Source organism: Strix aluco, chromosome 8 (genome assembly GCF_031877795.1).
Source record: "Strix aluco isolate bStrAlu1 chromosome 8, bStrAlu1.hap1, whole genome shotgun sequence".
NCBI lineage: Eukaryota > Metazoa > Chordata > Aves > Strigiformes > Strigidae > Strix > Strix aluco.
The window spans coordinates 30136414-30380206 of record NC_133938.1 but is presented as its reverse complement, the minus strand read 5'-3'; the positions used below and the strand labels follow the sequence as shown (position 1 = coordinate 30380206).

The 243793-nt window shown below is 52.6% G+C and overlaps 2 protein-coding genes across 9 annotated transcripts; both read left to right on the top strand.

Moving 5' to 3' along the window:
- Positions 1-22256: 22256 nt before the first annotated feature.
- CACNA1E (calcium voltage-gated channel subunit alpha1 E) lies at positions 22257-136328 on the top strand. The gene is made up of 49 exons (XM_074832939.1): positions 22257-22322; positions 38990-39256; positions 47840-47945; positions 48392-48531; positions 59386-59489; positions 60310-60462; positions 60773-60954; positions 75782-75885; positions 89740-89855; positions 90874-90927; positions 91286-91420; positions 91666-91875; positions 93148-93260; positions 93520-93632; positions 93743-93874; positions 94212-94284; positions 94690-94807; positions 95134-95201; positions 96622-96719; positions 99770-99826; positions 101033-101641; positions 101739-102013; positions 102629-102788; positions 103333-103462; positions 104006-104065; positions 104408-104514; positions 108496-108507; positions 110523-110619; positions 111780-111940; positions 112382-112519; positions 113099-113300; positions 113499-113663; positions 114094-114204; positions 115230-115313; positions 115399-115524; positions 115722-115787; positions 117742-117833; positions 118283-118448; positions 118572-118699; positions 126541-126637; positions 128393-128498; positions 129640-129747; positions 130292-130392; positions 130688-130794; positions 131440-131548; positions 132889-133017; positions 134517-134697; positions 134807-135000; positions 135569-136328. The coding sequence occupies exons 1-49, from the start codon at positions 22285-22287 to the stop codon at positions 136106-136108; spliced, it is 6942 nt and encodes a 2313-aa protein (XP_074689040.1). The 5' UTR covers positions 22257-22284; the 3' UTR covers positions 136109-136328.
- Positions 136329-169638: 33310 nt separating this feature from the next.
- On the top strand, positions 169639-186635 carry LOC141926698 (uncharacterized). Of its 8 annotated transcripts, XR_012624178.1 has the most exons (4): positions 169639-169738; positions 172885-173025; positions 178836-178996; positions 186546-186635. XR_012624178.1 is itself a non-coding variant. In XM_074832932.1 (3 exons), the coding sequence occupies exon 3, from the start codon at positions 178948-178950 to the stop codon at positions 180112-180114; it is 1167 nt and encodes a 388-aa protein (XP_074689033.1). In that variant the 5' UTR covers positions 169639-169738; positions 172885-173025; positions 178836-178947; the 3' UTR covers positions 180115-180792. The 8 variants fall into 8 exon arrangements, 7 of the variants coding, with proteins under 7 accessions (XP_074689033.1, XP_074689036.1, XP_074689038.1 ...); XM_074832932.1 differs by lacking the exon at positions 186546-186635 and having other exon boundaries at positions 178836-180792; XM_074832935.1 differs by lacking the exon at positions 186546-186635 and having other exon boundaries at positions 169667-169738; positions 172889-173025; positions 178836-180792.
- Positions 186636-243793: the final 57158 nt, after the last annotated feature.

The window sequence follows — 243793 nt, the reverse complement described above, 5'->3', positions numbered from 1 at the left end:
ACTGCTGCCACTGGGCTCCTTGCTCACAGTGACCCAAGAAAACTTCCACGAGTGGCACCCTGGTGATGGACGCTGGAGTTTCTGCTAACTTTCTGCATCCCGTGGTTGGGTTGATACAAGGATGCCACCGAGGATGCTCATGGCTGGAATGGATGGGTGGACGCTGGGGTGATGCTCTTCTGCTTTGGTGCTAAAGGGGCTTTGCTAGACTGGGGTGAGTCTGGCCGTGTGCTGAGCCATCCCTCAGCTCTTTCCTCAGGGCAGGGCACACTTTGGGCCAGTTTTCCCAAGGCTGTTCCACTTTCCACCTCCATCTCTCTGGGGACCACACGTGGAGATCTGGAGCCCCATGCAGTTGGCCTGCTCTTCCCTCTCCCCCAGCCCACTGGGGTGCAGCGGGACCATCTGAGCCCCAGTGTGAGCAGCTGGTGCTGAGCAAGAGCTGTCAGGAAAAAAGCCAGATCCCCCCCATGGCTTCGGCTGCTCCTCTCCCCGGTGCTGCTGGCTGGCAGATGGTTGTGGCCAGCAGCTCGGCTGGTGGCTGGGATGCTCTTTGCTCCCCTGCCAGAGGCTGGGGCTGTGTCTCCGCTGCCCCCCCCCCCGGGGCCGGAGGTGACTGTTTTAACAGAGGGAAGATGCTTGTTAATTAACCTCCCCAGGGATCACTGTCTGTCACCTTCCTGGCTTTGCTGAAGAGAGCCCAAAGCAGGGGGGCTGGAGGAGGCCCGGGCAGGGAACAGGGGCAATCCTGCATCCCTCACCCCCAGGTACAGGCTCACTAGGAATTCATGGAGCATCCCTGTGTCCCCACTCAAGCAGTGCAACTGGAGGGGGTGCAGGATGTTAAATAAATGCAGTGCCTTGCACCTCTGCAGAGCTCCAGGGAAGGCACAGGCAAGGAGCGGATCAGACGGGCTTCCCAGGTGCCTTCCAGGTCCCAGCCTGCCCCTCTGCTATCTCCAGCATCTTTTCCATGCTGCTTTGCTTTATCACTGCCTGTTGCTTTTGCAAAAGCTCTTCCTGCCCCTCCTTCCTGGTGCCGGTTCCCCACCAGCACGTCCCCTCCTTCCTTCCTGCTCCCCGCGGCTGAAATGAAGTGCTGGAGTATTTCAGGGATGTCAAAACATACCATTAGTCACAGCTGTGAGGCCTCGTGCCTGGGGAGAGGCTGCTGAGCTCTCTGTCAGGCTGAGAAATGAGCAGGTTGAGCGGGAGCTGGGGGCTTGCAGGGCAAAGGCTCGGCAGCAGCCCGGTGAAGGCTTTGGGCTTTCTCCCTTTCTGATATCTCTGGCATCATCCTGACTTTGCTTGAGCAGTGGGTTGGATCAGAGGTTCCCTGGCATCAATTATTCCCCAATTCTCCTGTGATGTTGAGATGTGGCATCTGCAAAATGAGGGGCTAGGTTCCCCCCCTGCTTTGCAGGGGGGGTTCTCCCCAAAAATACCATGCCAAGGGTACCCTCCAACCGTGCTCAGCTCCTGTGCTAGTGATCAGCTCAGAAGGGATGTTTTCCTCCTTTTCAGCCCAGAGGAGTGTTATCTTTAGCACTTTCTATGCTGGGTTACATGTCCCCTGCCTCAGAGGCCACCTCTTGTGGATTTAAATCAAATATTGGGTTTCCCAGGCAGTTGTTTAAACGAGGCAGCACGGGCACCGAAACACTCGCTCCCCATGGAGGCGCAGAGCCCTGCTCGCCATGCACAAGCATCTGTGCTTCCCAGCCTGGCTCAGATTTGTTGTTCTTCTATTTCTTTAGTACCAAAATACTCCATTTCCTTTCATTTAACAAGGAGGGAATGGGGGATCCTGTTAAAAACACACCGAGCTCCCGGTGTAAAACACCTGTCTGATGGAACGGGCGAGATGCTGCAGCCTGATTTCTGTTCCCTCCGGCACTGCTCCCCTCTCCCTGAAGCGGCGGAAAGCTCAAAGTTGTCAAGCTCCCTGTGGATGGGGTTGAATTCATGTCCTTCAGCAATTCTCTGAGGACTGCTGACTATAAATAAGCACGAAACCAGCCGGAAAGGTTCCTTAAAGCACGGAGGTGTAGGCAGGCCTGGGCGATGATGAGCCGTACCCCTGTGAGCGCATCCCTGGAGAGGGCCAATTAAGCTCTGGCTAATATTTTTATGAAGCTTTTCTGGTTCAGCAAAGCATTTGTATTTCCCCTGTCTTGTTTTTCCAAGCTGCAGGTGGAAGGTGGGCTTTAGCACCTTGTTACCCTGGGTGTGGAGAGGGGTCCATTTTCTTCCTGCCCTCCAACTGGGACCAGTGTAAGTGCTTTTAGGAAACTGGTCCATGCTGGGCAGTTTGTTTGATGTTGACCCATCCTTGAGGCATGATGCTTGATTGTTAGGGCTGAGTGCTGGAGGGTGAAGGGCTCTGTACAACCTAGCACTGTTAGCAAAGAGCCCTGAAGAGCGTGCCTGCTCCCTGAAACCAGGGCAGCGTGCAGGCAGGCTGCCTGTGCCGCCCTGCCCGCCGTGGGGTGCGAGTCTCGCCGGGAGCAGGGGTTCGTGTGGCAGTGGGCACAGCTCCAGAGAGAAACCCCAGCTCCGGTCTGCGCTCAGGGCATGGATCCAATCCCGGTGGCGGGTGGGAAAAATGCAAGCCTCTCCCCTCCAGCCCTACGGCATCTGCTCTGCGAAGCTGGCGTGCATTCACTGAAGCTTCCCAAGCAGGGCTGGGAAATAAGAGCCAGTTTAAAATGAATTAAATTGGGTCCTTCAAGGAAAGGAGCACCTTTTCTGCATGTTTCTGAGCCCTGTGGTGGGCCAGGGTGGCTACTTCCAAGTTGGCTGTGTGGTGAGTTTTATTTGAAATCTTGTGTGCTGACTTTGCTGGAGAAAATCAGGCTGTAACTAATGGGAGTCGCTCAAGATGGTGGCTAATTACCATGATTAACTGAGCAACAGTTTGGGTGACTCTTCCTCCTGCTCTACGCTCTGCCAATTGTCTCAGTCCCTGGGCTGCAGCAGCTGGGGCTGGATGACACCCCAGTTACCCAGGGATGTGGGAAGGAGGGTGGGAGATGCTGCACAGCCCCCGGCAGTGGGGTGATCTGCCCAGCCATCGCTGCTGCTCTGCTTTCTGTATAAACAGGGGTTTTGCTCTCTGGAGGCAGCTGGTGAGGGCATGTCGGTGCTGTGGGTACAGCTGGAGCTGGGACTCCTCCTGGGAGTGATACAGGGTGAGAAACTCCATCTTAAAAGTGTGAGTTGAGGTATGAGGGACATGCTGGGAAACAGGGTCCAGCCCTTGAGTTTTTCCCTATCCCCTCCTCCTCTGTGGGATTTTTTTTCCTCTTCTTGGGTCCCCCCTTCATTTCTGCCACATCAGACAATGGCTTTGGCTGTTTGATCAGCAGCTTACTAAGCAACCTTAAAAAAAAACCTGTTTACAAAACACATCTCCGCTGATGCTAAGTGAGTCTGGTTCTGTGGGCTGCCGCTCGCCGGCTCCGCTCAAAATGTGTCACTTGCACCGATGGTTATTTTTAGAGCTGAGGTTTGCAAAATGCAAAGGCTGGGCAGGTTTTTCCAGGGTGCCAGATTCCTGGGAGGAGGAAGCAGAGACCAGGGTGATCTCTCACTCTGTGCCGGTGTGTGGCGGCTGCTGCTTTCGCCAGCATCCTCTGGCGAGATGATGCTCATGTGGCTTTTCCTGTATACGTGGGGATTTATAAATCCTTTATGTGCCTCTTTCCTGGTCCTCCCTGCTTTGTGTTCAGCGATACTGCTGCCTCCCTACTCCATCTTTGGCCGCTGGTGCTTCCCTGGAGGCTGCTCCAGGTCCCTGGTCTCTCTGCCAGGGCTGGCTGCTGTGCAGTCCTGCCTGTCCTGCTGGCCCCTCTCCTTGCCTGCACCTCCCACCATGTGTCTTGCACCCTATAACCTAACCCCAGCCTATTGCCTGGCTTCTCTTAAACCCTCTCTTGCTCTCTTTCTCAGCTCACTGCAGCTGAGTGCTGAGCTCTGGGGGCCGCTTTCCCTTCCAGCCTGGCCTGTCCCAGAGCTGTCACCTCTGGGACTGTCCCAGGGCCATCCCATCTGTAGCTCCTGGGGTGGGAGCTGGCATGGGGAGTGGGGCTGGGCCCCCCTCCAGCATCAACAGCGCTGCTGGCTCTTGGAGCACTTTGTGATCAGAAGGCTGTGTCAGGGGGGACAAGGGATGCCCTTGAATGCCTTCTTGTGTGCTGGGGTGGTGCTGAGCAAGGAGAGGAAGAAAAGAGCTCCTCATGGTGCAGGTTGGTGGCAGATGCCCATGGACCAGCGCCTTGCGATCTGGTGGCCACACAAAGGGGTTTCCCTGGCCTCAGAGACAGCAGTTTGGTTGAAGTTGAAATGCTTCTGTGGAGTGAAGTTGGCAATTCATGAGAACAAGTAAAAGGGGTGAGGAAGCTTTGAAAACACCTGAATTCGATCTTGCATGTTGGAATAGGAAGTTGAAGATTTGAAAGCCATTTTTTAAATCTGGTGGTATTTTTCTTCTGGTGGATGTGATATAAAAAGCAAAATTGAAATGAAGCGTGTCTGCTGTGTTGGAGTAGACAGTTTCCACCAGCTACAAATGACTTTTTTTTTCTTTCCCCCTTCTCTTGGCACTTTTTTCCCCCAGCAACTTCTGGAACTGACGCTTTCTTTGCTCAGCAGGTCTCTCCCGCTCGGTGCACGGCTCCTCCCCTGCACCCTAGGCTGGCAGCACCTGCATGTATTATTAAATGTCTGGGAAGGGAGAATTTCTCACTCTGCTGCAGGATTTTACCCTTCTCCCAATGAGTTATGGCAATGCACAAATATGAGCCTTAGTCCTTGCTCTTGTGGTAGGACCTTTAGAGAGGTGTTGCTCTTCTCCCAGCACCGCATGGCTGGGTTACAGCTGGACATGGAGCTGGGCAGTGGGGATGCTGCAGCTTGCTCTGCTTTCCTTTCCAGTGCCTGTTTCCAGCCAACTGCCAAAACTTACTCAGTTGTTCTCATGTCTCACTCAACTTACTTGTGACTGTCGTGACTTTGTTTTAGTCACTTTTATCTGTTTTGCTCATGCAGAAAGCTGTTAGTGTTGCTGGGAGGGTTTATTAGCCTCAAAGCTGTCACCTGTTTCCTACTTGTTATTCCAGGTAGTTAATTTTCTTTCTGCTCCTCGAGAGCTGGAGCTTGTTTTTCCCGTGATTCCCTCTGGAGGAAGGTGGCTTTCCAGACTTTGCCCTGGAGAGGGCTGCTGGGGTGATGGAGAGGGCTTTGGTGTGCCCGAGGATGGGGTTGCGGCTCAGAGCCTGTATCAGACCTGCCACTATCCATCGTTGGGATTTCCGGGTGACTTGAGCTTGCTTGGAGCAAAGGCTGCAATCTGAATTAATGTTTTAATTATCTCAGCCTCTTCTCCAAAGGCTGCTCTCTTTGTTTTTAATTTTGGAAAGCTCTCCAATGTGATCTCTCTCTTCTCCTGCTCCCATCAATCTGTACCGTGCAGCTCACCCCAGGAAGCGAGCCGAAGGCGTGGATGCTTTCCCTGGCATGAAACATGAACTGCTGCCGGAGGCTGCGGAGCATCTCCTGGAGAGCAGGCGGGCAGCTCGGGCACCGATCCCCCCCGGGGCTCCTGCCACAGCCTCCGCATGCCAAAACAGGCGAGTTTCTCGGCCTAGGCTTTCAGAAGAGGCATTGGGTGATGAGATGGGGAGCTCTTGTGTTGTGGATCTCCTAAAGCAGCTTCTTCCAGGGGTGCAGGTGGTGGAGGAGAGCGTGGTGCTTTGACCTGAGCATCTTGAAGGTCTCACCAGCTGCTTTTGTAAAGGTGGACTAGATCTGTAACCTCAAGGGGTGTGCATGCTGTTGGGGGGCTCCGTGCCCCGGGGAACGGCATGCAGGGTGCAGAGGATGGGGGCAATTTCCAGGGCTGATGAATGCAGTCACTTATGTGCCAAAGTGAGGAGGGCAGTCAGTTCTCAGCAGCTCTGTGCTCCTCCTGCAGGGGCAATGGGCATGGACAGGGCTCTGGGGCACTGCTGCTTGTTTCTCTGTGCCTGAAAGAGGGAGGGAAAGGAAAGCATGTGTGCGCACACATGTGTGTGATACTCCAGCCTTGTCATCTTCGGAGGAGTGTCCTACCTGCAGTGCCAGCGCAGGAGAGCTGGGGTGAGGCGATGAGAAGAAAGGCTGAAGATGCTCTGTTGGATCAAATATGTATTTTATTAATAAAAGGCTTACACTGTGATTGGAGCGCCCTGCAGCAGGAGCATTGTCATGACAGTGAGGATTTAAATGCTTTAAAAAAAAATCAAGTTGGACAGATCTGAGAGAGCAACTTACGGTGTTTTCATTTCACTCTGTTATTCATCTGTTCCCCTAATAATTCAGTTTTTTCTTTATATTAGAGGAGACCAGACTTGGCAAATAAGTGAAATGTGGCTCTTGGAGCTACAGAGGCTTGACAGTTCTCCCTTCCAGGTGATATTGGATTCTTGCTATTAGAAAACATGAATACCCTGCACCAGGAATTGATCACCCCAGCTCACGCTCTTGTAGCACATCAATATTAATGTTGCTTTATGGCACTGCATTGGGAAATGCTTACATCTGCCTGGGTGAAGCTGCTTTGCTGTGGTGCTCTAACTCGCACTGGGTGGGAAGGACCCTTGATTCAGAAGCGCAAATGGAGGTCTCATCTGGAGGGTGATATTTGGGTGTGTAAAATGAGGATTGAGGGAGACCTTTGAATGTGGACTTTCCCGTTCCCTCCCTCAACATGGGACTTCTCTAACTGAGGCTGGACCAGGCGGACATAGTCAACAGAAGTAGGCGCAGCCTGTGTGATGCTGGCATCTTCGTGCATGTCCTGAACCGCTGCCATTAAATCACGGGCTGCCACTGCTGTCTGTCACTGCGAGAAGACAAATCACCTCCCTCGGGCCATGCATGGTTCCCAGCACAATATATAAAAGCTGTCTCAAGGAGTGTTTAGTGTGTTTCCAAAGGGCTGGGGGGTATGGTTGCCTTTTCAGGTCTCCTTGTGTGCTGGTTGTATTAAATGTCTCTGTTTGGATTTTAGCCTCTTCTCCCCTTTTTTTTTGGGTGTCTCTACTTCTGTGGATTCAAGGGTTGAATGCTGCAGGCTCTGGGCTGCTGTATCCTGCTGTTTCTTCCAGCCTGGGGGATGCAAACATTGCATTGGGATATAGAAACATGTAAAAATTTTGATTTGTGATTTAAAAAATGAGCTGAAAACCAGCACTTCTTGTATTCATGTTTTCAGGTGTGTCTCTGTTTTCTGGAACTTTGGGGCCAAAGAGAGAGAGGAGGGAGGACTGGAATGGAATCCTGATCAGGTTCTGCTTGGCCTGGGGAGCTGTGTATTCTGGTGGCCTCTCAGTGATGCTTGGTGTGGTTGAAGATGCTGTTGCCTCCATTTCATCTTCTTGATGCCAAACTACTTCACTTCTTCCCATCTCTTCTCCAAAGTCATGGTTTTTTCCAGATCATATTTGTTTTCTGGACTATCTTCAGTAAATCAACATCCTTCTTGGTGTGTGGTTTTTTGGGTTTCTTTGTTTGTGGCTTTTTTTTCCCCCTGAGGCCTCAGTGGCTGGGGTTGCTTTGGGGATTGTCAGACACCGCTGCTAATCTAGTGCTGAGCCAGGATTGCATCTCTATAGCGGGTGCGTGGGGCTGAGCCAGCCCTTCCTCTTGAGTGAGCTGAATTTTCCCTCATTTCCTGCCTCCAGGCCCCAGGGTTTTCAGAAATAACCAAAATATCGTTAGCTTTGCAGGATCCCTTGGGCACACGGTGGTGGATTGGGATGGCAGCCTGTCCTCATAGGCTCCATAGGGGGATGTGGGGGCTGAGCTTTGGTTGGAGCATCCCTATGCCAGGGCTGGACCAGCTCAGATGCTGCAGCTGGGGTGGAGTGGGGCGGTGGGTGGCACCACCATGACCCTCTTCCAGCCCAGGATGGTGCGTGCTGGCAGGGTGGGTGAGACGCATGGAGAAACCCTGCGAGGAAGTGGGGGGAGAGCTCGCTCCAGCCAAAACGCTGCGGCTTGGCCGCCCACTCATGCCTGCCTGTGCTGCTGGGGGCCGTCTTCCTCCCCAGCCGCTGGCGTTAGTCACCTCGGGGAAGTGCGCTGGGGCCAAGGTGATGACGCCCGTGAGAGCTGGGAGAGTCACAGGTAGAGACTATTTTTAACAAGGATCGCTTTGGATCCAGAGGGGATTCATCAGTCCTGGCGTGGTGGCTGGCGCAGGGTCCCAGGACACCACGATGGCCGGGTGAGCCATGGCGGGAGATGCAGGAGATGTGGGTGGTGCAGCACGAGGTGAGCACCCGTGGGCTTTCCCCTCCTGCATCTGGGAGTGTGCCGGGGCCATGCTGCTGCCACGGGGCCAGCTGGGGTGAGAGGCTTGCTGCCTGAGGCTCTCCTGGATGGAAAACTTATGGCTGGGTTGGAGCGGGCCCTGGGGTGCTGAGGAGCATCAGTAGTTCTGTTCAGGTTTGGCTGGTGGGTTGAGCCCCTTGTTCATCACCAGGCCCCTCTGCGAGCGGGCACTTGGCACTGGAGCAGGTCTGAGCCCTGTGCATCACCCTGGGGGGATGCGGTGGTCGCTGGGGTGAAGCACAGGAACAAGGGTGGGTAAAATTGGGCCAGGTTCTGTTGGGTTTAGGATGACCCCTTGTCCCTTCTGCTGGCCCTGGATAAGTCCTTTTTGGTGGCAGCACGGCGACTGCACTCTTGCTCGGGCAGCGTGGGGTCGGCCTGTGTTTCCGTGCCCTGCTACAGACCTGAGGGCGAAGGTGTGGGTTTTACTTCTTAGATAACAAGCTGCTGAAGTGGATGCTGAATATGAAAGCAGCAGTGATGGACCGCGGTTAGTGTTGTCCTTTTTGAAAGGAAACACAATAGCAATCTGTCGTGGAAGGTTTTTTTTATCTTTCGTCCTTTTGACTTAATAATTCGGCATTCACAGCGTGGGGAGTTTCTGGGAGATGGTACAAGGCTGCTTCTACTACATTTTTTTTTCCCTTGTTACAGTAGCTTTAGAAATTCATCATCACTGCTCTGGTTTTGGGCTTTTTTTTTCACTGGCATATGGAAGTAGCAGGCTTGGAATAAATGCGATCCGTTAGCCGTTTCAAGCAGGCTGTACGTACACGGTGCTCCACGTCTCACAGCAGACTGGGATTTTTAGAAATGCTCTCTATTGGTCTCCTGTGGGCTGTGGAGAGCACCCAGGCCTCTTTAGAGGATGCATTGCTTGGTGTGTAGCATCCTTGGCCAAACCCTACTTGGGGGGTTAGGCTATGCAGTGGGGTCAATACCGATAGCGCTGCTTCCTGGGCTCCAGATGTGCTTGGGCCACATCTGGACCAAGCAGTGCACCATAGCTATGCATTTAATGCTGTGGTCCTCATCCCAATCACTCACTTTGATTTTCAAATGGGATGGGAAAGCCCGTAGGCGAAAGGAACTTGACCCAAAGATATTGATTTGACTCCTGGCTGTTTGCTGGGGTGACATGGGAGACCCCCAGCTCTTGGAGGTGGGTGAACACCTGAGCTTGCTCTTGGATCCACACCAGGTTATCAGTGATTCAGCACTTTAGCTGGAGATCTGAGGTGGCTGGAAAGGGCCTAAAACCACTGTAGATTGTTCTTGCCTCTGAGAAGTTTCTCCAGGGGAGTCACTTGAGTGCTGAGGCTGTGTTGAGTCTTGTGTTTAGAAATCCCTTGGTGGCTTCACGTGATCCGCGGCCCCGTGCCTCCCTGGCACCGCAGGGATGCTGACTGCTTGGAAAGGTCTTTGTGGGCGGCTTGACTATTTCTCTGTGCACTTGCTGGTGTTAACTGCGGAATTTCTGAGGCCTGGTTTTCTGTGCAAAACAAAAATGAGTGTGGTGGAAATGAACCGCAAGCATGAGTGGGGAGGGGTGTGGGTTCCCTAGCAGCCTGACCTGCAGCTGGTGGTGGGTGACGCAGGGTGTCTCAGGAGGCTCGGGATGGGTGAATCCTGGGAGGGCTGCATATGTGTATCCCCAGTGAGCAGCTCATCTCGCGCAGAGTGAGAAGTGGTCTGTGTGTGCAAGGCTGGTGATGGATGGGGAGATGTCCTGAGGGTTTGCGGGATGCACATGGGAGGCGGCTCATACATGGGGTGACTGCTCTGGTCTGTACTTGGCCGGCAAAGGGAATAGCCCATGTGTAGGAGTAGTTTTGGCTTGAAGGTGCTCAGTGCTTTGCCTCAAGGGTGTTTTTGGAGGAGAGATGGGGCAGGTTTATGTCTTGGTGTCCAACTGGTTCTTCCTCAATGAGGAGTTGTGTCCAAGAACGGGAGGGGCAGGGGAAGAGGGAACAGCAAAGGGCTGGGCACAGCTGTGATGCTACAGTTGTTTCACTTGAAGGTTTTAGGCAAATAAAATGACCAGTACAGACCAGTTGCCTTTGCCGATTTTCCTGGACCCCAGTGCACATTATGAGCTGAGCATCACTTGCAGACGGTGATGGTTCTGGGTAGCTGTGGGGCAGAGCCTGTGAGCAGCTCTTGGAGCTGGGCAAGGCCAGAAGCTTGGTCCTGGCAGCTGCTGCTTTAGGGGAAGTCTGAGTCTTGCTGGAGAGCCCCAGTGCCGGCTGCGGTCATGACCCCTGTGGAGGCGACACTCTCTGAGACTAGGAATTCCATCTGGATCCTCACAGGCTTTAAGTATCTTCTGTTTTCAGCTGAGAACTGTAACAAATAGCTGGCCCTGTTTGTAGGGGCTGTCTGGCCCATTGCAGTCAGAGGGAAGGGTGTAAAATCCAAGCAAGCACGAACGTTATATTCCCAGATGGTGATTCTGCACTAGTGTGTAGCATTGTGGGGTTTTAACACAGCCCTAGACAGATCAACAGGCACTGGAGGAAGGCTGGAGCCCTCACAAGCAGTTCTGTTGGTGTCTAACGCACATACAAGGTTTAAACCAAAAAAATGATCTGGTTTAAACCCCAGATGTTGTATGGGCAGTCGTGTATCAGCTCCAGCCTGGGAAGAGTGGATGTGTCAGTGTGGTACCCTCCTGGGAGGGATAAATTCTGGTCACTGCCACTTGGAGGGATCAAGGTGGGGGGCTGGGGACGGTGAAGAATGATTTCTTGGATCTCCCCAGCTTGTTTGAACATCTTGCTGGTGCTCTGAAGGCTGCCGGCAGACGGTGGATGGCTGGCATGGGAAAATCAATGGCATTAAACTATTTAGGAAGGAGCGAGTGGGCAAGAGGAGAGAGGGGGAGTGATGCTGCCAGAAATAGCATTGCCCATTTCCGAGTTGCTGAGGCTCTGAGAGCAAATGGTCTTTGCTGGTGTCCAGCGTGAGTATGTCGTGGGGTGCTGGTGATGGGGCAGTGCTGAATTACATGGCAGCACCAGACAGCTGTGCTGTGCCAGAGGAGGAACCCCGGGTGGCTGCAGGCTGAGTGACATACGCCGGCAGTCTCGCACTGCCGGTCCTCAGCCATCCTTGAGATGTCTAAAAAATACAGATGGCAGTTTCCTAGTGTAAAGAGCTGCGTGCCACTCGCGGAAGAGCCTCATCTGCCTTCCTGGAGACAGAGAGGGACAGGCTGGGGGGCTACGGATTAGCAGCCGCTTGCGTGCTGTTGCAGCGTGATTGCTGATGTTTGCAAATACAGTGAAGTCCAAGCTCCAAGCACACACGCTGCTGTAAAAGGGCCAATTTCATGATAGAGTTATGAGCTAATTCAGCCGTCGGGCATCATTTCAGTAGAGAGAAGGGGCTGACAAGCGAAGCAGTCATCTTGGGTCAGAGCAAAGCTCCTTCTAGCTCCACGCCTGGGCTGTCTGCTCAGCCAGGACTGAGGAGGATGCTGGACTGGTACATGTCTTACGAAATATAAGGCATAGGATAAGAAATAGGATGTATGTTGCTCTTTGCCTGCTGGATCTTCTCAGGCTCTGGCTGTTGGCAGCACAGAGCTTGGTGATTGCAGCTAGGCTGTTCCTGGCTGTGCCTGCCCTCCTCTCTTCCATGAATTAGTCTCATCCTTATTTTGAGCTCATATGCGCCGCACTTAGGTGTCCCCCAAAGCAGCTATCTGGCAGGAAGATTGCTTTGGTATAAATTATTCCGAGTAACGTGCTTCAGAGGGATGGAACGGCAGCGATGAAATAATGCCACAAATAGAGGAGAAGGGGAGGCAATTGCGGTATTAACAACTCGATGCCAGCAGTTGTCGCAACCTGGTAAAAGAAGGGAGAGTGGAGCTGGATAAGGCTCTCATCAAAAGAAGAAACATTTCAAGGAGGAGAGGGAGCCCGACAATAAGGTGGTGGCTTTGATCCCAAAGGGAGGTGCTGGAATTGCTGGTGCTAACGGAGTGAGGCAGGCAGTGGGTGATAAGCACGGTTGCTGCTGGCGTTTGGAGGGGGAGTTGGCACCAGGAGTGGGGGGCAAAGCTGCATTGCTGGAGGAAGGGGAGGCTGCCAGTGGTGGTGGGGGTGCAGCTGGGTGTATCCAAAAAAGCAGCACCTAAAAATGCCGTGTTCTGTGCCTGTCCTCTTGCCTGGATGATTTCCATAAGTGCTAACCTTTCACTTGGCACCTCAGCAAAGCGGCTGGGCTCGTGCTCAGGCTGACTTAGCCCACGGCTCTCCATGGGGGCCAGGAGCACAGCTGCCTTTAGGAGCCATCAGGAAACACCCAGGCTTTTCCAAGGGGTTTGATGGTGTCCCCTGAGGAGGAGAAGGGACCCCTGGGACTTCCTGTGTTCGTGTGCATTGGGTGGGAGGTGAGAACTGGGTGGTTGCTGAGCCAGGTTATTAGTCCTGGTGGAAAAAACAGGATTGCTGAAATGTTCTTTTTAGCTCCCCATAAATATTTATTTGTTTTTCACCCTTCTCCCATACTGTAGGAGACTGGGGAGAAACTGGGCTCAGGGGATGAGCTCTGGGTGTGTCTGGCAGCTTGGAGTGGCTGATGGCGGCAGGGACAGGTGAGGATGAGGAAGGACAGGGGCTGGTCCAGACTTTTGTCCCTGAGCAGCTGAGTGTCCTGGGATATGCTCTCTTACCCAGCATGGAAACTGGTTGCTTGCTAAAGGGTCCTCAAGGCCTGATCTGTGCATCTCATGTTGACAGGCAAGAAATACCTTTTTATAGTCCGCTTATCCTGACCCAGCTCAAGCCAGGGTAAGGTAAAATGCAAATCCCCTCCATTCTCTGCAGTGTGCAAGGTAAACAGGGAAGGGTTATAGAAGGCCTGGGTGAAGGAGCAAAAGGAAAACCTGCTTTTCCTCCTCTGAGGTTGAATCGGGAAGGTCCTGCTCTGACTACGCAGCGATTTGGGTCTCTGCTCTGTCCTTGTGCTTGTGGCTGGAGCTGCCGGTGAGGACCTCGTAGCAGAAGATGCATAGCACACGTTCTTCTCCTAGTCTTCAGCATGGCAGGACAGACTTATTCTCTATCCCCTTCCCTTCTTCACCGTGCAATTTGTGCAAGAGACTGGATTTTTTTTTTTGCACAAACAATAAGACCTTTTCAGTGAGTCTTTGTACATAATGAGAATGAAAGTCAAAGAAGAATAAAGCCTGCCGTCGCTCACCTTTAAAGCATCCCTTTGTTTTAACCTCTCAGGGGTGCTGTGACTCCTTGTGCCAGGAACTTGATGTTTGCATGATCGTATAATTGCCTTTGCGGGACTATTAAGTAATGACACACATTGTGGTTTCTGAGTCACCCTGGTGAAGGCACCACTGGAAGTGAGAACTTTTTCTCCCTGGCTTTGCCAGGTTAAACAAGAATTTTGTTGTTATTTTCATTAAGTTTCCAGGCTGGAGGAAAGAAGGGCAGTCTGAAAGATCTGTCACTGAGCACGGTGGGGGTGAAATGCAAAGAGGGAGCCCAGAAGGCCTGGCCTGGGAGCTGGCCATGGGATGCTGTCCTCCTGAGATGCTGTAATTCGAGCTGTGTGTGTGTCCTTCCTGCCCTATCCCAGCAGGCAGTTCCTGGCTAAGCCAGACATTTTTGGAGAAGCTGTAAGCTGTAGCATGAAGCCAGAATCAGGGCATGTGCTGGCAATGCCTGGGATGCATCAGGTGCTGTTTGGACCCACGACCACCCTCTGGGGAGTCCAGCCTGAGCAGCTCCCAGGTCTCATTGTCCTTCTTGGGACTGCATGTGTCCAGCCTGCTTCGGCACAGGGGAATAAACTTTTCCTGGGGCAGTGCTCAGGAGGCCCGGATGCTTCATGGCTCCCCATTTTTCCTTCTGTATTTACGTCAAATCCTCTTTGCATCCGTGGTTTCAAGCTGACCTGGGTTTCTGATCTCCTACATCAAAGACAATGCTCTGTTATCAGCCCCTTCCCATGTGCTGCCTCACTTCAGGTGCTCCAGAGCGAGGAGCAAGGGTTGGGCTGTCTTCTGCCAGCAGTGTTTCCCAGAGACCAGTCTATTTATTTTTTTGAAGCCTTTTCTTTCTGTTGCACAGCAACTTCTAAAACACCCTGGCTTGCGCTGGCAGCTCTTGCTCCTCTCTACCTTGGCAATTCTTGTAGCTGTTTTTGGCCTGAGAGTGGTGGAGGCTGATGCTGAACCTTGATGTCATTTGGGGTCACTTGTCCTCTTTGAAATGAGCTAACTGGGGCTGAGTTACCAGGCTCAGCAGCACTGCTTCCCACATCCCCGGGTGCAGGAGCAGCCGAGGTGTGACATGCAGAACCAGCTCTGCTGCTGCGTGCTAATTAAAGCATAAATTGAGGCTGTCCTTGGGGATGGCGGTGCTCTGTCTGTGACTACCTGCATGCATTTGGCTTGCCAAATATCCAGGGAATGGTAGGCTGGGAGGTGGAGACGCTGCTCTCCCGGTGCCCGTGGCTGGGTGAGGAGACTGTTTCGAGGCCCGTGAGCTCACGGCTGTTTCCATACGTACACTTTATGTTGGCGTTGGCTGTCTGCCTGGCACTGCAGGAATGACAGGCAGCCCAGGAGGATCATTGTGCCTTTCTGAGGAAAACCTCCTCACGGTGGAAGCTGGAGGGAGGAGGGCAGCATGGCCCCGAAGGGGTGAGAGCCTGCGCTCTTCTGCAGGAGCAGAGTTATATTCCTGGAGGGTGGCCCGGTGATTACAGCTGGAAATTATCTTGAAGTCCTGTCTCTGCCCTTCTTTGGAAAGGAAACTCCTAAGGGCACGCTCTCTGGCTACGTGTATGTATAGCTCCAAGCACTTCTGGTTTCTAGACGCTGCTGTTACACAGATCACAGCTTGCTTTCCCATCCCCAATTATTTCTATTGCTAGGCTTGGTCCTGTGCTGTTTGCAGAGCGGTGGTGACACGCCAGGTGAGCCCGAGTCCAGCACTTGCTTGCCCGCCGGAACAATACCTCTCCCCTTGGCCCTGCTGGTGGGAAGACACTGTACAAGGAAGGGAAACACTGAGCTATGTCAGACATTGTCCCGTGTTCCCCATCTCTGCCTGTGGCCGATGGGGTGCGTGCTCTCAAGGTCTGCCTGTGTGTGTGTTCTTTACCTTTGGCGGAGGGGAACTGGGATGCTGGTGGGGGTCAGCACGGATGTGAGGCTGGTATCTGGGGTAGCAGGTCGCAGACGGGATGGGTTTGTGATGAGGAGTACTTTGCCTCAAGATGCAGAAACCTCTGCCTGTCTGGCACCAAGGGGTGCAGGAAGGGGTGAAGAGATGAGATGGTCTCAAAGGTGATGCTGGAAGAAAACTGGGCATTGGGTTGTTTGTCAGATGGGCATTTCAAGCACCGGGATACCTTGTTGTTCATGCCTGCTGCTACCCCAGCATTGAAATCCCTGTGTTAGGCCAGCCAGAGCCCCATCTCTCATGCCTGCCCCTGGCCATGCCCTGAAAGCATCCCTGGGGCTGGGGCTTGCTGCCTGCAGCCAGCCCTGGGCCCAGGGGTCCCACTCCTCTGGCAGTCTCTGGCTCTCCTGCGTCTCTGTGCCAGAGATGGAGGGCTGATTTCTTTGACGTACATTTATATAAATAATAGTGGGGTTGTTTAACAGTTACTCTTAAAGGAGAGATGAGATAATTTCATGTTTTGATATTCTTAAAGCTGATTCCTCTGGGAGCAGTGCTCTGCGGGAGGGCTGTCGTACCCAGGGCTGTGCTACCCCGCTGCTGGCACGGGCAGAGCCCTCGCACCCATCATGGCCTCGCTGGCCTTTGAGGTGCCTCCTAGTTGGGACGGGGTCCAAGCAGCAGCCTGGGCCCATCCAGGCTCAGTGCGACTCTTCCTAGGAAGTGGGCTCTGCTGCTGGAGCATCGTGCCAGCCATGAAAACCCTGGGATGGCAGAACAAAAGCTGTTTCCTAGATGAAAGATGGTCTGATGTCTGATGCTGGAGCATCTCCTGGCCTGAAGCAGCCCCTGGGTATTCGGAGCTGTGCTCTTTCTTCTATCTGATCTTTGCAGTCATTCCAGGGGTCTTTGTTGTAGTGTCTTGGTGCTGGGAAGGCCCCAAAAATAGTTTATTATATGTGAATGGGTGAAGAGAAATGAATGTTTCTTGAGAAACGAGCCAAGCAGCCCTGCTTTGATTGCACTGTCTCTCTGCCCCAAACATGCTGGTGTGTGTGGTGCTGCCTTCCTCTGGCTCTCCTATACCAGGACGTTTGACCCAGCCCTTTCACCTGCACCTTCTGCTGAGCATAGGAATAGGTCTGTGCAAGGAGCTTTTGCCTGTAAATGTCTCTGTTTTCTTTTCTTTCTTCCCCACCTTGCTTAAGTCTCTCTGTTACTGGTGTCGTACAAAGCTCCCAAACATGGGATGCAGCGCTGGGTCTTGCTGGGTACCAGGCGTGTACCAGGGATTCTGGGAGCAGCTCTTCCCAGCAGAGCCGCTGCAAACGTGGCAGGGGCTATGGGAGGGGGGTTTAATCCAACAAACTTTTCCCAGGAACAAACGCCTCGACTAAAAATAGCTCACCCTCGCCAGCTGGTTCCCACAGCCACCGTGCCACACCGACCCCGCCGCCGCATTCGGTGCAAGACGGAGGAGCTAGAGGACCCGGGGGGTTCTGGAGCCGGCCCGAGTGGGGCTCGCCCACCACGGCATCCGTGCTGCTGCGAGGGAAAGTGCATGTGGTGGGAGAGGAAAAGGCCACGAGGATGAATCAGTCGCTCTCGCAGCCCATCTGTCTCTGTTTGGAGGGGTCCCACGCTGAATTTCTTCCTAGCGCTCTGAGGTTTAGTGCTTGGCTTAGCCACACTGCATGAGCTCTCCTTCTTCCCTTGAGCAGGGACTAATAATTAGCAGCTCAGGGTAAGCACGGCTTCAGCAGAGAGAAGCAGATGGCATTTGATTGTCCTGAAAACCAAGTGGCCTCCATGGCCCAGGAGTGGCAGGTTAGCGAGCCAGAGGGAAGGGGCAGCAGGAGATGGATTTAGAGCATCCCTATGCCCCAGGAAGGATGGAGCAGGACTGAAATGTCTGAGCATGTGAGTTCCCAGGGAGATCAGCCAAGCTCAGGGAAGAGACATCACCTGCAGGCTGGTGAAGCAGAGAAACCCAGCCTGGCTTGGGGTGTCCCCAGGATGCTTGGGGGCAGCATCCTAGATGCTCTCCTTTATATATACATCTTCCGGAGGGGTTTGCTCTTGTCCGTGTTGTGCTGAATGAGAGAGGAGGGACAGTCTCACCCAGGGCTTGTGGCTGCAGGAGCTCAGCACTGCGGTGCTGGACCCTTGTGCTGCCTGGGGAAGATCAGCCCCCAGGGGCCAGCACAGCATTAAGCCTTTCTGCTTTAATTCTGGCGGTTTTGGTGAAGGTTATTCAGCTAATGGCAGCAAAGAGCTCACCCAGTGCCTTAAGTGCTGAGTGTAGTTATTATGGTAATACATAGTTACTTGGCTAAAGACTTGATTGCTGCCATTGTAACACAAACATATGCAGAGAAAACCCCTAAAAGGAATTTCCTCTTTGTAGGTCAGTGGTGCTGCTGGGAACCTGTTTCTTACTGCAGACCTTTATTAGTTAATCAGCTGCTAGAAGGGGAAAAAAAAGTATGGTGTGAGAGGCCAGGGTCCCTTGGCTGTGACGTGTGGTTTGGATTGAGATAACAGGGTTGAGGCACTAGGCAGCATGTGGTTGTCTCTCGAGGATGCTGCAGAGGACCCATGTATGTCTCTTCTTCCATCACTTGTCCTCTGGTGCAGAGGCCTTAAAAAGGCTGTTCTCAGTGGTTTGTGGGGAGGGGTGCTGCCTGCGTGGATGTACAGGCCAAGGGGCGAGAGATGCTCACTGCGCTGCCCCTGTTTGGCTGTGGCGATCCCAGCGCGGGAGGGGATGGATGGATGCTGGGCGTGATCTCTTTAATGAGATCCTCATTAGATGGGTGAGCTCTGGCTGTGTATTGTCACAGCTGGGTGGTCTGTGTCCTCAGATGTCCCCCGGGTTGTGCTGGGAGCATCGTGCTGCTCCCAGCCACTGTGCAGGTGAAAGCTTAAGCACCTGTGCTTTCACAGCTGAATATCTACACTCTGATTCAGTTTGGCTGCTCCCAGTGCCCTGTGGCCATGGTTTTATCTAGATGACTTCTCTGCTTCAGGAGCAAACAGTAAATTTCCTGATTCTTACTACTGTTAGACTGAAATTTAGGAGATAAGAGCCTCTAGAAACTTCATTTTTGGTATTGAAAGCCTGTTATGTGTCACAACAGCAGCTGTTCCTTGGCTCTCCTGTACTAAATGCAGCCAAACGCACCGTTTCTGTGCAGTCACGTCCTCTGCTTTTGGTACAGTCGGGTGACTGGGGGCTGGGGGGGCTCCCTGGAGCCACGTTATGGCTCTGTGCTGTGCTCTTGCCACATCCTGGCTGTGCCACTGGGCATATGGACAGCGAGCATCAGCTGGAGTCACCCGTGGGAAATCACGTGCAGTCCCACGGGGAAGTCGGGCAGGTGGATACACTGTTCTCTTTTGCTTTTTAATTATTAATTATCATTAACAGAGTTGCAAAGCCATCTTCTGGCCAGCTGTTAGCAGGGAGCTGTGCAGCAAACCTGGGTTTATTCCCATGCACAGGCTGATTGGCAGCTGGAAGGCTTCGCACCTAAGTCGTATGTTATTAAACAAAGCTGGTGTGGAGGTAGGGCTGCTGGCTGGCTCCGTGATCCCAGCTCTGGCCATGGCCTGTTCCTGGCACATACTGAGCTGCGGGTTTCCACCAACAGAATCAGAAAATAACTCTGTGTTTTCAAAACCGGCCACGTCTTCGCTTGCCAGAGGTTTCCCTTTTGTGGGAGGCAGGGCTGGCATTTAATTCGGCTTCTGCTGTTTACATGAACAAATGTGGTGTTTTTCCCACTAATTCAGATTTTGTGTAAAAATAAAGTGGGTTTGTTTTCGGTGTAAGTGGGGGACCAAAGGCTAGAAGATGGGCAGATGCCCTGATGTCAGATGCTTTGTACGCAGCGCGTGGCATCCTGCGAGCACCCTCGTTAGTGCGTAGCCTCATCAGCTTTCCTTAACAAAATGTTCTGGCATCCTCCCTTCTCTGCTTGTCACTTCTCCGGAGGGAACGTGGCTTGTTCTACTGGCAGCGTGAGCCCTGTTTGCTTAGGCGGAGGCAGAGCTAATTATTTCTATTTATTTCCTCAAACTTTTCAGTGTCTCATTTGAGGTCTCTGCTTGAGCTTTTTCACTTGTCTCCAAGCCTGGGAGTCACCGGTGTCCCTGGAACAAGCCTGGAGAGAGATGTGTTGGTAGGCATCAGGAGAGCTGGTGTCCGTGTGGATGCTGGACCTGCCCTCGGATGCATCCTCGTTTGTTCTGAGCTAATTGTCCCTGTGACTCTGCAGCCATGGCATGGCTGAAACCTCTAGTGCTTGTGCTTGGTATGCAAGAAAGCCTCCTGTTCTCTCCAAGGGAATGCTCAGGGAAGGAACTGGGCTGCAGAATGGTTGTTTTGAAACAAACAAACAAAAAAAAACACAAAAAAATGAAAATATGAAACAAAAAAAGCCCCCAAACCCTAAAGAAAGCTTGGTGTTACTGGATGAGGTGTTAAACTTCAGCAGGGGGAGGTTGAAAACAAGCAAAGCAATATGTGAAGGAAAGGCATATGTTAGAAAAATGAGAAATTGTAAAGGTACCCAGGACTAGATTAAAGTATGGAGTTAATGCCTTTAAAACAATAAGTTGCATGGGTAAGCAAAGTAGTGAAGAATCTGTTTATAGCTTTCAGTGGGAGCAGCCAAGCTCTTCTTATCAATACGCTAATTAATTTGCTGAGGCTCTTACTGGCAGTTGCCTTTTTCTTTCTGGAGAGCTTGCCAAGGGGTGAATATTCCTTGGGCCAGGCAGGCTTAAATTTGGGGGCAACTTTTGACACTTGAGACTTGCAGTGAGCACCACAGACCTGAAGGAGATGGGATGCTCCCTTGGCTGGGCCGAGCACCCCTTCCCGTGCAGTATGGGGATGTCAGGCTTATTTTGGCTAGCATGGGGGCCCACGCTCTGTTTTGTCTCCTCAGTTACTCTTGGATTTTTTTCTATATTTACTTTCTTTTTGCTTCTGGTGTGGTGATTTCCCAGCCTTTCTCCTGACCGCTGTTCTTGCCTCCCTGTTTGCTGTGGAGGAGGAGTTCAGGTGTTTCCAAACAACACCCTGGGAAGGGGTTAAGATGGCTGGTGTGCTCAATTTGCTGCCTTATTGCCATATTTTGGGGGACTTAAATCCTCCTTTCCCTTGCTATGTTGTTTCCCTCCATGTCAGGGATGTAGTTAGGAAGGGGGTGATAACCCTGATGTGAAGTGAGTGCTGCCTTGCTCTTTTCTCTTGTCCTCTCTTTCACCTCCATCGTGGGCAAGTGCTGGGGGGTGGAATTTCAGGGACTGCTGGAGCAAAGCCCTTCCTGCATCAATAACGTGTGAACGGAGCTTCTCCAACACGAGAATAAAGCGTTTCACCATGACAAGGCTTCGGATGTATTCTCAGACACAAGCATCCCCTGTCTATAGGGCATAATGTATTTTGCTTAACCAAGGAGCGTTGCTCGGCACCGTGTTTCTGGCAGCGTTCCCGCGCCTTTCGCTCCGACGTGCAGCTCCCGAGTTGAAGCTGTGCTGATACTTCCACATCCAACCTCCTAAGCTGCTGCCTGTCTCTGCCAGGCTGCCTGGCTGTCATCCCATGAGCAGCGAGCCAGAGGGGGGACATGGATGCTCTGGCTGGGGATGCTCCAGTGCTGTGCCCACCCCGGGAGGCAGTGTGCGAGGGCACTGCGGCATCTGCCGGCATGCATGCCGCTTGCATGGCCCCTGCCTGCGCAGGCAGCCCTTGGCATTGCCCAGCTTTTTGGGGAGTGCATGGATGCCTGCTGGGCTGGATGGGGAGAGCAGTGCTGGGGGGTTACTGGGTTGTGCTCCCAGCTGAGCTGTGCTATGCCAGCCCCTCTTATTCCTCCCCACCCCCTGCAAAAAAACCCCACCAAAACCCAAACAATTAGAGCAGAGAAAAAAACCAAAATCGGTGCAGGGGTAGCTTGATCGAGGTCTCCCCAATCTCCTCTTTTCCTGTCTGTGGAACAGCGTGGGGGCTTATGTTATGATCTGGCTGTTGGGAGCTGTGCTGCTCCAGCGACCCCAGGGAGGGCTGGCTGTGGGGTCAGAGAGCTGCAGGTTCAAGAGGTGCAGGGGTCCCCAGATTGGGAAGGAGGAGGGAAGCAGTAAGGCAGGAGGTGCTACCCCTTCCCCTAGCCCTGGGGGTCTAGTGTTGCAAGCCCTATGCCTGGTTTGAGAGGGTCTAACCCAGCACACCCAGGAGAAATGGGATGTTCAGTTTGTGTGGGAGGAAGGGAGGGAACTGGGGGGCAAATGAAGCAAAGCCCTGAGCCACCCCTCTCTGTCTTCTGCCCCTTCAGAGTGATGAGCTACAACAGCACCAAAGATGCTGGGATTCAGCACGTGCTCTGTCAGCACCCCGGCACCGGGCAGGGGGGCTGAGCTGGACAATGCCTCCCCCCGCTACATCCTGGCCCTGCCTGAGGAGGAGACGTGGCGCAAGCACCGGCTCGGCCTGATGCAAACCACCCAGTCCTGCAACCTGCTGGAGCCCGAGAGCCTGGCCGAGGCCCTGGTCTCGCGCGCCGCCAGCTTCGATGCCCTCTACGAGCCCCGGTCCCGGGATGGCGATGCCGGCACGGAGATGGGCAGCACCTTCGACCTGGGGCTTGGCCAGTACGTTCCTGTGAGCCCGGATGTTATCAAGCGCCGGCGGGGCGGGCTGATCGAGCAGAGGGACATTATCAAGGCGCACGAGGCGCACAAGATGCAGAGCACGCCGCAGGCGCGGAGGAAGGAGTGGGAGTAAGTACCGGAGAGCCCCCAGCCCAGGTGGGCAGCCGGGGGGAGCGGGAGCGTTCCCCATCCTCTGTGGGGCTTGGGGAGGGGAGGGGCTGTGGGGTGTCGTGTTGGCATCACCCCTGTGGAGCAGCCAACACCAGCTGTGCTCAATCTCCTGGCACTCCTGAGCTGGGCTGCTTTTCCCCATCACCTTTGTTTTCCAGGGAGGATTATCAAAGGCAGGGAACAACTTGGGGGGCTTGGGTTGCTCTGTCAGCTGGACCATGGCATTTTTCTGCTGGGGTGAGTTTGCAGGGTGTGTGTGAGAGGTGGAGAGAGATAACAGTGTGCCACATACGGGAGGAGAGCGTTTGTGAGCCCAAGCGGTCCGAGATGCCTCTCTTAGCTCTGAGCTGGAGGTGGCATCTGGTGGGAACGGTGCAAAGGGGCCTCTGTGGATGGGGGGTGTTCCTCAAGCTGTGGGATGTAGAGGAAGCTTGGAAGTTGTCCATCTTAAAAGTCTTCAAGACAGTTCCCTTGGCCGAAGTGGGGCTTTTGGATGCATTTGGGGTCATTGCATTCTGCTTTTCCTGTGTCTTGAGCCCTGCTGTGAGGGGACTTGTATTTAATCCTAAAAAGTGACCGAGTCCCTCTGAATCAGAGTAAGCTGGAGACATTAACGAACTCAGGAAAACAGAAGTGCTTGGCAGAGCTAGAACCCACTCTTCTTCCTTATTTCCCTTTAAGTAACTTTTTCCCATAGTTTGCCTTGGTGTTGTGTGAAAACCCCATCTCCAAGCCCTGGATTATTCTCCCTGACCTGGCATTCACTGCACAACCAAGGCTGCAGCCATGCGCTTCAACCCTGCGTTTAAATTACAAGGTTCCCCCCCTCGTGTCTACTCAGCAAAATTGCTTTGGATAAGATGCTGCAGAACATCCTGCTCTAATATCGCTGGTCAGGAGCAGCTCCCTGCCTCCGAGACTTTATCTGGGGGATAATCAATGTGTTATAAAACACCTGAAGGAGGTGGGAGCCCCTGTATTAATTAGATGTGGCATGTTGCTTTGGTGAGATCCAGGTCAGTGCTCTGCTCGTTTGAAGCTGGTAGGATTTTTTTGGGATGCTTTGCATGATAAAACTGCTTGTGATAACACTGAGGCTGCTCCTGCTTTCTTTTTTTTTTTTTTTGGAGGGTAGCCCATCAGCGAGGCGGGCTCTCCCTGGCCCTTTCAGCTCCATGCTCATCCCTTTGTGCCCAGGGATCCTCCTGGCCGGTGACTCAGGAAGCCCTATATAGGGGAAATAAATTGACATATGGGCTCAGCAACTGCTCGGTGCCTTGTTATCTTTCGTGACCCACCGGGGATGCCAGATGAATAAATCATGGCCGGGCAGGAAGCAGAGGGATGGCCTCGTTAATTGTCGGCTGGCGGAGCGAGTTCCTAGACCGGCTGCTCGCTAATTAACTGCCTGGATGACTACAGCTCTATTTTGTGGCAGGGAGATGAAGCCGGAGCTCTTCCCGCTCGTACCGTGCAGGATGTGCCCCTTTCACCGCCCTCGGCTGCTCCATCTAGCAGTAACTCAAACACAAAGACTAATATTTTTGTCTTTAATGCAATGGGAATATGCAGATGGTCGTGCCGGCTGCTGCCATCCCAACCTGTTTAATCAGGTGTTTCACCAGGCTGGTAGGGTCCAGTCTGCATTTCCCAGCTCCTAGATGCTTGGTTTTGGCATTTCAGTCCGCTTTATCATGGTTCTGGGGGTGTGCATGGGAAGTCACGTCTAAGGCAGGCATCCCTGAGATTTGGGATGGGCTGCCCTCCCTTTGCCAGCCCAGGCTTGTCGCTGTTGGGGTCTGGCCATGGGGTGCTCTCCTTGCAGATGCCCAGGCCCACAGCCTGGTAGCCATGCCACAGAAGGTGGAGATGCTGGTGCTTTGCAGAAGCCCCTGGTGCCGGGGGGATGCTGGGCTCTGGCACTGATGGCAGCCCTCTGGCTTCACAGACCTTGTGTCCCACCAAGGACCAGAGAGCCCTGACTCCTTCCCGGGGAGTCAGTGATCTTGGCATGGCAGGCTGAGCCCCAGAGGGCTGGATCCATGCCTCTCCTGGAGTTAAGTGCTCTGATACCCCGTGAGCCTGCAAAAACGACATGCCAGAGGCTCCTGCTTTAACATCAGACTCATAAAACAGTGATGTTTCCTCAAAAACTTTGCCAAAGTCCAGGCTGGTGTGCAGAACCGGTAACTGTAGTACCATGGATGCTCTCTGGGACTAGGCAGTTAGCATGTGGGGGAGAAAAAGCAAATTAATTTCCTTATCTGTAATGTTATTAGTAATAATGCAATTTCCCTGTGATTTAATTTTCGGAAGGGCCCATCTCGCATGCTTTGAATTGCCCTAGGGGCTGTCTCCTGGCCACTCTGGCTCTATCTGTCCCTGTGAGCAGTGGGGATGGTTATTTTCCCACAGCCCCAGTGTGGTGGTGGGTATTAGATGGAACATGAGGAACCAGGAAAATGTGTTTTCTGCTCAGCTTTGAGCTGTGGCAGACGCAGGGGATGGCTGGCTTGCCTGTGGGGTCAGGGCAGGCCCACAATAACTGCATTTTTTTTTCCTCCTTGTTGTCAAATCTTGATGAGTTAAGCCAGGGTGATTCAGAGAGGTCTGCACCTCCTTCACAAGGCTCTTTGGGATTTTTTGGTTAAACGCTGTGCCTTGCATGAGTTAACTCTGACACGTGTTTCTGACATGAGCATCTGCCACCTTGTTCAGTGCTCTGGGAGCAACTGGGTGGCTGCTGGAGGTCCCCTCCAGTTCCTGTTTGCCAGCCATGGCTGGGTGGCATGGGGTGGGCATGGGAAGCGAGTGCCACGTGTGCCTCTCCTCTGCCACATGAGAGACCTCTGCTCCTCTGGAGCAGCTTCATCTTTGCAGGCGCAGCCTTCCTGGTGTGCAGCCAGATGTTTGTGTGCAGTGGCTCTTGTGCTGGGTTGCAGTGAGGGAAGAGAAGTGAAGGGTTTTTCTTACTCACCAGTGTTAGCATTGGCAGGTCTAACCCTCAGCAAGCCTCTGTCTCTGCTGCCTTTTGCCAGTGAAAAAAAACCCACAAGTGAGATGTGCTTTCCTCTTAATAAGATGGAATAAGAATGGGAGGGGAAAAATGTTATTTTTCCCTGAGGTTTTTCATGGGGAAACTGAGGCAGAGAGTAGAAAACACTATCTGCTAAGTCCATGTGGGGCAGTGGCTCTGCAGGAGGCTTAACTTTATGAAGGGTGCATGCACCAGCCCACCTTGTTCTTGACTAAGGGACTTAAGGCCAAGGCAGACACCAAAACCTGTTTTTGAGTCCCGACCCTCCATCCTGCTGTTGACCCCGACCCCACCACGTGAAGGTATACAGAGATACCTGCTGCACTTCAAGGCTTGGTGTGCTGTTGCTGCTGCACAGAGTCGTGGTTGATGCACTGGTGTCTTTGCCATGTGTGTGGTGGCATCGTTTGGACTAGTCTGGCTGAGAGAGAGCTCGGAAAAAATCTCCTTGCCAAAAGAAGCAAACGGGGAACCTCCTGTGGCTTCTCCAGGCTGAGCAGCCGCTTCCTTAGCTGATGGTAAGGACAGGCAGAGCCACCCAGGGAACACCCCAGAAAAGCCTCAAGCTGAGTTTGCAGCAGGCAGGACTCAAACCTGCCTTGCATGGGTTAAAACCACATGTGCGTGGATATTTGAGTTTAGTTTGTGCAATCTGGGGAATGCAAGCTGTGCCCTCATTTTGGAATAACTACAGCAAGGATGCATGGAAGAGCCTGATTCCCAGATGTTGGGCAGGGAGTGTGGGAGCAGAGGAGACCAGAGGGAAAGCAGCTGGGTCTTGGTCCAGTTTGGAGGTGATAGTGTGGAGGTGGGATGCTGTAATTCAGCATTGGGGGACCTGGGTGATGGGTGGCAGGTTTCAGGGTCCTGTGCAAAGCAATGCCCTCTGCCCACAGTACAGGAGAGGGCTCCTAAAGGATAGGGTCATTAAAAGCCATCTCCTGTCTTGTAGCATCTTAGAGTTGATGGCTTTGCTCGGAGCTTGTGGGGTCTCCCTTGCTATGGTACGATCCACAGTGAGATCCCTGTAGCCCATGTGGGAGCTTGTGGTCTGTGGATCAGCAGGGCAGGAGAGCTTGCTGCTGCTCGCTCAGATCCATACCTGCAACGCAGACTGTGGGGAGCTGTTGGGCTGGAGCGTAACGTTACTGCAGCTCTGCCTTCGTGTGGTTTTATTGGAAGAAGTAAGAGAACAGAAGAAACTGTGAAAATGCGCAGGGTGTTGCTAACAGATCTCAGGGGCTCTTTACGACTTGGCAGTCTCTATCCAGTTATGTGCACGCTCTGCATCCCAGATTACAAATGAAGATTACTTTTTTAAATCCTCTTTTTTTTTTTCCTTGGTGCTCAATGACACAAAGGGCCCCCTTGGTGTGCACTGGGCTGCCAGCTCCATTGCTGCTTCCCAGCATATTCCCCAGTGTGTCGCACTGTCTGGGTTTAACTGGCTGCAGTGATGGAGAGGGCAGGAGCACACACAGGATGGCACTGCCGCTTGCTCCTCCTGCTGCTGAGGCTGCCTGGGAAGTGCCCCTGGGCTGGGGCTGCTTTGGCAGCAGCATGGCCCTGGCTGGATGTGCGCCCATTGCCCTGGCCCTCCTCAGATCTTCAGGGAAGGGACAAGCCCCAGGATGGCTCTGAGTTGCTGTCACAGATGCTGGTGGCTTCTGTGGCAGTTTTGGGAGAGGTGTTGGATGTAGTGGGTGATGCTGCTGTGCTGTAAGCAGCAGTCCTGCTCTGTGCAGCAGCTCCTGCCCACCTGAGTGGGCTCCGTGGGGGACTGGTCAGTGCTGTCCTGCCCCAGCATGGGGCTGGAGGAGGGTGCAGGCTCTTGGCTGCAGCACTGATGCTGGGGAGGGAGGGATCTATGAAATGGCAGCCCTTGCTCCCCCACAGGTGCTGCCAGAGAGGGAGAAGGTGCCCCAGCATCCCCTCCTGGTCTTGGCTCTGGCACCAGTGTCCAGGGCCCATCACCCCTCCTCATGCCTCCCTCCCATACCCTGCCCTGAGAGGTAGATGACTTTCCTCCTCCAGCCCTTCTGCAGCATCGGTTGCTGTCAGAGGCAGCTTAGCCACGTCCTTCTCCACCGTGGGCTTCTGTTCAGATGTCTGGTGCTGTGTGTCCAGGGGCCTGGCGGAGCTGGGCAGGAGGGTCAGGACAGCGCAGGCAGCTGGCGGTAGCTGTGGGGGCTCTGCAGGTGAAAGCCCCGAGGTGTTGGTGACAGGCGAAGCCAGGCTGCTTTACCTGGGAGCATCCTTCATGGAGATACATGCATGTCTCCTATGCAGGTCTGCTGCAACCCAGGGCAAAGCAATTAACCTCTCCGAGAGCCTAATGAGTGTGTCTCAGTTAAGACGACTCTCCCTGCTTATGTTTTACCCTGCAAGAGTAGCAATGCAGGTGGTGGAAAAAAAGGCTGTGGATGCGCTAAACCTGGGGGCAGTGAAATATGGCTTTTATTGTGGTAACTTGGCCTTGAGCAGCAGAGAAGCATCTTTCCCAGAGGTATCTGCCCTGGATGTCCCTGCACTCTTTCCACTTTCCTTAGTGCAGACTAAGGTTTTGATGTATGGGGAGGAGATTGTTTTCTGACCTGGTATGAACTCGAGTTCTGCTGAATGTCCTGGCAACAGCATGGAAATAGCAGCATCTTTCCCTGAACTGCCTCAAATCTGGGTTTCTGGCACACCCTGGAGGAAGAATTCCCTTTCTGAGTTAATTCAGATGACTTTACAAAGCCTCCTAAGGTCTGCCAGTGAGGGGTGGGCAGTTACGGTTGGTCCCAGCCTTTCCGCATGGCTGAGGCCGCTATTCCAGGGAGCTGGGCTCGTTAGGAGCTGGTTGCTGAACATGGAGGATGGTTCCCGGTGGATGCCTCTACTCAGGAGCTGCTGCCTCGTGTTTTGTCACTGCATCCTGGCACGCCTCGTTCTTGCTTCCCTTGCTGGAGTCTCAGCTGCAGCTGTGAGTGTTGGAAAGCTTCGTTTAGCACACCTCTGGGCTGCGCTGAAGCCATGCATCGTGCTGGGGCTGTTTGTGCTTCCCAGGAACCAGCCTTTGGATAGAGCTTCCCCCATGGCCTGGGGCTGGCTCAGAAGCACACAGTTGCTGGGAGGCAGTGAGGTGGGAAAGAACCTCAAGCAGGGTCACCTAGAGCAGGCTGCCGAGGACCATGTCCAGGTTGATTTTAAGTATCTCCAAGGATGGAGACTCTACAACGCCTCTGGGCAGCCTTTCCCAAGTACTCAGTTCCCTGCAGAGTCAAAAAGTTTATTCCTATGTATAGAGTTTCTTTTATTACAGTTTGTGCCCATTGCCTCTTGTCCAGTCACTGGGCGCTGCAGAGAAGAGCCTGGCTCTGCCTTTACTCCCCATCACCAGGTATTCATATGCATTGTTAAGATCTGCTCGGAGTCTTTTCCAACCAGGCTGAGCAGCCCCAGCTCTCCCAGCCTCTCTTTGTAGGGAAGATGCTCTACTCCTTTAGTCACCGTTGCTGGATTTGCTCCAGTAAGTCTCCTGTCGTGAGGGCCCAGCACTCTGGATGTCTCGCCAGCGCTGAGCAGAGGGGAAGGCTCACCTCCTTGACCTAATGCAACCCGGGAGGCTGTTGGTCTTTGCAAGAGCACACTGCTGGCTCACGGGCGGCTTGGTGAGCCCTGGGACCCCAGCGCTTTCCAGCCAGCATGTACGGGGTTGTTCCTCCCCCAGTGCAGGACTTGGCATTTCCCTGGGCTGAACTTCATGCTGTTCCTTTGCCAGTTTCTCCAGGCTGTCAAAGTCCCTCTGGATGGCAGCACAACCCTCTGCTTTATCAGTCCTTGTTTTATATCATCTCCCTGCACTGAGCTCTGCAAGCGTGGTTCGGTGCAGTATGCATGCAATGAAACTTCTGGTATTCAATCCTTGTTTGCACCCTTGTCCTTTCCCTTCCCTGGAATAATTCAACCTGTTCCCCTCTCCCAGGCAGCCCTCAGCTGTCCCTCTGTAATTCTGATGGGAGGCTGCCTGCTGGCTGGGAGATCTGTGGGAGAGGTGCTTTCCAGCCTCTCAAGCATATATGGTTCACATTATTTTCTGCTCACAATTTCTAAGGTGTCGTACAACCTGCCCCCTCATACTATTTGTCTTTAAGATATAATAGGGTAATAAGATAATTCAGAGTGGAAGGGACCTCAGGAGGTATCTAGTCCAATCAGACTATAACTTATTTTTCATTTAGTTCTGTTTTACTTTTTAAAACATAGATTACGTCTCTAGGCACTCCCAAAATGGCATTTTCTTAATTTTAGACTCCATAGTCTTCAAATTTAGGAAAGGTTTTTGAAAGTTTGGTGAAAACTCAGCTGTGAGAATTAGTGCACAACCTATCCCCAGAGAGACTTATTCCTTGCAGACTTATCTGTACTGTAGAAATGACACTTCCACCTAACTGTGCATGAACGAGTGCCATTGATGGTGAAGTTTCTAGCCTGTGTATGTGTAAGACATGATTTCAGTTCAGCTGCCTCTGAAGGGTTACAGCCTTTTTTTCTGCACTTGCCAGTCAGTCCTTCCTAGTTCAAAAGGTGTTGGCTGCATTTGTGCATGGCAAACATTAATCCCTGGCTTGGAATACTTGTGCTATGTGAGAGCTGAAAAAAAATCCATGCAAAAAGTTTGGGAGGTCCCTGAAGTTGTACTAAAGCAGCTTTCAGATGTGGCCCTTGATTTCCCAAGGTGGCCTTTGAAACATCAAGAGATGTTTCTTAGAAAAGCAGAGAAGAGAGATCTGTTTCTTGTCTCCACTTACCTTTCGCATGCTTGGTGGGAAATTCTGCTCGATCCTTCAGCTCGGGGTTACAGGTGCGTGGGTCACCCAAAACACGTTGCTGTTTCTGTTGCTTGGCTGGTTTGGGGCTGGTGCTATGCACACCAGCAAGGCTCTCGCTCTTCAACTGGGAAGAACCTGCTGGTGCTCATCCCCAGCCGTGGGGCACCACGGTGCTGAAGGAGTTCAGCATGGCATCGTCCTTCCCAAAACACACCTGAAAGAGCCGGTGTTGTGTCTCGTCTTTCACAGATGATGCTAACCAGGTGTGTGAGGGTTGTTTGATGTGAAGCAGCTTTCCTGTGAGCTTGGATTGCACCACCGTGGTGGATGATGCCATAACGAAACATGTCGTCTTCGAGCTCTGATATAAACCACGAGTCCTCTTTTTGTCCTCAGAGAAGCTTCACAGGGGTCACTTTTTTCCCTGCTGCAGCTCACATGCTGTAACTGTCTTCTCTGTGCATTTGCTCGAGTGGAAATAAGCCTAAAAAATTCTTCAATGAACTTTTTCCCATTGAGGAATCGCACAAGACATGCTCAGCCGTGCTTTCCCAGGGATGGGCGAGGGTGTTTGCCTTCACAGAGGCTGTCGAGCTGATGACTGCCTGTCGCCGCAGCAAGGGGGACGGTTTTTTCGCACCTCCCAGCACTGAGTAGCTTTCGGAGAGAGGTTTTGCTCTTTGGCCTTTTCTCTTTCACAGGTTTGGAAGATGGAAGCAGCATCTCCTTCCTGGCTGTGTGCCAGGGATGGGGCTTCTCTGGCTGTCTTGAGCATCAGCTGCTCAGCGTAAGTTCAGACTTGCCGGAAAAATTTTTCAACAGCTCCATCTTCTCCTGGCTCTTGTCCTGACAATGTAATTTTTTTGAAGACACCCTGTTTGCTAGCAGGTTGCTTCTGAGAAAGCTGAGCCTGTGTGTTTGGCTTCATTAGACTGGGAATGTAGCTGGTGGGTTTCTAGTCCAGCTTTCTTTATATTGCTGGAGGTATTTGCAGTCCAAAGGCAGGAGGCTCCTCCTCCATCATCCCGCTCACCAGTACTGTGGTTTCTGTATTTGTCTGACTTCAGCCTTGCAGGGCAGGCAGAGGATCAGAGAAAGCACAGAATGGTCCTCGGGCATGGACCTGCCTTTTGTGGGGGCGGAGATCTAAGGGAGGAGAAAATCTCCCACTGGCTTTGGCAGAAGCTAACACTGCTGCGCCAAAGGGGTCGTGAGGATGCTGATGGAGAAAGTTAAGGGATTTCTTTTGCTTTGGGTAGTGTAGAGGTTGAAAAAAATGCTTTTAAAAATCCCTGTTCAACCCTTTGGCAGGCTAGAAGTAAGCTTTCTCCTGACGACTGTCTATAGCTGGCCCTGGGGATGCCTTTTCTGAGCTTAGTCTCCCTGTTCCCATGCATGCATAAAGCTTGGCAGCTTGGTGTTTGGCTGTGGTAGGATTTGCCCCCTCGAGCCCTGGGCTTGCAGGGCTTTGGTGGCAAGAAGAGGAATATCCCCTGGTCTGTGCTTCTTCCCCTCCTCCTGTCCTTGATCTCCTTTTATCCATGCTGCCCAGCCCTGATCCTTTCAGCAATCACTCTCAAATGCCCAGTCTCCCTAATTTCCCCCCCCCCCCCCCCTCGTTGAATCCCCTTGACTCAGCCTCTCTGGAAGTGCAATGCCCGAAACTGGACCCAGCTGAGGTGGAGGAGGGTTGAGAGGTTATATCTCACCTGCTGCCAGCTTGGCTAGCGTGGGGCTGGGATGCTCTGCAGCTTGGCCGAAGGGAGAGGTGGTGCAGAGGGATCTGGGATTTGGAAGCGGGGAGGGAAATTCACTTTAATTTGATGGAAAAGCATGGAAAAGCAGATAGCTTTCTCTGGGAGGTGGGATTGCTGTGCGCCTGCCTGGAGCAGCCAGGATGCGGCTGCAAATGCTAATTAGTGCCTGACTTGCAAGACTAAATAAAGCAGCAGGGCACTCCAGGCAATTTATTAATGGGTGATTATTTCAGGCCTCTTCAGCTGAGCCTCCCAGCCTAAGGCAGTTAGCCCAAGGAGTGCCGTGGTTGTTGGGAACACTCAGTATGGGATGTTTCCGTAGGAAATAGGAGAGCCCATAGCAGCAGGCTGGAGGATACTTCCCTCCTGCACCGCACTGCGTGGTGCAAAGTGATTCTGTCCCTTAGCTGCGATGGTTTGGTGGGGACGGGGTCTCACCAGCCTCTGCCTGAACTGTCAGCAAACCCCTTGTGCTTGTTTGGTGCCGTACGCAGCTGCAGAGGTGGCTGTTGGTTTGGGTTTGGGCTTTTTGGAGAGTATGAAGACCTGAGCAGCCCGTGGGGAGGTGGGTAACAGCAAGGCACCTCAGCTTTGTGGTGATGGAGGGAGACCAAGCACCAAAACCAGCTCCTGTGAGTTTTGTAGGGCTGGATGCACAGCCTGACTACGTCCCCATAAATGCACAGGACTGGAGGTTTCTTGGCTGTCCTTTAAACATGTCCCCACTCTTTCAGCCTGCAATCATTTCAGTGCTGAATCCCCCTTTGATTCAAGACTCAGCATCCTTCTGTTTTATTGTTAGCTCTGGTGTATGAGCTGCTCCAATCCCACAGCGTCACAGAGTGGGGGAACAGCCAACTTCAAGGCTCTCTGGTGCATTTGGGCACTTTTGGTGGCTTCAGGAGGTATGTGAGGAGTTTAACTTGAGGTGCTTGTGATGCCAGGGCACTGAGCAGGACCTGCTGCTGGGCCGCAGCGCCGGCATCTCGGCATGCCTGGCTTGTGCTGAGGAGTGCTCAGGGAGAGCACAAGAAGCAGATTATATACACAGCACCTGACCCCTGTTGTGACATCCAGACTGACTTGCAGAGACACCTTTAGTATGACTCTCCTTTGCTCGTGCAGATGGATGTCACAACAGATCAGCCACTGGGAAGCACCTGCACGCACACAACGAGGGGAAGAGGAAAAGGGATGGAGGATCATGGGTTTTCTTCCAGGCTCTGCTCAGAGCTCCCCAAAAAAATGTGGCTAATGCATGCAATCAGCTCTGCCATCTCACCCCTGGAGAAGCTGGGGACTGGTGAGTCCTGCTGGGGCGTGGTGGGAAGTTGTGGGTTTGGGAACCCTGAGTGGGACCAGGTGAGTACTTACACCCATGTTTGTGTGGCATTTAGCTGAGAACTGGCAGGTGTGTTAAAAAATGGGGCCAAAGATGCTCTGGGCTGGATTCCCTTAGGCAAACACTTGCAGAGAGGTTAGGAAAAGGGACCTCTGGGGTGGGAGTGCAAGGCGTGCTGCATCTTGCTGCTTTGGAAGGGGCTGCAGGAGGGGAAGGCTGGATGAGAGCATCTACGATGCTGCTCCTTCTGCACCTCCATCACTTGCAATCCCACTTGTGAGAACTTGGCAGGGTGGGGGATATAGCAACCAAAATCCCCATTTCCAGAAGGTTATTCCTCCATCCCAGGAAAGAGGTCTCTACAAGATTGCTATCTCATTGATTTTAAAGATGCCAAGACTGGGTGTTGGACTTATGGGTCTTGGTAACTAAAACCAGCAGTATTTGTGAATATGGGTATGTTTTATGGCAGCGCACAGCAAATGACACTTTCAACTTAAAGCAGTTAAAAGCTTTTTCTGCTGCTGTGTGACACCTGGTGTGGCTGTTCAGCCGAATGACCGGGAGGAGTTTGGTGGAGCAGTGGCTGTTGCTTGAATCTGGATGCATAGTTTATAGCTTGGTGTGAAATTTGCTGGCTTTCGCTAGCCTTCCAGCCGCCTAATTTTTCAGTGAATAAATTACTGTGCTGACCCTGAGAAATCAGCCCTTTGGGGCTGCGTTGGGAATGTGTCCAGGCAGTTTTGCAAGAAGATGCTGCTCATCTCTGTTGTTAGTGCTGGGGAAGGCACGTCCTGGTGAGGCAGGCAGCTCATGGGGAGCACCATGATTCAGGCAAGGCTGTTATTGAAAAGAGTGAGCAGACAGCAGAGAGGAAACACCGTGGCTTGGGTGAGTGTTGCCTTGCTGCAAGGCAGTTGCAGAGTCTCTGCAGTGTAGCTGAGGCCATTGTGCCTGGCCCAGGGCTTTGCTGGCAGGAGAGATGCCAACAGGGATGTTGTGGCCTGTGCCACAGCTGTGCACATCTGTGCAGATGAGCATCAGGCAGAGGCTGGTGTGGTACCCTCCTCCAGAGATGCCGTCCTGGAGCTGCCTGGACCTTCTCCACCTGCATCCCGGGTGTCCATGGGTGAGCTGCACTAGCCCGGGGACTCTGCCTCCCTGCTGTGGGGGTGCTCGGCTTGGCAGGGCTTCCCCTTTGCAAATGAGGAAAACACCTCTTCTTAATCCAGCAGGTAATGAATTTGTTCCTGGAAAAAAAACTTCCATTCCTGCATGATTATAAACATGCTACTGAGTCACAGCTACCCAGTCCCAATTTGAAATTTGGCCAGAGCACCGTAGATGACTCTCATTTGATCCCATTTTTATTTTTCCTCTCATCATAGCTTCAGACTTATTTAAAAAATAAAATCAAATCAGGGTGCCAAAAGCCACTTTCTAATATGAGTGCAGCCCATCAGATCTCCTGGGAATATCAGTCATGGAAAGTCTGTCCCCTCTCCAGACCCTGCCTGGACTGCGTTAGGGATCTGTCCCGGAGATGAGGAGAAGCTCCCGGCTTTCTGAGCAGCCCGGGGTCGGCAGAGGATGCTTTTAACAATATTGCCTGTACCCAGCAGTGCATAGGTGGATTTTGGGTTGCCTGAGGTGAGCCGGAGGCTGCTCCAGCGCCCGGAGACCTGCGCGAAGGGTGCAATAACTGCACGGGGCGGGGGACTGGGAGGCAAAGGCGGGTCAGGGGGGCTCGGCTGGGCTTGGATTGCCCCCGACTGCAGCGAGGGGAAGAAGCAAAGCGGAGCCCCGCTGCTGCCGGAGGCTGGGATGGGCGGCGGGGGGGTGCAGGGAGGGGGCAGCGGCCGCTAGATGGCAATGCCGGAGCGGCGGCGGCCCCGCCGCATCCCTGCGGCGGGGGGTGATGGGGGGGCTTGGCCCTCCCCTGGGCTACCCCTTCCCAGCGCCTCCGGTGATGCCCCGCCGTGCAGGGGTGGTGGCATGGCTGGGAGGGTGGGGAGACAAAAAAAAAGGCAAGGAGGAGGCTTGGATGACAGTACCAGCGTGAGGAGGGGGGTTAGCCTGTCTCTGAAAGCCAGTGCATCCCAAGTGCCTTCCTGTCCCGGCATCTGCTGTTGCACTGTCTTCTTGGATTTCCTTCATTCACAAAAAATACCCAAACAACCCCACATAGCTGGCTCTGGATCTCTGTGCCATGTTGAATCATGCGGGCATCAGCCGCGCTTCTCCCTGACTCACCGATCCCAGCGTGCTGGGGTGAGGGTCAAGACGAGAACGGCAATAAACATCCTTGGAAACCAAGCCTGCATCTCTTGGCATAGCCAGGGACTTTTTTTTTTTTTGCTTTCAATCTTCTCTTAAGGAGCTGCTTTCTCATAAATATCCCATCCTTTAGCACCGTCTGAGCAGGAGAGAGGCTCCCAGCGGGGTCATCCTGTGCTCTGCTCTGCAGCAGCGAATGTAGAGTAGAGCCGAGAGCGAACCCCTGGGGGCAGGGGACAGCCCGCTGTCCCAGCAGAAGTGTCCAGGTAAGGTGTGCACCCCTGCTTTCGAGGGGACAGGAGGAAGGATGCCTGCCTTCTCCTCGGCCTCTCGCAGTGCTCGGGAGCCTCTGAGCCGGGTAGGGGATGCAGGGGGAGCGCTGGGGCCAGCCTTCCCCATCCTCCTCAGCCTCTGGGTACCAGCCAGAGCCTGAGTATTTAGGCTGGGTGGAGGCTTGTCTGCAGGCTCAGGGAGATGGAAGAGGGCTGGGGGGTTCAGGGGGGGAGCCGAGGCAGGAGCTCTGCGGGGCTGAGGATCTGCTCCTGGCAATCGGCCCAGCCTTGGGCTTAATTAACAGCAGCTTAAAGGGTTGAAAGGTGGGAAGAGTGGCATTGCTCCTGATGCTGCGCTGGCGGTAGGGAGGAGGAGGAGGAGGCAAAGGGGATGAGCCACAAATCATAATTGATTCGTTTAGGGCAGCATCTTGCCTGGAATGAATCGAAGGGACTGTAATTAGTTGGTAGCTGGCGTGGCCTCCTCGCTGCCTGTTGTTAGTGACATGAAAGCCCAGGGTCACTCTGGCTTGCGCTGGGACTGGCCGGTGGCCTGGGCAGCATTTCGGGAGGAATATGCCCACCCCTGCTCCACTTGGTGCTGCAGTGTGGTGGTGACATAGCTGGGGGGTGTGCTGAAACCCCCCAATTACACCCACCTCTGTTTTATAAGGCCAGTTGGAGGAGCAAAGTCAAGTAGGGATGCAGGAGATGGGCATCGTGGTGAGCTGGGGGGCTCTTGGTGTCTGGTTGAGGTTGAGGGAATAATACCACAGCCTTTTTTGCAAACAGTCCTCTGTTATCTTGCTGAGGAGGATCTGATCCTTCCTCTTGCTCACCCAGTCAGCCCAAGGGCTCCTGGTAATTCATCCATGAGAGTCTGGACCAAAAAGCGAGCCCTGTGGCTGTTCGGTCTCAGTAGTGTCTGCAGGGTGGGGAAGTCTCTGGTGAGGTGCTACCAGGCTGCACTGAGGGATCAGCCCTTGCCCAAATGAGTTAACAATTTATGTGATCAAGGGCTTGATATTTTTTTTTAAATCTCTCTTTTTTTTTTTTTTCAGCTGTCCCAAGTATCCCTGACTGCCCCACAGCAGATGTGGGGGACAGGGCAGCACCTTCTGTGTTTGCAGAGCAGGTTGCTGGTGGTGAGGTGGATGGGGAAAGAGCATCACGGGAACAAGGGGTGTCTTGTGATGCTGGCTGGAGCTGTGGGTGCCTTTCCTATGGGAAGGGTAGGTAGCGAGTGCTGAAGGCCCTGGGGAGACCTTTGGATGCAGGGATGAATGGGAAGGGTGGGGGATCCTGTGTGTGAACAGCTTGCAGGGTGTGCTGAGCAGTGAGGCTGGTGCCCTGCCCACTGGGTAAGGAGGACATCGGGGACATCCCTGGGGAGCTGCGAGTCCCCTGTGTGTGCCAGGAAGGCAGGGTGGGTTCCCCAAAGGTGGGTGGGCAGGCAGCCCCCCGCAGCAGGCACAGCCCAGCCCAAGGGACCCTGAGCATTCCTGGGTGACCTTGGCACCCACATGGCTGCAGAGGTGAGGGTGTAGCACCGGCAAGTCTCCAGTCCTCTGCCTGCAGTGGGATGACTGGGGGGAGCAGGGTCGGATCCCGGAGTGGCCCTGGGGCCAGCTCCCCCCACCCACCTCCCCGTGGCAGCTGCTGCAGGGACACATCCAGACCGGGTTGTTTACACCTCTCTGATGAGCTGCTTCATCTTCTGGCCAACATGAAATGTCAAAAAGAAAATACTGAGGCAGGGGGGTGCTAAGGAGGCTGATCTGTATGCGAGTGAGCAGGAGGGCTCTCCCCGGGCAGCCGCTGGCATCGCGGCAGCTCCGGCAGGGAGCTGGGAGCCTCGAAGTTTCCCAGGGATGGGGGGACGGTGCATGTGGCCGGAGAGATGCTCGGTGCGGGCTGAGATGGGGTGAGCCTCCTGCCTCCCCTGCAGGCAGGGGGGAGGCAGAGCACCCCTTTGTCCCCCCCCCCCCAGCCCCCCAATTTAGCCACTCACCTAGGAGCACCCATGTGCTGGAAAGCCCTCTGCAGCCGGGGCAGGGGGGGGTTTCTTGCAGGGTGGGAGCTCCCCAATTGCCTTTGTTCCCTTCAGACCCTCCCCTCGCCTCTGATATTTTTTTTTTTTTTTTTCCTCCTTTGCGGCAGCTCCCGTGCTTGCCAACAGAATGCACTGGATGGAGCGAGGGAGCGAGCCGGGCGTGCGTGCGTGTGTGCGCGCTTGTGTGCGCGTGTGTTGCCACTGACTTCATTAAAGCAAGCTGTCCCCGAGCTGCAGAGGCGCGGCAGCCTTTTAATTTCGTGGCCCGGCTCCTGCGGGAAGCTGGCGTCGCCTCGCGTGCTCCTGCCCTGGCAGCGAAAGGCTGAGCATCCCTGCCACCGCAGGTGCCTGCCTGGGGGGCTCTGCCCGCCATCCCTGCCCGCTGCCCCGGGGAGCCAGCGGATGGGTGGCCGGGCTCCCGCAGGCTGCTGAAGATGGAGTCCGGAGGAGGGAGTTGGACACTTGGCTCCAACTAGGCTGGACCACGCTGCAACCTGTTCCCCCGGCCTCCCCTCCGCTGCTGCGCTGGGTGCTGTACCAAATTGCGTCTTCCTTTGCGACGGGGCGGATGGAAGGACTTGGATCCCAGCCCTTTCCCTGCCTGATCTCTGCCGGCAGGCAGTCCCTGGGCTCGACGTGCTGGGGGGTTAAAAGAGGCTGGTTTGGGCTTGCAGGCAGATCGAGCGGTGGGAAGGATGTGGCTGGGTTTAACCCCTTGCTTCGTGGCGGAAGGTGCTTAGGGACCGAGCTTCTGCGGCCTCCGCCGAGCACGGGGGACGGCTCCCTGCTGCCCGTGTGGCTGTCGTGGGGGGGCCTGGAGGCAGCCAGCTGCCCACCATGCCGTGCCGGAGGCTGAGCCGGTGCCGCGCGTTGCCACCTCTCCTTCTCCACGCGGGTCCCTGCTCCCGCGGAGGGCTGGAGGAGAGACGGAACTGAGCATCACCCGGAGAGGAGGAGGGGGCTGTGGTTGGGACTGCGCCCTGCAACCCCCCTCCCTCTTCTCACCCCCCTACTCCCCCTTCCTCCGCTGCCTTGGCGGAGCTGCTTTGGCTCACCTGTGTGTTTTCTTCCAGGATGGCTCGCTTTGGGGAGGCGGTGGCCGGCAGGCTGGGTTCTGGAGATGGGGGCTCCGACCAGAACCGGAGTCGGCAAGGACCTCCTGCCCCTGCGGGAGGGACCCCGGGAGCCTTCAAGCAAACCAAAGCGCAGAGAGCCCGGACTATGGCTCTGTACAACCCCATCCCCGTCCGGCAGAACTGCTTCACCGTCAACAGATCGCTCTTCCTCTTTGGGGAAGAGAACATAGTCAGGAAATATGCTAAGAAGCTTATTGACTGGCCATATCCTTTCTGCGCCCCCTGCGAGCCCCCCCCTTGCTCCCTGGATTTGCCTTGGTGGCCACCCAGGACACGAGCATGTGGCACTAACCGGCAGGTAAGCGCCTGCCTTCTGCTCTCCTTCGGTGTGTGGAGAGGGGTGCCCCGTCCCCCGGGGATGCTCTCCTTGCCCTGTTGCTGCTTCCCCTCCCGTGCTCCGCTTGGTGCCTGGCGGGAAGCTGAGCCCCTTCTCTCTGTGAGGAGCCCTCCGGCCCCTCCTCGGGCTTGGATTTGGAAGCCCCCATGCTGGCAAGGAGGGGTTTAACCCTGCATGCTTCAGGATGCTCTGTGCGCGTGTGGCTGGGGGGGTCGTGGCATTTCCTCTGTGCCTCAGTGTTTTGCTGGAGTTTTGCCTCCCCACCCCACCTGGAGCTGCGCATCCCATTGGGGACAGACCCCCGGGAGGCCGCAAATCTCCGGTCCCTGCTGTGTGTAGGCTTTGTCCCTGCTTGTGTCTGCCCCTTTTGGTGCTGATCACGCCTGGCAGAGGCACAGCCATCCTTGCCCTGCAGCCCCCAGCACCCCCCCAGCAGCTCTGGGAACTGGCTGTCCCCTCCCTGCGGCAGAGGGAAAGATGCTGAAAACCTCTGGCTGTGGCCCACAGCCCCTTGCGGGGGGCTGGTGTAGGGGACCACCATGGTTTATCCCAGGGGTCCCCCCTCCTAGGGCTGGGTGGAGGGTGCAGGTGACCTCCTCACTCCTTACCACGTTCCTCCATCCTTTTGTACACCCCCCACGCGCTTCTCTCCCCTCCCACCCTCCCTGCAGGTGCCCCCAGGTGCCCTGGCTGGTGCCCAGCACCACACCACATAGCTCCCCATCAGCCTGGGCTCGGCACCCTGCTGCTCCCCAAAACCCCTCTTGGGCTTTGCCCCCATTGAGGAGCCGAGCCTGAAAACTTCAGTCTGGCCACGCTTTGGCTTTAGGACCCTCCCTGTGCCGTTTTCTGCAGTGGTGATTACATGCAGCTCTTGCCGCTGCTGCTTTCTCTTCCTGCAACTTGTTGGTTAACTTGCCGGCTCCGCCGACGGGCGCGGGAGAGCTTGCCCCGCTGCCAAGCAGCAATGCCTTGGTCTGGTGCAACAGGTACCTCAGGGAAACCCTCCAGTAAGATGCAGCGTGGGTCACCCACTCTGCTGAGCATCACTGGGGAAATAACCCCTTTGTAGCTCCAACGCATCAGGTCAAGCCTCTGCCAGGCAGGAGCTGGTTCTGTCTGGGGACCTGCAAAGCCCCCAGGCTTGGAGGTGGGTGACCTGGGGATGAAGGGGAAGCTCGGGGGTGGGGGGCTGAATTCCCTGTGGCATCCCTAAATCTGCCCCGGCTGGCAGCACTCTCTGGGTGGGCAGCTGCAGGAGCATTGGTGCGGTAGCGAGGATGGGAACGCGGCAGCTCAGCTCGGAGCCCTGCAGGGCAGCGGCCCGGCCGGCCTGTGGGCTTTTCCAGAATATGCCAAATTATTCATGTGCTTTTTCAGCGCGGTGTGGGAGGGCCCTCGCCCCTTCAGCTTTCATTTAAAGCAAGAAGGAGCTGGGGTGCTGCTGCTGGCCCAGCGCTCCCCGCGTGGGCCGGGGTCCCGTGCCGGCGTGATGTCTCATCTCCAGGCAGCCGCTGTCTCCTAGAGACTAGAGCTTCACCACCGCGCGGTAAAAACTCCCCAGCATTATTCTTTCCTGGAATTTGCAATGCATGAGGGAGATAGGCTCATTTTATATTTTTTTTTTTTCAGAAGTAAGTGACATATCCCTGTGTGAGTGCTGGGAACGGGCGTGCTCCAGGTGTGGGAGCTGAGCATCCCTGCATGTCCCCCGCCTGGCTGCCATCTCTTTCTAAGAAACTCATCCACCCTGGAGCTCCTCCCCACTGCTTGAGCTCTCCAGGGCTTGGGGATGGGCAAGGCTTTTTGGTGATGAGTTTGGTGAGGTTGGCCAGGCAAGTTGTTCCCATCCTTGTAGTTGTAGCCTGGCACACACAGATGGTGCCTTTTGGTAGGGCCAGGGAAAATGTGTGAGCATCTCAGCTGTCTGGCCCAGAGCCCGTGGCATCGCTCCTGGGCGAGGGTGGTTTGGGGAGGTGAACGTTGGATCTTGGCCACAGTCAATGAGAGCTGCTGGCCTTGGGAGGGAGGTGGCCAGTCCCAGTGCTGCGGGTCAGAACGGGCACGGCACTGAGGAAAGCCAAGGGGGCTGGGGTGGAGCGCGGGGAGGAGTGGAGAGTCTTCTTCATCCAGCTCCAGTTGACTAGGTAATAGGGCTAAAAATAACTGGTGATTCAGGCCTGTATATCTGCTGGGTAACTGTATAATTATAACCAGCAGCCTCTGCAGTTTGGCTTCCCAGTGTAAATAGGGATGATGCATGGAGGGGAAGAAGGAGAAATACGAGAAACTGGGATTGGGGTGCAGCTCTGTGGGGAGACAAGTCTTTGAGTTCCTTGCTGGAAAACGCAGTGCCTTATTTCTACTGGAGCTGCTCTTTTTACTGGTTCTGCCCAAAAGGTGAGGTAGCTGTTCTTTTGGCTGTAGGAACATCTACTCTTCTTCAGAAACACAGCCTCATCCTGCCTCCTCTCCTCCAGCTGATGGCCAGGCCTTTAGCCTTGATTTCATTTGTTTGGCTGCCTGGAAAGCTGCAATTCAGTTAGCACATGAGATGGGCTGCAGCTCATCTATATCTGCTCCGTTCTTCATCCGCTTAATCACATTTGACCTGGATAAGATCCCTCTCCTGCCTCAGAAAGGCTAGATGACATTGTGTGGCTCTGTCTCTGTCCCCAAGGACAGCCTCCAGCCGCAAGCACACACCGGCCGCTCTGCCTGTCCCCCTGGTTTGGCAGGGGAGAGGGATGTCCATCAGTCCCCTGGGGACCTCGCTGTTCCCTGCAGTGAGGGCTTTCTCCTATCTCAGCCCGTTTGAGGACTAAATCTGGCATTGAGCTGGCCAAGAGCAACTGGGGTGTCTGCGAAGCCCCATGTGCATCCCCGGTCCAACGCGCCTGGGGATTTTGCTCTGTGGGTTGCACACCCGTGTGTGCCTGAATAGTTTTGCTCATGATGACTCCCGCTTTGACCTGGGCATCTCTGATGCTGCATGGGTGCTGCCCCTCGGGGACCCTGGCAGTGTTATGCTCCACCTGGGCAAGTATCTTCTGCACTTTGGCTTTTGCCCAGCTGAGATTTCAGCAGGTCTCGCCTCTCTGTGGGAAGAGCTGCACCATGTGGTGCCATCCTTGGGCAGCTCCTTCCTTGCGCTACCCAAGAACATCTTTTTTTTTTTTTTTTTTTTCTTCCAAGGCTGTTTTCTCTGCCCTTCATTCATCAGATTTTAAAATGTGGTTGTGGGTTTTTTTTTTTTTGGGAGGGGCGAGTAGGTGTAATGGCAGGTCCATCTTTTTGACAGCCGGGGAGAGCGAGGCTGCCTGTCAGATGGTGAATTTAAACAGAGGCAGCTGTTGTCATGGTGACGCCAAGTTGCATCCTGTTGCTGTGGCAACCAAAGTTAAAAAACTGATGTTAAGGCAGGAAAATCACATGATGTAGTTCTTTTTTGTTTAAAAAAAAAAAGGAGGAGGAGAGAGATTTGATTTTCCAGTTTTTTAAGCGCAGGGTGAGGTGGGGGAGAAGGAGACGCTTCTCCATGGAGCTGTTTGCACATGGCAGGCCGGCACCCCACATCCCCACGGGAGGGGCAGCAGTGCGGGCAGCTCTGCCCGGCTGGCTCCTGGCTGGCACTGCCTTCAGTTTAGCCCCTGATGGAGACCAGATCGCCATGTCTTGGAGTCATAACCTGCAACATCTGTGGCTGCAGAAAGCAAGTGGAGTCTTCCCAGTTGAGGCATGACCGTGCAGTGAGATTTAGGCAAGCTGAGCAGCTTGCCTGGGTGCTCTCTGTGAGCTGTGCAGAGACACAAGCATGACTCCAAGCTCATGGCTCGTTCTCCTGAGCCCGTTTTGCTGTGTGTAACGGGTACGCAGGAGCTGGCTCACATTCAAAGCGTGGTGGGAAGGATTTGGGGTCTGTCAGCACCTTGTCCCTCTGGACATCACCTTCTGTCAACCCCCGTAAAACACAGATGAGCCAGGAGCGCTGGGTGGCAGGATGCAGGGATGGGCACAGCCCCAAGGGGCCATGGAATTACAGCTGCTTGAGGGCACTGGATAGCCTTATCTGCTGAGGGAAGATCCCCTGTGTCCTCATGAACAAGCCAGAGAGGTGCTGTAGGGCTGGGGAACCCCAGAGTTGAATTAGGACCACTCATGGTCTTTGCTCCATTTGGCATTTTGGGTTTCTCTTGGAAAACAGGCTTGGAGAGGAGGTGCTTGCTTTCCTGCTCAGGTGCGGAGCTGAGATGAGGAGGGTTGGGACATCCTAGGGATGGAGATGTTGAAGAGGTAGGTCTGTCTTCCCATCATGCTATGTCTGTGTGGGGCAGGTGGTAGTGGTGGGGTTGGGACCAGCAAGATGTAGGAACTGAGGCTCTCTCTGGTTGACACCTGGGGAGCAGGGAAAGCCCCTCAGTTCAGCAGGTCCTGGGGGAAGCCTGAGGAGCAGTGGAAAATAGAGACTTCAGTTTCTAGGGAATGTTGGAGCTGGGTTGGGTGATTGTTTCAGCCCTTCTTGCTGTCCCTCTGAGGTAGGCTTCCTCAAGAGCCTTTTCAGAGATGCCCATGTGGCCTCACTCCTCTGGCTCTTCTGTTCCTCACCCACCTGCCTGCCCAGGAGTGGGGAGAAGGCACAGTCATCAAAATGGAGAGATGGAGGGGGGCTTTCCACAGCTCCCAGCCCCTGCCCACATCTGGGAAGGGATTTGTCTCACACCCTGCCTCCTGGAGAGGTTGCATCAATGTGCCATCAGCACCATAAATCCATCTTCAGGGCTTGGAGTTGAGGACACTCCCTGCACTAGCGATATAGACATTCTGGGTGGGCTGGTTTTGGCTCCTGGTTGGGGAGGGAGGTGAAGAGGGGGAGTCACAGCTGGAAGCAAGGATCCACCGGTGGCTGGACATCTTCCTGGTGCTCCCTGCCAGCTCCACCAAGGAGCTCTAGCTGCAGGCATAGGGTTAACCTTCAATGCCTGCTCCAGGTGAGCTGGGGCATGGATCGGGGTGGGGGGGAGTCCATATGGTCCTGCGGATGCCTTCCTCACCTCAAATGCAATGGGAGGAAGCATGGAGCTGCAGGTGTGGTGTGCACTGGGATCGGCCGAGTTGCTAAGGAAACAAGTCAACGGTGCAGGGGAGAGAGCGTTGGGTAAAGGAGATAAATCAATAAGAAAACCTATTTTTATCGGCTCCCTAATGATCTTCCAGGAGAAGCCAGACGAAGGAGGAGGAGAAGGCTGGAGGGAGACGGGCTTTCATTACCGGGCTTGGAGGGAGGCAAGTGCTACTCTGCGTTTTGGCTGGCTGGAAGGTTGTGTAATTAGACATCTAATGAGAGAGGAGACAAAGGAGTGATAGAGCATTGTCCAGCGGTCTCCAGCCCGGAGCTGGGAGGATGTTTGCTTGACATAAGTGAAGTATGTGCATAAAATTTCCCCTGGTTCAGCCAGATGTTCCTGCTGTCCCCTGGGGAGGGTTTTCTTAGCCTTGGCCTCTCAAAACCTGATACAGCTGGAGCCTCAGGGGCTTGTTTCCACAGGGTTGATGCCTTGTGGTTCTCACTGAGCTCCAGACATGATAAGCTAGGCTTGGGTCCTCAGAAAACTGGGCCAGCGGGGTTTGGAGAGTCACTTTTGGCAGCAACTTCATGTTTAGGTCTCCGCTTAGGGCAGCGATTGCCCTGTTTCCCTTAGACTCGATATCTGCTGACCCATGTGCCACACGCTCTCTGGAGGTAGAGTGGGGATGCAGTCCCTTACTGGGGCTGTGACAAATGTGCATTGTCCTTACACTGTTGAGCCAGATGTTGGAGCCACCAAGGAAATATAGGGGTGAGCTGGGCCATTAGAGGTGGTCCTGAGCCCCCCAGCTACTGCCAGGCAGGGCTCCCATGCTCCTGGCTTTGGGAAAAGTTGGGCTTTTCCCTCTGGGTGTTTCCCCTGTGGGACTGGCAGCTGCAGGAGGGAGAAGGTGGCAGTAGATGCCTGGTGTGGTGGGGAGGAGCAGGGGTTGCTCGGCGGGGTTAGCTGAGCTGGGGCGGACAGACAGACTCGCTGCGCCGTTCCCACACTTCTCATCTAGGCAAATGTGCCTAGCGCCTGGGGAGCTGGCTGCACCGCCCCACTAACACGCTGTTTTCTTTTAAGCCTGTGCTAATTGCTCGCAGACTTGCAGGAAAATGAAACAAAAAGACCCCAAATAGGCCGGTGGCTCAGGGCCAAGCACCACAGTCTGCCTATCAGCTGAGGTGTGCAGCCAGAGGTGGGAAGCAGGGAAAGTACGTGGCTTTTGCAGGAGGCATGCAATGAAATCTTCACTTGTATTAAGCCTTGGAGGAAAACTTTTGGGGTCTGGCCTCCCCACAAGCACAGGGAGCTGTTTGCGGTTCGTGCCCAGCTGGCACCAAGGTCCAAGCCCACAGTGAGCTCTGCAGCGGTCTCTCTTTTGGTTTGCCTTTAACTTAGCAACCATTAATTTTGCTGAGTGGCCTTTTAAATGCCTTGGCTGAATCTTTCCTGGCTCTTCTCCCTGCCGGACTAAATACATCCCAGCTCCTGTGGGCTCTCCTTGGCTGGCCCTCCTGGCCACCTCTCCCGGGAGCTGCTCTGATTCCCAGCCCCGCTCCCACCTTGCCCATGTGCTGCAGCGTGCACGGGGTCGCTGCTGCTGGGTTTGCTGCTGCTGGGCTCATTTCATGGTTTCCAGTTTCCCATGTTCGTGGCCAGCACGGGGATGTCTTCTCTTGCCCATGGGCTCAGGGCCACTGGTTTAAAGCATCTCGCTGTAGTCAGCAGCTTTGGCAGCCAAAAAGCAAAGTTGCAAAAGAGAAAATCATCCCTTTTCCTGGGGGCGTTTGACACCTCCTGGCCTGAGCATTTCGAACCTGAAGCTGCCAGGTCTGGAGAAGCCCAGTGTGATGGGGAAGGGCTCAGCTTGGGATGGCAGGAGTATGGATGATTTCTTTATGGGCAAATCACATCCCCTTTCCACAGATGAGAGCCTTGGGAAGGTGGCAGTCTCCTCCCGGGGTGGCTGCTGATGCTGGTGGTGATGGTAATATAGCTGTGGGGTTTTGACATGGAGGGAGGGGAGGAGGAGTGTGCTGCCTGCTGATGAATATCACCTCATTTTGTTATTGAGGACAACAGAGCTTTTATTGCAAAGATGTGGTAAAGATGGATGGGAAGTCAGAAAGATGTGGCTGTCCTGTCATTTGGAAGTGCTTTGTTTTTGGGGCTTGGCAGCAGGCCAGGCAGGAGGAGGGAGATCCATGCCCCCACCTCGCTCCCAGCAGCCCCTGTGAATCAAAAGGCAGGAGGGAGCTGAGTTTGGGGTGCTTTCCTGGGCATCAGCCTGCCCTTTCCTCTGCCTCCCCACTCACTCGAGTCCTCAGATGCCAGCATCTGCTGCCACTTGTCCTTGCGTGGGGCTGCTTCTGGAGAAAGGTGTGTAAGCCCTCGACGCAGTTGTAGGATTTAGGGTCCTCGTAAGGGTCCAATCAGATCCTGTAGATAAGGTGCTGCTACCCCTTGGGGTCTCGCTGAAGCGTGGCTGAGCCAGGATGTCTCCATAGGGAGTTTCCACCCTGTTTGAGCTGAAGCTCAGACCCAGGTGTCATCAGTGTCTTGAGCTGCAAGTGCTCAGCCTGTGCTCTGCAGCTCCCAGTGCTGCCTGGGCTTCCCCTGCCACCCGCAGGGTGCTTGGCAAGGGACCCTGGGTTCCTAGGGCATGTCCACCTTGCCAGCGTGGGGCACAGGGTGGGCTGAGTCAGGTCAGATCCTGAGGACCTGCTAGGGATGCCCTGTCCTCGGGCATCCTCCACCTGGGTCCCTCCCACGGGGATGCTGTAGGACCAGGGCTGCTGACAACCCGTGACACACCCTCTCTAAGCCCCATCTCTTGCTGCTTTGTGATGGAAGAGAGAAGGCAAGTAGCAGAGCCATGGCATGTAGGGGCATGCTAGCCCTGGCCACCAGCATGCCATGCCAGGGAGAGCCTCCCTGACCCTGCCAGGGACCATGCCAAACCCTTTTCTAGATGAAGCCTGGCCTGGTCAGAGCCTGACTGTCCACCTTCATACTTGTGTCCATCTTCTGGGCTCCCACCACAAGCAGCATGTCTCTCCCAAGAGAGTTCACAGCCCAGCAAAGGCCATGTCCCATGTTAATGTCCCATGAACTGGGGAAGGAGGTGATGAGGCTCAGCAGGTCTCTGGTGAGGAAGGTCTTGGGGGCTCTTGGTTCTCATCACCTGCCTCATTTCCAAACAGCACCAAGGTGGGCTTCACCCTCCTGCCTAGGAGCCATGGGAGGTGAAAGCTGGGCTCTGTGTGTGCGTGTTGCTGTGGGGAAAGCAGTGGTGGCAGCTGATGAGCAGGTGAAACGAGGGGTGGGCAGGGTTGGGGACATCATCCACCTCTTCTCTGCTCCTTAACTTCCCTCCACTCCCTTTGAGTACATGATCCTGGCGACCATCATTGCCAACTGCATCGTGCTGGCTCTCGAGCAGCACCTCCCCGAGGATGACAAGACGCCTATGTCACGGAGATTAGTAAGTATCCTGTGTCTGTCCCTCTCTGCCTTGTGTCGGGGGTTCTGGAGGGTGAGTAGGGGCATCAGCCAAGGGGAGCCACCACATCCTACCAGCCAATTTCTGGTTTCGGGGTGGTAGGGCATGAGGTTTCCTCTGGGACCAGCTCCTCCAGCCTTCCTGGGGCTGCTGTTACATACTCTCCCTCAGTGGAAAGGCTTCAGAAAGGTTTAAGCCCCTTAAAAAGTGGGGTAGGGAAGGGAGACTGGGTAACTTGAGTGGGTCATAGCCACACTCTTTTTATTTCCAAGGTTGATGCTGCCTGAGGAAGGGCTGGAAAGGCTCCCAGAGGAGAGGATGGGGCTGGGGAAGGTGGGATGGGATGTGAGTGGGGTCAGTGTGAAATGGCTGGTGCTGTGTTTGCCAAGTATCCCCCTCTCACTTTGTCATTGGTTCCCCTCTGGCAGGAAAAGACGGAGCCCTACTTCATCGGGATTTTCTGCTTCGAGGCTGGGATTAAGATCGTGGCTTTGGGGTTTGTTTTCCACAAGGGCTCATACCTGCGCAATGGCTGGAATGTCATGGACTTCATCGTGGTCCTCAGTGGGTGAGTTGGGTGGTGTGGGGCCATTGGTGGGGTTGGGCAGCCGGGCACGGGGGCTTGTCCTGGTGGGGACATGAGCTACAGGACATGGGGCAAGGACCTAGTTTGCTGTTGTCAGAGGTGTTCATCCCAGTGAGGGAGGGAGGATGGTTCTCTGAGCTAGAGGCTCCTGTGTTGGCTTTGCTGTGGGCAGCTGATGGTGGGACAAGGGTCCCTGCTGGGTGAGGAGGGCTGGCTCATGTCTAGCTTTTGTCGGCTAGTGGCCTGGCATCTGTCACCCATCTGGGCATGGGGTGAGGTGAAGATGAGGTAGGAGCATGGCCTTACAAGCCACTGGATGTGGTCTGGCAGAAGTTTTGGTCAAACCCTACATGGGAAGGGAGAGAATCTCTTCCTTTTGCTTTCCCAAGCACTTTCCAGCCTTGGCCCAGAGCTGGGGGTTTGGGAATGAGGTCTGGGTGGGGATGCGTTCCCAGGTGGTGCTTACTCAGCATCCCAGTGTGCAGCAGTGATGCTGGGGGTGGTGGCACTCGGAGTTTGACGGGTGCTGGTTGTGTCACTGGTGGTGTCACCTGCCAGGGACATGGCCCAGATTTGAGTTCTGCTTGTGGTGTGATGGGCTGTGCTGGTGACATAGAAATGAGCAGGGGCATTTGGGCTTGTGTTAGCCAACACTGGCAATCAGTTTGAACAGAAGCCCCTCAGGGTGACCCCACCCTGGGCCCCTCACTGTGTGGAGGGCAGGTGGGTGCCTGCAGCCACTGAGGGACCCCTGAGGAAGGGATGCCTAGATCGTGGCCATTTCTTTTTGCATGCTGATGGAAACACCACATTCAGAGGAGCTGGTTTGATGCATATAAACAGATGGTGTCTGTGAATCTCCTAGCTCTTCATGAACTCTGCTGGGTGTAGAGTAGCTGCAGAGCCAGCTGGGAAACTGGGGCATGGGAGCCGGGTGAGATACTTGGGGTCTCTGAGTTGCTTGCTGCACAGTCCTGTCTCTTGGCTTGCAGGGTGGTGGCACCATGTGGGACATGACACCTGTTTGGGTGTTCGGAGGAGCCTGGTGCTGCCAGGGATGTGGTGATGGGTGCTGCTTGTCCATGGTTGGAGAGGTGTGAATTGGGCCTGTGCTTGAAACAAGGCTCGAGGAGAACGTGGCCAGGAACTCTTTGACTCCCTTGATCCAACGCAGACCTGGATGGCCTCGCTGGGGAGTGGGACCATGTCTGCCTGTGAAGGCAGGGTGTCTTGGTGTGCTGGTGGTGGGGTGTTGCTTCGTGGTGGGCAGCAAACAGGCTGCCTGCGGGTGGTGCAGCCATCGTACAGGATGCTGCTGGCTCTTCTGCATCTGCATAGTGCCTCTCGAGGAGAGCTCCTGGCCAGGTGGGCTCGCTGCTATGGGGAGAGTGGCTGGGCACAGCTCCTGGGCTGGACAAAGGTGGTCACATCTTTGGGAACAGTGTGGGACATGTGTCACCCCTGGAAGCAACAAGGGGGGAATGTCTTGGCCTCACTGTGCAGCTGCGGTGCTGGGCTGAGTGTGCAGAAAGAGGCCAGGTGGCTGGGAAATGCCCATCGGCTGTCTCCTGGCCTGGGCATCCTTTGGGGCCTGGGCCAAGGGGAAGGACTGGGCTGGGAGGAGTTCGCTGCAGACCTCTCCCTGCCCTCCCCATGGCTCTGGGCAAGCTGACTGTAACCGAACCGGTGCTGAGTCAGCATTCAGCAATTACTCACTTGCAAAAGCCTTGCCAGCTCTCTCAGTGCCATGCCGGGCCCCGTGCCAGGGAATCAATTGTCCATGAAGGACTGTTAATGCCATGCCAGCCACCCTGCCAGGAGATGCCCAGGTCTCCCCAACACTGCTGGTTATGGGGCGCAGCCCTTTGGGGTCTGCTTCATCACATCACTGCCCTTGCACCCTGATCTTTGCTCCAGCAGGATGAAATCCTCTCTAAGAAATGCCTGGTTATGTGCCAGCTCTGCCCTAGCAGCGCTGGTGCCCACTGGCCTGGGCTCACCAGGCTTTCAGGGTGAATTCTGTTGTATGGTGGACGGCAGAGGCAACCCACAAATATTCATCCTGGACCAGTTTTGGGGAGGATCAGGTCACTGGGGGATCAGCTGGACCAGGTTATGGGCTCCTCTGTGCTGTTCAGGTCTTGCTTTTGCCATGCTGTGTCGACAGAGCTGCTGTTCTTCGGCACCATGGTTGCGCCTCCCTTGCAAGAAACTCTTGCCTGTTTGATCTGCGGAATTATTGGCAAATTTCTTCAGCAAATAATCCTTGGCTGGCAAATGACTTGCAAACAGCTTGTGGGAGAGGGTTTGCACTTGGCGGTTCATGCTGTGTCGGTTGCGTAAGGCGGGTGGTGAAGACTGCACGGAGGATGTATGCGGGTGACCGACGGATTCAGGCTCATCTTTGCGGACTAAAACTTTACACTTGATTAATATGTGAGTGTCTGGACACAGACTATCAAGCTTAGGAGAATTAATGGTCATTGGAATATTGTTGCAACTTAGCAAGAGGGAGTGTCTGTGGTGGAGGGGATGTTGTGAGCATCAGAGGTGTAGGGTAGTGCTCGCCTCAGGATGTGCTGACCGGTTTGGGATGCTGATGCACCCCATGATGATGGACCAGAGAGGATATCCATGTGAGCAGGACCACCCACCCCAGGATACATCCCTGATGGACCTAGAGAGACCCAGCATCATGCTTGCTGGGCCTTGTCCCTCCAAAGGTGACACAGGGTATTACTCTTCCTTTCTGGACTTATTTTTTGCCACATATCTGATGGGAGAGGTGTTCAATGCAAGTGGCATCATGGCCCCAGACACCGTGTTGGGGTTTCCGTGAGCAGTGGGATATCCTGAGCACCTTCTCCCTGGTGTAAATTATCCTAAAGAGGGGCTACTGCCGTGAGCGGCCTCCTAGGACCCTGTGCAGGAATGGATGACACTGACTTGGGTTCAATTGATGTTTGCTTCTTGTGTCAATAAATCCAGATTTTTTTCATCTCAGTGGAAATCGACGCCCACCTAAAACTCCCTGATGCTAAAGCTTCCACTGGGGAACTAATAGTCACATTTGTAAACCCGCTCTGTTTATAACCTGTGGTTTCCAAATCATCAGTGCTGCCTGAAAAAAACAGTCTGTTCTCCCCCAGCTAAAAATATTTTTATCAGAAAACGTGCATAAAATACCTTCATTTGTTCTGAGGCAGAGCCAGGGAGGGGAACATCTGTGTTTCCCCTGGGACTTGGGAACGTTCGCCTTGCCCATGCATTAACCAGAGCTGTCTGGGTGCTGAAGCTGGACTTGTGACCTGCTCGATGCAGCGTGTCCTGGACCAAAAAAGGGGAAAACTGATCAGAAATGGTCAGAAAGGGCAGTGGGAGCTTGGCAACCTCTTAATTGGTGGTCCTGAGAGGGTGAGGTTGAAGGAGCTTTAGCCATCAGAAACTGTAACATCAGCTCCCTGGGTGCCATGAACGTAACAAGTGGAGAACGAGGACCCTATACCACCATGCATTGTCCTACAGCATATTTGAAGGTGCTCATGGAAAAAGAAGGGTTAAACTCCCTCTGCAAATATCCAGGTGGGTGTGTGCTTCACACACTCCAATGCCTGAGCATCATAGCACTGTGTTGGGTTTTTTTATAGCAGTTGCAGCGGTAATACAATAACATGTTACGTGAGAGGTGAAGGGGTGGGGGAACACTTCTAACAATGAGAAAAAAATCAAAATGGAAATCAAAAGGCCCTTGTGAAGTTGAGCTGCTCAGGAGCCAGGGAAGCAGCCACTGTAAAACCAGCATAAATACACTGGGCTTACTAAAAGGAAGAGCTGGCGTCAGGGTTTTTCGGAGGGTTTAATAACAGCCGCTACACCTGGATGCCTTTTGTGAAGCCCTTAGGCACTGTGGTTTTCATTAAGGGATTTTGTGGGGTGGAGCGTGGCCAAGGGAAGGCAGGAATGAATGATTGCCAGCGGTTCCTGCAGTGCCCTTAGCAAACCCAGAGCTGACCGGACGGGCACAAGCCTGTGCCAGCAGAGGAAAGCCCAGCTCTCCAAGCTCGGACAGCTGGCCTGAAAAACAAAGTCCTCTCCCTGCAAAGGCAAGCGGCAGTCCTGATCCTGGCTTCTCCCTCTGACCTCCTGGTGAAATCCTGTGCACACCCATACCCTGATTTTTTGCTGTGGCTCAGATGAAGCAGGAAATCGTGGTTCCTAGGAGGCTGCTTCCCTCTGTGCTGTGGGGTTGCAACATGAACATGGGAATGAGGAGGGCAGGTTGGCTTGTTTCTCATTGTGGTGCTGCCTGGATTTTGGGATGACCGTCCTGGAAAGTGCCTGGTGGCCTTTTCACAATTCCCCTGAGCTCCCCCAGGGCAGAGGAGAGGATGCTTTGCCCTCTGGTATTTAGTGCACCTTGTGCAACCCAAGTTCTGCGAGCCTTAGGTGGTCTCTTTTGATCTTGGAGGTCCAGAGATGGAGCAGGGGGGTCCTTGAACAGGCACTGGCAGCAGCTCTGTGCAGGAATATTCATATGCTGCATCCCCTCATGGTTTGGGGTGCTGGTGCCCAGCAGTGTGCCTGGCACTCCATGCATGTGTGAGAGGACACACATGTACACGTGCACACTCAGACTTGGAACAGACTCTTTCCCCACCACTGACATCTGCGTTTTTCTAACCGAGGGAGTACAGCGCACCTCCAGGCAAGGAAGCCTGGGCGAGTGGGCAATGAACCTTGGAGAACAAGTGTTATATTAGAGCACAAAGGCAGCATCCCAACTTGATTATTCTGATGAAGCTGTTAGAAGAAGTGTTGTCCTATAGGATAAACCAGTAAAGTCGAAAAGCAGAGCAATGCTTTGATCACACCAGACAAGACTTTTTTTCCTCTTCCCTTCTTTTCCTCTCATGAATGGTGCCAGTCTCCAACCTGATGTCTGTCCCATTTCCCACCCCTTTCCCAGCTCTTCTCTTCCAGGACAATTAGTAAAGTGTTTGGTCTTTCGTTTGGATGAATAATTAATTCCACAGCTTTGTGAATGATTCATGTGCCATATGCCATGGCGACGGGATGTGCCTGACATTGGCACCTCGTACAAAGGCCAGTGCTGTTTCCCCGGCCTGGTGAGGGGATGGGGTGAGTGATGAGGGAGAAGGCTTTGTGCTGCAGGGGATGGGTGGTGGTGGGACCTGAGGGGACCCCCGGGCAGGCAGACCCCTGGCTCTGGGGGAGGCAGGCATCCCGCCTTCCCCTGGTGCAGGATCCGGCCCGCGTGCTGCTCACGCGCTTCACCCCGGCCTTCCCAGCTCCTCTTCCCGCTGCCGAGTGAGTCAGTCCCTCCTACGCCACTGCTGGTCCCCGAGGGCATCGCCTCCCCTCCCAGGCACCCCTCGAAGCCCCGACACCCTTTCAGAGCTCTCCCAGGCTGGGGTGAAGCCCTCATCCTCCCATGGGGGTTAAAGCCTTGGGCCAAGATGCAACCTCCCCATGTACCATTTCTTCGCACTTCTGTGGACTTTGCTCTGGGAGAGAAGGTGTGGGGTAAAAGCCTGGCTTGAGGGAAGGGGAAAGGGATTATTTTCCTCCACATCCTCATTTGGGGAGGTGGTATCACCCAGGCTTGAGTGAATAACCCTGGGGTTTTCAGACCTCTCCTTTCGCATGAGTTCAGACAGCTCCTGCCGTGGTACACAGTCACTATGCTGTATCTTTCTTTGTGGGCCAAACTCTCCAGTCTCCTGGCAATGACTTTAGGTTTCCACCAGGACCCATTTGTGCAGTTAGTTGCACCAACATCCCCCCCCCCCTGCCAAATCCTGCATCTGCTGAGAGGCAGATTCCTCTCGGGGAGGAAGGTGCAGGGTTTGGCCAGTTCTCAAGGTGCAGAGGGGATGCTCTCATATCCTAGCGGCATCTCCAGGAGGAGGTGGCCTTGGGAGATCATTTTGTTCCCCTGACTGAAGGCTGGTGAAGGCAGATTTTGTCACTCACCCTCATCACACCTTGCAGAGAATCATCAGTGCCCAGTTCAGGGCTCTCAAAGCTGCCACGAAAGACGGGATCAGCAGCTTTGCAGCAGTGCAATCCACTTATGTCATGGCCCCGAAACCTAGAAAGAGAAAGTGAAGATGATGGAGGCTTTGAGGTTGCTCTGAACTATGCTGTGGGCAGGATTTAGACCTGCTGTCCCTATCCTTTGGCATCTCCAAAGCAGGACCACTGTGCTCTGCTGGGGCATCCTCAGGGTGGACGACCCAATCCAGAGCAGGGTTTGGACTCAAGAGCCTGAGTACATCTGGCTATTTGTGATGCTCTCTGCAGTGACGGGAGGGATTGATTCACTAGAAGAAAAGGGCAAGAATGGGGTAAATTCTTCAGGTAACTTACTTTCCATGAGCCGTTTGACCAATGTATTAATTATGTAGTCTCCCTCATAGAGTCAGGTGGCAGTGCAAGCCTCCAGGGGCCCTTCTACTTAATTATAAATATTAATTTGCACGTCAGCCAGCCAGCCAGCACCCTCCCTGCCCCAGATTTTGAGCTGAGATTAGTCTGTCTCGGCCGAACCCTCCCTCCACTCAGCACACCCTGGAGCTGCCCTTTGCTGGGACGGCTTGTCTGCATGTGCCTCTGATGGAAATGTCAAGAGATGTTCAGTTTGGGGTGGGGGGGATAAATTGAGGGTTGAGCTGATCATTTAGGGGTTCAGCCTTTGCTTGTGGTCCCTGGTGAGAAGCCCTTTGCAGCGTGCCCTGAGCTGTGTGTGCTGTCCCCAAGGGCTGGGGCTCTAGAGCTGCTGGTGCTACTCCCAGTGGGATGATGGGGACAGGAGCAGGTGCGATGTGCAGCCCCTGGCACAGGCAACAGAGGCATGGTGGGTGCTGTAGTGTGTGATAGTGCCCCAGTTTGGTGCTGGTTCTGTGCTAGTAAAAGGGCTTTGTGTGGGGGCAGGGTCACTGAACATCGCTCGTGGTTTATTCTAAGTCCCAAAGAGCAGAGTCATTTTAAATATGTGTTTTGGTTTTTTTTTTTTTTTTTTTTTTTTTTGCTTCCCCCCTGGGAAAAGAAATGTATAGGTGCAGGTCTTCAGCTGGAGGCGAGGGCGTGTGCTGTGAGCTGGAGTGGTGCCCGAGGGCTGAGCATCGCTCTGCCGGCAGCCAGCCCCAAAGCCTGCAGGTGCGGCGGGCCCAGCGGGAGCTTGCCCTTTCCTCTGGAGCCTGTAAATAAATAAAATAAAATAATCATCCTGGTTGCAAACACTAAGCACTGCATTTTTTTTTTCTTCTCCAAAAGCATGTTTTTGTCTGCTAGTGATTGCTCACTATTCAATTATACTTTGGGGGATTAACATATATTTCCCATCCTGCCTCCTCTCTCATTTGCATTCTTCCAATAGCTCCTCTCTGCTCTTTTCTCCACCTTGAAGTCTCTCTTCCCCCTTTCCTCTGAAGAAGTAAAACTAACCCCTTTGCCTGGGTGACCTATAAAAACGCCTTCACTCTTTTTTTCTTCTTTTTTTCTCCGGTACATATGATGAAAAGCATGAGATCATTGGGATTTTTATAGCCCAATCTGGCAGCTTTTTCAAATAACTTGGATGGTGAGATGTAATTTTAGTTTGGGTCCTTGCCTAAAAATAAAGAATAATTATTAGCACGTCAGACGTGGATAGTGTAAGTGTTTGAAAAGGGTTTAAATTGTTCTACAGATACCGGAGCTGCCACCCTGTATCAGCACAAAGGTCTGTCACAGCCTCAGTCCCATCTTGGGGCCGTGCATCCTGAGTAGCTGTAAGAAACTTAATGTGTGTCAGTAAATAAATCAGAAATAGGTCTTGCTGGATGATATGGGTGGCTCTCTGCAAATGAAAAAAAAGGCAGGCTTAGAGGGTTAATAAGTAATTAACAGGTGAGATGCTGAAGTCCAAAGCAGGAAGGTGTGTTTTGAGTGTTGTATTTATTATTGGTGGTAAGGTGGTGGTGGTGTCTGTGCATACTAGTGAAGCCTGGCTATCAGGGAGAGGTGATGTCTGCTACTTAGAGCCATGGAAGGCCTTGGGAAAAGCAGACAGAAGCCAGGCTCATGTGCCTGGAAGTTCGCTTAGCTTTTTCCAGCATCCTCAACCTGTTTAAAAATGGCCCAGGGCTGCTGAGACCTTGCTTGGAGGCTCTGGGGTGCCTCGGGGCTCTGGGATGGATGAGTTTGGTGGGAGCAGCTCCAGCAGCATGTGCTCCCGGTGCATCCTACCTCAGCAGGAGCCACAGCTGTGCCCACAAAAGGATGCGCAGACACCTATTTCATAGCGGTGGGTCATCTTTGTTGTCGGCTGGGAGGCATGTCTGCGTTGCAACTGCCTCACTCTGGTGATCTGTCCAAACCTCCTTCTGAAAGAGCTCGTGATGTCCCTTGTCCCCCAGTGAGGACAGGAGCATGTCACCTAGCCACAGAGGAGTCCCATTCTTAGCAGCTAATTTAGAGCGCCGGGAAGTACTGCCCTGAAATCGCCTGAACCTTGCCTGAAGGCTCGGTGCGACGGCTCCTGAGCCCTTCAAACAAATCTGGGTTAGCGGAGGACTTTGCAGCCAGGGCGCTCTGCTCCCCTCCGCCGCGATGGGCAGCTGGTGATGGTCCTGCCCCAGGGAGGAGATGTGCAGTGGGGCTGGGACCGGTGACGGCTCCACCTCCGTCACTCCACCTGACTGCGTAGGACCGTGGCTTGTGCTGCTCTGTGGTGGTAGGAGAGTGCTGTCAATGCAACTCTGCTGCCAGGAGCCTTCCAGTTGGGCTTTTCACAGTGCTGGGCTTGCATTGGTGAGCCCTCAGGTGAAGGACTGGAGCCTGCATCCAGCCCAGGAACATCCCTGGCCCTCTGGAGATGCTGAGTCCCTGCTGGAGTTAGTGCAGGGGCTGCAAACCCCCTTTCCCCATCCCTTTGGGAGGCTGGTTGAACAGCAGGCATTGGGACGTGAGGAGCAAAAGCTGAAGGAGGGTCTCAGGATCTCCAGTGTGGCATAGGGTGCAGCTGGTTGAACAGCAGGCATTGGGACGTGAGGAGCAAAAGCTGAAGGAGGGTCTCAGGATCTCCAGTGTGGCATAGGGTGCAGCTGGTTGAACGGCAGGCATTGGGACGTGAGGAGCAAAAGCTGAAGGAGGGTCTCAGGATCTCCAGTGTGGCATAGGGTGCAGCATGTCCTCTATGCCAGTGTTTTGGGGAGTGCTGGGTTACTCTGCTCTCACTGGCAGGTTGCATGAAAGAGATGAAAGCGCCTGTGCTCTTCTCTCTCTCGTGTGCTACCAAGTGGCTATGCATTATCATATTTATTGATTTTGATCTTATAACCAATTTAGCAACGCAGCTCTCCCCAGCCTCTGGGTGCTCCTGACTTAATTAAGTCCCTTTTCTGCTTTCCCGTCAGCCCCGTGGGTAGCAGGGGGACGGGGTAAGGGGAAAGTGCCATCAAGGGTAAAAGATCCCCATATATATTGGGGATAAGCAGCCTGATACATGGGAATTTGTGGGTGATGCTAGGGTGATGCATCCCAGCTGCTGCTGGGGCCAGGCTTTGCAGCTGACCCCTTAACACTGGGGCAAAGAGGAAAAGGAGGCCAGAAGAGGAGTTGAAACAACCTGGTTTGCTGATGTGAGAGCATTTCTGCTGTTGGGGTATCCTAGGAAACCCAGCCGCCTTTCTGGAGGGGCAGGTTGGTACCTGCTGTACCTTGGGGAGAGGGGGAGAGAAAGAGTGCTAATTGCTCAGCGCGCCAGAGAGCTGCTCTGGCCTGTAATTAGATGAATTAGTGGAACAATGACCCAATTTCCCTCAGTTTTTGGATTGCTGCAAACAGCCCCGAGGTTGCTGCCTCCCTCTGTCCTGCTCTCCTCCCCATCTCCTCCTCTCCCTTCCCCTGCTCCTCCATTGCAGCCCTCCCTCCTCCTTCTCCTCTCCCAGTGCCTGGGGACTGAGCCCAGATGGGACAGGAGGCCACAAGCTCCAGCACCACTGTCTGTATTCCTGCAGCTCTGCCAGCATCCCTGAGCTGCACCATCGCCGTCCCCCTAGCAAGTACAGGGGCCCAGAGTATTTCCACTGCTGGACTTGGTGTGCACCAGCTCCCTTCTGCCCCAGTTTGTTTTCCAGAGATGGGCTTGCAAAAAATCTTTGTGTTTCAAAAGAAAACCCCTGGAGTCCTCCCTGTGCCTGCAGGTTGCCTTCCAAGGTCATCAAACTTTCATTACTATAGATTTTTGAATGTGTGTGAGGTTCTTGGCTCCTTCTCGGCAATCCCAGAGGTGGGGCTTCAAGAAAGCTCCATGTGTGGAAAAAAACACAGCAGCTGATGGCTGGAGGTGCTGCCAGGGGAGCATGGGTGACCATCAGGGGAGTGACCCCCATCTCTGGGGCACCGTCTCTGGTCCACGTACCACCTCCCTGGAAGGAAGGTTAAACACACACAACTGTGATGAACGCTGTGTCGGCAGCATTGAGACCCCAAAGTGTGATCACACAGCCAGGGTGATGGCCAGCACTGCGGTGTGGGGCTGTCCCCAGCCATCCTGGCATGTGGGGACATCATTGGGGGGCTGCCAGAGCTGGGTGACCCTTGGGTGGCTTTGGCTGACCGTAGTGGCCCGTGAACTTTGATACCAGCATCAAATGGACTTGCTGGCTTGTGGGGTTTTATGAGGTGTTGGCTCTCTGTACCTGCCCAGGGATATGGTCCTCCTTGTGACTTTCCCCATGGGGAACATGGACCATGGCTCATGGCTCTTGGCAGTGGGGTGGCCGAGAGCTCTGCCCAGGGTAACTCTGTTCTCTCCCTGTCTGCCCGCAGCATCCTCGCCACCGCTGGGACGCACTTCAACACCCATGTGGACCTGCGGACGCTGCGGGCCGTGCGCGTGCTCAGGCCTCTGAAGCTCGTCTCTGGCATTCCCAGTAAGTTGGATGCTCCTGGTCCTGCTCCTGGGGTGTCTGCACCTGTCCCTGATGTCCTTCAGAACAAGAGGAGCCCTCGTGCTGCCTCAGAGATGTAGAACACAATCAGGGAAGAGGGGGACGAACCTCCCCACGGAGTGAGGATTGTATGTGCCATCTTCCCAGCCACCCCTTGGGCAACCCCCAGGGGAGGATACTCTAGGATGGCGGCGTTTGGTGTCCCTGGATGACATTTCCCCTCACCCAGCCCACTCTGTGCTGGCACAAGGTTGGGCTCGGTGGCTCACTGGGGCCTGCCGGCAGCTCCACTTCCCTGGCCAGAAGGCAGTGGGTGGTTCCTTTCAGGACTGAGGTTTACTCAGGGGAGATTTTGGGGTTTTGCAAGATTTCATCTGCTGCCTCAGGGATAAATAAAGAAACCAGGCTGCTGCCACTGCTGGTTCTCCCGCCCCTCCTACCCTGGGCACTAACTGGGTGGTGTGCTGGGGGCAGTGTGGGGGGACAGAGCTGCATGAGCCACCTGGACTTGGTGGGACAAGGACAGGCAGGACATCAAAGAGGGGGCCAGATCCAGAAACCAGGCCTCCTGGAGCCTTGCTCTGCAGCCTGGCCCTCCCTGCTCCCCCTGGGATGGTGCTTTCTTCCATGGTCCTCAGCTGCCCGAAGGGATCCTCCGGGCTGTGCTGGCCTCCTGCATCTGTCTGATGACTGTCCATCCTCTCTGCTCACTGTCCTCCTCTTGCCAGAGGTGGGATGGATGTGCCCCAGGCAGGGTGTTCACATCACCATGCTAAGCTGTGCTCTTTCTTTCCCCTCCTAGGCCTACAGATTGTGCTGAAATCCATCATGAAGGCCATGGTGCCTCTCCTCCAGATTGGCTTGCTGCTCTTTTTCGCTATCCTCATGTTTGCCATCATCGGCCTGGAGTTTTACAGTGGGAAGCTGCACCGAGCCTGCTACACAAACAATTCAGGTGGGCAGAAGGGCTCTGCACCTGCACTGCATTCCACGGGTGGAAAACAGCCGGGGCAAGTGCATATAGCTATTGTGGGAAGCCCAGGGCTGAGAAGATCCTGCATTTTGCTTCATGCATGCAAGGCATCAGCCAGTTGCATTCAGGATGTCCCAGTTTCTTACGGGAGCAGTTTGCGTACAGCTAGGGCTAGTCCCAGTGGGGTTCCCTGCTCTGTCTCAAGCTCATCTGCGTTCAGACCCTTCCCCTTGCTTGTCCCCTGCCTCTCTCTTACCTCTGCCTCCTTTGGCTCTCTGCTGTGTGCTCGCAGGTGAACTAGAGGAGCTGGACCCCCCCCATCCATGCGGGGTGCAGGGTTGCCCCCCAGGCTATGAATGCCGGGAGTGGATTGGTCCCAACGATGGGATCACGCAGTTTGACAACATCCTCTTTGCTGTGTTGACCGTCTTCCAGTGCATCACCATGGAAGGGTGGACCACAGTCCTGTACAATGTGAGTAGTGTGCTCTGGGGTCTCTTTGGGCAGCTGGGCATGGGGATGGGGAGCCAGAGATGATATTTCTGTGTCCTGGAAACCTGTGAGATGCTGAGTTTCCTTTGTGATGGGGATGGGGTCAGTCCATCCTATTTTGGGTAGGAGCTGGAGAATAGAGAGGCATGTGTTACATGTAGAGCAAAGGCAGCTCTAAGGGTTTTGGCCCCCATCTCTGGGCTGGCTGTGTAACCTGTTGCAGAGAGCAAAACCTTTTGAGCACAGGCTGCAGCAAGCCTCCTGTGCGAGGGCTGTCCCTGGAGTGGGGGAGGTAGCCTTCCTTCCCTTCTCCTCCTCCTGTGCTCCCTGGGGCACCTCTGCAAGAGTGGATGCAGTTTCTGAGCACCACACATCTTCTCTCCCTGCGGACCAGGCGGTGGATGTGCCTGCATCCCTGCAGCGGCCTTGGGAAGCCCTGGAGCTGGGCTCAGGCCCCCTCCCCAGTGCAGGGACAGCATTTTGGTGTCCGATAGGGAGCTGGAACCTTTGGTGTTCATGCTGCAAACATCTGTTGGCATTGATGGAGCAAGGGAATGACTGGGTTGGGTTCCTGTGGTTTGCACTGGCTTGAGGTTGCTGATGCCCAAGCCCTTGGGGTGCCCAGGGAGCAACATGAGGGCAAAGCTGGAAGCAGGGGAAAAAAGCTACAGGTGCTCCCAAAGTGCAATATCTTTGTGGATGATTGGCCATATACATACATTTTAGTTTATGGGCTAGAAGCAACCATGCCAGTTCTATTCCCAGTCTAATTTCAGCATCAATTTTGGTGTTGCACCGGGAATGTTTTTATACCCTGGTTCCCATAATGCCTGGAGATCTGCAGAGTGGCATTGCTCTACAGGAGGCAAAGTGGATGGCTTGTGATGGGGAAACATGCTTTGGTAGTTACCTCATCACGAGCAGAAAGGCTGTTTTTTAACCCTAGGCGAAGGCACCATGCTGCCAGCTTGGTCCACCCCAGGGTCCTTCTGGGGTGCAGGATGGCGTGTGCAGATAGATGGACTGTGCAACCCAGACTGGGAGTGGAGAGGGGAGAGTTTATAGCAAGGGCTTGACCTTGCCATGAGGATTTGGTTTTCCTCTTCCTGAAGGAGATGGTGGTGTCTGGATCTTGCTGCTTTGGTGGGGGAATTAAGCAGGGTTGAAACCCTGCGTGTTCAGACTGAAAAAAACCCCATTTCTTGACTGTATCAATGGGTTTAGAGACTTAACTACAGCACCTATTACCCAGACATAATTAGTATATCAGGAAAGGTGAAATTCCTGCCTGGCGGTGTGGTTCCCCGGCCTTTAGCGTGGCTGGGCAGCTGATGCCTGCTCACACCGCCGTATGGCAGCCCGTGCATGCCCAGCTCTGCCCGTGCCTGGTGCCAGCACCTCGTTTCTTGTGTTAATGACTGGCTCTCTGCAAAAACCAGGGGCTGCTTCCATCGGCACTCCTCACGTCCCCTCCTCCCTGTCCTTCGGCACCTGCAGCAATTAGCAGCAGCGCTCCCCGTGCTAGAGCCCTGGTTGCAGTGTGTGAGAAGCCAGTGAGCTACACGGATGGGCAATTTATGGTCTGATTGACCTCAAGGGTTTGTACTGGCAGCTCATGAGAAAGTCTGGTCTCCTGCTGTTTGGGATGTCCTCACTGGGAAGGCCGGAGCTGGTCAGTTCGGTGTCTGGGATTTGCTGATACACCATCTGGATCTTACTGGAGGGTAAGGATGGGAGATGCCGCTGGGAGCGCCGAAAACCATGCTCTGCAGGACCTACCCTGTGGGATCCCCTGTTTACCACCATAGCTGCTAAATTAAGGGCTCTCTGGGACACTTGGGAGAGCCACAGCCCTGGTATCCAAATAATCTTCCCAGCACCAGTTGCAATGCCGGGCAGACACACTCTGTCATGGTGTCCCCAATGGCTGGGACCATAAGGTGCCTCCCTTTCCCGCTCCTCTGCAAAGAACCAGCTATTATTTACCTATAATGGAAAGGATTAGGGACCTTCCTTGGCTTTTAATTGAATGAGGGTTGGGCCCTTGGTAGTAAAACGCTGCTGACTCACTTTGGGAGGCGGCAAGGGACGGGCCCTGTTCCCAGCACTGTAGGGCTGTGCCTCCCGCCCTCCCTGGGGACAGGGACTGTCTCACAGAGTATTGCTAGGCTGCACAGGCTATGGGTGCTCAGTCTTTTTGCTGCTTGGAGGTGGAAAAATGGGCTTCTGCCTTTTTTTTTTGATAGAAAAATGAGACATATGCTTGGGGGGATGCGGTCCCTGGGGGATGCTGGAGGGCAGGAGTGGAAAACCACTGGGATGCTCTGCAGTCACCTTCATCACTCGGAGCAGCAAAGTAGAGCAGGCTCCCACTGCTAACCAGCATGGACCCTGTCCAGGGCATGACCCAGGTTTGGGGGATCGGTGGGGGTCTCTCTGCTTTCCCACCGGAGAAAAGAGATGGGAGGCTGTGCCCTTGCAGGTTAATGCCGCAGCCTTGCAGAGGAGAAGGAGATCACAGGAAAACCACTTTAGCAATCTCTCAAGGAAATTGCTTACCATAGAATTCCCACGTGTAACTGTATTGTGATTTTAAGATCCATTTTTCCACAATTTTACTGGCCTAGAAGCGTGGCTCCCAGAATTTGTAGATAGCATCACGAAAAGCTAATTGGCCCCTTGATACTTTCCACATGTGTTATTTCATAGGTGTGCTTGCCTTTTGCATTGTTTTCATCAGCCTTGCTTGTGTGAAATGCTGCCTTGCTAGGTATCAGTTAAAAAAAAAAAAAGCCATAAACTGTGGTGTGTTACAGTTTTCCAGCTCCTGTCCCTGGGAGGCTGAAGGAATTTCATTTCTTTTAGAGGGGAGTTTCAGCTTTGTGGCTCCTCTGGCTGTCTCTGCAGTCCAAAAGAGGGGCTAAGGAGCATTTTGCTTTTCTTCTTATTCTGGAGCAGATGCCCGTTCCCTGGGCTGGCTCGAGATCAAACCTGATTTCTATAGAGACCAGAGGGAAAAACAATGCTGGCAAAGAGGGTCACTGTCCTACTTCTCTGCCTCTGCAGGCGTGCTGGCATGGGACAGGGGCTGGGTTGCAGTTTTGTCATTAAACAGTCATGCTGGGATCTGGGAGGGGGTGGCAGGGCGGGTGAGTGGCTACTGGTGTGTGCCACGGGGCTGGCTGGCCACACCAGTGGTGCTGGTTAGCTTCGTATTCTCAGCCTGGCTCCCCTGGTCCCGGAGAGCAAACAGGAAAGGAGTTTGAAATTGCGGTTTCTCTTGAAACGCTGACTCGAGAGGCTGTATTTATTCCCTGAGATTGTTTATTTGCTTTCCCATTTGGAAGTGCTCAGCCACTGTGCTTGCAGGTAGCGAGGAGGAGCCTGGCTTGCCAGGAGCTGCCACTCTCCTCTTCCCCCCACGCTGCCAGGAGCTGAGATGGGAAGAAAAACACCCGTGGCAAGCACGTGCTGGGGCTGTGGGCTGGCCTGGTGGGCTCTGCAGGGAGAGGGGTCAGCCCTGCCTGTCCCAGCTGGGTCCCTTGCCCGAAGCATTGCTCTGTGGTCACCGGAGCTGCCGGAACCAGTAACACCAGCCATGCAGCATGGGAACTGCAGCCCTGAGTCGGGAATTGGTTAGCCCAGGACAAATGAAAGCACAAGCATACGGACAAAGCTGCTGTTTATAGCTGTGGGAGCGATGCGAAAGTGGACAGAAGCAGGCAGGGGAGCCAGGGCTGCCTGCTCCTCCTGCCGGCGTTGCTCACGGGGACAGGCTGCCACGAGGTTCAAGCGGTTGCTGAGGTTGTAGTTGCAAGAGGCCACAGGTACAAGCATGGGCACATGTCCAGCCGTGGCCCCGGGCACCCTCCGCTCACACCGGGGGAGGCTCTGAGTGCTTCACAAATGCAGCATGGCCAGCGCGGAGGACCAGAGCCTGCTGCGCAAAGAAAGCCTGTTTCCCTGCATGGATCTGGCCATCAGGTTGAATTCCTGATCCTAATGTTGTGGCTCCAGTAAATTCCTGAGAGTCGGAGAAACCTGCAGACAGGCAGGCGTGCCTGCACGGCCGTGATAACCAATCCATAGCCAGGGCATGCAAAGTGCCAGCTTGACTTTGCCCAGGTCCACGACTGTTAGCCACGATGGGTAAAAACATTTGCCCCTTAAGCACGCACGTTAAAGCAGCACTGGAAGAGCATCCACGCTGCTAATTAAAAATTCATGGCAAGGGCTAACAGGAGCTAGCCGGCCACAATTGCTTGCTATAAACCCCAAAAACCTCTTGTGGCACAAGGGATTAGGACTATAGGGAAGCAGGAGGGTAAAAAATTATGGGAAACCCTAGGAGATGCCAGGGCTGAGTGCTGGGAGCCTTCTGGGTGCTTTTGCAGCAGGAGGAGAGCATTTACTGGGGAAGGAGAATCAAGTCCTTGCCAGCTTCCAAAATACCTACCGAAATGCAGTGGTTGTGCACAGATCTGTGTGCCGTGGCCTCGGGAGGGATGGGCTGTGCAGGTCTTGTAGCCCTGTGCAAAGCTGAAGAGCTGCCTGCGAACAGCCGGGCGCTGGTTAGGTGCGAAGCGCGAGCTGTGCGTGCGGAGCCCAGCGGCAGAAACTGCAAGACTGGCAGCAAAACGTGAGCTGCTACAAGGAAGGGAGTTTGCATCAGGCGTGACTCAACCACCCCACGTGCTTCCAGCGCGCCCGAGGTGCCACGGCCAGGAGGGTGCAGGGAGAGGCCACCCCGCAGCAGCGCTGGAGCCCAGTGCCACCACTGTTTTTGGGATCTCCTCTAAATGCGGGGGCCAAAAGGGCCGAGATGAATCTCACCACGTGCACATGTTGGTGTCTTGTGCTGCTGAGCGTGGGGCTGGGTCTTGTGAAGTTGGCTTAGGCTGGTTTTGACTGTGAGGCACTAAACCTGAGATCTCCTGCCTGGTTTATCAAATGTGGTGAAACATCAGTCGTTTTTGGAATGGGGACTGTTCAGGCAGCCCTGATTTGGGGCACTGGGAAAGGGAGGTGTGTTAAATCACTGGCCATGCTGGAGCACATGGCTCAGAGACAGCTGCACGGCTCGGCTGTTCTGCTCCCTGCCACGTCCCCAGTTGCACTAGTTGAGTGGCCTTGGAGGGGCCCAGGCAGAATTGTTGCAAAGCAGTTATTTTTCCATGGGTGTGTGTACAAGATTGCTCATCACTTGTTGGCATAAATTCCTGGGGTGTCACAATCATTCCTTGGGATGCTCAGCACTCAGCTGCTCTCCCCGAAGCACCTGTGTGTGAACAGTGTGAGAGGGACCTGAGCAGAGTGCAGGTCTGGGTGCGTTTCTCCTCTTGCCTTTTGGAGAGCGAGGGCAGTGTCTGCCTTTATGTGGGGCAGCGGAGGGCCAGCAAAATTAATGGCTTGGCCAGAGAGGAGTTTACTCTGCATTGCTGAGGTTTGCTTAGACCTGGAGCTGAGCCAGGAAACCTCCCTGAGCCTTGGTGCTTCCAAGAGCTGCTGCAGCTCCTTTGCACATCAGTGCCTGTCCCCTGGGGTCCCTGCTCCGAAGGCAGAGCTTCAGTGGTGCTGGCCACGTGCTGAGGGTCATAAGGACTCTACAGCAAGGGCTGGTGGTGCAAAGACCCCCCCCTCCCCAAACAACAGCACCTGCCCTGACACCACGGTGATGAGTGGAGCAGTGGAGGAGCTCAGTACAGCAGAGGTCCCCGCAGTCGGGGGCTGAGCCTGCCCTGCTGCTCCTTCAGGTACTGGGGATGGTGAAGCTGGGAGTGTGATGGGTAATAGTGGCTCCCAGAAAGGAGTGGTGCTGGCTAGAGCTGGTATCTGGGGAGAGGAAGAAGAGGAGGAGGGAGAGACGCTGGACAGTGGAGGAGATGGGAGCGATGGTGAAAGGGGAAAACTACTTGGCTTTTTAGTCCTCTGTGCCCTGGGATGATGCCAGGCTCTCAACCTGGAGTGCTTGCAAAGGGAAAAGGAGTCCCTTCTTGTGTGTTTTAAATTAAAACACAACACACAAAAAATATCCTGTCAGGGAGGTATGAAAATTTAATCAACACCCAGTACTCTTAGCAGCTCGGTAGCAAGCACAGATCTTAATGCCTCTGCAGCTATTCTTGGTGGCTCCTGGCCGTGCGGGAGAAGCGGGGTGTGCTGTGTGCTGGCAGGGGGACGAGGGCTGCCAAAAAGTCCCCGGCACTCGTGGCACCGCAGGACAGAGCCTCTTCCTGCTTCTTCCTCTGAAATGTTAAACACTGAGTGTCTTAAATGTGATTAAGTCAGTGAGGACTTCAGAGAGGAGACTTCCAAGTTCCACCTCAAGGGTTTAAAACCTTCCTAACTTTTAAGGAAATGAGGTTTTTTTTCCCCAAATGGCTCCTGTTGGTGCCTGAGTTGGCAGCTCGTGTGCTGCCAGCCATGGATGCTGGAGCCCATCCTCAATGGGCACGTGTGTGGCAGCCAGTCTGCTTTACCCTCTTCTCCCTCTGAAACAAATGGCTCTTTCTCCACACTCAGCAAAGCCAGACCCTCACCAGCTTGCCAAATCTTCCTGCCTTTTTTTTTTCTTTTTTTTTTTTTTCCCTTTTCCCTCCGTGTGTGTGCTGAAATGACACAGCAAGAAACAAACTGTGTCTGCTGGATCCCTAGCTTTGCAGGCATGTTCTATCAAAAGCTCCCTGCCCACACCCTCTTCCCTGCCTGCGCGGGAAAGTCTCACTCCTAGACCGTCTGCCGGCAAGAGTAGGGGAGCCGAGGGGCACTGATGCTCAGGCACCAGTGCTCTGCCCAACAGCTCCAGGCTCAAGGACGGGAGGTGGTAGGGGCTCTTGGTGCTGCCTGGTGCCTCCTTGCTCATCTTTGTTAAGCCCAGGACCTGTAATGTCATTAGTGGGTTTGGTGCTGGAAATTGTGCCGGCGAGGCTTTGCAAATTTGTTTCCACATCTCTCTGTTGGTACATGTGCTGCTGTGCATCAGGGCTGGATTTTGGGTTTATTGGGGTGATTTGGGGTCCTCAAGTGAGGTTGCGTGTGGGTCTGTTGTCCCAGAGCATCACAGCTGGAGCCAGGGATGTTCCTGCATCTAGGAAATGTATCATAAGGCCCGAGCTGCCTCTCTGGGCTTGCAACATGCTTGAAACAAAGCAGGAATCCAGGCTGGCCATCACTAAGCCCCATTGAAAACCAGCCCTAGTGCTGATCCCATGAAAACCATGCCCCGCTGCAGCACGCAGGCTCTGGGTCTACCTGGAGAGGCAGCGGCGCTGGCACGTGTCCGAGCCCGATGCCGAGGACCTGCCCTGGGAACGCCAGCGCTGCCTTAACCAAGTGTTGGGTTTAAGGAAGGCAGCGGAGCTTTGCAAATACTCCATCAGGAAAAGTTCATCCTGCCTGTGTGGCAGTTAGGGGGGTGCTGCTATCCGGGGCTGGGGAAGGTGCAGGAGGGCTCTAGGCAGGGGGAAGGTGGGGGCTTGGGCGCAGAGGTAGGGACAGCCGAGGGGCGGTGGTCACAGTGAGGGGTGGCTGAGGAGAGAGAAGGAGGAGAAGGCACGTGTGGAGACAGGGTCTGCAGAGAGATGCTGGGACATCTGGGTGTGATTTCTTGGTGGATTAGATGACAACAGAGCAATAATTGGTCTCCACGCCTATTTGAAATGTTTTGAAAACACTTGATTTTTAGTAACGCTTCTAGCAATGCATTTTTTGCTTTCCATTTATAAAACAGAAAAATGAAAGATATTGGCTTTTTTCCTGTTTCCCCACTCCTTCCCCTTCCACACACATGCACAGACACAAGAATGCCCATGCGCTGCAGGCTTTGCTGAGCTTTGTGCACCCCTCTGCTAGGACTCCTGCCTGCCCCCGGCACCCCAGAGCACCCCGTGGCCAGCGAAAGGCAGCGCTGCAGGCAGGGCATTGGGCAGGAGCTGCTCACCCTGCCTGGAGACCCTGATACGTAGCTGTGGCAGGATGCATCCCGCCGTGGGCTAGCCCCAGCCCTGCAAAGGAAATGTACCAATTTCCTCATTAACCTGATTTGGAAAAGCAAAGCATTTTCATTCAGATCTTGTCCAGTGTGGGGTGGCTGATGGATACCAGGCAGGGCTGGCAGGGAGTGAAGCATGGCCCTGCATGCAGGAGATCAAATTACTGCTATTAAAGGGAAGAAGGAGATCTGTTACTGCGCTGGGGAGAGCAGCAGCGGGTGTCAAGGTCTTGAGGGAACTGATTAGGCCAGGGAATCTGCTGTAAGGTATTTTTTTTATTCCCCCCCCCCCCCCCTTTTTTTGCTGGGGTATGGAAATTCTGAAGGCCATTCCTGCTAGTCTGTGTGTGTTTCTCAGCTGGGTGTAGCTGTGGTTTGCAGGGAGGATCAGGTTGGGGGTCACAGAGGTGATGCTAGGGGTATGGCATCAGGGTCACAGTGGGTGTCACCACCAGGCAAATACCATCAGGTGTTGCTGAGCCAAGGATTTGGTCTACAAATCATGGAAGCTGTGGTGGTTTTGCACGTGCTGTTCCGCCAGGTCTGCTCTGCCCCCATGCAGGGCAGCGAGCTCCTGGGAAGTGCTGCGGAAGGCAGGCACAGTGCCCAGGGCAAAGCCTCCCGAGATCCTGCCTTTCCCCATCATCCCCAAACCCTCTCACTAGCATTGCAGCCAGGGGGACAAGCAGACCTCTCCTGCCCAGCTGCAGTGGTTGGGATGGTTTGGTCACTCCATCCCTGCCCATTAGAACCTGCCTGCAATGCAGGCAAAGCTGTGGGTCCCTGTGGGAGCTCTCCATAGGGTGGGAGATCCCTGTCAGAGGACCACAATGAGAACAGGATGGGGCCACCCGTGCTGCTGTCCTGTGGATTTCCCCCTGCCCTGTAGCACAGTGCTGCTGTATCCCCCAAGCACATCACGGCCAGTTGGTTACAGAAATGAATGTATATTACCCCAATCCAACTAGGTGCCCTTTTGGTCTGGATTCAAACAGAAACCACAGAAGCTTTCTCCTAATGCAGCTGGATTTTGTGAGGGGACCTGACAGCCTACAGGGCACCCGTGTGTGCTGTTGATGTTAGCCAAGCTGGATGTGGAGGTCTCCAGGACACATCTCTTGCTGGGAAGGGGCAGAAATCTCCCCTCCTCTCCAGGGAAAGCTTGAAGTGGGAGCCCGGCCCTGTTACTAGACGGTAGAGAAACAATGAGGATGGATTGCTGTGTGAATGAAGTCCAGCAGCTCTCTGTTGTCCTGCTGCTCCCCAAGTGAGTTGGGTGGTCGCAGCCTCAATCCCCAGTCCCCCTCCTTGAGCTGGTGGGTAATGAGTAGCCATTAAAGGCACCCTGCACAGGCAGAACATGCTCTCTGTTTATTTTTAGGTAGGAGAGACTGAATTTGTGGGTTTTTTTGGGCTTTTTTTTCCCACCTTCCCCTATAGCAAAGAAATCCTAAAGTTTCCCATGCGAGCGCAGCCCGAGGGAGGGTACGTGTGGGCTGCGAGCTTGTGCTTTGCATTCGACTTGGGTATATATTTAGATTTCTTTAGATTTCTGGCCCCCCGAGTGAGACCTGCTTTTGCAGCTCCCTGCGCCTTTTCCCGCCCTTTGAAAAAAAAAAAAAAAACCAACCAAAAAACCCAACATAAGTGCTGCCAGAAGAATAACCCTGTGCCAGCGGTTGAGAATTGGGAGCTGGTGGGGGCTCCTTTGCTGGGTGGGGACCCACCATGCCAGCTCTGTTACCCCACGAGGGTCCTGCTCCCACACCTGAGTGGTGTCATTTATAGACTCGGAGGCTTTGCTGGCAGCAGGGTCATGTCTGAGATGTGAGTGTGGTGGTTCAGCTCTGGCTGGGAGTCTCCACCGATGCCTTGGCATGAGAAACACCCTTGGGTGCATAGTTGCTTGGGGAAGCTGTGGCTTTTTACTCTTCACTGACAAGTTCATGTGTTGGTGTCTTGGGTATGCCTGGAGGCAGTACCAAATGTGTTTCTTGGTCTGATGGCCATGGGAGAGTTTGGATGGTGGTGGTTTAGGCTGGTGGGGTACATAACAAAAAGGTGGTTGTCTTAAAGGGAAAGGAAGAAGCAGCAAAGATCAGGTGTCAGGCAGCAAATCCGCTTCCTGTGAGTGACAGGACCTGGTCTGGTGCACAGGGAGCCAGAGGCAGGAGCCAGGAATTTCTTCATTAAAGGAGTTACAGTGTTTGTGTAATTTGGGGATTAAACTTTCTGTGTCTACCCTGACTTCTGCACATGATGACCTCCTGGTACCTTCAGCAAAGGGGAAAAAAACTATGGGAAGGCACAGTGGACCAAGGTGATGAACCACTGTCTACGGAGGGATATTAAGAACAAATGATGCCCCAAAGGGATGGGAAAAGGGGCTTCTCAGTCAAGACTACTACGTCTTGGTGCCAAAGAAGTTGGGAAGCGCTATAGGAGCCATCAAAAGTCACGTTGACACAGGCCTCACGAAGGACGCTGAAAGGGGCGGTGAGCGATTCCCCATCTCTGCAGATGGAAGCAAGGCACAGTAAAGCGACAGCTGGGGAGATTTGGGCATGGATGGCTATTTCACCCCAGCTTTTTGTCAACACAAAGACAGAGGCAACAAAAGGCTGGATAGTGGGAACAAGGACATGGCCACAAGCACAGCCGATGTGGAAGCCAAGTGCTGAGACCATCGTGCCCATCAGCCCAGCGCTCAGGATGGCTTCCCCCCCACTCCGTGCTCAGAGGGAGCTGGCACATGAAATGGCAGGTCTGGTAACAAGTATTTTTAACAACTCCATCGAGTTGGGGGAGGCACCATCTGACTGGAGAATAGCGAATGCGATGCCTATATTTAAAAGCGGGGGGAGGAGGGGAAAAAAAGTAAGGCAGGCAGGAATAGGACTGTAAGCCTGACCTCGATCGCATGCCATTTTGGAACAGATTTGGAAGGCAGAAGAGGGAAATGAATCATGAGTTTGCCAAAGGTAGGTCACTCCAGGCTAACCTGGCATCAGAGACCTGGAAATGTGTAGAGCTGCTCTTTGTAGTAAAGCTTTTGCTATGGGAAAGTGTTAATAAAACGGAGAAGAGAGGAAGGAGGAGAGGAGCTCTGTGAGGCTGGCAGGGAAGCGAGCAGCATCGGGATGGCGCTGGGTGGTGTTGAGGGGACATAGTGGCTGGTGGCGACCAGCGGGGCTCCTCGGGAATGAGTCACAGGTTTTCCTGCTTCCAGTGTCGGCTGGCATCCCAGCGCTGGGGGGACGGAGGCTGCCACCCTGGGCTGGAGGTGTTCGAGGGCTGGAGGAAGAGGTGTGGGATGCAGTGAGAAATGGAAAGCCATGTGCTTGTTGGGGAACAGCAAAGATATCTCCAAGGAGCCTAGGTCTTGCTGATTGGAAAGTAGCTGTGTGGAGGAGGAGGGGATGAGCGAGTGGCCGCAGGGTGACCGCAGGCCAGCAATGCCCTGGAGTAGGAGGGAGGTTTGCAGGCAGGATGCAAAAGTCTCGGTAGGATCATGCAGGGATGGAGTGGGACCCATCAGAATGGCTCACTTGGGTCTCCTGTGTCCAGGGAAGATGAACTGAGCCTGGACAGGAGCAGGGAAGGGGCTACTAGATAAAACAGAGAGGGAGAGCTAATTGTGTGAGAGACAACTGGAGGAACCTTGTTTTGGCTAGCAAAGCAGAGACTGGGGATGGTCATGATTGCTATCTATAAATATATCAGGATGGGAAATGGGAAGGAGAAGAACTATTTCAGCCAAAGGCCAACGCTGGCAAAAGAATGGAACGGTGTATAAAATAACCACAAATAAATTTAGGATGAAAATTAGAGCAGCCATTAAAGCATCTGCTTGAGGAACCTTCCAGTGGGAATAGTGAGTTTTAAGGTAGAGTTGACAAAATCTGGGGGAGATTGCGTCACAGAAGAGGGTCTGGACTCAGCAACTCTGCAAGACCCTGGCAGTCCACATCCTCCCTCCAGGCAAACCCACTGGCCTCCAGCTGGGGAGCATGGTGTGTGTCAGAGCACCAGGGCTGACAGGACACATGGCCAGGCATGGCGGTTCCTTTGGTTTCCTGGGCACATGGACTTCAGCTTTGGGAGTGGAGAGATGGGAATACACCCACTTCTGTGTGTGTATGCACACGTACTGTTCTGTGTGCTGATGTCCTGCTGCACTGGATGCTTTGTGGTCATGATCTCCACCACAGGCTAGAGAAGCAGGGGAAGATGCAGAGCCTGTGAAACGCCAAGCCCCTCATCTTTCCCAAACAAGCCCCCTTGTTCCCCCCGGCTAGGACCTCTGCAGCCTGGGTGCTGCAAAGGTACTGGAACAACTTTTCCGGCTCCTTGGGGAATAAAAGGACAAATTTTGGCAGTTGGAGCAGCCAAGCAGGTACCAGATGACAGGCTGAAAGCACTGCATCCTGGCTGGGCATCACCAGCTCTTGGTTTTGTAGGGAGCATTGGGATGTGCCCTGGAAAATTTTATCTTGGAGCTGGGCACCAGCTGGCACCAGTCAAGGGGACCCCTGTGGCTGCTTGGGGCACCACTGCTCCTGGGGCTGCTGGCATTGGCCTGGGTGTCTGGGACCACCCGAGTGGCCAGTGGTGTGTCCTTGGGTATGTGGGGTCTGTGACCACAGTTCCTCATCCCCTCCCCTGCCTCAGCAGTGCCCCTCCTGGAGCTGCTGGCTGCTAGCAGTGCTGGACATGTAACTCCCAAAAACCCCCTAAAATCTGTCTAATTTATCTCCACCCCCATGGAAGCTGGGTACCCAAATGCACGTAGAGGTCGGGATCGCAGACAGCCCATCCCATCAGGGTGCTGCCAAGCTCCTGCCTCAGGTTTCCTGACTGCAAGTGCCCAGTGCCACCAGATTTGACCGTGTCCACGAAACACTGTGGGAAGAGGTGGTCTGGGTGCTGCTGCTGATATTATTGGCTGGTAACCATGGGGAAATTGCTCTCTGCTCCATCATCTCATCCCTGTCTCCCCCTCCATCTCCTGCTGAGCATTGCGGGAGAGGATAAGGCCAAAGGAGGGGTGGCGATGGCCCAGCCCTGAGGGAAGATGTCTTGTTCACCTGTAGGAAAGGAGTTTATCTGGTTTGCATCCCCTGTGCCAAAGACCTTGGGGAAAGCCCGTGGGTTTTGGGCAGGAGCCAGTTTCAAAGGTGAGCAATCCTGGCACAGGTGGCAGGTACCCAGTGGCAACTTGTCAGGGAGCTGAAGCCCAGCCAAGCTTGGGCTGAGGGATGCACGATGCCTTGAAGACACTGTGGCAAATGGTGCTGTCAGAGCAGAGAGCGGTGGTCTGGGTGTCTCTGGAGGGCAGTGATGAATGCTGGCTGTATGGGATTCCCACGCATCATTCCCACCTCCGTGCACTCGCTTCTGTGGCCCCAAGGAAAGGGGCTGGTGGTCTACTGGGGGTCCTGAATGGTGTACACGACCTTGAGAAGACACATGTGGCTTCCCTGGTGCTGAAGGAGGAGGCCAGTGAGTCGTCTTTCCCCAGCCAAGGGGAAAGTCCTTATTGCTGCTGTGTGCCAGGCGGTCCTCAGCACTGGGGTCTCTGCCCACAACACCCACATCCCAGTGCTGTGGTCAGTGCCTGCAGCAGGATGTGCTGGTGTCACCCCTCCTGCCTTGGGCTCAGTGTCAGGGTGGTGGGGAAGCCCGGCTGAGGTTCCCGCTGGTGCCTTGGTCATCATCGGAGGAAGACTCCGGCGCAGTGGCTTTCTCTCCGCCCTCGGAGATGCGCTTCTCCCCTTGCAGAGCCTCATCTCGGCTCCTGCACTGGCTGACCGGGAGATGTGGTGCCAATGACTCAGACGAAGATGAGGGCTTAATTAGCACGGGGAGAGGGGGGAAGAGAGAGAAAAGAGAAAGAGTCTTTCATTGCAACAAGATTGATACCACCTCCCCCAGACAGTCACGTTCTGCCGCATCACCCTCCAGCCCGGCGTCATGTGCGCCGTGCCTGACACCAGAGGACAAATGGGGCCTGGGAAGTGGCTGCGAGGTACAGGGGGGCACTGCTTTATTAAAAGCCTCAGTGAATAAATGTCTGGAGGCACTGAGCAGGGCTTGCCAGCACCCTTTTTAGCTGTCAGGCTTTGCGCTGTCATTAGCTCCTTGGGGTTGGGGTAGTGTGCCTGGGGCAGGAGGGTGTTTGCAAGGTATTTAGCAATGCCATCAGCAAAACACCCATTTGAAGGCGTGGGGCTTGTCTGCACCAGCCCCTTTTCTGCTGTCCAAGGCTGCCTATTCTTTAGTTACCAGCTTCCCTGGCCCTCCGACACCTTATAAATCTTTCCCTCTTCACCTGTGTTGTGCTCGTCAGGCACTGCTGTCGCTGGGCTGTTTTGTCCTGTCTCGGTGGGATGTGCAGGGGAGCACTGAATCGAGCTGCTGGGGGAGGCATGTTTGGGGTGTCCCCCATGCCCCTGATTTCAGGCTGCAAGGCCCTGCACCTCTTGCTATACCACTGTCTTACAGCCCCTGTGTCCCTGGAGGGATGGTAGGAGGAGGCAGAGGAGAGCGGCCCTGCCCAATGAGGGCTGGAGGTGGTGGAAGAGAGTGTGGCTGGGGCAGGATGCTGAGAGGCATGGGGAGCTCCCCTGCAGGCATGCCTGCACAGGCAGCACCTGGTGCCCATCAAGGCTTGGCAGGCATGGCCATGTCACCCTGAGGAGCCTAGTGTGGTCAGCCTGGAGGGAGAATTGCCACCGTGCTGAAGCTAATGCACCATCCCTCTGCCTCAGGTGCTGGTGTTGAAGATAACATCACACGTGTTTTTTCTTTCCCCTCCAGACCAATGATGCCTTAGGAGCCACCTGGAACTGGCTGTACTTCATCCCCCTCATCATCATTGGATCCTTCTTTGTCCTCAACCTTGTCCTGGGAGTGCTGTCGGGGTAAGCAAGATGCTGTCCTTCCCCTTCGGGCCATGCCCATCACATGTCTCTGAGCCCCAAAGTTGGCCCCTGGTACTGCTGTGCCCCCCAGGACCCCAGTAGCTGGGTCCCCCTGTCCCCTCCAAGCCTGCCTGCCCCACAGCAAGGGATCGCTCCCCAGCTCTGTTTAGCTCCTTCGCTCCCTGAGAGGCTGGGAAAGGTGCAGCCTTGAAGATGCTTTCTTGTTTCTCATTGCTGAAGAGCTCATGGTTTTGGTCACCTGTGAGAAATCGTCAGTGTTGATCTTCTGGCTGCTTGGGACCTGCTGGAGGGGAGAGACATGGAGGGGCCTTATGGAAATGTGCTTGAGTCCAGGGTAGTTGGGTGTGCATTTTCTGGCTGATAGAATGTGGTGGGCATGGGTTGGGATGGGTTTTGGGCATGTGTGGGGGCAATGTGGGGCACCTCCATGCCATGCGGGCCGTGGCTGGGAGGATGTGCCTGACGCTGGTGGGGTATGAAGAGTGGTGAGGGTAGGGGTGCCTGGCATGCACGTGGACAAGCCTGGGATGTAGGGACAATGCGACTATCCCTGTTCTGCAATTCCCAGGGGAAAGGAGGTTTTAATCCAAGTCATTAAGCTGGGTTTGGAGAGAAAAAGGCTTCTTGTCTCCATGACAATGAACTGTGGTTGCATCAGACATCCTCAACCGCTGGCAGGGGCTGGTGCATGGGGAGAGCATGCCTTCTCCTGCACTGGGAGGGGGATGTTGGACTCCTTTGCCCTTGCTGCAGATGGCAGAGCCACCATGCCCTGTGCACTGCCGCAAGTAATTTTTTTCCTAATTACCCACCATGGCAAAAAAAAAGTGCCACCATAGCACTGGTTTGGCCAGCTGGATAGCCCTTAGGTTCAGGGATCAATGTGGAGACTCGCCCTGGCCACCTCTGTTGCTGTCCTAAGTGTCCCTGTGAGTTCAGGTGTGATGGTGGTTGTTTCAGGAATGTTTCTGGAATGCCAAGCTGGGCTTCAGGGTCTGTTGGTGGGTTGAATTTCCCCAGCTCTCAGTCTGGGCTCTGGTGACGGGCTGCAGGAAGGGCTTCATCCTGCCTTTCAGGGAGGGAGCTCTTACCGAAGATGAAGACATCCAAGCAGTGTTGGGTGGCTTTTGCATTTCTTACGCCACATCCAGCTTGGGGATTTGAGCAAAGTTCAACTGGGTGTCAGTGTCAAGCAGGAGCTTTCCTATAAAAGCCCAGAGAAGGGAAGTTAGGAAACTCAGGGCTAGACAGCTGGAAAAGCCCCTTATTGCAGTGTTGAATTGTTCCACATAGTGTGTTGTGTGGACACTGAGGCTTTTGGTGCTGGCATGATGGTGTGAGCAGCCTGGGAACACAGCAAAGTAGCACCGCTCTGGTCTGCAAGCCAGCCGCTGGCAGGAGAAGCACAGGGTGGCTAGTGGGATGTCTGGCCTGTGCCCTGGTCCATGCTCGGTGCTTGCCTGCACCGGGACTGTGCGAGGCAGCTGTTCCCACGCCTGCCGAATTGGATGCAGTTGTCTAGGGCTCTTCCCAGGCGCCGGCTGGCATTTCGACTGTTTGTTTATTGCTAATAGGGTTTGTATTGGGGAAGGATGCAAGTGGGTGGGTGGCCTAATTGGCAATGGAGATGCTCTTGTGGTGTGCCAGATACCTAGGGAAAAGCGCAACTGCTCAGCTTTCTGGAGGGCTGAGTGAGGTGAGCGGAGGCGGCAGGCTGGGCTCTGCCACGTGATGGCAAGGCCACTGCACATGCCCTCCTGCCTGGCCACAGCCACGGACATCCTCTGCGGCTCAGTGGATGTAGTACCTTGGCGGTGGTGAAGCATCCTCTTGCCAAAGCTGCTGCCAGATCCACAGAGGGGTGCGACACGAGACGGGAGAAGGTACTTCTGCAGGCAAACAATGTGCATCCTTGAGTGCAATAAGAAGGGCTTCGTTCCTTGCTTTGCTTGCTTTGTTTTTAACACTTCTCGCAACCCTCTTGTGCTGGAAGAGAGCACTTGGCTCTGCTGCGGGTGGGGAAGGGTGACCTTTCCATCCCCCAGCCTTTGAGCTGGATGAGCAGGCAGGGTCTGGCTGGATCTCCCTGCACACGCCGCGGCTGGGCTGAGCTGGGAGGAGAAGGTCACTTTGGGGATGAGCTCCATGGAAACACCTCCACGCAAAGGAAACCTTTCCCCAGTGTTACGGCACTGCTCTGGGGGAAGGCAGGCAGCCGTGCCCAGCTAGCTGAAATCACAGTTGCTCTGTTAACTTGGGACGCAGCAGTGAGTGGCGAGTCCTGGTAGCCTGCTTGCAGAAACCTGGACCCATATTGCTTGCAAACAGCACCATCTGTACCGGCGAATAATGAGGTCCACTTGGGATTTCCAGCCTTCTTCTTGAAGATCTCGCTCATGAGCTGCTGCAGAGCTGCCTCTCTGCCCTCACTTCGTCTCAGCAGCGGTTTTCTTTGAGGAAACAATCAAACACCCGAGGCAAGTCCTGAATGCAAAGAGGCTGCAGGAGGACATTTGTATGTTTAACTTGCCACCATCAGAAGTTTGCCGGAGCCCAGATTTAGCAATCTTCTGGTTGTGATGCGCATCTCTCCCAACAGTCAGTTCCCCAACTGTTAAGCTGAGGCATGACCTCCGTGATGTAAACAGCCTGGATCCATCTGCTCCTAAGCACAAAGTATGTGGGAGAGGAAAAGAAATGATTTCCATCATACTGAGGCTCCTCGATTTTTCTCTCTAAATACTAACACGCACACACGCACTGGAATTGCATGCAACACTATTAAGAGGAGATGGAGTCGCTCCAGGCAGGAAGGGCTTGGAGAGTCAGTTCTTCTGGGGCTTTGGCACTTATTACGGTGTCTATTAACTTTCCCCCCTCTATGGGTGCAATTATGGATCAATTAATTCTAACTGAAAGCAGGAAAGAAAAAAAAAAAATTGGCCCTGTTCCTCTTTGAGAGCAGGTATGAAGCCCAAGGAGATGTGACTGCTCAGCTTTTAAAGCTACACAAGCTACCGAAATAATCCTGGCAGAAGAGAGTCAGTGGGAGCGAGAGAGGGTGGAGCATCAGTTGAAATGCCCTGTTTTCTGCCACGTGGCAGCCGGTGGATTTGGGAGCTTGGGAAGATGCTGAGACTCATATCGAGTGTTGCCTGCTGCTGTCCTGTGGCCTGAGGTTAGTGTCACCCAGCACCCTGCTGTGGTGAGGCAGGGTGCACCTGCAGCTCTGCACCTCTTCCCAGGGAGAAGTGCTGTAGTGCAGAGAGGGAATGGCGTGCCGCAGCCATCTCTGCTGTGGGATGGGTAGGAGGTGTGGATGGGACCTCCTTCCACCCCTGGCCCCTTTTGTGCAGTGCCCTGCGGTCAGTTGGCTTTGGGTCAGGGGGATGGAAAAGTTGCACGTGCACCATACCGAAGATTTGCAAAGGGCTGGTCTCCCTTCTTTGTGAAACGGTGGGGTTTTTTTGTTCAGTTGTTTCTCACGTAAAACACTTTGGATCTGTGCATTCATGCTGCATCTCCAGAGCAGCAGAGACGGGGCAAGACCTGTGCTGGCCGGTCCCCGCTGCCTGTGGCATGCATGGTGCCGTGGTGGCAATGATGCTACCCCAGTAATGACCACAGCTCACCTGTTCTAGCCAATGCAGAGGTCCTGCTTGCCTTGCTCCTCCTGGCAAGAAGACAGCTTATGTCTAGCTTGTTGCTGGGAGCAAGAAGATGAAAGAATGAGGATAAAAAATAAGCTGTGCTTGGAGGTATAACATCGAGGACTCATGCAGAGTTTCTGATACCAGACAGGCTGTGTTTTGACTCTTTCCTCTCTCCTTTTCCTCAGTCCCTGCAGTAAACCCCTCCTTCATTCATTGCAGCATCTGTCATCCTGTTAGGGTAGACCTGTAGCCCTTGTGGACTCCTTTCCCCTATCTAGTCTCATACTTCCAGCCCCTTTCCAGGGTGACAAAGCTGCTAGAATCACTGGTATTTGTAGTCCGCAGCAATAGCTGAATGGGTGCAGAGTAGAAGGGGATGCTGCCTGACCTGGGAAGGCTGGGTCTGTGGGTCTGCTAAGGAGAAGACCTCTGGAAGCTGATGGCAGAGCAAGAAGTTGAACACCATGGCAAGAAAAATGAAATCCATCTGCCTTGTACCAAACAAGAGAGTAATTTAAATCCTCCTAATTGCTTCCACTCATCCTGGTGATGTTAAGTCTTTTCTCCCTTTAAGTCTTTTCTGCCCCCCACCCCCAGCTCTTGCACTAAGTCTTTGAAAGAAACGACTAATGTTATAATTAAAGGATCAATTTGGCAAGATTTCTTTGTCTTAAGATCTTCTTTCTTTCAGGTTGGGTTAGCGCTGCATTCCCAGTCTCCAGAGAGTTTTCTTCAGCTCCTTCAGGAGCCTTCTGTACCATCTCTGAAATCTTTTCACTTCACTTAATTTGAATTTTTTTCCCTTCCAATTTTGAGGCATAACAAATGATGAATAAAATTAAGTTTTATAGCAATTAATAAAAAGGGCGTTGAAGGAACAAGTGTACATTTTCAATGGAGGCAGGATTTTTTTTGCTGGCTCTACACAAAACCTGGGCCCCGTGCATTCAAGCTGGATCAGGTGGTTTGAAGCCAAAAATGCTGGGAAGAGGATTAATGTCTCGGAGGTAGGCGGTTTGTGAAGAGGAAAGCGGGGAGACACGTCACCACAATGCAGGAAGGCTTGTGGGGAGATCGTGAGGGATAGCAAGATGCCAACAAACATGCCCGAGAAATATTACATCGGAAGCGTGAAAGCGTGGAAGCATCTTTTTTTTTTTTTTCTTTAATGGTTGTAGCATCTCAGGGAGTGGCTCGGATGAGATGTAAAATGGCTGCGCCCATTGTGTGTTTGGGGATTCAGTAGCTGGAACTGCTTTTGAATGAAGCTGTGTGTGTAATGGGGAGGGGGTCTGCGATGCCTCCTGCCAGGTCCCCCAGCCCCATCATGGGATGCACTTTGGTTGGGCCACATTTGGGGAGAAATGGCCACGCTTGTCACTTTGTTCTGGGGGAGCTCTTGTGTCATTGACGTGGTATCTGAACATGAGTGAAGCAAAGGAGCCTTTGAGATCTTCATCTATATTCAGCAGCCAGGTGGGCATCCATATTCAATGAGTGCCTCTCTGCCTTGCTCTGCTGTACCACCTTTCTGCGGAGGGCCTCCAAGCCCTTTGCAAACAAGCTCCCTGACAAGAGACATGCATGTCTGGTGTGCTGTATCCTCCGGTGTTACAGGGAGTAACGACTCCTCTTACAGCCAGCCGGACAGGCTAAAAAAAATCCACAATAAAGAGACGACTCAGTGACTTTCCCATTTTATTTCTCTTTGCAAATTATTTGCCAGCATGTCTCAGCTGCTTCAGATTTGCTCTTATTTGTGCCTTCTTGCAAATATGCTCTGTGGACTGCCTGTTGTCTGCGGACTGTGGGTGAAAAGGCTTATTTTTGATCCTCTCGACAAAGCACTCGGCAGATAGTTCTTGCTTACAGATTGCTTTTGGAATTGTTTGTTCCAGAGCATCGTAATTTCCATCATCCTGGTTAATGACAGTGCAGCCACAGCTGAAGCTCTTTGACTTGGCGGATGGCTTTGGAGATGCCCAGTTTCTTCATGACCAACTCCATCCTTGCAAGGGGGTGCAGGGCACTCCTGTTGGGTGAAGTAGGCAGGATGCCCCAAATGAATTACATAGCATTATCAGTTCTTTGTACATCATAGATGGTTGTTTGTTTTGCAGTGGCAGAGTGACATCTCTAGCAGTTGCATTGTGGGTTTCACACTTGATGGTTGGTTCTGAATTCATTCTATTTGTGTGTTGAAGGCATCAATTAGAGTGCTTGGAAGTTCCTGGGAAGTTAATATGAAGAAATGTTGAAAATTGGTGAATTTTTTTTTCCATGCTGTAACTCACCTGCAGTACTGGCCGTACGCTTTTCATCTGCAGATGGCTGTCACTTGCGAAGGGGGACTATAAAACTGTTCTCTGCTTACAGAGGATAAAAACTAGAGCATAGGAGGGAAGGGGAGGAGTGACATTTTCCCAGCGCTGCATGAGCCAGTGGGAGTGATTGCGAACAAAGCCCGGGGCTCTTGAAGCAGTGAAGCTGCGCTGCTCATACCAGCCCTGCCTGATAAGAACGAAATAAAATCCAGAGCTTCCATCTCTGTTTCTTGCTGCTGGGGCTACCAGACCCTCCTCCACCTTTCTGTAGCTTTCTTGCAGCATGGGCTGACTTTGCTATTGCTGCCTTTGATGCAACATTGCAAACAGCAGACTTCTGAGCAGTGGGGACAGAGATGAAAAACTCAGCGTTGTTACCCTTGGAAGAGTGTTGAAACTGAGACTCTACAACTGGAATGTCGGTGGCTCTCTTTTCCTAGTTATATTTGTCCTCTTTGTCATTTATTTTTCTCTACTTCAGAACAATAAGCTCTCCAAACTGTTGGCTGCTCTGAGCCCAACCCAAGTATTGTGGAAAACCTATCTTTTTCTTTTAAAGGTCACAGCAGGGTTGAGCTGAACACAAAGCAAGCATTCACATGTGCTTTTCTCACTTTGATGATGGAGTACTTCTTGTTCTTGGAGAGCATACGTGAAGTGTGTGGAGAGGGGCTGATCCCACCCTGAAATGCAAAGGCTGGACTGGACACCTGCATCTCTGCTGGGCTCTGCTGGTGAGGGACAGGCTTTACAGCAAGGCACAGCTGATGCCCACGCATGTTCCCAACCGATAGGTGAACCTGCTCATTCTTGGATGAATGAGAGTCTGTTGACTGAAGCTAACTGTAGACAAGAAACAGGGATAACTGGAGAGAAGAGGGGAGGTATTTAAAGTCCTTGCTGTTCAGTGGGCTGTGTTCCCCATCAGCAAAGTCTGAGTTCTCATGTATTTCTCACTGCCTTGAGTCATTTCAGTGTCTCCATTGCTGCTCTGGCTCTCCATCAAATGCCAATTATTTGAATTCTTGAACTTCATCTTCAAAGTTGCCCCAAACCTGGGCTCGAGAGATCCCATAACACAGCTGGCCAATGGTGACCCTTTCCCTGCTGCTTTGGGCCCTAGGTGGAGCCACGATGGTCCATATCTCTCTGAGGGACCAGCTTATAAAAGGAGCTTTTTAGTGCTGGGAGTCTTGACTTTGCTTTGGGTGACTCCTCCTCTGGAGCCCATCTGTCCTCTCTCCACTTGTGGAGACAGTTTCCCGTTTAGACTGCCTTCTCCCTGTGTCTTTCATGTTGTCATTGCCTGTCCCTTCTGCCTCTGTTTCTGTTAACTCCTCTTAGCATGACTAGGTCTTTCTGAATTGTGCATGCTGCTTGGTATCAATCCTGTCTAATACAAGCCCCTTTAGGATGTGGTAGAAGTGACAGACATCAGTGAGTACCTATAATAAAACTAATGATAGAATACCAGGTTGGAAGGGACTTCAAGGATCATCTGGTCCAACCTTTCCTGGCAAAAGCCCAGTCTAGACAAGATGGCCCAGCACCCTGTCCAGCTGAATCTTAAGTGTCCAGTGGGGAATCCACCACTTCCCTGGGGAGATTATTTCAGTGGCTGATTGCTCTCACTGTGAAAAATTTTCCTCTTGTGTCCAATCAGATCTCCCCAGGAGTAACTTGTACCCACTACCCCTTGTCTTTTACATGTGACTCCTTGTAAAAATGGAGTCTCCATCCTCATTGTAGCCACCCTTTAAATACTGGAACATGGGGATAAGGTCTCCCCTAAGCCTTCTCTTCTCAAGGCTGAACCAACCCAGTTCTCTCAGCCTGTCCTCACAGGGCAGGCTGCCCAGTCCCTTGATCATCTCTGTGGCCCTTCTCTGGACCCTCTCCAGCCTGTCCACATCTTTTTTGTATAGCAGGGACCAAAACAGTATTCCAGGTGTGGCCTGGCAAGCACTGAGTAGAGAGTGGGATAACCACTTCTTTCTCTCTGCTGGTGATGCCCTTGCTGATGCAGCCCCAGCACGGCTTCCTTTACCACAGCCCCACACTGTTCACTCATGTTGAGCTGGTTGACCCTTTCCACAGAGCTACTCTCCAGCCAGGTAGATCCCAGCCTGTGCTGCACACCTGGGTTATGTTTTCTCAGGTGCAAGACCTTACACTTGTCCTTGTTGAACTTCATAAGGTTCTTGCTATCCCACTCTTCCAGCCTATCCAGACCTTCCTGCAGGGTGGCTCTCGCTTCCCGAGTGTCTACTTCCCCACTCAGCTTGGTATCACCAGCAAACTTCATTGGGGTACTCTTGATCCCATCATCCAGATCACTTATGAAGATATTAAACAGCATTGGGCCCAATATCGATCCCTGGGGGGCCCCACTTGTGACAGGTTGCCAGTTTGAAAAGGAGCTATTTCCCACCACCTTCTGGGTGTGGCCTGTCAGCCAGTTCCCCACCCACTTCACAGACCACTTGTCTAGACCGTAACACATCAGTTTCTCTAGGAGGAGGCTGTGGGAAACCGCATAGAAAGCCTTGGAGAAATCCAGGTAGACAATCACAATCTTTCTCCAAGGTAGAAGGTAGCCATCAGTATCTGCCCCTTCTTAAATGGGACAGTGATGTAATGGGTAATGTCAGGGCTGGTATCTCCCAGCTCCTTCTCATTTTACCATTTATTGTCACCAACAGCTTGTCAGCTTTTCATTCCCCAATTCGTGTGTCTGCCGGTGCTCTATAAATGTGCTCCCTTTTAGCATCGTCAGCTGTGCTCTACACTTCTTGCTGCAGCTTTGTCACAACGCGGTGAACACATAACTCTCACCGAAGTACACATGGGTGTTCAAAAGCTAACGCCACCACCAAAAGGGAATACAAGAAATAGGATGTTTCTGTTTTCCTTTTTTTGTATTCTCTCTTTTCACCAGGTAGTGCTTTGTGAGAAGACTTTCTCAAAACAATCCAGCTTCATTAAGGAATCATAGAATGGTTTGGGTTGGAAGGGACCTTTAAAGGTCATCTAGTCCAACCCCCCTGCAATGAGCAGGGACATCCTCAACTAGATGGGGTTGGTCAGAGCCCCATGCAGCCTGTACCTTGAATCTCCTCTGAGTTCTTTGGGCAATTCAAGTGAACTTAAATCAAACAAGTTACTCTTATCCAAAAAACTTGTTGCCTCCTTCAAAGCAGACCTATGAAGCACATCTTCCCACTGCAGAGGTTTTTGTACCTTTTGGACACCCTGGTCTAGCCTTTGCTGTCGGTTCAGTTCAATAATCCTGGTCTGCAATGTCAGTTCTGCTGTGCCTGCTTGCCACCGTCTGTTTAAGTTGAAGCACCAGGTTACAGACTGCACAGTTAGTTCAACACTCTTACTTTAGTTCCTTTACACCTCTTGGGTAAATACCATCTGATCCCCCTGGTTTGCAACTGTCTCATCCATGTTTTCCAAACCGTCTGTTGTCAGTTCTGTCCCATAACCTTCTCTGACACTCTCCTGGAGTTGAAGGTGGTTTTTCCTCAAATTGTGGTGCTCAAACCTGAAGCAGAGCCATGAGCTGAGACCTCACGAGTCCCGAGGAGAGCAGCAGTATTACCTGATGTCTTCCAGATGGTGTTTCTTGTTATACATCCCATTATATATGTTTTTTTCACAGCAGCATGGTACTGCTGCCTCATCCTCAGCGTGTAATCCAGTATTTCTCCTCTTCCCACCCCACCCTTTCTGCTGCCTTATAATGTTTTGAGACCTGTTTGGTAACTGGTTTGTTGGAAATGTCTTTATTGGTGGCAAAAGGTGATGAATTGATGGGTTTGAAGATGGTTGGCTTGTCCTATCAAGCCATGGAAGCTACAATATTGATGTGATCAGTGCTATGTACCCACTCTGGACTCAAAGAAGCTCCAAAAAGGAGAAGAGTGGGTTGCAGTATCTGTGATTTTATTTTTTTTTCTTAACTGGTTTTTGGTTGTTGGTTTTCTTGTGGTTGAGGTTTTTTGTTTGTTTTTTTTTCTTTTTCTATTTGCTTGGGGGCTTTTTCAAAAAAGGGGGCCCATTTTCAACCTGGATGCTTCCACATGGGTGGCATTCTCCCGTTAAAACCACATCTGAGCTTTCCAGTCTTTTGAGAAAAGCACACCGATGTAGTAAAAGCATCGCTGCCCTGGTGAGAGCAAGAGTGCGGGGACCCGGGGAGGAAGGTGGCCGAGTGCCGAGTGTCAGTGGTCCGACATAGCACTTAGGGATATGGTGTAGATGGGAACTGGCAGTGCTAGGTTGATGGTTGGACTAGATGGTCTTCAAGGTCCCTTCCAACCTAGATGATTCTGTGTGAGTGCAGTGGTGTCCCCCAGGGTCTCCTGCCGGGAGCAGAGATGCTCTCAGGCCCCATGAGGGGAATGCCAAAGCTGTAGAGAAGAATTTGCAGGCAGAGAAGGAGCAAACCATCTGTGCTCCAATCTCCCTGGCAGGCTGGGCACGGTGTGTGGATGGACGGTGGCCTTGCATGCAGGAGGCCAGATGGCACACTGCTTCCCAGCTCCCACTGCGACCTCCAGCGCTCACCTCCAGCGCTCGCTGCATGCCTTCGGCTTTATGAGGCTGAACGGGGAAGGGCTGCAATGACACAGGGTTGGCATGAGTGGAGCTTGGCTGTCGTGGGTGGATGTTTTCATGCTGGAGGCATCAGGATTTGGGCCAGGAGACCCAGGCGGACAAGCAGAGGTGTTGCCAGTGGGGACCATGCTATCTGCTTGGGGACCTCTGAGCCCTCTCACAGAGACCCCATGGGGCAGCACAGCCCTGGGTGGGCTCTTTGCAAGGCAAAATTGGGCCATCCCTGGCGATGTAACCCAAACACACTGGGGAGCAGAGCCCTTCAATGGGAGGCAGGCGCCTGGCTCTCTTGGCGATGCGATGCCGCCCTGCCTGTGACTTGGAGCCTTCCCAAGCGGCTGTCAGTCACCATTGCTGGCCCTGTTCTCACTCACATACAGTATTATCTCTACCCGCTGCTGCAAATTGGCTCTGAGCAATCCTTGATCTGTCAGCATCGCCTACCCACTCTCAGATGTCACCAGCCCCCGCTGCTGCCCTGCTCGGTAACGTGTCTCTCTGAAATGTAATAATTCATTAAGTTGAGCTTAACTTTTTTTTTTCCCCTCCCCTCTCTGCCACCCCTTCCTTCTTCTAATGGACAAAAGCAATTAAGCTCCATTAGGGATCAAGCATGTGGGAAGTGTCTCCCTCGGAGACGCTGCCACAGCTGCACGGACCTTGTCCCTGGATGCGTGTGGCACCAGCTTCTTGCAAATTAGCGTTCTGTGAGCAAATGGTTGGGTAGGGGGAAATGGTGCTCAATCAAGGGGCACTGGAAAAGATGCTCCCATCCCCTCCTCCAGGAAAAGGTGATTCGAGGCTCAGCTGGTCCTTCTGTCTGTGTTTCATTATGGACACATGATGATGGCTTCTCTTGACGTGCAGCAAAATGAGACACCGACCTCAGGAGAGAAAGAGCTGGAAGACAGAGGGATGGGCAAGCAGAAGGTGGCAGAGAGGGGCCAGATTCATAGCTGGTGTAAGGCAGGGGAAGCTTTCCAGGTGGTCCCGGTTCCAGAATATATCTGCAGGGTCCTGCTGGCAAAACTTCTGCAAAGGAACAGGCTGGCACAGGGTTATGGCCTGTGGGGCAGAGGTTCATCACATGGGAGAACCAGTGAACCAAAGCAGAGAGAGGCAACTTCCCTGCTAATTCTGGCTGCAAATGTCATCATCTCATTTCCTGACATCCCCGATTTGCTAACAAAGGCCAGTGAGGGATGATGGCACAGCCAAAATGGTCCTGCCCTTTCCTCCAGCTAGGGGCAAGGAGGGTTTTTGTATGACATGCCCAAAACTGAGAGCTCATTTTGCTGTTGGCTGTGGGAGGTCCTTCCTTCTCCCCCCTCTCCTCCCGCCCTCCTTCCCTCCACTTAGCCTGCTTTTCTCTTCCTTGCCTTTTGTTCTCTCCCCCTTCCCTGCCCTAGGAAGAAAGTCTCATTTCAGTCTGAAAGCCAGTGATGGAGAGGGAAAGTCATTTAATGCTTAATGCCAGAGCGGCAGGAAACTTCACCTTCCTGGGGTGGAATTAAAAATGCTTGAATTGTCTGGGGATCTTAAACAAGAGATGCAGGGAACATTCAGGGCTTTTCACACAAACACACACACACACACACACACACACACACACACACACGAAAGCCCACACAGCATTAAGGGTGTAATAGCTCGGCTTGGGTAATGCACTTGAACTCTCTCTGCAGCAGACAGACCAATTCTTTCAGTTCTTTTGAATATTAATATTTTTTTTTTGAGGCTGGAGATTGCTGCTAGTCTCAGGGGAGAGAGACATTTGTCTTGCAGAGAGAACGGTGCTTTTTGTTCTTTGCAATCATGCTTTCCTTGGAGCAGCCCGGGACCAGGAGGGGGCTGAGGGCACAGGCTGGGTTCCTCCATGCAGATGGGGCTCTGTGGCCACCGGGGCTTGGGGACGGGACAGGCAGCTGCAGCCAGCAGATTGCACCACCCTGATGTTGTTGCAAGGAAGGCAGGGTGTGCTGGGGGGATGTCTGCTGTGAGGGATGCTCCCTGTGTGCAAGTGTGGTCACCGATAGAGGCATAATGTGCAGGTCGAGATGCTTCAGGTATGTGGTGTGTGCAAGCACAGGCTCTGGGTCCTCTTAGAAGCAGGTCCAGTCGTGTCATCTTGCATATAACCCGTGGCATGGGTGGGAGGTTGCAGACGTTGCCACCCCTGCGTTTCCTGCCAAATATTTCCATTTCTCTGTTTGTGTGTGATGGCCTTTGCATACATGCTTAGGGCTTTGAGTGCTTCTTCATACAGGGTGGGTGAAAAACCTGCATGGGTCTTCTGTGTATGGCCACAGGTGTGTGTAAACCAGAAGGCAGACTATGCTTACCAGCATGGTCTTGTGTTTTAACTGCACATGAGAAGTGTATATAGTCCTAGCTGTATATGGGTGTCTTTGCAGAGCCCTGGTCTAGGCTACAGGTGAAATCATATGTCTTATGTACTAAGGAGTGTGTTTATGTTTGTGCTTAGGGGTGCACGTGAGCACATGGCTGCTAGTACATCTGTGCATCACGTGTGTTAGAGGCTGCATGAGCAGTGGGCACGGCGTTAGCTCTGGCCAGCGTTGCTCAGCATTTCACTTACCATTCCTTGCCTGTACAGAGCCTGTGCAGTGCTGCCTGCCCTTCTGCCCACTGCAGAGCTGCACCGAACTGTTGTCCTTCTCTGGGCTCGTCATCACACCTGGACAGTTTGTGTGAGACACTGAAGTCCAGAGAAGGACAACACGGGTGTCTCAAGTCCTGGGAAAATACTCCAAGGAGAAGCTGGCAAGGAAGAGGATTCAGAGGAGGAAGTAAAGGTGGGAGACAGAATCTGTCCTCCTCCATGCCCTTGCTGCCTTCCCACTGTGCCTGGTTTTTATTCCCTGAAAGGACACACAGAAGCTGAGCTGGTTCTGGAGTTGGGTAGCACTAGGAGCATCCTTCCCATACAGCAGTGGCTCCCAGCTGGGGCATGCAGGGCTGAGCAACCAAGCAGGGGGTTTGCTCCTGTGCATCCATGCCTTTCCTTCTGCAAAGAAGCCTCTCCTCCTCTCTGATCAGTCACCCATGCCCTGGCCATGCTTTGGGTGAGGAGGGCTGTACCTCTCTCCAACATGCACCAGCAACCCTTGGCTCATGCTCGCCCTTGGTACCGGCCTCCCCTTCCAGCCCCCTGTGTACCTCGCTGCCCCCTGGCTGCGCTCTCACCGCCCCCCTCTGCCCTTCCCCAGGGAGTTTGCCAAAGAGCGCGAGCGAGTGGAGAACCGCCGAGCCTTCATGAAGTTGCGGCGCCAGCAGCAGATCGAGCGGGAGCTCAACGGCTACCGGGCCTGGATAGACAAAGCGGGTAAAGGCTGGCGAGCCAGGGGCGGCTGCTGGGGGGATGGTGGGCACTGCAGGCTGCTGGTCGTGCAGAGTGGTGGGGGTGGGAAGGGATCCCTGAGCATCACCCAGTGCAACCCCAAAGTTGCACAGGTGCTCACATGGTGGCATTGGGTGCATGGGTAAGCTCAGCCTCAGATGGTGTGATGGTCCCGCCAGGCTGCAAGCAAGGACATCGCCAACAGCTGATGAAACCTCACATTCTGTGGCGTGAAACTGTCATATTTTGAACGTGAGGCATATTACATCTCCAGGGGAGGCTGTGAGCTTTGCTCTGCAATGGTTTCCTTTCTCTTGACATTTACTGGAGTCCCCTTCAGCAGTGGGCAGTGGGAAAGTAGAACAGTGAACGGTGACAGTGGTGTTCCAGCTAAACCTGCTCCTGGAGCAGTCTGAAGGGGATGCACCCACCAGTTCCCACCTCGGGACTCCTGGACCTGGACAAGGGCTGGGAGTGGTGGATATTTCCCGGCTTCCTGCTGTCACCCAGCCAGGCACAACAGCCTGTGGGTGCTGGTCCCCAAACTGCCACAACCCATGTCCTTGGTTGCCCCTCACGGGGATCAGGTCAGCACACTCAGCTCTGGGAAGGGAAGACTTACGCTTTCATCTAGTGTTCAGACTTGAAAAAGGATGGTTATCTTGAAATGAGCCGTGAGCCACAGACCTGAGCTTTGGTCCTGGGTTGGGATGTTGAGCCCTAGACCTGTCTATGATGTTCAAATTCTTTAGTGGGGTTAATTACAGTGGAGGAAGAAGGGTTGATTACAAGTAATTTTTCTTTCTAATGCAATGTGTGGTAGCTGCCACTTGCCACCCTCTAGAATTTGCTTTTGGACACTTAACCAATACTTGGCAAGAGTTTGCCACCTAGAGCAACCATCTCCAGGCTGGGCAGAGTGCTTAGGTACAAGGCAGTGAGGTCTGATGTGTTCAGCCAACGGTGTCTTGTCTCCTGATGCTGAACTGTGTGTTTTGCGTAGAGGAAGTCATGCTGGCTGAAGAGAACAAAAATGCTGGGACCTCAGCCTTAGAAGGTAAGACAAGCAATGCCCTGCCTAAAAATCTGCCTGCCCTTCCTTCTGCCTGCTTGTAGCTGGAGGATGAAACCCTCCAGCTGTGATGGGAGGCCTGGGGATGCCCCAGTGGGGTCTGCAGCCCAAGAGAGGGGTGTGGGGAGGTGGATTGACAGTATAACCCCGAGAGAACATGGAGGCCAGGAGGTGTCTGGTCCCACACAAGAGAGGACTCTGGACTAGGGTCATCTGGGTATCTCTGTCCTGTTACGAGACCTGAGTTAGCTAAGTACTGATCACCAGGTCCTGGTTCAATGAGCTGGCTACTGGCAGAGTTGGGCCACCGTGGCTCTAACAGCCATTCCTCTTCCCTTCCCAGTGCTCAGGCGAGCCACCATCAAAAGGAACCGGACGGATGCCATGAACCGTGACTCAAGTGATGAGCACTGTGTTGATATCTCCTCCGTGGGTGAGCGGAGGCTGGCGCAGAGAAGACCTCTTCATCCAACTTTGGGTCAGTGCAGTTTGGAGCTTGCTTCCCCAAAATCTGTGCCAGCTTATTGAGTTGCCAGGAGACCATCACACATCACTGCTAATTTGGCAGCAAAGGGGGAAAACCACCTGTTGCCCCCTGTGCCACATAAAAACTGTCTGGATAAGTCGTGTCCCATAAGACCAGTGTCTGTGAACCATCTGTCCTGTCTCATGTTGCAGGGAAGGCTGGAGCACCCACGCCTTCTCTCTCCTCTTTTCCCTTAGGTAACCCCTTGAGTCACTCTGGCCTCAAAGGTGCCAGAGTGGACGGTGCCTCCTACTTACGGCACAAGGAGCGACTCCTGCGCATCTCTGTTCGCCATATGGTGAAATCCCAAGTCTTCTACTGGATCGTCTTGAGCCTGGTGGCTCTCAACACTGCCTGCGTGGCCATCGTTCATCACAATCAACCAGCCTGGCTCACCCACTTCCTCTGTGAGTCCCTGGCCTTTGTGTAGGTGTGAGGACGCTGTGTGGTCAGGCAAAACCTCCTGCAACCTTCTTATCTCCAGCGGCTGGAGGTTGTAGTACACCTTCACTCCTTGCCCCAGGCCACGTGGGAATGAATCCCACCAGAGTCATGCTGCTATGGAGCTGGGTGGGGAATAACCTGAACTATGTTCACTGTTGATAACAAAAGACTGTGTACAGCCATTTAATTCAGCTTTGCCCTTGGCCCTGTGGCCACTGATGACTGTCTCAGCCCTGTGAGCAAACGTAGAGGAGTTTTACTGGCCTCATGATCTTCAGATGTGATGTGTTTGTCAAGAGAGAGAAACAGACTGCAGGTCTCAGTTGGGTTTATCCTAGAATTGTGAACAGTGGTGATGGAAAGCTTTCTGGAGATCCATCTTTGAATGCCTGCAAGCAATTGCTGGAAAGGCATGAGTTTGCAGGGATGGAGCTGGTCATGGGAGAACCCCCTGGTTAAAGTTTTGGTGCAGAGCATGGCATGGAGATCCCAAGCTTGAAACCAGTTACTGAAGCATCCCCCAGCCCACTGGCTGCCCATGGCAGCCGTGTGTTACCCCTGAGCTGCTGTAGTAGGGACAGTGCTGTTTTCTTAGCCGTGTTATTCTTACTCACCTTGAAAATGTCCCCATCAAGCACTGCCCGTGCCCAAATACACATTAGCATTCTCAGGCCTGCCGGGATCCCAGCACGCTGCAGTGTGGTATGGCAGCTGGTCATGGTGAGAAGCATCTTTTGGACAAGGTGAAGAGCCAGACTCTTGCTTGCTAATGTTCACGAAATAGCTGGAGAAGCTTTTCATGGACTCTTGGCTGTCTGGCTTGGTTACCCTGGCCGAGTTCCAGCCATGCAATGATTCGAATCCAGGTTGCTAATATCCCCCTACAGTGTAGCGTGGTTAATGTCTTTGCAGACACCTCAGCCACTGTTGAATAATGCTAAAGGGCAGCTCTGCTCCATGCTGACCATCTCTGGTCTTCTCAACCTCCTAGGACACTGGTGAACCTACCTTGAAAGATTAACTTGTCGGGTTGGTGCTCTGTTATATACAATTTAGGTCCTCGCAGACAAGCTTCCCTCATCCCATACCCTGGCCTGAGAGAGCTGTGGGAAGCAACGTGGTCCTCAACTTTTCCCATCTCTGTGATGTACTATGTGGACTATGAGTGGATGCATGGAGGATGCTCCTCACAGATCAGCGTCCCGAGGGTAGCACATCTGGGTTTTCTCTTTCAGACTATGCAGAGTTCCTGTTTCTTGGGCTCTTCCTCCTGGAGATGTCCTTAAAGATGTATGGGATGGGGCCACGTCTTTACTTCCATTCTTCCTTCAACTGCTTTGACTGTGGGGTAAGCAGCTCCAGCGATGCTGGGGTTAGGGGGAGATGTTTGGTAGGTGTCTGCAGCACAAGGCACCAAGAAGCAGAAGAACAGGATGACCCTAGCAGTGGGCAGGGGAACACTTTCTGCCGGGACAGCCTGCCCATGCCAGACCAAGACACCAGCTCTTGGGCAGGGTGGTGGGTGCCCTGTCTTCAGGCACACGAAGGTTTCCTGCAACGGCCTGTCCTGAGCCTGTCTTTGACTGATGGCTATGTCTGCTTCTCAGGTCACGGTGGGAAGCATCTTTGAAGTGGTTTGGGCTATCTTCAGGCCAGGAACCTCTTTTGGGATCAGTGTCCTACGAGCCCTTCGTCTCCTGCGAATATTTAAAATAACTAAGTATGTACCAACTGTCTGTGCCTGTCACCCTTTATCTTGGGCTGTGGCTGCAGGCCTCATCCAGTCTCTCCTGATCTGTTAGCATCACTGTGCACTGTCTCTGTTTCTAGGTACTGGGCATCCCTGAGGAATTTGGTGGTCTCGCTGATGAGCTCCATGAAGTCTATTATCAGCCTCCTCTTCCTCCTCTTCCTCTTCATTGTAGTCTTTGCTCTGCTGGGAATGCAGCTGTTTGGAGGCAGGTAGGTTGTTTTAAGTCTGGGGAAAAGGAATTTCTTGGTGTTAAAGCACTACTAGGTGCCTAGGAAGACTGTAGGCTCACCCCTCAGCCTCCTGCTAACAGTGGTACCTCTCCCATACAGAAGTTCCTACTTGGGCAGGTGCCTCTGGGGTGTGTGGGTCCTTCTGACCAGGACACCTTTTGGGTTCTGGCACCAAACGCTCAGGAGACCTTCCTTGAAGTAGGGGAAGGCACTCCTAAGTCTTCTTTCCCACACCTAAGCACAAGAGAGCACAGCAGTCAGGGGTTTGATGACCTTGATAGGCAGCCCATTTATGTCCTCCCGGTTCCACCTCCAGGTTTAACTTCAACGATGGGACGCCATCGGCCAACTTCGACACTTTCCCTGCAGCCATCATGACGGTGTTCCAGGTAGGAGCTGGGCTGCAAGGGGACACAACCAAATGGACCTGGGACTCTGCTCACTTCCCCCTGGCTGGAAGGAGCTCTTTAAACCAAATGAGTTCCCCTCCATCAGCCTTTAGGATATAACTCACTTCCTCCCTCTCCTCCCGTATAACAAAGTGGATGGCAAGAGATGGAAACTCTTCCACCCTCATTATGCAGGGTAGAAGAGTTTCAAAACTCTTCTGAGGAGAACTAAATCTTCAGCAGTGTCCAACATCATTTCCCTCAAGTGCTGCAGCTGTAGAGCTGGGTTATCCACAGCACAGGTTCTCTGTACTTGGCTCCTGTGCGTTGGTGGGATAGATCGAGGGGACTGCCCAGGTGCCGAGAAGGTGCAGGTGACAGAGCTGCTGTCTTGCTTTCCTGCAGATCCTGACAGGTGAGGACTGGAATGAGGTGATGTACAACGGCATCCGCTCCCAGGGAGGCGTTCGCTCAGGCATGTGGTCCTCCATCTATTTCATCGTCCTCACCTTATTTGGAAACTGTATCCACCTGGCTGCTGTGCTTTTAATGGAGACAGCCCTGTCTCATCACCCTCTCTGGGGGCATACCCCTCCCCAGCCACTGCTCCTTCCTCTTCTCCCAATTGAGGGAGTCCCATCACACGTGTGGCAGCCCTGGATATCCCAAACACAGCGAAGGAGCTTTCTGGAGATGCATTGAGGGCTGTATATATGGGATGGGTGAGGAGTTTGTCCCTTTGGCTGCTCCTTACTGAGCTGGTGAGGAGCTGTCAGGGCCACCCTCCCTTGGTGGCTGCAGATACCCATGTCCTTAACATGTGCCTTGTGCATCCTTAGCTGCTTGCAGATACTCTGCTGAATGTGTTCTTGGCCATTGCGGTGGACAACCTGGCCAATGCTCAGGAGCTCACCAAGGTATGTCCTGGTTGCTCCTCTTTCTTCTTTTGCTGATGTGGAGATAGTGAAGGATGGAGCCAGGAGGAAGGGCACTGGGAGCACTGCCTGTGACTGTCCTCATTCCAGAGCTGTGGCCATCTTGTCCCTTAGCTCAGCCTGCCTTGAAAAAGAGGTTGCGTCAAATTGCAAATGGGGGCTCTTCCTCCAGGAGGGTACTCAGGGTGCTCCCCTGAAACACAAACTGGTATCGCTGGGCAAAGCTGCTTAGACTTTGATTCAGAAAAGTGCTTAAATCTGTCGGTCTCATGTCTCTCCAGGAACACCCACACTTCACATCAAGTGTGGCTTAAGTGTTTCTCCATTTAAGCTCCCCGGTTTCGTTTGCCTCCAGTCAGATTGAGATAACCCTCATCTATCTGATGGGGTCTGATGCGGGGACAGTTATTTGCCCAAGCACTCTGGAGATGCAGAGTGGGAAGTGCTTTCCAGTGGTATCAGTATTTATTCCCCATCTGCCTACAGGGCAGCGGACGTGATTTAGGATGCAATTTAGGATGGTGCTTGAGAAGGTTATTGGGCTTAGCTTATTTTTAAGACCATGCTGGGAAATATTTTGGGAATGCTAAAATGTTGGGGCACCATCTGGGTAACGGTGAGTAGGCGGCAGCTGCAAGGGTCGTTGCTGCTCTTTGGAGGGGACCAGCGATCCCGCAGTGCCTGTTTTTTTGCAGAGCCAGTCCCTATTCCTCACATCCTCGGCAGTTACTGAGAGGCTTCCATGCTGGTGTAAATCTGACCTGTTAGCAGCAAATGAAATGGGGCATGGTGCTCATTTGCCTGAGGGCTGCACGGGGGTCCCTGTCCTCCGCGGCAGGTGCAGGTGACACTTCCAGAGGCTGCGGGCTGCCTCTGGGGTGAGAGGGGTGGGAGAGCCCTGCGGTGTACCACCAGCATCAATTAAGGGAGTGCTGAGTTTTTGAAAAAGCTGAATGCACACTAATGACTCCTAATGACATTTTTTGCTCCAGAGACACAACCATACTCATTAAAGCCATATGGTCTCTGCTGGGGTCATTCATGGATGCCTTGCCTCCCACTCCATTGGGGGATGCCTGTCTCACCCCTGTGGCTGTGAAGAAGGGAGGGCTGAGCTGGTCTATGCCGTCTGGGGCTGTTCTAGCGTGCACAGCCTGGCTCTTGCCTGGAGTGGGCTGAGTTCACTTATTTAAGTGGCGCTAACGCCTTCAGTAAGATCTGGCGTAGTTGCATCCCCATAGCACAAGGGAAATAAAGGCTGTCTCTGGAAATACAGGTCCCCCTTTCTCCCGCATGCCTTGGCATCTAAGGTAGCCCCGCGCATCCCTTGCTGCCTCCGATGGCTGCACCTTCCCTTGAAACCCCAGCATCCCACTAAGCAACTCTCCTCTTTCCTCTGCAGGATGAGCAGGAGGAAGAGGAGGCCTTTAACCAGAAGCACGCCCTTCAGAAAGCCAAAGAAGTCAGCCCTATGTCTGCCCCAAATATGCCTGCTATCGAGTGAGTGACCCCCTCACCCCTACCCCGGTGCCCACCCCCGCAAGACCAGCTGGGGTGGAAAGCTGAAGCAGAGCCTGGCACGGCTGGTTGTAGGGGCTGCCGCAAGAAAAAGGGGTCCCGGCATGAGGTGACTCCCTCTCGGAATGTCTTCCTGAGGATGGATGGAGATCTAGGAGCATTCTCCTCACGAGCAGCAGTGCCTTTGGAGAGGTGGTGGAGTGGGGACCAGGTCACCCCACAGGGTTGCCTACCCCTGTCCCAAGCAGTAGCCTCAGTGCTTGGGCATGGCAGGAATACGCTAAAAGAGGCTTTCTGCCCCAAATGTATGGCCCAAACACTCAGGACTACTGCTGGGGGTGAGGAAGGAAGCTGGGGAGGTGGAAGGTATCTCATTTTTCTCTTGAGGAGGGCTGATATTTGTTCCCGGGGAGAGTTTCTTCATGGCAGAGCTGTGCGATTGCAGCCAGGGCTGGGGGAGAAGGGAGCAGCAGTGTCACAAATCTCCCCCGGGCACCTTCCCTGGTAGCGAATGCACTTATGAGAGATGGAGCAGGTTTGCGAAACCATGTTTGATTGTACAGAAATTTGATTTGGGCAAGAAAAAAAAGCGCCAAACCACGTAAACCCCTGGCATGGTGTTAAGGAGCCTTGTCTCTGCATTTCAGCAGAAGAAAGTTCTGTTTTTTCCTTTCTAGATGCCTTTTTTCCCTTTATTTTGCAGTGTCATATGGTCTAAATCACATAAAACTTTCAAAGTCAACATTGGAACGAGGCGTTTTGATTTGTTTCCCAAAACAGTACATTTCAGTACGGCTGAAAGGATTTTTTTCTTTTTTTTTTTTTCCTTTTCTTTTTTTATAGAAACCCTTCCCAGGGAATTTTAGGTTTCGTTATGCTTTGAAACACAGCCAAGCTCGTACACAGTAGAATCTCTTGCAGATTTGCTGAGAGAAACCGCTGTCTTCAGGCGAGCACTGATTTGGGGGGTTTGGTGTCAGCGTTGGGAATGGTCCCCTCCCTGGCTTGGCAGTGGTGGGGTGTGATGGTCCCCCATCCTGCATGCATCACACGTGGTTTTAGGGGCAGCAGGAGCTGGGGGTACTTATAAGCCCTGCCTGGTCTGGCAGCTGCAGATATCACCCTGGTTTGGAGGTGATGGGATATTCATAATAAATCTGTGCCTGTCCAAGTACTGGGGGGGTTTATGGGAGAGATGGCAGAGTCTGTTGTCGTGACTGTCTCTGGCTACCAGTGGGAACGTGTTGGATAAAGCGAGGGAATAGAGGGATTTAGGCTGCAGAAGAGGTTGGAGAATGGATAGATAGGAGAGAGGAAGAGGGGGAGATTTACTACATTAGGGCACTGAAGGATTTGCCCATGCTGCACGTCCCTGCTAGAGTTTTCTAGCCATTGTCAGAAATAGCTGGTTAGGAAAACAGATCACTTCAACCTTTTGTTGTTGTTTTAGGGGCATTGAAATGGGACGTATTAATATTCACAGATCTTTTTTCCAGCTCCTCCCCCTCATCAGGATGGGTAGTGTCAGGGACAGGGAAGGGAGTGGGATGCCGTGGGGGTGGCCATCCTCCAGCATCAGGTCTGATGTGCTTTTGGTGGTGCTACACTGATGCCAGCAGCCAGGGCAGGACAGTGGGGACACGGCAGCAAGGGACAAGCCAGAGCAGAGCCGGTACCAAAGGGCTGTTGGAAACTCAGAACGGTGAAGCTGAGCCGGTCTCTGGGTGTGCGCAGACACAGATGGCTTCATTTCTATGTGGGTACCCAGCACAGGCAGGTTTGGTACATGCGTTCCTGCCTGCAGAGAGGTCCGGTGGCGCTCAGGGATGAGTGCTCCCACGTGGCCAGGCTGGCGTGGGCGGCTGCGGTGCCGATCGGAGTATTGTATTTGTACATGGGCGCCGTTGGTGCAGATGGCTCGGGGCTGTTTGACGAGTGGGTGGCCAGATGGACGCATGCGGATGCTGTCATGTGTTGGTGCCTAACGTGGTGCGTGGATGCGTTTGAAGGCTCGGCCACTTGCCGCAGGGACGGCGGCAGGCGCCTGCAACTCGCTCTCTGCCTTGACTGTGGCACTGGGCTCTTCCCGTGCATGTGGCCGTAAGGTGGCAATCGCCAGCGTGACTCACCCCGGGGCTGAGGGGGCTGAGGGTATCGTCGCACTCGCAGGACAGCAGCAAGGTGCACTCTGTCTCTCCTGCCTCAGCTCTGCATGCACATGGGCGCTTGGTCCCATGTGGTTGGAGTAGATTTGCTTGCATGCCCTGCACACACACGTGGCATTTGCAAAAAGCAAAACCTGTAAATCGCTGTATGCACATTTGAGTATGCTCACGGCTGTTTGCTTGGAGCTCTGTGAATCTGAATCTTTTCTGTGCTGATACAAAGGATAAAGCCTTGAATCTTCCCAGCTGCCTGAAGTCAGTGTGGGTGAAAGGCCCTGATAGTCCTGTTAAGTTCCTCTGTGTCGGGGCTGCTCAGGTGACAGGGGCTCTGTGGCATCTCAGCCCTGGGATTGTGCCTTGCTTCTCCTTGGGAGCTTCATGTTCCCCTCTGTGGTCTCAGGGTAGCCACAGCGATGGCTCTGAGCAGCTTGGAGCTGGCCTGACACATCACTTCCTCTTTTATGTAGCCACGTGTTACTCGGGAGAAGTGAATTTGGAGCAGTTTGAAAGAGCTCTTAAATATCCAGGGATGTACCGGGGCTTCTGAGGGGCTGCAGCCTGCACTGCTCTCCCTGTGCTGCTGCTGCACGGCTGGCTGGTGTGGGGAAGGCTCCATAGCCCCCACACAATGGATTGCAGCGCGTGAGTGTGAGTGCAGGCAGCCCTGCAGGCAACTCATTGCAGGTGTGCAAGCGTGTACATGCAGGGGAGTTCACTGCTGGCTGCTGCAATCCGGCATCCCAGCAGTCGGCAGCCAGTAGACAGAGGTGCTGGCGATCCGGGGCGGGGGGACACCGCTCTGCATTGCCCACACGAGTTCAAGGAGGGCTGAAGGGGGGATTGAACCCGTTTGTTTTTCCTCCCCAGAAGAGACAGGCGAAGGAGACACCACATGTCGATGTGGGAGCCACGCAGCAGCCACCTGTATGTGGGCCGCGGGGGCGCGTGTTGTCTGTGGCTCCTGTGCTTTCTGTGCGTCCATGGGGCTGGGGCGCACGCTGCTCCCCTCCGGCCTCCTCGGCAGGGGAGGGGTTGTGTGTGCGCGCCTGTATTCAGTGTGCTCCTTTGCACCCCTGTTTGTGTGCACGTGTGCGTGCCCTCGTGGATTTGTGCGTGCCTCACCTCCTCGTGTGCGTGCCGTGCAGTACGTGTGTTGGTGCGTGCCGCTCTCCGTGGATGAGCAGTGTCTGTACACGTGTGTGCTCATGGGTGTTTCCGTGTGCCTAGGTGTGTTGGGAAGGGCACATCTGTCTTCTCCAGGGTGTTGGTGTGCACGTTTACAGCACTGCAAAGGTTTCATGGCATAGCCCAGTCCTCCCTAGAGCACACCTGTGGGAATATATAGAGAAGCCCAGTGGAGCTCCTTCCCCTGCAGACAGCCGAAACTGCTGCTCCCCAAGCCTTGGGACAGGCTTCCTACCTGGGGTGTGCTGGGTGAGAGGCTGTCCCGGCAGAGCCTAGCTGAGCACAGGGAGGGAGAGGGCCTCCTGTGCCCGGTGATGTTCTCCATTGCAAATGTCTCAGAGGGCCGTCTCTCACTGAAAAAGCCAGGTCTTGTACCTGGCATCTTTCCCCCTCTTACTCACTGTCCCCATCCCATCAGGACTGCTACCCTTGCTGGCAAGCTGGCTCTCATGTCAGAGTCCCCTGCACCATCATTAGGGCAGCGCCACTCCGAAAAGGAGCCTGGCTCCGAGAAGCTGGTGATGCAGAGACATCCCCAGTGCAAGGAGGGATCCCCGGCTGCAGCGAGAAGGCATTGCCCATATTTAAGAAGGTGTCCCCAGGCAATCACACAAGAGGAAGGTGGCCACCGCCTGGCTGGGATAGGGCAATCCAGGGTGCTGGCTGCTCCCAGCAAACTGGGCATGCTGCCTGAAAGCTTCAGGGCAGCTATGAGGCTGCTGGGGCTGGTCCTCCATCAGCCTGATGCCTTCTGAAGGGGCAGAAGTACAATTTCAGTCCCCTTTCCAGCCCCTTGAGGGATGCTGGAGGGCTGGGGACAAAGCAGGAGCCCAGCCCGTAGCCCTGGGGATGGCATTCCCTTCTCCCTGGGATTCCCAAATTAAATCCAGGGTGGGTGCTTCACCAGGGGCAGCTGTCCTGACCCCTCACTGTCCCCCATTGCAGGAGGGAGCGTCGCCGGCGGCACCACATGTCGGTGTGGGAGCAGCGCACCAGCCAGCTGCGCCGGCACATGCAGATGTCCAGCCAGGAGGGCATCAACAAGGATGAGCCGCCCCTCATCAACCCCCATGCCAGCATCTTCCGCAGGAAGAAACCAGGGGACGGTGTTGCCCTGGAAAAATGTGCTGAGGAGCAGGGTGGCAAGGGTGAGCGGCTGCCGGCCGAGGGACCCGAGCAGCCAGCCTCGGGAGCCAACCCTGGCAGTGGTGAGGACAGGAGGAGCCCATCACCCCGGGCCAAGCGAGACAAGGAGCTGTGGCACCAGAAATCGTGCCATGGGAACTGTGAGCCAGGCGAGCAGGACGGGGCAGGAGGCGGCATCGAGGATAGGGCCAGGATGAGGCAGAGCCAGCGGCGCAGCCGGCACCGCAGAGCCCGGATGGAGGGGAAGGAGCCAGCTGGTGCCCTGGGAAGCCGCTCGGCCAGCCAGGAGATGGGTCTGGAGGAGGCCAGCACCACAGAGGGGACGCAAGATGGGGATCAGCGTGGGGATGCAGCTGCAGCGGAGGCCCTGATTCAGGGGGAGACGGAGACGAGCGGGGAGCCCATCAGGTTGGTACCCAGGGAGGGCATTTTGCAGTTCCCACAGGTCCTTGTCCTCTCCCCTTACCTTCTAAGCACTTCTTTTTCTCCCGCATCCTTCTTGCAGGACAAACGGGGTCCCTGCCAGTGATGCCGAGCTGGTTGGGACTGCTGAGGAGGGGAGCTCCCCGCAAGCAGCACCTGAGCCCCACCGGGGGAAGACAGGCAGCCTGACAGAACAGGACTGCAGCAGCCCGGACACCAGCGAGCAAGCGCTGCTGGAGGCTAGCCACACCGTCAGCCGGAGCGAGCCTGACCTCTCATCCATCACCCCCAACACCGAGAAGGCCACGGAGAGCACCACCATCATGATCGATGTCCACGACTCCGCTGTGGTACAGAGTGAGGACCCATCTCTCTTTCCTGAGCCCCTCTCCTGGTCCTCGGGGACCCTGGGGTGGGATGGAAAGCTGCATGCACGGCTTTTCCTATCTACATCCATCAACCAGGGGGGCTTTCGTTTCTGCTCCCTGCAGCACCTCCCTCCAGCACCCCAGTTTTGCAGGGGAGCATGAATGCAATGCTCATGTGCCACTGTCCCCCGGGGATCTTCTCCCTTTCTCACCTCCTTCCCACCCACCCCTTTGCCTGATCCCTCCTTCCCTCTTCCTCTCCACCCGGGCAAAACACTTGCATCCTCTGTTTTTCCTAACACATCCGCAGCCTCCACCCAGCTCGCTGCTGCTCAAACCCCTTAACAGCATCCTCACTGTCAAGGTGAGCCGCTTTAAACGGTGTTATTAATTAAACAGCACTGCGAAAGCTGGCCTTGATAAAACCCCTTTTGTCTGCTTCATCCTGGCAGCTTGTGTCTTTTCTTCCCTTCTGGTTCCTCTCCCCGTAATGGCACAGGGATGCAAAGCAGAAACCAGGGGGGTTGCACGTGCCTGGGTGGCAGGGACACCCCAGGGTGCTGTCTGCGTGCAAGGCTGGGCAAAGGCTCTTGCTTTCCTGCAGTTAGCAACAAGACAGATGGCGAAGCCAGCCCCTTAAAGGAGGCCGAGACCAAAGAGGATGAGGAGGAGATGGAGAAGAAGAAACGGAAGAAGGAGAAAAGCGAGACGGGCAAAGCAATGGTCCCACACAGCTCCATGTTCATCTTCAGCACCACCAACCCGTGAGGCCCTTTTTGGACCGTAGGAGCCCGGGGCTGGGGAGGGCTGCAAGGGGAGGAACCCCTAGACATTACTGAAAGCAGGGGATCCCCTTGGGAAGGGGGCTGAATATCTCCCAGACAGCCTGGATAACCAGCCTGGATAACACAGCATTTCCCAAGCCCTGGCAGTGCTCGCCCTCTGTGTCAGTCACGCTCATGGTTTTCTCTTCCGACTGCTGATTGCCAGTTGTGATTTTTATTCAATGCTTGTTACACTCTTCTGCGGTTTTCTGCTCCCCTGTAGCTCTTGCCCAGCTCCAGCAGCCTGGAAGAATAAGCACGCCAGTTTCTCAGGGACTCTCCCTGGCTGGCTGTGGAGTGTTTGGGGGGGTGGGACAGCTGAGAAAAGGTCTCAGCAAGCCCAAACCACCCTTGGGCTCCCTTGTTTTGCTCCTCAGACTTTGCTACCAATATTTCTGCTCTGGAAGCCAGTGATGCGGGGTGGGTTTTGCACGTGGTCCATGCCAGGGGCTCACAGATCGGGGTGTGGGCTGTCTCCCCGCAGGGTGCGGAGGGCTTGCCACTACATCGTGAACCTGCGCTACTTCGAGATGTGCATCCTCCTGGTGATCGCCGCCAGCAGCATCGCCCTCGCGGCAGAGGATCCCGTCCTCACCAACTCCGACCGCAACAAAGTGATTGCAAACCTTCCCTGCTCCCCCCATCCCGCAGCCAATGCAGGCAGAGGTCCTGTAGGATTTTAGCTTCCATGGTGGGGCACATGTGGGACACGATCAGGGCAGCTGGTGGCAACACCTACATCACGTCATGGGGTCTGACTTCTTCCCCATTACCTTCCTTTATAAACCCTGGAAACTGCTCTCAGCCTCCCACACGTGGGATTTAGAGCCTGGGGAGCAGACCAGGGTGCCTTGTCAATAGCTTAAACTGGGGAGAAGCTGGTGTGCACAGGGACTGGTATGGGGGAGCATGATTCCAGCTCGCAGCATGATTTCAGAGCTGCTTGTGCCATGCATGGGGAAGTGTTTCTCTCCTGCTTACGCCGGCTGAACTCTTAGGGAACAGGCTGGGTTTGGGGCAAGCAAACCCACCCTCTGTCTGTACCTCAGCCAAGTGAGTCCTGGTGCAGGGTAGTAACAAGGTCTGTTGTCTGCTCTCAAACAGTGAGGCCGTTTGCTAGGCAGCGGCTGCAGAGCACCCATGCCCTCTCTCTGCAGGTCCTGAGGTATTTCGACTATGTCTTCACCGGTGTCTTCACCTTCGAGATGGTTATTAAGGTAAGAGGCCTCGCGGGCTGGCTGTGCTGGGGTTGCTGTGTCCCGCGGTGTCTTGCAGTGGGTGAGAAATAGCTCAGTTTTTCAGTTCTCGTCCTAAATTTGGGTGATGGAGACTTTAAAGCCTGGTTCTTAGCGCTGGGAGTCGAGAGTGCTCAGCACTGCTTTTATCAGCCTCCAGGCTCCCAAAATATGATGCTCCTTGATATATAGCTGAGGCACAGGGACAGGTCTGCTGCTCCCCAGCGATGTCCCTGTCCCCAACACATCCCAACTGCAACTGCTTCCATGTGATGGCCGAGCTGCTCATTCCCTGCCTGTTTTTCTGATGTTTCCCCCCCACAGATGATCGATCAGGGCTTGATCCTGCAGGATGGCTCCTACTTCCGAGATCTCTGGAACATCCTGGATTTCATCGTGGTGGTGGGAGCGCTGGTGGCTTTCGCCTTGGCGTAAGTGGCCGTCGTCCTTGTCAGCTCTTTGCCTTCCCTTGGCTGGGGTGGGAGGAGGATGCAACTGTGTATGGCTACCAGACCCTGATTTTTTTTCTTTTATTTCTCTGCACCCTTCTACTCTGCTTCTGGGATGGCTCCTGGCAGCGGTGCGTGGCTGCTCCAGAGATGTATTTCTCCTTGTTTGTCAAATGCTGGTGAGCAAGCAGGCAAGGGGCAAGGCAAGGAAAGCTGGAGATGCTAGGAAGAGGTTGGTTGTGCAAATGGGCTTTGAAAGAGGGCAGAAGGGACTGTTAGAGAGGGAAAAAGACCTAAGGGTGTCAGAGCTGGAGTTATACACCTGCTGTGCATCCCGGGACTCACAGAGACAGCAAAGCAAAGGTGTAGCTGCTGTCTGAATGTGTTTGTGCTGGAAACGGTACCCCCAACCGGTGGCTTTTCCTCTGCTCCAAGGGGGAACATTGCCCCAGAGCCCTGCAGGGATGGGGGTGCGCCCGGTGGGGTTTGTGCACGCACCTTCTGCAGCATCACACCAAGGGCAGGGTGCTGTGTGCTTGCTCTGCAGTGTGTTCCTGCTGAACACTGCCATGCAGTGGGGCTCTGGTACTGAGCTTGTGGCACCTGCAGGTGGGTCCTCCTCTGCAGAGTGACTTGATGTCTGTGGTGCCTGTGCCATGGAGGAAAGAAGCATCCAGGGATGACTTTTGGGCTGCTCTGCCCTGGCTGGGGCAGGTGGTGCAGTTGTGAACGCAGGGAGGGATGCACTGGCACCCAGAGAGCAGGCAAGGGGCACACCCTGGTCTGTGGGGCTGTGGTGCCCTGTCAGTGCCCAAGGAGGGAGAGGAGAGGAGATGCTGTGGGTTTGGCACGCTGTTGTTCTCTGTTTGTACCTTTGACACTGTCGGCGGTGTTGTTAATGCTCATAAGAAGGGGGGGCCTGGCAGCCGCACAGACTGGAGCCCCATCCTTGTCCACAGCTCAGGTATCATGCAAGGCTTTTGGGGTGGCTGGGTCCGAGCCCCGAGGTTGCTCTGTGGATTACAGCCTGTAATCCATCCCTCCCATCTCACCTCAGGCTGGGCGGCAGCTCCTTCCCCTTGCTCTTGCCCACTTGCACCCTCTCTGGCTCATTGCTTTTGCCTTCCTCACTCTCCTCACCCCTCTCCTTGCCCGGTGCTTTCAGTCACTGCTCTCTCCTCAGGAAGAGCACAGGAAAATTCAGCTTGCTTGGCACAGGGATGAACATGCCCCTGGGCAGGGCGGGGGGCTGACCGAAGACCCCAGCATGGGGAAGGGGCGTGGGGCAGGTCTGCTGGCTGTGAGGACATTGCTCTGAGCTGCCGGGAGGCCACCCAGGCCACCACGAGGATGGCTCAAGCACCACTAGGGTCTGGATGATCCCCCCTCTGCCAAGGCAGCCCCTCAGAGCATGTCTGGGGGGGCTCAAGGGTATTGGCAGCCTGAAGATGCAGGGTGGTTTGAGGGGCTTTAGGAGGCAAGGGAGCATTTCCTTCCAAGGCATCTTTCATCAAGACTTTTTGATGTCTGAAGAAAAATAGGTTGATGGTTCAGCCTGCTCCTCGGTGGAGGGGTGTCCTCACCACGTGGGTGAAGAGGTGTCTCTTGCCCCCACCCCATAAAAGTGGCAGTTCCTGGGGTAGCCCGTGGTGCTGGCAGGGTCCCCACATGCCAGTGCCAAGCACATGGGGAAGCTGCCGTGTGCCGTCCAGAACTTGCTTGTCACCTGTCTGCCTCCACCCAGCCTCCCAAGGGAAGGACAGGTCCCTTTGGGCACGGGGCAGCTGAATTCTCAGGGGTGAGCACCCCCATCAGAACCTCCTCCCATGGAGAGAGCCTTTGCATGTCCACATACGTTTGTAGCAAGCATCGTCGCCTGCTCACTCTTGTAGCCGTAGCTCGGTAGATACCAAGTTGTTTGTGTTGTGGACAAGGGCTCTTTATAATGTAAACCTGCAGGATTCTCCCTCCCTGCCATGTCTGATGGTGGCTTCTGCTGGAGGAGATGATCTCATGGCTTCAGGGGTAAGGGAAACAAAGGAACTGCAGAGATTTCCAGTGGGTTTATACATTATAAAGCATAAGAACACCTGCCTCTCCCCTTGGCAGCCCATCACCGCCACGGCCCAAGGAGCTGCAGGATGTTCGCCAGCTATACATGTCCCAATCTGCCTCCCTCCCTCCCACCATCCTGGTCTCGAGAAGAAAACTCTGGCAGTGACATCTGAATCCCTATCCTTTTCTTCTCCCACCATGAGCTCTTTGACGTAGGGCCAGGAGGGACTTGTCCTCCCCCTCCCTCTCTTTGCCTCCACAGTGCTGGGTGGGCAAAGTGATGCCCATAGTGTGGCTGCAGTGATTATGTGGCTGAGAGTGGCTGGTGACTGGGTCCAGCACTTCCCAGTAGAAGAAGCGCTGGGACCCGCTGTACCGTTTGGGTTTTCTGCCCCTTTTGCCTCCCCTCTGCAGTTTGGTTTTCCTGCAGAGGTCCTAGGTAGCCGTGGATGCAGCAGGAGGTCTCTGAGCTAGTCCAGCATTGTCTACTGGCTGTCGGTGCCACATCAAAATCACCAATAAGCAAATGTCCACCCATAAAGCCATCTCTTTGTGTGCCGTCGTGGCTTGTCCAGTGCCCTTTCGGAGCCCATACATCCTGAGCAAGAGGCCGTCTCGGCTCATCTGTAGCTCTCCACGTGGAAAGCAAATACATCAATTCAAACACAGCCTAAATAAAAAACCCAATATAAAACCATAAATCTCCAAAGAGTTCAAATTAAATTAGCTGAAATAAGCAGAACCGTAACTAAAGACCCTACTCGCTTTTGCCTCCTGTGGCACCCGCCGAGGAAGAATTGTGCAGAGGAGCGGTGCTCACTTATGGCTTTGCAGAGCTGCTGAGAGGCCGTGATGCCTACACCTGTGGGCTTGCAGCAGCAGGAAAGGCTGAGCGGTGCAAAGGGTGGTGGAAAGGTTGAGTGGTCAGTGTGTAGCCCTCGTCGTCTTACCTGGTGAGCAAGGGCAGGAGTTTCTCCACCCAGAGATACCCAGCAACGGTGCCTCTTTCTTTACCGAGCAGCAAAGCACCTGTTAGCACCGGTGTCTGGAAGCAAGAGGGATCCCTACGTACTGCAAAATAACCTAGTGTGAGACTGGTCAGGACTGAGGTCTGATATCTCATTGCAGAAGTGCTGCAGAGCTAAACTATCACCTTTTCAACACACCTTCCACTTGTTTCACTAACGTGCAGCCAGGGCCTGGGGTTATTTTTACAGTTTTTAAGAAATGTTTTACTTGGTAGGCTTTGCCCCCAGTGCCAAGCACTCTGTGTGCACATGACAGAGACTTAGCTCAAGCAAAGATGGAGGTTTCGTTACAACTAGGGACCTCATAGACCACCTTGGCTTGTCTGAGCAGGTGTCCTGCTGGGTTGCAGGAGATCCTGCACTGTAACTCAGGCTTGTCATCAGTGGATTTCTTGATGGAGGCAATTTAGCAGAGTTAACCTGTTTGGATGGGAATTATTGTGGCCTTGCAGGTAGGTTCCCTTTGAGATACTTGCCTTTGGCTGGTTGGGGCTGAGCCTCGAGGTCCCTCCCCAACTCCTGGCCAAGGAGGACCATGCGCCTGCCTGCTGTTGACCACTGTCCCACTCTCCATGGGTTCTTCTTGCAGCAGAGGTTTCACTGCGCGTCTCTCTCTCAAAACCCCCATCAGGGAGGGCAGGGGCTCCTGGCTTGCTTGAATGAGTCCTCCGTGGAGATAAGGCCCCGTCCTGGAGGACACAACATGGGTCTACACGTTGTGCTTTTCAACCCAGGCGTGGGGCAGCAGAGAGCTGCCTGAGAGGCTGCAGTTGTCCCTGTGCAGCTGCCCCACCACTTTTCTTACCTTCTTCCTCTCTTCTCTCTTTTTCCCTCTCTCTGTTGGTGCTGTTTGGTGGCTGCCGGGCTGGATCACCGACAGGAATGCTTTGGGGTAACTACGCCGGTCGGGTTGCCGCGGGGTGCTGCCCTGGGGAGCGCGGGGGGATGGGTGCAGGCGAATGTCCATCTATCTGACGCCTGTGCTGACGCTTAGCTGCATTCCCAGAGACTGGAGTACGCTACTCTGCATGCAGCCCTGTGTTGCCCTGGCATGCATTAAAGGTGGTGTGCTCCGGGAAAGTGCAGGTGGGATTTTCTTTGCGAGCAATGCAATTCCTTACTTTCAGAGGAGGGTGCTTTCATTGCAGATTTCAGTCTCTGTGCAGTACCCAGAGGTGGTGTGAAGCACACCCAGGGGAGCAGGGCACAGGGAAAGCGGTGTCCGTCGCAGAGCTGACAGCTCTGTCATGGTGGGGGCTTTGCCTGCACTGAAGCACCACAGGGACTTCAGCCCTGACATCCTCCAAGGGTGTGGGATGTGGTTCATGCCGAACTCAGGGGGTTGGGAAGAGCTCTCAGCCTTGGCTGTAGACACAGCAAGGCCAGGCTTTCCTCCAGGCATTAGCCAGCCCTACATCCCATATCTGTGTTGGATCCCAAGCAAATCCTCAGGAGTCTCCTGAGGTCTGAAGAGGTCACTCCTCAGCAGATATAAATCACTGCTGTTGAGTTGTCCTTGGTGGCAGCTTGCACCAGCTCAGAGCTGCCCCCAGATCCTCACCCCAGCCCTGAGTCAGATGCACTGGGTGCTTACCCAGGCCATGACACTGAGCAAAGTTCAGAGTTGGGAGGTGCAAAGTGGGTCCCGGGGCTGTTTGTACAGTTGCTTCCCATGCATTTGTGGGGCTGTGCTCCTAGGGGTTTGTTTACAACACACCTTAGTGGGTGTGTTGTAGGACAAACCTTAGTGGGTTTGTTTATATCTCTTAACGATTATTGTGCTCCCTGTTGCATTAACTCTTGCAAAGGAGCTGTGTAATTTGGAGCGTCTGTTGTTGTAAGTCATTTCCTTGAGCTTTTTTGAGGGTGCCTGGTGGATAGAAACTGTGCCACCTTCACCAGGACCTCTTTGTTCCATCCTGGGATCCAGCCCACAGGTTTCAGTGAAAAGACAAGAAAAAAACCCTCATATTGTGGTTGGGATTAATCACCATATTCAAGAAATGAGGGTCTTGAGCAGTGTTAGTGCTGCTTTTCTAGATAATCCTAATAGTATGCTCTGCCTCCCTCAGCTGACTTGGGGTAAAGGCAAGCACAGTCCTGATCTGGAGAAGGAAGAGAGGTCTGAGATGTTGTGAGGTGGAAGGCCAGGCTGACCAGGTTGTGTAGCACTGATGGAATAATGCAGAGAGCCATAAGAGACAGCACTTGTGCAAAGAAACCAAGCACAGAGCAGGTGCTTCCCTAGGTGAATGAAAGGACTATGAATCTTGAGTTTAGACCAGGATGGAAAACCCTTGGTGAGAGACCTGCGTAGATCCCACTGAGTGCATCTCCCTCATTTTATTGTGAATTCCTTGCAGCCAGTAGCAGTGGAAGAAAACGATTTGCAATGGTGGGGGCCTTTTGCAAGCCCCATCTGCGAATGGCACATGCCTGCAGTAGGGAAGCAAACCTCCTGGCCCTCGAGCGGCATAGCCTGGGGACACAGGGGAGAGCAGTGTGCCACAGCACCCTTTAGGCAGCTGCCCTTGTTCCGGGAGATGCAGCCCTGGCATGTCGCTGTTTCCCACAATGAGGGGATTTGTTAAGGTTGCTGCTTCCCAGCGAAGGGGAAAGGTGCTAATCCCAAGGAGGAGATGATTGCTTTATTTTTCATCTCTGCCAGCTGTCAGTGCGTGTGTTGGAGGAGACTCATTTAGGCAAGCTGAGCGCTCAGCAGTCACACATTTCTGATTGCTGGCCCCCACAATGGCATGTGGCCCTCCCGTTTCTGTCCTCACACATGCTGGGGAGGGGGGGGGGTGTCAGCTGTTGAAAACCGCCTGAGCATCCAGCCTCAGGTCTGCAAGGTTATTGTCTCTCCGTTTCATTTTTGGGTGCGTGTGCCTCCCTCCGACGTGGTAGGACCAACAAGGGCCGGGATATCAAGACCATCAAGTCTCTCCGTGTGCTACGGGTCTTGAGACCGCTGAAAACCATCAAGCGACTGCCCAAGCTGAAGGTAATGATCCCCATCTCCTGCCTTACATCTGTCTTCTCTGGCATGGACCAGTGGGTGCAGGGACCACATGCATGGATTTGCTCATGAGCGATGAACAAGTAGTTTTCAAAGCAGTTGCTGTGTTTTAGGAGCTCTGTTTTCAAACACAACGCCCTTCAGGCTGCTTCATATCTAGCAGAGCAGTGAGTTATTAAAAGCAAGCCTGGATCTCTGCAAGGTGTCAGAGTTAGTTCCTCTGCCAGGGAAAGTGAGGCTGGAGTGGTCACGAGGCGGCAAAGCCCAGATGCTCTCCTGATAAAATAGGCTGCCCTGGCTTCGGGAGAGCTCAAATCTCTTTCCAAAGTTCATTATCTTTCCCACCAGAGCAGCCTGTAAACAACTCGGGATTTTGTGTGCTGTGCTGTCATGGTGTTGCACCAGAGGGGAATTTCCCATCTGAATAGAGGGATTATTTATGCAGCACAGGTAGGATCATGGATTTCCCTACCTTAGCTCTTGGGGTATAGAGCCAGAAAGGAGTAAGAGACAGAGGAAGCCCTGAGTTTTTCTCACAAGACAATATTTGGCTGATGGATAAGGCCCAGGGTGGCACGCTGGAGACATAAGTTTTGACCCCAACTGTTCTTCCCAGTCGGTGGATGGATTTAGCCCATGTCAGATCATTTCTGGACACCTCTATCTTCACCATGGAGCAGGGATAAGGACATTCCTCTCTTTCTTAAAGTGCTGTATGAACTAGGGCTGAAAGCACAGCCTGGGGAGGTGCTGCTATTGCATGCAGAGGTATTCGCTCTGCCTTGTTATTCAGGGTGATGTGAAACAAAGAAGTGTTTACTAATTGGTCTTGAGTGCTGCTAATTGCATCATCGGGGCTGTCTCCTGTCTGCTGTTCTGGTTGCAGAGAACATTGAAGGATATAAATATCCATCCCTGGTGCTGTCTCGGGAGCTGCTCGGTGTCCATGGGTGTGCTGAGGGGTACTCCAGATGTTAAACTCGCTCATAAAATAGCCCTTTGCCTGGGAGAAGTCCCTGATCTTTCCTCCTTTCCATCCCAGGAGTGGGAAATATCTTTCCCTATAGTAGTCCTGAGGAAGGTTTTTGTCCTGCCCTTTGCCAAGGTTGTCGGTTCCCCAAGGTGAGCTATGCCCTCTCCTGCAGGCCGTCTTCGACTGTGTGGTGACTTCCCTCAAGAACGTCTTCAACATCCTCATTGTCTACAAGCTTTTCATGTTCATCTTTGCTGTCATTGCCGTTCAGCTCTTCAAGGGAAAGTTTTTCTACTGCACTGACAGCTCTAAGGACACGGAGAAGGACTGCATGTAGGTGCCCTGTTCAGTAGGTCTGATGCTTCTGACACCTCTGGCAAAGGCAGGGTGCTGGGTAATGTCGTCTTTGGGTTCCCAGTTAAGTCCTTGGTCATGACTCGCTCTTGGCCATAGTCTCTTGGGGTGGACAGCATGGAGCCCTGTCTCCATTGCTGTGTCAGCGTTGTGCATCTTTGCATGGGATGTGGGATGCAGAGCCCTGTATTTTGCTCCTGTTTTCTTTCCTCCTTCTCTCTTCCCTTTTGCTTTCCCCATCTTTCCTTTCCCCCAGTTGTTATCCAGCCTCTCCCCATTTCTCCCTCCAGCCCTGCAGAAGGAGAGGTTGCATCCGTCCATCCCCCAACCCCATACACACACCGTCCCTGGGTTTAAAACCACTGTCTTATAGTCTGGCAGTGTAAAAAGCAAGATCACTGCTCTCTCCCAACCTTACAGAGGGAACTACGTGGACCATGAGAAAAACAAGATGGAGGTGAAGTGCCGGGAATGGAAACGCCATGAGTTTCACTATGACAATATCATTTGGGCTTTGCTCACCCTGTTCACAGTCTCCACTGGCGAGGGTTGGCCCCAGTGAGTATTCTGCTCCATCCACCCCTCTTGACTTAGGGTGGGCACGTCCCTGTAGGGGTGGTTGGGTTAGTAACTGGCTACAGCCAGGTGGAGCTGAAAGAGAAACTGCTGGACAGGGAGGAGGAGAGGAAGGATGAGAAATTATGTCAGGACAAAAGAACTTTAGCCCCCATATGAGGCTGGAACCATGGCTGGGGTTAGCTTCTTGCTTAGGGAATGAATGATGGATAATCCCTTCTCCTGTGTGGCCCTGAGGTATATCTTAGCTCAAGTTTAGAGATGACCATAAGACTGGCCCTTTCTTCATGCTCATGGGAGCTTGGGCAGTTTTTATCTATGTATGTGGATCACTGGAAAATCCATTTTCCATCAGGGGCACAGGCAAAGCACTGTAAAACAAGCTGTAGCCACTTAGAACGGTTGTCCTTGTAAAGCAGATTGACAGAGGTTTATCTTATCACTGTTACAACCATGGACAGACAGAGCTGGCTGTACAAAGTGGGTCCCGTGAAAGTGCCACGTGGTGGCAGTCCTGATGGGCATATCTCTGGTTGCTTTTCTTCACCTGTCTGCCCACAGGGTGCTGCAGCATTCGGTGGATGTGACGGAGGAGGACCGTGGGCCCAGCCGCAGCAACCGCATGGAGATGTCCATTTTTTATGTCGTCTATTTTGTGGTCTTTCCTTTCTTCTTTGTCAACATTTTTGTGGCTCTCATCATCATTACATTCCAAGAGCAAGGGGACAAAATGATGGAGGAGTGCAGTCTGGAGAAGAATGAGGTATGGTCTGGGGAGGGGCAAAGAGGGTGTTTGCATGGGTTTTCTGCCGTTTGGGAGCTTGGAGCTCCCTAGATGTTGAAAAGGTGTAAGAAACCTGTGAGACACCTTCCTGCCCAGCCCATGAAGGAAAGAAATGTAGCAGTCACCATCCCCCATGTTACCATTGACTGGGGTCTGACTCATGTTGCTTTGTTCCAGAGGGCCTGTATTGACTTTGCCATCAGTGCCAAGCCCCTCACACGGTACATGCCCCAGAACCGGCACACCTTTCAGTACCGAGTCTGGCACTTTGTGGTCTCCCCATCCTTCGAGTACACCATCATGGCCATGATAGCGTTGAACACTGTGGTGCTGATGATGAAGGTGAGCTGGTCAGAGTGAGCCTGTCCTGTTTGGAGCAGTGGGGAGAAGGAGGTTTGGTCAGGATGGAACCGGAGGGTATTTTGGTTGTTTCTAGGAGATGCTTTGAGACAGAGTCTGAGCATGTATTCCCTTGGCATAGTCACTTGAAACACTACATGCCCCAAACTGAAGGCGAGATCTTCCCTAAATGAGATGACCCAAGCAATCTGGACCTCTTAAGTACTATAGAAAGATCTGGATTTACTCTGTGCTTCCTTCTTAGAAGGAGTGGCAGCTGTCCTGGGAGAGGGGTGGAGAGGGGAAGGAGGAGATGGTCTTGAAGCACTCAGGGCAAGGAACATGGACCACTGCAGGTCTTCCCTGGGACAGTCATCAGCCAAGAGGCTGGCAGGCCCCCTCCTGGCTAGCAATGTCTCTCTCTTTCCATCAGTACTACTCTGCTCCATACACCTATGAGCTGGCCCTGAAGTACCTGAACATCGCATTCACCATGGTGTTCTCCTTGGAGTGCGTCCTCAAGATCATCGCTTTTGGCTTCCTGGTGAGTGGCTGCTCCTGTTCTTGATGAGGGTGTTAATTTGGACTTTGGCAGCACACAGATCACAGAGGGAAGGTGTTAATAGTGTGAGATTATTGCTATTTATTTTGGGTCCCAGCCTGAGAGTTGCTTTTAGGTTGGAATTGCTCCTCTGGTTCTCATTAAACTTCCCAAGGCTGGTGGGGGAAGCCGCACCACTGCTTTACTTCTTGCCTTGTTTCTGTGGTACTCTGGTGCCTGGACTGTGTATGTGCTGTGCAGCTGCTCTGCTAAAGCCAACTGCTGCTGCAGTCATGCTGATGGCTGCAGACCATTGTCCCCAGGAGCCATGAGATGCTGGTGCATTGCTGTCCTTGAGATGTATCAGTTGGACGACACCCCAGCTCAGACCTGACCGTCAGTGAGACCTCCCTGCCTAATTCACAGTGCTCAAGTTCCCAGCTTTTAAGATTTGATGCCACAGACTGCCTTTTCTTCAGCTACCCTTTGCTGCTTATGAGCAACTGTCAGATTTGCTTTTTTATAGTTTCTTTCCTGTTTCTAACCCACACTGGGAGATGAGATCCGCTAGCAGGAGGGTTTCTAGCCACCCTCCAGGCTCCCAGCAGTGCCAGCCATGGTCAAGTCCAATCTTGCACCAGCTGCTGCACTAACAGCAGGGGCTGAGGTGGGTCTGGGTGCCCACAAAGAGGAGGGCAAAGCAGCCTCATGGCTGTGAAGGTCGGCATGATGAGCTGGTGCAGCCTGATCAGAGCTGGATGTGGCCGTTTTTCCTGCTCCCATTCACTAGCGTGGCCTGTTGGATGTGTGAGTCATCTTCCCGGAGAAGCTGCTCGCTGCAGACACGCTCAGGTCTGTCAGCGACTCAGACGCAGGACGGTGCTCCAGACCATGGCTGCATACAAATGGACAGCAAGGTCTCTGCTGCCGCCGCCATTGTCCGTGAGCAGCTTTGGCCCGTGGCCCAGCGCCCTACAGATCTGCCACCCCCAAGCTCAAATCCATGTTCCCTCTCCTTCCTTTTGCAGAATTATTTCCGGGACACCTGGAACATCTTTGACTTCATCACAGTCATCGGCAGCATTACGGAGATCATCCTGACAGACACCAAGGTGAAGAAGGGGCTGGGAGCAGCAGGTTGTACTGCTGCAGGGTGGGGGGCTCCCGCCTCCCTCTCACCCTCTCATCTCCTCCCAGCTTGTGAACACCAGCAGCTTCAACATGAGCTTCTTGAAGCTCTTCCGGGCTGCTCGGCTCATCAAGCTGCTGCGCCAGGGTTACACCATCCGCATCCTGCTCTGGACATTCGTGCAGTCCTTCAAGGTAAGCTCCATGTGCCCTGGTCTCCTCCCAGGCCACAGTGCTGGGGTGCTGCTCCAAAATGCAGGCTTGTTCCCAAGGTCTTGCTGACTTGTTGGCTTGTAGAAGAGATGGATCGGCACAGCTTACCTGCTTGCTTTCTGTACTCTGCTGGAGCTGGACCTGTGCTAAATGAGATGACTCATCTGCTTCTCTTGCAGGCCCTCCCCTACGTCTGCCTCTTGATCGCCATGCTTTTCTTCATCTACGCGATCATTGGGATGCAGGTGAGCACAGACATCTCAGTGTGCATCCCTCTGGCACACATAGGCTGGACCAGCATGTCCTCAGCATTATGCACAGCAGCCAGCCTTGTGCCTGCCTGCCATTGCTTCACTTGGTCACAGTGTCCAGGAAGGTCCCAAGCAAGGAGCAGCTTGTTTGGGAGCTGCAGAGCCACATGTCCTGGGGGAGCTGCCACGGGCTTTTTCAGTCAAGCTCCTCAGCTGCCTTCCCAACTTACACCCTTGGAGTTGTGGCCTTGGGGGCTCAACTGGGCATCCCATGAGGCAGCTGCTTTAAAATCGCCATCCCTTCATTTAGAAATTCCACCCTATCTCCAACTCCCTAGCATCCCCAGAGATTGATTTCATGCCTGAGGGACCTGGTGAGCAGCCTTCTGCTTTTCCCATCCGAACGGCTGGATCATGGTGGTGATTCCTGCAGCCCACCATTCACCTTGGTCCTCCGTGGAGGGTTTATTTTGTAGCCACGGCGCTGATGGTCTGCTTGGACTCTTGTGCCTAGGGACGTGCAATGACCTATCAGGCAGTGGGAGGTCTTCAGAGCATGGGAAGATGTGATCTTTCCAGGCTCCAGCTGGTAAATAAGAAGCACATGAGCTAAAACCCTCATCTCCACACGTGCCATGGTGCTGGCTCAGTTCTGCGATGACTAAATCCCACGCTGAAGATCTGACAAAGCATCTTCGACAACGCTCGGGATCTGGAGCTGCCCGATGAGCGAGCTGCCGCAGTACCCAGGACAGGCAGATTTTGGGGAGGCAGTGGGTAGCGCAGTGGCCCCCGGCTCAGGCTGCTTGGCAGCGCTGGTGTTTAGTCTCTTCCACCCCCTCTCTCCCGCCCTGAGAGTCCCATGGCTGGCTTTGGCCTCTCTGTCCTACACATCTCGGCACCGGCTCCAGGTGTTCTCCGTGCTAAACAACCACCATCTGACTCAGCCCCCCTCCCTGCTGTGTGGTAGTATTTGATTTATTTTATTTTTTCTTTAACACCATTGTGAACAAATCCCCAAGCAGTAAAGTCTGTGGGCGTTATTTGAGCAAAATAGCTGGAGGCAGAAAATATTCTACAATTACACATTCCAAAAAACCTGTACAGGGAAAAAAATACTCTGCAGTTAGTGTATTTTTAGGTTCATGGAAAGTGGAATAAATATTTAACAGTAATAACAGCACATTTTTCCTATTTGAGGCACTTCACGAACATTCATTATGTCCTACCACAGCCTTGGCTGTGGGTCATTATTAGGGTATTGTCCATGTTTGGGGCTTTGTTGCCTCTTTTGGCCCTGGGGACAGTAGTCCCAGGTGTCTGTCTGTCCATGGTGGGTCAGCAGTTGGTCTGTCCCTCTCTCACTGAGCCCTTCCCCACCCTGTTTGCACTGCTGTGCCTGACTCAGCATCATGGACCGTTTTCCCATCAAGGAAAGAGCTCCCAGGAGTTTCCAGGACTGTGACCCAGCACCCACCCAGGGTGGTGTGACTCGTCCCTGTGCCTCCAGCGTGCTTGGGACTGCCAGGTGCTGTGTGGTACTTGGATGCTGCCCGTAGCACAGCAGAGGGGTGGATGTGGAGCGGTTGGACTCGGTTGATCCCAGGTCCTCTGTGCTCCTGTTTCCATGGCAGCTCGGCCTCTTGCAGCCTTTGCCGCCCACCACAAATCCCTGCCGAGGAGAGGAGAGTCTCCTTCCCTGATGGATGCTCAGTGCCAGCTCCTTGGCGTGCTGGCTGCATGCTGGGGTGATTTTCCTTGGGGGATTGCACAGAGAGGGTGGATGTCAGGTGCTTTGGGGGCTGGCTGCACTGAGAGTGGTGGACCTAGGGCCGGATCGGTCCCTGCAGCACAGGGGTGCGTGCCTGTGAGCCAAGGTGAACTTACAGCTGCTTCCCCAGCCACTGAGCTCTTGCCTGAATAACAGCCCTTTTTCTCCCTCCCGTAGGTTTTTGGCAATATCAAACTAGATGAGGAAAGCCACATTAATCGGCACAACAACTTCCGCAGCTTCCTGGGCTCCCTAATGCTCCTCTTCAGGTAAGCAACCATAGAAAACTCCTTTGGCAGCATTTCTGGGTACAGGCATGCCAGGAGCCAGGCTGGGCAGCTTCTCACCACAGGCTGTTCAGTGGAAGTCAGCTTTTGGTGGTAGAGAGGAGCTGGGCAACACATGGCCACAGGAGCTCAGGAACCCCTTTTTTCCCCCTACCCTGCCCCAAAAAGGATGCCTGTCTCCCAGCTTTTTGGATCGGCTGGCTAGGGGGAGTTGGCCCCATGTGCCAGGAGCTCTACCCTGGCATGGCTGCGCTCATGTGTGTCCAGCTCAGTCGCCATTGACCCAGCGCCTCACTCCTCTGCATGCTGGAGGTGTATTTAATTTGGGCAGGGGGTTGCACATCTTCTTGTGAGGTTTCTCCTGGGGGCATCCTGCCCTGGCTCCATCCTGTGCCACCATGAGCTGCTGAGCATGGCTGTGTTGGGCGCAGGAGTGCCACAGGTGAGGCATGGCAGGAGATCATGCTGTCCTGTCTGGAGGGCAAAGGCTGTGAGCCGGACACGACGGCGACATCTGGGCAGAACGAGAACGAGCGCTGTGGCACTGACCTGGCCTACGTTTACTTTGTCTCCTTCATCTTCTTCTGCTCTTTCCTGGTGAGTTCCTCCTTCCTGAGAGCCCTGGGGGTGCCTCTCATCAGGTCCCCAACTTGCACCCCCACCACAGGATCATCTCTGCCCCTACTTTCCTTTCTCTCTGCCTTTCTCCCTTTCACTTAGATGCTCAACCTGTTCGTGGCAGTCATCATGGACAATTTTGAATACCTGACTCGGGATTCCTCCATCCTGGGACCTCACCATCTAGATGAGTTTGTCCGGATCTGGGCAGAGTATGACAGAGCAGCGTGGTATGTAGCCAGCTCCTTCTCTCCTGAGCAACCTTTTCAAAGCTGGTTTTAAACAGGCGTTTCTGTGTTCTGCTATTGGAAACTGGCTGTGATGCCTGGGATGGTCAGGGAAGGGCTGCTCTCACTTGCAGGTGTTACAAGGGCAGCAGCCAATTCCTACAACACCTAGTGGCACAGGTGTCTTGGATGATGTTCACGGTTTGCTGTGGTGTTTGTCGTGAGCACTGGAGGTTCCTGCTCTTCCTTTCATCCCCGGCCAGCCGGCAGGTCCCTCTCGGCCTCCTTCCTTGACCCCATGTACCAGCTGGGTGCCTCTGCCCTGAGACCAGCTCCATCACCTGGTTCCAAGCACCTACAGCTCCCCATCAGAGCAGGGCTGAGCATGGCTTGCTCCCAGCAATGGGGAGATGCCGGGGGCCTACTGGGCTCCTGCCAAGTCACCTATGGGGGACCTTGATGGCTTTGGGCAATTGTGTTCTTATGCTGGCCAGCCTGCTCACCCCTCTAGAGACAGGAGGATTTTGTTTCCTGCATTCATGGCTTGGCTGATGAGGGCCCCAGTGAACAGGGCTCCTGTTTGCAGGCAGCAACCTGTTCCCAGCAATGGGATGGGTTCAGAGACCGTACATACTCTGGGTGGCTGGGCTTTGGCTCTGCTCCCGCTGCTGCTGCAGAGGAGCTGCTCTCCACTGCTCCTCCCAGGATGGTCTGGAGCATCCCTAGAGCAGTGTGGAGCCCTCAGCAGCTCTGGGAGACTGTCTGCCCTCTACTCAGCCCTGGCACTATGAGGGAGTCTTGTGTGGCCCCATCCTCCCTCCCCCAGCCCAACAACAGCCTCTTTGGAGCCATGACCTGCCACTGCTGTGCCAGGGAGTGTGGGTGATCTTAGCTCGAGAGCCCTTGGCAGCCACATGCGCTCCGTTTGGAGACTCTTCACCTCCACTGCTAAAGTTCTGCCCCTTGAGAGGCCAGCTGCATCGGGAGAAGTGTGGCCAGTATGTCAAGGGGGGTGGTTGTCCCCCTCTACTCCGCTCTTGTGAGACCCCACCTGCAGTCCTGTATCCAGCTCTGGGGCCCCCAACATCAGAAGGACATGGACCTGCTTGAGTGGGTCCAGAGGAGGCCACAAAGATGCCCAGGGGGCTGGAGCACCTCCCCTGTGAGGACAGGCTGAGAGAGTTGGGGGTGTTCAGCCTGGAGAAGAGAAGGCTCCGGGGAGACCTTATAGTGACCTTCCAGTACTTAAAGGGGGTACAGGAAATCTGGGAAGGGACTCTTGATCAGGGAGTGTAGGGATAGGATGAGGGGTAATGGTTTTAAACTGAAAGAGTGTGGATTTAGATTAAATATAAGGAAGAAATTCTTTACTGTGAGGGCAGTGAGACACTGGCACAGGTTGCCCAGAGAAGCTGTGTCTGCCCCCTCCCTGGAAGGGTTCAAGGCCAGGTTGGACGGGGCTTTGAGCAACCTGGGCTAGTGGAAGGTGTCCCTGCCCACAGCAGGGGGGGTGGAACTAAATGACCTTTAAGGTCCCTTCCACCCAAACCATTTTATGATTCTATGATCATCAGCTCCTGGCATAGCTTCCTCCACTGTTTTTGTCCAACCCTGTGCAACTCAGTGCTGGCCAGATTCCTCCCCATGGGCTCTCCTCCAGCATTCTTGCTGCTGTGCAAGGTCCCCATGGGCAGATGGGTTTGCTTGTTAGTGGGTGACTGTGCCTTGTGCAAGGGGCAGAGGTCAGTACAGGTGAGTAGATGTCCTGGCAGACTAGAGAAGGGAGAGGAGGTGAGAGCAGTGAAGCATCCAGCTGCTCGATGTAGGGCTTCTCACCCATGGCTTTTGGGAAGGATTTCTTCACACCAGGTGCTTCATTCACTCTCGCCTCCCATGTTGGTGGCCTGGGTCTCCAAGACAGTCACTGAAAAAGCATGCCTGAACTGTCCTATCAATGCCACGTACCCCTCTGATTTCTGAGAAAACCATGCTCTTTCATTGTGATATGTAGTCAGTGGTTAGGGGATGTGCACAGGAGCCGGTGGTGTTGGGCACATGGGGGCAGCCCTGGCCCTCATTGCTGGGTGAGGAACGGGTGAGTACATCTGAATTGGTCCCACAACCTGAGTTGGGCAGGGTTCTGCATCCTGAGACTGGGACCATCACGTGAAGGTCTTGCAGGGAAACCACCCAACACCAGGGGGGCTCAGGGATGGGTTTTGCCCAATTGATTGGGTTAGCTCTGGCCAGGGATGGGAGAAGAGCAAAGAGAAACCAGCGGCAAAGGTACTGGGTAGGAGGGTAACGCTGTTCTTTGCCTCCTTGCGTGGTTTCCCTCCAAGCTTGTCTAAGGATGCCCAGGAGGCTGCAGCATGCTGCACCTCAGCACTTCCACCCCACACGGTCCTGCTTCCCAAAGGGCTCTGGTCTGGAGCAGAGTGGGGACCTCAGCATCCGATGGCCCCTGCACCCTCTCCTGCCAGCTCTCCGCCTCGACTGCTTCATTATTTCAGCCAGTGCAGGAGGGATACGGGCTGTATCCTGTGGTCACTGCACCTGGGTCTGGGGAGATGTGCTTCTGTGGGCGAGAAAGGGTGTGTGTATGGGAGAGTTTGCTTCTAATAATGTGTACCCTTGACAGAGCGTGGCCTGGTGGTCGGAGCACAGGACTGGACCTCAAGAGACCTAGGTGCTAGTGCCACAGCCACCAGTTCACCAGCTGGTCACATTATCTCTCCCCATCTCAGGTTCCCCAGATATTGGAGATACAAATGACTCAGCTGCCAACCTCCCTGGGCCCTTGTGAGGACCAGAGAGTTGGCCATGTGAGGGCAGCCTCTCTGGTGGTGTGATGGAACACAACTCCATCAAAAGGGCTCGTGGTGGCTAGAACACAACCAAGCTGCAGGCTCACCCTGTCTAAAATCCCAGCCCTCTCCCACCAGGTGTAGACGGCCAGGGGCACGAAGAGGAAGGGTGATGGGGTGGTGTTCACCACCAAAACTGTCCTTCTCCAGGGTCAAGATGGGTCAGTGTGAGGAGGTATGAGCTGACTCATGGTGGAGAAGGCAGTAGCTGATGCTCATGGCTTTCCCCTCTCTGGGTCTGACAGAGCCAGACGGAGAAGAGCCGTGTACCCCCAGGGATCTTGCCCCACAGATGGCCCCATCATCCCCTGGTTAAGCTCTCCATCCTCCCCTCCACCCTTTCAGTGTCCTATTAACCCACCTGTGCTTCCTTTGCAGCGGCAGGATCTCGTATAAGGATATGTACAAATTAGTACGGGTGATCTCGCCTCCTCTGGGCCTAGGAGAGAACTGCCCCTACAGGGTGGCGTGCAAGGTTTGCCTCCCAGTCCTCCGCCACAACCTGGCCACGGGACGCACCATCCACCCCTTCTTCCCCCCTGCTCCACCACCACCGCGCCTCCCGAGGGAACCCTGACGTTGCTTTCCTTCGAGTTTAAAGAGGTCCGCGGCCTCCCAGAGCCAGCAGCTGTCCCCCTCGAGGGGAGGCATGAGTGGGGCCAGGGGGGCTCAGAGCCTCCCGGGGTGGGTTTCGACAAATTGCGTCCCCCAGCCGGCCCCCCACCCCCGGCTCTGTTGGTGCAGGGAGCCCCCGAAGGGTGCTGGGCCAAATGCCACCGTCCCTGCTTGGCTTCTCAAAGTGCCCTCACATAGGAGCAGAAGTTTTTTGGGGGGCTTAGATGTGGTTTGCTCCTCGGGAGGGAATGGGGGAACAAAGGCAGGAGGATGTTTGGGACTTTGCCATTGTTTTGGCGAGTGAGGACTGGGGGGAGGCCAGGGTGACCCTTCTCCCTGGGGGATGCCATGCTGTACCCAACAGACTCTTCCTCAAGTGTGGCACTTGGAGGACACACAACCATGTCTCTGGGGAGTGGGACTCTTGCTAGTCTTGCCCTTAGCTTGCCAGACCTGCTTGGGAGGTGGTGGCACCTGGACACATCTCTGGAGCTCAACAGCTCCTCCCTGTCTGCTTGAGCCAAGATCTCAGCTGCTGGTCATGAGCCCACAGCAGTGATTTGGCCTCCTTGCGTCTCTCAGACTTGCACTGTTTTTTTTAATTTTATTTTGGAGTGACAGTTGAGCAAAATCCTGCACCTGCTGCCTTCTCCAAAGTGCCACAACACCTTTGTTTGTGTCCATGGCATGAAAGGATGAACCACAGAGCTTGCTCTTTCCTCTGCATCCCTCACAGCATCTGAGGAGATGTACGAGTGAAGCTCAGATGCTCCCGGTTCTTGATCTTGGCTCTGCAGAGAAGAGGACTCCTTGGTGCGGCATGGTGTAGCCACCACATCCTTCTTGCCACATCAGAAATGCTTCTTCCAACCAGCATCCCTGGAACAGGTCTATCACCCTCCACAGCTGGTCATGGGGATGTTACACACATTTGAAATCTTGAAGTAGACCACCGGAAGTAGAGCAAGCAAGACAAGATCCAGATGCTTGTTCTTCTCATTTATAAAGAGATATTTAAGGGTAGGAGATTTCGTGCAAGAATCTCAGCTGGCTTGTCTGTTCAAGGAGGGGCTCCTTGCAGTCTTTTCTCTTCTCTTCTCTGTTGCATCCCTGGCAAAGGATGGTGACTAGAGGAATCTCTAGTCTTTCTCAATTGACATCAGGGCTTCACTGGCAAATGGTGCTCTCCTAAGCTGGATCACCTGGTGCTCAGAAGGGTACCTGTAATGCTTCCTGGGAAGAGGGATCCCTGCAGCAGTCTGGGCTTTCTGCTGACTCTGTGGGATGGACAGAGCAGCGAAGGTGGATAAACTCAAGGGAAGGTGGGGGCAGAGAGAGTGAGACCAACTTCTGATGTCATGTGAAGGAGACCACCCGCATCTCTTCCTTGTGTTACCTCAGTCTCCTCCTCCCTGTGCATGGGGTATTTCAAGGACATGAGAGATTTTCAGGGATTTCTACTGCCCTGGAACAATTCCCAAAAGACAACTGATGAAGAAAGAAAACCCATGTGGTCATTGCATCTTGCCACCATGGTCCAGATCCCAGAAGGCCAACCCAACTTGCTCACCTTTCAGTGGTGAGCCTGCCCTGCACATCACAGTGCACAGGTTCACCTTCCTGGAGCCCACATCCCTGTCCTGCCAGGCAATGTGACAACGATGACTTGCAGAAACAACCACCAATGTGTTTACGGAGTGGTGGACAGCCTGCTCTGGAAGAGATGGTTCTTGGGCAAGTTCAAGATGCAACATAGTGGTGCAGCATGGTACAGAAGCCCACCTGCTAGGCCATCTGGAGGTGGTCTAACTAAGGGACACTGATGCAGGAAGACTTCCTGTGGAAGTCCAGCAAGCTCTGTGGTTATGCTGGGGAGAGCAGGTCTTGTAACCACATCTTGCTGGGACTGTATCCTGGCAGCCTGCTCCACTCCCTGGGGCTATCTCTGCCTTTCTTCACCCCCTCTGCCTCTAGCAGTTATGCAAAAGGGAGCCAAAGCATCACTTTTGCCCCCTAAAAGTAGCCCTTGAGATGGTTGTGGGTCAGGTGAATGCTCCACAGACAGATTTCACTGTGGACAACACCTATTCCTGAATCTACTCTCACATCACTTGCTATTCTGGTGCTCTGTTCCTAACAGCCTTGTATGGCACAGTACTAATTTCCTAACCACAGGAGGACGGATGTCCCCCAGATTTCCTCCTCCATCACTCACAGTGTTCTCTCAGAGTACCAGGACCAAGCCATTAGTGCCTGGTGGTTTTACAGACCACCCTGTGCCATAGCCACAGGTCACATCTCTGTCCAGACACAGGACAGAGGATCATCTCTCCCATCAAGGATGCGCCTGTGCTTGGACCAGCTCTTAGAAGCCATCCTGTTCAGATGGATGTCATTCCATGTGCCTGCTTGTGCTTCGCTCCATGGGGATGTGGCTTCTGGGCACTGCTGCGCTGTTCAAAAAGCTTTAAGATCTCTGCTCTGAGAAGCAGCAAAGTGTGCAGCTTGTCTGTGAGAACAACACAGTTCTCATTTGGTCCTTCTTTGTTACTTCCCTCTCACGGGAATCCATTCATCCTTCATTGTGCGGAGAATCTCAGTATGAAAGACCGTGTCTGATGTGTGCTGGGCACGTTAAAATCCCTCCTGCCAGGAAGTGTGGGTGGAAGATCACTGTCTTGCTTCCTTTTTGCACAAAGCTCTTGAGCATGAAAATTTTGAAGTCACCCCTCCTTCAGACACCTTGAGTCAGTGCACATCAAGCTCTGCCAAGACATTGCTTACAGACTCCTGGACCTGGATATTTCCTCTTGATCATCCCACTTAATAGTCTCCAGTATTGTTATCAATCCTCTTTCCAACCAATTCAGGTGTGTCAGGTCTCAAAGGGGATGGCTTGCCCAGCCTGTTCTGTGCCTGCACCCCAAACAGCTCCTGTTGCAGGTCATCACCATCTCGAGTTCACATCTGAAATGTCAGGACTTACCTTGGTGGGGGCCTCTTTGGCCAGGGTCTGCTTCCAAACCAGTGGTACCCACTGAGAAGAGATCTTCTCCCCTTTCCATGCTGCTTTGAGCACATGGGTAGGGAAGAGGCTAAGATCCCACAGGCAGTGCTTAATTTTTCAGCAGTGCCCTCTCTCCCAGGCCACCCCGTCTGTGACAGGTTCCTCTCCAGCAGCATCCTCCCAGCCCAGCTGTAAGGGTTGATGCCTTTGCTCTTGTGAGGTTGCCCTTGCCCATTAACTACCCTGAACATTGCAGTGCAGGACAGAAGCTGGCACGAGGGCAAGAAGAGGTGGCCGAGCCCAGGATCCCTGGGAGATGTTCTTGAGCAGCCTCCTGGGTGTGCAGAGAGAGGTGGACACAGCCCAGATATCTCAGCCTGGCAGAGTGCTCAAGGCGTCATCGGGTGGCCTGTTTTTGTAGCGTTCCTCACTGCAGCAGTCCTAGGCAGGTCCTTACAGAGCAGAGGAGTGCAAGGTGGGGGTCCGTCCTAGCTGCCTCCCTTGGGAAACCCAAACGAACCCCAATGTTGGAAGGCCCAAACAGCTGCCTCTGCTGAGACTCTTTAAACTCCAACCTGGTGGAACTTGCAGCCGCATGTGGGAGAGAGCCAGGGCGGGAGCATGGCATGTACAACTTTTCCTCCCAGTTTTGTTTTTTCAGCCAATTTAGCATGCCTTTTGCACTGGTGCATGGTGGGAAAGTGGTCCATCCGCAGAGCCAGACGGAAGCAACTGGGCATCTTCCTTTGACAAGTGACCCTGGCCCACTGCCTTCTATGCAAGATGCTGCCTCCCAATTGCATAGACCTTATGAGCTGGGGATACACAGCCTTCCAGCTATGGGTTAGGTGGCAATGCAAAGCCATACCCAGGCCCCCCCCGGGAGGGAAGACGCTACGGAGGCCACAGAGCACTCTGGTACAAACCACCGTTATCTCAAATAACCCATGGCTTGAGTGCCGTGTATCTGATTTATACCACTCACACACAGCCCTGGAACCTGTGGGACAAGTTGGGGGCTGCTGGAGGGCTTTAGGAAAGGGGTTGAAACCAGAGAAGGAGTCCCAGACTGCTAGCGAGACAGGCGCTTGAGGCCAGCAGCAGAGAGGAGAGGGGTGAGTTGCTTTCTGCCAGCATTCCTGGGTCTGTGTGAGCAGTGCTATAAATCCACATCAGGACAGTCTCTCATGTATGATTTGCCTTGATTAACGGGTTTCCTGTTCTTTTCCTGTTTGTCCGTTTGTTTTTTCTCTTCTGTTTTCCTGTACTATTTTTGTTTGTATGTTTTTCTGCTCTCTGGGAATGCCTCCTCTCTCTCTGCATCTCCCTCCCTCCCCTTCCCCCTTCATGAGCAGTGGCCGAATCCATTACACTGAGATGTATGAAATGCTGACTCTTATGTCACCACCGCTAGGCCTCGGCAAGAGATGTCCTTCCAAAGTGGCCTATAAGGTAGATCAACCCTTCCTTCTATGGGGCTAGAGCCGAGCAGGAGCCGGGGCTCGAGGGAGCTGCGGGAGGTGGGGCTGGGGGGAGCTGGGGAGGCATTGGGGGCATCCAACATGTGTTTAGCTTGCTCCTGGGGAGCACAGTGTGCTCAGAAGAGTCCTGGCCACACTGGCTGGTCTCCACTGCCAACGCATGTGACGTTGCTGTGGCCACTCACAAGCCTGGGGAGCTCTGGGGTGGAAGACCCCAGTGGAAGAGGAAAGGCAGGATCAGCAATAGTGTGGAAGTGGGAGGGTTGGAGAAGATGAGGTGAGGAGCAACCACGTAGCACAGTTAGGAGAGTGAAATGTCCTTAGGAGCTCACTGACCCAAGCCTGTCCCCTGGGCTTGGAACCATCCTTGTCCTGGCCAGTGCAGAAACAGGGCTAAAGCCCGTGGAGGTGGGAAGCAGGTGGGCAGCAAGGACATATCCCGAAGGAGCAGCTCTGTGGTGCATGAGGAGCCAGGCGCATCAGTACGAGCTATCCCAAGGATGGCTTGTGCAAGGCAAAGCCAGGTGCCTTCAAAAGGCATCTCTGAGTTTTACCCCCTGGTTCCTTCTGGAGTGGTGGCCAGCAGCCAGTTCCCAGCACAGGCACAACGTGCTCCCAGCTGCGCAGGCATGGAGCAGGGTAGGGAGGGAGCAAGGATGTGGGGTGGGAGCTGTGTGGCTTTGCTGAGGGCAGCAGCTGCTGGGACAGGACCCGGCACTACAGATCAATGTGTTGCCCAAGTCTGGAGCAAACTGAAGCTTTTCTTGGCCATGGGCTGCTGCCTGCAGCCCTTTCAGCAGCGTTCAGGGCTAGTGAAGGGGGGATTTCTGCACACTTGCAAACGCGCTGCCACCCTCTCCAGCTCTCACATGTTTGTTCACACATGCATACATCCAACATCACACTTTTCTAGGAGAAAAAAGGAGGCTTGAAGGCAGGGAAAGGACATGAGAAGCCAGGTGGAAAAGAATGGGCAGGAAAGTGATGACCCAAGGTATTCACAAAGCAAAATATACTCTCTGGAAAGTGGATCTGGTCACTTCAGTTTGCACCCCGCCTGCCCAGGGTGGGGAAGGAGCATGGCGTGTCTAACCTGCCTTGGTTGCCCTTCTCTCTTTCCTTCTGCACTTTTTCTACCCCTCCTTCCCTTCCCCACCCTTGGATAATTTGGACCCTGTGCATGTGCTGGCAAACTTCATCTCTGAAAGACGCAAAAAGGGAGCGCCAGGATGTAGCATGCTAGAGGAATTCAGCTGATCTGAAGTCCCTGAAGGTTAGGGACCCTCCTCTCCCCTGCCCCAGGTGGGAAGGGTTGAGAGACGGAAAGCCAAACCACCCGGGAACGGAAACCTGAGCCCCCTCTCCCCTTCCCGAGCATTCCCCACGCTCACATCCCTGATGGATCAGGCGTGTCTTCCCAAAAGTGCCGGGAGGTGCCGTGGCAGCCCCGGTGCCATGGGGAGGGGGGCTCAGGGGCCGTTCCTGGGGCACAGGAGGAGCCCTGGAAGGCAGTGAGCCGGTGTCCTGGGGTGGAAGGAGCCGGGGGGGGTGGCGGGGTGATCCTTGCCCTTCTTTTTTGGCTGTGCTGTTTTGACACTCTTTGTTGCTTTTTATTTTTTGATTTTTTTTCCCTTTTGTTTAATGTTTAATTTCTTTTCCTCCAGCCTGGTCGATGTGTTTTTCGATATTGTTTTCCGTCCGCTGTTTTCTTCTCTCTCTTGCGCAGAGACTGGTGCTGATGAACATGCCCGTGGCTGAGGACATGACGGTCCATTTTACCTCCACCTTGATGGCGCTGATACGCACGGCCCTGGACATCAAAATTGCCAAAGGTAAGGTCGGTGGGGTAGAGAGGGGACAGAGCCAGGAGGGTTTCAGAGTGACCAGCACTCATCCTTTGGGCAGGCTGAGGACATTTCAGCCAAATTGGGGTTGACCACCCAAAGCCTGGCATGCGGATAGAAGTGATTACCTTGAACAGGCAAATTTCTGCTGCTCTCTATAAAAAAGTCTATCTCTTTAGGGAAGAGGTGGCCAGTTTTCCACTAGAAGCTGCTTCTAGAGAGCAGAAACAGCTTGATGTCTACTGTGTAAAGGGGGAGAGAATTCCCCTTCCTCCCCATGTACAAAACCAAACCAAGGAGGGAAAAGATCACATGTGCTTGGCTTCCTAAGGCTAGGGAACAGAAATCTTTCTCTCAGGGAAGATAAAATGTTCAGAGCAGGAAAACCTGCTTTGTTGTTGTTGCTGGAAATGCTCTGATTCATCAGATCAAAAGCTTTCTGCAGAAACATGCCATTTTCAATAAAATCTCCCCTGAGAACAGCTCAGCTATTGGAAGAAAACCCAACCCAGGGCAAGATATCAGCATAAGCCCAGGGCTGAGTCCTTGGGTTCAAGCCCCTCTAGATAAAGCAGAGATTTGAACCTGGGTCTCCTTCAGCTTGGCAGAGTTGTCCCAGGCTCGGGTGTCCCCAGTTGGTGCATGTTGACAGCTTCCTTTGAGCCAGGGTCTTCCTAAGCTCAGCAGATCCCTTCACCACTGGCCACAGAGCTCTACTCTCCTTGCACAGCATTGCCAAGTATTTAAGGATTTCAACCAAGTGGAGCTGCTCTTTCACCAGCACATGATCCGCTCACCAGAAAAGAGAAAGTGGGGCAGCAGCAGGTGTGTGTGGGCTGGAGTAGGATTGGAGCTGCAGAGACGGACCCAAGGCGAGCTTGAAGATGGCAGCTTTGAGTGGGAGGGCAGGGGATGGGGAGATGGAGGCACATATGGAAGGGATGGTAGGAAAGTTTCCCTGCGAGAGCAGGAGACCAGGACCGCTGATGCAAGATGGCCCTCCCAGCCCAGAGAGAGCTGATTGCTGCTTGTGAACCTCAATTTAGTATGGGAAAGGGGTGTTTTTAGTTGGAGCCTGGTGCCAGGTCTTGATGTACGTGGGCCATTTTTTTCCCTCCCCCTGTTCAAGGTGGTGCAGATTGGCAGCAGTTAGACTCTGAGCTTCAAAAGGAGATCCTGACCATTTGGCCTCACCTGTCCCAGAAGATGCTTGACCTGTTGGTACCCATGCCAAAAAGTGAGTCTCTGTGGGGGCTGTCATGGCTGCCAAGTTTCCATCATACCTGCAGCAGCTTCCTCCCAAAGGGAGGTGGGGACACGTCAGACCCGTCACCAGCTAGGGGAGAAGTGGGAAAAGGGTTTGTGTTGCTACAGGCTGGCTTCTGCCTTGCTCTGTCTGGGTGCTTGGGAATCCTCTCAAAAACTGTCCAGTTTGCAGTGATCTGCTCCTGCCAAACCCAGACTCTCCAGTAAATCATCTCTGGAGCATATAAGGGCAGGAGGCTGAGCATCGCTTGGTCCATTACTGATGGTGTGATGATGTGATGAAGATGTGTGGCTTGGTGTTTTATGATGATGCTTTCAAGTCACCTCCATCCATTTTATCTCCACATGGAGTGTCTGGGTGTTCATCTCTCTTTTGGAGTGGTGAGCAGACTTGGAGGGTCACCAGGATATCCCACAGCAGGGCTGTTGCCGAGATCTGCGCTGGTGCCTTCAGACCTGCTGTTTCTGTTAAGACAAAAGCATCCTCCACCTTCCTTCCCCTCTTATGCTCTCAGCCTCTGACCTGACTGTTGGCAAAATATATGCAGCCATGATGATCATGGATTACTACAAGCAGAGCAAAGCGAAGAAGCAGCGGCAGCAGCTGGAGGAGCAGGTGAGGCTTGGTGAGGGCATGGAGCGGGCAGGAGGGGAGTTCAGAGCACCCTCGGTGCTTCCTACCACGTCCTGACCAAATGTGCAGCCAGCTGCTTGGGATGCAGCTGAGGGATGAGGGTGGTGGTGCAGGTTGGGCTTTGGTGACTACAAGTCACACATACGTGCATCCTCAGCCCCCAACAGTGAACATGAGCATGCTGTCACCTTCCCAAGTGGTGGGGATTTGGTTGGTGAAGCACTGGATGTTCATCTGCATTTCCTACAGGCTCAGCTTCTTCCTTTCCTCAATACAGAAAAACGCCCCCATGTTTCAGCGCATGGAGCCGTCCTCCTTGCCGCAGGAAATCATCTCGAACGCAAAGGCTCTGCCTTACCTCCAGCAAGACACGCTCTCGGGCCTGTGAGTATTGCCCTGAGAAGAAGGGAGGTAGTCCTGTCACTTTTCTGTTCCTGCAGCCCTTGTTTTGTTCTCTGGAGCTGGCACTGGGATACACAGAGGGTTAAAGAGCTGGCGAGAGCAAGGGAAATGCAGTCCGGGGCAGAAAGCTCCCGGCACAAAGCTTTTGCAGGATTCCAGGTAGCTGGTGTTGCACCAGCATCACCAACAGCAGCGGAGGTGCCTAAGGGGGATGGCTGGGTATCTGCCTGGACACTCTTCTTGCAGGACCAAGACCACTAAGTGCAAGCTCTCCTACCTAGGAGGGTCTGGGATGGACCTGAACCTCGACAGCAGTTGAGCAGCAGGTCTCTGGGTGGTGCAGGGTCGGTGGGGGATCCCAGCACCCTGGCTGGTGGGAATGAGGTGGTGGGAGTTGCTGGTACTACACAGGATGTCCCCACTGCTGCCACAGGACCTGGGGCACTGGTGTCCTCTCCTGCCTGGGCACCGCTTCAGCTCTCCATTGAACGTGATGTTTGTCCTGGGGGTCTCGACAGCCTGGGCAGCAAGCACAGAGGGTCCCCAGCTCTGAGCCACTGGAGAGGTGATGCCCAGTGATGGCAGCACCCGGGTTGTGGCCTCCCTGAAGCTGGACTGTCTTTGCAGGAGCAGCCGAAGCGGGTTCCCCTCACTGAGTCCGCTCTCGCCACAGGAGATCTTCCAGCTGGCGTGCATGGATCCGGCCCACGGGCAGTTCCAGGAGCACCAGTCTCTGGTAAAGTCACGCACTGCCTGGCGGGTGCTCACTTGCAGTCCCAGCGAGGATGCTGGTGGGCACGGGGAGATGTGGGGCTGCCAGCATGGTGGAGAAACGCTGCTCCCTGCCCCTGTGGCAGCAAGCACAGTGGAGGGATGGCAGCTGCTGGGTCACGCATGGATCTAAAGCAGGGGACAAATGTCCCTGATTGTCCCCCAGCTGGGGCTCTGGCCCCTCGCCTCTGGGCACTGGGGACACAGCCATCCCTGGACCAGTCCTGGCCAGTGAGGCCAGGCAGTGGCAAATGCTTTTGGGGTGAGAGCTGTGACTGGGGTCCAATGTCCTGCAGTAAAATATCCTTCTCTTCACAGGCTGCTCTTTTTTCCACTGAGTGCTCATTTCAGTGGGTTACCCCGTGCTGAGTGATGGTATCTGATGTTTTCGGATTCATGTTCATTTTGTTGTCAGTGCTGGTGTCCCCAGTCCCAAACCGAGCTGTCAAACTGTCTCCAACTGGAGCATACCCCTCCGGCCTCACACACATGCCGGCCGGCAGCAGCGGTGTCTGTCTGTGTGTGTGTATATATATATATATACATATCTATATATATCTCTCCATGTCTGTGTGTGTGCATTCGCGCACCACCCCGACACTTGTTGGATGCAGTGTTGTACCACTGTGCATCTCCAGCCCGGTCCGTGTCCCCGGGGTCTGTAGTACTCTGTGTGAGCTGTGTACCGCGCAGGCGAGCGTCCCCTGTCCTGGCCACCCCGACCACGGCACCATCCTGCCAGCAGGGAGGTGGCAGATGAGACTCCCCCCTCCCCATAAAGTCACCTTCTAGCAGATCTTCGGGGTTACTCCCTGCCCATCTCCTTGTCACCACGTCCTGTACAAAACAGTCCCCTAAATTGGGAACTAACCACAGCACAAAGGTGCCATGGGTGGCATGATTTCTTTTAATGGGGATGTGGCCAGAAAGCCTTTACAGCAGGGTCAGACAGAAAATCCTGTACATTTGTCCTCTTCTGGCAAACGGAGGAGGAGTTAAAGCCCAGGCAGGCAGGGCATTACCAGATCCAGGCAGGATTTCCACTGCCACTGAAGAGGTGCAAGATAAATTGGCCATCAGGCAAGCCTGAAGCACCACATCTGGGCTTATCTGCTGCGGATTGTGAATTGGAGATTATTTTTCAGCGGTGACGTGATGGATGATATGTCTTAGACTCCCTTTTTGTCCCACTTAAATTCTGCCCCTGGTTGAGCGAGCAGGGCTGTCCCCTGCAAATGGGGCAGAAGCAGTGCGCTGCCCTGCTCCAAACCCATCCCAAGAGCTTGGCTGTGTGTTTATTTCCAGGAGCCAGAGGTTAGGGAGTTTCAAAGAGTGCAGCCCTCTAACCGTGGCAGCTACCTTCCCGTGGACACTCAGGACCACGCTGTCTCTGGGAGGGCCTCCTCCATGCCTCGTCTCACTGTGGATCCCCAGGTAAAACCAAGCAAAGCCCCCACGGGTGCCGGGTCCAAGCAAAACCTACCAGGTAACACTGGGGCTTCTTTCTGCATTGAGCAAGTCCCGCGGCTTCCCCAGCACCCTGATTTCGGAGCATGTCCCCATCTTTGGGGTGCTGCTCAAGTAGAAGAGCTACTGTTTCCCTACATGGGGGACACTGGCAGCAGAGAGTAGCCAGGGGAACCAATCTCCTGGCTCATGTGGGAGGTCCACAGTGGAGCAGGGCCACACTGGGAGGTTGCAGAGTCCCCATGCAGTGGGACAACCCTCCTTTCCTCCAGCCTGGGTGCCGGCTGAGGTTCGAGGAGTCCCAGCCCAACTGTCAGATGATCTTCCAGGTGATGAAATACCTTTTTCTTCCTTTCCCATTGTCCCAACGCACATGCTTCTCCGTCTGTCCAGGGCAACCCAGGCCACATCTCACCTCCTCGTTTGTCTGCCCGGTTTCTCTGTTGTTCTGTCTTGTACTCAGCCTCCACCGAGACACAGATGCTTTTATGGGGTTCAGTTTTGCTGTGAAGTCTCTGGGTCTGCTTTCTCACAGAGGTCCTGGTGTCAGTGCTGGTGTGACATGTCGTGGCACTTTGGTGGGGCATGAAGAGGAAGGGAGGCTTTGCTTTGGCTTTATTGACCATTGTGTGGTGGGGAAGATGATCAGGAGGAGGGGATGGGAGCAGAAAGAGTACGGTGTGAGGAGAGGAGACTGGGAGAATGGCCCAGGGCTGCAGAGGCAAAAATCTGCTAGAATAAAGCAAAGGAAAATGTAGAAGGAGGTGCTGTTTTCCACAAAACATGTGAGAACACAAGCTAGAAGGAGGGGAGAAAGTAGAAAGGAGAAGCACAGAAGGGAGAAAGGAAAGGAGAGGGATGATAAAACAACAGAGTGTGACTGGGGAGAGAGGGAATGAGTGCAGGGGAAGGGACATGGGGATAAAGGAGAACCAAGGAGGACCAGTGCTGCCACTGGAAAAGTGGAAAGTAAACGCCAGGAAATAAACACCAAGCGAGGGGCACTGGAGGATCCCCCCCTCTCAATGATTTCTTCTTCGATGTCTCTGTTTGCTCCACTCAGTTCTGTTTTCAAGGCCGGGAGGGATGCTGAGACAGCCTGGGGGACGGTGCTCTGGTACCCCCCACGTCTCCACGCCTGGGACAGGGTGCTGCTGCTCTTCCCCTGACATGCAGTGCCTTGGCTTCACTCTCAGTCACTGGTTTTGCTTGTGGAGCACTGTTTCCAGCTGGCTGGGACAGGGGAGCTCTAAAGCTAAATCCCACTTTCTTCCCACCCCTGATATGCAGAGATTACTTGGCGGGGCTGTGCTCAGGCTGGCTGCACCCCCCCCGCCTCCCCCGAATCTCCCCATCCTGGAGGTCGGTGTGCCAGTGATGGCGGTGAACCGGTAATTGCTCAACCGCCATCCCCCCAGCCCTGTCTGGTGCTAACCCCCTCCCCGGCTGGCCGGGGTTGCTTGCAGGTGGTGACGGACACCAGCTCGATGCGGCGATCATTTTCCACCATCCGGGACAAGCGCACCAACAGCTCCTGGCTGGATGAGTTCTCCATGGAGCGCAGCAGTGACAACACCTACAAGTCCCGCCGGCGCAGCTACCACTCCTCGCTCCAGCTCTCCGCCCGGCGCCTCAACGCCGACTCGGGTGAGCAGGGGCGGGTGGCCCCATCCCACACCAATGCCAAAAAAAACCCAGCTGAGTGTCCCCCGCTCCTGGGAAGAGGACAGCGGGGACTGATGGGTATGTCCTGCAGGCCACCGGTCCGACGGGCATCGCTCAGGCGGCAGGGAGCGGGGCCGATCCAAAGAGCGCAAGCACTTGTTGTCCCCCGATATCTCCCGCTGCAACTCAGAGGAGAGGAGTCCCCAGGCACACGATGAGTCACCAGAGCGGCGGCGCGAGTCCCGGTCACCCAGCGAGGGCAGGTCACAGACACCCAACAGGCAGGTGGGTGACAAAAACCCCTTCCTAAGCACAAAGGGGAAAAGCTGCTTGCCAAAAGAGGGCAAAACCCCAACTGCGAGAGCTCTGCACCCTCTCTCCTCCCAGTCATGGCATCTCCATGTCCCCTGTCAGCTGAGCAGTTTGGGGCTGCTCGGGCACCCTGGAGAGCATTTGGGGAGAGGGTTGGATCTCCGCACTGATCCTTTCACCACTGTGGCATCCGCTCCCTGCCAAGGTCGAGGTGTCCCAGCTGCACAAGCCTGGAAATGCCAGTGCTTGAGCGTTCTTGAAGCCCACGAAGATGCTGCCTGTAGAGACCAGCAGCCAGTGAGCCGTTAGCTCTTCCCACAGGGGGTTTGTGGGTGCTTTTTACTTTTGACCACCAAGAGCAGACACCATCCTTGTCCCTGGAGCAGACCCCGAGGCAGGGATGGGACAGGTGAGGGTGCAGCAGGGCCTCATCCAAGCTGGAGTATGGCCCAGGGAGACTTCAGGCTCAGGGTGGAGGGGAGTGGGTGCACAGCGCTGCCCATCGCCCTTGTATTCCCCAGCATGTCTTGGTGCATTGCAGGGAACAGGCTCCCTGAGCGAAAGCTCCATCCCCTCCATCTCGGACACCAGCACCCCCCGGCGAGGCCGCCGCCAGCTCCCGCCGGTGCCCCCCAAGCCGCGTCCCCTCCTCTCCTATGCCTCCATGCTGCGGCACGCCGGAGACGCCTCACCACCCCCGGAGGAGAGTGAGGGGGGGTCCCCGCTCCTCTCCTCCACCCTGGAGCCCAACGCCGCCGGCCTGACCGAGTCTTCCAGCTCCCCAGCGGGGAAGCAGAGCCGACAGTCCACCCCGCAACGTTACATCTCGGAGCCGTACCTGGCCCTGCACGACGACTCGCACGCCTCAGACTGCGGTGAGGAGGAAACGCTCACCTTCGAGGCGGCCGTCGCCACCAGCCTCGGCCGCTCCAACACCATCGGCTCGGCCCCGCCGCTGCGGCACAGCTGGCAGATGCCCAATGGGCACTACCGGCGGCGGAGGCGAGGGGCAGGGCAGGGCGTGATGTGCGGGGCCAGCATCGACGTGCTCAGTGACACCGAGGAAGACGACAAGTGCTAGAAGCTGCCTCCTCCCGCCCCGTCTCAGCTCCCCCCGCAGCCCCGCTGCCGCCCTGCCCCTCTCCAATGCATGCTCTTCGCCACGCCTGGGAATGAAACAAAACCAAAACCAAATGCAGGGGAAAAGGAGAAAACCAAACCGACCGGAACGGAGGGGAGAGAAAAAAAAAAAGAAAAAAAAGTCTTTGTGCAAAAAAAAAATTAAAATCTGTCGACTTTCATTTATTACTATCACTTTTTTTTTCTGCACAGAGAAGCATTTGATGGGCGGCGGAGCGGCCAGGCCGGGCGTGTGTGCTGCGGGGCAAGTGAGAGCCCCCCCGGCCGTGGCCCCACTCCCTGCCCAGAGCAGGACCCCCGGGAAGGCTCATCCCGATGGTTTTCCGCTCCCTGAGGCTGGAGAGTCCCAGAAAAGGGGTACCAGGGGCCCCCTTTGCTCTGTCGCTTGGGCTCGGTGCTGCTGTGGCTTTTAATTTCCCGAGGGTCTCATCCAGCCGGGAAAAGGGGCGAGGGGTTGGGGTGCACCAGGCAGACTGGAGCAGCTCTGCCTGCCAGGGCGGGGCAAACCCAAAGCCAACTGGTTTGTACTGGGGCAGGGCGGAGCAGGGCGGGAGGGCTCAGCGCTGCTGAATGTATCCTGTCTCCCACCGACATATATTTATTTATATACGGAGAACTCTAGGTGTGGCTGTGTGTGTATATACAGTATGTGTGTGTATATATATTTATATGCTGTATATATAAAGATATACACATACATGGATTTGTTTTAGTCATCTGACGATGCTGGGGAGCCCCTTGGGGTTTTTACTGCCCACACCCCGTTTGGCGGGGGCAGGACCAAACCTCGCCGGGGGGCTGCTGCACACCCGTCGCTGTAGCAGAGCATTGGGAACGTCACCCCACTCCCCTCGCCCCGTCCCAGACGTTTCCAACAGTGGGAATTGCCTTTTCTCCGTCAGAGGTGGCCGCGGTGAGGGGTCTTCGGGCAGCTCTGCTGCCAGCTGTGCCGTGTGGTGCCTGTGGGAGTGGGATGCCCAAGGGATGAGGATGGGGCTGTCCCTGGGGGTACAGCTCACTTGGCGCCAGTGGTGCCGAGGGGGTGATTGCAAACCTCTCAGAGGCCTCTTTGCTGTGTTTTCCCAGGAAAAGAAGATTCCTGTGTCCGCAGGGGAGAGAAGATGTTGTGCGTGTGTGACGGTACCCTAAGATATGTCCTCCCGGCAGAGGAGCCCAGCTTTGGCACCTCCCCTGCCTCAGTTTCCCCTGCAGCCGTGGCCCCTGCCTGCTCCTGGGGCCTGGCACCCCCTTCGGAGGGGGGCTGCCATGGGGGTGGCCAGGTTTGCAAACCCCACGGCCCCAGCGCGGGGGCAGGTGGGTGTCCGAGAGCCGGTGGGGCTTTGGGAGAGGAGTGTGGGCTGGGGGGTGAGCAGGGTGGCTCCTGTCTTCTGCAAATACTGAAAACGTGGGTCAGGGCCACCTTCCAGCGCCGGTCATTAATTAATCTGGTAATTATGTGCTGTCAGCTCTAATGATCCACGCACACCCTCGGCTGCGGGTGCGATGCTTTGCCTGCCAGCCTGGGGAGATGCTGGTGAACTTGTGGTGATGGGTGGCTCATCCTGGCGATCACCGGCGTGTTTCTGCTATGAGTTGTGTCTGTCGTCAGCTCGAGCGTGGTCCTGGGGAACCGGAGGGTGCTGTGCCTTTGGAGCTTCAGTGAAGGGCTTGCTCCATGGCTGGGGGGTCTGGTCTGTGTGGTTGGACCAGGCATGGCCATGTGTGTGGAGATGGGACATGGCCTTCAGCGCGCTGGGCTGGGCAGGAGGAGGTGGCGCAGCCCTCATCCTGCCCATGGCTTCACTCTGCTGAGGGTGGTTGTGGTCCGGGGTCCTTGGGGCTGTTCTCCAGCCCCTCTGGCTGGCTGAGCAGCAGCTCTGGCCAAGCTTTGCTTTGGTCCTGGATATCATGTCTTCTGCTGATGGAAAGATGCTATGGGCACAAACTGCCCTGTTCCTGCATGTGCAGATCAGCTCTTGCCCTGATCGCTTTGTGAGCTCCCCCAGAGGAGCTCTGCTTTGCAAGAAGCAAATTCCACCTTCTCCTGAGCTTGGTCATGGACCTATTTCTAATGGTCAAGCTGCCCTCTGTGCATCCAAAGAGCAGGTTTCGCTTATGGGCCCAAAACCTCCTATTGCCTTGATCAGTTCCCGCAGGTGGGTGGCACCTCTGCTGTCCCTCTTTGCCCTGCGCTTCCTGAACAGACGCTGCCAAAGGATGCAGGAATCCATCGCTCTGGCTCAGCTCCTGCATCCCCAGTCTCGGTGCCTGGGGGCAAGCCATGCCCCATGCAGCTATGGAGAAGGTCCCTGGTGTTGGCTGGTGGCATGGTCATCTCCTGTCCGCTTTTGGGCATCGCCTGTCCCCTTCCAGCCATCCGTGAGCAGTCCGTGGCTTCAGCCTGCAGCTGCTGGAGCATTGCTCCCTGCGCTGGAGTTTGGAGGAGCCAGGCCTGATGGGCAGCGTGGGATCGCGTGGGGGGTGGGGCCAGGGATGCAGTGGTGCTGGGGGCTGGAGGAGGCGATGCCGTACCTGCTCTAAATATAGGTGCTGGCATCGTCTACTTCTAAATGCAGAAAGGTGTCTGACAATACACCGGGCTCTGAGTAACAGCCCGCAGGGAGGGGAGGAGGCGGCTTTTTGTGTCTGTGCCTGTTGGGTGGGAGGGAGGGAGGGATGCTCTCCAAGGGGGGGCATGTTTCATGCGGATTTTAAGCTTTGGGTGTTTTTCTTTCCTCGGCCCCATTCTGGAGCCAGCGAGCGGTGTGCGGCAATGCTCTGCAGCCATGGTACGGGCTGGGGCAGAGTCCCTCGGGTTGCAGCTGTTCACGCAGTGGGCTGCAGCATCTGAACCTGAGCTTTTTGGCATGTAAGACCTGTGTTTTACTAACATACAGGAACTGTATGAAGGAAACCAGACCCCCTTTTTCCCTGGGGGGGGAAGCCAAAAATGGCCTTCTCCTGCAATAGCCACAGTCCTGCTCCCACAGTAGGAGGGCAGGCAGGGACCCACGGGGACAAGGTGGCACCTCCAAAGCATGTCTCTGAAACCAAAAACAACCCCCAAAAGAACCATGGAAAAGACTATACCGAGGGGGAAGGAAAAACAGCCCCAAGGCGCCGTTGTGGACTGCGTCTTGCTTTTCAAAGCACTGGACTCACTTTGCTGCTGTACGATCTCTCGTCCGTGGCTTTTTGAACATCTCCTTTGCCTCCCGGACACTGGGGATCTGCCACTGCGCTTGCTGTGAGTGGCTGCTGGCCATGCTTGGCCATGGGAGGGAGGATGAGAAAGGGTGAGATGAGTTTCAACCTCTGCCTGCATGGGACAAGCCGCAGCCCAGGCAGGAATTCACCAGTAGTATGCAACTGGTTCCCAGTTAGGTGGTGGGACTGGGCTCGAAGCCCTGTAAAGCTTCTGGGGGGACAGCAGAGGGTGTGCAGGGAGATGAGGCAGCCCTGGAGCATGGAGCCCCGCTGTCCCCTCTGGGCTGGCTGTCCCAGCCCCATCCTCCTGTCCCCCCCACCGTGAGGCCTCAGAGGGCAGAGCCGGTCCCCACCCCGGGTGTGAGTTGTGAGTCTGGCAGCTCCTGGGGCCAAGGGCGAGTGGGTGGGAGATGCTCTGCCTTCATCCCCCAGGCACTGGGGCAGGATGTTGTAACATAACATACTTGTTCGGACCCAAACGGGGAACCGAACAGACTGACAGCGATGTACAACTTCAATGTTTTTTGTCAAAAGGAAAGAAAAATAAAACCTTGTTGTAAAGAATCACCATGGATCCCGTCTCGTTGGCACCCCCCTATGCTGGTGGGGCCACGGGGACCCTGGGTGAGATGCTAGACTCCCACAAAAGGTCCTTGTGGCAGTGAGGGGGTGGCACACAGCCTGTGCTGGGCAGCCCCATCACGAGGGATGGGGAGTTCCCCAGCATGGGCACAGGGCCATCCCCTGCCAGTGCTGCCCTGGCATCCCTATGGTCCCCCGGCAGGGTGGGGGGCACATTTGGGAAGGGTTGTTATCCCAGAAGAGCTGTGGCTCATGCCTGGCTGATTCCAGACATGCTGTCTGGGGGGCACTGGTGGTCTAGGGGCACTGGGGGGGGCCAGGGCCAGGAGCCTGAGGAGCTGTTAACGGTGAGACCACAGCAAACTGGCCAGGAGAAGCCGAGAGCAACATGATGACATTGTATTGCTGGACAAATGCAAGGGACAGCCAGCTTGTAAACCGAGGGCTTGGAAAATCTGCTGGGATCCAGGTCTTTGAGGGGTTCAAACAGCTTGGCCACCCCTCCACATCTGCACCCAGGAGATGCCAATTAGATTCAGATGTTGTTGCCTGGTCCAAAGCCCACAGGTGAGTTGTCAAGCAAAGATGCTGAAGTCAGGTCTTATATTTCTGTTTGGCAGAGCTGTTTAAAGCACGAAAAGTTCTCCGGCAGTCAGAGGTGAGTCAGCAGCCTGTGGCAGTCTGCAGGCTGAGCACGGGTGATGGGGATATTTTATGGCTTTTCAACGGGACTCTTCTTTTTCTTTCCCGGTGATGGGAAGACACTGTGCCAAGAACAACTCAGGGAAGGATGAAGGCAATTGCTCTGCTCATCTGGACCACTTTGAGCCAAGCTTACCTTGTGTGGCTCCCATGCGCTGCTGCCCCCAAGGACCAACCTGGATCAAGATCAGGTGACACCGAGGATCAAGCCCAGACATCATGACCTATGGGAACTGGCTTTATGTTGCCCTTCACTATGTGCATCTTTCCCTTTATTTCCCAAATGCTGTCAAGTTTGGTTTCCAATTCTTTGGTTCATGAAGTGCTAAAAAGCACGTTTTCAGCAGGAAGTGTACAGTTCTATAGGGACATCACCCAGGAGATGGCCCAGCTTTGAGGGCACTTGCCCAGGCAATGGATGCGGTGACAACCATGGGCTGGAGGCAAAGCTTGGCATTTTTTCAGGCTGGGAAGCACATTCCCATTTTATAGCCAAAAAAGTGATCTGCATCCCTGACTGTGGGGAAGGCTCTGCAGGGTGGTGATGCCTTCTTCATCACTGGGGACTCTGCACTGGCGCTGGAAGTAGTTTAAGGAGAAGACCTCCTCCTGTGTGGGCCAGAAGTCCTGTGTTAACATTTTTTGAAGTGAGTGTCTGAAGCATGAACTGTTCCAAAGGCTTTGAAAGCAGGACTCAGTGTGCAGGTCTCTGATGGACATCCCATGGACCCCTGCCAAGATGAGTGATTGATGTAGCTAGCTGAGTGCTTAACCTCCTCTGCCACCTTTCCCCAAGTCCCCTAACATATCTGAGGCTATGAAAAAGATACCTGGAGCAACACAGGGAAGTCAGAACTTCACCCTAGCAAGGGAAACTGGTTCTGCAGAACGGGGAGCCTTCGCTGTCGGAGAGCCAGCGCTCTGCCTGGCAGGCAAGAGGCTAAAAAAAGCCCCTTGACAAATGGAACAGAAAGGTTAAAATTATCTGTACATCATCTGAATAACAATGGCAATGCAGATTGTACCTGCTTATAATAGCTCCAGGAGACAGGGGATAAATTGGGAACAAAAGTACCCCAGAAACAGATGCTGCTGGCATGCGGCTGGCAGAAGTGCCAGGACTGTTCCTTCTTGCTGGGGTTTGGGGAGCCGCAGGGGACAGGGACACCAGAAGCACCAAAATCTGCTTCCCTCACCTTGCCCGTGGGTGCTTCAGGGCTCTTCCAGCCCTGGGTCCTGGCGGAGCTGCCCAGGCAGCTTGCGGGCTCCTGGGATGTGGGAGCAGTCCCTGCCCGCAGTACCGGCATCGCAGCCAGTGTTGTGCACAGCTTGTCTTGTATCCAGGTACCTGGGGGACATGAACGGTCCTTTTTCTGGGACTGATGAAAATCATCAGCCCCTAACCTGGCTCTTCTTCCCTGAAGAGGCCTCATCTTATTAGATTTTTTCACTCTGTCTCTGCCTTGCTTTCCTCCTACTGTCCCCTGAAAAGCCAAATGACAGTGCATGGCGCTGGGTACATCTGTAACTCTGCAGGCAGTGGCTCTTGCCTAAAGGCTCCCCAGATTATTTTTAAGTCAGGATGCCAGCAATTGTGCAACTCTGGGGGATTGTGAGGGAAGCCTGGCTTCGGTCCTTGGGCACTCAAACACCCCCCTTGCTCAAACACCTGGTTATGACCATGCTCACTCCTCCAGCAAAACAAGGGAAAGTCGGATGTGAGGATGCTGGAGTCAAACCCAAGCCCCTAGGGTGAGGAAAGGACAAGAGGAGAGCACTTGGAAATGTGAAAGAATGAAATCTTTTGTCTTCCTTTTCCAGTCCCAGTGAGGTATTTAAAATCCATATGTACAAGGCTGAGAGGCCAGAGGTTTACTCCCTCTGGGGACACAGCTGATGGCTCGGAGGGGAGACGCCAGGGGTGGCTCTCAGCCCCCCTCTCTTCTCTTTCATTCCTCTGGTGGTACTTACACACACGCTCTCCCGGTGCCAAGGATGTGTGTGGGCTCTGAAGTGGGGCTGGTGTTCAGTCATGCCGGGAGCCACATGGCGTTGCTGGCTCGCGGGCTAGCAGTGCCTGTAGTTCCCCAGGCAAGCATCCCCCCCAAGTGAGCATCCCCCCCCACGGGTGGGCACCCTCACCATGAGCAAGCACATGCAACCACTGCTCCTTTCCAGCACCAGCGTGGCCCCCCGGGGAAGTGGGATGCACTCATGAGGGTTGTCCTACCCAAAGGACTTGAATAGCCCAGCCTGGTTCAGCACCTCTATTTTCTATTCTTCTCATTTATTTATGTCTCTTGACAATGATCTTCCTTTCTCAGTGATATAGTGCTGCACATCTGCACTGGCTGTGTTTGCCAGACCCCACACAAGCAGTTGAAATACCATGGACTGCCCTGGAAACTGGCCCCTACCACCTCACGGAAGAGCAAGCTGGCAAATACTGTCTCCCAGGAGATTTTTGGGAGATGCTTTGTGTCACCTTTGGCCTTACAGGCAGCAGGGAGCAAGGGGAAGGGCAGTCTCACCCCTGCTTCTCCTGTGGGTTTGTCTTGTCTCGGCACCCACCGCCCCGTCTCCTGGTTAAATGCCACAGAGCAGAAAAGAGCCCGCTGTTCATTTGCCTTTGCTATTTCCGTGTAGTAATAAAAAAACCCCAAACCGACACAATTCTGCCTTCTAAATGAATGTAAAAAGCATTAATTTCTCTCCTTCCCCAGCTGGTATCTTCCTCTCACCAAAGCAGGGCTTTCCAGGTGCCAGGTGCCCCTGGCAATGGGCAGTTGGGTAGTGGGAGGTCTGGGCGAGAGGGTGGAAACCCAGCAGGGGCGATCTGCAGCCAAAATCATCCGGTGCACTCGGCTCAAAGCTGTTGCAGGGCTGAGAGCTGGATGTCTCCGCAGTGGTCCAGCACACGAGCAAGCTGCCATAGGGACCAGGGCACGGATGTGATGCACCCAGCAGGCCGCTCCAGCAGAGATACTGGTGCCACTTGGGGTGCAAGGAAGAGGGAATGGGGATAAGGGTTAAGAACGCGCTGTTATTTGCTAAAGACAGCTTAGATTCTCTCTCCCTCCCACGCAGGCTCCCCTGGGACCCAGTCAGTCAATTTATGGAGCAATCTGCCATAGATGATGTGATTTTCAGATTGATTTTCACAGATCTGCATCATGGCCATCATGAATGATGTGGGGATTTTTCCTTTCCAAAGGGGGAGGAGCAGAGGAAGGAAATAAATCCGAGGGTTAGACCTCCCAGCAGCGTTTAAGCCTATGGTATCTGGGCAAACACACAGGCTTTGGGCCATGACATCACACCTCTGGGTCCTCTGGACAAAGCATGGAGCGTGCAGGACCATCAGCCAGAGCCACAGCTCCCAGCTGCCCCCTTCCCTTGGCCTCTGAAGTGTCGACAGGGGCTTGCAAATGGCCTTATTTAATTTCTAATTTACTTTAGGGGGAAAAAAAAAAGTGCAATCAAGCTTTTTTTAGGTTTTTCTCACTGATCAAAGGGTGGGCTTCATTTACACAGGCGTAATTTTTTAAGGACCTGTCCCAGCTTGAGCCCCTCTTCCTCCAGCATGTGATATTGCGCTGTATCAGCAAGTCTCACCTCCTTTAGCAGCTAGGAGTGCATTAGGAAACCAGCGTGAGCTGTGAGAAAGAGCTGTGAATTAGCAAAGCCTCCCCTGCCCCTTGGCAAAGCCTTGTCTTACACCTCCTAGCAGGAATAGCTGCAGCTGCTTGCTGCAGCAGAAGTGAGAGCAGAGGGGGTGTGAAGGGGGGAGCAACGGGACAGGCCATGAATCTTTGCATCCTCTCAAGGACACAGTCTCGGGTCACAGCCAGTCTGCCACCCACAGCCCAAGCTATCCACACTGGTCCTGGGAACAGGGGCTTTGCTGTGGTCCCCAACGTCCCCAAATGCCCGGTTTCTCCAGCCGGAAGCCTCCCACAGTGGCTGGACCACCCCGCTGCAAGGACAAACATCCTTGCCCCCAGGTCTCAGTGATCACTTAGGGGTGGAAGATGCCCCAGCAGATCAGGCAGCAGGGAATGAGAGCAATGGAGGGTGCAAGCCACACTGAGAAAGCCACCCATGCCTACACCCGCCCCTCTTTGCTGCTTGGGGACATTTCTGTGATGAGTGTTGGCAAATCCCTGCTTTGCCTGGTGCTGCTTTGGGAAGAGGGACATCTTCCCACCCTGCTCTGAGTGGACTGGTGCTGCGGAGAACCAGCTTGCTTTTCCATGCCTGCGGCATCTCCGCAGCGCCGGCGGGGATGAAGACCTACGGCTGACAGAGAAATGGGCAGATGGGATTATCAGTCACATGTGCCGCCACCCTCTTCTTGTCTTAGCCTCTTTTTTCCTTGCATTAACTCCTCGAGCAGGTTTTCAGCCTGTGTTAACAACAGCAATTCGATGCTTGACACACTCGGCTTCTTCCCGCTGTCTGTGAGAGGCTGGTGGGTGTTTAGACATACCCGACGGGACGTTTCTGAGCGAGGCTGGCCTTCCCCCGCATCGCGCCCCAGGAGCATCCCAGCAGGAAAGCCTTCCCGGCTGCTGGAGAGCCCAGCAGCTTGCAAGGGAAAGGCCTTTGCAGCTTGTTTGCTGGCTCCCACTCGGGTTTGTGCTGTCCCAGATGCAGCCCACCACTATCTGCATGAAGAAAGGAGACTGACCTGCTTAATTTCCCCCTCTTCCTGCATTGCTCTCGCATTTAGTGATCCTTGCCCTCGGAAGAGCTTTCGAGATATGCTCTGGTGACAGCAGCTAATGGCTGGGAAGTTGTCTCAGCCGCAGCAGAAAGCTTTCACTAGACCTCCCTTGCCTTTGTGGGTGCTCTCTGAGCACGCCTGCCCAAAGGAAAAGGGGTGATAGAGGCAGCTGGCTCAAAGCTGGGGTTAGCCACTCACCCTGGGTGCTGTACATCAATTAATATCAGCACAGACTTGTTCTATGATTACTTGTTCTGGCTGCAAAGCTGGTGCTGCCCTCTGAACCTCTGCCTCCACCACACCCCTGTGCTAGAAAGACCTCTTTGAAATACTCAGCCAAAGCAAGCAGACTGTAGGAGACTGTAGCAGAAGGAGATTTTGCAGATAAAACCTGCAGCCCCTGCTGGGATTAGCTGTTCCCAGACCCTGTTATTTGCACTTGCTGCATGCACACACCTTCCGCCAACACGCACAAACCACCGCGGTTTGGAGACAGAGTTGCCGGCACCGAGCGTGCTCCTGGGTTTCCTGGGGGATGCTCTGCAGAGGGCTTGGTGCCAGCTCTGAGCTCAGATGCCCGTTCCCAGCTGTGCAGGGTGGAGATGCTGCAGTCCCCAGGTGTAGCCTAGGAGCCACCTCTTAAATAGCAGTGATGAGGCTGAGGGCCTCTCCCTGCTCTTCTCCTGGGGGAGCTGCAGCCAGACGCTGCAGAGAGGGGTCTCTCCTTTGGCCAGGATAGGCTTTCACCATCCCTGAGTCCAGTCCTGCTTACGGGTGGGGAAACAGAGGCACAAGATCATAGGGCTGAGAATAACAGTTCCTAGTGGGTCAGGCATTCCTTCTCTGCTCCTGGCAGGAGCTGGTGCTCACTGCCTGAATGCTTTAATCATGTTTCTTAAAGTTTCCCTTTGTAAAAACCCCTTTTTGCTCTGCTTGCAGGAGTTATCTGGTGGGGATCAGGAGGCTTTCAGCTGGGGCTGTGCTTGTTGGGGCTGGGCTGCTGCACCTGCTGCTGCTGGGGCTCTCACCCCTTGGACCAGACTCTGCATCAAGGGAGAGAGTTTAAGCCATATTTTTGGACACAAATGACTACAGCTCCAGTGAATTAACACAGAGATGTTATTAGAGGCTATGAGAACAGGTCAGGTTTCAGTCTGGGAAGAAAGCAGGTAAGTGATGTTCTACAATTGTCTCCTGGCTGAAACCAGGCCAGAAAATAAGCTTTTTTCCATATTCTGCCCCTTCCCTTGGATCAGGGTACAGGAGGATGGCTCCACCATCCCTGTGCAGTGCTGCAGACAAAGGGCAGATGGGACGATGCTGTCCCATGAGCAGGCTGGGGCAGGGGAAAAGCTCCAGCAGCACTGGAAGGGAGTCTGGCTCTTTTCCCAGCAACAAAAACTTATTTTAGCTGGGAAATTGGAGGTCATGAAGGTTAGACAGACCTCCCAGGCTGAATTTCACAGCCATGAGTAGAACAAGTTGTTGATTTTTGCCAGCGCTGCCATAAGGAGACATGTTGCAGACGGAGAACGCTGTATCCTCCGTTCCTGACAAACGCCTGTCATGATAGCTTGAATATAAAGCAGGGGCTTAGGCAGAGGGAGCTTATTTAGTGTTTGTATTTTTCCATAATTTCATGTTTCTCTGTCGATCATAAGAACCTCCAGAAGCCCAAAGCAAAGCTCCTGTGCGCACAGCAGAAACGCAGGAGCGAGCCCCATTGCCTGCAGGCTGGGTTCTGCAGAAGAGGAAGCCAAGCCACAGTGTGTTGGCATCCTTGTCACGCGGTGACAGGCAGGCACAGAGGATGGCAGTGACAATCCCATGAGGTACCTTGTCTGGATGGGCCCAGTGTTGCCTGGTCCAGCAGCACGGAGCCTTGCCTTGATGCCATAAAGCTGAAAAGCGACGCAGTAATGCCGGTGTCTAAGCCACCAACCTCCCTACTCCAGTGTTGATGCTGTGAGCCCCTGCCAGAATGTGCTGCAGGGAGGAGGGAGGGCTTCTTTTTGCCAGGGTCACCAAGGCAGACCCTCCTTCCTTGGCATCCTCCTTCTGCTCAGCTCCCTTGTTCCTCACCATTTGCTCCAGCAGCCCCTGTACCCCCAGAGAAAGGATTTACTCTGAATATGGTTGTTCCCTGGCAGCCTCCACCACCCCACCTCCGTGCTGGCAGTCAGAGAAGTGAGACAGACAACGGCAGGACCAAGGGGACAGCTGAAAGGCGAGTGGTAAAACTGCAGATAGATCTACTTTAAGATGCAGCTGGAATTTTATCTCATGCCTATCCCTGTGCTTTGTGCGGCATGTAGGGACAGATGTGAAATGCGGCTCCGTTTAGAGCCTGGGAATAGCAAAATCTCCCTTGAACAGCCATGTTTTAATTTGCATTTCTAGGGCTCTGGCAGAAACCTGGGTCCTGTGGTGTACTCGGCAGTGGATGCACTAAATGGCTATGAGTTTCTGTATCGCTGACCTGCTGGGACAATCTGGGCAGTTGGCAGACCCGACAGCTCTCCTGGTGTTAACACAGCAGTGCTGGTTGCGAGCAGTGTCTTGGGAAGTGGGGGGTGGACCAGCTGGTGGGATTTTTTTAGTGGGTTTTGGTCTATTTATCCAAACCTCAGCTTGACTTGGCTTCTTTGGTGCTGTTGGTTGAATAGACTACGATGCAGGATTAAATGTCCCTGTGCAATCAACGGCAGGTGTAGGAAGGAAGGGAGGGCAAAAGCAAAACGGAGGGGAGAACACAGCAGGGCTGGAGGTGACCCGTGCAGACCCGGTCCTAAGACACACAGTCCTCAGGAGCATGAGGATGAACTGCTCCTAGAGAAAATAAAAGGAGGGAGCATCAACGTAACAGCTGCTCTTTCGCACTCCTTCATAGAGGTGCGAGGCTCATGCTTAAGGCCACGGTGGCAGATGTCTGCAAGGTGCTGTCACTTTTGCACCAGAAGCTCTCTCGGTGCTCCTCTGATGCTGTCAAGAAGCCCCAGGCTCACTGCTGCCGTGTGCTGCAGTAACAGCCTGCCTCTCAGCAGAGATGGGGCTCCTGGGGGTGGTGCCATCTGGACGCACAGGAGGAGAAGCCTTTGCTCCCTGAAACATGTCGGCTCAGGGTGGGAGAAGCAAATCCTATTTTATGGAGGCACGAATAGCTTCCTCGATGGAAGAAGGACACTTTACTAGGAGTAGTTACTGAGTCCTGAGCATCCCAGCTCTGGCTCCAGGCATGAACTACCTGATGACGTGAGGTCTCAGCGGCAGAGAGAGCAGAGTGTGCCTTTGGTGAGAGCAGATGCTTGCGGGCAGCTCGCTCGCTCGCCGTACAGGCAGAGGTTGCCTGCCTTGCCTACCCATTGCAGATTGAGCTCGCCTGGCATGGGGCTGGCTCCCTGCAGACTGGTTGTTTGCATGCCTGGTTGGCTGCCTGTGCCTCGTGTTGGCTGGTGTGATGCTCCCTGGGATGAGGATGGCTGCAGATATTTGGATGAAATCTAAAAATCTTTCCACAGATAATCAAAGCACACCCAGCAATCGGCCCGTGTGCTGTGACTTCGTCAAATCTGAGATGTCACAGGGGTCTGCGTCTCAGGAGGTGTATGCAGCATGTCCCAGTCAGAAAAGCCCAGCGTGTTTTTTCTGTCACATGGAAGTTTGTGTGGCTTCCCCAGTCAACAAAAGAGGCTGTACAGCAATGGCTTTGCAGTTGCAGCTGTAAAAGGTGACTCAAGGCATTCCACGAGGCTCCAGCCACTGTGTGAGCTCACCCAGTGGGGGCTTCGTGGAGCAGCAGGGCCAGGATCCCCTGTAAAAGGGATTTCTGGCATTTTCTAAGCTCTCCAGCAGCAGCCACAGCCACGAGTGTCTCATGACAGCCTCTCCCACAGGGACCCCGATGGCTCTTCAGCAGTGATCTTTCAGCGCTGAGTCAGGAAGAGGAGCTCTCCAGGCTGAATCACAGCATCAGTCACAGCGCCTGCCTGACAACCGGCTCATCCAGGTGTGCGTCCTACGGGGCATTGGTCACTTCAGCTGAACCATTCAAGTGAACACAATGGCCGTGTTTTTTAAATTAATCCTGCTCCTTATTCCCTTCGGTCTGCTGCACTTCTAGCTGTCCCCAAGTGTCTTTTAAGTGCTAGGACCATCACAGATTGATGACCCAGACTCACAACTCTCATCCCCCGGGAGTACCAGCTGATGTCTGAAGGACCAAGTGGCCCAAGTTTCTGGTCTGCTCCCTGTGGTGCCACTGTTGTCTTGTGTGGGCATCATAAGCCTGCGAGGATGTGCAGAGCGCCTTGTCCTCGCCCTTTCTGCAGCGATGCTCTATCACTCTGCAGGTATCTGTTGCTGTGTGTGTACTCGGGCGCTGATCTTGCAGACTGAGCTGAGGGTAGATTTTTTCTTTTTAAACAGAGGCTATGCAGAGGCATCTGTGAGGCCCTGCCAGTGGAAAGCATCTCTTGTTTTGCAGGAATGCAAAAGCCAGATGATTCCTCAATGCGCCCAGCTAAGATAATACCAAATAATCTTGTTTACATTTTAATTTCCCAGCCCTGTTGGGAAAAGCTGATACACCACTGTTCTCCCCCTCCATGGGCGGTGTGTGCCTGCAAACAGGCGCATCAGAGGGTAGCACTAACAGCAGTTGGGCTTACCCCGGCTGCCGCTCTGTCTGCCAGCAGCGTCGGGATCAAAGTGACATCGAGGGCTCCAGGGTGGCTGGGAGAGCGTTGGTGCTGTGACGGTGAAGGCTGACCCACCGGCTGGAAGGTGCAGCAGGACACTTGGCTTCTCTTCTTCGTGTGTCTCGCAGAGGCTGGATACAAGCGGCAGCCGCCTCCTGCCCAGTCCCATGCGAGGCTTTCCCATGCCGAGAAAATGCCCGGCTCCATCTGGTTGCTTCTCCTGGCTGGTGGAGCTGAGTCATTGCTGTTCTCCAAGGAGAAGGTTCGTTTGCCCCCAAATGGTGTCTCTTCCTGTGAGGCAGTGTCTCAAGACTGCTGTCACTTTCTTCTTGTGAATCCATGGGTTTCTTTAGCTGGGGAATTTGTTTGCCATTCATATATCTCTGTTCTATAAAAATGGCCACTTTTCTCTGGGGATGTACTGTTGGAAGGCAGTTACACTTTCATTCATGGATCATCCTGGAAGATGTGTGTCAATAAAACCCATCTTTGATTTCCCATCAGAGAAGCAGGCACTCCTCAAGGCCTGAAGCCATCCCACGAGCTCCCCAAAGTTCAGTCTATGTGCAGGGGAAGGACCTCTGCTTTCAGAGGAGCAGGTGTGCAGATGAAAGTGGTGTTAGGTTGTGACCCCATCCTGATACAAGCACACCTCTCCCTCAGCCCAGGCAGTCCAGCCTCGCTAGCCAGGTGCCAGTGTCCCTGAGCCCACCCTCACTGCCATTGCCCTGGCGATGCTCTCAGGGTTTGTTTGCCTTTCCTCAAGACAACACACCATGGTCTAGGAAAGTCTCATCTATTTAATTCCTGCTGGTATCCCTTTATGTACTTTACCAAATGTGTGGGACTAGATTTATGTCCACCCCTCTACCTGGTGAGGGGAATACCTACTTCTTACCAGTTTGAGCCAGTATCACCTACTGGTGGTGTAAAGTGCTACAGAATCCTGCAAGCCTTCCCACTTTTTTCGTCCACTCTGCCTTTCTTGCAACTCTTTCCTTACTCTGGAAAGCTGTGGAAATAAGCACTTGCAACAACTTTCTACAGAGCTTTTTTCCTCAGAGAGCTGATTAAAGGCGAATAGGAGAGAATCTAATTGCATCCGTGCTTTTATCTCCTCCTGAGGCATCATGATTTGCCAGAAGAACAAGAAAATCCTGAATTCTGCGGGGCCAAGGAAACTTCTCTGATGTCCCTTGTTAAACAGAAGCAGCAGCTCTCGCTGTGTTAATGCTGCTGGTGTCAGCGGAGTTGTACCGGGGTGAATTTGGCCCAGTTTGTCAAGCATGTGAGAAGACATGGGCAAGGCTCTCATCGGCAGACACCCTGCAAAGGGAGAGCTGGGCAGAGCAGCCGCCAACACCGGGGCTGCGCTGTCCCATCCCACGCAGAACAGCAAACACAGCTGGTGAATCACAGGCTGAGCATCGCTCAGCATCAATAAGGATGCAGGAAGATTTCTCCCAAAAGCTGCTGTGCTGCAGGGTGGTGCCGCAGTGGTGGGGTGAGATGTTGCATCTGCAAGACAGGCAGGCCTTGCACTGCCCGTGCCCCTCACAGGCAGCAGGAGGGTGGCAGCTGCCTCCTACTTTCATCCTCTCCCTTAAGACGAGGTCATTTCTGCCTTTCATCCTTGTGCTGTTTTATAGCCAGGATCATCTCCTTTACCTCTGAGCTCTGGAGGGGGTTGGCTGGGGACCTCCCCATGGGGGTGCCAGGACCTGCCAGAAGATCTGCTGTGGCAGAGGACACCAGCTCCTGTGTTGGGTGGGGACAGGCTGGGGGTCTTGTCACACACCCACACTCAGCCCCATCCAGGAGAGTGGAAGCTGCTGAACGCTGCAGGCAGGTAAGACATCCCTGTGATGCACAAGGACAAGCCCTTGTGTTTTCCTCACTAACCTCCATTTTTGTCTTGTGTATTTTTCTAAGCAAATCTCTATGGAAACAGGTGCTGTTTGTAATAAAGCCTCTGTTTTTCCCTTTGCTTCGTTGTTCTCGAGGAAGGAGGGGGGACAGAGACCTATAAAGGGCAGACGAGGTTTAGGCAGGGAGAGACGTTTCAGCTGCCTTGGCCCTTGGCACAGGTGGGAGCAGCCTTAGCATGCCTTGGTCCTGCCCTCGCTGATGAAAGAGGGAGGCTGAGATCAACCAGACCCCATTTTGGCTCCCTAAATTTTGGTGAGGACTCAATGCCTAGCTTACACAGCCCTTCTTCCTGTCCCAGTTGGACGTAGGGGAGCACTGTGGTGTTGAATGGGGGGGTAAATAATTCATGCTCAGAGTTAATAACATAGATTTCATGTCTTCCCAGTCAGCAACCAGCCCTACAGCACCCTGACTCTCTCGAAAGTCACCCAATGCTGGTCCTGTGGCGGTGTCCTGACAGCACCCACCGTGACATTGTTGCGGGGTCCGTGTGAGCCACCTCCATGCTAGCTGTGGTGCGGGGGGGAGAGGGAGCTGCGGGGTGTGACGTGAAGGGGCCGGAAACCACCATGAGACAGAAGGATGCACAAGCCCCCGCCTTCGTGGGACGCTGGAGCATCGTCATCTCGCAGAGCTTCCTGCCTGCAGCCTGTTCCCAGGCTCGTGAGCTTTCTAACTTGTTTGTTTATTTTGGGGAGGGAGGGGGATGTTTTAGGAGCTGAGAGAGGAATATTTTAGAGGAGGATTTCAGTGCCAGATTGGCATCCTCTGCATCAGACAGAGCAGCGCACTAAAGCGTGCTCAGAGCTGCAGGAGGGAGCTGTGTTTGTCAGCTCCTTCTGCTACGAGTCACCCTTGATTTTCAGCAACCCTGGGCCTTTCCAGTGGCTGTGCTGGCTGCGGGGGCTACTAAATCCAAAGCAACCTGCAGTAGACTAATACTCAGATCCTGGGGTTTTTTAGGACACTCTAAGCTGTTTCTGTTTTCCACCCAGAGTGAATAGGGACTGAAATCAGATGTAGTTGGCCTTTGACACAAAGATGAGTCCATGGTGGCCCCCGGCCCTCTGGGTCTGGAAGGGGAGAGTATACACCCTGACCAGGAGCTGGTGTCCTCTCCCCGGTGACAGCTGGTCCTGATGCCCATCACTCTGACCAGGGGCTCCTTGGCCCACACGGAATGGAAGGAGATCTCTCTCCCCACCCTGCTTTTCTTTAAGTAATTCTTTGTGTCCAGCCCAAATCAGCCATCCTGCAGCTAGGGCCTGCTCGAGATGAAATCCATCTCCCCATTCCCCCACCCGCTCTGCCAAGAGGCACAGCCCAAGGGCTGCTCTGCTAGAGCTGTCAGGACTGATGTTTGGAGATAGTCAGCTCCAGGGTGTTCCGAGACCCAGAGCATGGAAAACACTCCCTTCCCGCTGCTGTTTCTGGGAGAATTATATTTGCTTTAAGAACAGGGATTCAGACTATAACCCTGTCGGTGCTTCCTTCCAAAGGGAGTCAATATTACAGAGTCTTTGTGGTTCTGCTAGAAATACAATACGTGATTACTGGGGTTGAAACACTGGTTAATTGCCTAGTCATTTGTTGTAATGCTCCCAATTAGCTTGTGAAAGCGCAGCAAATGCATTACTTCACACCTGTTTTTAATGTCTCATACAAGGTTATTCATAGATAGTAGAAGATAAACAGTGTTGCATGTCATATTAGGGTAGTATATCACTTTCCTGCTTACTTGGGTGTCCTTTCTTAGCCTAAGGGAGACAGCAATTCTTATGCAAGATGAGGTAAGCGCCTTGGATGTGAATCATTTCTCATCCAAGCTGATCACATCACCTTGGATGTGATTTAGTCAAGCATGGCTTTCACGGCTTTCACAGTAAGCATAGGAGCCTGTCAAAGCCCATGGCAATGTCACTGAGGCAGGATGGTTCAGCCTCCTGAGGACACTGGTTGAAAGGAGGTCCTGCAGCATCACCCACCTTTCCAAGCCTTGTTGAGCTCAGTTATCCCAGCCTCTTGGTGTCAGGAACTAGAGGAATGGTTTTTGTGCCCAGGGAGAGGGCCCAGCCTTCACCCAGACCCACTTCTTCTTGCTGCCTCCGTGCACCGCCTGATTTCATGCCCACAAGAATGCATGTGTCCAGGCAATGTTTGCCCATACAAGTGACTGTTTGCCCACACAACACATTTGTACATCTGGCTTGGCAGATTGGTGCACATGCAAAAATGGGCAAGAAAACACTGAGGCCTGGATGGCAAATTGGGTCTGTTTTTTCCTTCATTTTTTGTGAAGGTGCTGCTTACCGTTACCTGGTTACAGCTGTGTTGAAATATGCCCTTCAGGAGAGCTTTGGCTCCAGATATTGCACTCCCAACAGTCTAAATTTTGTCTTCATGTTTCGTGCAGTAGGTCACCTAAAATATTTGTTAGCTTTTTACCCATCAAGTTTTTTTCATGACCGTTTCCTGAACTTCGTGTCTCAACATATGTCCCTCCTGAAAGGCCTTTAGTCCCTTCCCCGTGCTACCCCAAAGTGAGCTGATCTGTTAGCACAAGACATACAGTCTGAGGAAGGATACAACTCAGTCCCTAGACCCAAGACTGGCAAGATCTTGTGATGATGCCCCAAGGGATAACGATTTAAAGCAAGCTGCCTTGCTCAGGGCAGGCTCTACCTGCCCATACAGATGCCAGGAGGTAGCTTTAAGCTGCCAGTAACTTGGTTGTGTGTCTGGACCTGAGGACATATATGAGGGACAGGCAACAAGGAACCAGAGCATCTTCTCCAGCCTCACCAAGTGCCAATGGCTCTTGCGGTGTCCAGCAGCAGAGACTTGGCAGGGCCAGCACTGCCTGAAAGGTGAGTGTTTCTGGACATGGCATTCTTGACTTACTCAATCTCCCATTTCACCCTCTCTTAAGCAGAGGTCTGTGGGTGACTGTCTGCAATGGCTGAGACATTACATGGATATCTATGTGCAGCTCCCCGTCCAATTTCCCTGCTCAGCAAAGACACGCTTGAGAGATTATCCCAGCTCGGGTGATGGTTTTTAATCACAATGGCCATGAAAGTCTCCATTATTTATCTCCAAGCTGCTTAGTGATAAAGTGGATGGAGAAGGAAGCCACATTTCCTGCTCAAAGAGTGTGTGGGAATACCTTTTCAAATGTTAATTTCTCATGTTTTTCAAAAAGCTACCCAAAGGCACTGGTCTGAGAAAACACTAAGAAGCCTGTGCATATTCAAACCGACTAGGTTTTTAAAAGTCTGCAAAGATATTTGGGGTGAGAGACGGGGGATAAGAAGGAGCTCCAGGAAAAAACCTGCCACCATTTCCCCCACTTCAAAGTTAAAATTAGATGTGCACATTTCCCTGTTCTCTGATGTACGGCCCTCCAGGGAAATAGGTGATGAATGCAAAAGCCCAGGGGCAGAAGGATCAGCCAAGGGGTTCCCCTCCAGCAATGTTAATGAACGGCCCTCTCCCATATCCTTCACCCCATGGGCACCTATCATCAAACCCCAACAGTAAACAGTAAAAGCACCAGGCAGGGCTGATGGGGGCTGGCTTTGGACAAGTGCCCAAGAGATACAGAAAGCCACACATCCTCACTTCTGTTTTGCATCCAAGGCAATCTGATTCCCCAATATTAAATCAGCCCACTGTAAAATTCATCAGCTTCCATGACTTTATTATTGATAAAAACCCTTTCTGCAAGGGCCACCCAGGCAATATGTGACTAGATGGCTGTTGTTAATACACATTCTAGGATTTTCTATTGTAGCTTTTGCTTTAAAAACAAAAAAAAAGGTCATATGTGATTTTAATGCAGATTTGAAAGAAAAGAAAAAAATCTCTTGGGTCTGTACCCACCACAAGTTTTAAAGTGCAGAATCTGTGTCTGTTATTGAATAAGAAATGCATGCTGACTGCCAAATTTCAGCTTGAAAGCAGCCAGAAGCTATCTGGGAAAAAAAAAAAAAATGTTTTGCAAATACCTTTTGTAATTGTAAAAATAAAAAAAGAAAAGAAACAGAAAGAAAAGAAAAAAACCACCAAACCAGAAAAATTCACCAGTTATTAACCCTTGAAAAATATGGGATCTTGTATAACTCAGAGCCCAGAAGTGACATCTAAGCTGAACAAACCCTTGAAAACATGAATTTATAGTTTGCATCTTATTTCTCATAGCCAAGCAGTTTTATAACTGATGTCCTTTCATCCCAAGTGCTCAAGCAAGAACAGAAAATGCCTCGAGCCTGGCAGTAAAAGCGGTGAAGGGATACGGATCCTGCTGTCCCTAAGTACAAATTCCCTCATTTGTAACGGTTTGGTTAGCTCTCAGTTTGGCCAGGCATGGAACAATAATGTCCTTTCTTCGTCTGGAATTTGTCACCATTGGACATGCAGCTCCCAAGAGAATCATCTGATGGTCTTTGCTTCCCACTTGTTCTTCCTTTGGCCAAGTGGTCTGGGGAAGAGATGGGGATGTTCAGTGAAATCCCTTCCTGCTTTCTCCTCCACAGTAATGAAACTCAAGAGGGGTTTTTCCACTGAAGAATAAGAAATCTGCAGGAATTGGAAACAGGCTGGTTATATCTCAGCTGGACTGTGACCCTGAGCTGTGCTATGGGTGTGCTTACAGCTAGGTGAGCATCTCTTTGCACCTCGGTGAGCGGGTGTCTGTGCCAGGCAACATCGTTCAGGAACCACACAGCCCCATCACGGTCAATTGACCGTGTCTACCTGCGACAGCTCCTGAATTCAAAGTCAATAAAGGTAAGGGGTTTGGGGTTCAACAGCTACCCCTCTTCCCCATCCCAGCACCCCAAGTGCAGGGCCACACAGCTGACGCTCACATGCTTCCTCTCGCACGGGCTCTCCTTGGGAGCCCCTCCTCACTTAGTCCGGATTTGCAATCTCCACCCTGCTATCAAGCCACTTAGTGCATAAAAAAATCAGTCTTTGCGATGCACAAAGCAAAAGAAATCACAGGGAAAAGCTCTTCAAAACATGCATTTTTTTACAGATCAAGAATTTCATGACCTGGTGGAAAGCACAAACAATGCTGGACCAGGCATTCGTAATATTTGGTGCCTGGTTTGTATAGCTACTGTAGCTAATACCCCGAAATAAATACTTTCGTGACTAATCCCTTGGAAAGAAAAACACAAAGAAAGATGTTGTCACATGAAACAAGATGATTTTGATGTTTGTTTTGTATTTATAAACACAAATTCTGCCTCTTGGGCTGTGTAATATGCTTCATCTAAAACCCTGTTAGTCTCTTGCTAGGTAAATATGTGTTTGCTTTCTGTCCTCATCTCATCCCTCTACCCTTCCCCAAAAGCCAACCAAGAAGTCCTTATCCTCCTCTCTGGACTCAGGAAAACCTCTGCATATTTTGCTGAGGATCTAGAGGTACAAAGTCTTAAATTCTAGAAATAATTGCAATTTCATTCAATGTGATTAAACTATGGAAATTTTCTCCTAGGGATTTTTTTGCATAACAGCAACAATAAAACCCCATAAAGAAAAACACAAAACCTGTTGGCGTCATCAGAACCTAAAAATATCAGGAAGATGACTGCTGGTGCCAGAATGATACCAAACAAAATCTATTATTGAATTAGATTTTTTCCAATTGTTGTTCTTGGGAATATATTTCCCTTTTCCCCTCAGGGTTTGTTTGGAGCCAAGGTATTCTGCCTGCCAGTGCCATTCCAGCACTCAAATTAACAAGAAGTGATGTCTCTTACAGTAAAAACCAATATCTATTAAAATATTGATGAAGGCGAATAAGCTAAGGAGTTTGCGGTTTCTAGCTGGCAGTCAGGGGATAACTTTGAAGGGAGGGAAGAGCTGCACAGCCTCATCCCACTGCCACGGCCAGCATGAGCCTCCCGTTCCCAGAGGATAGACCTGATGTCCTAGGAGCAAGCAGTGGGAGAATTCTGACTCCAGGCACTGATGTAGCTCATGGTGTGTCTGGAGCACCTGGCACTCTTTCCTCCCTGCTTTTCTTCCACTGCCAGGTCAGCAGTATCTGTTTTCTCTCTGGTGTGAGTTTAGAGGCCCTGCTTGCTGGAGTTTGCTGTCTGTTCATTTAAAGGGTTTCATCTTTTATTTATTTTCCCCATCTTTCATTCTAATTAAGCGCCTATCAATCTTGTCTCATTGTAGCTGAACATCTTGGCGACCGTGGGTCTTTCTGCTGTGATGGAGAAAGGGCTTGATCCAACAGGTCAGCTTTTATAGCTTAATCTACACCTCTTTCCTGCTCTAGTATTTTATCATTATTTTAAGGGTCTCCTGAAATCATCTGTCACTATTTCTCAGAGTATTTCTTGCTTGCTGGCATTGCTGCCCCATCATTGCCACTATCTCGACCAACAAAAATGAGCTGATTGCTGACACTGCAGCGAAGCCCTCTTGAAAGGCAGGCTGCACTTTCATTAGCTTAGTGGCATGCACTTAATCTGCAGTACCACCCTGAATTTGTCTAACCATGTCATCTTCATCTCTAAAGATTCCCTGACCATTATACTAACACTACTGGCATCCTTCTCCTCTCTGCTGTGGCTGCTGGTTCTCTTAGGGCACAACATTTCAGGCCCTCCATCACCCTTTGCGTCTCTGCTGTCAGAAGTGAACTTGGTCCTGCAGACATGGTGACACTGAACAGACCCAGCATGAGGGCTGGAGGAGTCCTGACTTTGACCCAGGATCAAAAAAACCATCCATATTACACAGCATCCTCTCTTGGGCTTTCCCACGTTGATGGGAGGTGCATGAGATGACCGAAAGCTGGTGCAGTCCAGCCATGCAGCCAGGGTGATCCCACTGTTAGCGTTAACACCACTGACCTGCTTTAACCCGGGGTTTTTTCGATAGCCAGAGAGCACGTCGGATGTGATGCCTTCAGCTCCACCATCCAGACACACACTAAATGACACAATCCAGGCTGGAAGGAACCATGTGTTTTCTTCTGCATGCAGCTACCGCTGTGCTTCCAAACATGTCTCTCCTCTTTCCTTTTTTGTACAGTAACTTTGCTCACACAAATGTCAAACAGCAGCTGTTTGGCCAGCATTTTGAAAAGCAACTAGTGATTTTAGCTGCCTTAATTCTGAAGCTGGGGTTTCCACTCCACGCAGTAAAAAGGCTCCTTTTTCTTCTCCAGTAGCTATAGATATTTTTACCTACTCCTTTTGTAAATGTGAACTGTGGAAAAAGTCAGACCTTATCAGGCATGGGCGTCTTTGAGGTTTCCCCTTGTAGAAAGGAAATGTCATGATGCCTGTCAGAGCCAAGTTACCCAGGGCTTCTCCTACTTCAATTAAACATGAGCAAACCTATAATGTGTCAGAGCCTGGACTAGGTAAACAACATGCTGGATAATTCTGGAGGTCACTTCAAGGCTGGGTTTAAAAACTTGAGCAGGAAGCTGTGCTGAAAAGGGTTTCTTGAAAAGTTTTTTTGCTCCTGTCTGAGCCATCCCATCCCCCGAGACTTTTCTGGTGTTTTGGACCCTCTCGCCTCTGGCTGGAGGCCGAATTAAAAAGGAGATGTGCAGTTTTTGGAAAAAAAGACTCAAACCACAAGTCAGATCAAGGGTTTGAATCCTCCAAACTGTCCAAAGGAAGCCTGGAAAATGCAACTGAAGGAATTGATTTTTAGGGTACAGATTTCATCTGCTGTAGCTGAAAAGACACTTGTGAATAGTCTGGTTTTTTGCCGTGGGCCTAGAACAGACCTCTAAGCTTGCAGAGCAGGGCTACTGTTTTTCCACTAAGTGGTTAAGAGGAGAAGGAAATCAAATTCAACAGGTGTCCCCTCGGGATTGAACTAGGAGCACTTGGTGAATGAAGTGCTATTCACTGGGGAAAAAGCTACAGGATACTGATTTTTTTTATGTCTGTCCTCATTTGATGACACAAGAGTAAAAAATAGTTTCTTTACCTGTGCTGGAGATCATTAAAACAGAAGTCCTAATTGCAGAGATGGAACTGCTGCGCCAAGTTATCTGTGGATGGCCATGCTGGTGTGCTCCCACAAAGAGGTGTGGAAAAAGGGACAAGCCTGTGTACTTCCCGAGGTCAGGATAAAGCCAAGTCTTCCACCCCAGAGCGCCTTCAAAGGATTTTGTTGATACCCCAAAGCACAAAGGAGAACCTGGCTATGTCATTCACATTTTGACTAGAATCACCACCAGGACAAAGTGCCCCAGAAATCAGCTCTGTGTTTGTCACCCTCCCATGGATGGAGGCAGGACAGTGAGTGTGCAGCGTGCAGGTTTGCCTGTAAATCCCATTCATCACACATCAAGTCTCCTTCTGTCTAATCCTCTCCTCTTCTACGCATGGCTAAATGATTTCATTGCAGCAAGGCAGTTGTCCCCGATAACGTGATAGGAGGCGATCGCCTGAGTGGCTTATGTCAAAACTCAGAAAAATGAATTTTAAGGAAGTGTCGCTGTTAATTTATCCACTTCTCAATAAATTCCTCTAGCTAATCCATGCTTCTCAAATACCTTTTTTTGGTGGGGTTGACTTCAGCCCAAACTTAGGCTGATCAGAGGGTGCGTTGCCTGCCCTCTGCCACTTCTCTATGGGGACTGGCCTGGGTGAGCAGTCAAGGGAGGGAATAAGCGGGGAGATCTGATAGCAGACTGCACGTTTGTAAAAATCGCACTCACCACACATGGGCTGGGTGGGAGAAGAAGTAGTAGGCTTAAACAATAGCAAAGCAGATGCAGTCTGAATGTGACAGAGGAGGAAAAGAAAACATGGTTATGATAGGTATAGGGTAAATGCTAGAGATCGTGGGAGAGATTATAGAGCCTGCATCTGAAAAGTTTGTGTGTGGAGCCTGTTAAAATTCTCTCTGTGAAGTGGATTCAGGTGTAGATGACCATGCCCTTGTGTTAGAGAGGTGAACTGCCAGACCTCTGCAGTTCGCCTCAGCCCTATTTTATGATTTTTGTGGTTTGCTATTGGCGATCAGGAAGAATAAAAGGGGAAGTCTGTCTTCTCTTATAAAGCTAGAAGTAAATGCATAACATAGCTTAATCGCAATTACTGACTTCCCCAGATAAGCTGGATGTAACTAGATCAACACTGATCTTGTTAATAAAGAAAAATGACTTGCGATATCCAGCACTCACAGATTAGAGCACTGAAGATGGAGTAGTGAGACACCAATAGCGCATCTCCATGGGGAAAGAAGACCATGTAGATTTGCTGCTGATACAATAAGGATGACTTGATCAAAAGCAAAATCCAGTAGTTCAGCCCTAGAGCAGGAAAAGGAGGGGATGAGGAACTGGCTTTAATGACACAACCCCTGGGGTTTTGGTTCTTTGTTGAGTTTCTTGAGCAGTTCCCTGCTGTTCTCGATGTTCAGATGAAGGTGTAGGCTCAGTATGATCGCTAAAGTTGTAGAAAAAATGAAGTCATTTAAGAATATAATTTGAAAACACAATGACTCCATTGAGCTGAGATGAGTGCTTTGTCCTTGAGTTCAGCTGGAAACCCGTAACATTTGAGGCACACGCTAGAAGGGAAGAGGACTATTTAAGGAGCATCTGGAGAGATGGGCTTCAGATGCCCTTTTCCCTATTTATGCTTATTAGAGATGAAAATGAAGTGCAGGATGATTAAATTATGCATATAAAGAAGTGCTTCCACAAACAAGAAAACATAAGCAATGTGGGAAGGAACAGAACTGCAAAGAGAACGAGAGGAGCGAAACCAAACAGGATGCCAAACTGCAAAAGACATTTCAACAGCACCTAATTAAAACTGTTCACATTTGCAACAGACAGAAAGTAAAGACATTCACGAGGAAACAGAAGAAAGGGGAAAAACCATTAAAAGGAGTGATTTCGTCAATCACAGGAGGTTCTGGAAAAATAACAAGCTTGAGAAAAGGCCAGTTGCAGAACGCAAAATGCATTTAGAGTTGGGGGGTTATTTCCACTTGTCTTACGGCAGAACTGACTCCAGCTGGTAATAATGAAAAATATAATGTGCAGCAGCCCCTGCGCACAGTGCCTGCAGCCTGTGGGGAGCTGGCACTACCAACGTTTTGCATTTATCTCCATGCAGTGATTTGAATAAGATCACATAGCAACCAGTCCAGGACTGAGAAATCAACCCAGTTCTCCCAGGTCCCACCCCAATAACTTAATCACAAGATCATCTCCCAGCTTCTTTTGTTAATTAATGAATCTTCTTCTTTTGGCTTCAGAAACCATAGACACAGCAGTAACGGTGAGGCTGAAAATCCAGCATGATACCTTTATTAGTGGGATGAACTAATAACACTTTTTCTCTTGTGACACCTTTCAAAACCTGACATGTTCACCACTGGGTTCATCTCGTTTCAGATGTGTAGCAGAGCAGCACCAGCACAAAAGTGGGATAATCATGACAAATGAGTCCTTGGCCATCCTTCAAAGAGACCGAATCAAATCTTCACCTGTGTGACAAAAACATGGAAAATGAAAAAACAAGTAGAAGAAACTACACTATACTTTGCTCATCTCTGTCTAAGCAAAATCGTTTAATAATTGGTGAACATGGAATGAAAAGAGTGAATAGCGTTAGAAAGGGAAAAGACTATCATGTAGCATGTCTGAGAATGAAAAGGGGAAGCTATTTTTCCTTCTTGTGGCAGAGCCTTCGCTTTCAGAAAGAGCTGGCTAGGTGAAAACTCAGCTTTCTTGCTAGAGAGAGGCTGATTTATGTGTACACAAGAAATCTCACTGTTCAGAGATAAGACAACTAAGTGCTTTGTTAATGATGGATGATGAAGCGGCAGTCAGAGCTGTAGGAAGGAGCTCATCATTAAGTAAATCAAGAGCTGTCAGAGGCCTTTGGTAACCCACCAGCCTAGATGCTGCCTGAGATCCAGCCATCCTCTCCTTGTCCACCCATGATGTTACATGAAGATGCCATAAATCACTTGTACTCCATGAAGACCTGCCATCATACCAAGGGTGCGTGTTAAACAATCCCATGCTGGGATGTTTGTGTTTCCCTTCTGCCTGGCTAGCTCTCAAATAATCAGCCCTGTGTTGGTAGCTGGCAGCCAGCAGGGATTTCTTAGTCCTCCTAACCCCCAGAGCAGGAGGGTACCCAAGGGCTTGAAAGTCCTGCTCAGGCCACTCCAGGTTACTCTCTCACCTTTGGCGTGTTTGCGATTTGGCTGTGAGGACCAAGGCCGGGCAGCAGTGCTGTTCCTAGCCCTGACAGAGAAATGAGGGTGTCACAGAGAGACAAGTGGCACAGGCATGTGGCTGTAGTCATTGTCCCCTCAATAATGTCAGTTTTGCAGGGGCAATAGGAGGGGGAAGAGCAGAATCCCCCCCGGACCGCCTCCTTCTCAGGGAAATGACTGATGAGCCTGGCAGCCTCTGAACAAATATTTCTGATGCAGAGAACTCACTTGTCAACTTGGAGGAGCCCCGAGAGGAAATTTCCAAAGCAGATCTGTCGGAGATAATGACACCACACAAGGAAGCCCTCCTTAGGAGGAATGTCTTCAGAAGATGAGGAGTGTTTGAAAATACGATGCTTCTGTGTGTTCCTGTTGATGACTTAAAATTCAGGCAACCGTGGGTGAATTTTTAATCTGTGAGCTGTAACAGATGAAGCACAAGGAGGCAGTGATTCATTTTTTTCACCTTCCCTGATGCTTCCTTGGTCAGTTAGACATTGTTTTTTTCCAGATCAGAAACCTCTCTTTAGGCCCAAGATAACTCACTGTGTTCTGCCTCACCCAGATTACAAACCAGGGAATTTTTGTGCATCTGGATGTTTGTGTAATTGCCTAACACTGTGAAACCCCATCTCAGCTGAAACCTCTTAGCTGCACTGTTAGATAAAAAGCAATTAACAGTAACCATAACCAGAAACACTTTTAGTGTGAGGACAGGCAGCAAATGGCAAATAGATACATCAACAAATCTGGTTTTGCCTTGTACTTTGCTGTTTGCAGTCAATGGGTCATTAATTTTTATACGGGTACCATGTACTTATAAGCAGTTTGGGAATCTTGAAATTATTACCTATGACAGTGGCTTTGATTATGTTGGCTGCTCTACGTTGCCCATGGTCCTTTGATTTAAAAGTCACCCAGAAGGATACAGCAGCCAGAATTGCACCCCAAGGCAGTCCTGGGTACCCAAAGGGGCCCAGTCTGCACCCTGATTACTCCTCACACTTGTTGAATCTCTCATATGTTTCCTCAAAACCGGGCTGGGTTTGTAAAGCCATTTCCCCTCTGAAAGCTCATCAGCATGCACGCTTCGTAGGTGTTGTTCAGCTAGCTCTTCTAAGTAGCTGTATTTTATCCTGTCAAATATGAAATTGGCTCAGGTCAGAAATTTTGTGCTGAGCTAGCCAATCATTGTGGTTTTCACTAATTAAGTCTAGGACAGATAACCAATAGATTCGTTGGATGAACAAGTATAACTATTTTAACCTTTTTTTCCAGGTGTTTTCTGATCGTTTTACATTTTCTGATTCATTAGCTCAAGTTTCAGTTCTCGGGAAAAAAAAAAAAAATTGAGGACAGCTTATATTTTACTTGGCAAGTCGATCGTTTTATATAAAACAAGGTTTACTTTCCATGTGAAGTCACAGAGGCACTTGTAGAGTATCTATGTGCAAAATGATGTGAATAACATTAGCTGGATTCATGCAAGTGATGTTTTTTAATCTGAATAACTGCAGAGTTTCAAAAAATCAAATACAGAGGTGTCAAGAATGAGATTGCCTGTTACCACACTCTGCACTGGAGCTGTGCTTTGGTTATCAGTTATTTTTAAGCTCTCGCTCTTGGTTTGTTTGGCATTAGCCTGTGTCTCCAGATAATCTATCAGCAATTACCTGTTTAGTTTTATTACGTTCTGTTCCTTTATACACTCACTCAGGACTTCATTTTCTCCCATCTTGCAGACAGTTTTAAATGTTAAGCTTGTTTTCCTACCAGATGGAGAATAGACGCCTCTATTTCAGGTAAGCATTTTGTGATATCTCCCCAGTGTAAGAAGATGATACTGAGCTTGTTATACATTAGGTTGGGAAGGCTGCTAAATGCAAATCAAACCTTTTGTACCTCATAGGTTAGAGGGATTTTGCTGAGATATTAGCGTGTTTAATATAAGTTGGGTGTCCTTCTTGTGCAGTCAGTAGCTGTGGGCAGTGCAAAGGGATTTTGTGCGAGCTGTTCAGCCTGGAAAGCTGTGATGCTGGCACAGACCTTGCCACGGCCACCTCGTATGCGTGGGACAGCACAGATTCAGCTCCCTGGCAGAGAAAGGCTCTTATGTAGTGTTTGCAGGGCTGAAGGCAAAGCTTCTCTGCTGCCCCGAGCCTGCCTAGTTCCACACGACCATATTCACTCCAAGTTCCTCTTTCATGGGAGACAACAGTCTGCAGTGGCTAAAACATGGCCAGCCTGGGCTCAACAGCTGCCTATTGGCATGGGATTTTATGTCTTGATTCTTCCTGAGGATTATGACAAAGAAAACTAAAAAGGAGCCAAATGAAAAGACATTCATACAAATGGACAGAGACAGACCTGTGTGTCATCCCAGCGGTGATGGGATGACAGGGGCAGACAGTTTCTCCCGCCTGAATGATGCAATGCTTGTGAACATGGTTCCCAGCACAGTCCTGCAGCTGGAAGCGGGTGCACAGATCCCAGCAGAGATGTGGGAGGGATCCGTTCTGGTGGCAAGGGACTGTCTCCGCTGATTAAGCTGTGGTCCAATAATTCATCTAATGAGAGTTTGCGCACATAGAAGAGAAGGGAAATCAGGTGTTTGCATAGTTTTTCTTTTGTTTCCCCCTTGCTTCTTTTATAAAGGGTGAGTCTCTGCTGTACAAGTTTCCCAACAGCTGAATGCAAGCAGATTGCCTGTCTTATCTCCATTTGCCCCCTTCTGTGCAAATGCTTCACTCACTTCCCTGCAAATTTAATGTTTTTTCAACTACTGACATGCTCCTCGTCTCCACTCTGCAATTATGAACTGATGTGCTGATGTTTTAAGTAAAATGTTTTGTTTTAAAATGTGCAACATCCAAATTTACCAACAAAACCCCCAAACCCCAGACCAAGAGAGACAGCTCCCTCCCCAATTCTCTCTGATGCTAATTATAGAAATCAGCTCTCCAGCAGAAGCTTCAGTCAACAGGGGGTTCGGATCTTTACAGAGGCTGAAGCTTTGGGAAAAATTACTGAGGATGGTGCATACAGCTGGGAGATGTGGCAGGTACATGCTGGAGGTGAACACTGAGAGTTTGGAAATGCAAACAGACTGCGGGGTTTGCCAGTCCCCTTCCTCCCCCAACACCTAGAATATTGCATTGTTGGTTGGTCTTCATTTTTAAATCATCTAGCGCTATGCTGTCAAGACACATGTGTTGTTTTCATAGAGTTGGCACCAGAAGTTATTTTTTTTTCCAGCTCAATTTAGAGAAGGGTAACAAATATTCTGGGTTTGCTCTGAAATCGTTACGGGAGGAGTTCCTGGATTATACATCACGGTTGCTCCTGCAATGAAAGTGCAGCTCTTCTGTCAGAGTTTCAGCCTGATGATGTTTCTGGCTGTTAGGATGAAACCCCAGACTCTGTCCGCATCACAACAGAGGGTTAGAATGTGCTTGCAAATTCATTCCAGTGCTGACTTTTATTAGGGAATCTTATTTACATACTGCATTCTCTTCTCACACAAGAAAGCTGGAGGCATTTTTCTTCTTCTAATGCATTTTAGAGGCAATCTGACATTTTGTAGTGGCTCTCAGGTACGTATAATTCAGCCTGTTCCATGTCTGCATTTTCCAGAATAACACTGGACAATTATTTGGGTTCCTGCTTTTTTTGGACAATCATTACTCTCACTTTTTCCAGGTTGACCTATAAATGTCCATATGCTGCAGTAGGTGTAGGTTCCTTTGGAGACGGTCTTGTGTGGGAGACAATATGACAGCTCATCTGCATAGCACAGGCATCATACCCCTGACTTGATTTAGCAAAGAGTCCTGGATCTGGAGGCTTCTCCCATATAGGCTGTATATTTAGGGGATTGCTCATATGCACTGTGCACTCACGCTCGCTCGTGCAGTCATTTCTCTGTTATCTGTGGGCAGCTCAGCTGGTTTGAGAATAAATCGCAGCATGCAACAGGCGTGGCAGACCCCGGTTTGGGGGCATGGCCTCTCCCGTTGGATCTCCACACTGTGTCCCGACATCCTGCGTTGTTCAAAAATGTGGGTTAACGTACAGCCAGAAGATTTTATGTGAAAAACTTTGCATTGGCCGTGTGTAACAGCAGTGATGAAGGCTGTACTGATAAACTGGTGGAACTGATGTCCCAGGAGAGTGTTCAGTCTTCCAAATGCCACGACTTTGATTAGGAACTACAGACAAGTTGTCCCTAGATTTGTTGAACCTACGCAAAACTCTTAGGGGGAAAAAAATCTTGAGAAGCTGGGATGCAGGTTGTCAGCATGAAATTGGGATGAGATGCAGGAAAACGAGTTTTTTCACATGACACCTCAGCATCCCTAACCCTGTTACAGTTGGGTGTCGATGATTTTCATCTGACAGCTGAGGAATTTGTGGGCATTTAAGTGTTTATTTTAAAGAAAGACCTCCAGCAGGCAAATATCCTTTCCGTCTCATGGGTGTGTTTTGGAGAAGGATTGAGCAGGTGGGCTTGAACACATAACAGAGATAGGGCACTTTTATTTGTTTTGGAGTCCTTTATGCTCTGATGAGGTGTTTTCCACGGCTAAGGACCCTACCGAACAGTGTGCTCCTCCTGTGAGTGCGGCGGTGCTGTCTCCTGTTGTGTTTTTTGGTGTCTAGCCAGACCCCTGTGAGTAGATGTTGTTCTCTGGCTTCCTCAGCCCCAGGGAGGGATGTGTCCTGGGCTCGCCAGCTGCGTGAGGAGGTGGGACATCACGATCATGACAGGCTGTGACAGGCGACTGATCCCTGTCAGGCACACTGTGGGAGTGGTGGGCGTGCTGGTATCTTTTGCCATCAGGTTTTCTGGATCTGCATACAGGGTGCCAATGGGGTGGCTGCCCTTGGTGTCAGTCAGCCTACAGCTGTGGAAAGGTGAGCCAGTCTCTGGGTGTGACAGTCACACTGAGGGGGCTGTAGCAGGAGCTGGGCTCTAGCTGTGTCAGTCACACTGCAGGGTGACAAGGGCTGGTCTCTAAGTGACAGTCTCACTGGGGGTGGTCGTGTCAGCCTCATAGGAGTGTGATGCGTCAGAAGTCAGGGTGGTCTCAGTGTATCAGTCACACTGGGGCTTGGAGGAGAGGTTGGTCCCTGGCTGTGTCAGTCACACAAGTATGTGTGACAGCGGGGCAGCATCAGAGTCTCAGTCACACTGGGAGAGTGACAAGGCACCACGGTCCCTGACTATGTCAGTGGTGCTGGGGGTGTAGCAGGGGCGGTCCCTGCCAGTGTCAGTCACACTGGGGGTGTGAAGGGGCGGTCCCTGCCTGTACCAGTCACACTGGGGGTGTGATGGGGTGGTCCTTGCTGGTGTCTGTCACATTTGGGGTGTGACAGGGGCGGCCCCTGCCAGTGTCAGTCACACTGGGGGTGTGATGGGGCGGTCTCTGCCTGTGCCAGTCACATTGGGGGTGTGACAGAGGCAGTCCCTACTGGTGCCAGTCACATTTGGGGTGTGGCAGGGGTGGTCCCCAGCTGTGTCAGTCACACTGGGGGTGTGATGGGGTGGTCCCCGCCAGTGTCAGTCACATTTGGGGTGTGACAGGGGCAGTCCCCACCTGTGTCAGTCACACTGGGGGTGTGATGGTGTGGTCCTTGGTGGTGTCAGTCACATTTGGGGTGTGACAGGGGAGGTCCCTGCCTGTGTCAGTCACACTGAGGGTGTGACGGCAGCTGGTCTCCAGATGTCAGTCACTCTGGGGGGGTGATGGGGGCTGGTGTCTGGCTGTATCATTTAAACTGGGGGAATAACAGGGACTGGTGTTTGGGTATCAGTGGCACTGGGGGAGTGACAGGGGCTGGTCTGTGACTGTGTCATTCCCACTGGGGGGCGAGGGGGGCTGGCCTCTGGCTGCCAGTCACATCGGAGGTGTGACAGGGGAGGTCCCTGGCGATGTCAGTCACATTTGGAGGTGTGACAAAGGTGGTCCCTGGTGGTGTCAGTCACATTGGAGGTGTGACAGAGGAGGTCCCTGTCGGTGTCAGTCACACTGGGGATGTGACAGGAGTACGTCCCTCACACAAAGGGTTGTGAGAGGAGCTGGCCTCCAGCTATGTCAGTCACACTGGAGGTGTGACGGGGCCGGTCTCCGGGTGTCAGTCACATAGGCGGTGTATCAGGGGCCAGCCTCCAGCTGTGGAAGTCCCGCCGCGGGTGTGCCGGGCACCGGAGGGTCTGAGGGGGACCGGCCTCGGCGCCGCGGTCCCCTGGGGGCGGCAGTGGGCTGCGCCGAACCGCCGTTCGCGCGCGCAGCCGTTGGTGACGCGGGCGCTTTCCGACGGCCGGGCTGCGCCACCGATTGGTGGCGGGAGCTGTCCGTCAGTCGCGGGCGGGGCCACTACGTCATCAGCGGGGGCGGGGTGTTTACCCCCGCCTTGGAGAGGGTCCCGGCGCAACATGGCGGCTGCCGGGCCGGGTGAGGAGTGCTGCCGCTCTCGCCCAGCCCAGCCGCACACGGTGAGGGGCTGCCGGCGGCGGGGGCTGCTGCTGCCGCGGGGAGAGCCGAGCCGAGCCGAGCCGAGCCGAGCCGAGCCGAGCCGAGGACAGTTGTGAGCTTCCCCCCCCGCCCATCGCCCTTTTGCCCTGGGAGGAGCGAGGGGCGAGTGGGGGAGACAGGCTCGGGGCGAGAGGACCGGGAAACTCCCCTCGCGGGGATTTGGGGTGTCTCGAGTGAAGTGCCGTGTTTCAGTCGGAGCTGCTCGTTCAGTTTCCCTTTTAATCAAAAAAGCTCGCAAAGCGTGTGTGTTTTCCTGGGACACCGCTAGAAACGTCCCACTTAGGCTTCATCAGGTCCTCCAGTAAAAATCCTTTATGCTGAAAGGCTGTTTGCATAGATGATGAAATGCCTTTGAGTCAACCAAGAGCTATAATAAAAACAAGTAACTGCAGATCAAGGGTGTTGAGATCACTCTCCAGCAGTTACAGATTTCTCCTTTAACTCTTTAACAAGTTTGCATGTGCATTTTGTGGTTTTTCAAAACTAATTATGTATAAGGTGGTGTGCACATAACATGTACATCTCTAAAACCACAGCCAGTCATTGCAGGAAGCCATAGAGCATGACTGTTCCTGCATATGCATTTTCTGTCCTGCAGCAAAAGGGTCAGGTTATTACTTTGCAGACTCCCTTTACAATCATGCATGTCCAGCGCTGAATTGAGCTGTCAGATTTGGGCTGGGGATGTCAGCAAAATCACACAAGAGTATTGCATTGAGATTTGTTTGTAATCTAGATTGATATGTGCAAAGGAAAATGTAAATTTGAGAAAAAAAGAGCATGCCAGAAAGTTATTATTTGACTTAAAATGTTTTGCAGTCCTCACCTAGTTCCATTCTATTCATAGAGTAGAATTACAGGAGCCAGTGTCTCACCACCCTCACAGTGAAGAATTTCTGCCTCATATCTAATCTAAATCTACCCTCTTTCAGATTAACGCCGTTAACCCTCGTCCTATCCCTACACCCCCTGATAAAGTTTCCCTCCCCACCTTTCCTGTACCCCCTTTAAGTACTGGAAGGCCACTATAAGGTCTCCCCAGAGCCTTCTCTTCTCCAGGCTGCACACCCCCAACTCTCTCAGCCTGTCCTCACAGGGGAGGTGCTCCAGCCCCCCGATCATCTTCGTGGCCTCCTCTGGACCCACTCGAGTAGGTCCATGTCCTTATGTTGGTGCCCCCAGAGCTGGACACAGGACTGCAGGTGGGGTCTCATGAGAGCGGAGTAGAGGGGGAGAATCCCCTCCCTCACCTTGCTGGCCAGACTTCTCTTGATGCAGCCCAGGACACGGTTGGCTTTCTGGGCTGTGACTGCCCATTGCTGACTCATAGTTTTTCATCCACTAATACCCCCAAATCCTTCACAGGGCTGCTCTCAATCCACTCCTTGCCCAGCCTGTGTTTGTGCATGGGAATTAATTGTTACATGCTCTTTACAGCTCGACTCTAGCTTTTGTAACTGCATCGTTTTTGTTGTAGTTAGGACTTGTTTTCTCAATCTGTTAGCTTCTTCCGAATGCTTTGTTTATGAGATAACAGTTGACTGGGACCCAAAGACCTTGAAGATCCTGGCAAGCATCACAGAAAAAAGCATGTTATGATAACAGCTGGCTAGAGATAGTGGAATGATTCCTTGCTCCAGCTGATTTGAGAGGACAGCATCAGAGATCCTGAGCCTTCTTTTAATCACACTCTCAGCAGGGCACTGCTGGAGTGTTGGCTGCTCACTCTCCCTCTCAGTGGCTGTAGCATGTTGCATGTGGTGTAATCGGCTTTAGAAGGAGAGTACTTGCTGTTGGGAGCTGTGATGGTGTTCTTGCAAAATTCAGGATCTCTTAACAGTAGATAGCTATTGCTAGTCTTTCACCAGAGTTCAGTGTGCTAAAGGGAACCCATCTTTCCCCTGGGGAGTTAAAAGTTCAGGCCTCTGCCAAATACCAGTTAATTCTCTCTGAATTCGGCTCCTATTTAGAAGAAAACTTGGTTGGGGTTTTTTTTTTTTTTGTTTTGTTTTAGGTAGAAGAGTCTGAAGCTCTCAGATGTTTAAAGTGTTTATGGCAGTCCTAAAACAAAGTAGCCAGATGTCAGGGGAGAAACCTATATGGCCAATAAAAATTCAAATTTGATGGAATGTGATTTTAAACCCTTCATAAAATATATTAAGCTCCCATTGTGACAGCAAGCAAGTTTGCACTTTTTAGCGAATTTAATGGAAACATGGGAGTGTAGAGTCTAATCCTTTAAAAAAAATTTTTTTTAAATGACTCCAAAGCAGATCTAACTGACAAATAGATTACAGATACTCATCTGTCCTGACAGACTCTTCACATTTATAACACATAAAAGTGAGGTAGCATAAATAAAAAGAAGGATTTGGCATCCATATATGTGTGTTGGGAATATAAATGTAGGATGGGTACAAAGCACCTATAATGTAATTTTAATAGGAATCATATATTCTAAAGAGGTAGGTATTTCACTTATTTTTCTGCTGCCTTCTCCTTGAGGATTACAGCTTATTTTTTGTGTGTGCTGGAATAACTCTTCAAGGCTGATGGGAAAGGCTTAGAATTTTAATGAAATCATGTGCTTATAAATGCAACATATGAAATGGAAGGCAGACTACATTTTAAATACCTCAGCATTAGGAGAAAAAAGTCAAATATGTTGAACTTGATAGAGTTAAGTGTATTCATCTGAAGACCAATGTAGATGAGATAAGACCTCCGAATTACATTTTTTATTTTAGGTTAAAAGGGAAACATTAGTAGAGTGGCTTGTTCTTCATTACTGAAAGAAAAAGGCGAGTTTTGGGACTGTACTCATGAATTTTATGAGTGTGTTGACACTTTTGTTGGTCTAAGCGTTGAGGTGCGTACATGCCCCTTTTATTACCTTGCCTTAGCAGTCCTCTTCTGTCTCATCTTGGACCAACAACAGAAGACACGGTGCACTGCATAGAGTTGCCCTGGGTCCTTGATCTCACCCATGAGACATCATTTGGAGTGTTCTGCATTATTTATTATTACTAAAGTATTTTCAATTAAACTGACATCTTAAATGCTAACCTTGCCTGGCAGATAATGAAATTCTTGTTTCTTTTCCAAGGAAGCTGGCATGAAAGAAGCCAACCATGAGAGGTCACAGGAATTTGTACTGCCTGTCTCCACAATTACTAACAAGAAGGCACTATATGATACCATAGGATGGAGGTGGACTTGGCTTCTGTTAATGGCAGTTGTCACACAGGTGAGGAACACTCAGGTGATTCCAAACAAGCCTCAGAAGGGGTGGGCTGCAAAGCCAGCCTGCAGCTGAAGGGGGAGGAAGATTACTCACCATCTTCTAGTCCTGGGTGCATCCTGCTAGACCTTCAGTCTGATAAGAAATCCATATAGAACTGCAGTGCAAAGAGGAGGAGACCTTTGAAACTTACTACCAGAAGCATAATTCAACCAACCCACCAACTTTGACCTGCAGTGTGAAGGTGAATGTTTTTCCCCTGGACACTGAGAAACCTCAAGAAAGGATAAGTGAGGGTGATGAAAGCATCATTCTTATTGATGCTTTTGAGGAGGAGGAGGCGGAGGACCTGGAGCATCTGGAGATGCTTTGGTCATTTCCTCCATGACCCCTATGAGGAAGACCACTCTTTGCTGGCATTAGGCCATTCCTTGGCAGCGGCAAGAGAAAATGCTGCCATTGTAGCAGGTTGAAGTCAAAAGAGATGTGCAGTTGTTGGATGTGATCAGGACTAGCTGGACTCATCTGGGCATCTATACTTGTAAGACTGATGCTTTAAATTAGAGCTCTTGTGCACCCCTGGTCTCTAAGTTACAGTGTTGCTGTCTAGGTTATCACCACACTCAGGGACTGGTTTTACAAAGACGTCACTGTTAGGCTGCACGGCTGTCGTGGTGTAACCCCAGCCAGCTGCTAAGCACCACGCAGCCGCTCCCTCACCCCCCACCCCTCAGTGGGATGGGGAGGAGAATCGAGGAAAAAAAAAGTAAAACTTGTGGATTGAGATAAGAATAGTTTAATAACTAAAATATAATAACAACAGTAACAATAATAAAATATAATAATAACTGTAATGAAAAGGAATATAATAAAGAGAAGAGAGAAATAAAACTCAAGAAAGGCCAAGAGATGCACAACGCAATTGCTTACCACCCACTAACCCATGCCCCAGCAGCAATCTGCCCCCCCAGCCAACTCCCCCCAGCTGTATACGCTGAGCATGACACCGTATGGTGTGGGATATCCCTGGGGTCAGTTGGGGTCAGCTGTCCCAGCTCTGTCCCCTCCTGACTTCTTGTGCACCCCCAGCCTGCTCGCTGGTGGGGTGGTGAGAGGCAGAAGAGGTCTTGACTCTGTGTAAGCACTGCTCAGCAATAACAAAAACATCCCTGTGTTATCAACACTGTTCTCCCACTAAATCCAAAACTGTACCAGCTGCTAGGAAGAAAATTAACTCCATCCCAGCCAAAACCAGGACACTTGGCCAGAACAACTCCTCCATCTCTTCTCTCCATACATCCTCTCATGTGTTAATCTATTAGTTGTAATGAACCATGATTTGTTTTTTTAAAGAACGGCCATTCATCATCTGCACCCCACACAAACATGCTTGGCTGTGGAGGTACCGGTGCCATGTGTGCTTATATATTACTAGAGTTTTCCTTATGAGAACTGACAAACAAGGAGAGGGTTGTGTGCTTCTCTTCCATAGGGGAGGTGGAAGGGGTACATGATTCTGTGCGTCTTGGGTCTAGGTGGAAGAAAGCCCGTACCCTGCCCAACTACTGCATTGCAGTAAGAAATGTCTAAGAATTTCAAATTCAGAAAGATTATAAAAAAAATACTGAAAATCATCTGAGGGTTTTTTTCCTAGTTTATGAGAGTTGGAGTGACGGTTCTTTCTCTGCAAGGTTCACCATACTAAGCAGCATGTGGGTTTCTCGTGGATTCAAGGACTGCCATTAAAGGAATGTTGCTAACTTATTTTCTAACTGCCTAATCTGAAGAAACTGAACTGCTGCTTATTCTGCTCTCAGAAGCAGCTTGCTTTTCTGTGTAAAAGGAGTAGGTACAATTCTTTTCCTCACCCTCAACTCCCAGCAGAATAGTTTCTGGTTTCATGTTTATTTTTAGAAAGATCTGTGAGATCACAAAAATGTAGAACTTGCAGCATTCTTATATACCATATTTGCATGCTAGTAATGTACACTCTTGTTCATTTTTCATTTCAGTTCTGTATTTGCTATTAATTGTAGAAGCCCATTTCCAAAACCTGTAGGAGTTTTGTTAAGAAAAGACAGCAAGACAGCTGTCCAGTGTGCAACGTAACTGCAGTGTGAAAAGCAGGAGCAATCTGCGAGCTTACACGGGGATGTTGGAGAGCAGTTTAGACCGTAGGAAGCACAGAACTGGTCAGGATGATAACGGGGGGACGAACGCAGAGCTCTGAGGGGACTGGGTCAGGGACCTGGGTTGTAGTTGAACAGAAGCTGTTGGGAACTTCCCAGCGCTGCTCCTGGGGGGGTTGGACCTTGGATGACTCCTGTTGAACAGTTATGTTAATGATGGGAATGTGAAAATGGACATGTGGGAATAAAATGTGCCCACAGGGAGTCTGAACAAGAGGGAGGGCTGCAGAGCCGTGGAAGGATGAGATGTCTTCCAGAAATGGCGGTAGAGAAACGGTGAAGATTTCTGCTCTGAATTGGTGGGTTATCAGTTATAAGGGATGGAAAAAAGGAGCTGGAGGCGGCCTATGGGCTGTGACTGTAGCGTGGCTTTGGAAAAGGCAAATGGGCTCCGAGGACGAGTCGAGTAAGGGACTTGCACTAGGAAGCACCTAGTGCTGCTGTGAAAGGGCCTGGTGAGACTTTGCTGAAGATACTGTGTGCGGCTCTGGGCGCTCAGTTTGGGAGTGACACAGGAGCTGGGGGCACGGACAGAGCCTTCCTTACAAGAGCAGAGCCTGTTCCGTCCGACAAAGCCAAGCTTGGAAGTGAATCCAACCACCGCCAAACTTCTGCGGGAAGACGCGCGGTTGTCCCGGGGGCGGGGGACACGCACACACAGACAGCAGCACCCCGACAACTGCCGCAGGGCGGAGGTGGGGCGCAGGCTCCGGAGCCCCGCGGGGTCGGGAGCGCCTTTCCGCAGGAGCGGGCGGGAAGGGCACCCGCTCGCCTCCAGCCAACGCTTGACCCACCTGGATGCTTCTCCGCATCGCCCGGCCCCGCCGCGGGTAGGGGGGGGGGCGGGCGCTGAAACCGGCCCCGCAGCCGGGACGGTCCGGCATTACCGGAGGGAGGGCTGGGACGAGGGGAGGGGGGGGGAGGCTGCTGCGGGCCGGGCCTGGCCGCGCTGCGATTGCGCCGCCGCCAGCGGGGGCCTCCGCGCCGGCGCAAGGGGCTGCGCGGTGGCGGTGCCGAGGGCCGCGGCGCGGGAGCCCCGCAGGTAGGGAGCGGGCAGCGGGGGCCGGCGGCGGGGCGGGGCGGAGCGGAGCGGGCTGGCCCCCCGCGCCGCGGGGAAAAGTTTGGGGGGTTCATTCTGCCCGTAAGCAAGCAAGCAAACAAGCAAACCCGATTTATTTATTTTTGTTATTATTAATTTTAAGCCTACATCGCGCTTTAAATATTCCCTCCCCCACCTGCAAACCGGGCGCGCCTTTGTCAGGGCGTTTTCTTAAGCCAAGCGGTGCCAGCCTCCCTCGAAAAGTTTTTTTTTTTTTTCCTCTTCAACAAAGGCAGTAGCAGATCAGTTGCACGGCTGAGATACTGGAGGTGCTGAGCCCTTGCAGGAGGTGAGGAGTGGTTCCTGAGCTCATGCACTCGTTATTAAATTACTGGGAACGGCTGGAGTTGGGGGGTGACTTGAGCCATCCTGTTCCAGGCAGTGACTAATGAAGAAGACTAATTCAGCTTGTTTTCTGTATCACAGCAAAAGAAAGTGCAGCTTGTGTCTCAAATGAAGCTGGCCTTTCTGAGATGTGAATGAGACCTTTCAGTTCATGCACATTGCTATAGGCCTTTATAACTATTTAAACCTACTGAAACTAAATAGACAAGCTTTATGTACGCATGGAAATATAGAGATATGTACATTTTTACATATATGTGTTTTTACGTAGATACATGTGCCTGTATTCAGAGAAATCTTAGCCGGACAAAAGCAGTTAAGAGGAAGTGAAGAAACAGTGGGGGTAGAGGGAATATGAAAAGTGGGTGTGAAAGAGATGGTGGGGATCAGAGGAGCAGCCAAGGTATCCCCCAGGATGGGAAAAAAGCAATTTCTGAGCGTGGACTAGTAGTTGAGTGTGAAGGCAGGTTTAAACCAGGGGAGTGAAAGCTCCCTGTGGAGCTGCTGTCACCAGAGACTGCTAGGACAAATCTAGAAAACCTCTTGCGAATCCACACTTTGCTTCTGGATAAACAAAAACATCTTCTTCACAAGAAAGTTTGTGACTCAGGTATTTCTGACCAATTGCCATTGCTCCTATTTTCTGCTAGCAAGGCTGGTCTGCAGAGGGAGTTTACCCAGAGAATTTGAAACTCTTCCAGTGGGCCAGCTCTGGAGGATCACTAGCTGTGCTTTGAAGCCTGGGAGGATGAGTAGCAAGCTTTCCAGACAGCTCTTTCTTGCCTTTCCTTGCATAGGTCTTCTTTGCATGGTGCTAGCTGGTGGTGGCACAGGGACCCCAAATATCCTCAGGACAGTTACAATAATGCTGGTCAGGATGGGGGGGCCAAAGGCGCTCCCAAGCTCTCCGGACCGACCCCGCTTCCATACGTTGCTTCTGGTTTTGGCTGTTTGACTGACACAGTTTCTGGGTCTTCTTGCATTACCTAACTAGTTTCTGAAAGAAAACACCTTGTGACTGGTGCTCCTAGTTCGTATTTAGCAAGCAAGGATTAAGCATGAATCTTCACAAGAAGATCTGTGGTGGGGGCACGTAAGGAACTGAAGGAGGTAATGCCTCAAACATTCATGGACACAGAAAACCTCAAGGATGAGCTGCTTGCTAATGACTTCGGGCCTTCGCCATTGAAGAGGTGACAAGAACTGATAAGAGGTGATCATTTCAGCCCCAGGAGCCAGATGATTGCTCAGGAAGCAAAGATTGCTCAAAAACCAGAGGTGGGCAGGGTGAGTATGACCACTGACTCAATTGGACAAGGGGTGGTGCACCCTCTTTCCCGCTCAATGCATGTGCGGAACCCATGCTCCACCTTTTTCCTTGTCTCTCATGGAAGTGAATTTGTGGAATACCTGCCCCCATTAGTATGCTAATCAGTTGATAAAATGAACTTAAAAGGCAACAGAAAACTTTGCTGTGTGTTCACCCACCACCCAGGATTACCGGACCTGAGGCAACACTGGATCCAGGGGTGGTGATATGGATTTCTTTGGCTCTCTTTCTCTACTTTCTTTTTCTTTCCTTTTTTCTTTCTTATAGATTTATAAGAGACCACATTGCTTGTTATCCTTTTCCAAGTTTAAATTGTGTTCTACCACAAGTAAAACATTCTAACCGGTCATTTGGTGTCGTTTCACCGTAATTTAACCCGAGGGGATCACAGAACTGTTGCAACTCTCTGGGCTTCCAGTCCGGGTCGTGACAGGGCAGCTGTGGTGTAGGACTTCGCCAAAAGTGTTGCACCCCAAGGTTCTAAAGATTTCTCATCTGAATTTAAAATGGAAATTATCAATTTATATTTGTAGTGATGGCTGGATTATGATAGAGGATTTAACTTCATTAAATGTAAACGTAGTCTGTATTTTGTATGCTGAATGTATATTTTCTACATATATAATAGTAGATGATTCTGTTTCTCCTACTGCATAACTAATAGTCTGTCCCATTCTTTTAATCAGAAAAAGATCTTCACTGTGATAACTCAGTTTCATATCCTCTTCCTCAGAATGATGGACTGGATGATCTTCAAGGTCTTTTCCAACCTAAACTTTTCTGTAATTCTGTGAACTTTATCTTGTGTTAATATCAGAAAAATCACTGATGAAATGGGTGTTTTATTTTCTAGGGAGGACTGTAAAGAGAGCTGAGAATGAGATGGGCTTACCATGAATGACGTGAAGCCCTTGGTGCACACCTCATCAATGAACTGCAGATGATCACAGCGTACGCCTCAGAGGATGGACGTGCATGTGCACTGGGACTCTGAGAGTAACATTTGTGACACAGGTGAGAAGCATTCAAATTATTCCAGAAAGACCACTAAGCAGGTGGGCCACACCTCTAGCCTCCAGAAGGAGGTAGGCATGAATTACTCGCAGACATGCAGTCCTCGTTGCAACTCTGCCGGCCCTTCAGGTAAGCAGGAGATTCCTGCAGAGTTGCAGCGTGAAGACAAAGAAACCTATGAGCCCTACTACCAGAAACGAGGTGAGAGTACAGCTGGGGTAGCTGTCCCCTCCAGTACCAACTTTGACCTGCAGTGTGAAGATAAAGGTTTAGAGCACTGTTCTTCTGAGCAATCCAAGAAACCATGGAGAAGACTACGTGACAATAACGAAAACACCGTTCTTGCTGATGTGTTTGATGAGGAGCTGGAGCCCATCTCTGAGGAAGCTTTGCCGTATCGGTGCAAGAAGTGTGGTTCCTCTTTCCAGGATATGAGCGAGCTGCAGGAGCATAAGCGAACTCACCTTGTGGAAAACTCATACCGATGTCCCGTCTGCGCCAAAGAGTTCTTCCGTGCGGCAAATTTGCGAATGCACAAGCTCATTCATTCTAGTGACAGGCCGCACAAGTGTCCGGAGTGTGACAAGGGTTTCATTCGCACGGCTGATGTCTGGAGGCACCTACGCAACGTGCACAAGATAGAGCGCTCCATGGTGATCCTGGGAAACGGCATGGCTAGGAACCCGTGGTCAATAGTGCACCGTAACCAACACACTGTGGAGTACGCTGATCAGCCTTGTGCAGAAAACCAAAAGTCTGAGGAAGACGACTACAAACCTTATGCCTGTCCGACGTGCGGCAAAGGCTTCGATAAGCCTAACCTGCTTTCCAAGCACAAGGTGATCCACCGACAAGACAAGCCCTATAAGTGTCAGGAATGTGGCATGGCGTTCGTCCAGCTGCTCAGGCTGAAGAGACACCAGCAGACTCACTCTGGGGAGCGCCCCTTCTATTGCGAGGAGTGCGGAGGGACGTTCACCCGGCTGGCTTCGCTCCAGCGCCATCACCGCATCCATACTGGAGAGAAGCCCTACTCTTGTAATTACTGTGGTCATTCCTTCACCGAGTCAGGTACCCTGCGGAGGCATGAGCGCACGCACAAATTGGACAAATCTTAATTCTTAGTTCGTTTGTGATTGGGGTCTCCTTGGTTGCTTCTTACCTTAACGAGGCCCACTCAGTTGGGCTGGGGAAAGCACTTCACCGCATGTGCTCTGCCAGTCCAGACCCACTTCCCAGCAGTGGCTGACAGGGAGCAACACTACAGCATGGGGATCTCTGGAACTTGTACTGGTAGAGATTGCACTCACTGGCTTTAAACTGGCTTTCTATGAAAAAATAATCTAATTACCACTGAGTAATGAAATGTGAGACTTTGGGAAGACAGAACTCACTCACATGTGCTAACACTGTCTCAGTTTGCTGAACTGATGATGCATGGGCTGTGAGAGTTCTCTCTGCTGTCTTGGTCACTGGATAAACTGGCCCTGCCCTCTTGAGTGTGATGGCTCTTTGGCACTGGGTTTGGAGAACAGTCAAGAGTTGTCCTTCTATCCCGTCTCTCCTTGCATTCTGCTGAGTTTTTCTTTCCATTACTTTTTTTTATTTGGAGGGGAGGTATCATGTTGCTTATTTAAAAAAAACCACAAACAAACCACAAAACAGTTCCTTAATAAACTCGACAGTTACCAGCGGTATTTCATGAATGTTTCTATCTAAGGGAGTACTGATCCCTTATGCACTTCTGTGTGATTAGCTGAATGTCTGTTGATAATGGAGAAAGTTTTATTTTTGCTATGATGGTGCACGTTCTTGGGGTGAGGGATTTGAGTACTTTTGTGTCTCTGATGGAATCATGCACTCTAAATCCGTCCAGCTGCATATTACAGTAGAAAATGTTTGAGAACACAAAATTCAAAGAGCAGAAGACTGAATTTAAGCCACCTTTGCTACTCACTGCATAGGAATCTTCTTCATTTAAATGTTTTCACACATAAGGAAACTTCTCATAACAAAACCATGTTTTGTGTTCTGTGACGTGTCTGAGTGCTACCCAAAGTGTCTGCTAGACTCTTCACTTTGATTTAGGTTCAAATGGTTAGCAAAGAAAAATTGGCTTAGAAACTAGCCCGGCAGACTCAGGCAGGTGCTGCCAAATACCCCAAGGCTTTCAATTTCAAAGAGGTAAGTATTGCCTCAGTTATGGCAGGGGGGGCTTTCAACTTCGAAACTTAATAATGATGCTCAATCTACTGTTAACCACCATAGTACAAGCATCCTGTTTGTCCTTAAGTTGCAGCCTTCATTTCCTTTCCGTGTCAGAAACCTTTGCTTCCTTTCCCCTGCCAGCTGCCATAATTTCAGTAATTTCTTTCTAATGCATTCTGCCTTTTCAGCAGGAAGTTGTGCAGCAGAGTAAAAGTAAAGCTTCAAGGTAGTGCACCTTTGCGTTTACTACCAGGCTATTTAATGTGAAGTACTGATAGTGCCATTTGTTCGCATATTTCATAGAGTAAAAAAATGGTGATGGCTGCTCAGCACCTTCCGCCCGTGCAACAGCTGAGCTGGCGTTTTATGGTTGCGGGCACTGTCGTGTTTGAGGTGAGGTCCTAGGCTCAGCTCAAGCTGAACTGCAGCAGCACTTTAGCTTGATTATGAATGGGAGACTAATTCTCCTGGCCTCACTAATGAGTCATTATAATTTCATTCCTCAAAGAATTCTCCATATCAGGGAACTGATCTGCATCCCACTTCTTAGGGAGGTGTTATGTTGTCTCTGAAATGATGTACTTTTGTAACGCAGATATCTCTGCCGGGATGCCTGGACCCTGCGTACCATATACATTCACTACAGCTGTGTGAGACTTCTCAAACTCCCCTCTGCAGGTAGTTCCAGTATGATTTTAGGTTTCCAAAGGGCTTTTGATGGGGCTGCTTAGCCTCTCTAAGAGGAAAGATCTTTCCATGAAAAGATCTTTCCATGAAAAAAATCCTGGCTGAAAGGAGGCTGTGGGTAAATGATCCGCAGAGAGGGGTCGTCAGTGCTGTTCTGTGGGGACCGTGCTGTTCAACACAATCTGAAACGACCCAAGAGAGGGCAGGTGGCAAGGTGACAAAGCTGTTCCAGAAGCTGTCGTGCATTAAGTTTACACCCTCATCTTCTAAACCCATTCTGAAGTTGTCAGCTACAGTCTCCCCTTTTCAGCATCCTGCTTTTCTCTCGGGTATGTGGTGCTCTTGCTGTAGGGGGTTTTAATATCCAATTAAACTGCACCACTGTGTGCACTTTTATGTTGTGTGACTGTTCTGCTTAGGCAGTTGCGGTAATTGGGAACATCTAGTTATTCTGCTTTTTGGTGTTAGCAGTTGGTGGAATTTGTACCTGTAAGAGCATAATGGTGAAAGTGTTTTGAACAAAGGTCTATTTAATGGGAAGAGTAAATGGTTGGTGAAATGGAAAGTACTAGGCTTAACTAAAAGGTTATTAAAAAGATACTTGCCTGGAAGGTTGACTTGCATATAAAGTGCTTGGATGTGTGAAAGGAGTAATTAAAATGTGTGATAGTTTCTGGGAAGAGTGTGTTGAACCCTCTTCAAAGAAACTTCCACTAACTCCTGTGCAAGCTACAGGAAATCTCTTGGAGCTCAATTTAACCTAGAGATCGTCAATACTTTGGTTTGGAAATCTCTCCCAGGCTCTTACAGTGTCAGTCTGAGATGCTGATAGCCTACGACACACATAGCCGGTCATGATAACTAGCTGAAACAGGAAGAGAGACAGTGAGCAAATAAATACACCTGCTCTACAGCATTGCTTCATTCGAGGGGTTTTGAAGTGTGTGGTTTCAGCAGAAGTCATTTTTCTTTCTTCAGAGTAGCCAGTGCGTCTGTTAGCTCGTTTGTGTCTGTAAGGGCCGTGGAAGAGAAGAGGTTCCCTTTGGTGGTGTGCTGTGCAGAGGACTTGCTCACAGACCCTCACTGCCAGGGCATTAGGGGAAGCACTTGGCCACAAGCACAAGCTCTGAGTTAGGCAGGGGATCCTGGTTGTGTAAGTACTTTTGATCGCTGGATGGTGTTTGTGAACAGTGAAACGTAGAAGTACCCATTGCTCCTTGCCAGTTTTCCTGTCCCCTCACTACATCGCTTCTGCCCAACTCATTTCCATCACAGGAAGATTGTTTCAAGACTAAGAAGTTAGAATATCACCAGCGCTGCAGGCTCCTGGCCCTCACTGACCTGGAATCACCGACCCGTCCTTGGCAGCTACGGCACTGTTTTCTTACTTTGTTAACAAAGGTGTTGCATGGTAAATACATCAGTGCTTGTGGAGTGTAGATAGAGCATCTTGCACAAAGGAAAAGCTGCTACTGTACGGTCTTTCTGCTCCTCTACATACCATCATCCTCCTCTTACACTGTTTGCTTTCTCCCAGCGTGGAGAAGTCTGAAGCAGGAGTCTTTGATGCAAACAGAGAGCACTAAGCAATCCATCATTTGTCAATCAGTCTGAGCAAAGGGCATTGAAATCTCCGGAGTAGGCAGCTTTTATTTATCATGCGATGATCTGCCGCTGATCTTGTGAAGTTTCTGTTGGCATAAGAAGCCCCCACTGCAGTTTTCCTACTTATAGACTGAAAAGGAGCAGGGGCTGAGATCTCACTGACGAAACAGCAGGTGAAAAGGAATAGCATTTCACTAGGATAACATACTGGAAATAGAAAGGAAAGCTGTTTTTATTTTGGTGATCCCAGCTGTGTCTGATGATTTGAGAAGTTAAAAAATTGTGGGCCTGGGCAAGGTTAGAGCCAGCTTAAAAGATCAACCATTGAATGGGAGCTAGCCCATAGAGCAGGTAATACAGGTCTGTGCACCAGAGTGCAGCCCACTTGTAAATTCACTGTAGGATGACTGTGCTGCTTTCGAACTGCCCCCTGCTATGTGGGAATGTTGTTTTCCAGAGGAGGATGTGCTCAAGTGAATGTGCTCGTGCAGTTTGTGTAATGGCTTTCCTCCTGTTTATCTGCTAGAAGAAAACATCAGAGCTATCAACTCCTTTTCTCATTAAGGGCTTTATCTTAATTGTTGCTTACGTGCTTCAAATCTGAAAGCAGGAGTAACGATTTGTTCTGAGCAGGTGTGTTTCTGTACAGGCTACCAGCACACATCTTGTTGGCTGAAAGGGATTCTTAAGGAATAGGTCTCTGGGCTCAGAGCCATGCACAGGTACCAGGGAGGTAGCCTAGCCACCAGCTTGCCATTTAACAGCTATTCCTGGTAACTACCTGGCATGCCTTAAAAAGAAACATCTTCCTCGATGCAAGGATGTTCTTTGTTGGGTATGCTAAGTTTTGCCCCAAAAGAGTCAGTGTGTTTTGCTGGCCTGCTTGCCCAGCCTCTGTTCTCCTGCTTGAAAGAGGTTGTGCTAATTTTCTTTTTCCTCGATATCTTGACCATTGTTGCTGCTCCTGAAAATACTGCTGGTGGTGTCGGCAGGGATGGGTTAGTGACTTCAGTGCGTTCTTTTGGATTGTGTGGTGGATTGACAGCAATTTAGAAAGAGGGGTTACTAAAACCTGAGGTGTCAGCAGTTGTTAAGGGATTTGATCTGAAGACTTTTGCTTGGTAAGTGGTGGGAGTGGTGGATGGCTTGTTTTCATTGATTGGGAAAGGGAGTTGGGAGAAGGTACGATACAGCATTCAATCTCCCAGACCTCAAAATCAAGTGCTAGTATATATGTCTTAGTACTTGAATTTAAGAAGCTCTTGGACCAGTTGTTAGCTAGATTTCATATTTATACCTTACTTGTTTAAAAAGAGGATGAACTCGCTTGTTAAAGTCTGTCTGCTGACTGTGCAAAATGGTTTGCTCCAGGAGCCTGGAAAAAAAGGCAGAATTGACTCTTGCATTGAGAAGAGTCTGTACTCTGTAACGTGGTTCAGTGCAACCCCACGGAAGGAAGTATTGCTGCTGGCGCAGTGTTACGTCTGCTGGGTGAAAGCTGACCTTGCCAGCAAGCACGGCTGTGTTGGAGCACTGCGGGAAGGTCGGCACTCACACCGCACTGCCTCGGCTGCTGGCACCAAACCCAGTGGACTGGGGATGTTTTTCACCTGGTGCAGTGTGCTTTGGGAGATGCTTCCTTCCCAGAGAGCTGGGAGGTTGGGGGCTACGTTTCCCGAGTACAGAGAGGGGGTTAGGTGGTCCCATCTCCACCTGCACGTCAGCTCCCAGTTACCGCCCAGCAGCGTGCGAGCGCGACAGAAGTGCAGTGTGTGGGGAAGGCTGAGGTCTGTGTTTGTGACTGTGGTCCTACAGGTGGAACCCCTGTGGAGACAAAGCTGCCTGCACACCCCCCTGCAAAGCCTCCCACCAGCCTTCGCTTCTCACACACCAAAACTCATCCTTAGGGATACCTGCGGGCTTGGGCTGAGGTACAGGAAGACATCTGTGAGTCGTTGCAAGACCTCATGGCCTGCTTCACTTCTGAACAGGCGCAGATGCACAGTTCTTGTGTACAGTCATAGACACTGAAATACGCTGTGTATTTGTACAAATACCTGGATTTGCTCAAGACCGTGGCAGCACATGTGAGCTAAAAGCGCAAGAGATTTTCTTTTAGACTGTTCATGGCATACATGAGTAGATAGAGAGTATTTATTCAGTGTATTCACTTGAGATATAACAGCAGCTTTAAAATAGCTCCAGGACAGCGGAGTTCATGTAAGCACAAAGAATATCCCCAATTTTAACGACGTTATTTCCTTCTCTGTTAGCCTGCTATGACACAGCATCCAGTTTGTAATGATCAGACAGTAATCACTGCAAGAGTGAAAAATAAAGCTAGGCTTCCCATGTCCTTGGCAGCTACAATACTTTCACGATACAAACACATTTATTATAAGTGTGTTTATGTATCCTCATTTACAGATATATTTGCATGCCTTCAATAGCACTGCATGGCTAGGTGGTCTGGGACCAGGGCTCGGCTCTTCAGCAGGTTTTTACCACCGTGAAGGACAGAATAAATCCAGAAGCAACATCCAAGCAGCACAGGACATCCTCCCAAAGTGCAGGGGGTGGTACTGGCAGCAGGGTTGTTGTAAAGGTCTGCCCCACTAAGGCAGCAAGGTGTAAGACTGCCCTTCTCCAAACTGGAAACAAGGACAGCTCTCTTCTGGGGATTTCTTGCGATGGAAGACAGCCAGCTCTGAGTGAGGAGAGGCCCAGCTTGATCTGTTTTGTTCATACTCAAAAGGGGGAAGCAAATCTGGGGGGCTTTTAGCAATTTCCAGTGCAGAGCCTTGCTGAGTGCATTGTGCACTCACCTGTCTTTTGACCTGACTTCCTTTGTATTTCACAGTTTGCTATAATTGCTTTTTTGCTTCTCTCATCAGGAAACACCCTTGAGGAAAAGTTTTAAGTGACTTTTCTGTCTTGTTTTGTAAAAATTTTGCTGTCTGACCATGTACACACCTATAAAACATGACCACCACCCCTGGCAGTGGAAATGATGGAGTCAGCCCAGCATGCACCTTCCTTATTCTTCCAGACTGGTCCCCAAACCCTTTCTGGAAGAGCTTGCATGCAGGAGGTTGGACAGGCTGAAGCAGAGCGATACGGACTCTGGAGCAGCACACGCTACGGCTCTGGGCTTTGTCCCTCACCTGCTTACCCTGTGGGGGAAGGGGATTGAACATCCACGCAGAGCCCTGTTCTCCCTTCCAGAAGGTCAGTGCTAAACACCAGCCCAGGGTATACTCAGCCTCACTCTGCACAAGAGAGACTAAAATCTGAGGATACTCTGACTTGGGGAAACATCAGAAGCTTTCCTATACTGCTGTTGTCTCCTGCAAATGAACCTGGCATTGGGCTGGCATAGCAGGAGGGGTGTCCTTGGGTGATGAGCTGAAGCGTAAGCCAGGCACGGCTGCTGGAGGTGATGATGAGGGCAAGGATGACTTGGGGTTGTGTTAAGAAGTAGGAGGTTCATGTGAAGAGCATTCTGGGACTCAGATCCTGGCCAGGCTGGCATCCAGTGAGCAGGCACTTAATAAGTACCACTGTTTTAGCTAATGAGAAAGGTAGAAGGGGCTTTCTGTTTTCTCACACGTGCCAGGGCCCTTGCTGCAATGAAAAGGTCAACAAGGCATATCTGCTGTGTTCCCTGGCCACTCCTTGCCTCTCAGGCCCACTTCTGATCCCATGGACCACTCAGCTGGGGGGTGAATCTTCCTTCCTGAGCACTGTGTTCGTGGAGCTATGAAAAACAGCTGGGAAGTCCCTGTGCAGAGGTGGCCAGTGAACTCTTGGGAGAAGCCAGCAGCATGAGCCCTATCTGCATGAGAATGCTTCAACCTGGGTTCCCATCCAGAGAACCACGTCCCTTGCCTGAGAGGCCCAGATGCAGCTGGTACACCAGTGTAACTGGTGGGGAACCAAATTATGCTGGACAGTGAGAGACAGCAAGGGATGGGGCTGCAGCTTCATCATGGAGCCGCTCACAGGCAGTTGGTGGAAAGACCCTTCAGGCAAGTGCTATAAACCAGAAAATTAAGCTCTGTGCCCTTCATGTGAATAACTTGAGCAGGGAGATCTGGCTGGCAAAATGTTTGTCACCAAGTGAGGCTTGATAAACCAGGTATCGACCACTAAAGATCTCTGTCGTCATTTGGAAAACCCTTGGGTTCTAGCATTTGGGGATGCAGCAATAAGTAGCAATTAATTATCAAGAAAGAAAGAAAAAGGAAGCGAAAAATGCTTCTTGCCCTTCTGTTCTTCACAACAGACGGGTGAAAACAGTATGTTCCCAGCAGTAACTTTTAATTATTTCACCACTGCACATCTCTCTTACACTGCAAGTTAGAAATGTCAGTTTAATTTTGTTTTAATTGCCTCAGCTATCAGGTACCTGAGAGAAGCCATTTTTACCAACTGTCTAGTCTCTGTTCTTGGTCTCAGACAGCAGCTTATTGCTGTAGAAACACTCAGTGCACTTCTGCTTTGGAAAGGGGCTCTCCCAAGAGAAGAGTGAGGGGTGCAGATACTTTGCCTCTGATTACCGTATCCAGCATACTCTGTGTGAAAGGGTTGTCGTTCGCAGTGCTCATCTCATGGGAAGCACAGGAGGGTTTGGGCTTTGGTTTGGTTTTCCTTGCCCATTTCCATGTGAAATTTAAACCTGGTGGGTATTTGCTTAACCCACAGGGGTGTTGGGGTTTTTGCTGTCCCATGGAACACGTGCAGCACCTTTGCACGGCCAGGGCAGGGTGCTCAGCCTTGCCATGCAGCCAAGCTAGGATCCTCTTTTCCTGGAGGGGGAGTGGTCAGAAATGAATAATGCACGAATGACTGAGCTCTGCCTCTTCCCCCTGTGCTTGGTCAGCCTGATTTTTGCTGACTGCCTTCACCTTGCCTGCTGGCCATATGCTGGGAGCTCCCTGGGGTGCAAGGGTACTTGCAGCCCCAGGTGTGGATCCATCTGGGATGGGTGCTGCTGACACAGGGGTTCCCCACAGCTGGGCTTGCCACCCAGGGCACGAAGGCTCACCAGCAGCTTCAGCTTCCTGGCCACGCTGTTAGCCTTGATGAGGTTGAAGGTTTTGTAGAAGACCTCACTTTCTTGGCACAGCAGGTCCGCAGGCGCATCCTCCCTTGGGCTGTTCTGTGGGATGCTGGGGTTGCTCTCCTTGATTTCCTCCTCATCAGCGTTGCCATCACCCTTCTCTCCAGGCAGTGCACATCGGACCCTCTTCCTCTCCTTCAGGCTGCCACGGGGGTACTCCTGGTCCAGGCATTTGGGGCACTTCAGGCTTGCCATGCTCCTCACCTGCGTCAGGCCTGGATGCCTCTAAGGCTTCTCTACCCCTGGGGCTGTTGCTGTAGGGGACCTGGATTTTGGAGCAGGAGGGGATGATGGCCGTGAGGAGCAAAAAGCAACCAGGCAGCTGTTTCTTAATGTAGCTGGTTTTGTCTGGTCACATTGATTTATGCTTAGATCTGATGTCCTTTTTCCTTCTTCTGATGGCTACAACGCTTATTTGAAAGCATGGATTTTTATTTTCTGCACTTTATTAACTATTTTCCTGCATTTTTAAATATAGAACCACCAGGAAACGAAATGTAGATGTTATTAATTACAGAGGCCCTGATGCTCTGCCAGGTTTCAGATCCAGGGGCTGTTTCTCTTGACAGCTGAGGAACTCACATGTTATAAGGTGAGCAATAACTGCTTCTTCCATTCCTGGAGGGCCCAGCAGAGAAAAGAGCTCCACGTTAATGCAGAATCATGCAGTATAAAAAAAATACAGTCTTAATACAGGTCACCTGGCCACACAGAGCATTTCCAGAGAAATAAAAATAGCAAGAGGGTGAGAAACCAAGGACGACATCTTGGAGCTGTGATGGTGAAGGTGGAAAGCTGCCCGACAGCCCACGGGGCTGGCTCGGCAGAGCAGATGCCCTGCGTGCTGCCAGCAGCGGATGTGGGCAAGCCAACCTGCCTCCTGCCCCTAGGCACGGAAGCAGCAGTGCAGCCACATTTCTACTCCCCTCTTTTATGCAGAACATTTAAAGAGAATTAAAATCAGACCCTGGCCATGAGCCAGATGCAGCCAGCAACCAGTGGGTTTGCTGTTTGTGCAACATGCAGTGCCAAGGGGGGGAGGTTTGGCCCGTGAGAGTTTTATTTTGCCAGTGCTCTTTGCAATTTTGCAAGCAGGTCAGCGGGCTCTGCCCTGCTGTCATGCGCCTCTGTAAAATGGCCCAAGGAGCTCGTGCTGCGTGAGGAGTCTGAAGAGCAACGTGTATCTGCTCCCCATGCTGCTGCAAGGCCGGGGAGGCGTGGGGAGGAGCGCATCTGAGCAACCTCAGGAAGGCAAAACCGGTTGCAAACCCCAGCAGAGAAAGGGAGGAGCCCCATTTCTCTCACTGACAAGAGGTGCAGTGAATTACTCTTTGGATGCTGAATTCCTCTTTGGATGCTGATTTACTAGTATCCCCCAGCGCCCTTGTTCAGAGGCTGCTGGATAGTTTGAAGCCAGCTGGCAGAGCCTGAGCAAGCCTGCTGCTGACAGAGACAGCACTTGTGAGCATTGGGAAATGCCAACTGCTTTTATCTATTTCCTTGCTCCCCAAGGGGAAAGCTATGGACAGTGGCCTGCAGGCTGCCCAGCCTGCTGCAACCCACTGCTGCAGAGAGGTGGGAGAGCACCTGCAGGAAAGCCCCTCACACACACCACGAGGGCAAACCTGTTTCCCCGAAGCAGCTTTCCAAAGACACTAATCTACCCTTCGTTCTGCAAGGTGATGCCAGGGGCGTTTGGAGGTCTCACTGCAGAAGGGGACAGACCCCAGCAGCCTCTTACTGTCTCCGGGGTTCCCCCACCCATGTTGCTTCCCACCAGCCTCAGGCCTGCCTGCCTGCCTCCTCCCAGCTCCAACTGGCAGAGCCTTACCTTGATGGATGAGCATGGGTGGGCAGCCAGCCCGGCAGGAGCAGCCCCCCAGGCCCCTGTGTGGGAGACGAGGGGGGCTGGCGCAGAGCATCCAGTGCAAGTGTGCCGGTGTCTGGCTCACCCTTTGGTGTCCAGCAGAGCAGCTGCAGAGCCTTCGGAGGTGGGACCTCTTTCCTCACGCCAACCTGACTGCCTGCATCGAAGAGAGCTGCCTGGCAAAGGCAGCAGGGCTGCCCTGCCTGCCTGAGCCCTTCCCCTCTCCTCCTCCCCACCGGTGATGGAGAGCACCAGCCGCCTGCTGAGTTGTGCCTCCCACTGCACCTACCAGAAGGCTTTTACCTTCTTCAGGATTTTAGATGGTATTTCCACTTCTGCTGGAGAGCCCCAGCACCAGTAGTGTTCACGGGGTGCTCTTCCCCTGCCTTCCTCCCAGGACTTCATGCTGTGACCTTCAACTCGTCACTGGTGCGTAACACTAAATCCCTGCTTTTCTTCCCATTCAAGATGTGTTTTTTGCCATCTGGTTGTTCCTTGACCACCAAACGAGTGGTTTCTCCCTCCCCATAAGTCCAGCATGTGTGCTTCTGTCCCTCCCCAGTGTGGGAGCTTTCCCACAGGGTTATTTCCTTCCTGCTTTTCTTACTGCCTGTCTCACACACGCTGCTTAGCTTTCCCTTCCTTACAGTGGGGATTTCTGTCTCCTCTTTGGCATCAGAATCAAACTTTTCCCCTTGTTTTAAGCTGTCTCACTTCATAGGCAATCTCAGCACCGTGGACTCTCTGCCTACAGTTGTTTTATTTGGGATTAGCAGAAATTAAATCCCAAAAAGTCCTGGCAACAGGTAATATTTGAACAATACTGCTGCAGAGCAGCCTTCAGTCCTGCACTGCTGATCAGGGCTTTGCACATGAAAATATGAGAATATGATCCTGCTTTCAGGAGCTGGGGGAGCACGTGGGAAGGGGTAGTTACCCCGGGCTGCATTTGGAGCATCTTGAGGACGGCCCAGAGCACAGTACCACTCACCAGGCAGATGCATGACAAAGCTGTTGCCATCCCACTGACTGCTCATTTCCTCTGGTTTTCCTCTCTTGGACAACTTGCACTCAGTAAATGAAAGCATGTGTCTCCAAGATGGCTCTAGATCCAGTAACTTGAAGGAATTAATGTTGTGGTGCCCGCAGGAAACCAGAGACATGCAAACCCATTTCTCTTTTGAGTCAGAGCCAACTGGGCCATGAGGTCGCTGCTGAGTGACGGCGTACGTGAGCACCCATGAGCAGGCTGCTTCAGCAGGGCACTGTTGCTCTCCTAGGGGCTGAAACTGTTATTTATTGCAGGGATGATATAAATGAACTGGCTTCCCAAACAGTACTCTCCATAGGTTAACATCCCTGCTCCTAGTAGTCTGAAATTCTCCTCCCAATAGTTTTATTCCCATGCTCCTTCCCAGGTATCTGCTTGTTGCACTGGAGCAAACCACACCATACCAGCAAAAATCATTTGCTGGGTCTTGGCAGCATCGTGGCAAAGCAGAGGGGTTTAGCTTGAGTTGGGGAATAGTGGTAGGACTTGAACCTGTAGGGAAGCTGTGAGTGAACACAAGCAGAGGATGGTTTAAAAACCAGAGGGCAAGAGAAAGTCGTGGGGAGGGATCTGCAGAGGTTCAGCTCATTACAGCAAGAGGAGCATCATCACTGGGGCTAACTGAGGCCTGTTCACAAGCTACAAAGAGAGCAGGGACCAGGGCTGGAGCTCCCTCTCTAACACAGGTTGACAAAAGTAGTGCCAGGCTAGCATGGTCCCATGGTGACCCTGGCATTGCTGGTCCACCTTTGGCCATGCTGAGTGTTTTGGGGTATCTGGGGGGATCCTTCCCCATGCACAGCTCTTTGCCTGCCCAGGGCAGGCATTCCTGAAAGAAAAAGAAATATTGCAGAAGAAAAAGGTGTTCATTTTGATAAGTATTGCTCTCCCCTTCAGAATCTTGAAATAGGGGATAAATGTTGTCAGGGAAAAATATAACAAACTGTCCTTCCGGCTCGGGTCTGTGAGTAACGTGTTCTCCCGGGCTGGTTTCTCACTGCAGCAGAGCTCCGTGCTGAAGATGCAGCCAAGAAAAAGCCTTATGAGATGCCATATACTAAGAAAGCACAAAAAATCATACAACCTGGGTGAGAAAATGGTGATTTAAGAAGAAAAAGATATCACAAAATCTATAGCACCCAGGTATGTGCATAATTTTTTTCATTTTTCTTTGTGAAGTCCTCCCTTTTTCCTTGCAGTCCCTGGACTGAGCTGAGATCCGCCTGGTATTTACCCTGGTTGCCAGTGTTAGGTTATGGGATAAACGCCATGTTGCCTGCCCACAGAGAAGCAGTGGTGGGAGGAAGCCCAAATAACACCCTGTCCAAGCGGCCTCCAGGCCCATCACAGGAGCCATCAGAGGCACAAAAGCAGATGGGACCTCAAATTACAGGCTCAGAGGAAGGGACACCCTGGCTGGGCTCCCTTGGGGCCATCTCAGGAGACCCCCCAGTCCCATGGGCCATCAGGGCAGCTGGAGCAGCTCTTCTGAGCACTTCTGATGTGGATGTCCCCACTTTTGGGGCATGTCCAAGGCCAGCTGCTGGGGGTCTGTGCCACAACTGGACTGGGGCTGTGGCATGTACAGGTGCCAGCAACTGGGGAGACTGGGATCTGGGGGCAGCTACTGGGCAGGCTGTGTGTCTGAGGCCACGTGGGCAGAAAATTTAAGAAATAATACTGCAGCATTTGGCAATGGCACAGCAAATCTCAGTGCCAGCCCTGATGGGAGGGGAAGATGATTTTGCTCTCAGACAAGCCTGATTTCACTCATTCACACTGTCCCTCATGGCCATGTGCACACCAGCACTGAGGCGAGTGGCCGAGTGGCCTGTCCAGCAGTCAGCATGTGTCCAGATGGTCTGTCCAGGACACAGTGGGGACAAGGGACACCAGCCCTCGGCTTCCCTCAAGTCTCCTGGTCCGCAGTTAGGTTGGTTTTCTGTGCTGGTTTTGGCTGTGCGTTTCTGCACCCTTTAGGACCCGACAGCAATGTAAGCTCAGACACCTCAGTTAATCTCAGCATCCTGGAGTGTGAGCATTACCAATGTCTTGTGAAAACTCACTGCAGCCCTAAAGCGGATGTGGCAGATGCACTTGTTAGATTTGTGCTCACTGTTGACAACAGGAGACATAACCATCCCCACAGAGAAAAGCATTTTCTCTTGTTTGGAGATGGAGAAACACCTTAAAACTAGGTTTTATTTTTTTCATTATGACTATTTTAGTACTGACACTCCTGCTCTGTTCGAGGTCTTTTCTTGTTTCCAGCTTTTGCTATATCAGCCGACTTACAAAGCAAGCTCCCTCGGTCCAGGGGCTGGGTCCCCCATCTTGGATAACTTTTCTTTTTCAGTGTATTGCTCAGCACTTGATTGTCTCAGATCCTACCAGTGAATTTCAAATTTCAAAGCAGAGCCATCAGTGTTCTGGACCTCTGGGCTTGGCTGGTCCTCAAGTACTCTGTATTTTGGCAGGTCCCATTTCAGTGGAACCAACTGCTGTTCAGATATAAAGTGGGAATCAATAAAAGGATTGTATCCATTTGCACTAGAGCTCTCCTCAGCCCTCACTGCTTTCTGAGTAAAGGTTAGTGATCCCTCACATCCAATCACTTTCTACCTCCTACAGCATCCATCAGTCACACAGAGCCTGCTGTACACCTTCCTCCCCTTGCATCGTCCAGCAATCAGTGCTGGTAGTTGCTCCCCCCCAGAATTCTCCACCAGTTAATGCAAGAAACAATGTTGTATGCTGTTTCCTACAGAAGCAGTGCTTATAAGTTCATGTAAGAAGTCATCTAGACCCCTGCAGAAGTCACGTTGTGTGATGCCTCTTGTTGACTTTCAGACAGGCTTTGGGGATAGTCCCTACTGTCATGTAAGGAACTGGGAAGGGGAATCCACATTTCTCCTCTGTTTTTTGCCTGCAGTGACCTCCAGCAATGTGTTACCATGCCATCTTCTGTGGCCCTGTCCCTCTCAAAGATCAGAGCAACCATCTGCCATGGTCTGTGTCAGTGACCTGTAAACTCCAGTCTCAGGTGGGTAATCTCAATTATAAATTGCACAGCCTCTTAGAAAAGATCAGCTTAACAGCATTTAACAAGTATAGCTGGAAACCCAATTCCTTCTCTGAAGGCTAAACTTCTGAACTGCAGATAATTACTACTCTTCTCTTCTCTTTGATCCTCTATCTTAAGCTGTAGAAACAATATGTCGGTGCTTTAAAGTTTAAAATAAGTGAATGTCTCTCGGTATGGCTGTTAAATAAATAACATCTTTGTGTTTCCAGATGATGAACCCAAGGCAGAGGGAGCTGGAGGTGTGTGTTCCCATTCAGCGGGGCATTGCTCGGTGCCAGGGTCTTGCTCTGGGGGCAGTTCAGAGCGGTGAGGCTGGTGCTTGCAAAGCCGGGCAGGGGACACGGCCCTGGTTTGGGACACTGCTCTGCTGACCCTGTGCTGCTGGGCAGTTCATTAGCCGCAAATGCTACCAACCCCGTACACAGCCCTTGAGTAGGGTAGACCTCGAGGTGCTTTGTGCTCCTCGCTGCTGGGCTGGAGCTGTGAGCTCTGCGGTGCCCGCAGGGTTTGGTGCCAGTGGGGCATCTGCGAAAGGTGGCTCTGGGTGGGGGGGGTGGCGTGGGTGCTGCTGCAGCGCCTGTGGTGCTGGAGGGTCCCTGCAGGGACAGTCCCCTGCAAGCTGGGACGGAGGAGGGCCAGGCCTGGGTGGCAGAGGCAGGCTGGTGTGTCCTGCCGAGCAGCAGGCAGCAGATGGCAATGTCGCCCTGCGAGAACCGCAGGCAGGGAGGCAGGCAGGGAGATGCTTGCCGTGTGAGCAGCTTGGGGACAGGGGACAAACTGGCGACCTTGGCAGTGCGTCCAGCTTCTTTAGCAGAAGCTGGAGAGTTTCAGGCAGCGTTGGGTGCCTGGTAGAGGTGCTCCTTGGCCCCTGGCTAGCTCGGCTTCCTGCTCCCTGTGGCCACCCAGGCGAGAGAGGCGAGCGAGGGGACAGGCAGGGGCACCCCTTTATGCCTGCTGCCCTCCTGTCCTGCCTGGCAGAGGCTGCTGTGGGGCTGCCCACACGGGGCTGGTCACAGCCAGAGTAGCCCCAAGATGTAAAATAGCCCAGGCTGGCTCTGGCCAGGCCCTGGGAAGTCTAATTTGGACAGCTGGGGAAACTGAGGCAGGGAACACACCTGTGAATGGGTACTGGCAACACTATGGAGCTGGTTGGCTGTTGTTTGAGGAGTGGGGTGAAGCTTCTCCCACAGCTGAGCCTTGGTAGAGGCTTGGCATGGCCGGGACATGAGCTTCAGCAGGGTGTCATGCCTCCTGTCCCTGACTCACCCCAGCACCAGTGGGTGTTTTCTGGGTGCAGCAGTCTGTGGGGCTCAGGTGGCTGCATCTCCTGCCCGTGCTCAGGGACCGCTCCTGTGCCCCACAGAGCCCCAGCAGGGTGGAAAACCAGGCTGTTCCCTGTAGCTGTCACTGCCTGGCTTGGCTGCGTCCCGGGGCCATGGGGCCATCCCAGAGCCATACCTCGGGGACTTTGCACGGCCGGCCATGCACTCTCTATCTGATGGGAGGAAAGCCAGTGCTGAAAGCATTTTCTTCTTTTCTCTGAGCAGCTCCATCCCATCCTTTATCAGGCAGGGCTGCTGAGCTCAGGGAAATGGGAGCTGTTTGCCTGCTCTGGGCAGGCTCCTGAGGAGTGGCTGTGGGTTTTGCTGACTTCCCCAGGCTAACAACATGCTGGTGACTGCATCAGTGGTACAGAAAATGGGTCTGGCATCAGCCCTGGGTGCAGGTGGGAGGTCCCGGGTGCTGCCACTGCAAGTAACATCAGCAGTCAAGGCACCTCATCGCAAGCCTGTGAAGGAGAGGCCAGAAGGTGCTAAGAAATAGTTTTGAGTTATCAAAAGGTGTACTGTGGGTCCCTTTGGCCTCCCCATTGCCCAGCTCCACAACGTCATCCTGGTTTGGGACCAAGATATTCCTCAGGGAGTGAGGCACTGAACTGCACGTACTGGGGCCATCCTCCACTCCCTGAGCAGGAACGCTTTGAATTGGCACAGGGAAATGCCGGTGCTAAAAAACAAATTAATTTCTTCCAGCTGAGCACTCCTGATTCAGCATTTCTCGTGCCAGCACTTTACAGCGGGTGTGAGATAACAAGAAGATACCGTGCACAGAGGGGTGGCAGTTGTCCTGGACGGGTATCTCCTGATTAGGTGCAATACAGAGATACCAGCTGTGCACTCTCAGCAGGCTGGGGCCAGAGGTGGGGGTTGGCAAAAGGGTATGTGGGTCATGGAAATAGGGATGGGTCCTTGTGGTGCCCCTGTCAGCAACCCTCAGCTGTATCCCTGGCTCCGTGCTAAAGGATGTGAGTACCTTGGAAGGTGCTGGGTTTGGGATGCTCCTTAAAAAAATTAAGGCTTTATGCCAGAAGGCATCAGGTCTCTGTGGCCTGAGCCTAATTGCTTCCTCTTAGGAGAATTTGTGTGGTTCTATTTTCTAGACAGCGGCCAGGCTCCACTGCAGCAGTGACTGCCTTTTGGGGGAAGGAGGAGCTGATACATCCATGAAACATGACAAACGGTGCTCATGAGAGAGAGATCAGACTGATTGAGAGGTCCTGAGAGAGGCACTGAGGTTTTCAAGCTGAGCTCTGCTGTGTGTGGTTTCAGGTGCTCCTCCCCTCTGAAATTATGCTTTGGTTTACAGGAGAGACTTGACTTTTCACATTAGCCCTTAGCTAAGACGCTTTGACTCAACTGGAAGAGCACCAAAGAGATCGAGGCACAGTGTGAAGGCGCAGAGGTCTTCTCTGTCCAAGAGGATGGTAAGTGTGGTATGTAACAAGCAGGGACTGATGGCAGAGAGGGGCTGTGGGTACCCTTTGGGACTGGCAGCACTAGAAAAGCCGTGTCTAGAAATGAGGAGGAAGGAAACCCTGCCTTGGAACCAAGTGCAAAACTGAGCCAGATCCTTCTCCACTTGCTTTGTGTCCTGAGCACCTACAATTCCTGGAAAAATTAATTGAGGGGGAAAGCAATCAAAACTTGAATGAATTGCATGCTAGTGGTGACCTTCCTCTGTGCAGAGATAAGGAATATGCAGTCTTTGCAGTCAGGGGAAGGAGCCGATTTCAGTGCAGGACCAGGAGATGACTATCTAGCTGGACATTGCTTGTGCCACGTAAACCTGCTGGGGGTCAGATTGCTCCCAGTGTTATAAACCTCTATCATTCTCTGGATGCTAATAGGCCTTATCTTTTAAAGTGAATCTTATTAACTAGGAGTGGACTTTGCTGCCTGTATTGTGGCCTTTAAACCTCACTTGAGGTTCTTCACTCTCAAATGTATTGGAGAGGGTTTGACAGGGCAGAGGAAAAGAAAGACAACGTGGTTTCTTCCAGTGTGAGCTGCTCAGAGCCATGGGTGTCCTGCCAGCCCCATGGCTGGGCGCTGCTTCAGGAGCAGCTCCAGGTTTTCTCTGGTGTGATGATAGGGACCCAGGGTGGTCTGGGGGCTGTGCCAAGCTCTCTGCTTCCTCTGTGCTGGAGCAACCCAGGTCCATCACACCTGCAGGACCTCAGTAGGGTCCCTACCAACTCCAGCCAAACCAGCTGGGATGCTCTTTCTGCCTAAGTTGGGAGCAGGAAGCTGCCCTTGCTCCACAGTTCCCCTGGCTGGTTCAGAAGAACTCGGCAGAGGCACTCGCACACCTAACATGCCTCGCAGCCACTAAGTTCACTGTAGTGAAGTTGCAGTTAACGATGCTGGGCTACAACTAACCTTCCCTGCAGTCCTGTGAGCAGAAACATTACAAGGGAACTTTCTGGGCCTTTGATTAATTAATGTCTGTCTTTGTGTTCACAGGAAGGCTTCTGTAGCAAGAGCAATAATTCACTGAGGTCTTGGTATGGGCGATGTCTCCGTTTCACACCTGATCTGTGCGGTTCCTGGTAAGGCTATTCTGCTCCCCAGGACAATTTGGACCACCAGCCTGTCCTCCCTGTGCGGCTGCTTCCCTCCACTATTCCAAGATAAAGCAGCACATTTCTCTTGGGAAAGGGAGCCTCTGGTCAAGGGAAAAGGAAACATTATCTTGTCCCCCACACTGGCTCCTTGTTCCTTAATATTCTGCCTGTCTTGCCAGGCTGTCCCCCTCCCCATTGCATGGGGAAGGAGCGCACTGCGGGTGGGAATGCGGAGCGTAGTGAAGATGTCCTGGTTTCTTTAGGTAGCTATAACCTGCCAGTGTGGAGTTGGCTGATGGGGCCACCTGGGCCTCTTCAACCAGCTCGGCTTCTCAAACAGCCGCTCCAAGAGCTGTGATTAATGGCAATTTGTCAGCAGAGAGAAATGTACTGTCTCTGCCTTGCCAGCAAAGAGCTAGTAGGGAGGCTGGAGGCTTGGCTGCCCATTCTGAGGTTTGCAAAGCTGCTGAGCCCTGCGTGCTTCTCCTTCCTGCATCTCCCTCGGTGGCCAGATCAGCAGAGGGCACTGCATGTCCATGCTTGATCCACCTGGGAAGGGAGGGGAGGTCCTCTCCACCCCTCCAGCTCCAGGGCTAGAGGAGGCACAGACCAGCAGCTCTGACCACCAGGCCTCTCCCCCAGCTCCCTGCCAAACAGCCCCAGACTGCAGGGCTGGCTCCCTGATGGAAAGATCAGGGCTGATGAAGGAAATCAGGAGTCACTCAGTGAAATTACAGGCAAATTTAGATCAAACAGCAGGAAATCCGCTCTCCGGCAGAGCAGAAGAGCCGCACTGTGGAAAGCTCTGGTCTGGCAGGAGGTCATCCAAGACAAACACAGAGCTGCCTTCTGGGGTGGACTGGCTGACTGGCAGGATGGGCGAGAGCCGGGGATCTGGGCAGGCGAAGCCCTGAAAGCAGTTTGGCTTTGTGCTCTGCTGCGGTCACTGCGGGCGGCCAGGGAGGAGCTCCCACCCTGCCCTCAGTCTGCAGGGTGGTACCCCCAGCCCGTGCAGGGAGCAGGAGCCTTTCCCACCATAGCCTGAGGCAGTGGGATGGATTTTTTCATTAGAACAGGATATTTATCAGCCTGAGTGGCATCAGCAGGATCCCAGCTGGGTTTGGTGCAGATCATGTCCTCCTTGGTGAGGTGGACTGAGGGGCCAGTGTTTGGAGACAGGCTGTGGGGGTCTTCCAATGAGAAAATTTGTGTGCAGACATAGAGGTAAATGTCCCAAAGGGGATGTTCCTGTGATGCCCATGGAAATAGCTGCTTGCTGGAGTGAACAGGGAGCCAGATGCTGCCTTTTGCATTGCAGTACCTCTGCAAGTTTTGATGCAGTAGTGACTTCTCAGTGGAGGTCTCTGGCTGGAGAGGCAGCAGTAAGGATCAAAGGCTTGTGGACCTTCTCAGGTGATATGTCCTGCTGCCTTTCATGGGGCAGGAAGGGAGAGTGAATTGTGGAGTCTCTTTCCTCTCCAGTTTCTTTGCTGATTGAAATTTGGGCTTGTCTGAGAGCTCTCACCCATGGATAGTGATTTGGCAACACTTGGATGACCACCCCATAAAGCCCACCTGTCTGTCTGGTTTCTGCAGGGCAGAAATTACAGATGAAACAGTGGTGAACCTCAACAGGAGAGCAGGTTTGTGCATCTCCAGGCGATATCTGTGTGTTCAAGCAAGCCAAAGGCTTCACTCAAATGTAAGTTGATGTATTTCTAGCCAGCAGAAGTGATTGCTCCCTGGGAACCTGCTTTGGAGTTCATTTGTTCACTGAAACCTTTATCAAGAGAGTGAACGTGATTTTCCAGACTTCTTGATGTCCTCGGGAGATAGCTTGAATGGAGGCTTTCCAAGACACTGCAATCTCAGCTATTGCCCTTTGACAGCTGCAAAGATAAAGATACATGAACCTCCTGCTCAAGGAAGCTCCCTCCTTTTGCACTGCTTCCTTGAGATTAGCATGCAGTTTGCTGCTTCACAGCCTGCGGCTCCATCCCCTGAAGAAGCAGCTGGAGTTTCACACACAGCCCTAATCACCCATGAAAGTACTCTCTGACTTGTTTCTCTTCACCCACTTGGAACAAGGGCTTGTGTGGAGGTGTCTGAGCTCCGCACAAGTGTGAGAAAGCATCAGGGTGGAGCTGGCTGATCTGCTCTGACTGTTGCTCAGGAGAGATGAGAAAGCTGAGCTAAAACCATGTTCCCTGGCATGATAACGCCTGAAACAGTGGTGCATTTATATAGGACTGTAAAGGAGCCAGGAAATGCCACCAGCCTAGCTGTGAATGTCCTGGTGAGCTTCCTGGAGCCCACGGCCATGGTCTCAGCTCGCTCCCTCTGGCAAGCATCAGACCCAAAAGGGAGAGAGGTCTGTAAGTGGGACCTGCTGGGGAGCTCAAGGCTGCACAGACCTGACATGAGAAGGGCATGTGGCAGTCAGCAAAGGTGGAAGGGGAGGTGAACTTCAGCGAGCTCTGGACCCTGTTCATCCTTCAGGCTCTCCACCCTCATTCCCCACAGCTCCTTCTGGGAGAAGGAGCTGGGCTTGCCAGCTTGCCATCAGGATGCAGTTTCAGAGGCTTTCCTCAGATGAAGTGTTGGGAAGAGTCCTGGTTTGGTAACCCAAATTCATGACTCTTGGACCATTGGGCTTAGAGTCCTTGGGCTGACGAATGCAGATGAGACCTCTGTTCACCACAGGCAATCCGCTGGTACAAGTGCTTCCAGAAACCAGTTGTGCTTTGTCTTGGAAACAGGTTGGGTTTGGGCTGTTTTGTGTCCACTCGTCCCCTTAGGAGAGTGCCTTGGGGACCTTCCCTTTCAGTTGTCAGGAATCTTATACAGATTTCCAGCACAAATGTATCTGTAGCCGGCTTTTTCTTCATTTGTTCTTGAGCCAGAGGACAGTGCTGGCACAAACAGCTCTTCTCCCTGCCTGTACTCTTCAATGTTGATTTGAAATAGTCTTTCTTTGGCCTTGGGTTTCAGAGGGATGCATTTCAAAACCAGAAATAAATGGACTTGAAATATTTCCCATAATTTTGCAAGATCTTGACCCTCTGATAGCAAGATTAGAAGAAAGATAGCAACAAAATCAGCATTCAGGCTGGAACCACTATTGTTAAATAGACAACACTGTAAAGGCAGTACTTCTTGTTTACAATTGAACTCATGAATTTTTAGATATTAATGTATGAGGGATTGAGTAAACAACCATTGTGCCTCTAAGGAATGAGTCCCAGGCTGTCCTGAGCTGGAATACTTTGTACTTTCCTGATTGCCTTCCAAGAATTTCAAATTACTTTGTAACAGAAAAACAAGCCTGCTTCACGAGACGTTTGCAAGGTTCTCGGGACAGCCTTAATTCCTCCATGCTGTGGTGTGGCTGGTTTTGGGGCAGAGCTTGGCAGATGGGTACCGTGGGATGCTGAGCATGTAGGTGTTCATAGAGATGTGAGGGCTACACGTGAAGAATAAACCACTGACGAAGGGACATGTGGGCAGGGCATGTCCCCCCGTGCCCTGGAGAGACCATGCTGTGCTCTTCAGGGAAGCTGCGGACCATGTTTTATATACTCCTGGGCTCTCCAGGCCTACCAGGGTGTTTCTGATCATGGTGGCCCTGACACCACAGGCTGTGGTGCACTTGCAAATTGTCCCTTATTTCTGGCTGTCCAATGCTGAGCGAGTGCTCTTCAGGAGCAGCCAGCCCGTTGCCTAGAACCCCTCCAACCAAAAATAAGACTTGGGACAGGACACCAGCCTGCTTAATGTCCCTGCCAGCCCTGGGCTGCCCAAGTGCCATTTGGCTAGTTTTTGAGCTGAGACCAACAGCCAGAAATGGAGACAACTTTCCGCTGATGCTGCTGGCTGGGGTTTGCAGACAGGACATGCAGCAAAGACAGCCGATGGCCTGGCAGCCTTGAGGTGTCCCTCTCAGCCAGCCCTGTCTTGGGCATCATGGCCAGCACTTTGGTAAAACAGACCGGATGGGTCCCTTGCTACCTGGCTTGTTCTTGAGTTTGGTTTGCAAGCCAGCAGCCTGGAGCTGTGGAAAGAGTCATGAATTCGGGTTACCAAACCATCTGCTGGCTGTATTTTAAAAAGCAATTAAAGCAAAATTGTTTCCAGCCCTTCTGTTTGCAAGATGTAGTCTGAAGAGAGATAGCCAAGCCAGGATTTGCCTGATACTGCCGCAGCTCCAAGTATGAGTTAATTTGATCTAATCCTCTGCTGTGCATGCTGGAAAGTGAGGACTTCCCTACTGAGGTTCTCAGAAAGTATGCAGGTAAACAGGGCTGCCATGATGTTAGGTTTGAATGATGGTGAAACCCAGGAAAATGCCATTTTGATACTTTTTTTTAATTATTGCTTTTAATAATAAATTATTAAACAGAGTGAAAAAATATAGGAAGTAGGAATACTTTTGCATGGTAGAGGATGATAGCGTGTCAGCAAAGACTGATGGATGGCAGGTCTAGGTGGTGTTGGATGGAGCTGCTAAAGCAGTGGTCTGGGGAGCTCTTCCTGGGGTACCTCACAGGGTAGGGGAACTAGCGTGGCTGGATGGGTGAGTCGGGGCATGGGGCCCTTGAGAGCCACCTCTGTTTGTGCACTGGCTCCCAGTGACCTCTTAAAGCATGAAATTTTGCTTTCTTCCTTTTCCCGTGGTGAAAGGCATGCAAAGAGAGCAAAAAAGGGGTAGGGATGAAAAGAGAAGGTAGGGTGACATCATTCTTCCTTGTCTTCCTTTGGCAGCTGTCACATTGCCAAAACAAAGAATAATCTTGTGTTGGAGGGAAAGGTGAAGCCATGCCTGGTGGTGAGGGGCATATACATGGAGAATTTAATATTCTTTCCTGGGTGTTTTTATGTCTGCAGGGTTTTCATTTCTGTTCTGCTGAGAGGTCATGCTCAGGAGAGATGTGGAAGTGAGTGCTCATGACCCATGCAGGGCATGTGTTTGGGGACACCCTTAGGCCTGGGGACTGCTTGACAGCCAAAGATGGGAGGATCAAGACTCCCTTACAGACAGCAGGGACAGTTTGCCCTGGTGCTTCAGGCAGTGCTTGGTGGCGAGGATGCATACCCATGCCACTGGTGCCGAACCTCTTGTGACTGCCCCTGTGTTGCTCTGGGTGCAAAGCAGAGCGAAGCGAGGTCTGATGTTACTGAGCTCAGATGGGCGAAGCATCTCCTTTTTCTGGCAGGAGAAGGTAACATGCCCCACTCCTGAGTCTTGGAGAGGGTGGGATGAGATGAGACGAGATTGTGGCAGTGCATGGTGTTGGGTTGAGTCTGGGGACTGCAGGATGCCGTGGGGACAGCCCGGCTTGGTTGTCACCCACCACCTATGCCCTGCCATGCCAACAACCAGCTGAATGCAGCATGGTTGTGCATTGAGGGGCTGCCCAGGTCTCACATCTTATTTGATGGTGGGGAAAAAGAAACCCAACAGGCTGGCAAGGATGCAGGAGAGGGGACTTCCCTTATGAGCGGAGGGGGTAGCACAGCTGCAGGGTCCCAGAGAGAGGTCCCCCAGGTCCCTCCGCTGGGGTGGCTGGTTGGTTTACAAGAAAAAAGCCCCAAGTGCAGTGCCGGGCCGAGCCGGCAGCTTATGTAAGATCTGGCAGCGGGTCTGGCGGTGCGGAAACCCAGCGGGCTGCCAGCGGGGCGCAGTCGCCTTTGATTTTCTCCTGTTTGCTCAGCAGCTTTCATGCGGCGGGGGAGCGGGGCGAGGGCGCGAGATTCCTGCACACTGAACTCCTCTGTTTCTCTCAGCAGGATAAACAGGACATAAAACAAAGCCCCGAGCCAGCCCTCGCTTCAGAGGCAGCGTGCTGCCAAATCCCCCGCGGGGCAGCCCATCCCCTCGGGAGCAGCCACCCCATCCAGGGTGCCACAGCCTGGGATCCAGGGAGGTTATGAGAGCCTGCCCAGGGGGTTTTCTGGGCGCTGCAGCCATTTTCGTGGCTGGGTGAGTGTTGCCCCATGGCATTGGTGAGGAGCAAGCAGGAAAATGAGGGCAAAGCTCCCTGGCAGGGCTCAGGTGGCAAGTCCCATGGCCTCGGAGAGCTGAGGATGGGTTCTCCAGAAGTGACTCCAGGCTTGACACTGTGTGGACACAGCGGCTGGGTGTCCCCTGCAAGGGTTTTGCTGTGACCTGGCTGCCCCACAAGGCACAGTCCCAGGCAGCAGGACTGAGCCCCGTCTGACACACCACGGGACGCAGCAGGGCAGGAGGGGGTCAAACGGCGGTCCTCTCTCTGCAGTGGGCTCTGTGCATGTGGTTCCACTGATCTCTTAAAGCTGGGCTGCTTTATTTATAACTTCCCCTAAGGAGTAATTTCCAGGCTCTCTTGCCCCCGTGCTAGGTGCCTGCCAGTGACAGAGGATGATGGGGCTGACCTCAGCCCTTTCCCAATGCACTATTAGCTAAACTGGCTCCCCGGAGATGTGCCAGGCCAAGCCCATGCCAGCTCCCCTGAATTTCCACAGAGCCATGACTTCACCACTGCCAGCCTGCTGCATGGCAAGGTGAGAAGGCCAGGAGCAAACACTCGCTGCTGGGGTTTGAAACACTTCCAAGAGTTTCAGGTGGGGTTTGCTCTGGAGCAAAGTGTCCTGTAACCACCTTGAAGTCACTTGGTTGCGGAAAAGCATTGGCCAAGTGTGAGGCTGCAGCAAAACTCCTAGCAAATACTATTGCTGCTAATGCAACATGAAGGGAGGATGCTTTGGTGCTGTGCCTCTGTCCTAGTTGCCTGTTGTGCTGGCTACGGTGGGTGGCGAGGTCCCCTCTCCTCCAAGGCACTGCCAGTGAGTTACCCTGAGCTGCCCTGTCCCAGCCCTGCCACGCTCCTTATGCTGCTGTGTGCAATGGCATTGCCAATGTCTGCTCCCAAAAGGAGAAGCTTTGGCAGGGTAAAAAGCTGCCTGGGCAGAAAGCTGTTTTCCTGGCTGGGACCTGGGGGCTCTGAGCTGCACACATAGAAACCCATTGGAAATACAGAGGTAGGAAAGGCAGGTGCTGCCTGCTGCAGCACTGAGCCTGGGAAGCTGTGCTGGGGTGGCCTTCAGGGTCCCTTTCATGTGCCCAGGTGGGAAGAACAAGCTGGTGGCTGGAGCTGTACAAGGGCTGGGGTCGGTGAAGGCTGGGGAGGTATGTGGGGCTGCCTCCCCGTGCAACCGCAGCAGCCTCGGGAAGGGCAAGCCCAGGTGCCTGCTCCGACTGTTGGTTTGTGGGTGCTGAGCACCCTTGCAAATGCCGGTGGCTGGCAGAGCTGAGCTGTGCTCCTCCAAAACCATCGGGATCTTGGGTGGTGGGGATGCAAACCCTGGGGCCGCTTATCCAAACCTCTTGGCCTGGAGTTTTGTGAGAGCCGACTTTCTCATAGGATTCCCACTCTGGGCTTGATGGGTTGGAAATACTGCAAGAGCAGCCCTTTTTCTGTTTTGTTTTGTTTTTTTTTTTTTTTCCCCTGATGTTTGTGTCTTTCCACTTCCGTCTCTGGCCAAGGCGAGTGGTGCCAAGGCACAAAAGCCAGGCACACGCAGAGGGAGGGGGAAGCAAAGCACCCTCAACCCACAGGAAAATGGGGACAGAAAGCAAACACAGCAGCCAGGAGCGAGGAGGAAGGTTTGCTTGCCAGCTCTGGCTGAGGGGCAGCTCTCCTTGGGGAGGTCCATGGACTCGAGGCAGGTATCATGGCTCCAATTAGGCGCCCCATCGTCTGGTCTTGCACTGATGCTGGTTCGCCACAGGAGAGACAAGGAGGGTCCACACTCAGGGTGCAGACAGCGCTTGACACCTTCCTGCTTCCCAGCCCACCAGTCAGGTCTCCCTGGCTCTGCTTTGAGCCACAATATGGGCCCAAGCTGCACGAGTTGAAAAGGCTCAAGCTCTCAAAAAGCAGTGCGGGATCAAAGCTTTCTAAACACTCAGGGCATTTGGCCCAGAAGGTTTTGTTCCGACTATTTATAGCAGTTGGGGCCAAGCAAGTTCAGAGTTGGAAGCAAACTTTTCCAAAGCTGGGGGCCATTTGGATTAGGGAGGGGGAAAGGGAGTTCAGCCAGGCCTGTTTCCAGCAAACGTTGACTCCTTCCCTTAGGTATGTGTTGCTATCCATGACACACTAACAACAGCTCCGTACAGAAGTGCCTGGCTGGCCCTGTAAAGATTGAAACAAAAATGTGAATTGGCTGGAAAGGAGAACATGAAATAAAGAAAGTTTCCAAACAGCAAAGCTGTAGCATTTGAAAGTGAAAACTTTCCTTACCAGCTTGTTTTCATCCTCCGGTCGACATCCTTCAATTACAAATACACTCGTCTTGTTTTCCAGGACAGAAAGACCAAGATACGACTTCCTGAAGCATATGCCATGCTTAGAAATGGAGAGGAGGGGTCTTTTTATCTTCAAGGTGAATTTTCTTGTGCTGTCACTAAAGAACGCATCACTTTTCTGTGCTACCCCTCATAGGCCAAGCCAGACTTAAACTCTGAGCAAGCAAACCAACCAGGACACCCTTGAAATCATGTCACATTTGAAACTGTAGCCCTTCCAGAGCATGAACACAGAAGCTAGGGTTTTCCTGTCTGTCAAATGAATGTGCAAATGATGGTGTTTAATCATGAGGAGCATGAGCAGCACACTTTAGATACACGCCACAGCTTTTTGCATGGCTAGATCCACTCTCTTGATTTAAGGCACTCAGTATAGGTTATAAAAATATCTCTCTAATTACCAGTAGCTTCCCTGCATGCTGCCAAATCTCTGATGCTCTGTAGGAGCTGTACCTCTGAGCTTACTTCTCCCTAAGGAAAGGGTACAATTAGGTTGGCAGGTAATTATAATCAACCTAATGAGGGGATAGCTCAAGGGAGGCAGGTTTGGCAGCTGAGTGGTGTCCAGCCCAGGTGGGCTGTTACTGTGAGTGATGCTATGCTCTTCCCTGGAAAGGGTGGAGAAGGTTTTCTGCACGCTGCTCCATGCTGTAGGAGCTGGATGTTGCGTCAACAAACGCAGCCCAAGTCTACCATGTGTGTGCCTCGGGTTGTTTTGAGAGAGAGAAATGCCATGGCTGGTAGGTTTCATTTCATCTCCAACATCCCCACCAAAGCCTGTCCTCCCATGCAGAGCATGCTTGTGCTTGCTGCAGATGGTTGGACTGCGCCAGGGAAGCCAAATTGTTACCCGTCAGGGAAGGCTGCAAGGACTACGATGGATTCTGAAGAAAGAAATGATCCGTATGTGGTTGGAGAGTGGGCTGAAGGTAGGTCTGGCCTGAGTACACATGAGGTGGCCATGGCTGGTATTGGAAGGGGAAATGTCATCAGGCAGAAGGGGAGGTTTCCCCTGGAGCTCCCCAGGCCTTTCTTGTTTCATATTTCTATGAATGACCCCAAAAAGGTAGAAGAGCAAAGCTGATGTGTGGATGAGGCAGAGCTGGGGGATGTCAGTGGTATAGAGAAAGTTACAGCTGTTTAAAAGAGAATTAGATGACCTGGAAGAAGGGAGCAACAACAGTGGTATGAAGCTCAGGGGTATAAAACACAAGGTCTTTGAGCTTGAGGAGCGACAACATATGATAGGACTTCACATTCTCTGGAGGTGACAGAGAAGGGCTTTGGACTGTCCACTGATCTCACACAATACCTCTGAGCCACTGCCTGAATGCTGTCATGCAAAAGGCAGATGCAACCCTAGGGGACTCTCACGACAAGGCCTCTCCATTAAAACCCCCAGGGCGAGAGCCACCAAGATCTCCACTGGAACAGTGGGTACAAATCTGGTCATCCTTTCCCCAGAAAAAGTTGGAGCGAGTGCAAAGCAAATCCACCATCCTGGTTGCTTCAAGGGTGAAATAGGTTTGAGGGTCAGACGTGATTGTCCTTCTCCCATCTCAGTTTTTCAACATGGCAGAGACAGGCTCCGAGCCCAGTTTGCACCCCTACCAAGCAGAAGAAAATGTTCTCATTTTTGCCTCCTAATGATGATGATGACCGTTCACCTCTTGATTGGTATGTGTCCTTACTGTGAAAGACCGTTCTTGTGCTGGTGCTAATGTTCCCAACTCTTGGCTTGGAAAGCGTACACTGGCCAACTGGAGAGTCATTCAGTTTGCTGAGAGGCTGTCTGTTCTGCAATTAACAGAAAAAGCGCCCACCACTGAGATTGGAAAGAATGTTTAATTAAAATCCCTTGGTATTGGCCTTGGCCAGACTATGGAGTGAATGGGAAGAGGGCAGAAGGCCCAGGTCAGTGTCTTGAGTCACCCTAGGAGAGCGTCCACTGAGCTGAGGCTGAACACAAGGAAGGACCTGGTTTGTAATTGCATGGCCTTTTTTTTATTTTTTTTTCCTCAGGTGACCTGCCCAAAGGATGATTGTGAACTGATAGGAGTGCAGATACTGCCAACCAAAAGTTGGGATAGATCCACAGGTCAATTGAGTCCTAATGAGGAACCATGAATAGAAGCTCACATCACACCTCACTCCCCTCTCTAATGAGCGTGGCTCTCCAAATGCTTTTGTCTTGGGCTTTGCTTGGCTTTCAGAGGTGCCCAGAGCTGCATCTTCCAGTCTGGCCTCCAAGCTGCTGTCACCTACCCCCTCCATCTTCTCTCTGATGGCCACTGGGAATGTGCCTCACTCTGCCGGGTGGCCAAAGCGGACCTGCAGCAGCCCCTGCGTGTTTCATCCCAGTGGCATGGGTAAGTGAAGTCCTTGGAGGGTGAGATATCCCGTCGGGGAGATGTGGTGGGCCCTGGCTGGTCTTCCCTGGGTGGAAGTTGCCCTCCATGTGCTTGCCTGTGATGTGCTGAGCTCTGGACAAATGGGCACGTTGTTCCGTGTGTGGTGGTCCCCGCCAATGCTCTAACTGCTAGTGGTACTCTAATGAATGAGTGTCTGCTCCTCCTGATGTCAAAGCCCATTAATTGATGCAAAGGTCACATAGTAAGTGCCAGGAAACTTGATCCAGGATGGGTTCCCCTGATGTTTGCATGGAGCGAGTCCCGCTTGCTTTCATGGTAGCCAGGCCTGTGGGCCTATTTATATTCCCTCTGCTCAGGACAGGGTGATGGACTTTCTGGTCTGCATGCTAATGAGCAAGCAAAATTAAGAAATATAAAAAGCTGAACAGATGCTAGCCCCAGAACGTGTCACTTGAACTCCAACATGAGGGTCCTACCAGCCCATGTTATCCCTTGATAAGGCGCCATGACCCTGAGGCCATGTAGATGCTCTTCAAAATGTTACTCAAAAATCTTTTATTTTTTCTAAGATGGTTAAGGTAACTTTGGGGGGCAAAAGCCACCTTGGTTCCATGCACCGAGCCTTGAATCCTGCACCCATCCTTCAGCACAGCCCCAGACCCTTGCACAGGAGGATGGATGGAGCAGGCATCTGGCACAGGGAGATGAGAAAGGGTTTTACTTTGTCTCTTGGGCTCTGGCCTAGAGAAATCAAATGCCTTTCACACATTTTAAGGAAAGAGGAGAAAAACACCAAAACTTTCCTGCTGCCATTTAAGGTTTTGAGTCCTGCTTTCAGGTTTAATTTTGTTCTGTAAAGCTGTGTGGGAGCACTGAGCAGCTTTGGAGTTTCTCAGCCCAAGCTGGTGATGGAGGAGATGTCATCCAGGTGAGCACAGGCCCTTCAGCTCGGCTACACCTGCACGTGGCAGGGGTGGATGTAGGTGCCCAGGATGCCCCTGCCCGGCACCCATCCTTCGGGCAGGGAGGGAGAGGGGACAGTTTGGGGGGCTGGGGCTGGGAAATGGGGAGAGCCCCAGCAGTGAAGCACAGGGGTGGCCCCAGGGGCTGGTCAGCAGTGGGCTTCAGGACTGCGAGACGCATGCTGCTGGGATCAGTTTAGCCCTGTGCTGGGCCAGCCACCTGTGCAAACCCAGCTTTTGGGATTAAATTAGTATTTTGGGGCAGTGGCAGGGGGATTTTTCACTGTGCCCTGAGAGAAATGCCATTTTTAATTCCTAAGTGTAGCAGACAAAGAGGCTGGCTGCATTTTTCCCTTCTCTTTCAATCCCCTTTCTGCACAGTAACGTTTTCTACTTCTAAATCCTGTTCTTTTTTTTTTTTTTCTTTTTCCCCTCCTATTTCCCCTCCCTGCCCCCCAATATCCCCCTGGGGGAAAGGCCCCTTTCCCGGGGTCCCCTCACCCTGGCAGGGTGCCAGGGAGGTGCCAAGGCATGCAGAGGGGCGATGCCAGCGCTTCCTGCTCCTTCCCCGGCAACACAATGGGGACATTCAGGCGGGCACTGCGTAGCCCAGCACCAACCCAGAGCTGGAGACCCCCCCTTGCCATCCCCGTCCCCCCCTATCGCTGTCTCCCAAATAGCAGCGTGAGACAGAAAGCAGCTGACGCCGTGTCCCAGCACGCCAGCGGAGGCGAACTGGAATCCAGCATCACAAAACAAGCCCTGTGCACGATCCCCTCCTGACGCAGGCGCGTGTGTGTGTGTCCCCCTCCCTCCATCCCCCCAAAATCTCCAAGTCTGCCCAGTAACACCAAGCTGGGCTCCCTTTCCCACCCCTGCTCTGGCCAATCCGCGCGCTGCCAGCAGGCCAGGGCCTCTGCTGCCGAGATGTGAGGGGCAGGAGCTGGTAGAGTTGCAGGGAACAGCATGTTTTCCTTCTCCCCTTCTTCCTCTGGAGCAGCTTGTTTTTTAATTCAGGGCTGGGGCGGGGAAGTGTGGGTCAGAGCTTGGAGGCAGCCCCCGTCCTTTCCCAGTAACGCAGCCTACCCCCCTCCCAACCAAAAAAAATAAGATGAGATTTCATTGCTGCTCAAGGAAGCCTTGTTTTTAATCACAGGCAGATCAGCTTTTTTTTAGGGGTGGGACAAAGGAGGAAGGAGCAGGGCAGAGCAAGGAAAGCAAGGCTTCATCCTCCCTGGGTCCAACCAGATCTTTTCAGGCTTTCCTGCCTGCTCCGAGGGTTGTGGTTTTTTTCCCCTCCTCTTTGCTGTTTTTCTTCATCTCTGACCGTGCTTGCAGCAGCTGCTGTGTTTGCAGAGCGGGAGGCTGGGCTGGTGTAAATCCAGCGGTCCTGGGGCACTGGGGTGTGATTTACAGCGGCCGCTGGATGGGCTCCAGCCTGCTGCCCTCCAAAACTCCCCAGGAAGCAGCTGGGGTAGGTGCAGGGATGAAAACACCGAATATGCTGGGTTTCGGGAGATTTAACTGCCTTTCAGGGGAGCTGCCGATCCCTGTGCCTCCTCTGTGCATCAGGGCTTCTTGAAGGTCCCTTGGGCACAAAATAATAAACACATTTTGGTCTTTTCTGGCATGTTCATGGGGCAGCACCTCGGGATGAGTTTGCCAAGGTGTGAGCTGTGCTTGGGGACATCCAGTGACCATCTCTGATGTAAGGGTTGGGTGTTTGGACCCGGGACCGGCAGGGCAGGCAGGATAACATGTCCCGTGTTGGCTGCTTGGATGCACAGTTGTGCTGAGATGCAGCAATGCCCGATGAGAAGCCGAGGCCAGCTCATGGCTGCTGTTCTGCAGAGTCGGAGGAGCTCTGCTGAGTTTGATGGCAGTGATATTCTGCTGATTTGCATCCTGCTGAAGCTTTGGCCCAGGAAGGTGCACAGTGGCTTAATGCAACCAAATCCTTATGGGATCTCAGTAAGTTGAGGACTTGAAGGTAGTGGCCGTGTTGCAAAGGGTGGAAAGGCGACCACACAGTTTGTATGTCTTGTGGGGAAATTGCTGCTAGCAATACTACCAGCCAGATGGGATTGTCCTGACACCCGAATGTTTTGCAGCCACCTCCAGAGTGGAGTGTCACGCTCCCCTGGTCGTTATGGGTGTCATGACACAACATCAGCTGAAGGGACGATGGGACAAACATCCTCCTGGCTCCAGCAGCCCTAAATGGCTGGGGAGAAAACAGCGACTGCTGCAAGCCGGTGTCCTAGGCTGCAAGTGAAGAGCAGGCAGGCCAGATCCTGCAGGCACTGTGTGCAGCCCTTGGGTAAACTGCAGGAACGGAGCTTGGACTGCAAACATCCCGGGGAATGGCAGGAAAAACTGTGCCAATCTTTGGGGGGTGGCTGGGAGAGGCTGGCGAGGGCAGCATGTCCCTGTGCGTGCTGGTGGTGCTCCACCCCAGGGAGAGGCTGAGCCCAGGGCTTCTTGCACAAACTGTTTTGGTAGGGTGAGGAAAGCCGGGGCCTGGGGGCACGGAGCAGCTTGGGACGTCCCATGGCAGCTCTCCTGCACCAGCTGCAGGAGCCGGGCAGGACCACGCTGCAGCTGCCCACAGGAAACCATGAATTACAGCTCCCGGGGACGAGGGCATTGCAGAGCGAGTGGGACCAGCTCAGCTGTGCGGCATCTGCCCTCCACAGGGATGGGACAGGCAGCACCAGCAAGGACTGTGTCAATAAATAGGTGATATTTCATAAAAAGACTCCAGGGTCTTTTTCTCCCATGCCCTGCTTCCCTCATCATCTGCCCTTCTCACTGACTCCACTGAATTATATCAGGACACAGAGTATCTGGCCTGAAAAGTACACATCTTGCATGGATAACCAGTACCACCATTGCTTCCTGGCTCTGCACACCTCCAGCACACAGCCAGAGGAGAAGCACTGAAAGATTCAAAGCCCCAAGCTTTAACCCTTACAGCCCTTCTGAATTACACCCATGGACACAATCCCCGCAAGGTAACAGAAGAGCAGCCAGAGCCCCGCCAGTGAGGACAGGTTTGGAAAGGGGAGCTGGGAGGATGACTGGTGTCGGACGGGTGAAGGACAGATACAGACTTCTGGTAGTCTTGATCGTAAAGAGGATAGAGGTTCATCCAACAAACTGACTGCTCTGCTCACCTATGGGTGCAGAGCCAGGGAGAGGGCAGGTGCTGATTGCCTCTGGGCTGGTTATGGTATTCACTGGGCAAACTGGTCCTCCTCAGACTCAGGCGTGAGTGAGAAGTAGGATGCAGGCACAATATATAGGATATCCTGTATGATATCACAGTATAGGGTACAGACACGGTCTACAGTTTGCTGTAGAAAACATCAGCCAAATTAACAGCTCAAGAGCTGGATTTCGTATCGGATGTTGCAAGAGCAGCAGTGGTAGGAAATAGGCTGGTTTTTGTCAAAGTCCAAAGAAAAGAGGGGGGTTTTTCATTCCCTCCCCAACTCAGGTTCAGGCTAGGGATATGGGCGGGCTTAGCAGTAAGACAAGGGTCCCTCCTTACAGGGCAGACCTGTGTCCATGAGGCAATCAGGGTAAGGGCTGGCTGGGCTCCAGCTCACCCTTTTATGCCGGGAGGATGGGAAAGGGCTGGCAGGGAGTGGGCAAGGGGGGACACTCAGCTTTGCATCAGGGTTATGAGAGGGAAAACATGTTCAGGAGGGTGTTAGCTGCAACATGGCCCTGCAGTTATGGTAATTCCCCCCACTGCCGGTGATTTGAGCTGTACCTACTGTGGGGTAGTGACCTTGGGGCCAGGCACGCCACACGGGTCTGGAGCATCAAGGGTGACCTTCCCATTGGTTTTCAAATCTCAGAGGAGATTTCCCTGGTGGAACGACTCAGTTTTCTTTGGAGTAAAGATAATCCTCCCCTCCTCCCCCACTGCCGAATACTCTGGCATAGCACCAAATAGCAAAGTCAACATGAAATACACCCTCATTTCCTGGGCCTCCTCTTCCCAGCCATCCTCCAGCAAAGAGTGATATAGCATCTGTTTTTTCTAGCCGCAGACCTATTCCAGGGCCGGGTCTTTGTGGCTCTTCAGGGGTGGTGCCAAGAGCTTTGAAATCCGTTCAAGGCACAAAGCAAGGCAGCAGCAAGGAGTGAGCAGCAGGAGCAGCGCTGCCTGCATTGCGCTCTGCCCGCTGCCGGCAGCACCCCAGATGCCTGCTTCGAAGGGCCTCCAGTTTGCTCAAGCTTTTAAGGGGCATCAGCGAGCCCACCACTGTGCCGTGGTGTTGCCCAACCTCCTCATTCAGTACACACAAGGAAGGGAGCCTCTTGCATCTCTTTTCTTCTAATGCAGGCACAAAGAGAGGTCAGAATAAGGATGTTGGCTCTGCCCCATTGGCCTGGAAACTGCTGTCCACAGCTATGACATTGAGTCTAATTTATGGGCTAAGCAGGATCGGGAGAAGTTGATTAGCAGAGGGGGATCCCATCAGTGTCTGCCAGACCATTTGCCTCCAGGAACTGGAAGCAAGATGGGATCAAAGGTGCATCTGGTATCCACTGTGCCTTCATTGCACCAGCTTCTCATCTCCATCTCAGTTGCAAAGCAACTCAGAAGCCAGACAAGCAGCTCTCCCCATCTCTATCCCTTTGCTTTGCTGCAGTGACCTTCCCAGGACATTGCTCCCTGCTCCTCCTTGGCTAACGGTGTGACGGTCCCACCACGATGACCCTGGGAGCAGCTCCCATACATTTGCTGTGGACTGTGGAGGACACAGTGGGGCGGACCCACCTTCCACACAGGAGTGTCTGGTTTGGGGGTGATGAAGAAAGTGGAGGATTTATTAAATCTTTTGGAAGAAGGATTTAGAGACTGCAGGACATGCCTAGTCAGAAGGAAATTATTTATCTGTAGGCTGGTATTTTTTCCAGCTTCAGTATTTCATGCTGCCTATTCCTTCGCACTTCATTAAGCTGCCCTTCCAGCCACCCTCTTGAACTCAGAACCACTGCAGTACGAGGTATAAATTACTGCTATCAGCCCTGTGATTCCTACGCCCTCCTGATTGCCATCTTTTGCCCTGGACACTTGGACAGGAGGATCAGAGAGAGAAATAAGATTAACAGGAGGGTGAAGTTTGGGAATGACACGTTGGACAGGACACGGGTGGGGCCACTGGTAATGGAGCAGAATATATCCCAGAGGTCAGATACCATGTCTGGCTGTCAAAGCGGGAGGAGGTGTGAAGGTTGGCGTGTGGATGTGCATGCAAACATATTTATTGCCTCTTCAGGGCTGCCTTACATTCAAAATACATGGTACAGCATGCATTTCCAGGATCGGGAACTTGTTTCCAGGACTGCAAAGATGACTCTGGCAAATGGCATGAAGAGAGTTTCTCCCCAGCCCTTGCGCCATTCTGTCTGGGGTGAGGTTTTCCTCTGGTCTGCCCACTCCTCCCTGCTGCTCCCATCCTTCCTGCTTGTTTTCCACATTCTGCAGAGCCAGCCAGGCAACGCACTCTAATATTTTCTTCTGAATGAAGTTTCGTACAGTAGTAAAAAAGGGAAAATATGGTTTGTGCTGCAACTGAGAAATGTCCATGCCCTATGACTCCACCCCACACACTCCGCTGGAAGCATGCGGTTACCTATGCAGGTAGGTCTGGCAAAGCCCCCAAGTCCCCCTGCTCCCCATTCATTCCTAGTTGTGCCCAGACCCCTTGCCAATGAGCAATGCCCAGGGGGAGGCTGGGGAGCACCCTGCAACATGGAGCCCTGCTGACAACCTCCAGTTTAGTCTTCTCCAGCCACTGGAGAAGCAGATGACACTTACCCTACCCCTGATTCCTCACTGACATCAGCTCCAAACAGATGGTCCTGTGATCCTCACTGCGATGCATGCATGAGAGCCCAGCTCCGCTTCAACTCTTCTTTGCTGATCTCCACTCTCAGACCCACCAAAGGAAGACTCAAAGCTCCCAAATAGTCAATGCCATTCAGAGCGTGGGCTTTCAAGCACTGGTGCCCAGGCTCACCTGCCTGTGCTTGCACACCAAGACAGCCTGGATACTCAGTCTCCACAGGACAGACACCTTGCAGTTGCTGTGCAGTGCAATTCCTCATCAAGTGTGAGTCTCTGATGCAAAAATCACAGCAAGGCAATAGTGGCCATTGCCGGTTCCTGCCTGGAGATGCTGCCAAGGGTGGGCAATAAGGGGCAGAAAGTTGAGCTATAAAGGGAGGAGGGAGCCATGGGTAGAACAGGCACCTCCTACACTCTAAATCAGTTTGCTCCACATCAGTTTTATGGGGCTGTGGGGTCTTAGGGTCTGTCATTCCATCTCAGATGAAGTGGTATCTCCTCACAATCTGCCAAAGCCTCAGTACCAACTATTCCAGAGAAAGGGGCAAGCAGGTGTTTTAAGAGGGAGATAAAGGACAAAACGACAATTCTGTCTGGAAAACAGCTGCTGCTAGAGGTACTTCTGCTGCTTCACTCTTCCTGTGGCTATGACACTCCTGTTTCTTGCAGAAAAAGAAGAAGGCTTTGAAACATCTGTTTGCAAATCCTTTGTCCCCCTCTTGGTGTCATCTGATCACTGGTGTAGGAATCTGTGCTTAGGCAGGTTATATAAAAGGAAGAAACAGCTTCTCAGGGTAAAACCCACAGGATGGGTGAATTGTGCCAGGGAGGCACCAGCTGAACATTTAGTGCAGCTCCCAGGCAGCTCATGAGCCTTTGACTGGTACGTGGCAAGGCACAGTGACTTCAGAGAGAGATCAGTCTCCAATGACTGCCAGACACAGACAATGCTTCTAACAGCTATGGAGCAACTTCTGCACCACAACGTGGGAGCTGACTCCATGCCCAAAGGACGCATAGCAAATTCCTCATGAACCTCTCTAGGAACTGGACCGTTGCATGGCCATATGCCCCCTTCAACGCTGCAAAACTGTTCATTCTCAGTGTGTTTTCACATCAGTGAAAAGCTGGCTGGCATTCCTCCTCGCCCACTGTGTCCAAGTTGGCACCGGTCAGAGACTCCTCCTGGGGTCCCTACAACTCAGTTGGCTAATCTGATGGATTACAGTCATTATATTTAACTGAATTAGACAACTGTTACTGCAGTTACTGTCACTGTTTTGCACTGGTCATATTTATAGGGTGCACTGGTCATATTTACAGGGCTGCAGAATCAGGTTACAACTTTAAGGTCTGCAGCCCTGGACCCTGTAGGTCAAAGTAAACCTGGATAAAGTGGCACTGGTCCCACTGAGCATCACCCATCAGTACCAGCACTTCCAAGGGTGCTTGGTGGCTCCTCGTTGCAGGGCAGTGTTTGGCATGGCAAATAGAAACCCCACCTCCCCGCACCTCAAATTGTGTTAGATACCAGTGTAGTGTACCGAAATCTTCTGATTTGGGGGAATGGGGCTGGGGATAAGATATTAAACCCTTCTGCCTGAAGAGGGGGCAGTTCACACGGCTGTCAATCCCTGCAAGCCTAGGAATTGGGAAAAAAAATCGTTAACCCACTTTATAGCATCTTGGTTGTCTTTGGGGCCGGAGCCCTGTGGGTTCAGTGATGGGGACGCTGTTTGTTACATCCTGGACTGCTGTCCCTGCTAGATACCTGCACCACCAGGCTTTCCACTCATCCAGCAAAGTGGGTGCTCTGCACTTTTGGCAATGCTGGGGCACTTCAGTGCCACCCCAGAGCATGTGTCACAAGGAAATCCTCCTTCAAGAGCTGAGACAAGCTTTGCCACACGTCCTGGGTTTGCATAAGCAGGTGCAAAAGCCCCCCATGCACACCCCAGCCCCACTGCAAGCACAGCTCCCTGCCCCAGTGCCCTGAGGGCATCCTGTCAGCCTCCCCAAAGTCACCTCTTCACCTTCGCCACTTCAGGCTCTGCCCATCGGGGTCCCTGTCCCCCCCAGGAGCCTGGCAGGCAGGAGGGGTGCTGCCTCTGTGGGAAGCTGCCAGCTGTTTAGCTGTTGTTATTATGACAGCAGTAAACACCTTCCTGCAGCTGGCCAAAGTCCAGCGCCGGTGTCAGCCCCACGCCTGTGACACAGCCTGTGTCCCAGGGCCACCCCACTGATGCCAGGTGCCAGCCTCTCCACCCATGGAGGGAGCAAGGCAACCCCTCTGGTCATCCTGATCCTGCTTCGGGGTATTTGTGTGGACCCAGAGAATAATCTCCCTGTGATGCTGGTTCAGCCACAGCGAGCAGCACTGGGGATGGACCAACATCCAACTGAATGTCAACATCCACTTTGCACAGGTCTTGCTTATCAAGACACTATCTTCTTCGAGTCCATCTTCTTTGGGTCTGGAGGATGGCTCTGAGGTTGCACACAAAAAGCTCCTTGTTAAGATGGAGTTAAGAAGAATGAATACTGAAAAGGGTTAAGAAATTGAGCCCCTCCACCAGGATCTCCTTAACTGCAGTCGATCTGGGCTGTGCAACCACACTGTAGGTTCGGACAAGCTAAAATGACCAGTGCTCCCATGAAAAGGCTGTGGTGGAGTTGTGTGTGGAACAACGCGGTGTTACAAGCTGCTGCTGCTGGTTGTTAGGTGTTAGTGCATGGCCTCTGCTGGGCAGCCCTTATCCCAAGGATGAATCTTTTCAAAAGAAACCTGTCTGGAGGCAAAGGTGGGCAGAATGGGTTTCCTGAAGGCTGAGGCTGTTCAATGGCCAAGGCAAAGACCCTGGTCCCATAAGCATGTGGAGCTTCTCACCACTCCCTTGGGCTTTTGGCTATCACCTCCTTGCAGTGCTGTACTCCTGTGTCTAGCCTGTGTACCGTAGCACCAGTCTGACCTGGTGTTTACTGCTGGAGGGGAGAAAAACCCATGAGCCCATCAGCAGCCATCCTATCCCAACATTCTAATGACCAAGTGTGAGGATTGAGCTGCAGCTGCCCCCTGAGTGCCGGGGAGGGACATGGTCTGGCAGAGCCTAAAGCTGGCTCTGGGGTGATGCTGGGGACTTTTGCTGTGGGAAGTGCAAAGGAAAAAACAGCTCTCTCCCTGGATGCTTACGATAGCAGTCAGAAGAGTAAAGGCACCTCCATTGCTTGGAGACGCTGGACGTCCTCCAGCCCTGCTGCATGGCAGGGTCCAGCCCGCCCTGCAAGGCCACAACTGACCCTCCAGCACTGGGACAAGGAGTCCCAAATAAGCTCTTCGGAAGTAATGAGGAACTCCAGCACATGCACTAAAAATAAGGAAACAGCAGGCGAAAAATAAATCACTTGCAGGAACCCCCAGCCGGGATGTTGAGCCGGGAGCCTCCCGCACGCCCGGGCTGACTGAGCCCTGATTTGTGGTCTGACCTTGGCCGCACTCATTGAACTCCTCAGGCCCTGGCTCGCCTGGCTGGAAAACCAAGTAGCATAAAAAGCAGGACGTCAAGGCTGAGCTTAGCTTTTCCTTCTGCAGATAAATCACTGGGAGATGAGGAAATTGGCTGTGTTTGTTTGCAAACAGCTCGCTTGCGGCATGCCAAGCCTGCCTGAACAGGGCGGCTGTGCCGGGCAGGTTGCACAGCCAAGGTGGGAGGATGAGCAAAGCCCCTGTGCTGTCCTTGGCCTGGTGGGAAGGCGATGGAGAATTAGCCCAAAGAGTGAGTCTGCAGCAGTGTGGGGGTACCCAGGAAGAGGGAGAGGGGCATAAACCAGTGATGTGCAAAGGTAAGAGTGGAGGGACCCTCCGCCTTCTGCTTGTGCGTTATTTGCACCATGTCCTTGGTGCCTGTCTCGCACCAACATGCTCCATCACCACACAGTTACTACCTGTCTCCAAGGGAACTACATAAAGCACCTAAAAAGAAAAAAATACAAGGTTTTTTTCCTCAAGAATATTGGAATATTCCAATTGCTGGTGCAAGAAGTGTTGGGGTTTTTTTCCTTTCCGTGCAAGAAATCTTTTACTTTGTGCTCCAGCACATTGTGCCATCCCAGTCTATGTTTTGGGAGAATGGGCTTGGTGTCCGACAGCCTTGACAACACTCCCAGGCTGTCTGGAGTCTAGTGCTCTGTGTAAGGGCAAATATTGCTTGCTTTCCACCCAGCTTCTTCTCCAGCTGATGGGAAGTTGGGAAGGGTGATATATTTTAGCTGGTGAAGTAAACCAGCCGAAGAAGCAGGCTGAGCTCATGGATATTCAGATCATAGCAAATGTCTGCAAGTGTTTTCCACAGTAAAGAGTTTATCTAGAGGCACCTTTGCCATTTGGCACCTGTTACCCTTGATTTAGAGTATCTCAGTTACTAAGTGTTTAACAGAAAAAGCTCAAGGGGACAGAGTAGTAACTGCACCCCACGCGTCCCCACTCTCTTGCAGCTCCTGGCAGCCAGAGCAGAGTTTACTGTAGCTTCTGTTCCCATCTATTCTGGAACCGAAGCCATAAAAACAAACGGAGGATGATTACACCACGCACTTGCAAGCACCGAGGAATGGTGCGGATGTGAGAAGCAGAAGAAAAACTTGCTCATTTAGTGTTTTTCTGACTGCCTGCCAGAGCTGCATCTGCTCTTCAGCCGACGCAGTGCAAGGCCGCTTGCTGGCTATTAGATGAGAAGAATTAAAATAATTTTTGTCACGTGGAAGAAGAGGGAGCAGAGACCCATCCTGACGGCCTTTCTGAGCCGAAAACTGATGCTCATGTCCATCAACTGCTATGCAAAAGATACCAATGTGTGGATTTTTTTTTTATTTAGAGAAGCGCTTTCTAACTTTGATAATTTGGGAAGTTAACCAGCATGACCAAAAGAAGCAAGCACCAAGGCAGGCAGGTAGTGTCATGACGTGAGCTCTTGTCCTTGATCTCATGCTTCTTCAGTAAACCTCTGCAAACATGACCACTTTGCCTTTTTATGGACAAAACACCCATGGACCAGTCTATTGCCAAGTGTTCAGACAGGCAGGAAAATACAAAGCTGTGTAAAACACCCCCACTATTTAACCCCTACTCTAGGCAGGTACATGTACAGCTTTGCATTGCAGTTTCCTGATGGGTTCTTCACTGTCAAAAGCAAAGCTCAAAAAGACTCTGGGGCTGTGCACAAGACACCCTCAAAAGCCTTTTAGAAGCCTGCAATCCTGTGTTGAGCAGATCCTAAAATCCTACTCCTGGTGTCCCACAGCACCATTGCCCAGATAAATCAAATCCCCCCCACTTCTCTCTCACACACCCTGAGTCCTATTATTCCCTGCTTTTATACCGTTCATGGAGATCTGCATATGGATCAAGCATCCTTCCAAATGAACTATTCTGAGTACTGGGCCACATAAAAGGCAAAAATATTCAGTAAAACCAGACCTGGTAAAATCAAATAAAGCAAGAAAATCATAGGCGGAAAAGGTACAGCACAGCTGCCATTGCTGGTGCGAGACTTCATCCAGTCCCACCTCCCCGACCTCAGCAGACTGGTGGTTGTTTGTGGAGATGGGAAGGAGGGAAGAGCATGAGCAGACACAGCCCCTTGCAGCATCTTGGAGGAACCTGAGTTGATGGTGAAACTGGTCAGGAGGCTCTCAGCACCTTCCAGACGCTGGACTGGGAAAGCTTTCTGCTGCCCTTTTCCCCTCCTTTCTTCCAGCCTCTCAGGACCACCTCTTCAGAGAGCTGGGACCAGTTTAAACCCATTTATTGGGGAGGGAGGAGGAGAAATATGATTACTGGGTCAAAAATTTATCTCCCGCAAGGTGCCCGGCACGCAGCACGTCTGCTGAAACAAAAATTACCATTTGTCTAGCCCTGATAATTTCATAAAGAGCTCCGGATCCAGGGATGAAATATAGCCATTCCCAAGGGGGTGCCTACATTTCGACAGGTGCTGCAGATGGCTGCTCTGTCTGGGATGAGCGGGGCTCTGCTCTGCCCAGTGCTGCAGGAGGGACCCCAGCAGCACCCCAAAATGGGCCCTTTCATTATACCCATCCCAGGCGATGGCACTGGGGTGGGGGGGGGCAGAGTGAGCCTGGTGGCAGTTGTCCCCTCAGGCTCCCTGCTGAGTCTGTAATCCTAAAGGACACACTGAGTGTGTTTGGAGGCTGGGACGCAGAAAGACGTGGGTCTATGAGCTGAGCTGTGTCTTTATGTCATGTGTTTTACATTGCATTTAAAAATGAGATGTGAAAGAAAAAAATAATAGCATTTAATTAGGAGGTTCCCAAGGCCTGCTGTGCTCTGGATTGGCCCAGGGTAGGGAACAGACCTGGGAGTTGCAAGATGAATATAACAAGCAGTAAAACGTAATCCTGGGATTACAGGTAGCAATTAGCACCACGGGTATGTTCGTGTCACCCAGTGCTCCCTGCCTGTGGGCTTTGGGGTGCAATACGGGGACCGGAGTTTGTCTTCTACCCAAGCTCACCCCATGCCTCAGTCCCTGGGTTTGGGCTAAGGCAGGATTAGTCCCGTGAGCTTGCACCATACTGCGGTGCCTTCAACATGTTGGCATCACAGTTTCTTAGGGAAATTATCACTGGCAGAGCCTGAAGGACTCAGAGGAGTACTGGCCTGGACCTGCAAGCGGGGGAGAGCTGTTGGCAGCAGCAGGAGGAGGAGAGATGCTCTGGGGGGGCAGTATGGAAACAGGAGCTGCAGCCAAGGCCACACTGGGCAAGGATGAGCTCTCTGAGTGCCAGCGTGTGCCAGGCACCCTGTGCCCACCTGCACAGCTCAGCTCATGCACGTCCCAGGCTGCTTTCCAGACCTGTGAATTGCAGCTGCAGTGGGTGCCTCCTCCTCAGAGCAAGTCACATCCACCCTGGCTTGCCAAATAACTCCCCCCAGCATGACAGAGAGGCTGGGGGCTGCAGGCTGGGCTTGCAAGCAGCCAGGCTTTGCCACAGCCTCGCTCCGCTTTGCATGGGCCATCCCCTCCAAGATGGAGAGTGCAGCTGGAAGTTTACAACACACCAGACTGTGGCCATTCATTCCTGGTCTGGAAAATGGTGCCCATGAGAAAAACGGGAAATGCAGGGAGCCGCCGGGTGCTTACTTGCCCAGAAGGCATCAGGATGCACCAAGCAATGTGCCTTTCCCTGTCCCAGCTAATGTTTCCTGTTAATGATCCCAGCCCAAACTTTCACAGCCATTTCAGTACACACAGCACATGGATTTAAAGCCAACTTAGGCACACTGTTTGCTTTATTTATAGGTAACACCAGCAGCCGTCAAAAAATAAATGACTGAGCCATAGGGTCAAAGCGTGGTGGGACAGCAGCCACCTTCCCGTGGCTCCCTGCACCACCGTGCCAGCAGCACTCACTCCTCCATGGGCAGCCAGGGTGGAAAACACGCCCAGTCTGGTCGTGGAGGGCTGTCCCTGGCTCAGTGACACCAGAGGGGTTATGCTGATTCGGTTGGTACTATCCTGCCCCTGTGGCTGTGTCCCACCACCACAGGATCTCATCCCCACTGTGGTTCCCACTGAGCAGCTTGTGAGGCTCTGCTCTCCCTCAGGGCTTCCCTGTGCTTCAGTCCTGGTTTGCAGACAGCATTCCTGCATTTCCTTCTTGTTTTTCCAAGCAGTGCGGCTCACATCTTAAATCCACTCCGAGATGCCACCATCCTCCCCAGTCTCTCCAGCCCAGCAGGCCTGTGTGAGCTGCACCCCTCAAACAGCTAATTCTGCATTTCTTGGGGGGGACAGTTCAAAATTCAGGAACTTTCCCAAAGGGGGCTGGCTGCCAGCGAGCCAGTGTCCAGGAGAGGGCAGGGTTAGCCACCACACACTGTGACACATTTCGGGGCACAGGGGCATGGCTACTGCCATTATTTCCAGCCCAGAGAGAGCTTTGCCTTTTCCACAGCCCTTTTTTTTTTTTTTTTTTTTTTTGCGAGCTTAGACCCTGCTTACAGCTGTGTGGTTTGTGCCTTTTCTGGCCCCTTCCAGCCCCAGGCTGTCCCTGCAGAGCCGGGAGCCAGCAGGCACCTTGTTTACACCGTGTTCCTGGTGCTGAGCCATCGCGGCTGCTCTTTCGAGAGGCACCGTGTACCCCGGCAGGGTGGAGAAAATACCTTACGTTAATCAAGGGATCGGTTGCAAGCAGTGTTGCCCTTCCAGGAAAAATGGGCAGCTGTGGTCACCCTTCAGCCACCATGAGCCCCAGGGGCTGTGGAGAGCAGGGTTTGCAATGGGCTCTGCCCCATTGAAAGGATACTGGAGTGGTACCAAGGGCTAAGGGGGGTAGCAGGGCTAGAGGTGGAGCTGGCATCACCCTAAGAGGCTTAGCACACACCCCAGCAGCATCTCCTCGGCCAAGTCAGCCTTAGGCAGTGAGTGAAATACCCTGTCCACGGAGCAATGTGCTGAGCTGCTCAGCAAGCCTCTGCTTGACCAAAACAAGAGATGGAGAAAACAGATGGGGAGCTGAGGAGGATGATAGAGGAAGGTTTTCCATGAGCAGGAATGGAGGAGCAGCCAGATGGGACAGAGTCACTGAGCAGCATGGAGGAGGGCACTTTCTTAGCATTGCTTTCTCCAGAAATAACATCCTTCCCCGAGTCACTCCTGAGACTCATCTGGCCTTGCACTGGCCCCAGCTTGTTAATGTTTAACCCACCGGACAGGGACAACATGTCAGAGCAGCACGCAGGAGGTGGTGTCAGCCTGTGGGGACAGCAGCGGCACAGGCAATGTCCCCACCCCGCACCCATGGGACCCGCATCACCCAGTGTCGTCAGCGGCGCCCAGCTCCTGTGCTGCTCCCGTAAGCCCGGGGACTTAGTTGGGGTGAAGCAGCTTTGCCGGGGTAATGCCAGTTCACTTGGAAAAGGGCCTGCCAGGGCTGTGTGACCCAGGATACCTCAGCACCAGATTCAGGGGACCAGGTGGAAGGTGAGGGCTTCAGCCCTCTCTTGAAGCATAAATCCTGGCAGACAGAGCTGTGGGGTGATGCACAGAATGAACCCACTGTGTTTGCACACGTACAACTCCTTTTGCTCCAGGGACATTGTCCCCAGCAGCCCATGCAGGCCCAGGGCTTACAGGGGTGGTTGGTGCTGTGTTTTAGGGTGAGCGCTGGTTTGTCTAATGAGGGAAAAAAATACGGTTTCCTTGTAAGCAAACAAAGCTTGACTTTATTGCCTTTAAAGTGCAACTAGCACAAACAGTGGCAAAAGTGCAAACACTGATAATGCTCGGAACATTTCGAGCTGTTCAAACAAGCCGGAGGTGGAGGGGTGTGTTGAAATGAAGGGGTGAGGAGGGCTGGGGGAGGAGAGCTCCCGGCCCCAGCAGCCCCACAGCCCCCCCAGAGCTGCCCGAGGCAGCAATGCTGAGCCCGGGTTAGTGGGGTGGAGGCAGCCTCTTGGTGAGCAGGGCTGAATGGGAGCCCTGTGGAGCACAAAACTCCCACCGAGGTGGGATGCAGATGTTATTACAACATCTTTAGCCCCAGCCTGAGGCTATGCCCTACCCCAGCAGCAGAAGAGCTGCACGGCGGAGCCACCGTGCCAAGGTAGAGCCCTGCATCCTTTGCCTGGTCACTGCCCACACGGAGCATTCCACTGGTGTCTCAGATGCCATGTGGCAGACAGCATGCTGCCCCTGCCTTGCTTTTGCCCCCTTTTCCCCTATCCTACTTCCTTTTTCCTAGGTGGGCAGCTGCATTGCACACGCCCTTCCTGCACCTTGTTCAGCATTTTCTGTCCCATCCAGCTCTCCAAAGGCTCCTCTGGGTACTGATCCTTAGGTGGCTGTTGCATATCCCAGCCCTGCCCTACTGGCTCCTTGCCTGGTGACCACAAAACCTAGTTCCCCACCACCCCACAACCCTCAGAGCACATTTTGCCCTGGATAGGGGAGGGTAGTGCACAGGATGTTCAGTCCTTGCAGACGTGTGACGGCTTACAGGGAGCCAGAGCACCAGTGCTGTAGGTAGGGATTAAGGTCCAGCTCCTCCAGAGACGTTTAGGCATCTGCCTCCTATTAATTAGGATTACCAAGCAGGTTGGGAAAAGTATGCCACTGCAAACTGGGTCAAAAGAAGAAAGGGAGAGACCTCAGATGGATCACCAGAGAATCAGGCAGGGTGCAGGGACCTCAGCCTTTATCTCAGCTCCATCCCTCCAGATCCCAATGCACCAGAGGGTCTTTCCAGGCTGTCTCTGCTACCGGGCTGGGAGGGGAAGAGATGCCCGGAGTCAGGGCAGCCCCATCCCGCACGCACTCCCTGGGGTCTCAGCACAGCCCTCCTCACCCTGGCACGAAGGGATTACCAAGTTCTGCGTCTGGCTGATGAACTCTTCACTAATCCAGCCTTGGAGGGGGAAAAGCTTTTCTTATTAAATCCATCGTCTGCCCCCGTCCTGCACAGAACATCCCGGATCACTCCCTTTCCCATCCAGGCTGCTACGTGCTGACTCGGACACCTCCCCAGCTCCTGTTGCTCCAGCTGATGGGGTCACTGCCATCCAGGAGTTTGTGGGAAACAAGGGACCCAACAAGCCTTTTCCCTCTCTGCAAGAGATCAGCCCAGTCTCCAGTACTGGCACCTATTTTCATACAGCCAGAAAGACCTGGGGAGGAATTAATGTCTTTGCCAGACCCACCTGAAATCAGCCAGTTCAGCATGTTAGTAAGGGAAGGGACAGGCAAACAGACTGACGACACACTCACTTTTGTAAGGCTTGAGAAAACAGTCTGAAGTACAGTACATGAAATAACAAAAAATAGACATACTGGGCTAAGTTCAGTTGCTTTGGGACAAAAAATGATGTATTATTTTATTTTTTTAAAGCCAAAACTTCATTTACTTTTGCTTCTAATTCTGCCAAGTCTCTTCTGAGTGAGGATTTTGGGGATTTTCCCAGCTGGACTCCATTTTCTGCTAGGAGAGGCCAGGGCAGGAGCACCCACCAAGCCCAGATTCGGAGCAGAGAGGCGATGAATGTTGGACGTGACACCTGGGGTAGTTTTGGCCCAATGTGGTTTGTTGATATAACTGAGGCCAGAGGCCAAAGGCAATAAGACATTAGAGTAAAATGGCTTGGGTAAGCAAGCAAGGGGGTTTCCTCAGCAGTGTCTTTGCTGGGTGATGCTCCCACAAGAGCAGCAGTGCTGGAGTGCACCCGGGTGTGCAGGTGTGCAGCAACAGAGCCCAGGACACGCGCCCATCACGGTCATGCTGTCCCATGGTGGTACCCACAACATTCAAGAAAGAAGCCAGACAAAATAGGTGCTTGATGCTGTTGGGTTTTTGGAGCAAGCTCTTATTCTCAAATGGGCTCTTTCTTCCTTGCTTCTCACCCCAAACACTCACTTTCCTTCCAAAAATCGTGATGACCATCACGTGAGCTAGTGAGCCCCATAAGCCCCATTTTCCCCCAGCCCTGCCCCATGGCAGGCTCCTCCACGATGAGCAGCTGTACCTCACCCACGGGGTGCTGGAAGCTGTCAGTCCTAAAAATTCACAGCTCCTCGGGGAGCAGGAAAGCTATTTTAGAGGCTTCAAAATTGCAGCAGCCCAATTTATTTCCTGAAGCCTGCATTAAGTTATTCAGGCATCTGGCTGTGCAGGTATAAAGCAGCTCGCTCATAAAAATGCTACTCCCTGATAATTTTCTTGCGTTTTCCCACAGTCGAGTTTTTTCTCTGTGCTCCAGAGACATGGGGAAATAAATAAATTTCTTCTAGTGAGCTTGCTCAGGATAGGACAGGAGGATATTTTTGTGTGTGCGCACACTCACAGTATCTGCGTGCCCATCCTTGGCTTGGAGCCTGCCACCTTCTTGTCCACAGTGGTGGCTGCATTCCCCTGACTTTGGCAGAAAGAGTCCTGTAAGAGGTAAATTTTACCCAGGCATGACTAGCAAGGCAGATGGGGTTTGGGGCAAGCCCTGAAAAGAAAAACCACCATGTCCCTGGAGCACTGAGCCCATCACAAGCATGCTCGGGTTTCCTCTGCAGGGCCCCAGGGAGGAGAAGCTGGGTCGGTGCCCTCGGCACCGGGCAGCCCGTGTCCCAGCCTTACGCCGGGGTCAGGCGCCCGCATCACGCGCTGAAGCATCGCCACCGACTGGCACTTCACAGCTGCTTTGAGGTGCTGCCAGGGACTGCAGGTCGCGACTGCCAACAAATCAGAGCCATTGTGCTCCATCGCTCCCCCCTTCTTTCTCCCCATTAATAGCCCCTTTCTGTACCAAGGGAACGTGATTCTGCATCATCCCATCCCTCTGCAAACCCCAGCTCTGCTCCAGGCTGGCTGCTTGCACCCACCATAGACGATGTCCCAGCTGGGGCTCTCTGTGCTGGCCCTGCAGGAGATGGGTGCACATCCAGCCCTGCAGCTCCCCCCTCCCAAAAAAAAGTCCTTTGATTTTTGTACCAGGGTGTTTGTATTGGGTCAGTGCATTCAGAAAAATGTCTGCCACTGTGGTAGCCATAAGCCCTTCCACCAAAAGTGGGTCTTGTTCTCTGATGGTTGCAAAAGCATCTCCCCCCCTCACCCCATGGCTGGTGCTTGGTACCCAGAGCAGCGCACGACAGCGGGTGCCTCAATGCCAGGGCTGGAGCAGGCGGGTTGTTTGGAGACTCTCCGGGAACACGAGCCACCTAGCCAAGCTGTTGTTCTCATTTGTCATTCAGCGTTAAGGAAATCTGCACCATTCTCCCGTCAGCCTCCCCATCCCAGAGGATAATTGATGCTAACGTCATTTCATTTTGGTCCAGCTGCTGGGCTCAGGAACAGATGTTTCATTGTTCAAACTGAACACACAAAACCAAAAAAAAAACCCCAACCCAAAAAGCAACAAAACACAACTAATTTGTGTTTGCGGTGAGGTTAGCCGCAGCTTCCTCTCCCCAGAAATGCAAGGAGACAGAGCAGCAGCCCCAGGGGAAGAACCAGGCCTCCGGGAAAGCCAAGATTTATACATCCAGCTAAGTGTCAGCCTCCAACATACGATGCAACATACCCCCCCAAAAGCCTATAGTCAGACTATTCCCAGCAGAGAGCCATTTCCCTTGACACCGTAACAACCTTCCCGTCCTCCCAGGAGCAGAGATCCACCCTGGTATTTGCAAAGAGGAGCACAGCACTTGCTTACAAGCAAGGATACATTTCTCCTCCAAGGAGCAGACAAAAATAGGTGCAAGAACGTGCCAGTGACACGTGCATCTCCTGTGCACGGGCAAATGAGCTCACCCTCTTTTCCAGCTCATTGAAAGCAGCCTGCGCATTTGATGCTTCAGCACGAGCGCGCTGTGGCTTGCAGCCGTAGGGAAGTGCTGGGTACCACACACATACACACACACATTTCTTCAAGAGGTGAAGGCAGGAGATCCATCACTTGCTCTGCAGCAGGTTCAGGACAATATCTGGAAGTCACAGGCTGGTCCAGCCCTGGTCCAACCAAGCACTCCACTGCATCCTTAAGTGCTCCCATAAAGCTAGTGTTCCCAGGCAAGCTGTGGAACAAGTGGGAAACACTTCCCTGGCTGCCAAAAAAAAAAAAAGATCTGTTCCAATAAAAAAAAAAAGCTTGCTAAATAGCCAAAAAAGAACTCCTAAAAACACCCAGGTTAATAGAAGTTTAATATTCATTTTCTCTCTAGCACTAATAACCCCATAGATAAGAACAGCACTTCTCCCATGCAGAACTGGGAAACACTGGTATCTCTTATACAAATTGGGGAGGAGATACCAGGAGGAGGGGCATAGCTGTTCTTGCCTGGCCTGCAGAGGCACTTTTGCTGTAGGTGAGGCCTGGCCCTAGAAATAAAGGGCTCTGAAATGCCCACAACAAATTGCTTGGGTAATTTTCCCTACATGGCAAATGCAGGGCTGCCTGTGAGGCCAACGCAAGCATCTTTTGACACCTCCTGGTGTGTGCCACATGCTTGGCATTATTTCTGGCAGAATATTGTGTTTGCTCCCTGTTCTACAACAGGGGGGTGGTAGGGAGCCAATCCTAAGGGATCCAATTCTATATGTAGTGGCATGAAATGCCACCATCCCTCTCAGGAGACGGAGACTGCACTGGGCCTGGGAACCAGCATGTGGTTTGAAAAGCCCTGGGAGGAGAATGACCACAGCATCTCCTCTTAGCAAACCAACAGTGGGGGAAAGCCACAGACTTTTTGTGGTTGCAAATAAAACAAACTTCAACCATGAAGAGCCTTGGGCTCTGCAGTACCTGCGTTGTAAAGCCAGCTGCTGAGACCTGCCGGCATCAGCACCAGATGTGACTGTCCCCTTGAGAAGAGTGCTGTCGGGGGAAGGAGTCTGTAAGGGCATCAAGAGCAGTAAGAGGCTGGAGGTGGAAAATAGCTGTTGGATCATCCACCCCTTCTCATTCAGCTGGGTGAGCAGCAAGGATACGGAAGCACTAAGTGTCCCCCTCCTTTGCCTGGTGACAGGTTGATCTCACTTCAAAACAACCTCCCTGCATCCCACCTCTAGCCTACGGGTGCTTCGTGCCTGCTCTAAGGTTGCTGCCTCCAGCAACCCAGCTGGCTTGGCAGCAGCCCATAACCACAAGCGTGTGATAGCTGCAAGCAGGCGAGGGGAGTTGCTGGAGAAACCCTCACAACAAGCCAGCAGGATTCAGTGTGTATGGGGAGCAGCACTGGCCCACAAGCCACCTCATTTGCCAGCAGAGTTCCTGGAGGGGGGTCCAGAAAGGTCACTGAAACCTTCAGGAGGTGACATTGCATGGGGACATGTAGGGAAGCAAGGAGAGGGCAGAATCCAGCCCTGTTCCCTGCAGAGCAGAGCTCAGGCAGGCTGGCTGCAAACCCGGAGCCGGGTCAGCTATAGGTACAGAGCCCAAAAGGAGATGTCAGAAGGAGATGTCATGGAAAATATTTACTCCGTGAGGTCAGTGCACCCTTGGCTTCTCTTTGGAGGGGACTTTGAACACAGGAGGGCAGACGTTTCCCGCATGCTTCTGCAGGGGGAAAGCAGGCGCTTCCCTCAGCTGGAAAGAGGAAAAGCACAAGTGGAAAGTTTTGTGCATAAGTCAAAGCAACTGAGCCTTCAGCTGCTGGCGCCTGGGTGTTTGCTATTAGGGGAAACAGCCTGTTTTGGAAGAAAAGGGGATGAATCTTTGAAAACAAGGCCTGAGAGAAAAGAAGAGAGGGGATGCCCCAGAGCGGAGTCGTGGACTGGCAGTACGGCACCCGGGAAGTGCAGGCAGGCACTGGGTTGTGTATTAGAGGGAAAAAATCACCCCAAAACTGTAGTGCCCTGGAGGTGAGGTACAGGCACAGGGTGGAGGGGAGCCCTTGCTCTCAGCATGGACAGGCAGAAAGGACTCAGCATGCCCATGGGACATCCCCTGCCCACTCTACTGCCCTGCAGAGCCAGCCATCCTCTTCCCACCCCATCATCCTGTGCCACCACACCAGGGAAGGATGGCTCAGAAAAAGAGATCCCAGTCCCCAAATCTGAGATCTAAGGTGGGGGGTGGGGGGGGGGGTGGGAGCAGGCAGGCTAATGAAATGACAGGCCATGCACAACAGGGTATGTTATTCCCTGATGCAAGCCCACAGAGTGGCCCCCTGCATATGTGATCACCACTGGGTGCTCAGGCCACCTGAAGCAGGTGATGCTAAGCATTTAGGTAGCTCACATAGAAAACCATCTCCTAGGAGATCATGAGAAAAAGCAGAGGAAGATGCTTCACACCTCTCGAGGAACAGCTCTCAAACAATGACTCTGGTTGGGTCAGCACCCCAGGGGACAGTTTCTCTCTTTATTTCAGGTTTAGCTCATACAGTGATGACTTTCCCCTGCAACCACCCCACCGGGACTGTGACTCCATCACCCCTCGCAAGTGAAAGCGGGCAGGGGGAGCTCCCAGCCCCGAGGCTGCGTCTGGCAGCGCTGCCAGCCGTGATTCACGAGGTGGGACTCCCGCCTGCCTGAGTCACTTGCTGTTGAGCCCAGGCCCTAACGAGATGCTTCACTTGCATCACTTGTTACTCGAGATGATCAAGAGACCCGAGGTGTGTTCTCAAGGATGTGCTATGCCATTTTAAGCCCCCACACATTCCCATTTGCTAGATTCCCCCCCTCCGCCCCCACCTCAGCTTTTGACTCACCACATTGCCAACTCATCACTCCATTGAGCAAGCATGGGACACCCTGGCCTCCTCCTTGACGTATTCAAGCTCCCCGCCCCTCCCCAGTTTGTCCAGTTTCATCATCCCCATGGCCCCAGCTCCCTCTGGGCAGGGTGCCCATCGTCCTACCAAACAAATCCCCCGCTGAGATCACTTGCACAGAGAGCCCTCAGGCACCCTGTGCCACCCCAGGACTGGATCTCCAGCACAGCACAGCCAGACCCTCACTCCCTGGGGGCTCTTCTAGGGGTGATAGCAGCAGGAGGGCTGTTCTCTGCCCACCGCCTTGCTGGTCCCCAGCTCTTCCACCCAGAGCTCTGGCACCCACCCACCCACCCAGCTGCCCCTTGCCTCAGCCGAGCACCGCTGCAGCCAGGACACTTGAGCCCCAGCTCAGCTGTTGACTCCAGCCTGTCCCCGAGGAGTGGGACGGGGATGGGGAGCCACTCTGGGGTGGAATTTCACTCACTTCACTGACCTCGTGCCTGCAGCACGCTCTAAAAATACAAATAAACTGGCGGGCGGCATGAAACCCATCCCATTTCATGCAGAGGGTTGCTCAGCCAGGCCCTGCCTCCCCTGGTTGTGTTCTCCTTTGTGAAAGAAATTAAGCTGAGGGCTAAAACAAAAAGGCCAGATCTTTTTCTCCCCCAGTCTCAGCTGAAGAATATATTTAGAAATTGATTTGGGCCAATTTGCTGAAGACCTAGGCATGGGGTTGGGAGGGACCAGGCTCTGTGGCCCCCTCATGCTCCCTGATTTGCTAAGCCAGACTAGCAAAGCGCTTCCTATCTCCCTTAGGCTCTCCCATCCCTCTGACCACCCCATCACCCCTCTCATCCAAGTTCATCTGCTGCAGGCAGGCCAGGCTGGGCACAGGGTACATGGCAGTCCTCCGTGTCACGGGAAGCCCCACCTGCTGAGAACATCTCATCCTCATGGTGTCCTTGCCCCCAGACATTTCCTCCTCTGCCTCTTCGGACAAGCCCCGAAGCAGCAGCAAGAGCTTTTCTTTCCCATCCTCACCTGCGTGGCTTTATGCTCTGTATTAACTAATTTCACCCCCATTCCTACCTCCCCAGGTCTCACGCTTGGGCTCATCAATACTCAGTCCCTGTGTCCAGGTTGTTAGCAGAAAACTATCCGTAAGCCCGAGACTGGTCTAATTAATATAACTTCTTGTGATTTCGAAATCCCCTTCCCACCCCCTTCCTCACATGGTGAAATCAGGAGTCAGGCGCTGTGCCCTGCCTTTGCCCCCGCACAGCGGTGGGTGTCCCCTCGCCTGTCCCCAGCCGGCACGCCAGCACACGGCCGCTCCCAGGGACGGGGAGCTGAAGGGGACAGCAGGCAGCAGAGGTCACGGTTTCCCTGCACCCAACAATAAACAAGCTCTTCCAAGCAGGAGGGAAGGGAGGGAGGGGGACAAAAAGCCCAAGCGAGATGTATTTTTGTGAGCAGGCAGATTAGGAGGCGCTTGAGGCAAGCTGGCAGCCAATACAGGAGAGCCGGTGTTATCTGTGAATGGGTGCAGGCTCTCACCCGCAGCTCCTGCCGCCAGCAGGACGGGGAGATGGGGAAGGGAAGGTCGGGGGAGATGTTTGCTCCTCAGCCAAGGGTCTATTTCTGACCGGGAGCTCGCGGCTGAGGCCAGAGAGGGTTTGCAAGCAGCAGCTGGACCCGGGCTGCACCCGAGGAATATCCACATGCCCAGGGCTGGAGAAGCTCCCCTGTCCCCAGACCCTTGGTGCAAGCTTCCCCCACCCTCCCCATCACTCCTGACCCCCCGCTGGCAATGCTCCATGCCCTGGGACACATCGTCCCATGCCCTGACACCCCAAGAAGCCATCAGGCTAGCGAGGTCCCCGGGAAGGGAGCAGCTAATGCAGGGAGTCGATGGAGTTACAGGCCAACAGTTGTATCATGTTTACCAGCTCCCCACCACATATCCTGTGCTGGGAGGATTCCTGGAAGCGGGAGCTGATTTCGCACTCCCTCCCTGCGCCACACAAACACGCAGGCTATGCCAAAAGCAGATCTCTGCACGTGACTGCTGCCGATATTACCCAAGCGGCTGGCAGGGAGCAGCCACCCTGTTCCTCACTCTCCTCCTCCTCCTCCTCTGGCTACACGCCTCCTGTCTCCAGCACAGGGCTGGCCCCCATCTCTTTTTTTTTATTCTTCTTCCCCTCCTCTTAACTCTGTTTAACTTTTCCTGTTTCTTAATTTAAAGCAGAGGGGGTGGGCCTGCCAGAGATGCTGGTGGTCCCCAAATCTCTGATGGGATGGTTAAATCCTGGGTTTCCTCTGTCCTGTGCCATCGGGCTGCTTGGGTGACATCAGACCCCCAGCCAGCCACTCTGGGATGAATAAAGTCCTGGAGCCCAGTGGTGTATGAATCCTTTACCTGTGCAGGGAAACAGGGTGGGAGTCAGTCGCAAACCCTGAGTATCACTTGCAAAGCCGGGCTCTAGGACAGCAGCATCCAGACCCAGGGCACTGGGCTGTGTATGACAGACGATGCTGCAACACCATCTGTCAGACAGAAATAGAGGAAGAGATTGAGCAGGAAGATTTTCCCCCCTCCCCTGGGCCATGCACGGACACACTGTGTACCTCTGATGCTGCACTCTGCTACCCAGAAACTCATCCTGGAAATCTTTGCTATGCAGCACCTGAAGACATCCTCTTGGACAGAGTTCGGGCTGTTTCTGCAGCTCTACCAACACGTCTTCTCCCTTCCAGCAGATTTTGGGGTGGCAGTTGCTGGGTCGGTAGGTCCCACCTCTGTTTTTCTTTCATATCTGGGCCAGCCAACTCAGTGAGATGGCAGGGTGCCTTGAGCTGCTACATACCTCTTGGCAATAACACTTTGTTGGGGATCTTCTTTTTTCTGGGGATCTTGTTCTCGCTGGCATCCCAGCGGGGCAGAAGGGCTGAGAGTGGGCAGATATGTCACTTCTGGGGAGTCTGGAAAAAGCAGCCACTAGGATTTCCCCCAGCCAGCCTCTCGTACATCCCTGTTAACATCCCAGCAACACCCCTGAGAAACGGGAAAGGTCGGCCCATCTGGGAACTGTGCCTGTATTTTGAGATCCACCTGCTTCAGCCACAGCGCTCACGGGCACACAGAGGACATGGCTCGCCACTGCTTTGCTCGCATGGCCCCTGCCCTGACCCCCTCCCTGCCTCTGATCCCAGCAGCACAGGGCAGAGGGAGGTGACTGCTTGCAGATGCCGGTTCAAAGTGCTCTGCAGATGTGAGCCCTTCTGGACAGGGACTGCATACCCAGCATCAAGTAATAAGCAGCTCCACAGTCAGGAGGACAGCCTTGGCTTTATGATCCCGTATAAAACATTATCCCTCCCTTTTTGGAACAGCATCGCCCTCAGCTAGGCTTTACCTGGTGCCCCACCTGAATTACCCTCATTCACGTAACGTCCTCCAGCGTGAGATTTCAGATGTCCAGCACCTCCATAGAGCTCTTGCTATTACTTGCTCTCTGATTTAGTTTAAATACATCCCTTCTTAAGACAGATTGTATATGTCTTTTGGAGGTTTTTGTGTGTCTAAGTCTTTCTATTTTTATTCAAGATTTCTTTTTTAGATAGTCTGGAAACTAGCCTGAGTTGCCACCAGGGCAAAGGTTTCCCTCGGATATATTTACCCATTCAGGAAGACAAACTACAAGATCTAATCTTGCAAAGACTTATGCACGTGTTTGACTTGAGACACCTGCACCATTTCTTCATGGCAAGTGAAACAGCTTCAAGCTGAAAGTTAATCTACACCAACTGTTTTGGTTTTTTTTCTGATGTGCATTTTTCCCTTGTAAACAAGGAGCCAAACAAAGCACCTTTGCTACTCAGTGGAAAATTCAATTTAGGAAGAAAAAACTGTGGAAATAAATGGTTGCATTTGCAAAAGGTCAGCACAGCATTCACCCCAGGAACACGGGTGGTGATTACAGCTGCGTAAAAATAAGGGGAAAAGAGAAAGCGAAGGACGTGAAAAGGAAGGGCAGAGAGCCTCTGCAGGACTGCAGAGAAATGCCATGAGCACCCCCAAATTTAAGGTGACCTCTCCCAGTGCTCAGCACTGTTGCCACATGAGGATGGATCAGCTCTGACACTGTGCAGGGTCTGGATCGCCATCCCACACACAAGAACACCCTGTCGTCAGCCTCCCTGGTGCACTGATGACTTGATAGGGAACCCGTGCTGACGCCATGGATATGAGTAATTTTGACGCTGACTTTTAGTGTAAGCATCCCTTCCTGTGACCTCCTCGGAGAGCCCCAGCTCCTCTGCAAGCTTGGTCTCTCCCATCATATCTGTGTGTTTTTGTCCCCTTCCTCCACCAAACCCCGCTCCTGCCTTCCTTTAATTACAAATATCATGTAAGCCCAGGCAAAAACCCAATTAGAAGCCAGAGTCCTGTCAGCACCTATTATCTCCATGCGTTAGCTGCGTCCTTAGTGAACTGCTTAAAAATAACGGCAGAAGGATGTTGCCCATGGGCAGGAATTTTCCACCCGGTAGGTACGGCCAAAGCGGGTCACACGATGCAGTGCCCTGGCTTGCATCACCCACCGGCACTGTGAGAGGCAGCTGTGCCCATGGGCAGCCCCTTCCTGCACTGCCTGAATCCCTCTGCCTTGGGCATTGCCCAAAAAAGGCACCTTTCATGGGCCAGTTGAACCCGAAACACCCCCAACCTCATCCCAGGGGGCCAGGTTCCAATCTCCAAATTCATCCTGCAGTGCCAGTAGCTCACTTGGGACTGACCTTGGCACAAGGTTGCACACATGAGGTGGTTTCCTGTCAAACCCTGTCCTTAAGACGTGAGGACTGAGCAGAGGGATGGGCTTCTCAATGATGGGTCTTTCTGTCCCATCAAGTTGCCTGCAGTAGGTTTAATAGAGTCCAGCCCCACTGGTGTTGCTCAGGAGGAGATGGGGACTGAGGGCCGCTCGAGGAGGAAAAGATAGGGACCAAGGGCTCTTTGAGGATGAAGACACATCTGGGAGGGAAGGCATCCTCACCTTTGCTGGAGGGGCACCTCCTTGCTGCAGCATAGAAGCAGCCTGCTCAAGCTCTTGCAAACCAGCTGAATAGCTGGCAGGGCAGCCCAAACCGCTTCTCCCGGCCACAAGCAGTGAGATCCAGAGAGTTTCCAGGGGAAAATCCACTGCCCGCTCCCCAGCCCACTTCCTGGCCAGCAACAGGCTGCCTCCGGCTCCCTGCCACTCCACATCTGGAAGGGAAGCATCAGGAAGAGACATGCTGGGCACTTCCCTCCTGCACATCTGGGAATTGAGAGCGCTGCTTCATTGTGCTGGGGCAGGGAGGGTTTCACTGGTGTTATTATTCCAAGCTGGCCCGGAGTCCTAGGAAAACAAAAGCCTCTTCCTTGCCAAAGGAAGGGCTGGCTAGAGGCAGCCACTGGAGACCAGGGCTGGGCTATTCTCTAGCCTTCTAAATGCTACATTTTGGTGTTTAAATTTAGCCCTAGATTGAAATTTTGCAGACATGAGCCCTTCTGGTGAGCCAGCAGCCTGGCCAGCATCAACACTAGTTTTTGCCATGCAGTGCGCCGTGCAAGCACCCTTCCTTCTCCGCGAGCTCAGCCTCCGAGCCTGCAGCCCTAGCAGTGGTGTGCTTTGTGGGGCAGACCCCTGGCTGCCCATCCAGAGAAACCACCCAGACACACTCTGGAGAGCAGCAGTGGCTGGACAAGGCAGTCTGGTTGGAATAACAAGGTGTTTTGGCCATCTGGTCAGCACTCAGAGAAGGGAAGATGCTTGCAAATTTTTCTCTCCTCTTTAGGCAGATGACAAGTTTGACCAAAGAGGACTTTCCAGAAGCAATGGAGATGCCAGGTGTGGAGAGCTTTGGCCATGCCCTGTGTCACCTGCTTTTTTCCTGGGGCACAGAAAGTCACTACACCTTTTGGCCTCTTTGCAACTCCAGCCCTTAAGTTTTAGGATGCCAGCCCTTGCCTGGAAAGGGAGCCAAGATCCACACTTCTATTTTACCACTGTTATTGCTATCCATTTTCCCTACCTTACTCCAGAACATGGTAAGTGGCTTCAAGGAAAAAAGCCTTGTTCCCAGCAGGTCTCCCCTCTACATTTAGACCCCCAGATGCAATAGGCGCTTCCCCCCCGCCCCCAAATACATAATTTAAAGGCTCCAGCCAGAAGTTGTTTCCATAGTGCTTGATCATACCACCTGGGAAGCTGGGCATAGTCCAATACTTGCCAAAGGCTGTCACCCCCCTGCTGCTGAGCTCTGTGGCCTCTGCTTGATTTGGCCATTGGAGTTAAAGCAGGCAAAAAAGGAATCAGGAGGAATGCTGTTTATTTGCTGGAGTTCTGCAAACAATTAATATGGCCTTGTCCTTTGGATGAACCTGGTTTGATAAGGATCCTATTCATAATCCAATGATGCTTTAAGAGCAGAAAGTTGAACACAAGTGAGCAATGTCTGCTCTACGTCTGCAAGGGAAACACGCCTGCAAGCTTGTACCCGGGGAAAAGAGAGATGTCCCAAGCCTTCAAGGCTTTTCTGCACTAATGCAGTGGCACACGAGAAGTACCCTATAAATGAGCTGGAAGGGACAGGGAATGGTGGGGAAATCACTGCTACATAACACGATACAATTTCATACACTTCATACAGCAGTTCTCCTGCAACTGCTTTCCCCAAAAAGCTATTCAGCCCCAAATCCAGACCTCTGGATTTGTTCAGAGCTGCTGGATGTGACCACTGACTGACTGATAAGCACTGGAGTAGGATGTGGCTGAAGAGACAACCTTACTTTCAAAGGACACCTAAGAATAGAAATATCACAATATATCTTCTTTAAGATGAACGGACTAAAAATTGCACATTTTTTATACACCAATTAGAGTACTAGAATAATGCAAATACCCGATTTTGTGGCTTATTAAAATCCAGGGGAATGTGATCCTCTCTTCACACAGCTCCCTAGGGATGAACTGTGTTTCATTGCTCTGTGGCAGCATTCAAATGCTACAGGGATGCACAGAAAGCTTTTGAGCACAGTAAATCTCCAGAAAACACAAAGGTAGCTTTGTCTGGAGTGTATCTGCCTTCTTTTTTCTTAAATACTGACTTGAAAATAGATATATAACACACAGGGAAATATGTGGTCCTCTCTAGGAAAGGAACTGTAAACACACACTGCCATGCACAAGCTGGGAAGAGCAGAAACACAGCCAGCTTCGCATTGAAAAAATTTTCCCCGTGACAAAGAGAACCTGGTGCCAGTGTAAGGAGAATTAAGTGGATTCAGTGAGTTGCTTAGGCATATGCTTTGCTAAACTTGTGGCTCATCAAGGAAGAAGGACCGAAGGAAGATGATGCCTGCCGCCTGAGAGAACCATAACATAGATGTAATCAAACTTAGCTGCTCTGCTGAAGCTTTAAGTGATCCTGAAGATCTGGGAATACAGGTTAGCTCTATTTAAATCAACAGCCCCATCTTTTCCCGAGCATGTACGTTTTCTTTTAACCACTTTTAGTACTTTCTTTCCCTGATCACTCACTGCCGTGACAGATTCAGCACTGTCAGAAATGCTCACATCTTCAGATTAAAATGCAGTTCTACTCCGAAGAGTGGCTACAGAAGTGTTGCAGGTGATTTGATCTCAATGACCTGCGGAAACTGAGCCCACAGCTGCATCAGGTCTGCAGTGCTACCAAAGAATAAAAGGGGAACGGTGCCACCAAAACAAGAAGTTGTTGCTCAGAAAACCCAAGGGGAGCACATCCAAATTTAGTTGGGTCTTTTCCCCAAAGAAACTGCATGATGTTTCTCCAGGGTGGGCTGTGCTTGGAGATGAACTTGATGGCTGAACCACACTAATAAATCCAAAAGGAGATTTAGCAAGCTATAGGCATAACAAGAACATTTTGCAGCTTTTATTGCCCAGAGTCATGTCTTTGCTTTTGGTTTGTAGGAATCCCTGATATTTTTGCAAAGGCTTATTTGACCTTGGTCAAAGGAAAGTATTGCTGGACTGAAGCTCTTTTGGGCCAAAGTCTGTTCTGCAGCTGCAAAGTGCCACCCCCTCTTACTTCTACATGGTTATACAAATATATACAACAACTCTGGGTTTTTACCACCCTATTAATTTTTAGGCAGGTCTTCATGAGAACAGCCCTTCCTGGATGCCATCTGATTTCACAAGTGCCAAGAACTTTTTAAACAACTGATAGAAACCAGGCAAAATGCACTTGAAATGAGCAAAGGCAATCAGCTGAAGAAAAAACACTACCACATGCCTCAAGCTCATCCCGTGGATGAGGGGAAGGGGAGGCAGAAAGCCAACACCGGCCTCGATGCTGACACGTCCCATCGGTGAGGATGCTGGTTGGGAGGGAAGCCCGGCACAGTCCGCCGCCTCCAATCACGCCGCCGGCAGCTCGTGTTGCTATGGCCTTCAGGTCTGAACCTTCAGAAATTAGGTAAAAGGTCTGAACACGAAGCTTTTTTTTCTCCTCCCCCTACGCAGTGGTGCCCCTTGCCTAGCACAATCCCTCTTCCTGCTGAGCTCTAGGAGGAAAGCAGCTGGGATGAAGAATTAACTCTCACGGTCCCAGGGGCTTTCCAAAACAGGAGCAGCAATGTGTGACACAACCAACATTGTAGGGGATGGGGAATGTATGAGCAGATCTTGCTTCCCACCTGCCCTGTGGTCATGAACCAGAGAAAAGACACGTGCATGAGGATGGATGCATCCTCTCCTATCCTGAAAAGCGGATGGATTTTAGATGGGTTCCATGCTGGTGGAACAAACTGCTTGGAGGTCCCAAGGGATGGGATTTTTCCATCCCCTGGGTAGAATTTGGCATTTCTAAGGGTGCATCCTAGACCTGGAGGGACTCATCTCCTCCCCTTCCAGAGGAAAGGATACAGTCCTGACACCTGCGCATGTGGGTCCCCGAACATTCCCTTCATCTCAGTGAGAGGGTGGCTCTGCTCAACAGAGGTTGGTTTGGCACAGGCTGGACCAAGGGCATCTCTGGCCAAGGTCTGAGTGCTGGCGATTAGAGGCAGCGCTGAGCTACCCACGTGCCCACCCACTGCAGACCCATGCATTGATGCTCACCCCATTCCTGAAGGCAGCCTGCCTGTGCCCACTCGCTCTGCACTACACAGGCACACCTGCACCCCCCTGTCTACCCCGGGTGTTGCACAGATGTACCTTGAGAGGCCACCCATACTGCTGTAAGCCTCTCTGCCACATCGAGACAGGCTGGGAGGGAAGGTGCCCAGCCCCATCAGCAGCTTCAGGGGTTACCCCATCCGAGCCCCATTATGTTGCTGTCAGGAGGGAGGCTGCATCTCCAGGTGAGAGCACAGCTACGACCAAATTTCAGCTCTAGAAAGCTCTTGGCTGCTCAGCCAGCCTCCCCCCAAACCTCTCACCTTGGTAGCAAGCCAGGCACCTCGCTGGCACAGAGCCAGGCAGCTCTGCAGGGCAGGGGAACTGAGACAAAGGCATCTTTGTTTCCCCTCCCGGCTTGCTGCTGTCACACCCCAGCCCTGGTGTGACACCTACGAGGTGGAGTCATCTTGCCATAGAAAACCTTCAGCAGCGTTTCCCAGATGCTGCGTGACTGCAGCAGTATCAGGTTCATCATCCCCTTTTCTCCAGACATGACCCCAGGAGCGGAGCTGGGGAGCCAGGAGCAATTGAGGCAGGATTCGGCCGCTTACGTGCTCAAGCAGGTTTTTGTGTTAATCCTTCCTGGAGCAGACTCCCATCCCCATCTTGCCTGTCTTCTCAAGAGCCAGGCTCACCTCCCACCTGGTATGCGCTTCCCAGCGCCATGGGGTGGGAAGCTATGAAGAGCACCATATGCATTTTATCTTCTCTCTTTCAGCCTTGTTTACATAGAAAAGTTAAGACAGATAAACTACAGGTGTCAAGTCCTTAAAATTTGTAGGGAAAGGAATTATCTTCTAGCGAGACAGCTAGGAAGACCCCAGAAAGATGCTGGCCCAAATCCACTTTAGATCTGAGATGGAGCAAGAAGTCTTCAAATCAAGGACAGTCCAGGAGCAGAGCTAGCTCATATACCTAGTTTGAAGCTGGCCATGTCTCTGCTTACACATTTCTTGTTTTCTTCCCCTTGTGCCAGCAGGTTGCCTGTTTTTCTTCCAGCCATCCAGTGCATCTAACAGAAGTATTACCTCTCCTGACAAATGCTGTCTTGCCCATCGCCTGAAACCAGCCCAGCAGCTACCACAAAGCTACTACTGCTCGGAAGGCATGGTCCATCTTCCTGCGGATGATCTCATTGAGAAATAAATCTCCATTTGGCACAACAGCTAGATTTAGCTACAGGAAAATACAACCACTTTTAGAATATCATCATGTTCTTTGTTCATGCTCACAACTCTCTGCTTAGAAAAACCCCACCTGAAAAAAAAAAAAAAATGCCCTTGGATATTAAACGTCTGCAGCTCCTATAAAACATCCACTGGGGGCACTGAAAAGGGAGGAGGACACTCATCAGTGGGGGGGTTTGCTGCTCAAGTCTCGCTTGGCTGCTCTCAGCACTGTCAGGCAGTTTGTGAGCTGGGCTAGGATGGAAGCTCATGCCTCTCCCACCAGAATGAGCTCCCAAGGCAGCCCAGGTCCTGGCCGTCCCCATTGCTGTCCCATGTCGAGGACGGCAGCAGAAGCCAAGCTGGGACCCAGAGGGGTCATGCACCATGTGGCTGTTCAGATCGCAGCTTGCAGTGGCTCCCTGTGAGGTAGCAATAGCCATCATTTTCCTTGCAAACTGCTTTTGATCTCAATACATTTAGGGTGCTAAAAACATGTGTCCTATGCCTCGCTTTTGCTTTTAAATACAGAGCCGCTTTGCGGAGCAGTGTTCTGTTGCACCACCTGCAAAATAGCACCGACCACAAAAAACCAAACAACCCCACTCCCCAAAAAAACCCCCAAACAAACTAAAAGCCAAGGGCATGGCTTTGCTAGGGCACAGTTTACCCTGTGAAGGCTGATCTCTGGAACTGCAACTGGCAGCAGGGAGGGTGCCTGGGGCTCAGCCCACCTCACACACAGCTGGGTGCAAGGAGACGAGGGTTGGTGCCACCTTGGAGATGCGTGGTTAGGAGGAGCTGAAGCAAGGGTTGAACACTGTGTGCCAGTGTGGGTTAAAACTACAGAGTACAGCCGGTTGCTCACGCTCCAGCAGCGGGCGAGAGACTTCTTCCAGACAGTGTGTCTCTGACCTCTCCACTAAGTTAATAATTTCATTGCTCCCACTGATGACAGACTGCAGAGTAGAGCTCACCCTTCCCCTGGCCTTGTTACTCAGAGGTTCCCGGTCCTCCTCCTCCTCCTCTGGGAACCTCCCTCCACCCAGTCACCCCTGCAAGGACCCTCAGCCTGTGCGATCATCCTGCACACCACGGGGGTCAAACTGGGAGCCTTCCCAGG

Excerpts from the sequence above, each read along its gene's own strand:
- LOC141926698 (XM_074832932.1), top strand. The coding sequence starts at position 178,948 with ATGGACGTGCATGTGCACTGGGACTCTGAGAGTAACATTTGTGACACA.
- CACNA1E (XM_074832939.1), top strand. The coding sequence starts at position 22,285 with ATGCAGAGCACGCCGCAGGCGCGGAGGAAGGAGTGGGA. Across the intron at positions 94,285-94,689 it reads CCATCATGACGGTGTTCCAG|ATCCTGACAGGTGAGGACTG; the intron begins GTAGGAGCTGGG and ends GCTTTCCTGCAG. Across the intron at positions 103,463-104,005 it reads CCAACTCCGACCGCAACAAA|GTCCTGAGGTATTTCGACTA; the intron begins GTGATTGCAAAC and ends CTCTCTCTGCAG.